Here is a 275,298-nt window from a genome sequence, read left to right as displayed (position 1 = left end):
ACCTACCCAACGCACACCTTTTAACGCGGCAAATTTAACTCCAGCCCCAGAGCTGGCGTTAAGTCAATCCGCGAGTCAAGGGCTCAGGAGAAATTTTTAAAAATACTGTCCTCTGTGGTTCCTCCTAATAGTATCATTGCGATACGTAAATCTACTGCTTGCGGTGTTTAATAATATAGGTATAATGTAGTTGGTTGATGAAAAAAAAAATTCTGGATGCACAATATACATGCACAGGCCAATTTCGCCCCTTGCTATTATGCTTATATATTGGGTAAAATCAACCTGAAGCGGAATAAAATGGACATTCCTATTGAGCGCCCGTTGCAGTGGGCGCCCGATGAATATGAGCACCAGGGATGCACAATTCCTCCCTAGTGCATCCTTTTTAATGCAGCAGCTCATTTAAATATTGAGGTACATCTTCAAAACATACGCGCGTGCGAACAAAAGTACACCAGATTTTATAAGATACGCGCGTATCTTATAAAATCCGGGGTCGATGCACACAAGGCTGTGCAAAATCGGCAGCCTGCGCGTGCCGAGCAGCGCAGCCTGCCTCCGTTCCCTCGAGGCCGCTCCGAAATCGGAGCGGCCTCGGAGGGAACTTTCCTTCCGCGTCCCCCCACCTTCCCCTCCCTTCTCCTATCTACCCCAGCCCTACCTAAATCCCCCCCTACCTTTGTTGGGCAAGTTACGCCTGCTTGAAGCAGGCGTAACTTGCGCGCGCCGCCCCGGCATCCCCCGGCACAGGCCGCAGTGCCGGGGGACTCGGGACCGCCCTCCCGGCCCGCCCCCGAAACCGTCGCCACACCCCCCGGACCCGCCCCAGACCGCCCCCTGCCCCCGGACACGCCCTTCTCGCCCCGGGACTTACGCGCATCCGGGGCTTTGCGCGCGCCGGCGGCCTATGCGAAATAGGCGCGCCGGCGAGCGAGTGCACTGCGCGCGTAAATCCGGGAAGATTTGCGAGTGCACTGCGCGCGTAAATCCGGGAAGATTTATGCGCGCAGGGGTTTTAAAATCTACCCCATTGTGTCGGGAGCCCAGGAGATGTGGCTGTGTGCACAATACGAGGGGCCGGTTTTAATGTGCATCTTATTGCATTGGCCTCTGAGTCGGGGTTTGCTTTGTGGGGGAAGTGGGTGGAGGTGAGAGCCAGACTCCGTCCACAGGGTGGATCTAATGCCTGCAGCAAGGTGGTGGAGGAAGAATGCTGAGACCTGCCCCCACAATCCTTGTGGACAGGATTCCCGCCGAGACAGCTCCGCTATCCACATCTAGGCTTGTTCAGAGGATTTGCCAGAGCTAGAGGGGCAGCTTTTGTATTTTTGAGTTAAAGGAAATCAACTGAGGTTAATACAGCTGTCTGTTTAGCTAGGAGTTAAATTACCAGGGCTGGTGCTATCTTTTTTGCTTCCCTGTGAGAACAATTACTGTGCCCCCCCCCCCCCCCCCACCCACTCCCATCCATTCAGTTTCTGTCCTCCTCAAACAAAGCCTAATTCCCTCCAGCAATCAATAATGTGTCTGAGCAAACAAAGCTTAAACTGCAAAGAATGGGTTAAAGCCGTCTAGAAGAAGAACACCAAGATTGTGCGCCGGTGTCAGAAATAGGAATTTAATAATTATTGACTGTGATTACAGAAGGAGAAGGGAACTAAGAGAGAATTAGGATTTCTTTTTGTGTGATGAAAGTTTATTGATATGGAGGCCATCTCGAATTGAAGAAATGCACTATGAAGCAAATGTTTGTGCTTCATCCCAAGTCAATTTCAAAAGAAAGAAAAATGGAATATCGCCTGCATATAATCTGTAGTGTACCCCAAGGCCAGCAAGAAGATGACATAAAGAGGTCACGTAGATGTTAAATAGAGCGGCAGACTGTTCTGAGCCTTGGGGTGCACCAGATAACAGAGGGCGTCATGATGAATGATATGCGGTGTACGGTAAGAAACGTAAGATTGGTACAGAAAACCAGAAAAACCCAGAGATGAAAAACGAGATAGCAAGACTGAGTGTTTAACAGAATAAACAGTATGTATTGTGAGCCAGTATCGAAACCTCGACAAACAGTATCAAACTTGACAGTAGAAGCATTTCAGTGTTATGATATTTTCAGACTCTGAATTGATATTGATCAAGCGTGTGATGATTTTCAAGAAATTAAGAAAACTTTCAGTACAACAATTTCTATTACTTTTGCTAGGAATGACAGGGACAAGATGGGATGGTAATTAATGATATCAGTGGGTGCGCTGTGGATTTTTTAAATATAGGATAGATTGTAGCTTTCTTGAGTGAATCGGGTAGTATACCTTTAGATAAGGATGAGTTAAATTTAGCAATAAATTCTGTGGTATCATGTCAAATTATCTTCGTAAGGGCAGCAGAATATGGATGGACACTGAATTCAAATTTGCAATAATTTTAATAATCTCTGTGCGAGATTCCTCAGAAAAAGAATCCCATATCGTCCCGACAGAAGCCAGGGTGTCAAACAAAGGAGCTGTGTCATTTGAGAAATGACTGCGAAGGCTGGCAATGTTTTTGGTGAAATGGCATGCAATTCTCTCTGCCACATTCAGTCCGGGATCAGTTGGAGGCGTTGTTTGAATAGAAGAAGAAAGTGATAGCAGGTTCTTAAGTGAATGAAACAGTTCACCTGGGTTATTAAAATGCAGAAAGCTTAGGATAGACAGGAGCTTTTCATGCAGCTAGAGTGGCTGCTCAATAAAATGATAGGTTAGTTCTGGAAAGTGAGCGTAGTTCACATGTAGGACTCTTTCTCTATCTTCTTTCAGATTTGCCTCAGTAATCATTTTTTTGTTTCTGTAAATCAGGGGGCAAGGTTTTCCATTTTTTTTAGTAATGATTTTTTTTGGGAGCCAATTGGTCTAAAGTAGATTGAATTGAGGCCTTTGTAGGGACAGAAAAAGCATTGGACTCTGTATAAAGGGCTATAAAAGACGTTGGACTTTATATAATAACATCCGTTAAACACCTGCCGGGTTCTGGGACCTTTCCTGTTTGGGCTGTGTTAGGGTTCCTGGATCTCTTTAGCCAGGATTGCTTCTCTGGGGCTTGGGTCTGAGGGTTAGATTGGCCCCGGCTCGCGCCCCTTCCCCTTGCCTCTAGGCTGTCACATTTCCTGCTTTCTCCCACTCTGTTCAGATGGTCATTAAGGTTTTTTTATTAATTTATTTAACATTTATTATGTCATTTTTGTGTAAGAGGCGGAACACAAATGATTGTAAATACATAAATTAATTAAACTATCGGGCTTCCTGGGTCAGTCAGCAGGTTTCTGCTTAAGGTGGACCAATCTAATTTCTGTTAAGGGTAGCTTCCCCAACCCCTAGTTAGACACATCATTTCTCTCTCTGACCTCAGCATGCAGTGTCTGTGGAGACATCTCAGTCAGTAATAAAGGACACTTAGGTGACATCCTTACAGCCATTCTCACAAAAGACAGATGTTTTGTGTAGCCATGGATAATAAGGATGGGCATCCCGTGACACCCTCAGATGACGTCACAGCTTCCTGTCCAATAAAAGGACTCCTCAGAAGTTCCAGCCTTGCCTCAGCAAAGGTCGCCTGTCAGCCTTGATCCAGTTTTCAAGGCAGCCAAGTATTGAGTCCTGCTCCAACCAAGTCTTCAGCTTCAGCCTCAGCTTCTGCCTGGTCCTTTCAGCTTTGTCTGGCTTCGGATCTTCCCATAGTCTTAGACTTTTGGACTTTGTCATAGTTTGGCCCGTGCAAAGACTCGTTCGCTCTCCATCGGCGCAGATCTTAGGGCCCTGCCCTTAAGGTTGCGTCAGTTGTGCCATGGCAAAAGGGGCTCCTGCTTACTTCATTCACAACACTTTACACAATCCAGTACCACAGTCACATTCTATGAGATGTCACATTTTGACTGGTCTAGTGGAATATATAGGAGGGTTCTGTTTTTGGTGGTTTTTGCTTCTTCTCAAAAAAGACATAGTGGGACTAGAAAAGGTGCAGAGAAGGGCAACAAAAATAACAAAGGGGAGTGAATAGCTTCCCTATGAAGAGAGGCTGCAAAGGTTATGTCTCTTTAGCTTGGAAAAGAAACAGCTAAGAAGGGGCATGATACACAGTTTATAAAATCATGAGAGGAGTGGAATGGGCAAATAAAGGATGTTTATTTACCCTTTCAAAAAATACTAAAACAAGGGGACACACACTATAAAACTAACAACCAGCAGATTGACAACAAATCATAAAAAGAAATTTTTCACTCAACGCACAATCCAGAAGACATAGCCAAAGCAAAAAGCATAGCAGAGTTTAAAAGAAATTTGAACAAGCTCCTGGAGGAAAGGAGTAGGCCATAAAACATAATTAGCCGCATAAACTAGAGAAAGCTATTGCTATGCCTGGGAATGAGTAACAAGGAATAGATGAACAATTTGGCATCTGCTGGATACTTGTGACTTGGACTAGCCACTGTTATGGATGGAAGGCTGTGCTCAATGGACCTTGGTCTGACCCAGCATGGCCTGTCTTTCTTTCATTCAATAAATCTGATCATCTGATATATAGGGTCATTTATCAAAATATGTGTGAGAGAGAGAGAGAGAGAGAGGCCATAATGCCCCAACACTAGATAGGTAATTATATCTCTATGGGAGGCCCACCTAGTAACTCGAGGTGAGGTTTAGGTATTAGTGTAGAAAAGTGAGACGTACGAACAGAACAGTGCTCTCTTGTGAAGATTTGATGAGTGAGTTTCCTCACTCCGAGGTTCATCAAATCTTCACAAGAGAGCACTGTTCTGTTCGTACGTCTCACTTTGAATGCCAAAGTGGCCCCTAACCCCTACACTAATACCTAAACCTCACCTCGATTTACTAGGTGGGCCTCCCATAGAGATATAAATACCTATCTAGTGTGAGGGCATTATGGCCAGGCTCTCTCTCTCTCTCTCATAGTAAACATGGTCCCCCCAGTGGTTGCATGTAGGAAATACCACACTTCTGGCCCTTAGCTCAAAGTGCAAAAAAGTTATCACAATTTGCAGTAACTTAGCTCTTCACATAGGTATTAGCACAAATTGCAATAAACTTCCTATTACCATAAAACACACCCCTTTTTCTGTCGCATGCAGTATTTAGTGCATTTTGATAAATCCAGGCCATAGATTGTTAAATTAAATAAACAATTGAAATAGATACAACACAAATGAAAACAATAGGTTGAAGAACAATATCTATATGTTATGAATTTGTTTCAGTATTTTTTAACTTTTTATGATTTTTTTCAAAATTTTATTTTTGTGTATTTTTTCAGGAATTATTTTTTCTTAAAAAAAATAAAATAAATAAAGTCCTTAAACACTCTGCAATCCACACTCCTTCTAACTATTTTGACTGGGTAGAGATCATTAGCTTCATTGATTAAGAACATAAGAAATTGCCATACCGGGTCAGACTGAAGGTCCATCGAGCCCAGCATCCTGTTTCCATCAGTGGCCAATCCAGGCTACAAGTACCTGGCAAGTACCCAAATAACTCGGCAACTAAACCATTCTTTGCTAGTTATGGTATCTACCCCTGCTTCCACTGGGAGGCCTGACAATCTAGGGTTCCCACAGGGGCCCAGTTGCTAAGTGCCTTAATAGAGGTGCATATGCAAGTGCAAAGTAAATTGGATCAGGCTAGAAAGTTGCAGTAGAAATTCACAGATAGGCAATGCCAGGAAGCTCCACATTTCACAGTAGGGGACAAGGTCTGGGTCTCCACAAAACAGAGAAGGAGCAAGAGACCATCAAGGAAACTTGAGCAGAAGTTTATGGGACTATTCCTGATACCAGAACAAATCAATCCAGTAGAATTCAGGCTTCAGCTTCCAGCCAATTTGAGCATCCAAGCAGTGTTCCATATGGCCCTTGTGAAGCCTTATAAACCCAGTCCCTTCCCAGTAGGATAGCCCCCTCCTCCAGCGCCAGTCACAGAGAAAGGGCAGCAACAGTAGATTTTGGATGCTAAGGAAATCAGAGGATGCTTGCACTATTTGGTGGACAGGAAAGGGTGCAACCTTTAGGACTGCAGTTGGGAACTGGCCCAAAATGTCCCTGCAAAAGAACTTATGGCCAACTTTTACCAGGAACATCCAATAAAGGCAAGATTAAGAGCCCCAGGAGGGGATATTGGAGTGGATTGGGTGGGATATTCTGTCAGGGGTGGCAGGAATCGAATCTGCAGCCCCTGGTGTTCAAGGCCAAGGGGATTTGGAGTGGAGCCTTAAGGATTCTGAATCAGCAGGAACTGCACAAAATACAAAACTTAGAGACACCCATCTCCGGAGGCTCCCTATTGGACCAGCATTGGATGTGTCCCAAATAGAGAGAGCTGTATATAAGAAACTCTGGTTTTAGATTAGAGTCTACAGTCCATTATGGAAAAATTGGAAATAAAGTCCAGAAGAATTTTGTAGGATGCAGATCACCTGGGAGCTGAATTACTCGGAAACACAGTCCTTTGAAATTTGTGCTGCAGAGCTGCCAAGAAATATTCAGCCTGTATAACAGCAAACAAAGAACTATCAGTACCAGAAATAAGTTATAAAGCACAGGACAATATAGAACAACAAATAAACAAGGGATTTGTCCTTTGACCCTCTTCATAAAGTTAGATGAAGAAACAACAGCTGCAGAATAGAGACAGTCCAGTAAATGGGTTACTTAGTGTTTAGAGCTGCACTGAGGAGGTCGACCAGCAGGTTGGAGCGTCATGGCATACTTTAACCACGGTTCTCCTTTCCGCTTTTCCTTGAGGATGGGAAAAACATGCACTTTATAATAATCAGCGACTTCTGGGTCCTAAGTATCTGAGATCAGGTGAGCACCACATTCTTTACAGTCTGGCTTAATCTGCTCGGGTGACAAAAGCTGTTGGCAGCCCACACTATTCCAATGCACAATAGGTATTCCATTTCCATTTCCTACTCCCAACTCCCCACATATCCTGGAAAACTCAGTGCCTCATCAATCCATTTAGTTAACATCTTGTCTGTCATAGATAGAACTTCCATACCATATGGATCAACAATCCTCTCAGACCAAGCTGATCCCTCTAATGTTGGTTGCACCAAACCATCCATGGTATTCATAGGAGGCAATGCCTCAGGAACTTTCCTGGTGTAAGAGGGTGGTGGAGGAAGTCCATTTGAGGGTAGGATATTCTTATGAAATTATTGAAGAACTGATGCAACTTGGTGATTTTCCTGTCCCTTGATAACAATGGCAGTGAGAAATACCCAAGTTTGGTTTGATTGTAGGCCTTAGATCCTTCCAGACTTGATCACCCTGGGCAACTCCCAACAATAGACTGGGTAATGTTGTCTCTGGTCATAATCTTAGGCCTTCCCACCTACATGGTCTCAATTGGACTAGATGCAACTGGTATCCTGTAGTGTTCCCCCCCCCCCCCCCCCAGCTCTTTTTTCGTCAGTAGTGGTGACAGGAGCTCAGTGACTCCCAAAGACTTAGATTGTGCTCAGAAATTACCCTCCATTGAATAGCTTCCCTACGACTCAGTATTTCACTGGGGCAGTGAGCCACACTATCCTCAGGTGAGCACAGATTTTCTTCATCAGGAAAGTCTATAAATAAATAAATACAACCAGTACTAGTGCAGATCTAAATTCTAGCATCTTGGAGTAATGCACTTGCAAGGCTTCCACTGTAGCTAGCAGGACTGAGAGATGTAAAGATTAGCGGTAGTTACAAATAATACGGTGAGTTGTTTAGTGGAGTAGATTTATTTAGCCTATGAAGAAATATAATAATGTATTTGTTAGGAATAGTTGATGATTGGACATATGTGTGTTTTGTAATAGTTACGGAATGTGTCCTGAAAGGATTCACAGCAGTGGAGAAGTATCAATATAACATTGATCATTGGTCCCTGAGGAAGCCCTTGGTTGTAAGGGTGAAACTGAGATGTCTTTGTTGGACTACATCAATGAGTGACGGGAGGACAACGCGGATATTGAGTGATTAAAGGATATGATATTGTTTGAGGACAATGAGGGGAAGGAGTACTGTGCAGATTAAAGGATATAACATTATAGGAACGTTGCCACAATCATGTATGAGGGGAGGATTATATTAACTTTTAGTCTTTAATTAAAGGATATATATTTAATGAGGATTGCCATATATGTATTTATGTTGATTAGAGAATTTTGAATTTATGTAATAAATGTGTGCAAAATACTAAAAGAGAATAATAATATTTGTATTTGATAGGATATATATTTTTATTACATATGCATGGATGGTATGGTTTGAGTGTGTTATAGATATAGTTTTTAATTGTATAGATAGGAATTTTGTATTGCATAAATAAATACTATTAATATTTAAATTGGTATTTTCTTTGTGGGTGGGATGACAAGAACTGGCAGAGACACTTATGCTGAGGGAAGTGTTTTGATAATCAAGATCTCAAGCTGATAGAGGGATCCTTTACACAAGAAACACCTGAGTGGCACCAACACATGTTCCTGGAGTACATAGCAAGGCAGACACTTGTCCTATCCCATGGTCTTCAGGTGTCTGGCACAGCCCGTGCTTGGCAGAATTTTGGGCAGTAGGGACATCCTGGTTGGCTTTGCTGTGCAATATCTCCTTTTATTTTCTCTAAAACATCTTCTTGTTCCTGGAGAGAAAAGGAAAAATTGGGCGATTTGTTGGTAGTTGTCCTAGTGGTGTTTAATTGGCAGTTGCTGCTAGGATCAAGGAAGGATCCTGTTGAGGCTGATCCAGGTAGTAGAGAGACTCATTTAGGAAGATACGGTACTGACCAGGTACCTTGTGATAAACCAGTGAGTGGGAAAGGAGAATTCAGTTTTCCATCTGGTTCCCTGGAAAAGGAGCAAAACCCTGAGGAATTGGCAGAAGTCCATCTTCCTACAATTTAATCAAGTAGCATGAGAAGCTACATTTTTTTGTACTTCTAGATTGTTGAAAATGCTGCATATTGTTTTTTTGTTTTATGGACTCATCAATTTTTACCTTCAGCAAAGTCTGTTCTTGTTTTGGAACATGGTCTCAGTGTGCGGAGACTTTACTGAGAGACTGTGTGTGTGTGACCCTCTTGGGTTTATGAGAATATGTTTCCCCACCACTAAAGAACCTTGTCCAAGGACTGTAGCAAGTTTGTCAGTACTCTGCAAAGGGGCTTGATGATTTCTACAGGGGGAAAGGGGAATACACATAAGAACATAAGACTTGCCATACTGGATCAGACCAGTATCCTGTTTCCAACAGTGCCCAAACCAGGTCTCAATTACCTGGCAGAATCCCAAGGGCTTGATCGATTCCATGCTGGTTAACCCAGAGATAAGCAGTGGATTTCCCCTAGTCTACCTTAATAATGGTTTATGGACTTTTCATCCAGAAACTTGTCCAAACCAAGAAGACTTTACTTAAGTTGCTACTGTGGCAGCAGGTGAGGGAGAACTTCCTACAGGTGTCCCCAGAATTGCTGATGAGGGATAGGAAATGGAAGGATTTCCTGCAGTACTGTCCTAGTTCTTTTTTCGGGTGGTACCCAGAAACACAGACCCACTCTTTTGGCCTCCACATACCACATGCCATATTGATTCATTGCTGTTTATCTGCCTATTCCACCAGGATACTCACACCCCTCTGTAGGAGGATTGAATTTATCAGTGCAAATATCTATTCCCATCAATTCCCTCTTCCAGATCATTGCAAAACAGGATCAGTTTCATCATATCTATCAGAAGCAGCAGGAGCTTCTGGAGGGGGATTTATTGGATAGCACCGGTTTAGCACTTTCAGGAGTAGATGCATACTTTTCAGCTTATGGTTCAGTCTCACAGTTGTTTCAGGAGTAGATGCATAATGCAATCCAATTTGAGATAATCATTGGAGGGAAAATAATAAAACTACTGCAGTAATGTATAATTTTAAAAAAAGGTGACTGTGAAAAAATTAAACCAGTTAGACAGAAATTAAAACGAGCAGTCATAAGAGTTAAAAGTCTGCATGAGGCATGGGAACTGTTTAAAAATGCTATCTTGGAAGTCCAGATAAAATGCATTCCAGAAATTAAAGGTCAAAAGAACAAGCATCTCCCACAATGGTTAAATGGTGCTTTGACAGAGGCTATTAAAACCAAAAAGGTATCCTTTAAAAAAAATGGAAAACAGGAGCTGATAAGTAAAATAGGAAGGCACATAACTGGCAAATTAGATGTAAAACACTGATAAAGTAGGCCAAGAGAGAATTTAAGGAGAGACTTGGCATGGAGGCAAAAACTAAAAATACCTGAAGAAGGCACTGGCAGTATAAAAAAATCTTTGACGGTAACTTTGTATTTTAATTTCTTTCTTAAACAATGATAACCTTACAAAAATAACTCTATGTATCATGTTACACAGGTAAAAGTTAAGAATACAGTCATAATAAGTCTTCTTTCATATTCTTCTTCCCCTTTCCCAGTGCCCCCATCCCTGTTTATATGTAAATCTCTTTATTAAGAAATAGAGCATACAAGATCTGTCTCAGCAAAGTGTCATAGGTCGACATACATACCAGTATAGAGTTCTTCTTCCCCGTTTATTCCCCTGCCCCCTTTCCACTCCCATCCTAATCCACCCACAATGGCAAGTTTTAGATAATCAGTCACAGGTGACATTTGTTCCTTATGCCCCTATGACAAGAACACCACTATTCCATCCTCCCCTGCCACCATCTCTACCCCTCCCTCCCCACCATAAGCTACGGTACACCCAATCTCCAATATCCCGTTTCTTGTAAAATTATGGGAGTTAGACTTTAAAACCCAACTTGTAGCACGTGGTGATAGACCTTGAATATATTTGCTCCAAATATTCAGAAAGGATCTCCATCGCACAAGTGTAACATGGCTAAACCTGATTTTCCATCTGCATCAGAAGGTGACGTTGATTCCGCCAGTGTCAGAAGGATTGGTTTATCAGAACCCTTCCAAATGGTTAAGACTGATTTCTTGCCTTGACAGTAACTTTAAAATGAGGGTGCGGCCACATATGCTAAAATTTTATATCCTGCACCCAAGAATGTGTGCATGTGATAAAATAGGCCCAGCGAGCATATGTGTGCTCCTAATTTACACGCACAAGTGAGGAAATTTTATAACATGTGCGCGAGAAGGAAATGACCAGTTTAACCAGTTCATCCCCCAGAATGCCCCTTTTTTCCCAATGCAAAATATTCGCGCATTGGTACTTGTGCGCATCTATGACAGATTTATGAAATCTGGGCGCAAATAAGCGAATCGTGTGCATCTCCCAGTCTTAGCGTGCGTATCAATTTTAAAATTCATCTTTCAGTGTAGTAGAAGAAAAAGGGGCTAAACTAAAAGAATCTTTAATAAGGGCTACAAATCTTTATTTTAATTTTATGTTATGTAACACCCCCCCCCCCCCCCCACACACACACACTCACATACATCTTGACTGGACAAGAGTCTACATCTCGAAGCTGCTGGGCCATCCTGAAAATCAATGGGGCTTTCTTGAGTTCCTCCAGCACAGGGGGATGGGGGTTGAGGACTTGCTTCAGAGCCCTTAGAGCTAGGGACACTGTTTTGTGGTTTTGAAATAAAGACGAATCCACACCAGATTGTGTTTTTCTAAAATTAAAAGACTTTACTGAGAAAGTTGAAGAATAGCAGCAAGATGACAAAAAACATGTAGCAAGCAGTGTTAACACAATTAGAGGATCACCTAGAAGGCAATAATATATTATACCCGAACCAATTCGGATACAGGAAAAACCACTCATTTCCTTAACCGACCCTGTACTCCAGGGGTTTGGCAACAATGAATCCTATATCCTGGTACTAATTGATCTATCAGCAGCATTCGACACAGTTGACCACTCCCTGCTGTGCCACCAACCGAGAGAAATTGGAATAGATGGAAATGTCAACAAATGATTCTCCTCCTTTCTAAAAGAAGGGACATTTCAAGTCAAACTTGACAAACAAATATCTGACACCTTCCCAATTGATACAGGTGTCACCCAAGGTTTAGCTCTCTCGGCTACTCTATTCAGTATTTATTTGCTGCCTGTATGCGCACTACTGGCAAATCTAGGAATCAACATCTTCCTATATGCAGACGACATTCAATTCTACATCCCTTTCAACAAAACATTTGAAAAAACTGCATCGTCCCTGTCAACATAAATGAAGGAAATACAACAAAAACTTTCTAAACTGTAACTAACCTTAAACCCCAAAAAACCCTGAAATTGTATGGTTAAGGAGAAATACAATGATAATCAAACCGCCAACACTAGACCTAGAAATTATTAACATTACTCCCTCAGATCAAATTCGAGACCTAGGAATATAAATTGATGAGAAGTTCACCATGAAAAAGCATATAAGCAAACTAATAAAAACAGGATACATCAAGATGAGAATATTACACCGACTGAAACCTCTACTAACAATACAGGTCTTACAAAGACTAATATTTTCAAACTTAGACTACTACAATTCCCTATTATTAGGCCTACCTTCAAACTTACTAAAACCACTACAGCTACTCCAAATGCCTCTGCTAGATTATTACTCGGAACAAGGAAATTTGACCATAACACCCCCTGGCTGATGGCACTGCACTGGCTTACCCTATTGGCGGATCGGGTATCCCCCGGTGGGCTGCTCTCGGCAGACCACGTGGTATCTCCTGGACCGGCCTGGGTCGCGAATCCCCGGGCCGGTCGACATCGGGAATCCGCCCCTGGGTACAATCCAGAATTCATTATAAAATATTAACCCTAATGTTCAATATCGTCAACAATACTGACCCATGCTTATTAGGAGTGACACTTCAACACTATGCACCACAGAGAACCCTAAGATCACAAAACAAGGGACTTCTAGCGATGCCTTCTACTTGGAACACACATCTAAGACAAATAAGGGACTGAATGTTTTCTATAGCAGGCCTCAAGTTGTGGAGCTCCCTTCCAGAGTCATTACACCAGATAACAGGAAAAAAGAATTTCATACGTGAACTGAAAACATGGCTTTTTAGAAAAGCTTACGATTTAACATAAAAAAAAAAATACTGAAAACTTCATCGTCAGTACAAGACATAATAATAGTGAAGTAAATAATAAGTAATGACTGATAGGGATGTGAACTGGGCTTCGGACAATTGAAAATATCGGACGATATTTTCAAAATAGTCAGAAATCGGGGGCTCCCCCAAAACGATAGGAAAACCCCACGATATTGATTGTGGGGGTTCTCTTATAGTTTTGGGGGAGGGCGGGAAAAACGGCACACAAAAATAACCCCTAAACCCACCCCAACTCTTTAAAACTAATCCCTTAGCTTCCCCCACCCTCCCGACCTCCCCAAAAACTTTTTACAGGTACCTGGTGGTCCAGTGGGGGTCCCTGGAGCGATCTCCCGCTCCTGGGCCGTCGGCTGCCATTAATCAAAATGGCGCCGATGGCCCTTTGCCCTTACCATGTGACAGGGTATCCGTGCCATTGGCCGGACCCTGTCACATGGTAGGAGCACTGGATGGCCGGCGCCATCTTGTGCGCCTACCATGTGACAGGGGCTGACCAATGGCACTGGTAGCCCCTGTGACATAGTAAGGGCAAAGGTTATCGGCGCCATTTTGAATACTGGCAGCTGACGGTCCGAGTGCAGGAGGTCGCTCCCGGACCCCCGCTGGACTTTTGGCAAGTCTTGGGGTCAGGAGGGTCCCCCAAGACTTGCCAAAAGCCCCTGGTGGTCCGGGGAAAAAATGTTCCCTCTGAGGCCGCTCCGATTTCGGAGCGGCCTCTGAGGGAACGGAGGCAGGCTGCTCGGCTCGGCGCGTGCAGGTTGCACAATTGTACACTCCCCTGCGCGCACCGACCCTGGATTTTATAACATGCGTGCAGCAGCGCGTGCATGTTATAAAATCAGGCGTAGATTTGTTCGCACCGGGTTGCACGAACAAATCTACACCCGCACATAACTTTAAAAATCTACTCCAATGTTTTCTCTCTAAATAAAGATAGCCCTGCTTTTGGAACCACAACTGAAGTAGCGGCTTGGATTTATCTCATATACAAATAGCACAGAAATGAGAGTTTAGCCAGTGGATTCCAGCTTTCAGCAGTAGTTTGCACTTTTAGAGAATGAATCTTCAACCACAGAGGAGTCTGGTCAACTTTGCCACAGTAAATATTTATTTACCTCCTGCCTACTACAACACGTGGTCGACTACTGACTTAAAAAACCCCCTAAGAGCCTCTATTTTGGACATTTCCCAGGGTTACACTCAGCACTCACTACTGTCATGCATGGTCGCTTCTATCTTGTGAACCATAAAAGAGAGACCAGCAGACAGACTCTGAGCCTCTCAAACACTAGCAACATTTCCCCTCAACTCCCCTGCCTCCATACCTGGATCCAGTTGCTCTGCCTTTCTCCATGCAGCACTGATGGCCAGAGCATGTGCAAGTTTAATGTTATAAGCTTTTGGAGGTGGAGTGAAGAGGCTGCAGGAAAAGCTTTATTTGCTTGCACAAATAAAGGTGAATTTTCAAAGGGGTTCCATATGTAAAAATAGCATATATATATGTGCAGGTAGCATGTATGTGCGTACATGCTATTTTATAAATAGTGCATATTCATGCTTATTTTTGTTTTCACGCATACATTTTACTGGAGGAAAAAGGGATGATCTAATGACATTCCGAGGTGGGGTTCAGACGTATGCATGGTAGTTGCTATTTTGTAAGAGATACCCACCCACCCCTGGGGCTTGTTTCTAATAAAGACTGCCTAGATTACCATTGGCAGCAAGATAAATTAGTACATTGGTTACAGTCAAGGAAATAAAGCCACAAATTACCAAGATGAGGACTATCCAATGTAACTGCTGTGGAGCCTTTATTCTGAGAGAAAGCATCTGGAAACTTAGAGCTTGCCCAATTTGTGCACAACTCTCATCCTTGAAAATGGAGCTGACTGTGATTAAAGATCAATTAGCTTCAATTAAAAGAATTACACCCACATTGCATTACTCAGAAAATAATTCCCCAATACCACAAACAAACCAGGAGTCAAGAAAAGGAGATCCATTAGGCTCAGGTAGGACCCACAGTCACCCATTCTTGACAGAAGAGCAGCCAACAGGTATACCGCCCCACTCAAACAGGTCATCAGGAAATTCTTTAAAAACCAGGAATACAGTTGGCTCTGGTAGAATTAGACCTGTGATGAGGAGACACACAATGTACCAAAATAATGTACCAAAATAATGTACCAAAATAAAATAAAATAAAAACTGAAGAAGTTCTTGAGAAAAGCATTGCAGTATTACCAGAAAAGAGAGAGAAAACACAATGCATGCAGTATTTAAAGATCCATAAGCAAAAAAAAAATCTAATTGAGATGGAAAACTCTGTCACAGTGGCACTACCGCAAAAAGAAATAGTGAAGTGAATAACAAATCTCAACAAATATCTCACAAGGAGTCCAGGAAATGCAATAACCGTAAAGAGAGTACCTGGAAGGCTATGACCACAAATGCTCATAGTTTGGGAAATAAAATCCCAGATCTGCAGGCCCTAATGGCTGAGGCAGAATTGGACATTGTTGCTATCACAGAAACATGGTTCACAGAATCTCATGAATGGGATACAACAATACCAGGCTACAACTTGTTAAGGAAGGACAGAGAGGATAGAAAAGGGGGAGGTGTGGCTCTTTATGTCAGAAACAACATCCAAGCAACTGAGCTACAAGGAAGTTGGGGTATTGAAGAAGCTCTATGGGTCGACCTAAAAAACGATGACGGAGCATCCATTTATATTGGAGTGGTTTACAGGCCTCCAAACCAAAAGGAAGAGCTGGACAGAGATCTGGTTAAAGACATCCATAAGATAGGTAAGAAGGGAGAAGTGGTGATCGTGGGTGACTTTAATATGCCAGATGTAGACTGGAAAATCCCATCTGCAGAAACTAAAAATAGTAGAGCGATAGTGGATGCCATGCAAGTATCTTTGTTCAAACAAATGGTGTTGGAACCCACGAGAGAAGGAGCTATACTCGACTTAGTGCTCACTAATGCAGATAATGTCTCAGATGTCCAGGTGGGCGCCCACCTCAGCAGCAGTGATCATCAAACGGTATGGTTTAATATCACTAAAATAATAGGGAAAAGAACCACAAAGACCCGAGTTTTACAGTTCAAAAACACAGACTTTGAGGAAATGGGGAACTACCTGGAGGAAGAACTTAAAGGATGGGAGAACGAGAGAGATGTGGATCAGCAGTGGACCAATCTAAAAGGAGCAATCACCAAGGCAACTGCTCTATATGTTAGAAATGTAAAGAAAAGCAAAAGAAAACTGAAACCTATCTGGTTCTCAATGGAGGTGGCTGACAAAATTAAAGCTAAAAGAACAGCATTCAAGAAATATAAAGGATCCCAAAGGGAGGAGCACAAAGAAGAATATTTGTATCAACTGAGGGAGACAAAGAAATTAATCAAGTTGGCAAAGAGTCAAGCGGAAGAGAGGATTGCCAAGGAGATAAAAAATGGTGACAAAACATTTTTCAGATACATCAGCGAAAAGAGAAAAGTCCAAAGTGGTATAGTGAAATTGAAAGGTGGTAATGATCAATGTGTAGAGAGAGACGAAGAAATGGCAGAAATATTAAACGAATACTTCAGCTCTGTGTTCACTAAAGAAGACCCTGGAGAAGGACTATCTCTAAACAACAAGAAACTGGAGGGAAGGGGAATAGATGAAAATCCTTTTACAGTAGAAAATGTGTGGGAAGAACTAAAGAACCTGAAAGTGGACAAAGCCATGGGGCCTGATGGGATTCATCCAAGGATATTGAGGGAGCTCAGAGATGTTCTGGCGGGTCCGCTGTGTGACCTGTTCAATAGATCCCTAGAAACGGGAGTGGTGCCGAGTGATTGGAGAAGAGCGGTGGTGGTCCCGCTTCACAAGAGTGGGAACAGGGAAGAGGCAGGCAACTACAGACCGGTTAGCCTCACTTCGGTGGTGGGAAAAGTAATGGAGTCACTGCTGAAAGAGAGAATAGTCAACTATCTACAGTCTGGAGAATTGATGGACCAGAGGCAGCATGGATTCACCAGGGGAAGATCCTGTCAGACAAATTTGATTGACTTTTTTGACTGGGTAACCAAGGAATTGGATCAAGGAAGAGCACTAGATGTCATCTACTTGGATTTCAGCAAAGCTTTTGATACGGTTCCGCACAGGAGACTGGTGAATAAAACGAGAAGCTTGGGAGTGAGTGCCGATGTGGTGACCTGGATTGCAAATTGGTTGACGGACAGAAAACAATGTGTGATGGTAAATGGAGCCTTCTCTGAAGAGAGAGCGGTTTTAAGTGGTGTGCCGCAAGGATCGGTGTTGGGACCGGTCCTGTTCAATATCTTTGTGAGCGACATTGCAGACGGGATAGAAGGTAAGGTTTGTCTTTTTGCGGATGACACTAAGATCTGCAACAGAGTGGACACGCCGGAAGGAGTGGAGAGAATGAGACGGGATCTAAGGAAACTGGAAGAGTGGTCGAAGATATGGCAGCTGAGATTCAATGCCAAGAAGTGCAAAGTCATGCATATGGGGAGTGGAAATCCGAATGAACTGTACTCGATGGGGGGGGAAAGGCTGATGAGCACGGAGCAGGAGAGGGACCTTGGGGTGATAGTGTCTAATGATGTGAAGACAGCGAAACAATGCGACAAGGCGATAGCAAAAGCCAGAAGAATGCTGGGCTGCATAGAGAGAGGAATATCGAGTAAGAAAAGGGAAGTGATTATTCCCTTGTACAGGTCCTTGGTGAGGCCTCACCTGGAGTACTGTGTTCAGTTCTGGAGACCGTATCTACAAAAAGACAAAGACAAGATGGAAGCGGTACAGAGAAGGGCGACCAGGAAGGTGGAGGATCTTCATAGGATGACGTACGAGGAGAGATTGAAGAATCTAAATATGTACACCCTGGAGGAGAGGAGGAGCAGAGGTGATATGATACAGACTTTCAGATACTTGAAAGGTTTTAATGATCCAAAAACAACGACAAACCTCTTCCGTAGGAAAATAATCAGCAGAACCAGGGGTCACGATTTGAGGCTCCAGGGAGGAAGATTCAGAACCAATGTCAGGAAGTATTTCTTCACGGAGAGGGTGGTGGATGCCTGGAATGCCCTTCCGGAGGAAGTGGTGAAGACCAGAACTGTGAAAGACTTCAAAGGGGCGTGGGATAAACACTGCGGATCCATAAAGTCAAGAGGCCACCAATGAAGAGTGGGTGACTCACCAGAATGATGGCTATTGACACAATACCCTTACTAAATAAACATACACATGCTTACTGTGACTCCTACATCGCTCTAAGCTTCAACAGCAAGAGGTAATGGAAAAAAGGATTTGCACTCATAAAGAGGGGAGTAGCTGGCTTGTTACGGCGGTTACTACCCCAAACCAAATATGCCTGATACTTCACTTTCAATACATATACAGCATAGCTCTCTGCTTCAATGACAGGGGAGAAGAATAACTGATACTTCACACATCCAGCAGAGCTCTCTGCTACAACGGCAAAGGAGAAGAAAAAGGGTTCGCACTCAAAACGCGGGGAGTAGCTGGCTTGTTACGGCAGTTACTACCCCAAACCAAATGTGCCTGATACTTCACTTTCCATGCATATCCAGCATGGTTCTCTCCTGCATCGGCATGGGAGAAAGACTGATACATCACGCATTTCCAGCATAGCTCTCTGCTTCAAGGGCAGGGGAAAAAAAAAACCAAAAAAAAAAAACCTGATGCTTCACGCATATCCTGCATAGCTTCAACGACAGGGGTGAAGAAAAAAAAGGATTCGCAATCACAAAGCGAGGAGTAGCTGGCTTGTTACGGCGGTTACTACCCCAACCAAATGTGCCTGATACTTCACTTTCAATGCATATCCAGCATGGCTCTCTGCTTCTACAGCAGGGGAGAAGAAAAAAAAAAAAAACCAACAAGAGCTGTACAACATAGTCTAGGTAAAACAAATAAGCATGGGTGTAGCTTGCTTATCGCGGCGGTTACTGCCCCTACTACCCCTAACTAATCAAGCTAGATATTTCACTTGCATGCAGCTCCATCACTGCTCTCTACATTAATGGTGGGGGTGGAAGGGGAATAGAACAAGGAGCTAAGAGTAACAGATAAGAATGAGAGAAAAAATGTGTGAGGCTTGCTGGGCAGACTGGATGGGCCATTCGGTCTTCTTCTGCCGTCATTTCTATGTTTCTATGTTTCTATATATACACATATGTATTATTATCAAACATATTCATACACTTTTACACTTGCTAATTGAACAAGTGAAATTGGCCTGGTCTGTTGTTTACAGTTTTTGGGTGGGAGATCTGGATGAACTGGTTAAGGGTGAGTGCTAGAATGGGTGAACTGGTGGAGGTATCAGCGAACTGATGATTCCAAGTACGCATGAAAATAAGCCGTTTCACAGCAATATACATGCCTGCTTTACAAAATACCTGCCTCCGCGTATAAATCATGGTTATTATTACGTGTACATCTTACATTTTTTATGTGCTTAAAATATACACGTGTATGTTTATAAAATGGGTAGAGAAAGAATGCCTTTTCTTGAGCATATGTGCTTTATGGAAATATCCACTCATTCTGAAATATCCATGTGTACTTTTGGAGCAAAAATCTGTGGTAATTTTTTAAAACTGCACAGCTCTTACCACACAGTTTATTAAATACGAGCATTAATCTCCATGCATTCACTTACATGCGCAAATGCTGTACTTCGGAGAGGTTTGAGAGTCGGGTTCCCGGTGAACAGGCACTAAGCAGCAGTGCTGCACAGTCGGTAATTCTGGTCTAACGTTAATTTCCTGCTATTGTGCTTACTAAATTTTAGAGGGAGCAAGCTTCAAACTTCATGCACTGCTGCAAATTCTGCAGGCACTTTTACCTGCAATCTTTGCACCAAATTTTCATAGGAAAAATTACACGGGTGCCTTTACTGTGAAAATTGCCTGAGGGGAAACACCCCCATGCACTTCCACATCCTTTTTCTGTTGATAATTTTGCCGACCAAAGCTGCATGCAGCTTTGGTCGGCAAAATGGAGACGCGATCTTATATATCTGGCACATATATATGTGCCAGATATATAAGATCGCGTCTCCATTCAAATAAAGCTCAAAATTGGACTACCTTTTGGCTTCTAATCCAACCTGTAACCCCAACGGCTTTCTTAGATAGCCTACCCTCCTGTTATAAATATTATTCATCGTTCTGTGACTCCACAGTGCTGTGGATGTTGATAACTCTTTATAAACGAAACACTGCTGTGACTGTACAGTGCTGAGTATGCTGGCAGCACTTTATAAATGAATCATTGCTGTGACTTTCCAGAGCTGTGTACGCTGGCAGCACTTTATAAACTAATTACTGCTCTGTGGTTGTTTTCTCTAAACGCATCATTAGTTGCATTTTTTTTGTACATTCTAAGAACTGTTTCCTTTCATGTTAATCCTTAACGTTGTGAAATTCTTTCACACCTCCCTCGAAAAGAAACAGCTCTACTTTATCATAAAAATAGTCTGAAAACATCATTAGCCTAATAACTGCAGCTTTGCCATACAAGTTGGAAACTAGACCTTGTCTGCACTGTGACCCTGATTTCCATAAAACGGCATCTGTAGGGTCCCCAACAAGCACCATGTCAGAAGAGATGGGCTGGTTTTACCCCACTCCATTGTTATTTTATGTAACCCACCTTGTGCCTACCTTTAGGAAAAAGTGGATGCTTATAAATAAACAACCAATCATGTTAAAAGCAATGGGCCAGATTTTCAAAGGATTTACGTGTGTAACCGGTCTTACGCGCGCCGAGCCTATTTTAAAAAGGCCCGGCGACGCATGTAAAGCTCCAGGACATGTGTAAGTCCCGGGTTTGCAAAAAGGGGTGGGGAGGGGGTGGGGCGTGGGTGGTCTGGGGCGGGGCCAGAGGCTCCAGGCAAAGCAGCCATTTGCCATTGTGCTTGGGATCGCGCGCTGGCAGTTGGCCGGCGCGTGCAACTTTCTTCATTCCCAGGGCTGAAGTAAGTTGTGAAATAAAAAAAAGCAGAAAAACAAGGTAGGGGGGAAAGGCGGGGGAGGTAGGGGAAGGGAAGGTGGGGTGGGGGGGGGGTAGGGAACGGGGAAGACAGCGCGGTTCGGCGCACGCAAGATGCACAATTGTGCCCCACTTTGTGCACGCTAACTCCTGACTTTATAACTTGCGCGCGCAAGTTATAAAATCTGGTGTTCATGTGCGTGCGCCGGGTAGCGAGTGCACATAAACGCCCGTGCGCAACCTTTTAAAATCTTCCCCAATTTGTTTTTAACATGGCGCAATGAGAACCCTTCCCAAGCAGATGGCGCTTTAAGATTATAAAATGATGAGTTTAGCTCCTGGGGTTGTCTCTTCGCAGATATTGGTAAATTTTCAAAGTTTGGCACAGAAGACAGAAGTCCAAAACAGGAATCTAGGATTCCCTCAAGGAACTTGTTAGGATCAGTTAGTTGCTTAATCAGTTAGTTGCTTAATACATTTTCAGGTATTTTCAGATGAGCCAGGTTAGCTGTGCAAAATAGTATTAACTTGGGGGTGGGGGAGTAAGCGTGGCCGAACACCGATGCATCACACCAGTGTCTGGTCCTTAAAATATCTGAACTACATGTGTTGCATCAAACATGAGAAGCACAATTTTTAAAGTCATTTACCCTAGTAAAATGACCCTTGCGGGTCCCATAGCACAGCAGGCATGCTGTTAGCTGCGTCAAAAAGAGTAATTTATAGCTGCATGTATGGGTCAAGTGCAGAAAACAGTGTGTGCATGTCTGATTTTCAAATGCACCTGTGCTCTCCTCTTTTGGCTCCCCCCACCGCCACCTCTGCAAATAGCAGGTGCAAACTGCATGGATGCTTTTCGCACGTACTTTAGCAAAACTGTCATCAGAAGCGCCTGCACAGTTTGCAGCTATGAGGGCTATTTGTGAATTGACCCCTAAAGTCCTTAGTCAGGCACCATGCGTGGACGTCTGATTGCCATCTGAATTTGGACGCAGATCTGCATGCATCTAAAAACAGTAAGGTGAGCTGATTGTCTCATTTTTGAAAGTTAGAACATAAGAAGTTGTTGCTATACTGAGTCAGACCGAGGGTCCATCAAGCCCAGCATCCTGTTTCCAACAGTCGCCGGTCCAGAATACAAGTACCTGCCAAGTACCCAAACATTAAATGGATCACATGATACTAATGCCAGTAATAAGCAGTGGCTATTTCCTAAGTCAACTCGACTAATGGCAGTTTATGGACTTCTCGAGGAACTTGTCCAAACCTTTTTTTTTAACCCAGACAAGCTAAATGCCTTAACCACATATTTTGGCAATGAATTCTGGAGCATAATTGTGCGTTGAGTGAAAAACAATTTTCACCAATTTGTTTTAAATGTGCTACGTGCTAATTTCATGGCGTGCCCCCTTGTCCTTGTGTGACAGACCCTCCCGGTCTGGTCCCCAGATGTCGTTGTCCCTGTCCTTAGAACACACTTAGTAAGAAGTCATCCATCCCTCTCAGTCCCTCCCACCTGGAGGTTCTGGATTGGATATCTTAACGCTATTTAGCCCAACCATGATAATGTTTTAGGGGGTTCATTTTGAGGAAACAGTCAGAGAATAAAGATGTAGTTTTTCCACACTCTGGTGGGGGTCTCCCAGCTTCACCCAAAGGAGTTTCTTTTAGAAGTGACACCTCCCAGTGCACTCCCTGCCTGAGGGTCCTTCTTATCATTTAAAGAGGGATAGATTTGTAAGCCTGATACCCTTTAGTGGCAAAAGAGCTCTCACCAGGGGACCAACTCTAAACCCTAGGGGGGCAAGCACCACTGATGGATCCTGCTGCCAGAGACAGTGAGGGCAGAAGAGGTATCCGGTTTAAGATTTAGAGTATTTTTTGGGACTTTAGAAGAGTGGGGAGGGTTTTTGGATCCTCCTTCCCCACTGGGATTTCAGAGCGGAGAGCTTGCCTGATGCCACCGACTTTTCCCCAGGAAGAAAAGAACAATCAAAGATGAAAGGAACAGCTAAAGGAAGGAAGAACAAGAATCGGGAGATCCCATCCCGATTTCCAGCCAGGGGACCAGGACCGGCTGGGGGTGCAAGGAGGAGATGATGTCTAAAGGTAGGATTTCTCAGTAACGCTGGGGAGGATTCCTGCACGGCCGCTGGGAGAGGATGCACATTTAAAATCACCATGGGCTCTACCCAGGGCTCTGAATTAAGGACACCCCCAGTATACCATCAATCAGATGTAAACTCATACTGCTGGAGAATGGACTATGTAAACTCATACTGCTGGAGAATGGACTTTAATTTATTATTACCAATCAGCAAACTTTTATTTAATCCCCAGACCTGGTCCTGTGTGCTTATTACAGCCTCTCACCGCATGGGAAGCACCACTGCAGTTACACACACTGGCGACCTTTTTTCATTGTCTGAGGCAAAAGCAAGAGCTTCCCCCTGTAAAAAGAATCCCCCCCAGGGATTAGGAGTCAGTGTGGCATGTAACACGCTAGCCAGTGCAGCCCCAGAAGATATAAATTAGTCGTGTGCCCAGAAGGGAGTTGCTACTCCTGAAAAGGAGTTAGGCTTGTATTATCTGAAAGAGTAAACAACCGATTTGCATTAAACCCCCACAGGGGGCAGCACAGGACTTCATGGCAGGGCAGAGAGAAGAGGATCTTCTGCCTGTATCAGCTACCTCCTCCGCAGGTCGAGCCCTTGGGCAGGACTTAGGCTGTGGCTGGAATGAAGGTGCAGGCTGGAACTTGGAGACACAGGCTGGAGGTAAGAACTGGATACAAAGGCAGTGCAGGGCTGAAGACTTGAGGCAAGGCAGCACTGGAGACTGCGGCAACGCAAGGCTGGAAGCAAGGGCTGGGCACAGGTGAAACTAGGCTAATAGGGTGAGACAAGGCAAGGCACTGGCAGTACAAGGAACAGATACTAGGGACAGGACTAAGCCAGACAACCAAGGACAGGAATGGATGAAGACACAGACAAGACGAGGACTAGACAGAAGGCCCAAAGGCCACAAGCAGGAGACCCGAAGGCTGCTAGACAGAAGGCCCGAAGGCCTGAGAAGACTAGAGAGCTAGGTAGAAGGTCTGAGAAGGCCACAGGGCTAGGCAGAACAGAACTGGAAGGCCCGGAGGCCACAGGGAAAGCAAAGCAGAGTAGGACCAGGCAAGGAGCTGAGAAGACTTGATGACAAGGCATCTGCTTTGAAGTACACTTTGACATGCTGAAAAGCGGAATATAAAAAAATTCTAAATAAATAAATAAAAACATCATGTAACTACAACATGGGTTATTTTTTCCCATGTGCATCACCTTAAACTTGTCCACATTAAATTTATAATTTGCCATTTGGACATCCAATCTTTCAGTCTCACAAGATCATCTTGCAATTTAATACTATGCATGTGTGATTTAACTACTTTGAATAATTTTGTGTCATCTATAAATTTGATCACCTCACTTGGTCCCCCTTCCAGATAATTTATAAATATATTGAAAAGCACTGGTCCAAGTACAGATCCCTGAGGCACTCCACTGTTTACCTCTCTCCACTGAGAAAACTGACCATCAGTGACATACCTAAGTATTTGGCACCAGGGGTGGATACTTTCCTTGGTCCCCCCCCCCACCCGATTCACTTCTCCGTCCCCCCCGCCCCCAAGTGATTTCCGGTTCCCCTTTCCTTCACACAGGCTTCCTCATTCACACACACACACACACACACACATGCTCACACACACACATAGACATAAATTAAACACACTCTCTCTCTCTCTCACTTCCTAACCCATTCCCTGTCAGAAATACAGTAGCAACTTCCTCCTTCAGCCCCTGGCAGATGCAGTCACTTCATTTTTCTTGAGGCCACGCGAGGGCTGGTGCAGCTCTGCTTCCTGCACCTGCAGTGGGGAGGGGGGAGTGTTGTTGCCGCTCCACGTGCAAACTCTAATACTGCCTCTTCGTGCGACCCAGGACATGCGCTGATCTGCCTTCTGTTTCGGGCCACGACTGCATGGCCTTTCCTAAATTTCCCGCCCGTGCCGACCCACCACTTCCTCTTCTGAGCTGCACGGGTGGAAAGAAGAAAAAGCTATGCAGTTGCTGGTTCCAGACCCATAGCTTACACCAGCCCTGCTTCCACCGCGCACGGCCCGGAGGCCTCCGTCTATGAGCGGGATGGGTTCTGCTTGTAGCCACAGACTTCCCTAGCTGGAACCCTACTCTTGGCTGTCACCTGGGGCAGACCGCACCCCTGCACCCCTCTTAGTATGCCACTGCTGACATTTTAATCCTACTCTCTGTTTCCTGTCTTTTAACCAATTTGCAATGCACAAAAGGACATCGCCTTCTATCCCATGACTTTTTCTTTTTCTTAGAAGCCTCTCTTGGGGGACTTTGGCAAACGCTGTCTGAAAATCCAAATACACCAATCTACCGGCTTACTTTGATCCACATGTTTATTAACCCCTTCAAAATAATTTAGCAGGTTTGTGAGACAAGACTTCCCTTGGGTAAATCCATGTTGACTGTGTCCCATTAAACCATATCTATCTATATATATTCTGTGATTTTGATCTTGAGAATAGTTTCCACTATTTTTCCGAGCACTGAAGTCAGGCTCGCCAGTCTATAGTTTCCCGGATCACCCCTGGAGCCTTTTTTAAATATTGGGGTTACATTGGCCACCTTCCAGTCTTCAGGTACAATGGACAATTTTAATGATAGTAATGGCTGTCCTAGATCAGGGAAAGGGGGAAAACCCCAGGCACCTGGCAATGAAAGTTTATGATGCCGGAGCCCAGCAGAAGCCAAATCTGACTGAGCTGAAAGCCCAGAAGGAGCAGGAGGAAATAGCCAAGCAAAAAACAAGAAAACAAAAGAACCCACAGAACACAAGATCACTCTGTGCCAAACCACACACTGCTCCTGGCACAATAATTAGAAAACCTATTATTGTATAGTATAACACTAGCATGTTACCATGTTCACTTGCCCTCACATTTTTTCTATTTGTGACACTGCCATCTTTTTGCAAACTCACCGCCAATGCCAAGAAATGCATATAGGGTGTTGATAAAAAACAAATAGTGACACCATGACATGGCAGTGGTACAATCTGGAAGAAAGCCGGCATACCATTGCAAAAGCAACATTAATCTCTGCAATTAACAACAATGATATTCAGATCCCAAACACTCATTTCTTTCACTTAATGCCCCCTTTCCTTTCTCCTCTGTGCATGTTATGTAACATTACCGTTGACAAGGTGTGCTCGTCTGTAACAGTACTGTGAGAAAAACTGTTTGCCATGATTTAATGGTGGAATAATCCTTGTTTACAAAGACGAAAAATCCTCCCAAGAAACTTCTGTGTACTGACTGAGTTCTCTGCAGGCTCTGACACGTTTTTATGGGACCAGCATGAAAACTCTCCAGAAACGGTGTTTATAATGTCCTCATGAGCCCTTGCAGCCTTACATTGCCCTTCTCTATACTTATTCTAGTTCTGCTATGTCTTTTTTGAGACGGAAAGATCAGAACTGCACACACTACTCAAGGTGTGGTTGCATCATGGATTGAAATAGAGGCAGTATGATATTTTCCATTTTATTCTCCATTCCTTGTTACCTTGGGCAAGTCACTTCATCCTCCATTGCCTCAGGTACAAACTTAGGTTGTGAGCCCTGTGAGGACAGGAAATACCTGCAGTACCTGAATGTAATCCACTGTGAAGTGCCAGAAAGTCGTGCGGTGAATCTGGCAGCAGAGGTAACAGCAGCTCCGGGACGGTAACACAAAATTTGACACCTATGTGCAGGGTTTTTTGTTTTTTTTCACAGATTGGATGCTGTGAGTGCGAAAGAAATGTTTTGGTGTCCTGTTTGAACATTGCCCACGCTGAAGCTCAGTGATATCGCTATGTTATTCCTACAAAACTGCCTGGGATATCTACATAAATCAAAATTTCATAAGTTTATACTCTTGGGGGTCAACTGTGCTGCTCAAGCTTCTGAAGCAGATACAAGCAGGATCGGGTCTGGACAGACTGGGCAAGCCGGTTGATCTTTCTCTGAAGTCACCTCCTGTGTTGCTATGAGGTTGATATAAAAAAAAAAATAATAATAAAGCCGAGCTTCGAAATTTAAGCTCCTAAGTTACATGCCTATTTTTAGCTGATCTTAGGAGCCTCGAGGTCCATATTCAGAAGCATTTGGCTGGATAGCTCAGATGTTATCCAGTTAAATTGATATTTGGACACTTATCCAGTTAAATTCTAGCTGGATAATGTTTTATTCAGCTAAAATTTGGCTGGATAAATCAAGATCGTTTCAGGGGCATAACTGGGAGGAGTTGGAGTTAGCCGGATAACTCACAGATTGCTAGTTTACAGGTAACTGGCCAAAGTCATTTACTGTGACCTTTGTTATATTCCCCATGTTGCCTTTCTGGCCTTAGAAAGCAGAGACTTTATATTTCAAATGCGTGGTAGGGTTTAGGGTTACTCTCTTTCTTATCATATATAGTTTGTTTTATGTATCAAACATATAGAATTAAAGAATAAAAAAAAATTACTTAATTCTTTTTCATTGACAAATAATGGTCCTTTAAATGCATCCGTGCCTGCTCAACTCCCACTTATGACATGACCCAAAATATTACTTGAAAGTTATCCATATGGTTACTTGGTCAAGTCCATGGCCAGTGGAAGCACTAGGCGGATTAGGTGGCTGTCTGGGCGCCACTGGGCTGGGGGCGGTGACAGAATGACTTCTATTTCTTCCCACCCACGCGGCTCGGAAGAGGAAGTGGTGGGTCCGCACAGGCGGGAAGGAGAAGAGGCCATGCAGGAAAAAGAACAGTGTATCCCCCGGGCCATTGCAGGCAGAGGCAGCATTGGGCCCAAGGTCACGCAGCGTTCGAGCACAGGAGGAGCAGCAACAGCGTCCCCTTTCCCGCAGGAAGCAGAACAGCATCTGCCCCCAAGGCCTCAAGAAAAATGAAGAGTCCATCTGTCTTGGGTGCTGAAAGAGGAAGCTGCCGCTGGACTTGTACTTTTACTGGGGAGAGGGGAGGAAGTGAATGACTGAGAGCATGTGGTTGTGTGTGTCTGTCTGTCCGTAAGGGCATGCGAGAGTCTGTGTGGATGAGAGAGCATGTCTGTGTCTGTAAAAGCATGTCGTGTGTGTGTATTTGTGAGAGTGTGTATATTCGTGTCTGTGTGTGTCAGAGTATGCCTGTGTATGTGAGAGCATGCCTGAGACAGCATGTGTGTGTGGGTGTGAGAGAGAGAGAGCATGCTCTATGATTGAGCATGTGTGTGTGTACATATGAGAGAGAGAGATTGGAAGGAACAACCCCTCATTTCTTCCCTGCTAATCCACGACAATCTCAGGAGATCTGGAAATCAAAAGATCCCAGGTAAGAACAGCCAGGGATTATTTATCCTTTTTAAGTTTTAAGAATTGAATGGTGCTTGAGATATTTTATTGGTCTTTGGAAGATTTATATGAGTTTTAAATTATTAGATGTTATTCTATTTGTCATCTGTTTTGAAATATTCTTTGTATTGATGATTTATATTTCCTGATTTTATTGTTTGATTTTTCTGAGGAACTGTAATATTTCTATTTTTTCATTGTTGCACTGTATAATAGTCTGGCCTGTGGCGGTTAACAGTTCAGTTTTTATCTGCACATTTTTATTAATACTCTATTCTGCATGTTTGTGAGGGTCTGTTTGTATTTTGCATGGGTGACTGAGTTCATGTATTCTGCTAGTGTGTAGGTTCTGTGTAGGAATCTATAAGAGCTTGGCTTTTTCTGATTCTCTAATAGTAGGTGTATTGGCATTTTAGGGCCTGGTGTAATAATTGCAGTTTTGCCTTTTCATGAGTAGAGTTGTTGGTGTTTGAGTGCTGGCAGTTATTACCGTTTTGATATGGGAGATTTATCGTATTGAAATTGAAATCCAGTTGACTTGTGGCTTTTTGAGGACCAAGCCCATATCCAACGCACATTACAATAGAACAAATACCAACTCCAAGGGTCGTTTTTTACAGAGTTTTACAGCACTGCATGTAATTACAATATACATGTTGTAAGTGATATTTTTACCTCAGAAGACCGTAGTTAAATGTTCTTGTTCAAGTGAAATTTATTATTATAAATGCATAATTTTTAATTGTGTGTGATGGGCTGGGGGGGGGGGGGGATTCAAGGCTGTAAATTTCGCCTAGGCCACCTAATACCCTTGCACCAGCCCTCAAGTCCAGTTATTGTCATATGAGACTCAGTTCCCGTGACGGCCTCTGTAATTTCAGCAAGCGCGATAAGATCTATGACGATCTCCTACAAAAAGATGTAGGGCTCATCTTCACTGGATGATGAATCTTCAGAAGACTCCTCAAATGTATCCCAGAACCCTGGGATACACATTAGGCGTTATCTACTCATGATTAATGGATCCTCCCCTCCTCTGAATACCTGGATAGCATGGATACCGACTCTAACATGTGGACTATCTCTAGTCTGGACTACCTCTAGTCCGGAATTTGTTTCTCTCCCTTTAACTTAACTTTATATTTTTCTTCTAGCTTCCTAAGCTTCCAAGTTCACAGTCCTCGTTTTAATGTAACTTTGGTTTTTTTTCCTTTATCTAGTTATTTTACCCCTGTTTGATGTAAACCGTCCTGATATGGTATTTTAACCATGAAGGTCGGTATAGAAAAATGTTAAATAAATAAATAAATGTTACCTTCTTCTTAATCAGTGCAGCAGATTACCAATCTGTTAATCGCGTTATCGCTTTTTTCATTTGCGAATCTTGGCAGCTCTGATTTTTAATTTTAAATTGTTCAATAGAATGATTAAGCTCCTTCAACGATGAATCATAGGTGCTAGTGGATTGTTATCAAGAATCGAGTTCTCATTCAATGACAACTGGACTCAACTTGCTACGTGGTCGCAGACGAGGATTCCTCAGCAGTAATCATCAATCCTTCATGAGTGCAATTCTCCCTTACAAGGGAAAATGCTTAACAAAGGTCTTCCTTTTGTACCGATGCAGAGTGGACCCTCACTGCTTCTGGCAGTTATTGCAAGTCAAGTTAGTTTTTTTTCAACATGCTTACAGGTCACTTCATTAGTGAAGGACAAATCCAGGTGGATTCCTCCTGGACCTATTGACCCTCAAATTACCACTTTTATGAAGTTATGTCAAGCTGAACCTCTTCACACGCCGATGTACTGCAATTTAAGTAAAGTGGAATGGCAAGCTTTAAAAGGGCTGGCTTTACATTCTAATCTTGTTGTTAAACCAGCAACACGGATGATGGTGTGGTCATTCGGCATAAAGATCAATTTGTTGCTGAAATTTTGTCTCAAATGGCAAGGGTTCTCTCTGCAATCACACTATCCAAGGGGCATCCCGACAACAGCCCACAGCAGGGAAAATATATTTCTTGGAAATTCATACAAATTGTGATTCGTCCTTTTTTGTTTATATGATTTTATGTCTGTGCAATGCAAGATAAAGACCTGTTTGTTGGAACATTGGACCTGTTTGAATACAAAGAGAGTGCAAGATCCTATTGCCTAACATATTTCCAATATGAGTTTGTTTATTTATAATGGTGAGTATTGGCACATCTGTTCCCATTAGCAGGGCAGGGACCACATTGCCAGACTAACAGTTTTGGATTTTCTCTTTACAGGCTGTTCTTCCTTTGGGGCTTAACAGTGAAGTTGAGTGGAATTCCATCATCTAAAATTTCCTTTTGTTAAATACCATTTTGGCTCATTTTTTCTGATTGGTCAGTGTTTTGCTTTAAACTCACAGGTTGTGGGAGTCCACATGATGCTGTGAGAGAGAGCGGTTGTGCGCTGCCTTCTCTCCGGGGGCCCTCTCCCATTTTTCATATAATTTTTGATTCATATACTCCTGCAAGCAAGATTTCATACTTGTGCTGTGCTGTGGATGATGCCTGGACTCCAGTTTGCCAGAGAACATCGTTCTATCAATCCCAGCATACGACACATGCAGCTATAAAAAAAAAAAAGGCAAGCACAGGCTTCTGGCTCGTAAAATGGCCAACACAAGCAAATGTATTTATTTATTTATTAGGGTTTTGTATACTGGCATTCATTAAAAAATATCACGGCGGTTTACAGAGTTACGCAAATAACAGTTAAGATATTTGCAAATCAAAAATAAACAGACTAAAATATATAAATTCATAAAAACATCCTTTCTGCTTGTTATAAAATTATAAAAATACAGCTAAAATGATGGTAAAAAAAATAGTCGTAAACATAAAATCATGACTTAACAAATTGAGTGTTGCAGACAGACCTGCTGAATAAATAGCCCAGGCCTTCTCAGACATCACTGCAAGCATAATAACAGCTTTGAACAACTGCTTTAATAAAGTTTTGAATCAGATTGATAGATTGAGTGCACAAATTGCTGGCTTCCAACAGAATCTGCCCGCAGCTGAAAGCTGCATATCGGAAGTGGGGGACAGATTAATTGTTATGGAAACCACCATTACAGTTCTACAAAAATCTAACACAATATTACTTGCTAAGGTTGACGACTTGGAAAACCATTCCTGCCAGAATAACCTAAGGTTAGTTGGTTTTCCTGAATCAATACCCGAGTCTCAGCTGGCTGCGTCTTTGGAAAAGTGGCTGCGCGCCATGTTTGGAGCTGGATACAACTAATGGCCCTTTGATGCTGGAGATGGCTCACCATTTAGGTCCAATGACCCAGACGCAAAACAAGCCACGTGTGGTAAGTAATACTCTGGATCCTTAATTTTGTGCAAAAGATAGAAACCTTGTGGGCTTATAGACATCAGCAGTCGCTTCTTTTTGAGGGCCAGAGGGTCCTCATGTTTCAAGATTACTTGGCTGCAGTAGCAGAGAAATGAAGAATTATGGCCTTGATGTGCATTCAGATGATTAAGAAACAGCTGCAGGCAACATTGCTGTTTCCTGCCAAACCCATTACTTGGACATGAAGGCAGAAGCAAGTTTGTTCCTGCAAACTTTGGGGAATGACTGATGTTTTTTCCCCCTATGCTTTGTTTTTTGATCAGCATGGGATCTAAGTGATTTTCTATCATGATTGACTTCGTGTATCATTTCCAGTTTTCCCCAGTGGACTGGACCAAGTTTACTGTTTATTTATTTATTACGTTTCTATATACCGTCGTTCAGACTGGCCATCACAACGGTTTCCACGTGTAAAACATAAATAACAATAATAATAAAAAGAGCAATAATTCATAAAATATAACAGAATAAAACAAAAAATAAAATACAATAGGTAAAAAAGATAAAAAATAAATCATACATATTCCTCTTTCTTATTTCTCTTTTCCACTATTTTGCAAGGATGACAGAGAGGAGTCCATTTATTGGGGGTGGGACCCTCTGGCATGACTCGTGTCGGTTTTTGCCTTTGGGTTTTTTATGACCTAAGTCATAGGCCTGTTATGTTTTGTTTCTATACTTAAAGGTTGGCTATGTGAATTAGATGTGGGTAGAGGGTGGTGTAGGGAGGGGAAGGAGGATGGGTTATAAAGAATGATGTATCAGGATTTGTAGCTTTAGTAACCGAGGGCTGGTGTTCTGCTGCTTCTGGCAGTTTCTGTGAGGGGAGAGTGAGCTAGGCTGGGGGCCCATTCTCTTTCAAGGTTACTTGTATAATCTCGTAAAGTCTCATATCTTTTACTTATTTGATAATGGGTAAACACCTTAAATGCTTATCCTGGAATGTCTGTGGAACAGGTTTGGTAATGAAACAATGTAAATTGTTGAAGACAATGCAACATTTCCATACAGAGGTTACCTTACCTCACTTCACAGACCTAGAAGGTGCAAAACTGCAGAAGCAGAAGGCCGAGGATGTTTACTTCGCCTCTGCTGCATCACGCAGTGCAGAGCAGCAACATTATTGTACAAAGCTTTCCATTTCCAAATAATTAAAAGACACGGAAGGTAGACACATTTTTGTAGAATATCATCTTTCTGGGGACCCATGTCTTGTTGGGGAGCATTTATGCTCCTAACATATGCTCTCAAAATATTTTTGCAAACCTGGTGAATCTCCTTTCTCAATATTCTGGTGTATCAATCCTTTTCGGGGAGACTTTGATATACGGTAGTGTCTGCCCCAGAAATGAACAGCATGCCATCTTGTTTTTCCATGGGCATACTGGGCCAGATTTTCGAATCTACGTCCGATTTTATAACCTGCGCGCGCAGCCGCGCACATTATAAAATCTGGGGTCAGTGCGCGCAAGAGGGTGCACACTTGTGCGCGCCGAGCCCTAGGGGAGCCCCGATGGCTTTCCACATTCCCTCCGAGGCCGGTCCGAAATCGGAGCAGCCTCGGAGGGAACTTTCCTTCCGCTCCCCCCCCACCTTCCCCTATCTAACCCCCCCCAGCCCTACCTAATTCCCCCCCTACCTTTATTTAAGCACTTGGCCCTAGTACATTTTCAAAAGAGTCAATTTAGGCTCCTAACTCCAAAAGTTAGCAGCGTATACCCTTTGAAAATTGATCACCAGAGGAGTTATCTGACCTTCTCTTCGGCACCTTCCTCCTCCCCCCCCCTCACCTCCCCTACCATTTTTCACAGCCCTCTGTTTTAAAGTTATAATGTGTATTCTCCCCCCAGCAACATATTCTTGTATGTTGCCAGCAACCTAACAACGTTTGTTTCCTCCTCTTAAAGCTCCCCCTCTCTATATAGCTCCCCTAGCTTACCTCATCTTATACGCCCCCTGTCAATATCTTAAAGTTATCGCTTGTACTCAATTCTACCACTTGTACATAAGTTAAAGAAGAATAATGTAAATATATTTTCTAAACAAAAATATTGTACTTCATAACTTCTATCCTCAATTATAGATCCCCCCCTTAGCTCACCCCTTTAGTAGATCCTTGATAAAATGCTCCCCAGTTTCACAATAAGTTCTACTGTAAAGCCACTTTGGCTGCATATCTGTTTAATGGTAACCGATGTGATGTTATTAACGAATGTCAGTATATAAAAACGTTGAATAAATAAATAAACACATTCTGTGGAATATTGCCTTTGCTGTGTTTCTTAATTGAAACTAAAGGCCAGCCTGTCCAGATAAAATTGATTGCTAACACTACCTTTAGGTCTTTGCTGTGACGCTGACCCCCCACCTCCCAAGCCTGCGTGTCAATGTCTCGGGTATAGAATAAGTCAAAGGCCTTATCCTTTTTCGCAGGTTCGGCCATGCCCTGTCCCTCCTCACAAGTTCTTAGCAACCGCTGCACTCGGCTCTCTGGGTGTATGGAGCAGAAACACGTGTTAATCTCGGAAACAAACGCTTGCTTGTAATTCCCTCAAGTTATCATGGTGCGTATTTTTTAAAATTCTGATTTTTTTTTTCTTGCACATGAACTATTGGTATTAGAAAAATGAATCAGAGCGCCGTACAGCTAGTACAGCTTAAGCTCATAAAGATGGCTAGCCGTGATAAACACTGTTAGCTTGATAACCTTTGGCCTATATAGAATCACAGCAATGCAGCCAAGTCCAGACAAATCAGATGACAACTGCTAAGAGCAGTCTTGTCTCTGGTATGCCGAAGCCAAAGGCAATTCAGCTCTGGCCAGGGCAGGAACAGGCGGGTGCGCCATGGAGGTTGCTGGAGCCGCAATTCTCGTCCTGATTATCGCTATCTCCTGCCTGCTCTTCATTTCTGCCTGGAAAGCGAAGGTCAGCAGGGGCAACCTGCCCCCTGGGCCAACTCCTCTTCCACTACTGGGGAACGTTCTCCAGGTGAGGACTGGGGACATGGTCACCTCGCTCATGAAGGTAAGCCTTGCTTTTCTATTGCTGGGGATGAAAGGAGGTCGCCTGCGGCGAGAAATGTTTCTGCAACTGGAATGCACGGCGGGCGTGAACTCCTCTGAAGAGCAGCAGCAGCAGCAATAGAGAGGGCCGGGGGCGAGGGTGGGAGCGGAGCAGACGTCATCGTCAGCTGCGGAGCAAAAACCCAGGACGTGCAGCGCCGCTGAGAGAACCTGGGGAGGGGCGCGGTGCATAACGGGGCTCAGACTTCCCGCAGCTCGCACCGTCAAAGCTTTAACCTGAAGCAGTCAGGCCAGCACGTAGCAGCAGATCCTGGGCTTCCTGATGCATCTGCCCTGTGCCCTAACCGACTGCAGTGCAAGACAAAGCGTGCGCTTCTCAACGGCAAACCGAGAGGCAGCCGTGGGGGGGGGGGGGGGGGGGTGGAGTCAGACAGCAGCTCCGTAACCTGCAGGCGCGCGCTCGCCGCGGCCGGAACCAGCAGACGCTGCCTTCCGTAAACAACAGCCTGCCGGAAGGGGGAGAAGGGAAAGATTATCATCGAGAGGGGGCAACTCTGGTACTGGAGAGCCACAAACCGGCCGGGTTTTCAGGAAATCCACAATGCATATGCATGAGATAGATTTGCATGCACTGCCTCCATTGTAGGTCAATCTATCTTATGCATATTCATTGCGGGTATCCTGAAACACCTGGCCTGTTTGTGGCTCTTGAGGACCAGAGTTTCCACCCCTGTTCTAGGCCTGAGTCTTGTTCAACCTTAAAGTCTCTGGTATATAGCACTAATAATCACGCTGGAAGTAAGTGATTTCCAATTTAACTTTTACTAATTAAAGTTGGAAATTTGTTGAAATCATTCAGTTATGAGTTGTAGCTCTTCACAAATCCATTTAAACTTATTCTTTTTTTTTTTTATCCTGATCCTTTCCAGCTAATAGCGAAGTTTTGGAGCTTCCTCCCAGAATTTGGAGGAAAGGATACATTTTTCCTAATTTAAGTGTGCTTCATTAAAGTTCCATTTTTGCTACTTCACTTTCATTTGTTCAGTCATTCTCCTTACTTCCCTTGTTTACCCCTGGAGGAACCTCCATGCTCCTTTTCTCAGCATCTTGATGATGTAGGTGTGGTTTGTACTGGATCTTCTCCTCCTCCTCCTCCTCTCCAGGAATAAACCCAGGTCCATTCCTCCTCCAGAAGTGACAAACGCCCCCCCCCCCCCCGGTACTCTCTGGTAGGGAGACTCTGCTCCTCATAGACGGTCCGCACTGAGCCCCTGGGCCCTAGGCTACTGGAGCAGGTAGTAAAGGAAAAACAAAACCAGAGAAAGGAAACGCCGCAAAACTTCCCTCTGTGGAAAACAAAAGGTTCCCAAAAAGACAAGTTAGGCAAAGGCACCTTTTCCATATTTCAGTACCCAAGCATCATCCTTAAAAGCCCAAGGTCCTGCCCTAAGAAAACTACACTAAACGGGAGTAAGCTCCTACAAGGGATAACTAAAAGTCCACACCTAACATGGTGGTGTGAGTTTATATGCACTGGAGGCTCACCATTCCAGTCTCCAACATGGGGGATAGGTTTGCCAGCTTTTCCATGGAGCAGGACCAGACAGGGGGGCGGGGTTCTGGCCAGCCACAGCCCCTTCCCCCGCCACACACACTTTTTCTCTTTCTAATCGAGCATTGATTTTTTTCCCTAGGCAGATTTTGCTTGCCTATCTTTGGGGCTCGGGTTCCACCCTCCTCTTCCTCTGCGACTCCCAAGAGGGCAGCATGAAGCAGCAACAAGTGCAGCACAGCTGTGGGAGAGGCAGAGGAGGAGGAGGAGAATCAAACCGAACCCCCAAAACAGGCAGGTATTTGGGGTGCTGCCAGGCTGCCACCACTGATTGGCCCCTGGCCTTGCCTGACCGGGTCATAACCGGACACTGTACAACAGGCTGCAAAATCGGGCTGTCCGGTCCAAAACCGGTCAGCTGGTCACCCTAATGGGAGACCTAAAACGCACAATAATACTACTCCTATTCCCCTCTATGATAATGGGACATTCCTGTTATTAGAGATCTTGTAGGCTTTCTATGGGGAGGGGGTGATAGTAACATTAAAACATTTATCAGGTTAAAGTACATAAAGGCACAATTTTTCAACAAAAAAGAAATTCAAAGACAAGGAGTTGGAGGGAGAGAGGATCAGATGACATATTTCTTTGCTGGGAAGGTGGTAGAAGTCTGGAATAATCTACCAGCAGAAGTGTTGGAAAGCAAAACCCAGACAGAATGTAAACATGCTTGGGACAGCTCTGGAGGGCAGTGGCAGGAGCAGGGTTCAGAGGCTGGCTAAAAATATGGTGGGGGTGGGGAGGGATTGGGGGAAGGGCCAGAGCTGCGGAAGCTTAGGTGTTGATTTAAGTATAGGAACTTGCTGTCCTCATCTGCCCAGAGTGGTAGAAGCCAAGAGAGGGATGACAATAAAAAAAACAACAACTTTGATAAGGAGCGATACCCTGCAGGAGGACAAGCTGGTATGACTGACAGCTGGGAGATATCCATATCCAGAGCAGTGTGAACTGGAATAACTGGGCTAGCTGGGTGGTCCGGTTGGTCCTTACCTGTTACCATCTGCTATGAAATGGACTGCTGTTGGGGAGAATATGCCTGTAAAGGCATGAAAATGATGAGACTTATTTTGGAGGTGAAATATAGCAAATCTCCTTTCTACACAGGAACTGAAAACATGTAACCTGCTGGGACTGCTACATGGTGGCAGTACATCAAAACTAATAAATCCAAAACCTAACTCTTAAAATATATAGTTTGTGCATGTGCATGGTTTGTTGAGGCTGATATTTACTGCTACTTAGCTGGATCAATAGGGACATCCAGCTAAGAGGCAGCTGCTGAATACCTGGCTATGTTCAGCAGCCACCCCTTAGCCAGATAAATATTTATCCTGCTAAGTAGATAGCCGGATATTTTGGGGGAGGGCAATGGGAAGGGCTAGTTATCTGGTTATCTTAACCAGATAAGTGCCGATACTCAGATTTATCTGGTTTTTAACCAAATAAGTTGGATGTAACTTATCCAGCTAACTAGAACTAATCCTGGTATATTCAGCAGCTAGTTTTGGAGGTTTGGGAGTTCAGGAGGGCGGCTAAGGGGGAAATCCCCTGAATTTCCATGCTGCTGAATATCCCTTCTGTGTCAGCTTGATAAGTTTTATCTGACTAACTTACTGAGAGATGTATCAAGCCGTGATAGGGCTCTAATGCGCATTAAACATTCAATGTATATCACACAACAGAGTGCTATCACGCAATATACATGATGTACATGGCCCTGCCCAGATTCCCTCCCCTATTATAACGAGCTGCTTTGCATGCAATTTGCATGCATGAATTTTGCAGATCCATGCAAAGCAGCTCATTAATAGGCAATTCTATGTTAAAAATGTATCACGGCCGACTGAGAAAGTGGTAGCTATGATATATTAACACCACCCCTGTGGGAATCATTAAATCTAATATAGGAGCCCTAGGACCCTAACAGGTCCAAAGGCTCTCATATTAGATTTAAAGGGCCAACTGCTATAAAAACAAAGTAGCCCGAAAAAAGAGAGCGCGTAGTGGCGGCCAAAGCTGACTCCTGGCTCAACTTGAGGCTGCCCCAACAGTCAAAACGGCACTGACTTGACCTTGCCCTATCATGGAAAATGGTGCCGGCCAAGCCTAGAGAGCGTCCTGGGCCCAATAACAGGATCCTCTTCTACTTTTGGAGGTTTGGGGGTTCAGGAGGGCGGCTAAAGGAGAATCCCCTGAATTACCAATGCTTTTTTCTTACATATGGGGGATAGAGGGGGAGGTAGTGGGAGGGGGTCCAAAACCCAAAATGATTGATTTTGAACATTGGGGTGGGGGCAGTGACAGTCTTTATGTATTTAGAAAGGGGAGGGGGTGAGCTGTCACCATGCAACTACTTTATCTCTTTTTTTTTTTTTTTTTTTTAAACACTTTTGGGTGTTGGGGCTACTTTGAATGGTGGCCCTGGTTGAAGGGGGGGGGGGGGGGGGGTCAGCCTTGATCCTTGCTTCCTGTTCTTGTTTTCATGCTGGCTTTTTTTTTTATTTTATTTTATTTTACAGTGGTCATCCCTTTAAGTCAATGGTGGCCCACTGAGATTGGCGTAAAATTTGCCACGTTGCCAGGGCACATTGGTCGCGTGCAAAATTTATTGGATCGCGGGGATTACCGAATGAACTCATTTACGTGAATTTCCATGTGATGAGCGCTATTAGGTAGGCAGTGATTTGGATGCATGTTTTGGATGCGCTAATCCCCGTATTGGATCGGGGGCTATGGACACATGTCCAAAATGCGCCTCCAATTGCATGTTACGCCGTGCGCAACGGCTAGCACATGCTATTGGATCGGCCTGATAGTAAATGACAGCAGATAAAAACCAAACGGTTCCCACAACTGCCCAGCAAGTTTACTTTTGGTAGTAACTGCCACTCCGTGTAGGTTACCCCCTGCAGAAGAGTTATACCTAAAGTTAACATAGATTATCCCATTTTTCATTTCCATCCTCTAGCCTGCTTGCTAAAATGCATTCTCATTTTTATATTGTGACTATTTGGCTGCAGGCCATCAGGGACAGGTGTTTTCCCCCTTATGTCCTTGGAGAGGTGTTCTGATTTTCCCTAAATCCTCCTGCCCACCCAACCCAGAAACTAGAGGAAAAAAACCAGCGCTGGTTCAGCCAATCCTTTAAGACATGGAGCTTTTTGATCACTCTATTTTTACTAATTTCCAACACAGCTGAGTAAGAAGTATGGCCCCGTATTCACTGTTTATTTGGGCACTCGACGGGTGGTCGTACTCTGCGGGTATGAGGCTGTGAAGGAAGCCCTGGTCAATCAAGGGGATGTCTTCAGTGGCAGAGGAGAATTACCAACATTTAACAAGGTCACCCAGGATTTTGGTAAGTGTTTGTTTTTTGGGGTTTTTTTTTAAGCTTATCAAGAAATCTTTGTACTTTTGTAAACTGTCCTGCATTTTTACCACTTCTTGGGCATTTGGAGGCCCATATTCAAAAGATCTAGGCTTGTAACTTAAGGAGTTAGACATCTAGATCTGGATAACTGAACAGGTCCTGCAGCTGAGCCCCTAAATGTAGGATCCTACAGCATGGTCAAGGGCCAGGGGAGGGGTCAAGTCAGAAAGACGAAGCTATGTACTCAGTGCTGATTTCTAGCACTAGGCGTCTAAAGTTAGGTGACTAGCAGGCTTAAATTTTGCAGCCTCAGATTTAGGCCCGAAAGGTTGGCTGAAAATAGGTGCCTAAACTTAAGGCTCAAATTTTATGAATATTGGCCTCTTAGAGTCTGATTCACTATTCTGTGTCCTTGGGAAAAGGCCCGGGCTGTAAATGTTTTGAGTGAATAGATCAGCGCCGCAGCTCCTGATAAGGTCTCTGGTTGATGATGAGGTAGCTTCTTGCTCCGGTGCAAACTCCAGGTTTTCCCTTCGCCTTGCCCCATTTGCATTCCAGGGGTTGTCTTCAGCAACGGGGAGCGCTGGAAGCAGCTCCGGCACTTCTCCCTCAAGGCCCTGAGGGATGTCGGGATGGGGAAGAGGAGCACCGAGGAGCGGGTCCAGGAGGAGGCCCAGTGTCTGGTGGAAGAGTTCAGGAAGACTAAAGGTTTGTGGATTTTTTTTTAACTTTAATTATTGTAAAGATCCAAGGCCAGGCAGGTGTTTAGTGAATGGCTTCCTGGTATTTTAGTACTTGAACAGAATTAAATATGTTGTAAGTAATAACCCGGTGGTTTTCCTTCACAGACCTAATGAAGGGAGCATAGCACTGGAAAGCTCGTGACGGATGTGCTGAGTTAGTCCAGTAACTTATCTGTTGACTCTTATTCCTATATAGTCATAATCAGAGCCCCTGGTTTCCTGCAGTAGAGTTTTCAAGATTCTGCGGCAACCATCCTTTGAATATTTTCTTGAGAAAGCCCTCGTCTTTCCACGTGCGTGAACTCACGCAGGCTGAAAATGCCCCCAGCATCAGCAGCTTGTCAAGCTGCTAATTAGCAGGAAGATATGTGCACAGACATTGGACGCATGATAACATACAAAAAGGGAGTTGCAATAGCACAACTTGAAACTTATCAGCAATAATGTCAGTCATGAAGGCTTCTAGGAATTAAAATAAATGCCAGCTGTGGGGAACTTAACAGCTGCAGGCTTCCAACGCGCATCCAGGTCTTTGTAAATGATATTTGATTGGCCAAATATGCAGGTGCAAAAACCTTTGCATAAAGATAAAATTCTCTATAGCTACATCACTGCACCAAGGAATTATATCAAAATCATCTTTGGTTTAAAAAGGATTTACGAGATCTTTCAGGGGATCAAAGATTTTGACTGCTTTCTTTGTCCACTCCAACTCCACCTTCCCCACTTCACTTCAGGGGGGACTGATGCAATATAGTGAGCTCAGCATAGTGCACAACTTGATGCGCAGCTGGACGTGCTTTTTGGACATGCTAGAATAACTCTCAGTACAGTAATGGGATTAATGCGTCCAAACAAGCATGTAGCTAATAGCGCTCATCACTTGTAAATTCCATGTAGATGAGGCTATAAGCTATTTACCCTTGATTTAAAAAAAAAAAAAATTGCCTTGCGCCCAAATCACACTACTCAACACACAAAATGTTAACGCCTGCCCCGAAGCAGATGTAAAGTCTTGCCGCATGTCAAGGGCTCAACTAAGTAGGAGGAACCACAGAAAAGCAGCACCATTCAAAATTAAAAAGGCTTGCCTGAAAAAAAAAATTCTGGGCACAGTATACGTGCTCCAGGCCATGTATGTTGTGCATGTCTATATTGTGCCGGTCAGTTAGCTGCCATGGGATAAAACAGATGCTTGTATTGAGCATCCGTTTTCCTAACCCGCACACAGCCACGTCTCCTGGGTGCCCGATGCCAAGGACGCGCTAGGGATGCACAATTTCCCTTAGCGCGTCCTTCTGAATGTGGCAGTTCATTAGCATATTTCATGGCGCGCCCAGGAGAGGTGGATGGGTATGTGTTAGGAAAACGGGTGCTCAATTTGAGCCGCCGTTTTTAGCATGTTTATATTGCATCAGTCCCAGGACAGGAGGGATGGGGAACAACAGAAGAAGGTTCCCTGCAGGATGTTTGCAAGGGGAGGGGCTGGAGCAGAAGCAGAGACTGAAAGCGTGCAGGCACCCTACAGTTTCCATCAAAAGATTGAATTAAGAGGTGTGAAAGCTTTCAGGAATATTGATTCTGTGGCATATTGCAAACAAGCTAATTATGTAGTTTCTTCCATGACTGCACAATTGCAGGAGGCTAGGGGCACTGATCATAACTAACAAGTGCTACTGTCTGCAGTATCTTTAGTGCAGAGATATTCCAGGGGGCGGAGCTAGGGGAGGGATGTCAGATACGCCCATACTTTTTTATTTTTAAAGTGTGTACATAAGTGCACGCATGTGAGTTATGCCCTCTAAAGAGATGGTGTTAACGTTGCATGAATGAATGTGTGTGCATACTTGATCAATCACCTTAGTATTTTCAAAGATGACTTATGTGTACCAATTCAATTTTAAAATACTCAGTAAAATCTGTAGGTTCAATATACACATAGACTTTATCACTGTGTGGGGTATTTGAAAATTACCCTTTATATATTTTGGAGAATCAGCTGCCTGGTAAGACCCTGTACATTTAGTACCATCTTTGAATAATTAAAAAAAAAAAGAACAAAACCCCATGAATGAAAAGGTCAGTTAGCATGGAAATCCCACAGTTTTGATTTGGTTAGTTGTTCTGGGCAGATGCAGGATCGGATGAACCTAATGGACGTAAAGCTTTGGTCAAGTGACAGATTGCTCAGAGATGCAATGTGCATCTTTTTCTCTCTCCGTGTTCTAGGGTTGCCCTTTGACCCGACCTTTTTCCTATGCCAAGCTGTCTGCAGAGTCATGTCCACCATCTTGTTTGGGAACCAGGTGAACTACGACGATAAGGAATTTCTTGCCCTAGTCAGCATGATTGATGCGAACTTCCAGCTCATGAGTTCATTCTGGGGACAGGTACATGCCACATAATACTGTAACATGGCATCGCCATGTCTGTGTCGAAGAAACAGATATTGCAAAATCTAAGAATTATTCCCAAAATAACAACAAAAACAGAGTAGTGAGTAGCATTGCGCCCCCAGACGTTGGTGGAATCTCTTTTTGATGACAATATAGCAAAGACCAATTATTAGAAAATGGCAACTGGTAAGTGGGAACCAGCGGAGCAGCGGCTTTAGAGACTATAACGTGAGGATAGGTGAAAGGTAAGGCAGGTAGCTTTTGCCATTGTGTATGCTGACCCTTAGGGTTAAGGGCTGAAAGAAAAATAACTGACTCAGCCAAGATCATTTCCACAACTTCAGAAGTAAATGGAAAAGTCAATTTTATATACTGACATCGTCTGGTCCTTCAGAGGCCAGCAAGAAATTATTCTTGGAGAGTCTGGCGTCATGAAAACTGCAAGAGAAACTGACTTGGAGGGGAACTCTAGCCTTCTTGTGCCAGAGTCAGGGCACTGCTAATCAACCTCTCTTCTCTGCAGCTCTATGATATATTTCCAAATATCGCAAAGCATCTGCCTGGGCCCCACAACAGAATATTTAAGTGTTTTGAGAGGCTTGCGGAGTTCGCTGGCAAGCGAGTGGAGCAGAGCCAAAAGACTCTGGATCCCAATGACCCCCGGGATTTTGTGGACCACTTCCTGATAAGAATGGAACAGGTACCGTTGCCCTTGAGGTACACTTGGTGCTAAATGCTCTGTGGTGTTGCTCGTTTGCCCGGTTCATTCTGGGAAGACTTTTCTGAAAGCACAGTACAAGGCAGCTTCCAGAACAAAACCTGGGTCCCACTGAAAACAAACAAGACCTGACAGCGGCTACAATCAGCGGCAGGGCAGAGGTGAAGGAAACGGCAGAGCAAAGCAGCAAGCTTTAAATAAACAAGCACACAAGACACACAAGCTCACTATACCAATGTAGCCCCCCCTCCTCTTGTCCTACTGAACACGGGGGTGGGGAGGGGGGGCCTGCTGTGTGCAAAAGCAGGCACGCACTGGAGCTACGCGCACACTTTTACACGCAGAGAGGGAAGGCAAGTTTCAAAGACCCCATTTCTGCACGTGAAATGCCGTTTTACCCAGGGAAATGCCTTTGAAAATTGCACACCAAACACATGAACAAAACAACCTGGGAGACGAATCCGTGATATCAAATGGGCACAGTCCCTGGCACCCACTCTTGGGGGGGTTCCCTCAAGTACGTCTCACTTTAGGACTCCCTTGAACATTGCTGTGTGGGTTCCTTCACTTTGGGACGCCGTTTCCACATGACATCCAATTCCTGTTTCTCTTCACTGCTTCTCCGTCTCCGTGTTGTGCTGAGTAGGTGCATCCTTCCTTGTACTTCTCAGCTGATGAACTGTTCTCCTCATCTCCTCCAAATGTTTGCCTGGGTGGTGGGGGAATGGCTGATTGAGCGAACCCCAGAGCTGTAGCTCTACTACACCACAGGAACAAGTCACTGTGGCACAGCTCATAGGTGTATACTTAAGCAATTGATTTAGTCCATCTATCTACCTTGCCAACCACAATATGTTCTGTATGCATTATGCAAAGGACACATTGAATTGGTAAGGTTCCCAATGGGAACTTACACCTATGAAGAATAAGAAAGGGAACTCAGTGGAGCCGGCTCGGTGGTAGTGCTGCACGCTGCTATACAGAACGTCCCTGGTTTGATCCTGGATTGGGTCTTCCATATCTCAGGTCAGGTGGGGCTGGGCATGCAGTGGAGGCGGCATTCACAGCCCCTGGAGGGAAGGAGATCACAGTCATCAAGGGTGACACCTAGTGGCTAGGGACAATGTAGAATTTCAAAAGGAGCCCTGGTGTACGGCTCCCGGTCTTAGGGCTGCAAGGACCAGTCCTGGAACAATGGGAGAGTGGGTTTATTAAAACAGGGGGAAAAATCCCTAGGTTGTTGCAAATGAAAGAACAAGATGAAAAGAGGCCAAAAAAAAAAAGAGAGAGAAAACACAATGAAAAAGTGCAAAGCACAAAACAGTTTGCAAATTCTGCATGAGCTGCAGCATGCTTTGCTGGGGTTTCTTGTTTATAATGGAAGATGGAACCTGACCATGCAGGCTGTACAACACACAGTCCGATACATGACATACATTCATAGAAAAAGAGATGCCAGCAGATAGTACCTGCCTGCTGGTTTGCCACACATCCTCCTCCGTGATCTGCCCCCACCTTTGCCCTGCCCTGAGGCCCTTCTGCATCTTTTGCAGGACCTCTGGAGTTTTGTTTTGCTTCCTGCCGCCTCTGCTGGAGTCCCCCTCCAGGCACCCATCGTGCTTTCGGTGTAAAAGTATATATTCTTGCCTTTCTTTTGACCCTCCTTCAGATGTTACAGAAAGTAAAGCAAAATTTGGGGAAATGAGAATACCCTTTTCCACCCTTTGTTTCTTCAAAGGAAAAACAAAATCCCCTCTCTGAAGTCAGCATAAAGGATTTGGTCGTAACTGCCCTCACTGTGTTCTTCGGAGCGACGGAGACTGTCGGCACCACCCTGAGATACGGGCTCCTGATTCTTATGAAGCACCCAGACGTTGAAGGTAAAGCCGTCCATCTTTCTAGCAAAACAACCGAGGTAAAAATGATGGTCATGGTATAGATTGTCCCCCAGGTGGTAGAATAACTCGACATTTTGTAAAATTAAATTCTCAGAACTTGTATCCATATCCACTTTATTTATAACACGCCTTCTCACGTTAACAAACATTAAAAGAGTGGTACAATATCATTTCATAATACAAACCTTTACAGTCCACCTGCTTTACCCTCCCCAAACTGTCTACAACTCCATAAGATACAATAAATCACTGTGCTATTTTACTTACATTTGTACACCACATGTATATATGTTTTTGAAGTTTCTCTAGTACATTCCTATATACTCTTATCCTATAGCCACTACCTTATGCATTAAGTTCTAATGTTCCTTGTAAAAGCAATTTTTGCTGCCATTTATGTTATAATGTAAACCGATGTGATGTATCTAACGAACGTTGGTATAGAAAAACCTCAAATAAATAAATAAATAATGTCAACCCCAGACATTACCTTATCATAAAATCATATTAAATATTCTAATAAAATCTCAAATGCGCATTAATTTGCAAGAAATCCAATTAAGGATGGGCAGATTCCTCAAGGAGCCATAGTCAAGAAGGATTTTAAAACAGAACCGGGCAACTATAGACCAATTTGCCTAATGTCAGTTCTAGGGAAGGCACCAGAAATATTTATGAAATGGGATAAAGTTACCTACTTAAAGTGGAGGGGAGGAAAATTAGCAAGAATCAAGCTGAGTTCAGGCGCTACTGGACCATTCGCATTGGACTTTTCAAGGTATAGTAAACACGACTAAAGGAGTTTACTGGATTTTGTTAACGTACTAAGGTTCTTTAATGCAAGTGGGTTAGAAAGTGGCTGAAGGGATGGCTGTAAAGGGTCACATTAATTAATTTATGTATTTAAAAAATGTATAATCTGCACATTCTAACTGGAATTAGGTGACAATAGGTTTTTAAATGCCTTTTAAAATTGTGCTTCTAGCGGTCAGCTATCTTTTGCGTGCCCCTTAGTCATCCCCGAAACATGGGATGAATCGTTCCGTCTGTCCTGCCTGCCATGGTCTCTCTGAAGAGCTAGGCTAGGATTTCAGTTGAACAACGCCTTGCAGTGTGAGGGAATCTGACAGGGAACCTTCATTTACCAAGCTTTCCTACTGTATTTGCATTGGGGATTAGTAATTTTGCACGCAGCTCATTCATTTTGAGAGTATTCCATATAACAAACTCAAATTAAATTTATGGCAGTCGTTTTTATTTTATATTTAAAGCAGTCAAATGTTCGCTGGGAGCCTCAAACCCGGGGCCAGGCTGAAATCTCTTGAGGCCGGTGGAAGTTGAGAAATTTGAACTGGTCTCTGTCTTTCCCGATTAACCCACCTCCCATCCCCCTCGCTGATATATTTTGGCAGGTAAAGTGCAGGAGGAGCTCGACCGTGTGATCGGCCGAAGTCGCAGCCCAGCCATGGAGGACAGAAGCAAGATGCCCTACACGGATGCCGTGGTCCACGAGATCCAGCGATACAGTAACCTTCTTCCGCTGAATCTATGCCATGCGGTGACGCAAGATGCCTACTTCAGAGGTTACACTATTCCCAGGGTACCTATTTCTCGGCATGTGTGGCTGTCTGTCAAGCATAGAAATAAATGTGTAAATATAGCTACAGAGCTCTCCTAGGAAACAGAGAAACATAAGGGGGAGGTCAAAGTGTTTTTCCAAACGCCTGGCTGGAAATTACCCCTCCCCCCCGCTTCAATGCAGATAAAAGTTGCTCACAACGGGGTTACTTTTAACCCAAAGCGGACAAGGGGCGGGGGAGGGGCATCACAAAGTTAGGGGGGGGGAGGGAGAGTACACGTGGTGCTTTTGTTTTGTAAAGCCCACACCTACCTTCGGCAGATGTCGGCGCCGAAGTTCGAGCTCTGTTCCCCCGGCTGGTGCATTTTCGAAGGGAAGCCCCCATGCGGAGCACAATGTACCCTTCGAACTGCATGCCCCACGCAGGGCTTAAAAATTTGCTCCCTAAGGGGTCGATTCCAAAAAGCATTGCTCATGCTAAAATGTCCATATGTGCGTATAACTCCGTATTTCAAAACTGGAGACTGTGGCGGCGGCGGCAGCTCGTTATCCGCATAACTGCTGCTGCTGATGAGGAGAAAGTCTGCGGATTTCGGGTTTTAAGGCTTACACAACAGGGTGAGGGGTGTGGGACAGGTGAGGGGCGTGCAGGCTGAAGAACCAGAGAGGTCTGGAAGACCTCAGTATTGATTGGGAAAACTGGTTGGACTGATTGGAAAAACGGAGAATGTCCCTCGCATGAGCATGTTTTAAAATCTTACATATGCGCGTTAAAGTCAGCAAAGTCCTATGGAAGATATGTGAAGTAGGTTTGCTTGAGAAACCTCTTAAGATTAGGAGCATACTCACGGATGGTAGGCATATTTTGAATCATACCTGCGCAAATGCACGCATGTTTTAAAATTCAAGCATATCTCCGCTCGCGCGCCGATGCAAGCGCGTATGGGCACACGCGCGCTCCTGTTAAAGTTAGCCTGTAAATGCTTTGTCGACATTCAAGACCAAGTGGTCTGGCAAATTATTGGCAATGAAACTGAAGAGGACTTCTGAGTTTTCCTTTAGTATTTCTGCCCAAAACAGGCATTCATTCACATAGAATGGAAGTGCTCATCGTAATCTTTTTTCTAAATGCTGGAAAATATTTTATAATGAATATTGAGGTTTTGGGGCGGGCCCGGTGGCTCACTAGCACCGCCATGTTTGATTCTCAAGCCAGGTCTTCGGCTCCCCTGCTCTGCTGAGGCTAGAGATGCTGTGGCGGCAGCTTTCACAGCCCCTGGGGTGGGTGGAGGGGCGGAGAGAGGGAGTCATGGTCATCGCTAAAAGGTAAGACCCGGTGGCCAGATTCAGGGCCCATGATTAAAGATATCTAGAAGGAGCCTCTGATGCATGGCCTCCAGGTCAGGACTGTCACTGCAATGATCAGGCTGGGTATTGTTAGGAGTTTTGGGGGGGGGGGGGGAAACCACCCCCTGGGCTAACTGTGAATGAAGGATCATGGTCCCAAGATCTAGTTCCTGGTTCTGATTGAGCTGGAAATCCAAAGGAGCAGGAAGAAACTACTGAGTCCAAAAAAAAATATTTGAGCTTTGGAATGAAGCCTGAGGGCTGAGATTGCTTTGGGCTCCCGAGAGGAAGGCCTACATTTCCTTCCAAGCTCTGGCTCCTGGGAATGCATCTAAAGCAGGCCCGAGGTAAGAGCTGGACCGAGGGTCCCTCCAAACACAGGACTTGGGGGGGCACCCTGGTGAGGCAGTCCACGCTGGAAGCTGGGCACTGCCGCTGCCCATGTGCTCCCAACTCTGAGGGGAAATGGCAGTTTGTTAGTTTCCAGTGTTACCAATACAAAAATCAAAGAGTGGGCCACCCACAGCGGCTGCTTGTATGTTTCAGGGTACAAACGTGTTCCCTCTGTTGACCTCTGTGCTACGAGACCCAGCACGGTTTAGTGACCCGTACAGCTTCAACCCTGGGCATTTCCTGGATGAGAAGGGCGGCTTTAAGAAGAACGACGCCTTCATGCCATTTTCCACAGGTAGAAATCTCCACCGCACTCACAGACACCAAACTGCCTGTACCACAGCAAACTCAAAGTTTGTCAGTATTCACAGCAATTGAAGCTGTTCTCAGCTTAGCTAAAAGAACACAAGAACATGGTCAATAATGTGTCAATCTGTTCTTGCCTTTACAAGTATATTGGCATATATATCAATAGCTATATCTACACACACATACATACTAGCAGAAAAGCCTCTTGACGTCAACAAGGAGAATGAAATATACTATTAAAAGGTACATTTTCAAATGAGTAGCATGCGGAAAATCAGCCTATGTGCACCTAAGTAGGTGGTATTCACGTACATGGTATTTTATAAACATTGAAAATACGTGCGTACTTTCAGTTTCACAAGCACGTTTAGCTGAGCAAAAGAGGACCAGTCTACAGGCGTTCTGGGGCAGGGCAAAGAGGTATGCGCAGGAGTTGCTATTTTATATTAGGAAACGTATTCACACAATTTTACCCCTAATTAGCATCATAAATGATATCAGACTCATCTGAGGTCTGGGTGAACTGGGGGGGGGAAGCTCAGGGTGAAATACTAGGAAGTAAACTGGAGAGAAACTGAGTGAACTGGTGGAGGTATTGGCAAACTGGTATTTCAAGTATATGCACATATTTAAAATACACCTACTTCCACGTGTCAATCAGGTTTTACGTGATATAATTTTTTCATGTGTAAAATTCACATATGTATATTTACAAAATAGGTAGAGAAATTTCAATGCTTTGAAAATATTTGCACATACTGAAACATATACATGTACCTTCAGAGCTGAACTACGCGGTATTTTATAAAACTGTACAGCAATCTGCTGAACAGCTGATAAATTACTAGGGTAAATCTCCATGCGTTCACTGACACGTGCAAATCCAGTAAAGCGAATAGACTTGAAAGTTAGCACTTCCAGATTGACAGAGAGTTGTAATACAAGGACACTAATATAAAATGAAATAAGATGGGAAAGGTATACGGCATAGAGTGCACAAAATTTCAAAAGATGTTCTTTACATTAACCATGGCCCTCCAATGTTGACCATAATGGAGAAATACCATAACAGCACACTTGGATTGCCTGGTTCATATGGCCTCATTATTAGCTTAATTACCCTGAGGTGTAATTAAGTTTTACAAAAAAAAAAATTGGCTTTTGTAAAATTTTTCACAGAAAATGTAGCTTTGTGAATACAGGTAATGAGTTGCAGTGCACAATTATGCAATTCATTACCTATTTTGCTTTGCAAAAGTTAAATTTCACAAGAAAAACTGGCAAAGAGCAGGTGAAAAATTTAGCAAATGAAATTGCAAGCATTATTTGGCATTGACGGTTGGGCAAAGCACATCATGGAAACACAGATCATGAGAGCAGATAGTCATATAATGCGGCTTAGTCCATTGACCTCTTAGTGAATTTGATCAGATGCCCTCTCTTCTGTGGTATTGTCTGGGCTATGACATATTATTGGTAACTTTGGTAGACTTTTTAAAGGGCCAACAACCTTTAATATTACTAGCCACCTCCCAATTGACTTTTACCCGATCATTTTCAACAACATGCTTAACTCAGATTATGCACACAGAATGAGGTGCATCTAAAGTTAGTAAATTAGAAGGAGAAAGCTACTAAGAGGAATTCACACTTCATGCAAAACAATAGAACTAACTGTGAGGGCTATCCAATAAATAAACATGTAGAATAATCCCATGAGTGCATTAATATGAGACCATCAATTAGGTATGCAGTGTATGCCTAATCTGGTATGATAAGAGAATGCTACTGTCAACAAACTGAACCCCTAGTCAGGTAGCAAACTAAGGGGCTCTAAAAGATTTAATAAGCACTAATTCTATCATTTACCAATCAAAAGTATTATTTATCAGATTATTAAAAACTGCAATTAAAATGTCTATTAGCATGGAGGAGTTAACCCAGGTAGCAAGATGGAGATGTGAAAACAGTGTCACAACAGAAGGTGGACTGTAAAGCTACTTAGCTTTTGGAATTGTAGAGGGTTGCAAACTAGCTCCAGATTTTCAGGAAAGGTTGATCCAGTACTGCTTTTACTCCCCTGCAGGCAGGTACTTATAGTCTTCCTTTTCTAAAGTTATACAATGGGGAAGTCAGAACAAGTCTCCATATCCAATAGGGGTAAAACCAGGACTGGACTAACCTGTCCTGAAAATTTGGAGGCAGCAGGCAACCCCATCAACAAAGAGAAACAATTTACCGGCTTCATGTAGCTGACAAAGGTGGTGTTTCGTCACCTTCTGTGCCTGCTTCAGGGTCATCATTTAACTATAAGAAGTTAAAATAGATTATCATTATAACTGTATTAAAAGATATTGGCATAAATTTACTGACACCTGGATTATATAAGCCCTGTGCGCATAAAATTCGGGAGTTACGCGCGTGGCCGGGTGCTGTGTGCATTTTCTAAAGGTCCTGGCCACGCGCGTAACCCCCAATTCTCGCAGAAGTGCCGGGCCAGCTAAAAGGGGCGGGGTCTGGGCGGGACCGGGCTGGGACAGTGCCGGCTGGCCGGCCAGCACGCAAAACTTACTTCATCTATTTAGATGAAGTAAGTTATGAAATAAAAGAGAAAAAGGTAGGGAAAAGAGTTTATGGGGTCAGGGAGGAGAGGGGAAAAGGGAGGCAGAGTAGGAAGGGGGATAGGGAAGTTCCCTCCCAGTCCGCTCCTTAATTGGAGCGGACTGGGAGAGAACTGGGAATCAGACGATCGTGTTGCCTCGCCTATTTTTCTAAAATTCTCCCCCCCCCCCCGTGCGCGGAGGAGGCCATCCGCTCGCACATGCGCGCGTGGACATTAAAATCCGGCACGCATGTGCATGCGGGAACCCTATTTTATAACATGCGCATGCCGACGCGCGCATAGACTCGCGTGCGGACGTCTTAAAATCGACCCCCAACTGTTTAACGATTATACCTAATGAAGGTGGACAGCGGGGACCTGCCATTTTAAGAAAGAATGAACAGACTGCAGAATCAATATAAAAAAGCCCAGCCCCACAGAACGCATTGTGGTTGGGGAAATAAATTCATCAAATCAAAGTCTTAGACATGCGAGGTCAATATTCAGATGTAGCTGGATAAGACGGCTATGCTACTGAATATCCCTGTAGAAAGCGCTAGCTTGCTGGATAAGTCTTATCTGGCTAAGTTCTGACCTGCTATTAAATCCAAATATCAGCACCTATCCTGCTAAGATAACTGGATCAATTGCTCCTCCTCAAGCCAACCACATCCCATGTACAGCTTTTATGGCTAAATATCTAGACAGATAAGTACTTAGCTGGCTCAGAGGTGACCGCTGATCGCAGTCAGATATTCAGCGGCCACCATTTATCCAGCTAAGTAGTGCTGAATATTGACCTCTCAATGAGTACTCTGTTCAACACCAACTTAACTCTGCATCAAAGAGATGAGTTTGCTGAAAAGGACATGCCTTCCTACACAAAACTTGTGAATGGAATGATAATATAAGCAAGCTATAGCATTGCCAGTGAAGCACAGACCAATCCTTCTTCAAGTGGTTCCTAAACTTATACCTCTATTTCATAACCTGTGCCGCCGGAGCCTGCACAGGACTGCCCCAAAAGCGTGCCCATATGTTTCGGTGCCCGCACATTTTTTAATGCAGAGACCCGCATAATTTCCAAATTAATTTTACCAAAGAGTGCATAGACAGTATATTGAACGCATTAAATAATTGTAACGTGTGCGCATAACAGCCCTCAGTTCATGGGCGGAGGCCGGACCAAGAGGTGGCATGTAAATACATTTTTAAATAAGCAAATGCATGCGCATAATCTTGCTTATGAAAACACTCGGGCGCTAACTTCCAAGCACCAATTCTCCGACACCTACGCCGGCCTTCGCCGATTCACCTGCACGCGCTACCATTTGCTCTGGAACCCCCACCCCACCCTAAAAACTACAGACCAAAAGTCAGATTTAATTGCCACAATTTAATTAGCAGGTGGAAAAGCATGTGCACATGCTTGATGACGTATGCGTGTACTCCAAATGCAAAATACATAAATGTGCGCATTCTTCGAAACACCACCCTGAAATGCCCTTGAAACGCTCTCTTTATACTTACATACATGCTTTTCCATATAGCAGTGTCAGAACATGCTTGTCCCAACCCATAATGTACACAGAGGCTACTTATATGTGTATGTGCTTATTTTACTCTCACAATCCCTGCATAAGTCTTTGGAAATTACTCCCTTATTTCTACACATTTACGGAAACCAGCACAGTGACCACACTGCCTTATATAAATGCTCATTTTGTGTTGATCTGCTGAAGAGAGTATTAGCTTCCAAAAGCCAGTCAAGAAATGTCTTAAGTTAGTCTGATTTAAAAAAAAAAAAAAAGGCATCATCTGTTATTATTTGCTGAGCTTTGTTTGCACACATTGGGGAACTAACACAGCAAAACACACTACTCTTTTTTCTTTCCACAAAGTTGAAATGAAGGAGTTGAACTTCTGCCGCAAACTTCGTCCAGTGCTTAGCCTGCAATAGAAAGCATTGGGTTTCTGTTTTCTTTTTTTTTCTTTCCCCTTTTCCAGGGAAACGGATTTGTCTGGGAGAGGGTCTGGCTCGGATGCAGCTGTTTATCTACTTCACCACCATCCTCCAGCACTTCACACTGAAACGTTGTCTGGATCTGGAGAACATCGACCTGACCCCGAAAGAATGTGGATTTGGAAATATCCCACGCTCGTATCAGCTCGCCGTTGTTCCCCGTGGAAGAAGCCACGAAGATGACAGCTAGGATAGCTCTGCTTTACCAAGCCATGCAGAAGAGGCTTCCCTCTTCAGCAGGTCAGTTTCACGGGATTAGTAAAGCCGAGTCATTTCTCTGAGAGATTTTTGTATTCAACTAGCAAAGCAGTTTTCATTTTTCTCCTGTGCAGTCCTAGCCACTCTCTGCCATGCAACCTGGTCAAGTGCAACTCTCGTGCTTGAGCCACGGGCCTCAGTATTCTAGTAAGTGGTAGGGAACCACACCATTTAGTGAGATTAAAATCCTCCCCCCCCCCCGCCCATGATCAAAAGCCCTTCCAATTGAGAGAGTAAAACTTCATCCAGTACTTTAAAGAAGGAAATCTGATCTGAATTCACCAAAGTCAAAATGTCACCACTCACTCCGAGTTTTAATAAAAGATATCTGCCACCCGGATCTGAGAGCTGGAAAATGACCTCATGAGCGAGGGAGTCTGAAATCAGGATAGCCACCCCTGAATATTCAGCCCCTATAGAGCTAGCTGCAAAGAACTGGTGTAGATAATCTTTATGAAACAGGAGACATTCATACCATTTCCGTAAATGGCTCTCTTTTAAAAAAGCAATATCTGTTTTTATAGTGAGTGAGCTCTGCAAATAAAAGTTGGCGTTTCCGAAACACATTAAGACCCTTTACATTCAAGGATAAAATCCTGGTCATCATTTTAGTTTACTGAAACCAAATCACAAGACTCTATGTACTCAGTATTACTTGCCTATATCACCAGGGTACAAACAACCCTTCTGGCTATAGCTATCTCCTTGTCACATTGCTTCGCCATCTTCAGCTCCCCAGACATTATCACCCCAAGATCCCTCTCTTGGTCACCCCCCATCACATGCAGCTCTTTTGGTTTACCACACCCCAGATGCATGACCCTGCACTTCTTGGCATTGAATCCCAGCTGCCAAATCTTTGACCACTCTTCAAGCTTTCTTAAATCACTTTTCATTCTCTCTACACCTTCAGGTGTGTCCACTCTGTTGCAGATTTTAATTTCATCCGCAAATAGACAAACTTTACCTTCTATCCCTTCCACAAAAAAACTGTTTCCATGCACACTCCTAGTCCTCACTCTGATCTTTCCAGTAAAGGATCTGTTTGACCTGAGCATACCTAAATTTCTCACACTTTCTCTCTTTTCGCTTTCATCACTGAATTTTGCCACCAGGTTGACTGTCTTCATCCTGCTGACTTTTCTTCCCAGACATGAGACATGTTTTTTTCCCAGACGTGAGTGTAAAGCAGTTTCTTTTCTTCCCAGACATGAGTGCAAAGCAGTTTTTACAATGAATCAAACATCTTGGAGGTTATAAAAGTTTATTTTATTGTTTTAAGTGTTTTATATGCTGTCATTCCATGTGGGAATCACTAGTTCATAAGGGTTTACAGGACACTCATAAATAAACAATGACATTCATAAATAAACGATAAATAGGTTTGACACTCATAGGGGTAGATTTTAAAAAATTGCGCGTTCGCGTACTTTTGTTGGCACACCAGTCGCAAACAAAAGTACGCTGGATTTTAGTAGATACGCGCGTAGCCGCGCGTATCTACTAAAATCCAGCGTACTGCCGATTTGGGCAGCCGGCGCGAGCCGAGCCACGCAGCCTGCCTCCGTTCCCTCCGAGGCCGCTCCAAAATCGGAGTGGCCTCGGAGGGAACTCGCTTTCGCCCTCCCCTCACCTTCCCCTCCCTTTCTCTACCTAACCCACCCCCCCGGCCCTATCTAAACCCCCCCCTACCTTTCTCCATGGATTTACGCCTCCCTCTGGGAGGCGTAAATCCACGCGCACCAGCAGGCCGCTGGCGCGCAGAGACGCAACCCGGGAGCGGTTCCGGAGGGCGCGGCCACGCCCCAGGGCCCACCCCCGAAATGCCGCGTCCCGCCCCCAAAACGCCGCGTCGATCGGCCACGCCCCCGAAACGCCCCCGACAAAAAACCCCGGGACTTACGCGAGTCCCGGGGCTCTGTGCGCGCCGGCAGGCCTATGGAAAATAGGTGCGCCGGCGTGCAAGGCCCTGGCTCTTAAAATCCGCCCCATAATGTATTTTGAAAATAGGGATACAGAGTTGGCAACGTTTTTGGAAAATGGCACACTGCCTAGGTGCAAGCTTCCCCACAGTGCTTGTACAGAACCCCTGGGCATTGAAGTCGATTCTTCCTGTGCCGCCCCTTTTACCTGCAGAGATGGGGGGAGGGTGGCAGTTTTCCAAAATAATTTTTTTTCCATGGGTGAACACCCACTGTTTACCTGCAGAAATCCCTTAGAAAATTGCCCCCATCTAGATCAGTTTTCACCAGTCATTTTTGTACCATTGGGCAGTCTCCATCCACAGCAGTGCCTTAAGGCAGTCGTCAGTTAAACACCTTCCCTCGAGTCTCAGAAGCACTGGCTTTTTGGAAGGGCCCTGGTCCTCGCCATCATGAAGCACACTGAGCAACTTCATTCTGCTGTCTGGCTAACCGTATCCCACGTGTGACCACCTGGACTGAAAGCACAGAAGATCAGTGGCACCATTAGGTAAAAAAAAAAAATGCTCCTGCTGCTAACACGAGCCATCGCATATTAAAGGGCCTCGGACTCATATGTAATAAATAGTGGAAATAATGCTAATAAAAATGAAATCATACGGGTTTTTACTGACTCAGTAGTTTTGGAAACAAAATTTAAAATTCATGTTAAATTTGTTAGCAAACATTAGAGGGTGTTTTATGTTTATATTTCTGTGCTCCATGTTGAAAACTTTTGCCATTTGAACATGATGTGTTAGTCTTCTGTTTGGTACTAATGCTGCTACTTTAAGCAAAGAATGTGCTTGCTAAATCATTAAATAATGAAAGATGTTTGTTACTGTTTAAATCGGTGTGCAAATAAAAAACAAAAAACCCCTGATTTTGCTATCAAACTGGATAACTGATATTCTGTTTGGGTGTTTGTTAGATTTTTTTTGCTAAGGCTTTCAAGGACATTTTTCAAAGCCATTTCCTTGGGTGAATGGTGATTTCTGCACAGAGTTTGGCCGTCTGGTAATTGCTTCTCCCTCAAAATGGATAAAAGTGCTTGCAGCGTTCCGCATCACATGCGCTTTTAGTTGCATTGATTTTGGGGAGGTGTCCCGGGGAGGGGGATCCTGGTTTGAGGCTAGATCGGAAGATAATGCGCATAGATTGCATTTTCAAGCCTGCGCATGGTGTCGTCCATGAAAAATCTACCCGTGCAAAAAAAAAAAAAAAAAAAATCAGAGCAAGTTTCAAAGTTATCACACCCGCTCAGTGGGTTTCTCAAAATGGACCTGATAGTGCCTAAGGGCCCCAGTAGGGATGTATTGCAGAAGGGCAAGGAAATGGGACAGGACCAAGACGTCTTCTTTTGCTCATGTTAACATCATGTCTGATGTGGAAGCACTTTCCGGCTTTTGGATGGCTGCGCGTTTCAGCCTTACTCATGCACCTGGTATGTAGAATGCTTTTCTTGGGCTGACGCACAACCTTTTCCGAGGAATGACTTTCCCTCCTCTTGCACGCACCGTGGCTTCAGCACGCTTTCTGCGTCCCGTTGTGAGTGACTGCGCAGACCAAGTCACGCTCCTGCTGTAAGCGGCGGGGAAAACAGGTTTGCCAAAACCCACCATATTGGCTAAAGAGGCTCGCCCCTAATCTGTTAAGAATCCTCTTTGTGAGCCCTCGGCCGGTAATATAAACTATCAGAATCTCATTGTGCAGTGGCTTGGATATGGATTTTAGTTTCTCATCTTTCCAAACTTGAGCTGAAGGCAAATTACAGTTAGTGTTCCCTGTCTTAGAGGGCTTATACTCAAAGCTGATACCCGAGGCAACAGAAGGTGAAGTGACTTGCCCAAGGTCACAAAGAGTTGTCAGCGGGATTTGAACCCTGGCTTCCTAACCACTAGGCTGGCCTTCCACTCCTGCTGCCTTGAAGATGCAGGAAATTGGAAAAACCTTGCCAGTACCTTTGGCCTTTCTTGGAACTCACTGCTAAGTTCTCTCTTTGGTACAGGGTGTCCAGCGTCAGTTTGTTCTACGCCACTGTCAACAATTGGCACAATTTAGCTGCCTCTCCCTCTGCAGCCTTTTAACTTAGGTTTCGCACTGTATCATATGGGTGGTACAAAACGATGGTGAAGAAAATGGGGATGGATGCCATAGCAATCAGCATATCTCCACAGAGCAACCAACTCCACCTTTAGTTATTTTATTAGTTAATCTATTAACCGAAGCATAATCTCCTGTCTTCACTTTCCCCACTAATAATAGCAATGCATTATTTATCCAGCAAGGTCGGTGCTGCAGGTGAAGATACTGCACAGTGCTCAGATGCTTTCACCAAAGAGCTTAGAATTTAATTTGTCACATGGAGAGATTATGGGACAGATGTGCCAAAGGGTTTCTCTTATTTTATGCCTATGGGGGGAAAAGGCAATGGGGCATCTGGCCCTTTTGGGGACGGTTTTGAAACTGGTTCAGAGAGTTTACAGGTCCATGGGGTTCTTTTCGCCGCTGAGGGAGTAACAACTTAAGTTTCCTGGGCAAATCCCTATGAGACCTATTCTCCCTCAGCGTCCCTGCACAGTCACAGAGTTCTGGTCGGGGAGTGGGACTGGGACTTCTGCGGGGTTTTTTTTTTCCAGCTTTGTGGTTTAACAGGCTTTGATGGAGGCTCAGAAACCAATGATAAAGCTATGCACTCCAGCATGCAGCCACACCTGGCCTCTTTGTTTGCCCAGTGCTCTGCTATGGTTCCCCCCCAGTGCCCAGCAAAAGGTGAAAACAGAGATTGCAAAATCTGAATGTGTTGTAAGGTGAGTCACCTCAGCTTTCTTTTATTTTTATCGATTTACAAATTGCAAGCCAAGCAATCACCTTGACAAAAGGAAACAAAAAGAGAGGGATTGAATAATTCCCCCTTTCCTCATATAACATTTTTTTTGGAAAACTACATCCTGAGAGCCTCTTAAACTCAATCTGCTATTGGAGGATATTAAGGAATACATTAAGGAATACAAAACCAGTTCAATGATATATACAGTAAGGTGCCAGGAAGAGGAAATACCCTAATTTAACATCCTTATACAAACTAACTAAATAATTCTATCCCCACCATTATGAAGAGGGAAAACTATAGATGATAACACGGTTGATCCTCTTTCTCACTCAGACAGAAATTTCTCCAACTGCTCTGAGAAAAAAAAGATATAGCGTGTCCCTTGATAACTAAATGTACATTTTACAGGAAAATAAACAAAGAATTCTACTCCCAAGGGCAAAGTGTGCTGTGCCAAATCTAGGCAACTTTGCATTTTAAGCCAGAAAGCTTTCTTATCAGTGGAGGAAACTATTTCAGGATTTTGCTCACCCCATCACCAGCAGAGCTTCAGACGTCATCAGTGCAAGGGCTGAAGCTCCTAAGATCCAAAAGGTTACCTAGCTAAATCCTTTGACTGCATCCAGATAATAATAGCCCATGCCCATGTCCTGGGAGGAGCTCCCTGTGGGAGAAAGGCTGAGATTCTACGTGAATTGTTGGCCCTTTGGGTAATCATGAAGGACTACAAACTGTCCACCGGGGAGAGTTTTACCCACGACAAACTCCTCTCTCTCTCTCTCTCTTGGAAGCCAGAGAAGTCAAATCTATGCTCCCACAGGAAAGGGTGTGGGAATTTTATTTAAGGTAATTTCTGGTGAACCTAAGGGCCTTGAACAAATTTTCTTGTGAAAGAAGAATTGGAGATATTACATTTGGAAGGAGTGGTGGAAATATATAGAGAGAGACCAACAATGGAGGTCGATGTTCAAAAGCCATTTAGATGGATAACTCGGGGAAGCTCTCAGGGCGGGCAGGATGCATTTCTGGGAGGAACATAGTGAGCGGCATAAATCAGCAGTTAGCTGCTTAACCTATGCGGCTAGTTTTGGTCGGGCCTTAGGGCCTTTCTAAAATTAGCTGGTTAGATATAACCGGCTAACTTTAAGCTAGCCAGGTATATTCAGTGGCGTCACCTCGCCACTGAATATACCCTGCTGGTTAGCCAGGTATGTTTGAAAATGGACCCAATCGTTTTTATTGTTGTAACTCTGGTATATAAAGCACAAAAAATAAAAAAAATCTATGGTAAGCCATTTCCCACAGAAATATCTTTCTATGCCTAACTATCCTAAATGAAAAAGGATGTCTCCCACCCAGTCAGCTGATCTCTCTGCTTTGGCCAGAAGCGAAGAGAATATTGCTGCTTAGATCTAGTCTGTTGTGGTCAGCTGCTTCTGCTGTTCTGTTCTGTGCTTTTACACGCTCATTGTTGCTATCGCCCTTTGCAGCACAGGTTGAATACTCTGAGGCGAATATATAGCTTTACTTAGCTGGATAAATGGTGATCACTGAATATCCGCTTATGTCCAGCGGCTGTCATTTAGCCAGGTAAATATTTATCCAGCTAAGAAGATAGCTGGATAATGTAAGGATCCAAGCTACTTATCTGGATATCTTAACCGGATAAGTGCTGATATTCAGACACTGGATAAATTAAATCTACCATAGAGCAGGTCTGACTTAGCTGGATTTAATTTATCTGGCTAAGTACCAATTTGTACACGGATATTCAGCAGCATAGCCCTGCTGCTGAATATCTTATCCGGCTAACTTAAAAAAAACCATTTTGTTTTAAATATTGGGCCCTCTGTGCCTGGCCAGATTTTTTTCCTTATCTTGCAATTAGCACTACAGTAGAAGCCTTTGATCAATTTCCTAATTACTTCCAGGCTACAGAGGATACCCCTTCTCGGCCTGGGACATGCTCTGGGACTAGTTTGTCATTTTCATGCTGGTAAGGAGTTTCTGCAGCTGGCTGTTAGATCTCCACATGCCATGGTTTTTCTTGCTGGATATCCTTGAAATAACAGCGCTGCTGCTGGGAATAATTCCTCCCAAATGAAATTGGCTGCCTTTAAGATATTTGCCAGGCAAGTTGCAAGCATAGAGTATAGGAAACCAGTTGGTTTTTCTAGCCTGGCTAGGTCTAACTATTCTTGTTCTATGGCGTCCATCCCCCAGCACTGTATTAACACTAACAAGATGTTCCACAATTTGGCCAGTTAAACAATTTGTTGAAAATTTGATTTCAGAAAATGTGCTTAATTAGACACATGCCCCAGTGACCCTTAACCGGCTGGAGTTTATGAGGTCAATATTTAAAGGGTTTATCTGCAGACACAACTTGACATTTTAATATTTTCCCCACTCTTCGGCTAATTTTTTCTGGACAAATCTATTTGGGTAACTGCTTGGCCAAATAGCTGTTCTAAAACTACCTGGATAACACAGAAAAAAAAGGGTAGCAGGAAGAAGCCCATCCCTGTCCAGTACTGAGTTGGTTTGTTCACCCTGGAGTGTAGTGAATAAGTTAATAGTAAGGGTCGGGAGCTGACACCTGTCCCAGCATTTAGCAATCAGCCCAGCAGGGGTACCTAAGAGCCTCTGCTCCCCCTCCTCCACTTTTGGGGGTTCCAGAACGGGGGTGGGGAGGGGAGATTTGGCCCACCCCTTTTATTTTTAGGTTGAACATGGGAGGGGGAGGGGGATCACAGAGCTGCAGTCTTCTACTTTGCTTTAGCTTGAGGGAGAAGAAGGAAGGGGAAATAGGGGACCACGTGGCCCCCTGATTATTTCATCACACGGACTGGAAGGAGGTTGGCTTGGGGTGCCCTTGGTCTGTCACTTTTTTTTTCTTTCAGTATTCAAAAGCCTGGTGAGTGGCAAAGATATCTGAATAACTTTATATAGGTAACTTTATCTAAGTGTATTCAGAGGCACTTTTACCTGGATAAGTGCCTCTGGATATCTGGGAAAAGCTACCCTCACAAAGTCGTGTGGGTAACTTTGCCGTTCACGAGGTAATATGGACTCGTATATTTTTTTGACACTTAGCCGCGTAGGGTTAACAGTTAAGTTACATTGGCAACAAATGTGATAGGTTTTGCAAACAGCGTCTTAATTAATTAATTATTATTATTTTTTTAGTATGATCGAGCTCCTTTTGGTGTGGATGCTTGAATGCGAAAGAGCTTTAACATAATAGGCAGGAAAGGCTTCTGTCTTGCAAATGTTTTTCTGCGGTCAAGGACTGCTTGTCATCAGCTTGAGTCACTTTAGAAGAAAGGAAAGTATTCAAGGAATTTAAATGGCATTGCAGTACAGCAAAATCCAAAGTGGTACTGCAATCCCACTGCTCTCTCTAAATTATGCAACTGGGTTGCTAAGAATAGGGAGGGTAATTTTCAAAGGCATTTACATGGGTTTTACCCACAGAAACAATCTTTTTACAAAATTGCCTGCTTGATATGCTAACTATGCAAATGTCCTTTTTCTGCATATATTTACCCAGACAGGTGTTCGAGGTTGGAGTTGGGAAGGGATTTATATTATTATTTTTATTATCATCATTTATTTATTTGATTTATCACAATTTTTTTAACCAAATGTATATCAATGTGATGTACATATAAACCCAATATCGATAAAATAACCAAAGCAATACACTTTTAGATAATGAACAATAATGTAATGACCGTAAACAATGTGAAAAAAAAATGTGGCATTAATTAAAACACAATGAGCCAGAATAAAAATGTAAAAGACAGTGATAATATAAATAATAAAAGTATAGTTTGATAAAATAAAATAAAAACAAAATAAGAGGCAACCTGAACCTAACAAAAAGTAGGAGTCTGATGGGAAAGTCTGTAAAAAGAGAAAAGTCTTTATAGTCCTTTTCCAGACACATAGGCAAAGGAAAAGAGTTCCATAGGGAAGGTGCTAAATAAGAAAAGCTTACTCCTCTAGTGGTCTCTAGTCTAATTATTCTTGGTGATGGCAGAGCTAACAGTTCCTGGACCAATGGTAAATCTTCTTATTTGATAGAATGGGAGGCAGTTCAGCAGAGAACTGCAGTAGTTGAATCGGCTCAAAATGAGTGCGTGTGTTAAGGTTTTAAAATCAGTAATGTTTAAAAAAAAAAAAAAAAAAGGCTTACGTCGGCAGAGGAATCTTAAGAAAAAAATATGAGGTTTGCACTATGTGAGAAACCTGCACAGAGAAATTATCTCTAATAGTGCAACGGTTTCTTTTAGTTGAATAGGACTTCCTGCTATAATAGGAGATAGAAGTGGATCTTCCTTAAGTTTCCTAGTGAATCAGACTGCTTCAGATTTTGAAGAATTTACCCTTAGCATAGATGATGTTAGCCATCTGGTCACTTTGCTTAGGCAATTGTTGAGACCAGCAAGGGAAAGTGAAGTCAAGGAATCACAAGTGGCAATACTTTGAATGGCATCTGCATAAAGATAGCTTGAGAAGCCAAGATTTTTTATGAGGATGACTAAGTACAAACTAAAAAAAAAACCCAAACCTGTAGATAATATTGAATCTTGAGGGATCCCATAATTGATGCAACTGATTTGGGGGATAGAAGAAAACCAAAACACTTGATGAGCGCTATTCTTGAGAAATTAAGCCAATTAAAAACCTGATTATGTAAGCCTATATTGAACAATTTATTTAATAAAAGCTGATGGGCAACTGTGTTAAATGCCAAGCTCATATCTAAGCAAATCAACAGAACCACCTTGTCATTTTCAAGGTTGTTTGCTATTTCTGCAATGAGAGCAGCTAAGGCTGTCTCAATAGTAAAACCTTTCCTGTAACCTGATTGCCTTGGGTGCCAAACCAACGTTTTGTTGAGAAAACCTGAGGGGTAGATTTTAAAAAGGTGCGCACGCTACCCGGCGGGCGCACATGTACACCCAATTTTATAACTTGCAGGGTCAGCGCGCGCAAGGGGGTGCACAATTGTGTTGCCGTACGGCCGGCGCCATTTTCCGTAAGGAAAAACGATTCGCGTGCAGGAAGTCGTTCCCGGACCCCCGCTGGACTTTTGGCAAGTCTTGTGGGGGTCAGGAGGCCCCCCCCAAGCTGGCCAAAAGTCCCTGGGGGTCCAGCGGGGGTCCGGGAGCGATCTCCTACGCTCCTGACGTCGGGGGACAAAAAAACAAAATGGCGCCGGCGCCATTTCTACAACGCACGGAGGTCCGAGAGTAAAAGATCACACCGGGACCCTTCCTCTGGACCCCAGGTAATTTAAGGCATTTTGGGGGGGTTCGGGAGGGTGGGGGATTTATTTTAAAGGGTCGGGGTGGGTTTTAGGGTTGTTTTAGTGTGCCGGTTTTCCCGCCCTCCCCCTTCCCCTCCCCCTTCCCCCGATTTACAATTTTTTGACGATAAATCGGGGGAATTGTTATTGTATCGCGGCTCTAACGATTTTTGACGATTTAAAATATATCGGACGATATTTTAAATCGTCAAAAAACGATTCACATCCCTACTGCTTATTATGCAGGACTTGATTTCTGTATCATCTTTGGCTGCTTACACAGTTAGACCATTTTTGCACAGCACTGATCTGATTAAAGTAGTGCATCCTCTTGATCACTATCCTTTGATTATTGTTATTCTCCCCACCTCTATCCCCTTCCCATTGTCACTGGAATGTCTTTTATGATTTTCTTATATTTTCTAGTAATACTGTCTTTTGCTCATTCTATTCTGACCTGAGGAAGAGAACGCTAAGTCCAGAAATCTAGCAAGAAAGACATTAAAGTTAGTCCAATAAAAGGGTATCCACTTATATTTTTTTATGCCACTTACTGCCATCCCTTCTCAAAATCAGAATAAATGTATTAGGCTCATAACCAGTGAGCAATTTCTCCTTACAGTGAACTTTGATTCGCTTTCACAATTCAAGTTTATGGCCCCAGTCCAAATTTGCTATCATAAAAGAGCCCTGCGTCACCAGTGAACAGAAGATATTCCGACTGTTGAAAATCTGCCACAAAGGCTGAAGAATTTCTTCTCGTGCGTTAGATGAGTTCGCCATCCACGATGGATGATGGTGGAATTGGAACTCTCTTCTTGCTGGTCTGCATCTCCTGCCTGGTCTTCATTTCTTTATGGACAGCAAGGCACAAAAGAACAAACCTTCCTCCAGGACCAACTCCTCTGCCCATTGTAGGGAACTTGCTCCAGCTGGACAGCCGTCAAATTGTGAAATCCGTTATGGCGGTGAGTACATTTTTTTCTGCCATAATGGGAGGAGGGTATGCGTGAGAGAATTCCAGAGGTGGCGAAGGGAAAAGAAAACGACAGAGTCAGTGGTGGTGAAAGGGAAGGGAGACAAGGAGCCAGAGGGGTGATGGGGAAGGGAGGGTAACAGAACCAGGGTGACGAGGAGGGGAGGATGGTTGAGAGCCAAAGGTGGTGAATGGGAGGGGGGAAGGGTTTCAGAGAGAAAGAGACAGACAAAACAGTATGTACAGAGGGGTAGTGGTTGGGGTGGCTGTGCAAGAGCCAAAAAGGAAGAGAAATCAGAGAAAGGGTGAGGGAGGGGAGCATGAGAGGAGATCACTGGAGGTGAGGAAGTCAGACTGAGGATGATGTGGGGGGGAGAATCAGATTGAGAGGGATGGGAGAACATGAGAGGGTTAAATGAAATGAAATGGTTGGGAGTGGGGGTGAGAGAGTCAGTGTGGGGTTGATGGGGATCTCTGCAGGGGAAGAAGTGAACCAGATAGGAGATTAATGAGGGGAGCAACCCAGTAACGGAGAGATGGAGGGCCGAGGGGGGGGGGGGGGCAATGGAAGGGAGAGCTGGAGGGATGACGTGTTGTGAGAGACTGGTGAAGGAAAAGAATGTGGAGAAAGAGCGGCGAGATCCGGGTGTGAGTGGATAGAGAGAGAGAGAGTGAAGAAATGGCATTGGGAGGGAGATATTTAGAGACAGAAAAGAAAGAAATGGAGGAAAATGAAATGAACGGGAAGATCAATGTCAGAGGCTGAGCTTGTAAAGGAAGGGAAGAAGACCAAAGGAGAGAACCCCCCCCCCCCCCCCCCATAAAATGGTAAAGAGATCCTGGGAAAGGAGACAGGAGAAGACAAAAAAAGAGTAAAGCAGAAAAAAAAAAAGAGAATGGGACCAATGCGATTAGAAAAAAATCCTATCCAAACAACAAAAGTAAAGAAAAACACTGTGAGCCTGATTTTATGTCTGCAAGTGGCATTTTGGAAATCAGTCAGGGCCCAGCAGTTTGCATAAAAGTGTGCACATGGTTTGGGGTCACTTGTGCTTACATTGAGGAGGAAGTGGGGCTGGGTGGAGCTGGGGCAGGACCGCCATTTCCCTACATACATTTTAATTTTAAAACTCATGTGCAGAAGTTGCCTTTGAAAGTGCAGGGTAAAGCCTGCACAGGAAAGATACGTACAGACTTTACCTCTGCGTGAGCCAGCCCCTCTCTTACGTGGCTTGATTCTTTTGTGCAGGGAGCGATCAGACCCGGGCAATTTTCGCCAGGTAAAAGGCACTTTAAAGTGTACATCAAGGTGGATTACATTCAGGTACTGTAGGAATTTCCTTATCCTCACAGGGCTTACAATCTAATTTTGTACCTGAGGCAACGGAGGGTAAAGTGACTTGCCCAAGTTGACAAGGAGCCACAGTGGGATTTGAACCCTGCTCTCCCTGGAAGCCCGCTGCCCTCACAAAGTGCACATAACATGGTAATAAACTACTGACACTTCAATGGCTTGTATTACAGCAATTTTCAAAAGCCCACTTACACGGGTAAATAATGCATTTATATGTGTAAAACCCAGTTTTAAGTGTAGTGTGTAAATGCTTTTGAAAATCAGGCCCTTAGAATTTATTTAGTCTGTTACTTGGACCAATAAACCCTCAAAACCTCAAAATCTCACGTGTGGAACCCCCCAAGACTTGATCTTCTCCCCAGTTCTTTTTAACATTTACAACCATCCAATATGCAACCTCATGCAGGCCTTGAACATTGAACGCCATCTTTTTGCAGATGACATTCAACTCTGCGTCAAAATGGGAGTCGATCTCCATTTCAAATTTCACTAGTTGTCTTACATTAGTGGCAGAATGGCTTAGCAACCAGAAATTCAAATTGAACTCCTCTAAATTGGAACTTCTCTGGATTAGCTGCCGAGGTCGTTCCTTACTTTCACCACCTTACCTGCTAGTAGGGATGTGCATTGGTTTCTTCTCTTTCACAGGTATCATGTACCTCACCGACTTAATAGTATATGTGAAAAAACAGATATAATGCATGTATTTTTAATAGTGAGTTATGCATATAACGATGGTAACTTTCAAACCAGCATGCAGGCAGAAGTTGGGGCGCCATTTTATAATATACGCACTCAAATGTGCACATGTTATAAAATAGCGTTGTCGCACACACGTATGCCAAATTTTAAGTAGGCGCGCTCAAGTGCGTGCAAATGCCACTCCTACTGCATAAATCGGGGGATTTTAAAAGAGATGAGCGCCAACGCTATTCCCAATTTTACTAGTTTGTCTGCAGTTCAATCATTTGAGAGAAAGGTCCTCCACACCCCCTTAGTTTGATAGCCTTCACTCCCCCCAATTACCCCCGACCCTTAAAACCCAGCAGATCTACCTATTTTTCTTTATTTTTTAAAATTACACAGCATCCATAGGAGAAGTAAAGTTACGCAGCAGTGGGCCTCGGTGCGCACCAGATTGCGTAAGTATTTACGCGCACATCTCAGGTTCACGCCCCGAAAACCCCATGCCCTGCCCAGACCACTACACTTTTTGAAAACTTCTGAGATCTGCGTGTTCCGGTAGAAAGGCGAGTATCTCCACCGCTCTTAAAATCCGCTCGGCGTGCGCGAGCCTGACATGTTTGTGCACCCCCTAATTAAGGCATGCATCGGGCTTTTAAAATTCACCTTAATATCCGTTTTTTCAAGTGTACTATGCAATCGGCAAGGAATGCGCTTACCCACTGAACTGGAAGAAACAAACGCACATCTCATGCTGTTGCATCCCAAAGAATCAGTCTGAAGCTTAGGGGTCCTACTTGATCAAAACCTCAATGTGGAAACACCTATCGCCAAAGTAGTAATAACCTTATTCATGCACCTGTGTCATAACTGACCACTACAGAACTACCTGGATAACACACTCTGACTACGGTAATCCATGCACTAATCACCAGCAGAATAGACTCCTGCAGTTCTTTACTTCAATAGCATCTCATTGTACTATTCAAAATGCCTCCAGCTCCTACTTAATACAGCAGCTAGTAAGAGCAAAAGCATCTGATCACATACAACCTATTCTGTCTCTACTACTCTGGCTACCAGTGGAAAGCAGGATCAAATTCCAAACATTCTGCATGAACAAAAAGGCCCCAGCGAACCTTCTCCCTTATGCCTCTAAGAGAGAACTCAGATCTTCTCAACTGGTCTCCTTTCCAACCCGCCTCTGGCCTCTGTCAGACTAACTTGCTCCAGACTTCAGGCCTTTAGTTTTTATGTCCCAAAGATCTGGAGCACGCGTCCATTATCCCTACGCCTGGAGCCCATCTACCTCATCTGCAGGAAAAAAAAAATCGAAACCTCGGCTTTTTAGCCAAGCATTCCCAGCAGAGACTTCCTGTCCATCAACCTAATTACCTCAGAAGTATTCCAGTTTCTACAGCAACAACAAAAAGAACCCATGAATCCATCTTTAAATATATAGACCTTCAACCAATATTATTTGTTGATCTAACGCTATTGTTGTAACCTACTTTAAATTTACTGTAATCCGCTTTGAGGCCATTCATGGTAAAAAGTGGAATATCAAAGGCCAATAAATAAATAAACAATGTTGCTTCACTGTCTGTCCCTTTGGAGCCTCATACTAGGGAGGGTGCATTCATGTGAAATGAGAGTGTCAACCATGACGAATGAGCCTGTTTTTGTTTCATTTAAAAAAAATGTTGTAAATTGTTTTGGGGAGGAGAGTGCACTATTAACAAAAAGGGCTTACTGATAGCAAACAGGCCACCTCATGCAGTCGTTCGTTTGAAATAAAGCCTTCCAATAATCTTCAGATTTAAACTGTGGCAGCACATTTCAAGTCCGCTTTTGCTGTACGACCATGTTTCCCTTCCTTATCCTGCCATGGAGAAGATGTTTGCAATTAGTAGCTTTTTATAAGTTCCTCCTAAGACATTTTTTTACAGTCCCACAAATCATTTTTCGTATCATCTTCTATTGCAGCATCTGCATTTGCACTGGTCCCCTACACCTTGCCCCACTCCCTCCCACCCCAATGCAAACAGAGATGGAGCTGATCCTGAGGAGGAGGAGGGGGGGGGGGAGGGGGAGAACGGAGGAGAGAAAAGTTAAAACAAAAATGGAAGGAAGAATCAAAGTCTGTCCCTTGTCACTGTCATTTCTCACAGCTGTACGAGAAGTATGGCCCTGTGTTCACGGTTTACATGGGCCTTCGTCGGGTGGTGGTGATTTGCGGGTACGAGGCTGTGAAGGAAGCGCTGATCAACCAAGCAGATGATTTCAGTGATAGAGGAGACTTGCCCACCTTCAACAAGGTATTCCAGAAATTTGGTAAGTAACATTTTCAAAGGAGAATTTAAGCCTTCACCAGCAGTGACAGTAACTTGAGTCTCCAGGTGCTTTCCTTATTCAGAATCCCGGTGTCATCAGGTGAGCCGTGCTTCACACTCTGATGGAGTCACGAGAAAGCGACATATCTGGAAACTTTTGACTTCTGCTTATTCTGAGATTGGAGTGGATTAGCTCGGGATGGTGAGGGAAGGAGGATTGTGCAGGTCAACTTTCTCTTTTTTTTTTTTCCCCAAACCTCCTCAACGTCTTCCTCTTTTTCTCCCTGTCTTCCATCCCTCCAGGGAGGAGCCCAGAACTCTCCCTATCCTCTCCCCCATCCTCAGGTCTGACTCTAGCACCCTTCCCATTCTTTCTGCCAACCTCCCCAAGCCCAGAACCCACTGTGGGCTCAGGCCCACCCAATTAGGGCATCTTGGGCATCGAAAAGGAAGAATGGGTGCAGGAATGGACTGAGTGGTGGGCTAACAGGGTACTGAGCTAAAAGGTGACATGCATTCAGTGCCTCGACTTTTTTTCAGCTGCAGCTAGTAGGCGCTGTGTTGTGATGCGTTATCAGGATTCCGCCCCCAGCGATCAGACTTTTGGGGCTCCCACCCCCCAGCTGATTAGAGGCTCCGTGCAGCCCAAGATTATGACACACTGATGGGGGTTTCCACTCCCCAGCCAGTGATTAGAGGCCCCACATGGCACCATATTGAGACACACTGACAGGGTTTCCACCTTCTGCCAGTGATTTGAGGCCCTGCATGGTAGCATTCAATGCCCAGGGGTGTCCTGCCAGTGGCCTTCTCGCACGTCACCATCAGGAAGAAGAAGAGGAGGACCACCTTGGGGGAGAAGTGAGTCACATGGTGTTGTGAGAGTGAGGAATGGGGAGGGGTGTGAGTGACTAAGAGGGAAGAGGAGGGAGTGAGTGGGAGTGAGGGGTGAGTGACTGAGAGGGAAGTGAGGTGAGAGTGAGTGAAGGGGGTTTGAGTGACTGAAAGGGAAGGGGGAGGAAAGAAGGAATGGGAGGAAGGGTATGAGTAACAGAAGGGGATGGGTCAATGATGTGTTGTGGTTCTTCTGGAATGTCCTCAGAGAGGAATGAACGAGATAGAGCGGCAGCTCTGATATTCTTATCCTCAGGGTGGTACTTAAGCACAAAGTTGAATCTGTTGAAAAACAGAGACCATCTTGTTTGAATATGATTCAGGCGCTGTGCGTGGCGGAGGTACTCCAGATTCTTATGGTCTGTGAAGATCATTATTTGATGTTGCGCTCCTTCGAGCCAAGGGCACCATTCTTTGAATGCCATTTTTATAGCCAGAAGTTCCTTATCTCCTATGCCAAAATTTTTCTCTGCAGGAGAGAAGCGACGGGAGAAGAATGAGCATACGGCCCCTACGCCAACGTCTGAGGCATCGACTTCCACAATGAAAGGCTTGGAGGGGTCTGGGTGTCGAAGACACAGCTTGCTTGAAAAAGGCATCTTTTAGTTTCTGGAATGCAGCTATAGCCTCTGGAGACCAATTGGCAACATTGGCACCTTTCTTCGTCATAGCTGTAAGCGGCACTGTAAGTGAAGAGTAATTCTTGATGAAGGTCCTGTAATAGTTGGTGAAACCTAAGAAGTGTCTGAGAGCTTTTAACCCGGTGGGTTGCGCCCATTTCTGGATACTCTCCAGCTTCTGTGGATCCATTTGAAAGCCTTGATTGGAGACGATGTAGCCTAAGAAAGGCACTGACTCTTTGTGAAATTCACATTTGGATAGCTTGGCGTAGAGATGGTTCTCACGGAGCCTCTGTAGTACTCTCTTAACATCCTCCAGATGAGTGGTCATGTCTTGAAAGAATATCAAGATGTCGTCCAAGTAAATAACAACACACTTATAGAGGAGATCCCAGAAAATGTCGTTCATTAAATTTTGAAAGACAGCCGGGGCGTTGCACAGGCCTAAGGGCATCACTAGATATTCAAAGTGGCCGTCCCGAGTGTTGAAGGCCGTCTTCCACTCATCACCAGCTCGAATGCGAAGTAAATTGTAAGCTCCTTTCAAATCCAGTTTGGAAAAGATTTAAGCTCCTTGTAGTCTGTCAAATAGCTCTGAAATCAGAGGCAGAGGGTAGTGATCCTTTATTGTTATTTCGTTGAGGCCCCTGTAATCTATACATGGACGTAAAGTACTGTCCTTTTTGCCCACAAAGAAAAAGCCTGCGCCAGTAGGGGACTTGGATGGTCTTATGAAGCCTTTTTGGAGGTTTTCCTGAATATATTCGGACATGGCTTTATTTTCTGCCATGGACAGAGGGTACACTCTACCCTTGGCTGGCTCCGTATTAGGCTTCAGATTAATAGCGCAGTCATAAGGTCTGTGAGGCGGAAGTACATCTGCAGCTTCTTTTGAAAAGACATCTTGGAAAGATGCATAAAGAGGCGGCAACCCCGGCATTACTGGGGTGGTAGGCATACAGGGTAACGGAGCTACCTCCATCAGGCATTTATCATGGCAGTCTGGACCCCATCTTGAAAGTTCCAGTGTAGCCCAATTGAATTGAGGCATATACTGCTGCAGCCAAGGTAATCCCAGTACTATGGGGTGCATGGCCTTCTCTAAAACAAAGAAGGACATGGTCTCAGAATGGAAAGCACTGGTCCGTAGACACACTGGTTCGGTGCGTAGTGTTATTTCACCCGGTAAGGGCTCTCCATGGATGGACGAAAGAAGTAGTGGAAGCTTCATAGTGGAAGTGGGGATCCGTAGGTGCTCCACTAATCGTCGTAGAATGAAATTGCCTCCTGTCCTGGAGTCCACTAGGGCAAGAGTCTGGTACTCTAAGGGTCCGTAGATCAAGGATACTGGAAGAGAGAGTGGAAGAGAAGGAGTGGTGAGACCTAAGAAGAGTCCTCCCGCAGGACTTAGGTCTGCCAGTTTCCTGGACATATAGGGCAAGTTTGGACAGCATGACCAGCTTGTCCACAGTACATACATAGCCCCAATTTCTTCTGCGTTCTTCTCTCTTTTGATGTCAGGTGGCTGCGGCCTAACTGCATAGGTTCTTCTTCACTGACTGCTGGGACCTGAGAAACAGGGCTGGGTGTGGACTTGACTCAAACTTCACCCAGAAAAGGTCTCCTGGGAGTCTTGGTCTCTTGAACCTTGTTGCAAAGTTGGCGATCGATCCTTGTTGGCAATTTCACTAGTTCAGCCAAGGATTCAGGCATTTCAAGAGCAGCGAGTTCATCTTTCAGACGGGAATTCAGTCCTTCAAAGAAGAGGGTCTTCAGGCATCTCGGGTCCCAGGATAATTCAGATGCCAGTCTCTTGAATTCGATAGCAAAGTCCACTAGTGGTTTGTTCCCTTGCTTCAGGTGAACCAAAGAAGATCCTGCAATGGTATACCGGGCAGGATCAATGAAAACTGACTTAAACAGTTTGAGAAATCCTTCAAGGTCATGAAGAATAGGATCCTCCTGCTCCCACAGCGAAGAGGCCCAAGACAATGCTTGTCCGTCAAGATACGACAGAATACAGGTGGTCTTGGCATAGGCTGTGGGAAAGTGGCCAGGTTGTAATGCAAAGTGCATGCAGCACTGGTTAATGAAGTCTCTGCATCTCCAAACTTCTCCCGAGAAGCGGGTAGGAGCAGCTAAAGGCACAGTAGTTTTGATCGTCACCTCAGACGGTGTAGCTTCTTTACCTGAGATGGAAGGTGAGTTCATCTGTGTGTGCAGTAGATTAAATGCAGCGGTCAGTCCCTCCAGCGCAGTCTGCTGTTCGGACATCTGCTGGGCCAGGCCTGGAATTGCCTGCAATGCAGTGAGCTGAGCCGGATCCATGGAGTTAGCAATCTGTTATGGTTATGTGTGTTTGGTGGATCCTTGGGTGCTGTGGAGGTGACCATACCCATGGGAAGGAGCCCCGTGAGGAGCCACAGCACTGGGCTAAACTCGTACTACACAAACACAAGAGTTCTTTTATTAGACAGCTTGAAGAGAACCACCAGAGGTAGCAGTAGTGAGGCAGTCTCGTAGTTGCAGTCTCAAGGACCTCAGCAGAGAGAGCCCTTCTTTCCTTGATGACTTCAGGAGGTTCCGCAGCAGGTCTCCCAGCGAGGAGATACTATGGATGAGATAGACTGAGAGTTAGAGTACTCATTAGGTGTTGATATGCGATTCCACCAGGTATGTTGTAGAAGGTACAGGCACCAAGGCAGGGAGAGCAGGCCCTCGAGGAGCGAGTACCTGTTCCCTGTAAGAGAGCTTCCTGCGGCAGCACGGAAGCGGCAGAGTAGCGTAGACAAGAATGGATTCAAGTCCTTGCTAACTCAACGAGCTAGCAAATTAGTGAAGGTAATATACCTGGATGGTGTGACGTCAGCATGAGGGAACGTCCTCAAGGTACGCGCCAAGGGTGGTACAAAGACGTGGGTTGCGCGCGCGCACCCTAGTAGGTACCTGGGAGGAGCAATGGTGGGAGGCTGCACCAGAGCCATTCTGGGGACACCAGAGAGGTTGGCTTGTAGACGCAGCGGTAGCCATCTTGCCCAGGTAAGCGGGAGGAGCCATGAATAAGGTGAGGTAAACCGGGCGAAGCCATCTAGCACCGACAGATGCAACAAAAAGATCTCTATGGTCTGGAGATCTGGAGATTTTTTAATCCCATTTCAAATTTTGGGGTGTTTTCATGTGTCTGCTGTTTTGAAATATTTTATTGGTGTTTGGGAAATAGAACAAATTTACTTGACTTTTTAAATTGTTGGATGTTTGTCAGCTGTTATGACATTTATTCTTTCTATTAGTATGGTTTTAATATTATGAATGATGTTTTATATCTCTTGATTTTATTGCTTGATGTTTTGCAAGGAATGATGATGTTCCTGTTTTTCTATTTTTGCACTGCATAATACAGTCAGGTTTCCACAACATGCTGTGAGCAAGAGTGAGTAAGCCAGTGAGGATGCAATTGAGCAAGACAGTGAGCATGTGTGTGAGAGAGAGAGAATGAGTGAGCCAATGAGCATATGTGTGAGCAGAAGGACTATTTAAGCCAGTGGGACTATGTAGGAGCCAGTGAGCAGATTTATGAGAGACAGCCAATGAGCATGTGTATGAGCGAGAGCGTGCGAGAGTTTGTGACATAGTGAGCAAATCTTGGAGAGGGAGTATGTGAATCAGTGAGCATATACGTGAGAGAGAATATAAGGAAATTTGTGTGACAATAAACATGAGTGTTAGAGAACGTGTAAATATGAGAGAGAGGAGAAAGTTTGTGCATATCTCCCACCTCTGACTAATCCACAACAATCTCAGGGTGACTGGAATCTAAAGTTCCCAGGTACGGAGAGCAGGGGATTTATTTTTAGCTTAGTTTTAATTATTGGGTGTTTGATGTATCTGCTGTTTTGAAATGTTCTGTTGATGTTTAGGAAATAAAAAAAATAATAGTATATGTTTGTAATCACTGGATATTCTATTCATCAGCTGTTTTGAAATATTTATTTTTTTATGAGTTTGGTTTTATTATTATGATTGATATTTTATATTTCTTGATTTTATTGTTTGATGTTTAATGAGGAATGGTGAGGTTTCTATTTTTCCATTGTCACACTGCATACAGAGTCTGACTTGTTGCAGTTTCCTGTTCAGTTTTTGTCTGCATGTTACTATTTATATTTATACTTTATTATCTCTTTATTCTATATGTAGTGAGGGTTTGTCTGTGCTCTGTATGTGTGACTGAGGTGAGGTATTCTGCTGGCATGTAGTTTTTGTTAGGGATCTTTAAGAGCTTGGCTTGTTCTGTTTTCCTAATAGTAAGTGATTTGGTGTTTTAGGGTCTGTTGTAATATTTGTAGTGTTGTCTTTTCATAGGTACGGTTGTTACTGTGAGTGTTGACAGTGCTGTTTTTAAGATGGGAGGTTTACTATATTGTAATTGAAGTTCAGTTTAGTCATGGTTTTCTGAGGGCAAGCCCACACCCAAAACTTGTTAAAATAGGTCTAATACCATATGAGTTCCAAGTGTCTTTTTTGCAGGGTTTTGTGTTTGGCACCACAGTAGTAAATATAAATATATATATGTTGTAAGTGATGTTTTTACCACATAAGACTGTGCACTTTAGCATCCCATCCCTCGCCTCAGGCAGCAGATTACCTTGAGCCATGCCTGACTGCTGGCATCAGTTACAACTAAAGTAAACCTCTGCTCCTGCTCTATGCTGCCGACACCCTGAACTATCATGATGACTGAAGAAATGACACTAAAATGTCACTGCCTTAATGCAATCACCTGAAAGTATTGACCAGCGCCATCACAGGTGACTTGCGAAGTGCCCGGCCGCCTCACGCCAACACACTGGCACACTTTACAGCAGTCCAAAATCTACTAAAAGTTTTTTTTCTCGTTTTTATTGCCAGGAGTGGCTTTCAGCAATGGGGAGAGTTGGAAGCAGCTCCGGCGCTTCTCCCTCACGACGCTGAGGGATTTCGGGATGGGGAAGAGGAGCATCGAGGAGCGGGTCCAAGAGGAAGCGCAGTGTCTGGTGGAAGAGCTCAGGAAAACCAAACGTAGGAAACACAAACCCTTTGAAATATTTTATAATGTTCCAGGTTACCATGAGGCGGATATAAAAAAAAGCTGCATGCCTAAATATAGGGGCCTAAGATAGAAGCCTATTTTCAGCCCATAACTTAGGAGCCCAAAATGGAAGTTCCTAATTTAGAGGTGCTATTTGTTCACCTACATTGAGGTGTCTAGTACTGGCCATCAGCAATGAGCACCTAACTTACTTCCCCTGACCTGACCGCCAACCCTGGGTCTGGCCCACTTTTAGGACGCCAAATTTAGGGCTCTACTAATAATAGGAACCTACATTTAGGTGCGCAGTAGTGGAATATTTTCATTTAGGAAGATCTAAGCACCGTGCCTCTGAATATACCCTGCAAGCTAGCCAGATATGTTTAACCATCTCATGGTTAACCACCTCAAAGTTTATCTGGCTAACTAGCTGAGCCTTGAATGTGGGCACTTTTTCAACCTTTTTAAAAAAAATATGCAAAAACAAAGTAGGATTTACTTTCATAAGTCCTGATTTACGCAGGTAAGTCGACCGGTTTTAGAACATGTGCACCTAAATGAAATTAACCAGTCCACCGTTCATCCAGTCCTTTTCCAGGTCATTCAGTCCTTCCTAGATCTTCAGCTTGAAATCCTCCCAGCTCACCCAGACCTCCCATCCAGTCAGCACTGCACAATAAACACTTTTAATATCACCTAGCCAGATAATTAGCAGGCGTTTATATACATAAGTTAGCAAATGTACGTGCATGTCTTTTAAATTAGCAACTTATACCCTTAAAAGTTGACCCCAACGCAGAACTCCCCTAGACCTCTCCTCTTTCACTTGCGTATATGTGTGCGTGAAAGTGAAAATACCTGCGTATTTCCAACTTTTATAAAATACAGAAACCGCAAATAGAGGCTACTTATGTGCATATGTCTAGTTTTTACATGCATAATATTTTGAAAATTCACCCCTATGTTTTGATGACATTGTTATAGTAGCACGTAGGCGATCTACTATTTTCCTCTGTGCAGGCTTAAAGCATTTTCCCCACCAACAGTTCTAGTGTCCAGACTTAAGCCTGGATTTTAAAAGGGCAGCGTGCATGACTGGGCCTTGCACGCACCGCACACATTTTTCAATGGGCCTGGCCATGCTTGTAAACCCCAGTACATGCAGAAGTGCTGGCCGAGGGAAAAGGGGTGGTCTGGAGGGCGTAGACTGTGCAGGGAGGGATGGGGGGGGGGGGGGGGGGATGGTCTGGGACAGCACCATTAGCTGTTGTCCCGGGGAAGCACTTGCTGGCTGCCGGCCGGCGTCATAGATTACTTCTGCTCCAGAGGAGCAGTAAGTATTAAAATAAAAAATTAGGGATAATTAAGGTAGGCTTAGGGGGCGGGGAGGAGCGGGGAAGAGGGAGGGAGGATAGAGTTAGGTGTAGAAAAAGTTCCCTCCCAGTCCGCTCTTTAATTGGAGCGGACTGGGAGGGAACTGGGGGAGGTCCAATTGTGTCACCGTACGTTGCTTTGTAAAATTCCACCCCTCCCCGTGTGAGTTAAAAGCCGCCCGCCCATGCATGTGCTCCTTTTAAAATCGACCCCTTAGTGTCTTTCTCTTTCCTTGTCCCAGAGATGCCCGTTGACCCCACCTTCTTCTTCAGCCAAGCCACCTCTAATGTCATCTGCTCCACTGTCTTCGGGAACCGGTTTGACTATAAAGATAAAGAATTTCTCAAATTACTCCAAATGATGAACGAGAGTTTTCAACTTATCAGCTCATACTGGGGACAGGTAAGGGAAGGCATTTTCTTGCACTGTATATGCAGAGCGTGATTTTACAACAGCCCGCGTCAGGCTAAAGTCTGCATGTAGAAAGTCCCCGCAGACTTTGGTCTCAATTTTCAAAGCCGAGCTGCATACATAAGAGTCCACTTAGAAAGTTCTGGAGTGTGCGCGGAACCCTCAGTGCACACACACACACATTTATCTCTGCAACTTAACAGATGTAACTGAGCGTGTGTAGATTTCTAAGCATAGTTTTGAAAGTTGAAAGCATGTGCATAAATGCTTTTCCCTGCCTCAACTCTACCCTCCCACCCGATGCGCCTTTTGCTAGTACACGTCAAAGTATTCATGAAATGGCTTCTGTACATATTGTCTTGCACAAAACGTCACAAACCGGTTATCAAAAGCCCATTTACATGCAGAAATCCGGGGTTTGTACTCATAAATCCTTTTGATAATTCAACCCTAAGAGTCAGTAAAGACTAGCAAGTCTCATGAAGGCATCAAGCAAAGATGGAAACAAACAGCTTAACCATCTCAAAGTCATTGTTTAGACTTTCAGAAGTCAGCCCATTCGCCAAAGCATTATCTGGCTCAAAAACGGCTGGGCAGACACCGGAATAAAATATTGTTATGTCCTAGAAAGTCTGAAGTGCTGCCTTGCTCTTGTGCTCTCCGCAGCTGTACACGACGTATACAAGTATCATGGATCACTTGCCCGGGCCTCACAACAGGATATTTCGGTGCCTGGAGGGACTGGTGGACTTTGTTACAGAGAAAGCGAAACAGAACCAGGAGACGCTGGATCCCAACAGTCCTCGTGATTTCATTGACTCCTTCCTCATCAAAATGCAGCAGGTATTTATAACCCTAGATTAGTGGTGCTGCTTACAAACGTTTCCCCCTCACCCATGGTCAGAGAAGTGGTGCCTGTGTTGGGCTTAAAGAGAGTCACTTTCAAGCTTCACAGAGGGACCTGCACAGTAATTTTCAAAGGGAAACACCATCGCCCCCATGGAGTTTCCCTTTAAAAATTTGGGGCTGGCAGGGACTGCAGGTCATTTTGCATCCCCCAGACTTGCACCTGCTTTACAGAGGATGTAAAATCCATGCAGTAAAGTACACACGGGCTTTTCAAAAGCAGTCCCCCAGGTACTCTAGTGCCCCTCCCCTTTTTGCTGCAGGCAAGAGTACAAGCATAGGAGAGAGGCGCATACATTTTAGGTCACTGAAGGAGGCGCTGTTTTCAGCTTGGGAAGTGTTCCCGGGTAACTGCTTAGTTACCTGGGAAAATTCCTTTGAAAACCATCCTCAGGTTGTTTAGGAAAAACAGAGGCATCCATGATGTGTTTATTTTGCTGGAACATGAAATGCAAAGCCTGCATTTCTATTTCCTTTGCACTTCCTCTGAGCATCACCACTCTGCCTATAGTACTGAGCCCCAGACAACTGACAAGAATCTGAAGGAGCGGGTGTAGAGAATGGAGAAGAACCTGTGATTGAGCGAGCAGGATATAGAAAGGAACTTAAAGGGGGAAATGGAGGCAAATTTAAGGGGGATGTGAGATAAAGAAGTACTTAAGGGAAAGAAGAAGGTGAGAGAAGAACTTGCGAGAGGGGAAGAGAGAGAGAGAAAATGGGAAAAGGTAGGGAGGGAGGAGCTCGGAAGGAGCACAACTCAGAAGCAAAAGAGAGGGAACATAAGAGGGAGCGAAAAACTGTCCTATACAAAGCAGGACACCTGGCCTTCCTATGTTGGAGGCAAAATCAGTACTGGAGTTCAGGAAGCATGAGAACGGAAAGGCAGGAGAGAAATCATAGTAACATACTAAATGACGACAAAAACGAAAATGGCCCAGCCAGTCTGGCCAGTAGTGATTGTATGGGCATCACCCAGATTTCCACATGGAACCCAACCCGACTCCTGCTGTGTGTCTTCTAGGGTCGCAGCTGCCACTCCATCTTAAGATCTTTATCTGCCACCTTTTTCTCTTCTTGATAACCTGTTTTGGTTTTTTGGGGTTTTTTTAATATTCCTTGTTATTTGTTCATTTTTCTCCTAAGGAAAGGCAAAATCCAAATACCAATTTTCACCTGTTAAACATGATCTTCACCACACTCAGCCTGTTCTTCGCGGGAACAGAGACCACCAGCACAACGCTGAGATACGGCTTCCTGATTTTTTTGAAATATCCGGAAATTGCAGGTACTAATAAGCAAAGATCAGTCTCTGTTTATCTTCTTTTCAGAATATCGTAAGTAGAATATTTACATTTTGAAATCTACAGCAGAGAAACACAAGGACATTGTGCCACTGGGAGGCAGTTTCTCTTGTCTGCTCCCCACCTGCATGTTTCACCGCTGACATCTCATGGCTACAATTCTGTTGATTTTTTAACAGAAAAAATGCACGAGGAGATCGATCGTGTGATTGGCCGAAATCGTGGTCCGTGCATGGAGGACCGGAGCAAGATGCCCTACACCGACGCGGTGATCCATGAGATCCAGCGGTTCAGCGATCTTCTTCCGATGGGAGTGCCACATGCAGTGGCGCGAGACACCCAGTTCAGAGGGTACACCATCCCTAAGGTATTGTTCCCGCTGTTTATAAGCACAAAAGAAAGGGGTTGATATAGCCTGGCTTCCACCAGCCACTGGAAATCACAGGTGCATCTGGGAGCTGAGGGGCTCCTGGGGTCTTCTAGCCATAGGAGCCTATTTTTGAAAATGATTGGGGGGGGGGGGGGGGGCTGAACTCAACACAAATTACATCGCCCCCACCAAAAAAGAAAAGACAGAACACAGTGGGTTAGGACTATGACTGATCAACCTGTATTTAAATGTCCAGCGAGGACAGGTAATGAGAACATGGGAAAGATGCATGTGGCCAAAACAAAAGCCAGGGAAGCACTCAAAGTCCCACAATTCATTCTTCTCCCCAATCCCAGCTCTTCCTCACCAGTCTCCTCCCTCTCACCCCACCAACAACCCATCCACATCACAGTCTCTTCCCTCTCCTGCCAGCACCACACTTTCTCAACCTTCCTCTTCTCTCATTCTCCTAATCTACCTCCCCTCTCCCCTCCTTACCTCACTACTGTTTTAATTCTCCCCCTCCTGCATGGGATTACTCTGAATTTTATGTTTGGGGAGGGGGTTTAATTCTTCTTTTCCAGCTCTATGCTCTGCATCCCCTTACAGTGCTCTGCTCCCCATTTCCCACTGACCTCTCCTCTGTTCCCCTCCCAGTTCTTCTTCTCCTCACCCCTCCTTAGCCAGCTGCCCTCCTCTGCAGGCTTGGTTCACCCACCCCCTTCACTGATTCCCACCCCTCATCAGCAGGTTAGGCTTCCCTTCATTGGCAGGCTCCACTCACCTTTCAGTTTGTGCTTCCCCTCCTCTACAAGCTTGGATCACTTCCCTGCTCTGCACTCCCTGAGCCCAGGCACTATTTCTTTTCTGGATCACTTCCCTGCTCTGCACTCCCTGAGCCCAGGCACTATTTCTTTTCTGGATCACTTCCCTTCAACCCTCCCAGTCCAGAGCCAGTCCCATACCTGCTGAGTCCACATTAGACACGTCACTACTTGCATGTCCTGAGCTCTATCAGCTCAGCGGTTAATATTTCCCCAGCTCCAGGGCCACAGCTATGTGTGGTGCTTCCTATCCTTGACTTGGAAAACCCCCCAGAGAAAACTGCTATCTCCTGTGGGATATAACAGGAGAATGTTTTATTTATTTTTGTAGCAAAGAGAGTCATGCTCATCTCAATTCAAACCCTGATCAGTTCCTCTCAATACTGGAGCTGCCAATTTTTTGAACCTATGATATCACAGGCCACCCCAACCTCCTCCCCCTTCCTCATACTTCCAGTAAATTATCTTATTTACCCTGAGCTCTGCAGAGATATACATCTGCTCCCAAACTTTGACTCTGCCCAGCTAGCAAAGAAATCTTCACCAAACTTCAAATAAACAATTTTCCAACCTTTCTGTCTGTAGTTTGAATCTATCCTCTGTCTCTGCTGGCTCTTGGCTTTTTCTGTTTCCTCTCTGCCTTAGACTTTCCATTTTCTTTTAAAGCTTATTTTCTAGACTTCCTGTTATTTCTTTTCTTCCATATGTATAACTCTTTCTATCCAGTAGCCGTCTCTCCACAGCTCATTATCTTCCCTCACCTCCTGGTCTTCCTTTTAAAGTTCCCTTCCCCTAACCACTCACCCCTGCTCCTCTTCTTATCTCAGCCCATGTCCTCTCTCCTAGCTTGTATCCGCTTCTCTTAGCTACTGTCCCCTTCTCACAGCCCATGTCCTCCATCTATCAGCCTTCTCTGCCCCTCTCACCCTCAGAGCCTGGGTATATTCCTCCCCTCTTTCACAACTCTTCTCCCAGGCCATCCAGTGTTCCTACCATGTGACAGGGGCCGGCCAATGGCACGGATACCCTGTCACATGGTAAGGGCAAAGGGCCATCGGCGCCATCTTTATGAGTGGCAGCCGAAGGCCCGAGAGCGGGAGATCACTCCCCGCGCCCCGCCCTGGACCACCAGGTAATTTTAAAAGGTTTTGGGGGGGGGGGGGTCGGGAGGGTGGGGGGAGGCTAAGGGGGTCAGTTTAAAGGGTCAGGTGGGTTTTTTTTTATCGGGCCATCGGCGCCATTTATATTAGTGGCAGCCAAAATGGCGCCGATGTCCCGCGAGCGGGAGATCGCGCCGGGACCCCCCCCCCCACTGGACCACCAGGTAATTTAACATTTTGGGGGGGTTCGGGAGGGTGGGGGAGGGTAAGGGATTGGTTTTAAAGGGTCGGGGTGGGTTTAGGGGTTGTTTTGGTGTGCCGGTTTTCCCGCCCTTCCCCCAAATAATTCCCGTGCCCGATTTAACGATGTTGACGATAAATCGGGGGAATTTGTATTGTATCGCGCACTCTAACGATTTAAAAAATATCGACGATTTTTTAAAATCGTCAAAAAACGATTCACATCCTAGAACTAAAAGAAAGTAAAAGAAAGGCAGGGAACCCGAAGAATCAGTCTCAGGAAGCCTGTCTGTCCTAGACTGCTGCTCTCTCTGGAGCTCCATTGATCAGACATTCTACAGTCAGCCAATAGGCTACAGGGGAAGGCGGGAACAGTAGCTGGGAGACAGAAGTGCAGTGCCTGACCTCCCTGAAGCCCATTGGTCAGACATTCCACAGCTAATAGACCGCAGGGGGAGGCGGGAGCAGTAACTAGGAGACAGAAACACTTCCTTCCTGCCATCCTTGCAGCCTGGAGCTCTCCGCTCCCAATATTCAGGAATGCAGGAGACAATATCGGGGGTGCTCAAGCGCTCACAATATCTTCAGAGCTGATGCCTATGCTTGTGGCAGGAGATAAAGTTACAGGGCTAAGACTTGAAGGATACCTTCCAATAGACAAACCACACAGGTTTGGAAGTTTTCCCAAAAAATATAGGCTTACTGGGTACTTGTGAAATGGTAATGATCTGACAAAATGTACACCTTCTTCTTGTAAGATCCATAAGCAGGGAAAATTGGAATTCAAAACAATCACAGAATTTACAGTTCATCAAACACAGCAGTAGGGGTGCCACTGACTTTAAGCCCCTATCAGGATACCATTTAGAGATAGTCCCAGACTATGGCTCCCTTTATTGCTAGCTGAGCACCTCTGGCGAGACCTCTTTTTCTGATATCCTCTGCAGTCACAGGCTAGAGTCTCTGCACAAGCTGGGATCCTTATTACTTTGGGGGTTCTCCATTGAGAATCTCACAATTTACACTGGTAAGATTCCTGCTGCCTCTTTTTGGTGTAGATCCTGTTGACTCTAGAACACATACCAATGGAGTCTGGAGCCCTTCATCAGGTATTTCCACTTTCTGTCACAAAATTAGCAAATAGGGGGAATGAGTCTCAACTTTGGGGCAAAGAGTTGTGGCTGGTTTCCCTCCAGAAAGGAAAATGAGCAAGATTCCTGCCTAGAATCCTTCATAGTTGCTCCAAGTACTTGTATCCCTCTCCAGCAGATCCAGGAACTGGACGGCTTAAAAAGAAAAAACTTCTGGGTTCCTGCACTACCTTGAATATACCACTCCTCCAGGCACCTCCCATCCTACCATCCTTCTCTCCAACATTTATTTATTTATTTATTTATTTATTTATTTATTTATTTAGAGAAGTTCTTGTATGTCGCATGCACCACAGCTATAAGTGGAAATGCACACAATCATTAAATCAATTGAAAACATTTAAACAAAAGCAAAACATCAAATGACAAATAAACAGCATCAGTAATTGCAACAACCACTTAAAGAAACCCATGACAAACATGCCAAATTAAATTGATACGTAGTGACTTTTTAAATGACTTAGTGCAAGTTATAAAACGGGCTTCAGACAAGTTCCATACTGGGCTCCATTTTGTGAATGAGCAAGGCAACCATAAGTTGCACACGCCAACTGACTGGGAGCCAGTAAATCTCCATCAGCACAGGGGAAATGTGGGTTCTTTCTCTCAGACCCAGATATTTGCCATGCAACCGAGTTCTGCAGCGGTTGTAGAACATGCAGTATGGATGCTGGTAGACATGACTGCTATATATCTGTGGAAACGGATAGAATACTAGTAAGGGACAAGGAGTTTTAGAACCACTTGCATTGAATTCACTGGAAGCACTGCCAGGCATCATCTAGCAGTAACAGCCAGCATTACTGGCTACAGTGCTTCACAGTTCAATGGGCTGCTACAATACCTGAATTCTGGGATTCACATGCAAAATATCCGCCTCTGGTACAGTGTCTGTATATCCCTATATCATCTTCCATTTCAGATATGGAGGAAAACACAGTGGGAAGGCAGTTGGAGCCTGGTTGTCTCTCCAGATACCCAACCCCATCTCTACATACAGAGTATGAAAAACAGCTGAAATCTTAAAATTCTGTCCCAGGAATCTGTTCAGTTCTTACTTTGAAATGCCTTTCTACTCCAATATTTGAATGTATTCATGCCTTCATCTGCCCAAGGCAATTTACAATCAATCTTCTCTCTCTCAGGGTACAGATGTGTTCATCATGTTGACTACAGTGCTGTGGGATCCAAAACAGTTTGAAGACCCAGAGAGTTTCAATCCTGGACGCTTCTTGGATGAGAACGGTGAAGTTAAGAAAAGTGATGCCTTCCTGCCATTTTCCACAGGTACCCTGACAGCTAACAAAGAGCTTCTTTCCATGCTAGTGGCACTGAGAGCCTTTGGCCCTTCACCCTCATTGTCCCGTAACATGCTAGTGTCCGATGCCACCTGCAAGCATCAGGACCTCAGGGTCTCCCGTTTTGTGTCACCAAGGACAGATTGAGACAGTCCTGGGTTGCTCCTTTGAATTTGGTTCTGATTTCACTAAAAGCAGCTGATCTTCGAAGAGCTCCCTGCCAGAGACTTTTCCATTTCACATCATACTTATGTACTGATTCCCAGAGTTGTGTGGGTTCAATGCAAGCTACTTTAAGAGTTTGGGTGGACCACAACTGGCAAAACAGATGATGTTAAACAATCCTCAGGGAAGCAATGACTTTCCCTTTCGGTCATGACATTCAAAAAGCTGCAAGCCACATTAATACTGTGTTCCAAACTTGCCCATATAACATAATGGTGCCGGCAGCATGGAAAAATACCGCAAACATATTCTTCACTAAGTTTTTAAAAATAACTACCTAACACATATACAATATTACAATATTTAAAAAGGTAGGAGGAAAAGACTTCAGATCCCAAGGAGCAAGGCTCTCATTTATTTATTTATTTATTTATTTATTTATTTATTAATTAATTAGATTTTATATACCGCGGTTCCTGTATGGGATACAGATCGCCTCGGTTTACAGTAAACATTAACTTCGCTCGTAGGCCGTACATAGAACAATAGAAAACAAGAACAGTAGGGAACTTAGCTCGCAGGCCATATAAATAACAGAGGAAAAACAAGAGCTGGCACAAATTGGTACAATGGGTACAATTGGTGCAACTGCTTGGGAGAAATATTAGAACTGGTACAGTTAATATCTCGAGTGAGTGGTAATATAGAGGGAGCAGGCATTAGGGTTGGATGTGAAGAACAGTGAACAACTGTGAGACCAGTCTGGGGGATTACATCGAGGAAATGGAGGGGGAGTTTAAACAAGTGGAAGGCACAGGGGACATATGTAGGTGAGGTAGCAATGCTTCATGGAAACTGAAGGGATAGTACTCGTGGACACTCAGAAGAGGGGGAAGAATGGGGAGGGGCACGACTGTTAAAAACAGACAGAGGCAAAGATTAGGTGTCAGGGACAGCTTGGGTGAAGAGCCAAGTCTTAAGTTTTTTTTTGAAAGTCAAGTGGCATGGTTCCATTCGAAGGTCTGGAGGGAGAGCGTTCCATTGGTGAGGGCCTGCTGTTGATAGAGCTCGCTTCCTTCTTGAAGTTTTCGCTGGCGGGGCATACAGTGTGCCTTTGTATGCGGATCTGATGGGTCTGGATGATGTGTGAGGTCTCAGTTGGATGCTTAAAGAGAGTGGAGCGAGGTTGTGCGTCGCTTTGTGAATAATTGCGAGAACTTTGAAAAGTATCCTGAATTTGACGGGCAGCCAGTGAAGGGAACGTAGGATGGGGGTGATGTGGTCTCTTTTTTTGGAGTTGGTGAGGATTCTAGCGGCGGCATTCTGTACCATCTGTAGTGGTTTGATGGAATTAGTTGGGATACCAAGCAGGAGGGAGTTACAATAGTCAATCTTAGATAGAATGATAGATTGTAGCACAAGGCGGAAATCGTTGAAATGAAGGAGTGGTTTAAGGTTTCTGAGGACTTGCAATTTGTGGAAGCATTCCTTTGTGGTGTTATTTATAAAAAATTTTAGGTTTAGTTGGTTGTCTAGCCAAGTTCCTTGGTCCTTGACAGCAGATGAAAGGTTGATGTTAGGGGTTGCAGGTTGAGGGGAGCTAGGAGGGTTGAGCTGGGTAGAGGTGTCGTCCTGCGCTATGATGAGCATCTCTGTTTTATTGGAGTTGAGAACTAGGTTGAGACTGGAGAGTAGGTCCTTGATTGATTGTAGACACACATTCCAATGAGCCAGGGTTTTATGAAGGGACTCTGTGATAGGGATGAGAATTTGAACATCATCCGCGTATAGGTAGTGAGTTAGCTTGAGATTGGTGAGTAACTGACAGAGCGGGAGAAGGTATATATTGAAAAGAGTTGGAGAGAGGGAAGATCCTTGGGGGACTCCTTGGTCAGAGAGGACAGGTGGAGAGTCTTTGTTGTTTATCCTCACTTTGAAGAACCTGTTGTCTAAGAAGGACTTAAACCAGCTAAGAGCAGGACCCTTGATGCCTATGTTTGTTAGTTGTTCTAAAATAATTTAGGGATGAATATCATCATTAGTCAGAAAAACCTTCCAACCTATTCTTTTCATAAATATTCTTTTGAAAAAAGTGAAAAATCACTTAACATTTTTCTGTCCAAAATAATTTATCCCAAAAATGTGAAGGCACACTTAACTTTAGTGTATTTAAATAATATTGCTGCAGTCCATTAAATATCTAGGAACTCAGCATAATGTGTCTGATAGATCTCAAAAGGATATCCACATTCAAAAAGGTGTCAACACACTTAAGCTTAAATGTGCTAAGGCAAAAATGTTGCAATCCATTGGATGTGTGTGCATAAATTTAGGGACGTATTTCTGAAAATCAGCATTATGAGAGTAAGCCTGCCCTAATTTTCACAGCTCTAAGGGGTAGATTTTAAAAAGCATTTACTCGAGCAAAACTGGTTTTTGCTCGAGTAAATACACTTTACTCAAGTAAGTGGGCTTTTCAAAATTGCTACAATATATGCCATTGAATTGTCCATAGGATTTACTCAAGTAAGTGCACTTTACTCGAGTAAATAGCTTTTGAAAATTGCTACGATAGTATGTCACATTTACATGCGTAACTCCTTTGAAAATGACCCCCTAAGTTTTTATAGCAGATTTATGTGTGTAAGTCTGCTTTAAAAATTTGGGTAAAACTAAGCAAGGTACTTTTTACTTGCTTTCTTTTGCTATATGCATAGTTATCAAAGTTACCCTCCCTCTACACATACTTTATAAAAGACTTGCTTCTTGAGTATAAATCAAGGTTATTATATTTACACTGTTCTATAGTTTTATGTACCTATAATATACATGAGTGTGTTGTTTATAAAATAGATAGAGATAATAAGCATTGTCCATCATTCAAACATTCACATGTACTACATTTTTGGGTACTTTTGTGGTAGAAATATGCGGCACCTACTGCACAGTTTATAAAGCACTGCCGGCTTCTTACTCCATTTAATATGATATCGTTTAATTTCTTTAATATTAAGTGGATTTACAGCTAAAACTAACACTAAAGGAGTTTTCATATCGTCCACTAGATGGCACCCCTACAGCACAATACAAACATAACTCGCATTCACATAGGCATGCAAATTGTATACCGAGGACAGTTTTGATAATTTAGCTGATAAAATTTACCAGAATGTTTTCCCCAATCTACAGGGAAACGAATATGCTTGGGGGAGGGCCTGGCCCGCATGGAGCTCTTCCTGTTCTTCACCACCATCCTGCAGAATTTCACCCTGAAGTCTACCAAAGACTCGAAGGACATTGACCTGAGACCCAAAACCAGTGCCTTTGGAAATATCCCCAACTCTTATGAACTCTGCGTTGTCCCTCGCTGAAGAGTCTACAAATCTCCAGGACCTGAATTCTGAATTTGACACCTGTAACAGAAAAATGTTCTCTGGCGGTCTTTGCTTATCTGCTGCAGGTCACTTGAGTGCTTCTGCGTGAGGTTCTGTGGGTATTTTTCTCCGTTTTCATCTTATAACATTCATTACAAAGCCCAGGCCGACCCACCCTTAGAATGAGAAATTGACACATGCTTTTTCGAGACACGTGTTGGGACATTGGCGATGGTAACAAAGAGCATGCCTTCAGCCAACACTGGAGTGAGTTGAACTGGGTTCATTTTGCAGAGCAGCATTAAAGAATGGTTACTTTTTTTTTTGTAAACCAAACTGTATTACAGTTGACTGCGCTGCTCATAATCAGAGGTGTCCTTGGGCTTAGTTAGCAAACACTGCAAGCCTCTACATTTTCAGTCAATTCTCTTTAAGGGCCGGATTTTAATAGCTACGCGCGGGCGTAGATTTGTGCGCGCTACCCGGCGTGCACAAATCTACGCCCGATTTTATAACATGCGCGTGCTGCAGCGCGCATGTTATAAAATCCGGGGTCGGTGTGCGCAAAGGGGGTGCACACTTGTGCACCTTGCGTGCGCTGAGCCCTAGGGGAACCCCGATGATTTTCCCCGTTCCCTCCCAGGGCTTGCGTGCGTTGCCGGGCCGATGCAAAATAGGCTGTTAAAATCTGCCCCTAAGTCTGGTAGTCCTTTGCGGCTAATGTCCTAGATCATAATAGAAATTATTATGTAGAGGAATGGCCTAGAGGTGGCTTCTTCTAACATAATAGTTGGAAAGGCTGAGCTTATATAAAGAGCTTATATAAACATGTGTGCAGGTTGAGTGTTTATTGTATTAATGGTATTCCTTATTTACAAATAACTTTAAAAAGCATAAGATACTATAATGAAATAAAATATACATTTAAATTCAATTTGACATATAGAAACAGTGAATACATTATTCTGTTAGGAATATGCAGAGGAAAAACTTCATTTTGTTTCATTCATTTGTTTTATGGGCACCTTACTTCATTTCTTTAGTTTCAACCCCCCACAAATTATTTGTTTAGCCATTTTATTTGTCCATTTGTTTGCCATTAAAGTTAATTGGGGAAGCACTGCAGCCTATTTTGGGTTCCAGAACTGGGGTTTTCTCATCAATTCTGATAAAATTTGTGGGGACATCATCCGAATGGGGAAAGAATTCCGTGGCAAAGTGGTATCAAAAGTGACACTGTAAAAAGGCAACGGGGTACCAGCAGTTCTCCAAGGCCCAGTCAGAGGAGCAAAGAAAGCAGCAGGAATGGCCAGATCACCCCAAGGCTTCAAAAGAGGGAACTAACAACAGTGACATGAACCCTAGAAGGCAATATGAGGGACAAAGTGGCACCAATAATAGCATTAATGTCCTAAGGGACCATGAAAGGGGTACAAAGCAGAAAAGGTGGCAGGAAAAACCAGCACAAAGAGTGACATCAACACATCAAAATACCATGAAAGGGGCAAAGCAACCCCTCAGAATGGCAACAATACCCTGAGGTGTAGAGTCCGTGGTATGTCAGCAAGTCAGGGTGGCAGAAAACACCCCGAGGTATAAAGTCTGTGAAGTTGTAGCATGAGGGGTATAGCAGCAAGGGAGCGTGGCATGGGAAGTGTTTCTTGCCGGTAGACGTTCTTACCAGTCTTAATACAAGGTTGTGAAAGAACTAAAACATGAAATTTCAGACCTATTACTAGTAATTTGTAACTATCATTAAAATCATCCATTGTCCTTTAAGACTGAAGGCTAGCCAATGAAACCCCAGTATTTAAAAAGGTGATCTGGGAAACTATAGATCAGTGATCCTGACTTCAGTGCTGGAAAAAATTGTGAAAACATTTCTAAAGAACAAAATCACAGAACATATAGAAAGACAGGGTTTAATGGGACTCAGCCAGCATGGATTTACACAAGGGAAGTCTTCCCTCACAAACCTGCTACACTTTTTTGAAGGGGTGAATAAACATGTGGATAAGATGAGCCAGTAGATGTGGTGTAATTGGATTTTCAGAAGGCGTTTGACAAAGTCCCCCATGAGAGGCTTCTACGAAAACTAAAAAAGTCATGGGATAGGAGATGATGTCCTCTTGTGGCTTGTAAATTGGTTAAAAGACAGGAAACAGAGTAGGATTAAATGGTCATAAGAACATAAGAAATGCCGTACTGGGTCAGACCAAGGGTCCATCAAGATTACAAGCTACCGTTTCTTATTAATTACCGTAATAGCACTTTATGGATTTATCCTTGAGGAACTTATCCAAACCTTTTTTAAACCCAGTTACACTAACTGCTGTAACCACATCCTCTGGCAATGAATTCCAGAGCTTAACTGTGCTGAGTAGAAAAAGGTGAACAGTGGAGTGTCTCAGGGATCTGTACTTGGACCAGTGATTTTTAATATGTTTATAAATGATCTGGAAAGGAGTATGATGAGCAAGGTTATCATATATGGAGATGACTCAAAATTATTCAGAGTAGTTAAATCACAAGTGGATTGTGATAAATTGCAGGAGGCTTGTAAGACAGGAAGATTGGGTGTCCAAATGGCAGATGAAATTTAATGTGGACAAGTGCAAGGTGATGCATATAGGGGGAAAAAAAACTATGTTAGGTTCTATATTAGGAGTTACCACTCAGGAAAAAGATCTAGACATCATGGTGATAATACATTAAAATCGTTGGATCAGTGTGCCACAGTGGTAAAAAAAAGCAATGTTAGGAATTATTAGAAAGGGAATGGTGAATAAAATTGAGAATGTCATAATGCCTCTGTATCACTCCATGGTGAGACCTTGAATACTGTGTTCAATTCTGGTCGCTGGATCTCAAAAAAGATATAGTTGCACTGGAGATGGTACAGAGAAGGGCGACCAAAATGATAAAGAAGATGGAATGGCTCCCCTATGAGGAAAGACTAAAGAGATTAGAGCTGTTCCACTTGGAGAAGAGACAGCTGAGGGGGGATATGATAGAAGTCTATAACATACTGAAAGGACTTGAATGGGTAAATGTGAATTAGTTATTTACTCTTTCAGATAATACAAGGACTGGGGGGGCACTCCATGAAGTTTGCAAGTAGCACAATTAAAACAAAATCTGAGAAAATTATTTTTTACTCAACGCATAATTAAGAATTCATTGCCAGAGTATGTGGTTAAGGCAACTAGTATAACTGGGTTTAAAAAAGGTTTGGATATGTTCCTGGAGGAGAACTGCTATTAATCGAGTTGGTTTAGGGTTTGGTTTGAGTACTTGCCAGGTACTTGAAACCTGGATTGGCCACAGTTGGAAACAGGATGCTGGGCTTGCTGGACCCTTGGTCTGTCCCAGTATGATAACTTCTTATGTTCGTCCCAGTTGGAGCTATAGCAACTAATAGAATATGCTTCTATTAAACAGTAAAGGTCGAGTGGTATAAGGGGCCCGAGGACTGCTGCAGCAAGGGAGCAGAGCAGCAGATGTCTAGAGAAGAGCAAACGTTGACAAGTACCATAGGGGAAGGGGTTTGTAAATGGGAAGGAACCTCATAGTCAGAGTAGAGGATGCCTCTCCCATGCAGAGGAAAGGCTACACCTGGCCAGGGTTGACGCTAGCTTTTTTACTGCCTTGTGTAAACAATTACTGTGCTTCCACCCCCCCCCCCCCCCCCCAATGTCCCCCACACTCACTTGTCATCCGGTTCATTCATCTCCCTCCAATAATCTAAACTTTAAAATCTGACATTTCTCCCTACCCAGGTCCACTCCTCTCCTTTGGAACCCATGACGAGTGCAAGGGTATTAGATGGCCTAGGTGAATTATGCATTTATGATAACATATTTTGTATTAAAAAGAACATTCATAGTACAGTCTTCTGAGGTAAAAATATCACTTACAACAATCTATATATTATATTTGCATGCAGTACTGTGGTGCCAACCGGAAAGTCCTGCAAAAAATAGGGATGTGCAGGGGTAGAAAATTAGTTTCATTTTCAGTTCGTTTTCAGGAGATTTTTCCCCCACAAATGTTGATTTGATTAATGTTTGATTTGGTTTTTTTTTTGTTAAAAAAATATGAATCAAATATTAAAAAAAAAACAAACAAACAAAAAAAAGGAAACAGGGCCTCCCAAAGACTGACCCCCATCACACATCCCTTCCACCTGTAAAAATGCCTGGGCCAGGAGCCTCCACTGGCCCCCACTTACCTAGTCTGATGGGGTTCCACTGGAGAGGCCTAGGCCGAAGCCTTGGTCTTGTATAGGCCAAGGCCGCGGTAGGTCGCAGTGACCTTGGCCTAGGTTCTATGTAAGACCAAGGCTTGGAGGCCTAGGCCTGACACCAGAGCGTAAGCCAGACTCAAAGGCCTGGGCCTTGGTTTCTGCCTTGGCCAGAGCCTGGGCTCATAAGCCGGGGCCTGGTCTAGAGGCAGTATTCCAATGCCCGGGCCTGGGCCGGATCCCGAGCACAGGCCTGACACTGCTGGTGGAATGAGATCCACTAAAGGCTCTGTGCTGGCAACGCAAGCATTTTTAAAACTTGCAGGCTGGGACATCTGATGTCCTGACTGCTGATCTTGCGAAGCAGAAGATTAGTAGTCAGAAAGTGCCAGCTGGTGAGTTTAAAAATGCTTGTGGTGCTGTGCCTTAAAAGTGGATGGGCAGTACCCTCATTTTTCCTCCCCTAAATTTTGTCCTAAGCAATCTCTTAGTTTTCCTAATATAAGAGCTGGATTGCCTCTGTTCCCAAGTCAGCAAGTTAAGACCCAACATGGCAAAATGGGGAAACCTGTGACTGTGACAAAGGGCAGACCACGCAACACCTTTTGGTCTGTCCCTTGCTTGAGGACAGCACCTGCTCAGTAGGATCTTGAAAAGGTCAACAACTCAAGAGCGCTGAAATGTACTCACCACTGGAAAGAAATATGACTTTTGAGGATAGCATGATGAGCATATCTGGGAACTCTCCGGATTTAGCCCGGAGACTCCGGAAATTTAGAGAAATTTCCAGGTCTCTGGGCCGCCGCTATTTCCACATCTCTCACACTGGAGCCTGGCGGGGGGGTGGGGGGGGGGGGGTGTGTGTGTGTGTGTTATAAATAGAGTTATAATGTTGCTATTTCATTGACAAAAATGAATATAAAATGCTTGGTGTGTTTGCCATTACAGAGGCCTACTCTATTCTGCTATAGGCCTATAGTCAGGCTAAAGCTATAGATAGGGTGGGAAGAACTGACTGCTAACATTACACTTTAAGCTTGAATCAAATATAGTGGATAGAGGTAAAGCAAGTGTTAAAAATTGTAACTTTTAGGTAGAAGCTATAAGAGAAAACATAACCTTGCTGTTAAAAATCATGTAGTTTGGCTATGGCGCAGTTACTATAAAAAGAGGAAGTTAGAAGCTGTGAAAAACTGCTGGAAACAGGCTAACTAGAAAGCTTTATTATAACAGAAATATTCTCCAGAAATCCCCTCTTATAGAAACACAATACCTGAATAAAAATCCCCTTGTCATTAAGACCATGAGCAGGCCTAAGTAATGAACTAAAGTGCACAATTGCCTGCGCAGCTTCTGTGAAGTCAAATCTTTCTGCAGAAACCGTTATGTTGAAAGCAGCCCCCATACCCCCCTTTTTCTCTTGTTCCAGACTAGAATTAGGGAAGTAGAAGAAAAGCAACAACCACAAGCCTCCTCCAACCCCCCTTCTCCTAACCTCCCCCTTATAGCCCCCGCCCCCCCCCCCCAATATGTACCAAGGCAGAAAAACAAGTTAACCGCAAGGCTTAAAAAGAGGAAGTAAATTGGATATAAACCCCTGTATTTTAATAGCAAGCTTATGCCTCATTACTGACACCTGCTGGTGCTGGCTTTGTGTGCATCCATTTGCAAATGTTACAATAAAGACTTCGTTTTGCTGAATATCTTATTCGTTCACTGTTTTATCTTTCCCGCAAGGGAAAAGTGTGTTTTACTTCCCACAGGGGGGAAGAGAGAGAGAGAGAGAGCACTAATAAAGGCAAACACAATGACTATATATACACAGCATAGTAAGAGCACACTTTCAAACTCAGGGTGTGTGGGTTGGGCAGGGTTTCATTGGTCTGCCTGATGAATTGATGATTAATATTAAATATTGATACTGATTATATTGATTGAATAATAGTGAAGTGAATAATAGTGAGGAATTGGTGAATAAAACAATGATTATGAATATATAAATGATAATTAATGATGGTAATAAATTGCCATTCCCCCCCCCCTTCCCCCTTATCTTGAAGAAATCTTAGGGTGTGCAGGATTCAAAAGTTCCCAGGTATGATGAGGAAAAGATGGAGAAGACCATCACAGTGGCTCCTAGGAACATGCACCTCCTTAATAATGAGCTTGATATGCCATTCACTGCTCTCCTTCATTGACTTCTGCCCTGGCTGACTCTAGTTAGCTTCATCTTGTTTCATTCCCTTTCACTCCATTTTCTCCTTTCCACTGCTATTAACAAACGATGCAGATAAGTGCAGTTCTCTTATAAGTATATTCTGCTTCCACTGTTTGCAGCATCTCATGTTGTTGCTGGCCGGAATGTGTTTTGTCAACTTTCACTCAAATTGCCATCATCAAGTCCCCTTGACCCTTACACCCATACTTCAGTAAAACATGGAGCATAAGCTTCAAAATGACCCAGCTGGCTAACTAAAGGGTTCATTGGCTAGTTGAGAGGATGACCCCATGCTCAGCAGCGAAATATAACCATTCAAAAACTAGGTGTTTTAGGAAGGGTGGGGTGTGGGGTTTACATGTCCTTGTACTCTGAATGTGGATGTCTGTATTTATTTTCCTGTGTGTTATGTAGTCCATCTACAGAGATAGTTTGGGCAAGATATACAGGTTATTCTTTTGTGCCCCCCCAAGGCACGTTTTCAAAGGGAAACTATGCACAGATCATTACCCAAAGTGCTGCCTAATTCAATGGAATAAACCAATCATTAGTTATTAACATAAAATAAAATGCAACATCACGAAGTCTTATTTTATGGAATGTGTGTAAGGCTGACTAGGCCTTTGCATAGGATAAAAAGAGGAGACTTCCAATAGTGGGAGCTTCCATGGGAAGCATCACTATGCTGAGGGATAGTAGGATCCCATCCTCCAAAAGGTGGGTCAGTAGGCAGAGGTTATACAGCTGACTCAATGAATCACTGGGAAGAGGTGGAGTGGGAGGGGCAGCCAAGGGGGCTGTGCTCTTCAGGGTTCAATGGCTGAAAAGGACAGCTGCCTTTTTATTCGGGGTGCTCCGGATGCAGCACCTCTTATCCAACGGAATAACCAGTATAATGAAATAGATAAGTTTATCTGGTTAACTTAGACTGATGCCCAGGCTCTCAATATTGACCTCATAATAAATAAATAAATAAACAAACAGATACTTGATTTCAGCAATACCATGCAACTGTTTCCTTATCATCTTGAGCATCTGCATAACCTATTAGCTTTGGATTTAAGATTGCCAATAGGTGCAGCCTTGCTCATTTTAGATATCTAATTACTCTTTTTACTGAGAACTGCAAATTTATGGCCACGTAACCTGGGAGTAAAGTGAATAAATTAATACTAAGAGCTGGTATTTATCAGCTGAACCAGCCCTTCGTCGCCCAGCATGCGGCGTGTGCACGTGCCTAAGATGAGAGTGATCGGCGGGCTGTGCAGCCTGGAGGTGGCAGCACTCCAGCCGCGAAGGTGGTGCAGCGGCGTCAGGGTGACTGCGGCCTGTTGCGGGGGCATCCCGCGACCAGCCAAGCATTACAATAACGTAACACCTTCGAAGCAATGAGTTACAAAATATATGCCTTTTCTCTATGATATCCAACAGAGGAATGAGAACAAAATGGTCACTAGTTGAGTGCTCTTGGTTTTACTTTAATTAAAAAAAAACCAAACAAACCCTGAAGTCAATTCATGCAATTTCCAGCTGGGATAGGCTAGATGAAAAAGTGCTGAAACATAATAATTGGTCCTGCTCCTTCCTTGTTCCATCCCCAAATTGCTCCACTTTGTCTGGCTTTCCTTCCCCCCAGTGCCTTAATGGGACCAAACCAAATGAGATGAAAAGGGTTCAGATATTTCAGGTGACTGCACAATTCAGTCTGAATGACATGAATCAAATTAAACCAAAAATTGACTCATTTGAATCGAATTTCATGTTTGGATCATCCAAATACACATCTCTAGTAGAGGTTTATAAAATAATGGGTGGTGTGGAACAGTTTAATAGGGCAATAGTTATTGACTAGAATAGGGTTCATGCCATAAAACTAATTGGTAGCAGATTTAAAACAAATTTAAGAAAGTATTCTTTCTGTCAGTGCACAATTAAACTGCAGAATTTGTTGCCAGATGATATAGACAATGTCATACACAATCCAACAGGTGTGTTGCAAAATCAATTGCAAAGATTCATGTAAAACAAACAGAAATAAACAATTTAAACAGGAAGAGTTCAATAATTCCAAAATGCCAAATCTTTATTGAAATGTCAGTCGTCCCCTGACATGGACCGTGTTTCGCAAAGGCTGCATCAGGAGGGACCAATTACATGTGGTAAAATAAAGCGGCGTTACGTTCTTGAGCAATGTGTCCTATTAGATACATCAAGGGGAATTTCCAGAGGATAATTTGGGGGGTTGAACCAATTACAATTGGAAGAGCACCATTCTAATGTGTGTGAAGAAGGATGTTAAATTGTAGAAAACAATGGTAGTAAGAAGCAGGTAGATCATTCACTCATGGATGTGAATGAAGTGCCTTTCAAGTGTGCACTGGTGAGGTGTCAGCCTATGAAAAGTCACTCGGGGTTATTTGGTCTGTGACATTCCGCCAAGATTCAGAAACGATCCCTCAGTGTAAGGAGAACTTGTATTTTAAACGATCAAGGTGCAGCCAAAGCTGGTACAAAGTTGAGCAAGAACTGGCCAGGCATCATACCTGTTCCACTGTGTTCATATTAGTGTGCAATTGATTTTGCAAGACAGCTTTTGAATTGTGTTCATATTATTGTGTTTGGCCATCGTTCCACACTTCGTTGTGGGCTTATAGACAATGTCATATCACATCTGGGTTTTGAAAAATTTCTAGAGAACAGGTCCATTAACCTTTATTAGGTAGGCAGGCACAGTGATCACCATCTCCTATATATAGGAATAAGCAACAGAGAGGTGATCTTCCAGGATATTTCCACTTGGAAACAGCATAGCACGTCCAATGTTCTTATGATCATCCTGGAATCTCTGTGAATTTAAGATTAATCTCCCATCACAGCCTTCAGAGGAAAAATCATGGGGGGTCTTCTCAAAATAAATAGGGGCGGATTTTCAAAGGATTTATGCGCGTAGGGGGGGTTACGCGTGCTGGGCCTATTTTAAAAAGGTCTGGCGCGATTTCGGAGCGGCCTGGAAGGGAACAGGGGAAGGCAGCGGGGCTTGGATAGGGCTCGGCGCGCGCAAGGTGCACATTTGTGCGCCCCCTTGAGCACGCCGACCCTGGATTTTATAACATGCGCTGGGCTGCGCGCACATGTTATAAAATTGGGCGCACATTTGTGCTCCCACGTGTATGTTTTAAAATCTGCCCCATACCGAACAGAAATTCAGATTTGTCATGTTAGCAGCTCCTCATTAAATGAACACTTGAAGACCACCAATTAGGCAAGTGTTTAGCTTAGAAATAAACAGTAAGGTACAGGAGAAGGAGATCCAATGTTAACAAGGTGAATACAGAAATATTTATTTATTTATTTATTTATTTATTTTTAGTTTTTATAAACCGACGTTCCTGTATAAAATACATATCACACCGGTGTACAGTGAAGTAAAAACTGTCGCCACGTGGGCGGCTTACATTATAACAAATAACAATTAACATTTTAAATAACATTATAAATACATTTAATATTTTTAACAGATAACATAAAGAATAGAGGAGAGGTTACAGTAAACCATCGGGGTTGATTAAGATTCAATGATGAGCTCTTCAAGGACTATGGGCAACAAGTGGGTCTGGTCAAAGGCTAAACTGAAATAGTATTAGCTCATCCTGCTCTTAGTTCTCCGGGAAAGCTTGTGTGAAGAACCAAGTCTTTAGTTTCTTTTTGAATGTATTATGGCAGGATTCAAGGCGAAGGTCTGTAGGGAGTGAATTCCAGAGTGTGGGGCCCGCTGTGGATATTGCGCGTTTCCTTAGAGCGGTTTTTGCCGGCTGGGTGGTTAGCAGGTTCTTGTATGCGCTTCTGGTCGGTTTCTTGGAAGTATGTAGTTGGAGTTGGTAAGTTAAGTTGAGAGGCGCGATGTTGTGAAGGGCTTTGTGTATCATCATAATGGTTTATTCAGTGTTTTTATAGGTCAAATTGAATTAGAATTTATCAATAATTTAATTACAGTATATTAAGCTTTTTAAAGTTATTTGTACATAAGGAATACCATTAAATAATAAACACTCAACATGTACACAAGTTTAAATAAGCTCAGCCTTTCCAGCTATTATATCAGAAGATGCAACCTCCAGGCTTTTCCTCTACCTAACGATTTCTATTATGATCTAGGACATTAGCCGCAAAGGACTACCAGATTTAAAGAGAATTGACTGAAATTATAGAGGCTTGCAGTGTCTGCTAACTAAGCCCAAGGACATCTCTGTGATTATGAGCAGCGCAGTCAACTGTAATACAGTTTGGTTTAAAAAAAGAAAAAAGTAACCATTCTTTAATGCTGCTCTGCAAAATGAACCCAGTTCAACTCATTCGAGTGTTGGCTGAAGGCATGCTCTTTGTTACCATCGCCAATGTCACAACATGTGTCAATTTCTCATTCTAAGGGTGGGTCGGCCTGGGCTTTGTAATGAATGTTGTAAGATGGAAACGGAGAAAAATACCCACAGAACCTCACCCTGAAGCACTCAAGTGACCTGCAGTAGATAAGCAAAGACCGCCAGAGAACAATTTTGTGTTACATTTATTTATTTAGATTTTTTTATATTCCGCTTTTCAAGCACTTCAAAGCAGATTACATTCAGGTACTGTAGGTATTTCCCTATCCCCAGAGGGCTTACAATCTAAGTTTTTGTACCTGAGGCAATGGAGGGTAAAGTGACTTGCCCAAGGTCACAAGGAGCGACAGTGGGACTTGAATGCTGGTCTCCTGGTTCATAGCCCTCTGCTTTAACCACTAGGCTACTCCTCCATTCCTATTTATGCTTTTTATATACCATCATTCCAGCGAACGACCACAACGGTTTACATAAATTGCATATAAGTACAGTGTAATATCACAAGATTTACATAGGTGAATCATGTGATAAGGTCAGAATTCAGAGATCTGTAGTCCTTCTCAGCGAGGGATAAGGCAGAGTTCGTAAGAGCTGGGGATACTTCCAAAAGCACTGCACTGGGGACAGAGGTCAATATCCTTCGAGTCTTCGGTAGACTTCAGGGTGAAATTCTGCAGGATGGTGGTGAAGAAGAGGAAGAGCTCCATGCAGGCCAGGCCCTCCCCCAAGCATATCCGTTTCCCTATAGATTGGGGAAAATATTCAGTATATTTTATCTGCCAAATTTTCGAAACTGTCCGTGGTACAGAGTTTGCATGCATTCGTGGATGCATTGAGATTTCTGCCTGTGTTTTATAAACTGTGCAATGTGTGCCGCATATTTCTACCCCAAATGGACACACGAAAGTTGTAGTACATGTGAATGTTTCCAATGAAGAACAACGCTTACTTTTTCTACCTATTTTAGGAATAACATACTCACGTATATTTTGAGCACATAAAAATAGAGAACAGTGTGCGTATAATAACCCTAATTTATACACAGAGGCAGGTATTTTATCAAATAAGGGGTAGATTTTCAGAGGGTGATGCGCGTAATCCCCGGAAACCTACCGCTATTTTGCACAGGCTCGGTGGCGCACGCAAGCTCCGGGATGCACGTATGTCCCGGGGCTTTAAAAAATGGGCAGTCGGGGGTGTGGCCGGGGCAGGGCGGAGCCGGGGGCGTGGCGGTGGTCCAGGGCGGGGACGGGAAGATCCCGAGTCCTCCGGCACAGCTGCCGGCAGCCAACCCCCTGTGCCGGGGGTTGGCGCGCTGGCAGCCAGCTGGTGTGGGCAGGCGTAACTTCTGCAACAAAGGTGTTTTTTTTTTAGGTAGGGCTGGGGGGCGGGTTAGGTAGGGGAAGGGAGGGAAGGTGGGGGGGGGGCGGAAGGAAAGTTCCCTCCAAGGCTTCTCCGATTTCGCCCCCGTAACCACGCCCCCGGGCCCGCCCCCAGAACGCTCCCGACACGCCCCGAAAACGCCGCACGGTTCGGGCCCGCCCCCGACACGCCCCCCTCAGAAAACCCCGGGACTTACGCGAGTCCCGGGGCTCTGCGCGCGCCGGTAGGCCTATGTAAAATAGGCTCACCGGCGCGCAGGGCCCTGCTCGCCTAAATCGGCCCGGATTTGGGCGGATTTAGGCGAGCAGGGCTCTTAAAATCCGCCCCTTAGAGAATAGCCACTGCCATTAGCAATGGTTACATGGAATAGACTTAGTTTTTGGGTACTTGCCAGGTTCTTATGGCCTGGATTGGCCACTGTTGGAAACAGGATGCTGGGCTTGATGGACCCTTGGTCTGACCCAGTATGGCATTTTCTTATGTTCATTTATAATCATTAACCTCCAACCACCTTCCTTTTAAACTGATGTGAATTCTTGAGAGGAAGAAAAAACTTCTATTTGTAACTTGAAATACATTTTATTCTGCACTAAAAAATGATGTCTGTGCTCCACCTATTAAAAAATGTCCAAATCTTTTCTTCTAATTTCCAAACTGTTTACCCTAGTCGACGAGAAGGTTCATCATTACTCAGGAATGCTATCCATATTTTTCAAAAAAATGGCATCTTTTGCTACCTGAGGCCATGAGTGTCTTCTAACTAATTCGACCTTTCCGAAAACAATCAGGAACTTTTTTTTTCTTAAATTGTTATCACTGTTATGCATTCGTTTTTGTTTTGTTTTTTTGACAGTTTGGCGATGCATGCACTATTTGTCATGGCAATGAAGTTCCCAGAATGCTAGTTAATGCTGCACTATTTCCATTTAAGATTTGAGCTTTTCAGGTTTACTAAACTCCTCAGCATTATACACAGGATGATGAGAGTTCCTGCATGTCCACAGTATTCTAGTGCATGCACTGATGCACAGTGACATTCCCAGCACTCTGTGCTATTCTAGTGTTCAATGTGCAGTGTGAACTAGCCACACACTGACCCACAAGATTAAGGATACTTTCGGAATAAGGAGCTCTTTTTACAGCTACACTAATGGTACAGCCTAGGTGCAGACTGGCCTAACGTGTCTTTAGGCATGACCCGGTGAGCCGGTCAAATTGGGCAGTGTGACCTCTATATTTGTTGTTTACTTTGCTATGTTCTCGCGCTCTGGTGAGCATAGAATGAAGAGCCCACCCTGCTGCTGGCAGCCAAGGAGGAGAAAGAGGCTACGGGCTCCCAAGCTGGCAGAGCCAAAAAAAAGAGGCTGTGGGCCACGGCCGGAGCTCAGGCCGATGGAGGCCAAAGAAGAAAAAGCGAGAGGCTGCAGCAGGGCCGAATTTCGGATTTTGCTGTTTCTAGGCACTTTTGGTGTTTTCACTCCCTCATCTCCTGTAAGGATCTGTTGTGGGGTAGCACTTAAATTGCTCTTTGAAAATAGTTTCGCACATCCTTTTAAGTGAACTAGGATCAGGTGTTCCGGAGGCAGAGTTAGGGCGGGGATATGATTTATGTGCATACTTTTGCATTTTTTAAAGTGTGTGCATGTTACACTCACAAGTTATTCCCTGCATGTCACACATCAACTAGCAGGTGTAATTTTGTACTAGCCAGATAAGTACTGGGGATATTCAAAACTTGCCATTTAGCTGTGTAACCTTTGAGTTGTCCAGCTACATGGCTTTAACTTATTGACCTCACTAATTTTAGCTTGAACACAGTAACATCTTCTGAGCAGTTTAATGCATATAGTGAGGCTTTATTGCATAGCATGGTATGTTTAGCACATACAACATGGTCTTAGCTTGCACAATAAATGTCATCGCTTAGGCCCCTGCATATTCTATAATAAAAAGTGAATGCGGTAGTAAATAAAGTTAGTTGAGACAAGCCACCATCATTTTTTTTTGTTTTTTTGCCTCAAGCTAGTAAGTTGTGGTACGCATCAAAGCATTTATTACGGGGCATTCGTATGCAGTTTATAAAGTAAAACTGGAAAAGTCCTGATTCAATTTCACTTTCTTGCCATGCCCACGATCCGTTTTAACGAGGGACAACTGAGAGCTCATAAAAGCACGGGAAATTAGAAAAGTTACTAGTTGCAGGGCTGATGTCAATGTCCTTGGGAGGTTTGTTGCATTTCAAGGTGAAGTTCTGTAGGAGAGAGACTAATTGCAGAAAGATCTCCATGCGGGCTAGGCTCTCTCCCAGACAGACACGTTTGCCTATAGATCCAAAAACAGAGAAAAAAAAGTTAGTTGATTACATCCCGATGTGTTGTTCCCTATAGAAGTAATTTATTTATTAAACAATTCCGAGGCCAATATTCAAAAAAAAGGAAAAGTAAATAAAGTTAGCCGGGTAAATTATCTGGGATAAACGTCCCACTGAATATCCGCGATTAAAGTTATCCAGCAAACAGTAGCTGGTCTGGGACTTAATCTCCCCACCACCACCGAATATAAATCAAATAAATAAATGAATCTGTAAGCATGGAGGTGGCTTGTGGGAATGACAGCTACTACCTGGAGATTAATACCCTAATTAAATAAACATACACACGGTTAATGCGACTCCAACATTGCTCTATGCTTCAACGGCAAGAGGAAATGGAAAAAAAGGATTTGCATCCACAAAAAATCAGGGGAGTAGCTTGCTTGATACGGTGGTTACTACCCCAAACCAAATAAGCCTAATAGTTCACTTTCAATGATATCCAGCATAGTTCTCTGCTTCAACGGCAGGGGGAATGATGAAAAGACGATTTATATTCGTACAACAACCAACAAGGACTGAGTTGCACAGGCTGGATAAACATGCGTGGGAATAGCTTGCTATGATGGCGGTTACTACCCCTAAACAATTAGCTAGATACTTCACTTAGATGCAGCTCCAGCACTGCTAACTACATTGCTGGCAGATGTGGAAGGGATGGTGGGGTGAAAGGGAAATAGAACAAAAAGTCACTTACAAGGGACAAGAGAAAAAGATAAGTATGGGGAAAAAAAAAGAAAAAGTGAAAGCTTGTTGGGCAGACTGGATGGACCGTTTGGTCTTCTTCTGCCGTCATTTCTATGTTTCTATATGGTACCTTCTAGGGCCCTCCTCCGTTCCTCCACCCCAATGGGGTTATTTTGATTTTGTATACTGTGCAATTTATAAGACCATGGGATAGATTTTAAAAGGGTGCGCGCGGGCGTACATGTGCGTCTGCTACCCGGTGCCAGCACATTTACACCCGATTTTACAATTTGTGCACGCAAGTTATAAAATCAGGGGTCGGCGTGCGCAAAGGGGGTGCACAATTCCTCTTCCGGTCCCAACGCCACCCCGACTCTGCCCCTATCAAGCTATCGCACGCGAAAAGGGACTTTTTGCATGTGAAAAGTCCCTTTTCGCGTGCGATAGGCTTACAAAATAACCCCCAAAGTCTCTTGGTTAAAAAGTCAGTTTGTAAGGATTTAGGTGCTTAACTTTAGGAGTTAATCCTCTAAATGAGTCCTTTAAAAAATTTCCTAGAGCTGAGTTCCTAAATTTAGGCTCATAGTGAAGCTACGCATCAAAATTTAGAATCTTAAAAGGCAGGTGACTTTAAAGATGGAGTTAGGGCAGGGAGAAAATCTTAGGTGGTTAGCAGTGGTTTTCAGTACTGGGCACCTAACTTAGGTAAATGAATTGTAGTTCTAAATTTAGGTTACTAAGTTTTAGAATCCCAAATTTAAGGGGCATGTTCAAATAAAAATATAGGACCCAAAGTTCAGCGAAAAATAAGTGTTAAAGCGAGGTTTATAAATTTTGCGCGCTGCTTTTTTTTTTTTTCTTTTCTGAATATCAGCCTCATCGCAGAGATTTCTACCTGCAGAAAATGGTAGGAATGCATTGCTCTTCTTAAAACCACCATCCTCATCCAGGAAATGTCCAGGGTTGAAGCTGTATGGGTCACTGAATTGTGTTGGGTCCCGCAGCACAGAATGGAGCATAGGAAACACCTGAGTACCCTGGCAAAGAGAATGAAGTGGTTTTGTGCATGAAGAATAATCATTTTCCATTCAAGGTCAGTTTTTGAAGAATTCTATAATATAAGCATTTTTTTTTATTGTTTCTTTTGAACTTGTGCATAATGTATTTTTGGTAAGTTTACATGACATGTCTTATACCTTGGGGTACATATTCAGAAGCTGCCCATATAAGTAATTTAGCTGGATATAACTTAGCAGCTAAGTTACTATGGATATTCAGTGGCCCAGCTATGCTGCTGAATATCCCAGTAAAACTTGCTTCTTAGCCAGATAAGTTGTATCAGTCTGTTTAGACCTGCTATTGAACAGGTTTTACTTAGATGGACTACTTATCCAGCTAAGTCTCATTATCTGTCAACTGCCCACCCACAAGTTAGCCGGCTAACTAGATAACTGGATAAGTGACTTATCTGGATATCTAGCAACTGCTGAACCTAACCATATATTCAGTAGCTGCTAGATAGCCGGATAAGTACTACTTATCCAGCTGTCTCCACATGCACAAGTCCAAGAGAAACTAAAAAAAAAAAAGCTTTCTCCAGCATGAAAATCCATGTCAGCAAAATTGTTTCTTTGTTCTTAGCCCCAAACAATTAGGCAATAATTGTGCATATAACGCTTAACAGCCACTTAAACCCTACCTCCTCCTGCCCTTGGGTCCGCACAGATCATAGGGATGCGCATTCGTTACATTCGTTTCGGCAGGTACTCACACACGTCACTGACTTTCTAGTACACGTGGGGAAATGGAGACTATGCATGTATATTATTAATAAAAACTAGAAAGTTGACAAGGTACACGGTTACCCGCCGAAACAGATGTAACTCGTGCACATCCCTATGGGCCACAGGCGCAGCTTCAGCGAGCTCAAGAGAGATGCACTTGATTTCAGCGTTCCGTCTCTCACCCAGTCACAAGTCTCGCACTCAATATATGCACCCTCTGCTTTTTGCATGGGATAAAAGGCAGGATTTTGCTTTGAGCTGAAGTGAGGTCGCACCTTCTGCCTCGTGCTGTGCTACTGAAAATAAAAAAAAAAGTCAAGGGCAGGGGATTCAGTGAATCCCTTGAAGGCCTTGACCACATGCCACTGTATATTTGTTTCCTGATCATAATTTAAATTTATATCATAAAGCACCTTTTCTTGAATTAGGATGCCTTGCTAATAAACTTTGCAGTTTTTCTATTTGCAATGTATGCATCCTGGCACCAATGAGTTGGAACGTGGCTATGCTACCAGCTTCCAAAGGAGGCACTCCTCTAGGCAAGGGGGCCCAATTTGGTGTGTCAGAGGTCTTGCACAACTCACTGCATCACACAGATTACTTTGATCAGGGGGGAAACTTGTACTTCCGGGCCCTAGGGTTTACAAGGTAAGGGTTAGTTTGGAAAGAGGAAATGGAACATCTGTTCATATTGATGTAATATACAGATTCCATCGCAGGCAGAATAAATAGATATAGCTTTAATGGAGAATATTAACAAAATTGCTATGAAAGGGGAGGTGGTGTTTTCAATCTGGGACATACTGGCTTCAGTGTCCCCTAGAAGCTGGGAGATCCTGGATTCTCTACAGGGAGAACTCTTCCATCAACTGGTAACAGAACTCATGCAGGAGGAGATGATACTAAACATGGTGCTTACCAACGTTGAAGTGGATGATCATTTGTGATCCAGTGATTATTGTTGGATGGTATTGTTCTGTATTATAATGCAGGCAGTGTGGTTCATTGAAAGTCATAGTTCTAAGACTTCAGATAATCCAACTTTGTTAAACTAGGGGAGTATCTTAAGGAGTTGTTAGCTGGATGGAAAAATCTAGGGGAAGTAGAAGAGCAGTGGGCAAACCTAAAAGGCAATATTGTAAGCACAATTTACCTTCTTGTTAGGAAATAAATAAAGAAAAGAGGAAAAAGAGGCTGCTATGGTTTTCTAAAGAAGCAGCTGAAAAGGTAAGGGAGAAAAGGTTAGCGTTGATAAACTACAAGAGGTCACAGAATGAAGACGACAGGAAACAGTATCTGGAAAAGTTAAGAGAAGCTGGGAAAGTAGTCAGGAGAACAAAGATGCAAATGGAATCAAAATAGTAAATACAGTAAAACAGTGGGAGGACTTAGAATATAAGAACATAACTGCTATAATGGAGTGGAGAAATAGCCTAGTGGTTCGAGCAGCAGCTTGTGAGCTAGGGAAGCCAGGGTTCTAATTGCACTTACCCTCCTTTTAACCTTGGACAAGTCACTTTACCCTTCATTGTCTCAGGTACAAACTTAGAGGCCTGTTTACTAAAGATTTTCTCTCATTCTCTCTCGTTCCCCTTTTTAAATTATGCCATTGCTCATGCTCACCAGGTTTTAACGAAGAATTGTTAGAAACACAAGGAGAAATCACCTTGGGGATAGTATATCCATGGAAATGGACATCTCGTGTGACTTCCCGGGGGACATTCATTGGAAGAAGGTTACTGAATCTCTGAATCTCATGGATCACAGCATTGGTATAAGGCATCTTGTTACGGTGTTCTAGGCATGGAATTTGTTCTCGGCCTATCACTTGGTCGATCTCTTCATGTAGCTTTTCTGAAAGGGAAACCAAACTGACTTTCAATAAAACAAGACAGGAAATCCATGAATGCATTCAGTCTCAGCAAGATTTCTTAATACCCTTTTAGTTATGTCCTTCCAGATACCCTGTGTCCAGTTTCTAGTAGACTTTCAAATAAACTAATCACATTCTTTACTAACCCTGCTTTTCCTCGGTCCTGTTCCCATGTTCCCTACCAAATTCTAACTATGAATTTCAGTAATTCACAGCATCTGAATTTCAAGCACTCACATATGTACATGCTCGCCTAGTTAGGTAAAGCAATGATTGTACCTTCAATTTCTGGGTGTTTTAAGAGAATCAGAAATCCATATCTCATGGTGGTGCTCAGAGTTTCAGTTCCCCCAATGAAAAGAGTTAGAACTGTTTTGGACAAATTCTCCTTGTGATAATGCGAAGAGGAATTGTCCTTCTCCTTGAAAAGAATAAGACCATTGATGGAAAAACAAAGTGATTAATATCAGTCTAGAATAAAAATAAGCAATATCTTGGACTTAAACAGCATTTATTTATTTCATGTCCATTTAAAAATAATGTTTGAGAATTTAAAGGTACATGACAACTGGTGTTAGGAGGCAGCTGTAACAATCAGTAATTTAAAATCTCTGCCTTAAGATACATATTTAGATCCATGCAACTGTGCTCATGTACACGTCTCAGAAGTATTTAACAACACAAACATGAAAGGAGAGAAGCCCCTTTGGACTGCGGCCTGGCTCACTCTTACCACGTACCTGTTCCATTTTGATGAGGAAGCTGTCAATGAAATTCCGGGGATTGTTAGGATCCAGGGTCTCTTGGTTCTGTTTCACTTTCTTCAAAACATACTCTTCAAGGCCCTCAAAGCATCGAGTTATCTTATGATGAGGTCCAGGCAGGAGCTTCATGATGCTTGAAAACATATCAAGGAGCTGAGGAGATTAACCAAGGCAATGAAATATTGTGCAGTTCCTGCCTAAGAAAGCCAACCTCTTACTTTCTATCAGAGACACTTCACTGCCCCTTGCTGATTCTGGATAACTGATTGACTTCCTGAACTTACTTACAAACACATTATTCCAGCTCATTATAAGGAACACTTGCAGGGACTTAATTTAGAACTGCAAGGTGAATTTTGCAAGCCCTGCGCACGTCCAGACCAGGAGATACGTGCACAAGTCGGGCCGGTGCGCACCGAGTGGATTTTAAAAGCCGTCCGAGGACGCACGTATTTGCTGCTGTGCGCACAAGTCAAAAGTTTCCAAAAAGAGGCAAAATGAGGGCAAGGTCTGGGTGGGATGTGGCGAAGAAATTTGCACAAGGGTGGTCCTTGTGTGCGCTGGAGGCCCCTGTTGTATAAATTTACTTCTGCTAGGAATGGCGAGTAAGTAGTAAAACAAAATATCTAGGCTAGTCAGTGGGGTTTTAGGGGTCAGGGCTAACAGGGGGGAAGGGAGGCTATTTATTTATTTATTTATTTGAGTGTTTGTTTGTTTTTTTATACCGGTATTCGCAAGTACATCATATTGGTTTACAGCGAACTTAACAAGGTACAATGAAACAGTTTGGAAACCATTTTAAACAATTTAAAACAGTTTACAGCGAGCTTGGGGGAGGTGGGGAGTGGGGGGGGGAAGTATCGTAATAAGGGGAGGCAGGATGGGGGGCAGGGTGAGCGCTGTACAGTGTTACAAGACAAATTATGGGAAAATTTAAAACAATCAAATACAATTTACAGAGGGCTTGGAGAGTTATAGGGACGGGGGAGGGGGAGGGGGAGGGGGAAGGGGTGGATAGCTGCTAAGTTAACGGGTGACAGAAAGGGGGCTATTAAACTAGGGGGCTTTGGAAGTTCTCTCTCTTAACTGGGCGCACTGGGAATGGACAGGGAAAGCTGGTTTGGGCAATGTGTGACCCTTGTAAAACTCCCCCACTCACGCAGTAGAAGCGGCATAGGTGCGTACATGCGCGTGTCCGTTTAAAATCGCACGCAGATGTGCGCCTGTCCAGGCTGCTTTTTAACATTATGCGCATATACTAGGCAGATAACGTAATAGTTATCTGTTTAAATGACTTGCTTGGTTATATTTAGCCCTTGTCCTGCTGGATTCTAGCCCTGTAACTAGTTACCCAGCTGGATGAGCTGGCGTGCTCCTGGGCAGGAAGCAGGCCTTCCGGGGAGGAGTGGAACTAGTAGCCAGTTAACCTAACTGGCTAACTCTGGTTGAGTCATAGGGCTGTCCTAAAGTTATACTTATCCGGCTAACTTTAAGGTAGCCGGGTATATTCAGCGGTGCTGTTGTGTCCTCTGAATATACCCTGCTAGTTAGCTGCCTAGGTTTATCTGGCTAACTAGCCAAGCTGCTCAGTGGCTGAATATGAACCTTCTTATGCCTATGTAAGTTTACAGGACCCTCTATGGGTCTCCTTTTGATGACTTGTCAGTTGGAACTCAGATACTGGAAGTGCTGGAGTGAATCTCTCAAGATGATTTAGTTTGAAGAAAAGGGAACCAAATTCCTAAAATGAGAAATAAATTTTTGTATCATTTTATAAGATGTTAAATTAACAAAAAATGTTCACTAATAATATAAATAGTTTTACCATGTCAGGATCTTTCTGAATGAGTGGTGGTGTTGTGGTGCTTACAGCCCCCATTACAAACATGGAGCTAGATTTATCAAAATGCGATAATTTTCGCATGAATAATACCCGCGATAAGGAAAAAGGGCGTGGCTTCCACGTGAGAGGGAGAGAGAGACAGAGTATAAGACTTTCATAGTATTCAACTATTTCTACCACTATAGGAGGGCCAGCTAGTAATTTGAGGTGAGGTTTTGGGAGTGATCTAGGGTTTTGGGGCTAGTTTTACATGCACTCTGAGACATATGAACAGCACAGTACACATCAGTGAAGATTTGATGTGGAGTGAGGAAAGTCACACAAAGGTGAGATTTCTACAATGTTCTCTCACCCTAGCTTGATAGACTCTCTTCCAGGTTAGTATAAAATACCTGTATTTCTGCCATCAAAGTAGACATGTATGTTTCATTATGTGTGTATATGTCATGAATGTGAGCCCTTCAACTAGGCCCACGCTGGCAGCTGGTGGATCTGCTCTTGCTAGGACTGGGGCTTCACTTAGATCAGCCACATTCCCCACAGGTTGAACCTTTTGGGTTCTAGGGACTGGCAGGGCTTAGGCGAAAGTCTTGCAAGGAGTGATCAGTTAGAGTCGTGAGATGGGCTGCAGGAGGATCTGTTGCTGAGGCATCGCTGAACTGGACAGCTGGGGTTTAAATGCCTGGACTCCTGTGATGTCATCTTCAATCGCCGAGCCCTGTTTCCCACCACAGGACCTTACAAGAGTGCTGAACGCTCATGCAGAAGTGGCGCCGGCCATGCCACGAAGGGAAGTGCATGGGGTCTGGGGAAGCCGGCAGCGTCCCGCGGTGAGTGTGGCCGGCCACAAGGGCCATCCCAAGGCTGGCCAAACGTTATGGAGTATTTGTAATGCAGGAACTTATAGGCCTTCTCTACCCATTTTATAAAATGCAGATGTTATTTATTTATTTGTTTGTTTGTTTATTTATTTATTTAAATAGCTTTTATATACCGGCATTAGTGAGCAACATCATGCCGGTTCACATTTTAACAAAATGAGTGGAAAATACATTAAAACAAGGAGATAAGGGAGGGGAATCAAAGCCAACTGGGCAACGATAGTGCAGGTTTGAAAAGAAAGAATAAATAACACAATCAAATAGCAAATTCAAAACTGAAAATTACAACAATTCAAAACTGAAAATTACAACAATTCAACATGATAATTACAACAGAATAGAGAGTGATGTAAAGAGATTACAATGTATTAAAGGGGGGAAAAGAGAGGAGAGAACATGTAGTTCTCAACGTAGAAGCTTGGATCAAGAGTACAATAAGGGGGGTAAAAGCCTAGGGTCAAGAAGTACAGCACGTGGGGGGTAAAGGCTTCAGGGAAGTAAGAGCCTAGAAGAGGGCTCAGAGGCAGGATAGCAGGGAGTCTAATCTGGGTAGGCCTGTTGAAACAGCCAAGTTTTTAATTTCTTTTTGAATTTATTCGGGCAGGATTCTAAGCGTAGCATCATGGGCATGGAATTCCAACGTGTGGGGCCGGCGATGGAAAGAGCTCGTTCCCTAGTAGAGGAGAGGTGTGCTATTTTCAGAGAAGGGACGTGCAGGGTTCCTTTGTGAACCGTTCTCGTGGGTCGGTTCTGTTGCACGGCACTGAATGGTATATCCAGCCACAGGCAGTTGTGAGAGTGAATGGACTTGTGTAGAGTGGTTAGTGTTTTATAAGTTATTCTGAATGGGATGGGGAGCCAGTGCAGGTCTTTCAGAATGGGGGGTGATGTGGTCTGTTTTACGGGCGTTAGTTGTGATTCTGGCGGTTGCATTTTGCAACATTTGGAGCGGTTTTATCGTCGCATAGGGGAGTCCTAGAAAGAGGGAATTACAATAGTCAAGTTTGGATAGGAGAGCGGTTTGAATCACGGTGCGAAGGTCTTGAGAGTGAAGCAGGGGCTTAAGTTTTTTTTTAAGACATTAAGTTTATAGAAACCATCTTTGAGAATGGAGCTCACATATTTTTTCATGTTCATTTGTGGATCCAGGAGGACTCCAAGATCTCTTACACAGGATTGATTTATGCTGGATTTCCAAGGAGGGTCGGGCAGTGGGAGGGGTTTAGTTGGGTCGGAAAATAGGGGTGGTTTAGGATGAGGATGGGGGGAAATAAGGAGGAGTTCAGTCTTGTTTGTGTTCAGAGCAAGATGGAGGTTCGTGTTATAACACAGAAATAAATGCAGAGGCAGGTTACTTTATAAAGTGCGCATGTGCTCTGCTTCAGAAAATACTTACTGGTGCATGTTTTTGAAATAACCAATTTGCTGATAGCCCACCAGTTCACTCAGACCTTTATCAGTTCATCTAAATCTCCAGTGTTTCATCCTGAATCCCCACCAGTTTCCCCAGACCTCTTACCCAGAAACTACAGAAAAGAGACAAGTTTTATTTCAATTGCATGAGTCAATTAGCAGGTGTAGAAATGAACAGATAAGTTTGGTAATGTATGCGCATATATAGCTTACAAAATAGTAACCTGTGCACCTATTTCTAAAATCCCATCCTGGAACGTACCTGAACTGCCTCTTTTTTTTTTTAATGTTAATGCTTGTACAAGCATTTGCTCAAGGTTTCATGAAATAGCATATATGCATGTACATGCTATTTATGCATACATATGCTAACTGAATGCACGTATTCCTTTAAAAATGGCCTCCATAAAATGGTATTTTATGCACAGCAATGGGATCTTTGAAAATGTCTTTCCCTATGTATTTGTAAAAGTACACACGAAGTGTCAATACATGCAGACGTTAGCAAGCAGAGAATGGCGAGGTTTCTGCTTATGGGATCCGGGTGGGGTTATTACTCCTGCAGGTGTGTAATTACGTACAAGCATAATTTTCCTGGCAAAAGTGCCTGCATAAATAGGTGCAGGTCTGTGCATGCTTTTCCCAACTCAATTTTCAAAGGAATTTTTTTTTCCCTTCGAAAATTGACATAAAGACTGCAAGAGAAAAATGTGCCTACAGACTTTATACTTCTGTGCACAGTTTGAAAGTTGCCCACAAACTGTTTGTTATGGCTTAAAGCAGTAGTTTCACAAGAAGCACTGCAAATCCCAGCACTGCAGTAGCTCAGCTGATTTCCTATTCTGCTGGTGTATATTTGTAGTTGATTCTACTGTACATTTTGCTGATATAACCTGGTTTGTTTGGATTGATGTATTCTGAGGGTCCAGTCTCTTCCCCACCTGTGCTTATCCTAAGGGATGGGTCCTTTCTGTTGGGGGAGGGCGGGGGGTGAAATAATTTTCTATACCCAGGGCATAGGTGAACTCCCTTATGTGTATGTGTTACCATAGCTCTTCGGGATAGGTAACTTGATTAAAAAAAAAAGGCTGGACTAGCTGGATGGGTGTTTGAAATAAATGTTACTATGATTGATTATAAAATAAAATAATCAATAGGAGCAAACAATAAAGTGTCCAGTTACATCCAGGTTCGTCAGCTTTACAGGAGGACTGCTTTTTAGTGTCTCTACCTCTGTGGATGTTTCCCTCAGTTTGGGATCTTGAGACTGCCTCATCCTCCAAGGTGTGGATTGAACAAGTGTCCTAAAATTGGCCGGGTCATCCTAGGTGGGGATGACCCTGCTTTCCCCAAGAATACCCATGCTATCCAATCTGTCAGGGTCTTGTGGCCCAAGGGTGGAAGCTCTGATGGGGGTCTCCAGATATCTCGCTCCTCTTTTTCCTTGAGATCATCCAAAAGATAAAGCTTCAGGTCTTCTTCATGAAGGAAAGGTCAGTTTCTGAAAGCAGTCCTTCCAGCTTCCAGCTCTGGGCAAGGAAAGGTGATAGAAAAAATACTTCCTTCTAGGGATGTGAATCGTTTTCCATATCGTCTTAACGATAGAAATCGTGTGGCAGGGCAAGAAAATCGTCTTAGGCACGATTTTTTAGTTAAAAAATCGTTAAAAATCGTTTTTTCCGATTAGTGCGCACTAACTCGAGTTAGTGCGCACTAACGGGAGTTAGTGCGCACTAACTGGGAGTTAGTGCGCACTAACTGAAAATGATACAATTTGACACTTTTCAGGTCAGTTAAGGTCAGTTTAGGAATGAATATGTATTCCTATTGGCTGCCCTCTTATTTATTCATGTTACCAAGTTTCCTACTGACAGTATATGGGGGATGGGAAATGGAAACAGTTGGTAGCTTGACAAAACAAGTAATGTGATCAGTCAATGTGACTAGAACTTGTGCCCTAACCCTGATACCAGGGGTATTGTGATCTTCCTGCACACAGTGCCCTATCCCTATTAATACCAGGAGTGTTGTGATCTTCCTGCACACAGTGCCCTATCCCTAATACCAGGGGTGTTGTGATCTTCCTGCACACAGTGCCCTATTCCTGATACCGGGGGTGTTGTGATCTTCTTGCACACATCCCGATATCAGGGATAGGGCACTGCATGCAGGAAGATCACAACACTCCTGGTATTAATAGGGATAGGGCACTGCATGCAGGAAGATCACAACACTCCTGGTATTAATAGGGATAGGGCACTGCATGCAGGAAGATCACAATACCCCTGGTATCAGGGATAGGGCACTGTGTGCAGGAAGATCACAATACCCCGGAGGAGTGAGGGTCAGGCAGCTCCCCCCTGTCTGTGAAGCCAGCCTCTCACTAGTAATGCAGGGAGGGAGCTGTCTCAGACTTCACCATCCTCCCCCCCCCCCCCCCTTACCCACACACCATTCACTAGCTGGGACATGGGGGAAGTCAGGAGTGAGGGTCAGGCAGCTCCCCCCTGTCTGTGAAGCCAGCCTCTCACTAGTAATGCAGGGAGGGAGCTGTCTCAGACTTCACCACCCACCCCCCCCCCCCCTCACCCACACACCATTCACTAGCTGGGACATGGGGGAAGTCAGGAGTGAGGGACAGGCAGCTCCCCCCTGTCTGTGAAGCCAGCCTCTCACTAGTAATGCAGGGAGGGAGCTGTCTCAGACTTCACCATCCTCCCCCCCCCCCTCACCCACACACCATTCACTAGCTGGGACATGGGGGAAGTCAGGAGTAAGGGTCAGGCAGCTCCCCCCTGTCTGTGAAGCCAGCCTCTCACTAGTAATGCAGGGAGGGAGCTGTCTCAGACTTCACCATCCTCCCCACCCCCCCCCCCCTCACCCACACACCATTCACTAGCTGGGACATGGGGGAAGTCAGGAGTGAGGGTCAGGCAGCTCCCCCCTGTCTGTGAAGCCAGCCTCTCACTAGTAATGCAGGGAGGGAGCTGTCTCAGACTTCACCATCCTCCCCCCCCCCCCCACCCACACACCATTCACTAGCTGGGACATGGGGGAAGTCAGGAGTGAGGGTCAGGCAGCTCCCCCCTGTCTGTGAAGCCAGCCTCTCACTAGTAATGCAGGGAGGGAGCTGTCTCAGACTTCACCATCCACCCCCCCCCCTCACCCACACACCATTCACTAGCTGGGACATGGGGGAAGTCAGGAGTGAGGGTCAGGCAGCCCCCCCCTGTCTGTGAAGCCAGCCTCTCACTAGTAATGCAGGGAGGGAGCTGTCTCAGACTTCACCATCCTCCCCCCCCCCCTCACCCACACACCATTCACTAGCTGGGACATGGGGGAAGTCAGGAGTGAGGGTCAGGCAGCTCCCCCCTGTCTGTGAAGCCAGCCTCTCACTAGTAATGCAGGGAGGGAGCTGTCTCAGACTTCACCACCCTCCCCCCCCCCCCCTCACCCACACACCATTCACTAGCTGGGACATGGGGGAAGTCAGGAGTGAGGGTCAGGCAGCTCCCCCCTGTCTGTGAAGCCAGCCTCTCACTAGTAATGCAGGGAGGGAGCTGTCTCAGACTTCACCATCCTCCCCCCCCCCCCCTCACCCACACACCATTCACTAGCTGGGACATGGGGGAAGTCAGGAGTGAGGGTCAGGCAGCTCCCCCCTGTCTGTGAAGCCAGCCTCTCACTAGTAATGCAGGGAGGGAGCTGTCTCAGACTGGTATCAGGGTTAGGGCACTGTGTGCAGGAAGATCACAACACTCCTGGTATTAATAGGGATAGGGCACTGTAAGAGATGACTGTAGTAGATTGAATAAAGATCTGATGTTTCTGCTCTCCTCACACCAAACAAAAACAACACACAAGCAGAGAAGCCCTTCTTACAAAGCTGAGCTAGTGAGTTAAGTAGGAGGAAAAGTAAACATACTGGTGCCAGTGTGGCTACTTAAAAAATACACTTACCAACAATCAATTACATATATTTGAACTGTGTACAGTTCCAGCCAGGACCACCTTTCTAAAATGCACAGTGATTGGCAAATTCAACATGCACTAGCATTTCAGGTGCCTGCTAACAAAAATAATAAACAAACAAGTTCTAGTCACGTGAGTGCTGATCATTACATTACTTTTTTTGTCAAGCTTCCAACTGTTTCCATTTCACATCCTCCCAACCATATTGGTAACATCAATAGATAAGAGCACAGCCAGCCAATAGGAATACATACATACATATTCATTCCTAAGTGACCTTTACTGACCTGGGAAGTGTGAACACTTTGTTTCATTTTCTGTTGGTGTTCGTTAGTTTCCAGTTCCATTTCCCATCCCCCCAACCATCACCTCAGTGGTAACCTTGGTAATATCAATAGATAAGAGGGCAGCCAGCCAATAGGAACACATATTCATTCCTAACTGACCTTCAGTGACCTGGAAAGTGTTTATTTGTATCATTTTCAGTTAGTGCGCACTAAATCGAGTTAGTGCGCACTAACGGGGAGTTAGTGCGCACTAACTCGAGTTAGTGCGCACTAACACGATTTAACGATTTTTAACGATAAATCGTTAGAATTTCTATTGTATCGTGTTCTATAACGATTTAAGACGATATAAACATTATCGGACGATAATTTTAATCGTTGAAAAACGATTCACATCCCTACTTCCTTCCCTCCGAAATAGAAAACCTCAAACTGGGGAAAATCTTCTCTCTCCTAACGGGACACTGCAACCTCTTCTTGGTCTGAGCGAAAAGGTACACAGTCCCTTCTGAGCACTTTGAGCAAGGGATACAGCCTGCCAGGAACGGTACAGGTCAAAAACTGTAAAACTTCAAAAACAATCCTTCTATCTCTCACTCTCTCCCATCCAGTCCTATCAGAGGAACTGGCAAAGCAGTGTCTCCCCCTTCTGTGCTAGTAAGCTGGGGTCCTAACTTACAGAGCACACTAAACAGCTCCTTCGCCTTCTAAAGCAAATCTAACTTGGACTAGCATGGGGTAACCTGCATGGAGCGGCAGTTACTACCCTAAACAACTTGTTGGGCAGACTGGATGAACCATTTGGGTCTTTATCTGCTGTCCATTACTTTCTTACTATATGTGCAGAATTGAGAAAAATCCCTTCAGGCATGGAAGTGACTCAGATTTTAGAGGGCAATTTACAAAGGAACTTCTGCAGGTACAGTAACGCTTTACCCACAGTAATAACTCTTTAAAATATTATGCAGCCAATATTCATTATTCAGCCACTAGCCAGCTAGGAAAATTAGCCAGATATATCTGTCCGGCTTACTTAGCTAAGATATTCAGCAGCAATGTACTTGGCTATCTCAAAGTTAGCCAGCTTAAGTTTATCTGGCTAACTTTAGGCCTGCTTTTCAGATGTCCTAAAATTATCTGGCTACGTTAGCTGGATAATACTGAAAATCAGCACTTATTCAGCTAACTTAATTAATTCCAGCTCAGAACATCCCCACTTCGGCCCCGAGCTAGCTGGATAACTTTTTAGCCAACACATTATCCAGCTATCTCGTGGTCAGTCAGAGCAGCAGGATTTTTAAATCCCTTTATGTGTCCTGCTAAGTCCAAACGTAGCCAGATAAATGGCGCTGAATATCGTCCTTAAAAAGCCCAAGCCGTCCGCAGTACACAGGGACTGTAACTATGAAGCAGCCACATAGGCGCTCATGTACGCACGTATGCCGGCTCGCACCAAAGGATGCGTCCATGTTACAATGCGTGCATATATGGCGCATGGTATAAAATAGGCCATACGCACGTACACGCGCACACAATTTTATATGGATGCGCGCATGTATGCGAAATGCCACCTCCGCCGCACAAGTGTGGGGATTTTAATAGACGCGCCCGCCAACGCAATCACCAGTTTCTCCAGTTCATTCCCAGTTCGCCCAGGTAGGGATAGGACTTCCTAAACTCCCTAGTTAATTAGCGTACCTTTTACCACGTAAGCCCCAACCCTTAAAACCCTGCTCACCTCTTTAGTTGGTTTTGTTTCAGGACTTAAACGCCATCCATAGCAGAAGTAAGGTTACGCAGTAGGGGATCCCGGCGCACGCTTGCGCGTGTCAGTACTTACGCGCAGATTTCATTGAGAAATCTAGGAACGCCCACGCCCCACCCCTTTTTTTTTGCAAAAATCTTTTATGCGCATACTGGGAGATAAGCGAGTGCTCGCACGCTTTTAGAAATCCGCGCGGCGCACTCTGACCTGACTTCTGTGCCTATGTACTGGGCTTGCCGTGCGTAGGGAACTCTAAAAGGAGTCCTAGGAGAAACACTGCCATAAGGCAGAAAGAAAAAGGGAACAAGAGTTGGCTAAGTCAGTGTTTCCCAACCTTTTCGTGCCCGGGCTATTGAGGGAGCTGCAGGTGAAAATGAAATGCAGAAGTGCCCATTCCTGCAGGGAGTTCACACCGGTTCCGTTTTGTTGTTTTTTGGGGTTTTTTTTACCTTGCATCTCAGTGCATTCTGGTATTTGTAGTCTGTGTTTCTACCATTTGAAATCGGAATTGCAGGTACCAGAATGCATCAGAATGGGGGTTTGTCAAAACCCGTACCGGCCTAATATCCCCCTCCAGGAACCGGGTGATTTGCAGCTATGAACATTCCTTTTTTTGTGCCACGTGTTTTCCCGGTGCAACTAGACCTGAGAATAATAATCCTAAGTGATCCATTTTGAAGGACAGGCATTTAGTAAATGATACAAAGTACTGTGGTTGCCATGTCAGTCCATCTGAATACATGGAAATAAAGGTTAACAAGTAAAATAAATAAAATTGCTATAAGATGACGACCTTAATACATTTCTTGACCAGCTTTTAAGTTCCTCGGATCAGAACAAAATCTATAAAAAGGTATCACCTTACATATGATTTTGTTTTTACTTGTTAATGTTTATTCACTTATAGTAAATTATGGAAGGTAAAGCTCAGTTGCCCCAGTAAATCTTCCCAGGGGGTGGAGTCAGGGGTGGGGTTGGGGCAGTTCAGGGTTGGGGTCAGTACAGTTTAAGAATTGAAATCTACTAACACCCCTGATTTGTTCGTGCTTTAGGGAGAGGCGTTCGAGGGGTGAAATTAAGGGTGAAGCTGGGACTTAAGAACCTTCTTTTTGGCAAAAAACGGTTCGGCAGATATTAAAAAAAAAAAAAAACTGAGCCCCTAAATTTAGACTTCTAAACTAGGTCCCTAAGTTTTCAGCTGCAAATTCACATAAATTTAGGGCCCTAAGACTTAGGTCCTAAATTTAGGACTTCTATTCATTTTCCTAAGTTTAGGCGCCTAACGGGTTGATTCAGTAAAAGTCGCGGGAGAGCGGGCGAGCGCGCAGGCCACTCTCCTTTGCGCACGATTCAGAGGGGAAGAAGATGCAAATTAGGGCCCGCGGTAAAAAGAGGCGCTAGGGACACTAGCGCGTCCCTAGCGCCTCTTTTAGGACAGGAGCGGCGGCTGTCAGCGGGTTTGACAGCCGTCGCTCAATTTTTCCGGTGTCGGTTCTCAAACCCGCTGACAGCCACGGGTTCGGAAAATGGACGCCGGCTAAACTGAGCATCCGTCTTCCGACCCACGGGCCGCCGGCCAATTACGCCGGCTAAAAATTAAAATTTTTTTTTGTTTTAAATTTTTGATTTTTTTAAATTTTGGGGCCTCCGACTTAATATCGCTATGATATTAAGTCAGAGGGTGTAGAGAAAAGCCAGCTTTTGGGTAGGTGTTAATTTTTGAAAGTAAAATGTGCGGCTTGGCTGCACATTTTACTTTCTATGTCGCGCGGGAATAACTAATAGGGCCATCATCATGCATTTGCATAAGGGGTAAAGCTAGCGCGTCGAAAACGCATGTCCAAACCCGGGTTAACAGTGCACTCCATCGGAGCGCACTTTACTGTATCGGGCCGTAAGTTAGGTGCCTAGTTCTGAAAATCAGTGCTAAGTGAATTACATAGTCTGGGTAAACAAATAAGCATGGGTGTAGCTTGCTTATTGCGGCGGTTACTACCCCTAACTAATTAAGCTAAATATTCACTTACATGCAGTTCCAGCACTGCTCTCTGCATTAATGGTGGGGGTGGAAGGGAAATAGAATCAAAAGGTTACTAAGGGCCAAGAGTAACAGATAAGTATGAGAAAAAAAAAGTGCGAAAGCTTGCTGGGCAGACTGGATGGGCCGTTTGGTCTTCTTCTGCCGTCATTTCTATGTTTCTATGTAACATTGTTTCCCCATCCTAACTACGCCCCTGTAGCCACCCACTTTTTAGGATCCTAAATGTAGGAGCCTAATGAAACTAGGAGCCTAAATTTAGACACTGAGCCCTAGTACATTTTTAAAAGGGCTAATTTAGGAGCCTAGCTGTAAAAGTTAGGATCCTAAACCCTTTCAAAATTGGCCCCTATATGCCCAAAACCGAAGGTGGAAGAATGGCCATTCTCACATATATTCAGTGTCAATAGGAGGAGGTGAAGAGGCAATCAAATAAAGTCCGTTTTGAATTTAGTTCAAAGAGAAGTGTGAAAAAGGTTTCTTCATTCAGATATTTTAATAAAGCAAACGAAGCAGATTTATAAAGACAGCTGTGTCCCCTGATATGTACAAGTTTTGCGAACCTGGAACGTTGTCAAATGTTTATTGTACATCCATGAAACATTTTGACCTTATATCAACAGTGTTATGTCCCTTCTGACGCAGCACTGTTCGCGAAACATGTACGTGTCGGGTCACACAGCTGTTGTTATAAATCTGCTTTCCCTTTAAATTATATTCAGAATTGAGTTTATTTGAAAAAGCTGTGTGCACCAAATAGCAGGTGCAATTGTGTGTGTGTGTAGTTTTACCGGGATAATCTTCAAGGTGATCTTATGCCTGATATGAAGATTGGTTAATTTATTTGTTTATGACAAACTTATACATGAGGCTACAAAATTATCCCTTTAAGGCCTGATTTTCAAAAGCATTTGCCAACCTAAAACCTGGTTTTAAGCACATAAATGACTCCTTGAAAATAGCCCGGGGGCCAGTGTGAGTAAAAATATTTGCACAACCCGGTTTTGCACAGACTTTTACGTGAGCTGGAAGTAGGTGCTCTAGTGGGCAGAGTTGGGGACATGCATATAACTTATCTGTACATTTCTGTATTTTTTTTAAAGTGTGTGTGTAAGATACTATGCACAAGATACGCCTTGCCTGAAGTAGATGAAAGTTTATGTGTGGACAATTCATAGCATAGCCGACCAATTAAGGAAGAATTTTCACAGCAAAATTACTTACATAAATGTGCTATGAAAATCCTTGGTAAAAAGTCTTTACCACTGTGTAGAGAGTTATAAAATGACCCTCACCGTACTCTAACCAGAGAACATCAGGGGTCCGTGTGCTACTTGACAATCCCCTCCCCCAGCCTCTTCAGGAAAGTTATTGTATTCTAGAATGTTCTTATTGTAAGAGTTGGTTCCTTTACCTGTCCCCAGACAGAGCTAACGAGGAAAAAGCTCTCATTTATCTTTTTGAGTAAGCCACGAAATTCCTCATCTTCATAGTCAAACCGATCCCCGAAGACAATGGAGCAGATGACATTTGCGGATGCTTGGCTGAAGATGTAGGTGGGGTCAAAGGGCAATCCTACGGCAAGGAAAGAAAGAAAGGTCAGTGAGACACTAGGACTGGTGGTGTGGAAGATGCTTTAAAAACTGCAGAGGTACTGCACAAAGAAAAAAAAAATCATTTACAAAGACCTTTGGTTTTCCTGAACACCTCTACCAGGCACTGGGCTTCCTCCTGGATCCGCTCTTCGATGCCTCTCTTCCCCATCCCGAAATCCCTCAGGGTCATGATTGAAAACTGGCGTGTCTGCTTCCAGTTCTCTCCGTTAGCGAAAGTAAGCCCTACAGGAAAAAATACAATGAAGGATTTTTTTAAATTTTCTTCTGAACGTCTCCTCTTTACCTTATGCTTCCAGTCCTTATTGGGACCTTCTTTGACTGCTTTAATTATTGATTCTGCACTACACACTTAACGGACCTGCAGCCAATTATCCAGTGTTGCAAGGGGATCTGAGCCTGGCCAACCATACAGTGCTATTAGCCATTTTACTTACATTCCTGCCTCTGCTTAGAGATGAAAGATGACAGGAATGACTTTGAGTCCTTAAGGGCTTGAAGTTGACTATTCTGCCATTGCAGGTGGCTACCCAGGATTGCCACAACTTTGGAAGCCATTTGCCTATCCCTGTAGATTCAAAATATTGCCTTTGCCCCTCTTTCCTTGGCTTTAGAGGAGAAACCCAAATCAAGAATCAAACCTAGGTCATCTGCACGATGCAAGCGCCACCAGCAGAGTCACAGTGAATAACTCCGAAGGAATATGACCTCCAGGATGTACGATTAATAGATACCCTTACCACACTGGGTGGTGCAAAGGCCAAGGAAGGTTGATAACCAGAGCTAGAACAGTGTAGGCACTGCTAGGCAGTCAAGTTTTCATAGCTGCCAGCTGGGAGATGTGTAGGCAAAGCAGCTGGATAGTCTGGGTGGGCTAAATGATCCTTGACTGCTGACCTCTACTCTGGGGTTCATGTTTAGTAAGCCAGTGAATGGCACATTTATCCAAATAAAATTTTGTGTGCAACTTTTCATGGATATTCAGCTGGACTTCTCCAGGTAAGTCAGCCGCGGAATGTATGATGATGAAGTTTCAGGTATAACTTTATCCAGGTAGTTAGGACCCTGTTTTTCTGATTAGAGCTGTATGTGTTAACTTTAGCCAAATGTGTGCTCACTGGCCAAAGTTTAGCCCTGGTCCCAGAGCACCTTCATCGATACCCCTTCTTGTCTGGAAAATTGTTTTGCATGCAAAATTTATGGGGTTAGTTGGGGGGAATTCTGACATTTTGGCTTTTGTGCAACTAAGTCTAAAAGTTACCCACACAAAGCTTTTGAATATTGTAAACCGTAGGAAAAAAAGAAGCTATGCTTCCCAGTTGCAGGAAGAAGTGATAGGGCAAGGCTCTACCACCATCCCATAGGAAGAGGAGGAGGAGGACCTGACAAGAAGAGCAAAAGAAATCAGAAAGCACCTGGAGCCCCGGTGCTTCTTGAGGGAAACACAGAAGGCAGTTGCTCTGAAGAAAAAAAGCAGCCCATGTGTAGACACAGAAAAGAGAAGAGGCAGGAAGGAGCTGTGAGGAGCCTGGGAGAAGTGGGCCTAGTCCAGGAGACACTGCCTGAAGCTTCTGAGGCAGCAACAAAAGCTGAGAGCCAAGCTGCGCCGAGAGGATCAGATTCAGGAAGAGGAACCCTGCCAGAGAGCGATAGAGTGCCAGTCCTGGTCCCGAAAAAGAGACCCCGCCCCCCGAGCCTGGAAGAGGGAGAGCCTAGCTGCTTGGGAGCGTGAGTCCAGCCAGAGCCAGTCCAAAGAGGCCTATGATCTGAATTTCTCTGGATATAAGTGGCGCGCAACTGCTGTAACCGCGTATTTTACATCTAACTTTAGAAACATATGCGTGGAAATTTTACCTGTGTAATTAATATACCCGCATTTACCTCCGCTCCCCCCCCCCCCCTAAGTTGGGTTTTATGCATGCAAGTCGGGAGATGTTCTAACATGCCATGGCAATGAAATGAACAGTTTTACCAATTAGTCTACCAGTTCGCACAGTCCATCTGCAGGTCATCGAGGCCTTCCTGGCTCTTCAGCCTCAATTCCCAGCATTTCACCCAGACCCCCCACCCAGTCAGGATTTCACGTTTAAGACGTTTGCTATCGATTACTCCGGATATAGAGCGGGTGTAAATATACGCGAGTAAGATGCCAAAACTACATACGTGAATTGCTTATCAAATAGCATATATGTGTCCCTGCTCCCGAAAGCACTTGGCTCGTCCCATTTTTACACACTCAGTTACTCACGAACACTTACTTAGGCATGTACATTTTAGGTTTATAAAATAGCATGCACGCGAGTGTATGCTATTTACATGGGTACAGTACGCGCGGATTTTCACACACTCAGGTCTTGAAAATTCACCTTTAAGGTTCCACTGGGAGCGGAGAAATACTTGCACAAAGTTAAGTTGAGGAAAGTCTTTGAAATTGAGAGTAGATAGAATTTCTCTCCTTTTCAGTTATGTTAAGTCAGGGAGGCGGGTGTCATCATGAGTCAAAAGGCTCGAGAAGGGCTATAGGGAGGGAGCAAGTCTGTGTTCAGAGGCATTGTCTGTGCTGCAGCATCTCATCAGGAGGTCCCCAAGTGAATCGTGAGCTTACCACACATACAACGAGGTACCCAATTTATTCTGTTTTGTTGGGCTATTGACTTCCAGAGCTGCGGTAATAAGGGTAGTTTAACACTTACACTACCAAGAATAATCCAGATTATTTGTGTAAGGGTTCAGAAAGAGAAATCTCCAAATTGAGTCAGATCTTTGAAAAGTGTTTTGGGATTGAAAGTTTCAAATTGCACCATAACGTTGACTTGGTACAGATTGGACAAAGCTTGTTGCTTTGAAAGGTATTTTTATATTTTTCTTTACTTGTCTGAGAAATGTTTCTCGTGCTATTTCAGTAAGAAGAGTACATGAAAACTGACACTGAAATCTTTTATTCGTGATTGCTGGTTTACCGTGCTCTAAACACAATTGAATTATGTTTGAAGAAATTGTAAATAATGATTGTATTCTTTTTTTTTTTTTTCCATCCCAGCCTCTTATTCCTAATACACTGTGGCCAGGCAGGATTAGCCCTTGTCCCAGTTACCTGCCTGAGTGACGGGGTTGTGGGAATGGGAGTAGGGGCCTTTTCCCCTGTGCCTTCTGACTTCTCAGGCAAGAAGATCCACAATTCCATCTTCTTCTGAAAGCTGCCCCAGACACTGTGACGGGAACGGGAATGCTTTTCCTTGCCTGGGGGGGGGGGGGGGGGGGGGGCGCTAGGTTACAATATTGACCTCTTTGAGGTTCATATTCAGTGACCTTTGTCGAGCTAAGTTCAGATGTAGCTGGACACACACCCAATTTTGAATTTCCTTCCTCATCAAATGGGCAAGCTATGTCCTGACTAAATAGGTGGTGCTGGGGTGTTATGGAAGCTGGGTTTAAACTTAGCTGGGTCTCATTATGGTGGCAAGCAGGTCAACAGTTATATAGGTAAAATGACTTGGTATATTCAGTGAGAAACACATCCTGCTGAATATCTACCTAGGTAAGTTTGTCTGTGTAACTTGCCGTTTGCTGCCCTGATCAACATTGACCCTGGGTTGCTGTTTTAATGATGAATGTTTTTCTATGGGTCCTACTAAGCTGCTGTTGTAATGTCATGAATTTGGAAAGTCTTGTAAAAGAGGAATAGAAATGCCTATTTAAATTAAATTAAAATATTTGTAGAAGTATGAATTGACTTATGTCATGATAAAGAATATTATTTACCGTCTTCTCCAAAATAATGTTGAAACGAGGGCATTTTCCCTCTTCTACCAAACTCCTCTCCACGATCGATGAGGGCTTCCTTCACAACCTCATAGCCGCACAGAATCACTGTCAACCTAGGGCCAAAATATAGCCTGAACACAGGGCCATATGTCTCACTCATCTGCAAGGGAAACCAATAGAAATCTCTTTATAAACGGAGACTTCTACTTTTGCTTGCATGCAGGTGCTGTCAGCTCACATCTGCTCAGTTCATCGATGAAATATCTTTTTTCTTATTTCAAACCTCACTTGGTTACTGCACAGGAAAAAGAGAATAGAAACTCCAGACTGGAGCCTTGAATGCAATGGATAAGACCTGGAAGTATTAAGGAAAACCAAAATAAAATAATACAGTCAAGATAAAGAATTCCACCACAGTAGTAGTCATGATGAATGAACAAAATAATTATATTCTAATTATTTGTTTAATTGTTTGGAGGGCAATTTTGAAAGCCAATTTCTTTTCATAAAAAGCATTCTACTCATGTAAATTGGCTCTTTGATAATGACCCTCCTCACTGCAAAGAAAGTTACATGTGTTAGTTGAAGGAGGAATATTGGACCAGATTTTAATACCTACGCGCGGGCGTAGATTTGTGCACGCAACCCGGCACATTGTGCACCTTGCGCCCACCAAGCCCTAGGGGAGCTCTGATGGCTTTCCCTGTTCCCTCCGAGGCCGCTCCGAAATCGGAGCGGCCTCGGAGGGAACTTTCTTTCTGCCCCCCCCCACCTTCCCCTCCCTTGCCCTACCTAACCCCCCCCCCCCCCCTTTGTTTGGCAAGTTGCGCCTGCCTCTGGGCAGGCATAGGTTGCGCACGCTGGCCAAGTGCCAGCGCGCGATGACCCAGCCTAGAGGCCCTACTCAAGCCTCTGGCCACACCCCCACCCTGCCTCAGACTGCCCCTTTTTTCAAGCCCTGGGACATACACACGTCCCAAGGTTTGCGTGCATAGCCGGGCCTATGCAAAATAGGCTTGGCGTGCATAGGGCTTTTAAAATCTGCCCCATGTTTACAGTTTGCAAACTATTTTCCTTTAATGTTTTTCCCCTGTATAAAAAGCAGACAAACATTACTACTTTTTACCCCTAATAACACTTAAAACTAAGTTGTGTGTGTAATTTTGCTATGATTATTGGGGAAAATCCTGTAGGTAAAAAGATTTTAGTTCCCTTGATACTCTGCTCTCCTTCCTGTATAGCTCCCTGAGAGTAGTGTTTTCACGGATTTGTATAAGGGTGCATTGAGAAGGTTTTCTATGAAGCCAGACTCGTTTACTGGCAGTGAAGAAAAAGATAATTACAGCACAATGAAATTGCACTAATCAGACTTGTAGTCAGATTTGTAGAAATAGCCAAGGTTGCTGAAATGCTAAAAATTATGTTAAAGGTCAGCTTTAAGTTTCATTTCTGCTTACTGGGCTCAATTTACAAGAAATCATGACTTACAATAATCCAAAATTATTAGCATATTTTAGACAAAATTATAATGCCAGCCAGTTGGAAAATGTTATGCAAACAAACTAAACCATCGGTGTGTAAGTTTAGAGGTGGGATTATATTTAACTGACTGTAATGGCTCAGAAGATCTGAGCTGGTGTTTACTCTGCATTGACTTGTAAGCTGCATTGTGCCTTTTATGAAATATCTACCTTATAAATGGGCTCTGACCGACGGCCCGCAAATGCGCAGTAGAGACCAGCTCTACCGCGCATGTGCGGGCGAGCACGTCGATCTGAGCCAGCGTCAGAAAAAAAATGGCGGCGCCCAGTGGCAGCAGCGGGCGGCGACGGCGGTAGCGGGCGGCGGCGGTACCGGCAGCGGGCGGCGGTAGCGGCGGCGGTAGCGGGCGGCGGCGACGGCGGTAGCGGCCAGTAGCGAGGGAGGGAGAAGAGAGAGAGAGGGAGAGAGGGAGGGACGGACTGAGTGGGAGGGAGGGACGGAGAGAGAGAGTGGGAGGGAGGGACTGAGTGGGAGGGAGGGATTGAGTGAGGGAGTGGGACTGAGTGAGAGGGAGGGAGTGAGTGGACTGAGTGAGAGGGAGAGGGGGGACTGAGTGAGAGGGAGTGGGACTGAGGGAGGGAGTGGGACTGGGAGAGAGAGGGAGGCAGTGGGACTGAGGGAGAGTGAGTGGGACTGAGTGAGTGAGAGAGGGGGGAGGGAGGGACTGAGTGGGAGGGAGGGATTGAGTGAGAGGGAGGGGGGACTGAGTGAGAGGGAGTGAGTGGGACTGAGGGAGGGAGTGGGACTGAGGGAGAGAGAGGGAGGGAGTGGGACTGAGGGAGAGGACGGAGGGAGTGGGGACTGAGTGAGAGTGAGTGGGACTGAGTGAGTGAGAGGGAGGGAGAGAAGGGGGAGGGAGTGAGTGGGAGGGAGGGACTGAGTGAGGGGGAGGGACTGGGGGGGAGGGAGGGGGGACTGAGTGAGAGGGAGTGAGTGGGACTGAGGGAGGGAGTGGGACGGAGGGAGGGAGTGGGACTGAGGGAGAGGACGGAGGGAGTGGGGACTGAGTGAGAGTGAGTGGGACCTGAGTGAGTGAGAGGGAGGGAGAGAGGGGGGAGGGAGTGAGACTGAGTGGGAGGGAGGGACTGAGTGAGAGGAGAGGGAGGGTGGAGAGGAGTGGGTGGGTGAGGGAGGGAGGGAGGTAGGGGGTGGTGAAGAGTGAGGGGAGAGAGAATGAGGGGGAGGTGAGAGACAGAGGGATGTAGCCCGTTTTAACGGGCTTAACGGCTTGTCTTATAATAAAAGACTAAAGATTGTTCTCTTACTGGCTGATGGTCTTCGGTGTTTACTAACGCCCCTAACACTTGAACCATTACATTTCTTTTCTTCTCTTCCACTCTTTTTTTCTTGCTATTTGTTATAAAGCAGCCCTTGGACCCACATCCACAGACATCGCTTACAGGTTCAGTTTCAACAGTTTTACTAGAGAGAAACTTTAATGCCGGGATTAAATATCAATGATGCGACGTGGTACATAACATTTTATGAATGCCATCTCTGTTTTGAAATAATATAATACTGTAGCATGATAAAGAACGGATATGGGTGACCAGAGCTCTACCACTAATTATCTAAGTGTAGCGGGTCCTCTGGTTCGCTGAATCCAGGGTGCAATACAATCCCCAGGGCTTTTCTTTCCCGCTTCAGAGAAGATTAACAGTCGCTGAGTTGCCAGGGTTCCTCCAGCAGTGAGGGGGTCTACACCTCTGGGACCCCTGGTGCAGAAATGGGAGAAACACATTCAGTCTAATGCTCAAATGCATGGGACAGTGTGTACTCTCCATGGTGGATCTGCATGGCAGGGCAATGTACTCTTGCAATAAAGGATGGAGATCAATATTGGTGTTCAAATGGAAAAAAACCCTTTACTATAACTTCAAAGGAATGATCCAGGATAGTATGGCAAAAATAATGAAGAAGAAAATAAAAATCACCACAAGAAAAGCAGTGGCTTCTTTATCCATGTTGCATCTTATTTATTTTATTTTATTTTTATTTATTTAACATTTCTTATATACCGATATCCGTTCGCACATCATATCGGTTCACAGTGAACATAAAACTTTGGGCATTGCCCTTACATATAACAAATAAAGATGGTGAACTCAGTAACATATAGATAATCTTCGGGAGGAGCCCTTAGATATAACAAGCATCAATGGGGAGATGCTGATTATAATAATTATAACTAGAACTATATACATGAAAGTGCACAGTACAGAATCAGCAGACATAAAGGCGTTCATACCAGGATATCAATCTAACAATTCACATGGGGGTTTATGTAATAGGGGGTGAAATGGAGTAGGCTTGCCAAAAGAGCCAGGTTTTAAGTTTCTTTTTGAAAATGGGGGTATAAGTCTCTATTCGAATATCATGGGGCAGTGAGTTCCATAAGGTGGGTGCGGCAAGAGAGAAGGCTCTGTTAATAGTAGAGGAGAGTTTAAAAGATTTGATAGAATGGGCATGGAGTGTTCCTTGGAGTGCTGGGCGGGTGGGTCTATTGGAGGAACGGGGTGAGATGGGGGGGTTAATCCAGTTCAGGTTAGAATTTACTAGACTCTTATGAATGATCGAGAGTGTTTTGTAAAGAATTCGTGACTGTATAGGGAGCCAGTGTAGTTGAATAAGTGTGGGGGTGATGTGGTCTCTTTTTTTTGTGTTTGACAATATCCGAGCGGAGGCATTTTGTAGGAGTTGAAGGGGCTTGGTGTGTGATGCAGGAATGCCGAGTAAGAGTGCATTACAGTAGTCAAGCTTCGATAGAATAATAGCCTGGAGGACTACAGATAGAGGGCAGTTATATTGCATCTCACAGGAACATTTGACTTTTAAGAAGCCAAATAAACTAAATTTGAAAACCTCTTGTTGATTTGAAATGTTCTTGTTGCCCTAAAGCTTTGAGTCCAGCAAAAATTATACATTGGAAATCGTTGAAGTGTAGTAGGGATCTGAGTTTCTTTATTGTTTGAAGTTTAAAATAGCAATCCTTTATTATGGATTTGATGAATGGTTTGAATGAGAGGTGATTATCAATAATAGCTCCTAAGTTGCGAGTGTGCGAAGGGAAGTTGGTAGCTGAGTAAGCAAGAGGGATGTCAGGGAGTGGTTGTCTATTCGATATGATTAAAAGCTCAGTCTTGTTAGAGTTGAGAGCAAGGTGCATGTCCTTTAGGAGTTGGTTGATTGAGGAAAGACAGGATTCCCAGCTATGTAAAGCAGTTTGGATGGAGTCAGAGAATGGGAAAATGAGCTGAACGTCGTCAGCATAAATAAAATGTTTGATATGCAGGTTAGTGAGAAGCGTGGTCAGGGGAAGCATGTATATATTAAAAAGCGTAGATGAGAGTGAGGAACCTAGGCACTCTTCTTCCTTCAACTGACCCAGACTCCACTATCCCTTCCCCACAGAGGGTTGGGTGATTGACCTCATTAACAATAAAAATAACTAGGGGCAACTCTCAAAATCCCTGGCTGATCAAAAAAAAAAAAAAAAAAGATGTTTCCAAAAAAGTAAATCACAGATCCCTAGGTCTTCTCTTTTGCTATTAACTGGGCGCAAAGAGGGAAGAATCCCAAGAATCTAGAGATGGGGTTTGCCTTTCCATCAGGAACTGGTCCTCATAGAACAGCAACGGGAAAACTCACTCTATTCTCAAAAACCCTTTAAAATTCCTCCCTTCTCACTACTCCTAAAACTCTTCACTTCTCCAACCTCCTAGGTCAATCTACCAAAGGAGCAGAAGGACCTTGATCAGTCCTTTAGAGTAGAATCCACAGAGAAAAGACAAAGGCGTTCTCTCTCAGAACGTTTATATCCCTGAGGCTCATCCCACAGAAAGGTGGAGTAAAGGTTAGGGGAGCCTTAAAAAATACTAAAATCCTGAGATGCTGGAAAGGGCAACCTAATAGCAGGGGGTACATAAGTAAATGGTAAAACCCCCAGATTGAGCCTAAAGTATGCATTTATTTGTGTATTGATGCATTTATTTATTTATTTAAAAATTCTTTCATTCCGCTTGTTCCATACAAACTTTCACAGCGGCTTGCATACAATAGTATTGCATACATAATCATAGAAACAAGATTTACAATCAATTAGGAAAAGTAGTGAGACCCATCTAATTCAGAAGCGCCTGTTCAAATAGCTATGTTTTTAGTACTTTCTTATAGACTTGCTGAGACGAGGTCATGCTTACGGACTCTGGCAGATTGTTCCACAGTCACGGTCCAGCTCCTGAAAATGCCCTGCTCTGTGTGATCTCAAGTTTGGCACTTTTTACGGATAGCACATCTAAAAGGTTTTTTATTCACTGATTGCAGATGACTTGTTGGTTTGTATAGCTGAAGGGGCGAGGCTAGCCAAATAGACGATTCATTGTTTAAGAGCTTATATATCAGACTAAGGACTTTATATTGAGGCCTCCAAGAAACTGGCAACCAATGTAATTTCATCAATGCAGGAGTAATATTATTTCGTAGTTTACTTTCTGTCAAGATTCTTGCTGCAGAATTCTGAATGATTTGTAACAGGCATATCATGGAATTTGGTAAAGACAGTCCAATCAGTTTAATATCATTGCCTGAAATACAGTTTGAAAATCCTGTGAATCTAGCATGGGTTTTTAAACATTTTAACGTTTGAAGTTTGTAAAAAGACGTTTTTACAACATTGGAAATGTGTGCATACATTGACAGATTACTGTCCAAAGTTATGCATGTTTAAACCGCGTAGGCTGTGAAAGTCAGAGAGCTGAGGTGAGTGCAATAAACTCACAGATGGGAAGGATATTAGCAATAGGAAAACACTCAGCTCATGAATCTAGAAGATAAGAGTTGTCTGCACTCAAATAAACTGGAAGTTACCGTGCTGGCACACTTCATCCTGCTACATTTTTTTTGAGAGTTTAGGAGTCTGTGCATAACAGTGGTCATTTTCAAGCACATTTCTGCAGATGAAACAGTGTTTGACCTGCAGAAATTTTTTTTTTTAAATAACCCAGCTGTTATGCAGGTAAACCTGAGTCCTGTTCACATATAATTTTGCATGGACTGAGCAAAGGTGTTCCTAGGTCAGATCCAGGGCCGCCCGCCCTTTGAGGTGGCTCTGACACCCCAAAGTCACAAAAAATTAAACCATGCAAGGCAATGCCCCCCCCCCTCGCATCAACCCTGTCCTCTCAAAATAAATAGTGCCCCCCTCCCCCCCAAATGTATCCAAAAAAGCAATTGGGGTTCAGGGGTACCTCCAGTCTCCCTCACTACCTGACCCCCTCCCCCTTCCGCACCCCCAAACCTTCAAAAGTTGAAGTTCATCTTTTGATAGGGCCCGGGGCACCATTATTCCAAATGGCACCAACCTAACTTTGCCCCTGTCATGTGACTGGGGCAATGTCAGGGGATCAGATTGAGGCCACATGGCTTACGTCCAGTCCCTGGATCTAGCCCCGGGCTAGGGGGGTGCCCCAGGACTTATCGAAAGATCTACTTCAACTTTTGAAGGTTACATTATTTAGGTTATATCAGATTTTAGAACAGTAGTGCAGGTGCTTCTTTTACCATGTTTAGATTATTACAACTCTCTGTCTTGGGCCTATCTGCTGATACAGATGATACAGAATTTGGCAGCTCAGATTTAGACAGTCACATTACGTAGTGAGCATATAACTTCGATTTTACATGTACTACACTGGTTACCAGTAATTTTTAGAATTCAATAAAAAATACTGGTAATGATTCATTAAACCAGCTGCTTTATATTAGATTTGCATGCTGAAGACTAATAGTGACAAAGTGGGAAATTTAAATAGTTCATAAGCATTTCAACATTTCTGCCCCGAACGGCCCGAGATGCCGCCAGCTGGCAGTCCTGCTGCCTTCCCCTAGGCATGCACATATGTGCACATCATGCAGGCCCTAATTTAATTAGCAAGAGTAAAACCCTACTCACGTGTTTGATGACATATGTGCATTGGCTTACTCTTTATAAAATACATAAATGTGCACATACTTCTCAAAGAACCCTCTTTATATGCACTTTCTTTTCCGCGTGGTAACGATACTGTGCACATACTTCCACCACTCTTTAATGCATACAGAGCCTACTTAGCATGTAATGTGCCAATTTTGCACACACAACCCCCCACATGTTTTAAAAGTTCCCCCATGCTGATATTTTAGCATGCATCAAACAGCCTTAATGTGAATGCTAAGCTTTAGTACATAGCCTCCTTCTTTAGGATATATATAGAGGTAATGAATGTTTTAATTTACTTCTTTTTCTTTATCTTTTCTTTATTTGTCTATTTATCTAAACCTGATTACTCACTTTTTAGAGAAACCACCAAGGTGAGGAGCAAACAAAAGCATTCACATAAATATACAGCAATGCAAAATAAAACTACATTATAAAAACACATTATGTACCTCATAAAATATAATGATGATACAAATTTGACCCTTGTGACTAGTAACCACTTTGAAGCAACTACATTTGGGTATGGTAGGTATTTCTCTGGGGGTTACATGGGGCAGTGACTGACTCTATCTAACTGGATTTTCAGCTGTTTAAACATAGACCTGTAGTTTCACAACATGTGCACTTTTATCCACAGTAAAAAGAGTTGATCCTAGGGCTGTAACTTGTTGAGAGGGAGAAAACTATGCATGAATATTGAAGTTTCAAAAATCTACACTCGTAGTCAACTGGCATAGTTTACACTGCCATTGGAGATGACTTAAAGTATGTAGCGCTATAACCACCCCAGTCTTCAAACATAAATTATGCAGTCAGTTTGTGTTTGAAGAGTAAGTGAATGTGCAGACTAAAAACTATTCATGTACTTTGACAGTTAGGCAGCTTAGCAAATTTATGTGAAATGTTTATACTTTATGATGGCCTCTTCAAGCATTTCCACTTTTATCAATCCAAAATACTTCATTAATGAAAACTGGGCTATGATTATATGGCTCTGATACCAGGATTTAATCTAGTGTCCAGTGTATGTGTAAGACTTCACTCTGCCTCCCAATTACTTTTTTTATGCAACGGTGTTTCTCTCGAAAAGATTTTCATTGTTTTGCTTACCACGGTAGTTGTTTTAGCAATACGATAGTCTTAGGTAATATCTTTCTGCATTGAGTCATGAAGTTATGTTCTAGTGTTTTTGATCTCTCTACCCCTAAAGATTCAAATCAGAGCACACGCGTACAGAAATGCTTTCATGCTATATTCTTTTGAAATTACAATAGAAACAGATGCTTGTAAGGGCAGAATATAAAAATGTGTAAATAAAATTTAGCACTAATGCATCTCTGACGCAATCAAGAATCTGCATAACTTGCTCCATGTCACAGAGAGTCAGCAATGGCTAAGAGCATCCTGCTGGGGTAACTTTCATGAGTTATCAACCTATTGGCCTTTCCCAGCAATGTTAAAGCCCAGGATAGGGAGCCCGACTCACCTTCATAAGGGCTTTGCTTGTTCCATTGGTGTCTATCTGCAGTAAGTTGCCTAAAATAGGAAGAGGAGTGGGACCTGGGGGAAGATTGCCTCTTTGGTGCACTGTCCTCCATATGAAAAAGAACAGCAGGCAGGAAAGACAACCAGCCAGGAAGAGGGTCTGTGCCGCAGCAGCATCCATCGTGGTGGGCAACAAGGCCTTTTCTTCTTATCCTGTCTTAGATACTCCAAGACTTTGGTTCCCAAAGCTCTTAGAATTTGTGCTCTGTGTGTCCGCTTTTCATTTCACAAGGCTTGGCTTTGGTAGCAATAAAAAGCTGATCTTTCCCAGTATTTCATTAATCCTTAGACTTGGTAGAAACAGTGGAAAGGGAGCGTCACCAGTCAGGTTTTCTGCTTATATGTGCCAATCCACACCCACACTCCAGATATTAAGCATATGCCATAAAGAGGCGTGGAAGCTACCACTGATTTTTTTGTAGAAAATTGCACTTTACAGCATAAATTTGAGAGTTGATTCCCAGTGTCTAAAACTGTAGCATCTTCATGGCTTCTCTGTACCTCTTTATTTGTTTCAGATGGAACGACTGGAATTATTCCTAACATTTGATTTGCTTTAGTGACTGCCCCCCAGCCACGGATCTTGTTAGCATTAATATAGTGTTCAAGCTGGACATTATAATTTAGCCTTAGAAAGCACATTCATGTAAGAATAAACAGCTCTTCTTATACACTGTGCCAAAAGCCCCCGCCTCTAGACTGTTCTTCTATGCAGTACTGACATGGTATCTATTCCCCTTTACCTTAAAAAAAATGTAATAATGAAACCAATAAATTCTGAGCCATTCAGGATTTCAAATTGTTTTGAATCATTTTCGATCTAAAAATGATCAGTGTACAAGTTGTCTCTAAATGTGAAGCAGGCTCTAGTTTAAAATACAACATTTGTTTTCCTTCAGTTGTCAGGTCTGGGAAGCCAGCCAGTGCTTTAGGAGCGATTAATGTCCCAGGCACGGCAGTTTCCAAACATTGCTTTACAATTAACACCAGGCCTAGATAAATAAATAATTCCTTATAACCTTTTTGTTAGGATTTGTAGGCTTGTGAACCCTTAGGCTGAGGTGAGCGATGGTACCGCCCACAGGGAGGAGCCCTGCAAGCCTCACCGTCAGGAGGCAAGGCCTTGGGATGATGGACATGGCTGTGGAACAGAGCCTTTATTAGACAGAAGAGAAGCACTACTCAATATGAGGAGTGTGAGAGAAAGTACAGTCTCTTGTATGATGGGGTATGCCCAAGCAGATACCTCGGTGAAGGATATGCAGCAGATCTGTAGAGCGTGATTTCCTGAAGAACTCCTCACGTAGAGATGAGGTGGTAGTGGCCCGCAGCGCAGGGTACGCCTGCAAGGGTTCCTCGTAGAGATGACACAGTATAGCCCGCAGCGCGGGGTATGCCAGTGAGGGTTCCTTGTAGAGATGTCACGGTAGTGGCCCACAGCGTGGGGTAGGCTGTACAGGACTTCCACACTAGAGATGTGACGGTAGTGGTCCGGAGTGGGGGGTATGCCGTTAGAGTCTTCACACTAGAAGTAATACGGTAGTGCACCGCAGAGAGGGTACTCACTTAAGAGAAGGTTCCAATGGAGTCCAGGGAATCAGGGCAAGAGATGGTCCAAGGCAGAAGGCCCTCAGAGGAGTGGATAGCCAGAGACACAGTAAGGTCCCTGAGGAGCGGGTACTGAGTGTCTCGCCGAAGGAGCAGGAACCAATGGAAGTCGCAATGAGCGTAGCGGAATTAGCAAGAAGGAACTATGTTGCCAAGCTGGCCTTAGGCAGGGCCAGCCGGCTTAAGTATCCTGGCGGGTTGACGTCATCCGAGGGGGTCGCCCCCGAGCTTCCTGCCATGACGTGGTTATAGCTGACCTGTGCGTACGTCTAGGGATGTCCAGAGGCAAGATGGCGGTCGGCAGCGTCTGGGAAGGCCCGGGCTTGATAGGCAGGCCGGTGGTGGTTGGCGGAGGCCGCGAGTCTTCTCCAAGGAGTGAGAGCAGTGAAAAAGGAGGTGAACAACAGAGGTCGCAGCCATCTGCAACTGACGGGTGTAACACTTTTGCACCTAAGAAAGATGCCGTATCTTATATTGCATTTATTACAATATATTTAAACATTAAGGGCTGGAGTTTCAAAGCTCTACACATGCTGGGCCTATTTTAAAAAGGCTGGGCGACGCGCGTAAATCCTCAGGATGCATCTAAATCTCGAGGCTTTACTAAAGGGGTGGTCCAAGGGCAGGGGCGGGGCCAGAGGCCTCCGGCACAGCAGCCATGTGCCGCTGTGGTGGAGGATTGCGTGCTGGCAGGCTGCCGGTGTGTGCAACCTGCGCCTGCCTCCAGGCAGGCACAAAAGGTATGATAAGAATTTGGGAGGGGGGTTAGAGTAGGGCTAGGAGGGGGGAAGGTTAGGGGATGTGGTGGGAAGCTTAGGTTAGGGGGAATGGGGAAAGCCTGCGGGTGTCGGCACACGCAAGGTGCACTAGTGTGCACTCCCTTGCGCGCCGACCCCTTCTTTTATATCATGCGCATGTTATAATATCTGGCGTACATGTGTGCGCACCGGCCATCTTTAAAGATGGCGCCGGCCAGCCAGTGCTCCTACCATGTGACAGGGGCCGGCCAATGGCACGGATACCCTGTCATATGGTAAGGGCAAAGGGCCATCGGCGCCATCTTTATGAGTGGCAGCCGACGGCCTGAGAACGGGAGATCACTCCCGGGACCACCACTAGACCACCAGGTATGTTTTGGGGGGATCGGGAGGGTGGGGGAAGCTAAGGGGTCGTTTTTAAAGGGTCGGGTGGGTTGTTTTTTTTATCGGGCCATCGGCGCCATTTTTGAGTGGCAGCCAAAATGGCGCCGATGGACCGAGAGCGGGAGATTGGTACCCGCGCCCCCACTGGACCACCAGGTACTCGTAAAAAGTTTTGGGGGGGTTCGTAAGGGATTCGTTTTATAGGGTCGGGGTGGGTTTAGGGGTTTTTTTGGTGTGCCGGTTTTCCCTGCCCTCCCCCCCCCCCCGATTTTTCACGATAAATCGGGGGAATTTCTATTGTATTGCGACTCTTAACGATTTTTGACGATTTAAAATATATCTGACAATTGTTTTAAATCGTCAAAAAACGATTCACATCCCTAAAAACAAATGCTCAGCATGCTTTGTGTCCTTATACAAAATAATGTCCTTGTAGGGCTACCAAACCACCTGGGCGAGTCCCTGCACAGGAAAGTGAAGAAAATCAGTAAAAAATAAAACAAGAAATAAGGGAGAAAGAATTATATACCCCTCTTGATCCCTCTTGAACCCTCTATGTGGTCAGACTAAAGATAGAGGAGAGCTGACTCAGTAAGTAAATGCATATACGTATTAAAAGTGATAGGACTGGAAAATGCTGCAAGACATTTGGAATGTAGGGTTTAATAAAACTGCATAAGCTCAAACTGTATCATCAACTTGAAATCCAAACAATGGCAACTGCAAAAAGGCATATTGACTAGGTAAATATTACAATCAATTATCACATGTCAGGTAAAAGTACATTGATTCATACAATCAAGAAAAACTGCATCTGGGCAAAGCATAACAAAATAATTACAAAGTGAAAATCAGTCAAATAGAGTAAATATGTCAGTTCAGATAATGAAGGGGCCAAATGGACTTTTGTGACGAATGCATGATATCTGTGGCAAAGATACGAAAAAGGTGTGATGGGATGATTTCTGGAATCAATAACATATGATGTATACAGTTCTTTCAGTATGGTGTTGTCATCGAGGCATAAGTGAGATGTGTGTTTTTATGGATTCAAATACCTAATGTAAGAGAGCAACACCAATTCAAATTAATCAATTAGAAGACTTCGTTTGCAAACAACTCAGGTACTTCAGACATTACATAGAACATTCACTGAACTGTCACACATCCAGTCATTGCACAAATATTCATTCATTGTCTTCTTAACTTCAAGACAGACAACAGTTAACACATATTTTGAGCTCAAAAGTTAAACCAAAAAGTAAAATTAGACTAAAAAAAAATGTTTGAAAAATATTTGGATTGGCCAGGGTAAAACAAAAACACTGGGCAACAAATTTTCACAAAAGTCATGTTATGGAAATGAAATTAGTCAATTCTTATACATTTCCATGTGCTAAACACGAATGTGACTGTGAAAATGCAAAATTGGCTCTAGTTTTTTGTAATATGCAATAATATAATTACATCTTGAATTGTATGCCAATAGCTCACTGGGTAACAAATTTTCACAAAAGTCATGTTACTGAAATGAGTCAATTCTTATAAATTTCCATGTGCTAAACACGAATGTGACTGTGAAAATGCAAAATTGGCTCTAGTTTTTTTGTAATATGCAATAATATAATTACATCTTGAACTGTATGCCAATAGTAGGAGACCTATGGTTAATACCATTTGAAAAATGAAGTCATAGACTATGTCTTAGATTTCTTTGCTTGTCTCTTGTACACCTGTTCGGGAGCATCTCTGCAGAGTGTCCAGCAGTAGTCAGCCAGCATGAATATTTCAAATGCTCACCCTTTCTGACTGGGCTTCATATAGTACACTGCTGACGTCAGCTTACTCAGCAGCAGCATGGCAGTAGAACTGCATTGCATCAGAAAATGATGTAATAAACTCTGGATGATGTGTGCATGATGGTATTATGCAATATTACATCATTCTAGGCTTACTTAGGATGTTGTTACAGTCCTACTGGATAAATTTACACGACTAAACATAGAAAGTGAACTATATTAAATATCTTCAAAACGAGAGCCAATAAAAACTTTTCATGGTCATATTCGTGTTCAGCACATCAAGATACTACAGAGTAGGACCTTTTTATGTCAGTAACACTTTCATTGTTGTCCAGTGAAATCAGAATTGGAAAGAAAATAAACTGGAAAAATAAAAATATCAGACTCACTTCTTTCATGGCAGGAAGGCCGTCGACCTAATTCCAGAAAACAATCAACCATTAACTCTCCTGGGAATTCTTTTTGAGTATGGAACAAGGAAAAGCAATGTCTTACAATTCCATAGTGCAGGGCAGAAAACAGGAACAATAAACAAACAAAGACAAATGGGAAAGAATTTTCTTATCGTTGAAGTAACTCTAGAATTTCTCATCTATTTACTGGCATACCACTTTCCTAATATAAACTCAGAAAGCTCAGAAAGTAGAAAAAGTAAAAAGAAATCACTATCTCATCTCAGAACTCTGTCAAACATCTGCTCTGTTCAAAGAGAAAGGCACGCAATTATTAACAAAAAAATTAACAAAGAAATTATTAACTACATCTTTCACCTCATCTTCTCGGAATAAACAGTATTTATGTAATAGGGATCAAATTTAACTTTATACAGGCAAGTATCACTTCCGAACAAGCTTTCATTAAGAATGCTGGACAATTTGGAAAAGAAAATCTTTTAAGAGACAGGCTTCCCTGTGCTATAGCCTATCCAAGGGTTAAATTCTGATTCTTGACTCTCGGGAATGGGAGCGTAAAACTGATACTGCCGCTTGGGAATCTAATCCTGTGCTCATCTAATGCTTTCATGTAATCATGAACATTTTAAATTAATGCGAATGTTATGTTAAAGACTTCCCTGTCTTTTTATGCTTAATGAATTGTAGCAATTGTTGCAGAACCGGGGCAGAGAAACTGCTGTCCTCAGGCCAGCTCATAAAAGCATCCTGCTTCGCCCACACAGCCCACTTCTTACAATGCTTAGTAATGATTTTAACTTCGTGTGGAAATAATTCACAAGGGGGCTGGGGGATCCCGTACCCTGTGACATAATGAATTGTAAACTTAAAATGCTTTAGAAAAAACAAATTGCCAACTTTAAGCTATTATGTAACAGTCAGTAATGAAACCAAAACTTAGCAAAAATGTAAATGTAAATGCTCACATATAGGAATGAAAAATATACTCATGTGGTCCCTAATCGTGCCTGTGGCTCCATTAGGTCCTGATTTGTCGTACACCACGGTCCTGACCAGTTCTAGCCATACATCCACGGTCCCGACCAGTTCTTCCAGCCGTACATCCACGGTCCCAACTGGACCTGCCACGCTCAAACCATCCTCTGCTACCAAAATGTTAAAAACCTTGAAACTTACCCCGCCTGGTTTCTTCCCCAGAGATAGCCAGCGATGAAACAGCCTTTGTTTCAAAACATAACATTTATTAAGTAACTTAGAGATCTATAAGAGCTGGCAGGATTTGTTTATTTCATACATGCATACAAAGTTAAGATAGCGTAAACTATAAGGAAAGTCAAGAGGTTGTGTTTCCTTATGGGAGTAGAGGAGCTAAGTATCACAGAATTTAACTGTTCACCCAACCATGCCAAATCTACTCGTCGTTGTAAATTTGTCTTTGTCTTTTAAGCACTGGAACAAGGCTTATACGTCCCTCCCCTTTCTCATCTCTACATTTGCTGGTAATTTCCCTTCATATGCCCCTCAAATGTTACATATCATGCTTATTCAGTAATTCATTGTTCTTGGTTCTCAGGCACTTTGGGCACTTCTTTATCTCACATTCATTTTGCAGACTCATTCTTTTCCACACTATAGCACAGCTTCTGCTTTTCTGTCTCTGGGCTGGCCATGACCTTGTAGTTCAATTACTAGTCAACATGGGGCAGTTTTTCTTAAAACAGCAATTAACAACTAACTCAAATCCTCACATTCTCTGTTTTATTCTCTGTTCCTTTTCCAATAATTCCCAACATTCTGTGTCCTATTTTGACTGCCGCCACACACTGAGAGCTGAAGATTTCAAGGATTGTCCCATCCTTTCAGAATATGCTCCCCCTTTTGCAAAATATTACCCATTTCATAACAAAACTTAATCCCTCTTCCCTGCATCATCGTCTCATCCACAAATTGAGATTCCGGAGCTCTGCCTGCCTCTGGTGTTCTGTGTATGGAACAGGGAGCATTTCAGAGGATGCTACCTCGGAAGTTCTGGATTTCAATCTTCTACCTAAAAACCTAAATTTGACTTCCATAAAATTGTTCCCTTCCTATGCTTTTGGTACCCACATGTTCCATGATAGCTGGCTCCTCCCCAGCACAGTCTAAAATCCTATCAAGGTGAAACATGAGGTCCACCACCTTTTCACCAGGCAGGCATGTTACAGGCGATCCTCACATCCACCAGCCTCTCAGCTATCCACATTCGTAATGGTCGAATCACCAGTTATGACAGTTAACTTAACCCTTCCCTCCAGGGCACAAGCTCTTGATGACCCATCCTCAGTGCAAGAGGATAATGCATCACCTGGAGAGCAGGTCCTAGCTACAGGATCACTTCCTGCTACTCCAAGATGATCCTCTCCGTCCAGGTGACCTTACTCTTCCAAGGCAATAAATGGGCTGCCAGACTAGAGTTGGAACTTGGCCTCTATATGCCCCTCTATCTGCCTCAGCTCCTCCAGGTCTGCCACTCTAGCCTCCAGAGATCGGACTCGTTCTCTGAGAGCCAGGAGCTCTTTGCACCGGGCACAGGCATACAACCTCTCACTAACTGGTAGACGGTTGTATCTGTGGCACTCGGTGCAAAAGACTGGAACCCCCCCATCTCACTGCTGCACTGCTATTTACATCTCAACAATGTTGATTTCATATTCAATTTAGGTTGCTAAGGCAGCAGAGATGTGGAAAGTAAGGTCCTTAATATTTATGTGGCGTATTTAATGTTAATATGGCAAATGCCTGCCAGAGGACAAAAGTTAACCTATTTAAATAAATCCCTGATTTTTTGTGTGAAAATGACTCTTGTCCCCTTAAATTGGATGAGCCTATAAATCCTGTTTAGGGGTAGGTGGGAGTTGGTGTAGGTGAAAGGGAAGGAAAGACACACTTGAAACCACAAACTAAAGATGACTTTACATAAGGACCCCACAATCGCACTCTCTTCAAAACTTTTAAGTGCTAGCAAAATTATCTTCTGCTCCCAATGATTGAAATTTAGATTGAAATTGTCCTTATTAAATTACCACCACTCTACATTTTCCCCCATGTTCCTGGCCTACTCTGAATCACAAATTCCAAGAGGGGATGGTTTTAACAACCTTCACCCCAAATGTCCGCCCATTTCAGACCTTCTTCCCCTCCATTTGTTACCATTGTCTCCTGCACCATCTTTTCTGTGTTGGGCTACTAAGAGCCATCGCATTGTGGGGGTCTGGCCACTTAGTCCGTATGTCACAGGGGCAGCCATTGAACGACTCGCAGATGAGTGACAGTGTCACGTGAGCAAGGATTCAGTTGTGCATAGAACTGCAGAAGCCTCAGTCTCATGCCCCTTGAGAAGTTAAATGGAAATGCATGTTTCCAAGACTCAGCAAGGTTCCTTTCCTTAGACACTGTTTTCAAAAGAGGTAGTGGTAGCCGCAATATTTTTCATGTTTAAATGTTTATTAGCCTACTGAGGGTTAGCATTATAGCTCTTGTGAAACTGGCTGCTCCCAAACTTGTTTCATCCTGTAAGAATATGCATAATTAAACACGCCAGCAAAATTTCTAATTTTATTTGAATACTGTGAAATTTCACATTATTACAAATGTAAGTACCACGTATGTATTACAAAGGTAAAGCACAGAAACATGATAGCAGAAAAAGACCATAGCACCTGCCCATCTATACCAACTATTCTGTTATATAATCCTTGCTACTCCTTTAGAGATCTTCTGTGCTTATCTCATGCTTTCTATAATTCAAATACTGTGCTTCTCTCCACCACCTCCCCTGGGAGGCTGTTCCATGCAACCACTATCCTCTCTGTACAGGAATATTTCTTTAGATTACTCCTAAATCTACCCTTCTACCCTCATCCCTTGAGCCCTCCCATTCCAGAGTCTCCTTTCCATTGAAAGAGGCCTGCCTTCGGGTCATTGAAATATTGGAGGTATTTAAATGTCTCTCTCATATCTCCTATATCTTGCCTTTCCTCTAGGGTATGCATGTTTATATCTTTAAGGCCGTGTCCATATGCTTCATAATGAAGACCATTGACCATTTAGTAGAGATGTGAATCGTGTCCTCGATCGTCTTAACGATCGATTTCGGCTGGGAGGGGGAGGGAATCGTATTGTTGCCGTTTGGGGGGGTAAAATATCGTGAAAAATCGTAAAAAATCGAAAAAACGTAAAATCGCAAAACCGGCACATTAAAACCCCCTAAAACCCACCCCCGACCCTTTAAATTAAATCCCCCACCCTCCCGAACCCCCCCCCAAATGACTTAAATAACCTGCGGGTCCAGCGGCAGTCCGGAACGGCAGCGGTCCGGAACGGGCTCCTGCTACTGAATCTTGTTGTCTTCAGCTGGCGCCATTTTCCAAAATGGCGCCGAAAAATGGCGGCGGCCATAGACGAACACGATTGGACGGCAGGAGGTCCTTCCGGACCCCCGCTGGACTTTTGGCAAGTCTTGTGGGGGTCAGGAGGCCCCCCCCAAGTTGGCCAAAAGTTCCTGGAGGTCCAGCGGGGGTCAGGGAGCGATTTCCCGCCGCGAATCGTTTTCGTACGGAAAATGGCGCCGGCCGTACGGAAAATGGCGCCGGCAGGAGATCGACTGCAGGAGGTCGTTCAGCGAGGGTTCCGGCGCCTCGCTGAACGACCTCCTGCAGTCGATCTCCTGCCGGCGCCATTTTCCGTACAAAAACGATTCGCGGCGGGAAATCGCTCCCTGACCCCCGCTGGACCTCCAGGAACTTTTGGCCAGCTTGGGGGGGGGCCTCCTGACCCCCACAAGACTTGCCAAAAGTCCAGCGGGGGTCCGGAAGGACCTCCTGCCGTCCAATCGTGTTCGTCTATGGCCGCCGCCATTTTTCGGCGCCATTTTGGAAAATGGCGCCGGCTGAAGACAACAAGATTCAGTAGCAGGAGCCCGTTCCGGACCGCTGCTGGACCCGCAGGTTATTTAAGTCATTTGGGGGGGGGTTCGGGAGGGTGGGGGATTTAATTTAAAGGGTCGGGGGTGGGTTTTAGGGGGTTTTAGTGTGCCGGCTCCCGATTCTAACGATTTATAACGATAAATCGTTAGAATCTCTATTGTATTGTGTTCCATAACGGTTTAAGACGATATTAAAATTATCGGACGATAATTTTAATCGTCCTAAAACGATTCACATCCCTACCATTTAGTAGGCACTCTCTGGTCTGACTCCATCCAGATTATATTATTTGAAGGTGTAGTCTCCAGAATTATGCACAGCATTCCAAGTGAGGTCTCATCAGAGAATTATGCAGGAGCAATATCATCTCCTTGCTGCACTACCCCCACTATACTAGCCAGTGTGAACTATTACATTTTACTGTACAAACAGGGATGAGGTCAATATTCAAAAGCTACTTAGCTGGATAAATAGGACTTATCTGGTTAAGTAGCAGCCACTGAATATCCAACTAAGCTGGATAAGTCACTTATCTGGCCAAGTGTTTAGTCGGATAACTTGTGGATGGGCAATGGGTGTACAGGGGTGGCACTGCTTAGCTGGATGAATTATCCAGTTAAGTAGCAATATTCAGACTTAGCTGGATAAGTTATCTGTCTATCTGGGTGATTCATCAAGCCGTGTTAGTGCTCTATCATGCATTATATTGTGCATAATGCGCAATATATGCGATATTTTGCATCTCCCTGCCCAGATAAAGTCCCCTATACAATTACCTACTTTGCCTGCGATTTAAATGCATGAACAATGCAAATTCATGCAAAGAAGGTTATTAAGTCAATTTTATGTAAATATTTTACCATGGCCGACCAAGAAGGTGGTCAGCTGCGATAAAATATCTACACCTATTTGAAATGTGTTAGATATGCGGTGGGATGCCTGTGACCCTAATACGGGTCCTGAGGCTCCCTCCGCACATTTAAAGTGGCAGCAGAAAAAAAAAAAAACGAAAATCGCTGCAAACGGGGACATTGAGCAGGGGTCATTGCTGACTCCCGTCTCAACTCCGGGCTGCCAGTCGAGGTGGCCCCAACACCCCCAAAATGTGAAAAGTAAATAAAAACAGAACTGCATGGCGACGGCCCTGGCCTCCCCTCCCCCCTTCCCAAAGCACAAGTAAAATGTAGCCCCGGCCCCCAATACCCCCCCAATCCAAGTCACAACCTCAAACCCCCCACCAGCCACCCCCAGTCAAACCTCAAACATCCCTGAAGTCTAACCTCAACCCCCTCCCATCCCAAACCACCAAATCAATAGATCAAGCCCCCCCCCCCCCAAAAAAAGATTCTGGACACCCTCCCCTCCAGAACCCCACCCCTGAAACTTTAAAGGGATCCTGTGTGGGGGAGGGGGCCGAGTGCCTCCTTGCACCCGGCCCAGTTGGCGCCATTTCAAAATGGCACAGACCTGACCTTGCCCCATTGAACTGTACACCAGCTGTGAGATCGATATTCAAAAGCTACTTAACTGGATAAATAGGGCTTTTCTGGCTAAATAGCAGCAGCTGAATATCTGGTTATGTTCAGTAGCTGCCACTTAGTAGGATAAGTCACTTACCCAAGTAAGTTTCTAGCCAGATAACTTGTGGTAGGGCAATGGGTGTAACGGGGTGGAGCTACTTAGTCGGATAAATTATCCGGCTAAGTAGCAATATTCAGACTTAGCCGGATATGTTATGGTCTAAGTTAGATGTGCTCAATAGCAGGTCTAAACTTAGACGGATAAAACCTATCTGGCTAAGCAGTGATTTATCTATCCAACTAACAGATAGCTGACTATCTTTTGAATATTCACCCCTTTATCTCTAATATGCTTTGAACTCTCCAGAGAGAGAATGAGGGCTAGAGAAAGTGATGATGACGCCCAAAGTCCCATGGGTTGGGGTCAATCTAGGATGCCTTTCACTTTGGCAGGGTCCTTATGGAAACCAATGTTGCCTGGAGATGATATATCCCAAGAAGGGAAGCTCTTCCTACTCAAAGGTACATTTTTCCAGTTTAGCTCCTGCAACCTCTGAAGTTCTTGCTTGACATGCTATCGGTGTTACTTCAGTGAGCAGGAGAATATGAAAATGTCATCAAGGTACACCACTACATGGGAGTACTGGAGGTCTTGGAAAATTTCATTTACATGTTCTGGAATACTGTGAGGGCATTACAAAACCTGAATGCCATGATCAAATGTTCATAGTGGCCGTCTCTTGTATTAAAGGCTGTTTTCCATTCATCTCCTTCATGTATGCATACGAGATTGTACCCACCCTGTAGGTCCAGCTTGGTGTAAATTGTCACACCCTGCAGGTGATTGAATAACTCTGCGATAAGTGGCAAAGGGTTTCGGTTATTTTTAGTGATGGCATTAAAGCCACTCAGTCAACACAGAGATCTGTTTTTCTTGCCCACAAAGAAGAAGCAGCCTGCCCCAGCCCATGAAGAAAGAGAGAGAGGGGTGAGAGTTTAATGCCAGAGACTGTGTTGCCCACCACCGCCCCAGGGTCCCAGCACGTTCTGTCTCCCCACTGCCGGATGAACTCTGGCGTGCCCAGGAGCTGCTATGAAGCATGTTTCAGTGAAAGAAAGGTCTGGCACAGTAACAGACAGACCTGGGAACTGTGTGACCCCCTTTTTTCAGTGCACCCCACCAAGGGGGTGGGGTTACATGAAGAATATAGAACACACAGGACTATATATAGTATCAATAGGTTTGTCAAGTATTGTGGATGGTTGATACGAATAACTCAGAACACGAAAGTCAGAATCTTAAACATTACTCTAAAGACCACGGGCAACCAATGTAACGTCATTAATAGTGGAAAAACATGGCCCCATTTCTTAGTCCCAAGTAACAGTTTTGCAGTTGTGTTTTGTACCAACTATAGCTGTCTAATTAACATCTTAGAGCAGCCCTGATAGAGGGCATTGCAGTAATCAATAAAGGCGATATTCAGTGCTACTTAGCTGGATACGTTAGGACTTATCCAGCTATATAGCAGTGGATGAAATCTCCGGCCCTGCTGAACAACCACCACGTAGTCAGATAACTAATTATCTGGCTAAATAGCAGGTGGGGGGAGGGTATTGGAATAGTCAAGCTATCTGGATAACTTGGATATTCAGATTTAGCTGGATAACTTATCTGGCTAACTTTAAGATAGCCAGATATATTCAAGCAGCACAGCACAGTTTTAACAGGGAATCTCCAGGATAAAATATGAGCAACCCACTTCACGGAGAATGCCCGGAATGCTGTAGGGAATGCATGCAAAACAGAGAGTAAATTATACTTAAGGCTGGATAAGGGTAGTTTAATGACACTAATCTTTTACATCAAAATGCAAGGCAATAAAGCAAAACCAGGACATGAACCAAAATGCAAGAAAAGATAGCTATGAACGAGAAGTCATGGCAGGATAGGAACAACATAATCAGGAAAAAGATTCAAAATCAGGAACAGAATCAGAATTAATTACCCAGCAGGGAAGCCAACCTGAGGTGGAGCTGAAATACTCAGTTTAGCAAGGGCTGGACCTTGCTAAACCAGTCAGGACACAGCTGACACTGCTAGTAGAGAACCAGCAGTGCCAGTTCAAGAACATGAACTGAAGAGAACACTAAGGTGCACCCAGTCACACCTATAGACAAGAGCTGAGGTCACCCTGGGATCCTGACATTTTAAAAATCAAAAGATATGCAGTTACTCTCCCCTATCCTAACTCCTCCACGCAGAATGCCTACTGCCAGTGTGGGAAAAATAGGTATAAAATCATTTCACTTTTCTTTGCAAAATCCACAAATCTTATTTTTTGTTCACAAACAGGGATATATATGCCTGTAAAATCATTTTGAAAATCATCTCCCAATATATTTGGTGCACAGCTGGAGTGCAGAGTCCCACTTGAATTCTACCAGTCTCGAAGCAGAGGCAAGGCAGACTGGCCTGGCGGCAAGATAGGCTGGACTGAACTAGACAAGGCAAGGAATAGGCTAGAGAGGAGAAACAAGCAGTGAACTAGACAAGGATAAGACAAGCAACAGTACATAAGAAAGCTCAAAAAGGGGCCAAGGCTGGCTAGGCAAACCTAGAAGGCTCAAACGCCACAAGGCAGGACAGGGAGGCCACAGAGCAAGGTAAGGAGGCCTAGGTAGGCCACAAGGCAAAAAAGCTTGGCTGATCAGGTCAAGGAGATGAGGTGACTTGATGAAGAGACAAGGAAGGACTGGACAGGCTGGGTTAAGTAGGACTAGAATTGCTGGCTCATGTGATCAGCGAGAGGGCATCTAAAGCAGCTGTGAGCGAGGCTCGCTGCTGACAGGGAGGCTGCATAGGAGTCAGAATCTTCACAGTACTCCCCTCTTTTAAGACCCTCCCTCCTCCTGGATCTCATTTGCCATGGGGGGCTGTGGCCAGTAGGTTGATTGTTCAAGGCAAAGGCAGAAACATTAGGTGTCTGGCCAGGAAGTATGTATTTATTTAGATTTTTATATTCTGCTTTTCGGCACTAGAAAGTGTACGTCAAAGCAGATTACATTCAGATACTATAGGTATTTCCCTATCTCCATAGGGCTTACAATCTAATTTTGTACCTGAGGCAACGGAGGGCAGAGCCTCTCCAAATCTGAGGTACTGAGCCAGTGTCTCTCTGGCACTGGGCTGCTGGAGCAGGCTCCCCCTGGGATGGAGCTGTGGGAGCAAGCTCCCTCTGGAGTGGATCAGATGGACTGGGCTCCTGCTGGAGCGGATTCGATGGAAGACGTTTGGTCTGAATGTTTGGATGAGGTGGAACAGCAGCCTGAAGTGGACTCAGTGGAATAGGCTTAGTAAATTTCAGCTTGACTGTGGCAATCACCATAGGGCTAGGGGTAAAAGCAGCTGGTTTAATCAAAGCTGCTTTACCTAGAAAGGCACAGGCTACCCATTTTGTGGCTAGAACAGTTTTTCCCCAAGGCAGGATTAGCAGCTGATTTGGAAGGACTAGGTTCAGCTGATGCCTTAATGATCTCAGAAGCTGTGCTGTGCTCTGCAATCTGGAAGATGGATTCTGAGGCCCCTACAGAACTGGTTTCTTCAGCACTGTTCAATTGTATAGGGAGGGAATTTCAATTGCTGAAGTAAACTTTGAATGTTGTAGAAGTTTTCTCTGCCTCAACTTGATACTTCTTTAAAGTAGATCTAGGCAAACTGGAGTAGAATCTGAACAAAACTGCACAACTTGGACCCTGGGGCGGTGGTGGGCAACACAGTCTCTGGCATTAAACTCTCACCCCTCTCTCTCTTTCTTCATGGGCTGGGGCAGGCTGCTTCTTCTTTGTGGGCAAAGTATATTACCTTTAGTTGGGACAGATGTTATAAGATTATTTTGAATGGGTGTTGCAAGTCTCTATTCTTTCAGCAAGTTTAGGATCCAGACACTGGTGACAGGTTTGTTTTGGGAGGATGTTCCCAGAACTGCATTTTTCACATCTCCACCAATCAGGGTAAAAAGAGTCACAATTAAAACAATTTACAACTATTAATGGGTTAACTCTCAGACATTTGCTACAGTTCCAGTAGCAAAGTGAACTAGAAGGTGCTTCAAAATTAGAAAACTTTCCATTACACTTACCTGACTCACAGGGAACTAACACAGACCTTGTTAAGTTTGTGCTGGAAGTACCTGGCTGAGGTAAGGTCACAGAAGCTGAAAAACCAGCAGTCTTTGCCTTTCAAATTCCTGCAGACTGACATAGGGGCACCAGGACAGAGAATGTACTAGATTCTGAAACAGGATTTACGTTGGTAAGTATTGGTTTTAATTTGCTTTGGTTGGTTTTAACTGTGACCGAATGTGCTGTGATTTTCAGGGGAGCTGGGCTGGGAACTTCCTGAGCCTCAGATTTCATGTTGACAGACTCTGGAGTTTGTAGCTTGGGAGTAGAAGTAGCAACATTTTAAAATACAGAAGCTACTTCAGAGGTTTGCTGGGCTGGTGTCTGTAGCTAGGAAGCCCCTCTTCCATGAATCACAGCCAAACCAGGTATCTGTGAACTGAAGTTTGGCAAACCTGCACTCTTTTCATATCTACTTGGCAGGGTTAGGGAGATGACATTTAAAACAATATGGGAAGTTTGGTGGGTTCCAAATTTGATAACCAGGGCATACATAATAAAGGGCAGCAGCGGTGATGACTTCCAGTGTTGAGGCTGGAACATAGTCATTGGTGACTACAGCAGAATGATATAAATCTTTTCTGGACTCACCAGGCTGGCAGGCAGATTGGAATCTGGAATCTGGGATCTCCCCCCCCCCAGAATTAACACAGGACAACAAGGAAGGACTAGAGATGGCCTTCTACCTTACCATCCCCTTCCCCCACAGGTTGAGCCCTTGGGTTCTGGGGGCCAGTAGGACTTTCCTTCTGGAGAACATCATGGTGATACAGGCACAGGCTGGGACCTGGATATACGCAGGGATAGGATACCAGTCTGAACTAGACAGGACAAACAAGGACTGGACTAGGACAGGACAAGCAACACTAAATAAGAAAGCCCAAATAGGGCAGAAGGCTGGCTGGGTGATCCTAGAAGGCCCAGAAGGACATAGAACAAGTCAGGAAGGTCCAGGACAGGCCAGGTAAGGTAGGGCTGGAGCTGCCATGTCATGTGATCAGCAAGAGGGCGGCTGTTGTGGATGTGCGCGAGGATCACTGGTGCCCTCTGCTGGCAGGGAGACTGCATAGCAGGTGGAATCATGATTTCTCAATTTGGATAGGAATGTTTAAGAATGATTTCTCAATGTCCCACATGAGTAAACTACCAGCTGCATGGGGAACTGATCTGGGTGTGGGTTTGTGAGAGACAGATCTTCTTATGGCCTTTTAAGTGTATTTCCCAGCATCTGTTGTCTGATAGCATGCAGGAAACTCATGTTAAACTACTTCAAAGAGTTTACATTTCAGACACAAAGTAGAATCCCACAGTTTCATTTTAGCACTCAGCACTCTGGTTATGTAATGTTCATAATGGCTTTGTCACATGTTCATGGGATATCAAAAGTTGCAATTTGTTTAGAAGCAAAGTATGTGCTTTCTGGGAGAAAGTTTTATGATGTACAGAAAAAAATGAAGCATCCAAAGCTGTAAAATAAAACAAAAACAGTGTCTTAAAGTGAGCACATCAGATTTGAATTCTGGTAGTCTAGCATAGGCATTGAAGATTTCATTTTTTCTAAGGGTACCAAATAAATTCACAGACTGCAACAAAATTTTAATCAAGAATACAATTAAGTTTTGATGTCATTGAGGATGTAGGCAATGTTTGAAGCATCGCTATTGGTTATGCAATTTTATGATTAAGTTTCCATAATTCAATGTGATTGGTTTATGTATCTCAATTAGACTGGTTGCAGAAAGTCATTAACCTTTTTTGAAAAACAAACAAACATATAATTAGCCCATTTGCCTTCGCTCTTTAGATGCAGCGCCATAAATTTGATTAAAGTAGTGGAAGATGTCCAGAGACAGAGGATGCCAGCAATTCTCCTGAGGCAATCCGTCCTTTGAGGCATGAATTCACGTCAGCAGTCTCACAGTGTGAAGATGTCATTTTTAGGATTATTTCAAGTGAAGACATTTTGAGAATTTTTGGAAAATTTTTATTTGAGAGGTGAATTTCGAAAGCCCGGCGCGCGCATTAATTAGGGCTTGAGCGAATATGTTGGGCTCGCATGCGCCGAGCGGATTTTAAAAGCGCGCATCTCCTGCAGTGTGCACGTCCCGAAAGTTTTCAAAAGGTCTGGGCATTTCGGGGCATGAACCTGAGATGTGTGTGTGTGTGAATACTTCTGAGACCCCCAGCGTGCCGCCGAGATCCCCCTGCTACATAACTTCTGCCTTGGATGCCATGTAAGTTAAATTTTAAAGAAAACTGAGCAGATCTGCAGGGTTTTCTGGGTGGGGGCTAACTGGCGGGATTGAAGGCTATCAAAACCAGGGGTGTGGAGGACCTGCCTCTTAACTGGGCAAACCGGGGATGAACTGGGAATGGGGTCGGCGCGCGCCCCTTTTAAAATGCCCGATTTATGTGGGCGAAGTGAGATTTGCGTGCACATGCGTGCGCCCGCTTAAAATTTGGTGCACATGTGCGTGCGCCCGCCAGGTTGTTTTATAACCGTAGCGCACATGCACGTGTACATTATAAAATGACCGCGTATCTGGGCGCAGGCCAACATTTGTGCACAAATGTGCACATGTGTTGGTTTGAAAATTACCATCCCTATGTTTGTGGGACACTGAAACACCTCAAAAGGAAATTTTTGTGTAAAAAAAATGGGACCTATGATTACAACTGCTCTCATCCTTATTTTCTCTTTCTAAATGCCTGGGTGCAGCTTATGACATTCCTTTATATAGGGCCAAATTTTAAAACGTATGCGCGGGCAGGTGTAGATTTGTGCTCGTAACCCGGCTCGCACAAATCTACGCCCAATTTTATAACATGCACGCGCAGCCGCGCGCATGTTATAAAATCTAGGGTCGGCGCGCGCAAGGGGGTGCACACCTGTGCACGCCGAGCCCAAGGGGAGTCTCGATGGCTTTCCCCGTTCCCTGCAAGGCTGCTCTGAAATCGGAACGGCCTTGGAGGGAACTTTGTTTTGGATCCCACCCTCGGCCCTACCTAAATCCCCCCTCCACCTTATTTGATGGAGTTACGCCTCTGCCAGGTGTAACTTGCGTGTGCCGGCAAGTTACCGCCCCCGTACTGCTGCCCCACCCCTGATCTGCCCACTTTTGAAAGCCCCGGGACATACACGCATCCCGGGGCTAGTGCGCGCCGCCGAGCCTATGCAAGATAGGCTTGGCGCGCGCAGGGGCAGCTTGGGGTAGCTTTTCGGGGGTTACCCTTTGAAAATCTGCCCCATAATATATAACGTGTACGAGTTTAAGTTTTTTCCTGTTGTGAATGTATTTCCAGAAGTTTCATAATTTTGGGTGATTATTACAGAAATGGATTCAAGACATTTGAATTCAGAATCACAAATTTTATTGGAAGACGATTATGTAACGGACTGTATTGAACAAGTAACAATTGTTATTTACTTCAATTTAAAATCAACTATCAGTAAAACTGTGTTGGAAATGCATCCTGAGTCCAGCATGCTTTTTACTGTTAATATTAAGGGTTGTAATTAACAATGCTCAGGGTCTGGGAGAGATCCCTCTCCCCCCATCCACCTCCTGATAGGGAATCCTGGAAACTAGTAAGTTTATGGAAGGTATACAAAGCGTGGACATTATTTAATTGACAGATTATAAACCCAGGAAACTACAAAGTGCCCTTGAAGTCTGCTTGAGAACCTCAGCCCAAGGGTTACAGGAGCATACAATAAGACGTGAAAGCTGTAGTGATTAAGTTAGCTGGGACAAACCACCAGAGCCTTTTCAGCTTAGACCAGCAGCAGGCGGGTTCAAACATCAACCACTGGAAAAGGCCCTTCTTTGATCCAATTAATACAGGACATTCCCATGCAGTCTATAAGGTAAATTAGGAACAGTCGTGATCCAAATTCAGAATTTTCCCCATCCCCAGTGTTTCCTTTTAACGAGGGATAAGCATAAGCTCATAGACACGTGGGTAGGTAAAAAAGTTGCATATTACTGGGCTGATGTCAATGTCCTTAGGATGCCTGGTGGATTTCAGGGTAAAATGCTGTAGGATGGAGACCAAAAACAGAAAAGTCTCCATGCGGGCCAAGCCCTCTCCCATACAGATACGCTTCCCTAAAGACCAAAAGAACATGGAAAATAATTAATTGTTTTATTATATTTCAAATAGTCCTACAATTTTGCAGTTTCTGTCTCATCATTTCCTATAGATGTCATTCCTGTTATGAGAACATTCCCAAGTGTGCCCCTTCAAATGACAAGAATTCCTGTGGTAGCATTTCTTTAAAAAAAAAATAAAAAAAAAAATGCATGAATTATCTCTTAAGATAAAGACCATGCGGTCCATTCTGTCTACCTATCCACACTTCCTGTTCAGCTTTACAATTCCTTCCTTTCCCTTGGAGATCCTCTGTACTTGTCCCGTGCTGTCTCAAATTCTCATCGTTATCTTGCCTCCACCACCTCCACTGGGAGGCTGTTGCATGCATCTAGCATCCCTTCTGTAAAGAAGTATTTCCTAAGATTACTCTTTAGTCTACCCTGTTTCACCCTCAATCCTAAGACCTAGAGCCTCCTTTCCTTTAAAAGAGGCCCTGCCTGCTCTGTATAAAATCTCCCCCTCCCACCTTCCCCACACTGTACATATTTAGACCTTTAAATCTCTCCGCATATGCTTTATGATTAAGAGTTTTGACTGTTTTGGTAGCTATTTCTCATATATATTCCAAATATTAAAATAATGGCCGACCCATGAAATATAAGCACTGATTGTAAGTGGATAAACCAGTCGGGCCCTCTTTGCAAATTCAGGGGGTTTATGTAGATTGCGCAAACTAATTTTACACGTGAAAAGGGTATACAAATGTTCGCTATAGATAATGAGACTCCAATCAACTCAGTTGCTGTAAATGGATGCGTAGCTGTCATTTAACTCCAGTTCGAGAGCAGTAAGCCAGTCCTGGGCTTTCAGCTCCCAGGCGTTAGCGTTCCAGGTTTGCCCAGCACTGTTCAAGATAAAATACAGGCCTTGCAACCCCAGCCTTCTGCTCACGCGGAAAGCTTCTAGGAGGCTGAAGAAAATAATCTAGGCCTGCTTGGAAGTGTCCCAGATTTCTTGGCTTTAGTAGAGAGAAATTCATGGAGGCACCCACAGATTACAACTGTAAGAAGCTCCAGGCTCTTACTAATGGTGAAGTAGAGGTCCACATTCAAACGCTCAACGAGCGGCAAAGTTACCCTGATAACTTTATTCAGGTAACTCCTATCAGATGTTCAGCAGCGTGTGTCCGGGTAAAAGTGTTGCTGAATATACTCGGATAAAGTTGCCCAGGTAAAGTGTTTTGGGCAATTTTGCTGCTAAGCAAGTTCTGAATATTGAAGAAAAGAAATAGCAGGCCAGTGGCAGCACGATCGCCCTCCCCTGCAAGATAAAAACAGCCGGGGGAGGGGGGGTCCAGCAGTGCCCAATCTCCCCCCCTCAGCTAAAGAAAATTAGGGGGCCAGCAGTGCTCTGATCCCCTACATAACAAAGGTAGTTGGCCAGATCCCCCCTCCCCCCCTCTAAGTGCTGTACTGGCACTTAATATTCAGCCCCCCAGTGTGAAGAAGTGAGGGTTTTCCTGCAGGGCTTTGTGCAGGCTTGTGGGGGTTCTGTGTGGGGGGTGGGAGGAACTGAAGAGCTGCTGGAGGGAGGGGGGGGGGGGATCTGGTGCGACTGGACCCCTTGCTTTTTTTTTTTAGTCTCGCAGGTGCGAGAGAGAGAGGGAGAGGGATTGGGTGCTGCTGGCCTGCTCTTTTTCGTGTTTCTCTGAATTGTCTGGCTAGTTGTAAGACAGCTTTTTAGCTGGCCAGAGTGACTTGAACAAAGTGTAATTGCGCCCTAAGATCTCCCCCACTCACTGCTGCCTCTGCACCTGGCTACATTTTGTGCGGGTAACGAATGAGTTGCCAGGAAGCAGAGGGGCTTATTCAAATCTCAGGTTTTGTTGGCGTAACTTTAAAGGTTACGCCGGACAAACTCTTTGAATATTGCCCTCATTAGATTTAAAGATTGTGTTAAGCGTGTAAAGGCCTTTATATCATCCTTGGTTAAGGGATCCGTTTCCTTGAGTCTTTAAGAATGGGGTTTTATAGGGAGTTAGATGAACAGTTTCATGGTGCAGCCAACTGGAAGGAGCTTCTGCGAGTGGCAACATGGGCGCTGGCCTGCCTCTCTGGAGAGGTTCTCCTGTTTCTCACGTTTTTCCCAGTGGAAAGGCCGCTTGTTTTTCCCCCCCAGACAGTTGGGCATGTTCTTGTGTTTTTCTATTTTATAAACAGGAGAGCTCCCCCTTTCACTTTGCAAATTGTTTTCAGGGACTCCGGTTCTCTAGCAAAGATGGAGTCTCCTGTAGATGACAACATAGGAGTTTTCAGCAACTCAATTTTGCCTAAAGTTATTTGTGGCCGTTGATTTGATACAAGACCAATTTTTGGCCTGCAAATGAGACCGCATGAGACACAGGTGGAGACTGCAGTTGATGAAGTTGTGGGGTTTAACTTTCAGTCTAGACCTCTGCACTTGGAAAAGGTTCATGTCGAGGGAAGGACAGCAGAGCAGAGGCATCCCAGAAGGGCTGAAACACTCCAGGCAGAAGGGAGAATCTGTAATAGTAACAGAGGATCCCGCATCTGATTCTGGGAAAACTCTTAGAAGCACGGGATGCTGTGTAATTTTAAGAGATTGTAATTCTGGAAGGGGATTTTGTTGTTTTCTTTTTTTGAGACAACTGTGAAATCTGTCCCTATGCACCCTGAAACAAGTTGCTCCCCCCTATCTGTGGACTGAGTTTGTCCGGCTTCTGCAGCACCCAAAGGTTTACCCCTTTAAAGGGGTTACAATATATAAATCTGCAGCCTGAACTGTCTTCCAGGCTAATATTATTCCAGTCTGTAAAATGCTTTAGGACAACTTAAAGACACTTAGGCCTAGATTTTCCTATGTCGCAGGGCTCCCTGAATCGAGCGCTAAGGGGGCGGGGGCGGGCCTGTGAAAGCAGGCAGCGATCGCACCTCTGTGGCGCGATTGCTGCCGGCTTTCGCACCCAATAGCGCCATCGTAAAAGGTGATGCTATTGGGCGCGAAATGGGCACCGAAAAGTGTTCTTACCTTTTCGCCGTCTGCGTTGTCTTCGCGGCGTCCGCCCCGACTCCTCCTCTTCCGGGGCAGACGCCACCCCGACTCCACCCCTTTTTAGCTTTCGCCTGTGAAAAGTCCCTTTTCGCGTGTGCTAGCTTTAGAAAATAACCCCCTTAGTCACTGTCTTGTCTAAGAACACAGCAGAGATTTTTACCTGTGCCAAATGGCATAAATGCATCTTTCTTCTTAAAGCCGCCATTCTCATCCAGGAAGTGTCCAGGGTTGAAGTTTTCTGGGTCACTAAATTGTACTGGGTCCCAAAGCACGGACTGGAGCACGGGGATCACCTGTGTACCCTGGCAGAGAGAGTGAGGCAGTTTAGTGCATTAAGAATATAACAATTTATATTTGAGGACAGTTTATTTGATGGCAGCTGTTTCACTGGGCAAATAGTAAATGGAAGCAGAAAAAGACAATCCAGCTCCTCCTGTCTGACATGTTATTGTCCGCACTGTTAAGGACACGTCCCAGATGCCAGCCACAGAGTGTGAGCACCTGCAAGATTTCTCCTTCTCCAAAACAAGTCGCTTTTCTCTTTCTCCTTTGTACACGATCTCACCTTTTCCATATGCCTGTAACAATCTAAATAGCCAGCACTCCTGCTGTGGCTGTTGCCCAAACATCCAGCATCCTAGGTCCCCTGGCAGACAGACCAGACTATGTCAGCACCTGCATTTCCCCGGGGACTTCTAGTTCTTACAGAATCTGTGAGACAGACCCGGCTGCTAGTTCATCCTTCTACTGCACTGTGTGTCAGACAAACCTGACTACGGGAATGCCTGTGTTACTTCCACTTCATCTAACATTTCATATTAACTGTTTTGCCATACATTTTGGCAGGCCCAACATTTTATTGTTCAATCAGGCAAGTAAGGGGCTGTGAACACTTAAATAAATGCTAATAGGTTGTGTTTTCAGTTTTTTTCCACTTTGAATAATTAAGGGTCCTCTGTGTATATCCCATGATCTCTTAAACTCTTTTACTGTTTTAGCCACTATCACCCATCCTAGGAGGGCATTTCATACTTCCACCACTCTTTGCTTCTTGTGTACTATTAAACCCTTTAAGGTGTTGGATTATCTCTATCATATCTCTCCTATTTCACCCTCCTCTAGGGTATGCATGTCCAATTGGATAAACTGAGGCAAATACAATATTCAAAACTTCTATCCAACAAAATAAAGACAGCAGAGAGTCTGACGTGAAATGCAGCAGCACTTTTTAATAACACACTGGTGGAGATTCCTATGCCCCACTGGAAAAAAGAAGAATGGCGCACTAGTGAAGTCCTATCCCCCCCTACCACCCCACCCAGGCAGTAGAATAACACCACCATCAAAGCCCAGAAGAAAGGAGGAGAGAAGACCTGAGAGGTGTCTTTATGAGAGAAAGGGGCTGTGCATGTGTGAAATCCTGCATACACATGTGAGAGCCTGCATGTTTGTGTGGGAGAGAGCACCTGCATGTACCTACAAGAGAGAGCCTGCATGTGTATATTAAAGAGAATGACTGAGTATGAGAGCCTGCATGTGTGTGAGAGAGAGAGACGGCATCTGTGTGTGTATGAGAGAGACAGCCTGCAAGTGTATGTGCGAGACAGAGAGCACCTGTGTGTACATGTGAGAGCCTACATTTGCATGAGAGTGAGAGAGAGCCTGCATGTGTATATTAAAAAGAATGACTGAGTATGAGAGCCTGCATGTGTGTGAGAGAGACAGCATCTATGTGTGTATGAGTGAGACAGCCTGCAAGAGTGTGTGTGTGAGTCAGAGAGCACCTGTGTGCACATGTGAGAGCCTGCATTTGCATGAGAGTGAGAGAGAGCCTGCATGGTTTGAGAGACAGTGTGTGTGTGTGACAGCTGCATGTGTACTAGAGAGAAAGTGAAAAAGACTGCATGTGTGTGTGAGAGCCTGCATGTGTATAACAGAGAGAGAGAGAGCACCTATGTGTATGAAGGGGAGAAAGAGAGGATAAAGTTTGTACAGCTCCCTTCCCCCAAATCCACAACAGTCTCTCGGTGATTGGAAATCAAAAGATCTCAGGTATTTATTTATTTTATGGTATGGAGAGCTGGAGATTTTTTAATCCCATTATTTAAAATTGTGGGATGTTTTCATGTGTCTGCTGTTTTGAAATATTTGATTGGTGTTTGGGAAATATTAGAACAAATTTATGTGATTTTTTTAAATTGTTGGACGTTAGCTGTTTTGACAAATTTATTCTTTTTATTAGTATGGTTTTCATATTATGAATGATGTTTTATATCTCTTGATTTTATTGCTTGATGTTTTGTGAGGAATGTTTCTGTTTTTCCATTGTCGCACTGCATAATATGGTCGGGCTTGTGGTTTCCAGAGCATGTGTGTGAGCGAGAGCAAGTGAGCCAGTGAGCATGTGTGTGAGCCAATGAGGATATGTATGAGCAGAAGGACTATTTATGCTGGTGGGCCTGTATGTGATTGTAAAAGAGAGTGATTGAACCAGTAAGTATGTGTGTGAGTCAGCGAGCATGTGCATAAGAGATTGCAAGGGAGCATGTGTGTGAGTGAGAGTATGAGAGGGTTTGTGATACAATGAGCATGTCTTGGAGAGAGAGTATGTGATCTAGTGAGCATGTACATGAGAGAATATAAAGAAGTTTGTGTGAGAATGAACAGGGAGTGTGAATATACGAGAGACAAGAGAAAGTTTGTGCATACCTCCCACCCCTAACTAATCCATGACAATCTGAGGATGACTGGAATCTAAAGTTCACAGGTACGGAGAGCAGCGGAATTATTTTAATTTAAGTTTTAATTATTGGGTGTTTGTGTCTACTGTTTTGAAATATTTTATTGATGTTTGGGAAATTTAAAAAAACAATGTTATATGTTTGTAATCATTGGATGTTCTATTCATCAGCTGTTCTGAAATATTTATGAATTTGGTTTTACTATTATGATTGGTGTTTTATATTTCTTGATTTTATTGCTTGGTTATTTACACTTTCGAATAATAGAGGGACTAGGGGGCATTCCATGAAGTTAGCAAGTAGCACATTTAAGACTAATCGGAGAAAATTCTTTTTCACTCAACGCACAATAAATCTCTGGAATTTGTTGCCAGAGGATGTGGTTAGTGCAGTTAGTGTAGCTGGGTTCAAAAAAGGTTTGGATAAGTTCTTGGAAGAGAAGTCCATTAACTGCTATTAATCAAGTTTACTTAGGGAATAGCCACTGCTATTAATTGCATCAGTGCATCAGTAGCATGGGATCTTCTAGGTGTTTGGGTAATTGCCAGGTTCTTGTGGCCTGGTTTGGCCTCTGTTGGAAACAGGATGCTGGGCTTGATGGACCCTTGGTCTGACCCAGCATGGCAATTTCTTATGTTCTTATGCTTAATAAGGAATGGTGAGGTTTCTGTTTTTCCATTGTTGCACTGCAGACGGAAATCTAGCTTGTTGCGGCTTCCAGTTCAGTTTGAGTCTGCATGTTTATACTTTAATATCTTTTTGTTTTGTATGTAGTGAGGATCTGTCTGTGTTCTGCATGTGTGACTGAGATGAGGTATTCTGCTAGCATGTAGTTTCTGTGGAGAGATCTATAACAGCTTGGCTTGTTCCGTTTTCCTAATAGTATCTGTATTGGTGTAATATTTGCAGTGTTGTCTTTTCATAGGTACGGTGTTACTGTGAGTGTTGGCAGTTAGTGCTGTTTTAGTATGGGAGGTTTATTCTTCTTAAATTTTGCTCCTTGGTTCATTTTCCTGTGGTCCAGCAGCTGGGCCCAGTCACATACAAGCTTTGCTTACCTTCACCCCTCCGAATACATGACACATTTCAGGTCTCCTTGCTTAAGCCAGTTTTCACTCTCATAGCCAAGGAAATCTTTGCTCACGTCCCCTCAGACTGAGGCAGAAGAAGATACGCAATACGAAATGGAGGAAATATTAGATGCAAGACAGGTCAGAAACAAACTTCAGTATCTTCTCTTATGGAAAGGATATGGCCCAGAGGAAAATTCTTGGGAGCTGGCTTCGAAACTCCAAGCCCCCCAACTGGCCACAAATTTCATCAAAGGTTCCCCAAGAAACACAGACCCAGAGAGGGGGTATCGCACAACTGGCGGCTCGCAGGACAGCTCCGCAAACCACCACTCTCACCTCCAGTGCTGTTGTGCTGGGCCCCAGGCTTCAAACACCACCTGCCATCCGCCTTCCTAGCTTCCTTGGCATGCATGCAGTGATCAGCCTATTCTTAAAGGATCTGTGGCAGGAACAGAAAGCAGCACACACTGATGACATCACAGCCTGGGCCCTATAAGAGGATTTCCTGGACTTTCTCTCTTTGCCTCAGCAACAGGTTCCCTGGTGCTTGTTTGTCCCAGTGCATGTTGCTAGTGATGTGCTTCTCTCTTCGTCTCCTCCGTGCCTTGTTCCTTGCCTTGTCTCTTGCCATGCTATTCCCTGGTCCTTAGGTCTCTTTGTCTTGTTTGTTCTGCCCGTTGTCCTTGTCTTCCTGGCTTGACCTCCTGGACTTCGACCTTGGCTTTGGGCTTGACCCTGCTTCATCTGTTGCCTTTCTCAACCTACAGCCTGTCTTCAGTTAATGTTGTCTGCTGCCCATCTCAACCCCTAGCTTATCTTCTGGTTCAGCTGTTTGCCACCTGCCCATACCCACATCTCACCTTGGATTCTTCTCCAGACTGCCATAGGGACCCACATAAGACCTGATGACCACCAGAATCCAAGGGCGTTACCTGCAGGGGAGGTGGCTAGTATAGGTGAAGCTCCAGCCAGTCCCTCCAGGCTTCTATGCCAGCTGATGGTAGGGGCCTAGCAGACAAGGGGTGCACATTTGTGCACCTTGTGTGCGCTGAGCCCTGCGCACACTGCCTGTTTCCTCCGAGGCCGCTCCGAAATCGGAGCAGCCTTGGAGGGAACTTTCCTTCCACCCCCCAGCCCTATCTAAACCCCTCCCACCTGTGTTTTAAAAGTTACGCCAGCGGGCTGCTGGCATGTGATTCCCCGGCCTGGGACCCGTTCCGGAGGCCTCGTCCACGCCCCGAAACAGCCCTGGGCCAGCATCATGCCCCCGACACGCCCCGAATGACGCGTCTGCCCCAACACGCCCCCGACACGCCCCCTAGCGAAGCCCTGGGACTTGCGTGCGCCGATGAGCCTATGCAAAATAGGCTCGGCGCGTGCAGGGAGGTTTTAAGGGTTACACGCATAACTTATGCGTGTAACCCTTTTAAAATTCAGCCGTAAGGGTCAATTTCCCTGTCAAGTCTTACAGTTTCTGAATCCTGGATGTTTGACTTCTGTTTGAGAGTAGAGGTGGGTATTTAGGTTGTTGCACAATTGGGGAAATTGGGATTTGTATAGTTACATGTCTTGTTCTACCAGAACCCACTGTAAAACATTTGTTCTTGGATTTCTGAATCCTCTGTGGGAACTGGGGGTGATACTCTGGATATTGCAAGATAAGGGAGGATCTCTGAAAACTGAATAAGTCCTCTTTCAAATGAGTAACCTGCTTTTTAATTGCAGACAGCTGAAAGCAAATTGGACAACCCTTAAGTCTCCAAATGGTAGGCCTTGGTACACAAGCCCCTCAAGTGTTACACTAAATAAAATACACTTTGCTAATAATGACTAATATATAAAGGGGTAGATTTTATAAATCTGCGCCCGTGCATACTTTTGTTCGCGCACCAGGTGCAAACAAGAGTACGTGGGATTTTAATAGATATGTGTGTATCCATTAAAATCCAGGGTTGGCGCGCACAAGGCTGCCCAAAATTGGCAGCCTGCTTGCGCTGAGCCGCGCAGCCTGCCTTGGAGGGAACTTTCCTTCCGCCTCCCCCCACCTTCCCCTACCTAACCCACCCCCCCAGCCCTATCTACCCCCCCCCCCCCTACTTCTTGTTGTACAAGTTACAATTCTTATGCCCATCAGCTTGTTGAAAAGGTGATGGACCTCATGGTTCACCTACATAGGATTTTGTACAGTGCTGGGGACGAGCCAGCTGTCGTGGTACATGTGGGTACCAAGGACATGGGAAGGTATGGGAGAGAGGTTCTGGAAGCAATTTTAGGTAGAAAGATGAAATCCAGACTTCCAGGTTAGTATTCTCAGAAGTGTTGCCCATTCCACAAACAGTAGTATTATGCAAACATCATATATTGAAAGCTGATGTTACTCTGATGCTCTTTTAAGAAAACTTGGAGAACCTCATAACATTCTTGTTGTCCCACTTTAAAACAGTCGTTACACCACTTTTTGCCGCGTTAGTTCTTTAACGTTTATTTTTTCTTTTTTTGTGTGTGTTGGCTTATTTTTAAGTGTTAATTACAGCCTACTTGTTGACGGAAGGCTGTAGAATTTCAATCATTGGTTTCCAAGCTTAATCATTATGACTTGAGCATGTTAAATGTTTTTAGTTATTTCAAATTTTAAATGTTTTAAAGACGCTGGCACTTATCATTGAGGAAGAAATCAGCACGTCTGAATCGCCCAACCCATTCCACAAACAGGACATCAGAAGTAGGAAGCACTTCAGATTCTCAATGCATAGATGAGGCAATGGTGCAGGGAAGAGGGCTTTTACATTGATTAGGGACTGGGCGCAATATTTTAGGGAACCCATTCCAATAGGATGGGCACCACCTTAACCAGGGTGGAACCAGGCTGCTGCGCTTAATATTTAAAAAGGAGATAAAGCAGCTTTTACATTAAATCATGGGGGAAAGCCAACTGTCACTCAGGGACGCATGGTTTGGAGTCAGGTATTTTCAAAGGATACTGGCATAACATGGAAGATAGAATATTCCAGTAGAAAGGCTGCGATAAATGCAGAGGTAGCAAAAGTAAATACAGCAGACAGAGATACATAATTCTAAGCTACTGATATAATTCATAATTTTGGTGCAGCACTGTGGCTTATTCAGCCATTTCCAGAATCCTCAGAGGGCTGTGAACTATAGTGAATTTCTGACCATCTTAAGACTCAAAGAATGTGAAAGATCTGGAAACTAGCAGGCTCTGCAAAGCCTATAATTAAAGGCCAGGAAGGCATCAATGACAATGTTTGCACCACAATACAGGGAAACTTGGTTCGCATACCCAATTCAATTATTAGGAATGCAACGAAAAATCACACTTTAAACTGCTATGTGCGAGTGCCAAATTTCTACAAAAATAAGATTGTAGAATGTATGGCAGGCACTGAACAAAGATGTAGATCTAATAGGCATCTCAGAGACCTGATGGAAAAAGGACAATCAATGAGAAACTGTGATATCAGGGTACAAATACTAGGCCGGGTTAAATTGGTGGAACAGTGACACTATAGGTTAATGATGGCATAGAATCAAACAGGGTAAAGGACCTGCAGGAAACAAGATGCACTGTGGAATCTCTATGGACAGAAATTCCCTGTATGATGGGGAAAAGGTATAGCTGTGGAGTTGTACTGCCACCTGTCTGACCAGAATGAAGACATGCAGTGAAATGTTAATAGACATTAGGAAAGCTATCAAATTAGGCAACTCAATAAAAATGGGAGACTTCGGTTACCCTAATATTGTTTGGGTTTCTGTTTCATTGGGACATGTTAGGGAGATAAAGTTTTAGACGCTATAAATGACTGCCTCGTGAAACAGCTGTTCATGGAACCAATGAGAGGGGGGAATACATTCTGTAGATTTAATCCTCACTACACTGCAGGATCTGTATGAGAGGTAATGGTGACGGGGCGCTTGGCAATAGTGATCATAACCTAATCAAATTTATCACTGAAGGGAGGGCATTAAGGAAAATTACTGCAGTAGCATTTAACTATGAGAAAATGAGGAAATTTAGAAAAAGAGCCTAAAGGGAGCAGTTGTAAAGGTTAAAAGTTTGCATGAGGCATGGACACTATTTAAAAATGCATCTTGGAAACCTAGACAAGATTTATTCTGTTCATTACTAAAGGCAGAAGACCAAATGACAGCAAGCATAGTTAATTGGTGATACGAAAGAGGCTATTAAAATCAAAAGGACATCTTTGAAAAACTGGAAAGTAGATCCAGATGAAGAGAATAAGAAAGAACAGATGTACTGGCATGTCAGATATAAAGCATTAATAAGGCAGGTCAAAAGAGGATTTAAAAGAAGTTTGCCAAAGAGGCAAAAACCTATAATAAAAACCTTTTCAAGTATATTTGAAGCAAGAAGCCTGTGAGGGAGTTAATTGGCCCACTAGATGACCAAGAGGGAAAAGGAGCACTCAGGGAAGTCAAGGTCATAGCAGAAAAACTAAATGAATTCTTTGCTTTGGCCTCAACTGAGCAGAGCATCGGGGAGATAGCTAAGCTGAACACATTCTTTGAGGGCGATGATTCAGAGGAACAGAAGCAAATTACAGTGTACTGGGGAGATATAACAGAGCAAATTGACAAACCGAAGAGTAACAAATCACCGGGACCAGATGTTATATACCCCAGAATTCTAACAGAACTAAAAAATGAAATTGCAGACTTATTACTATTAATCTATAAATTCGCATTCAAATCAACAACATTACCTGATAGGGATGTGCATTCGTTTCTTCAGTTTGGTGGTTACACGCATACCTCGCCGATTCTGTAGTACATGAGAAAACCGGATATTATACATGTATTTTTTAATAGTTAGTTATGCACATAATATCCGGTTTTCCCATGTGTACTATAAAGTCGGTGAGGTGCGTTCGAACTGAAGAAATGAATGCCCGTCCCTACTACCTGAGGATTGGAGGGCAGTCAAAATAACAACTGTTTCTAAAAAAAGGGTTCTGGGGTAATCGGTGAGTTTGCCATCCGTACTGGGCAAATTGGTAGAAGTTATGGTGAAGCACAAAATTAGTGGCCATCTGGATAGACATAGATTAATGGAGCAGAGCCAACATGGGATTTAGCAAAGAGAAGTTTTGTCTTACAAATCTGCTAGATGTTTTTTGAAGGGGTTAATAAACGTGGACAATAGTGAGTCAATTGATATAGTATATCTGGATTTTCCAAAGGTATTTCACAAAGTCCCTCATGAGAGACTCATCAGAAAATTAAAGCGTTATGGGATAGGAGGCAATGTCCTATTTTGGATTGTTAACTGGCCAAAAGAAAAAAAAAAAAAAAGAGTCTAGGACTGTATGGTCAATTTTTGCAGTGGCGAAAGGTAAATAGTGGCCAGCGATCTGTACTGGGATTAGTGCTTTTTAATATATTTATAAATGATCTTGAAAAGGGAGTGATGATGAGTGAGGATACTAAATTTGCTGATGACACAAAACTTTTCAAAGTCTTTAAACTGCAAGCTAATTCTGAGGACCTTGTGAGACCGAGGGAGGGATTGGTGAAAGCAGTTAACATAGCTGGGTTGAAAAACAGGTCTAAACAAGTTCCTGGAGGAAAAGTTTATAATACAAAAGAAAAACTGAGCTGTAGGGACTAAAAAGTCAACCAAATTCTAAATCAACACTTAAGAAAAAATGTATCTCTCACTATTTTCATATCTCACTACTATCGAAGGAAAATGGTATCAGAGTATGAGGTGTAGATGCTTAATCCACTGTCTCTTGCCCGCAGTGGGCTTCAAACAGTATCAGAGCAGTACACCTTATGTTCAATACATTTTTTTCTTTTGATTTAGAATTTGGTTGACTTTTTAGTTCTTACACCTCAGTTTTTCTTGTGTATTGTATTTGTGGGAGGTGTTGCTCTTTTTCTATATAGTTTATTGAAAAGTTTATAAACCACTATTAGCCATATACATAAGAACACAAGAATTGCCATTCTGAGTCAGACCAAGGGTCCATGAACCCCTGTGACCTGTTTTCAACAATGGATAATCCAGGTCACAAGTACCTGGCAAGATCCCAAATAGTAAAATAGATTGCTTGCTAATATTGCACAGTGATAAGTGGTGGCTTTTTTCCTATGTCTACTTGGTTAATAACAGCTTATGGACTTCTCCTCCAGGAACTTGTCCAAACTGTTTATAAACCCAGCTATGCTAACTGCCTTAACCACAGCCTCCAGGAATGAATTCCAGAATTTAATTGTGCTACTTACTAACTTCATGGAGTTTCCCCTAGTCTTTGTATTTTTTGAAAGAGTAAGAAACTGACTTACATGTACCTTTATCCCTGGTTATGAGCAAATAGGAATGGATCTATTCTTTTGGATCCTGCCTGATACTTGTGACCTGGATCGACCACGGTCTGAGACAGGATGCTGGGCTTGATAGACCTTTGAGCTGACCGATTATGGTATTTCTTATGAGTTCAAGAGTGTATGAAACCATTAGGGATAAATGAGTGAAGTCCATGATTCAACCTGGTGGTAAGGTCACTTGGATCAGACTGTACCCAAAATGGATGCTATAATCCATCAAATGCTAAGAAGCAGACGAGACTAATAGTATGAAACACAGCAATGGAGGAACAAGCAGCGAAAGGTATCAAGAGGTAAGACAGGAATAAGAGTTCCATCAATATCCCAAAACATCGAAAGGGTCATTTTCAATAGGGCCGTTTCTGTGAGTAAAGCGATCTTTTCCCCGTAGATGTCCTTTTGAAAATTACATAACATTACGCACGTAAGTTAAGAGGGATTCCGGCGATGGAGTCTGGGTGGGTTTTGGATTTATGTGCATAATTTTCATTTTTGAAAAATCTGTGTGTAAATTTTCTTAGCAGGTGTAACTTATGCAGGGTAGGGTTGTAAACTGGCTCCAGATTTTTAGGACAGGCAGATACAGTCCTGGTTTTGCCCTGCTGCTTGCATGGACTTGTAGTTCTCATAGCGCTATTGATTTCTCTAAGTAAAGCCAGACTACAAGACGCTGCCATTCAATGGGGTAAAACCAGCACTAGATCAGCCAGTCCTGATAATCTGGAATCAGTTGGCAGCCCTAATGCAGGGGGCTTTGCCAGGATTTTTTTCAAAACGAACTTATGTGCATAGAATTTGTCTGGGTAAGTGAGAGGTGTTTTGGGGGCATTTGGGGTAGATATGAGTTAGCCAAATAAATTAACCAACTATCACCAATGTTTGGAGTGGGGAATCACTAGAAAAAACCATGGAGAAATTACCTTAGGGATAGTGAATCCCCGGAACTGGGTGTCCTGTGCCACTGCATGCATAGCAGTCAGGGGCAAAAGGTTACTGAATCGCTGAATCTCATGGATAACAGCATTGGTGTAGGGCATCTTGCTTCGGTCCTCCAGGCAGGGCACATGATCTTGGCTCATCACACAGTCAATCTCTTCATGTATTTTTTCTGAAAGGGAAATCAAAAGAACGTCTAACAATACAAGACAGGAAAATAAAGATTGCACTCAGTTTCAGTAAGACTTTTCCCGGTTGTGTTGATCCTTTTTCCTAGCTTTAGACGATATTTCTGCACTTAATATCCTTCCGGATATGACGACATTTCAGATCCTCTGTGTTCTGACTTTTAAAGGACTTAGACTTTCACACATGACGTCACTATATTCTTTACTATCCCTGCTTGTATTCTACCTGCCCCACTCTGTCCACAGCAATTAATTACTGAATCTCTGTTTCTGTCACAATACACTTACAATTGATGCACGTCCCACAATGGAGTCCACCAGTGGTTTTCAGTGATGACCACAGACCCTGAATTTCAAGGACTCACATGCACACAAATATCTGGTCTCTAGGCTGGTGCCTAGAGTGCCAAAATTTTTGGGGCAGCAAAACTTTGCCAGTGGAAGGCATAGAGAGTTGCTCAGCTGCATCAAAGCCAATACCACCTATTAGAGGATGCACTGAGATAGAGCTGCCACCAATAGGTAAGCTGAGGGAAGGGGGTGCATGACTAAGGTTTGCCTAGGATGCCAAATACTCTTGTTCTAGCCATACCTGGTATTAGGCAAAACAATGATTGTACCTTCAATTTCTGGATATTTTAAAAGAATCAACATTCCATATCTCAAGGTGGTGCTGAGGGTTTCAGTTCCCGCAATGAATATGCCAAGAACTGTTGCAGTCAAGTTCTTCATGTGAAAATATGAAGAGGAGTTTTCCTTCTCCTTGAAAAGAATAAGAGCATTGATGGACAAACAAGTAATGGAGCTGAGCTTACAACATGAATTTAATATAGTTTTGAACTTAAATAGCATGTATGTTCCTTTAGGAACTTAAAAGGCTCATGGTTACTTGAATTAGGGAGTAGATGCAACCTTGTATTGTTAAGATCTGCACACAAGATAACAGAAGTCCATATTCAGTCACTGGATGGATTGCAAAATTAGGCAGATAAACTTATCCAGCTAACTTTGTCCAGATATTCAGTACATTACTGAATACAAACAACTATCTTAAGACTTAATAACAGCCCTATCTACTGACCTCAATGCACTTGATTTAACAGACGCTGATACGGCACTCGCCTCCTGGAACCGTACCACCACTCTGATAGCTAATAAGTTCTGCCCTACACAATCGCGTGAAATTGACCCATTAAAAAGAAATAAACAATCTTGGTATACTCCAGAGCTAAAAACCATGAAACAATCTTAGAAAGCTTGAAAGACTATGGTGCAAAGACCCCACCCCTACACAAATGGCTAAGTTTCGATCTTACCTCCACACATATCGAGTAGCAATCGATAAAACTAAAAGATTTCTACTCTCGTAGAATCCACCACCTCCAATTCAATACTCGAGCCCTATTTGAATTAGTAAGAAACCTAATGAAAACCAGCCCACCTTCCATGCCCAACATAGACAACCAGGCCAAATGTGAAGACCTAGCCTCCTTCTTCCACAAGAAAATAGACAACATCATGTCTCATTTCCCCTCTACACAATCACCTACAGAAAACATTTATGACAACAACACCACAAGACTATCCGCATTCGAAATCACTTCATCTTTAGAAATTGAATCCATTCTAAAAAAAATCAGACCCTCTACTCACCCTTCAGATACCGTCCCTACAAAAGCCCTCCTCACCATCCCCAACATCATCTCTAAACCCACCTCGATCATCATCATCAACAGATCCATTTCACTAGGCAAGGTTCCTAAAAATCTTAAACATGCCATTGTAAAACCTATTTTAAAAAACCCACCCTGGACCCCTCTGATCTCGCCAACTTTTGCCCTATTTCCTATTTCCAACCTGCCTCTCATTGCAAAAATCTTAGAAAAATCAGTCAACCACCAATTATCAGACTATCTGGACGAACATAACATCCTCTTACCCTCCCAATATGGTTTTCGCAAACACCACAGTACAGAGACCCTGCTCATTTCAATCTCCGACCACACCCTAAAAAGCCTAGACAAAGGTCTCTCACACATTTTGATACTTCTTGATATCTCTTCTGCTTTTGACACTGTCAACCACAATATATTAATAGAACGTCTCATTGACATCGGCATCTCAGATTCTGCTCTCCAGTCCATTGGTTCCAATCTTACTTGCATGATAGACAGTATAGTGTCCAAATTAGAAACTGCATATCTAAACCAACTACTCTAACTCAAGGTGTTCTGCAAGGCTCTTCCCTCTCCTCTACCCTCTTCAATATATACCTCCTCCCCCTCTGCCATCTCCTCTCTAAGCTAGGCCTTCCGCATTTTATATATGCGGATGACGTTCAGATCCTGATACCCGTAACTGACACACTACACAAAGCTCTCGAGACCTGGAAATCTGCCCTCGCTGTCATCAGCACCCTGCTATCAAACAACTTCCTTGCGCTCAACACTTCTAAAACAGAGCTCCTCCTTATCTCTCCTCACAACATCAAACCACCACTACCGTCGGTCAACGCACCCCTCTCCAGCATTACCTTCCCTCAAGATGTGCGCAGCCTCGGCATTATCATTGATAATCATTTTAACCTCAAAAAATTTATCAACGCCACACTTAAAGGCTGTTTCTTCAAATTGCACACCTTAAAAATACTTAAACCCCTATTACACCTCAATGATTTTCGCACAATACTCCAAGCCATCATCCTTTCGAAAATTGATTACTGCAATGCTATGCTCTTGGGCTTACCCAAAAGCTCGATTCAACCCCTCCAATTACTCCAAAATGCAGCAGCTCGTATCCTCACAAACGACCACATCACCCCTGTCCTCAAACACCTGCACTGGTTACCCATAACATCAAGAATCACTTATAAATCACTCACTCTCATTCACAAATCTCTTCACAACCAAAGCATGCACTGGTTTAAACAACATCGCACCTTTCGTAACACTGACAGACCCACCAGAAAGCAACACCTAGCTACTCTACATACCCCATTACCTAAACTCACCAAGCTTTGCTCCACCAAAGTCTGGGCATTTTCCTTAGCTGGGCCCGACCTTTGGAATAAGCTACCTTTCCCATTCGCCAGGAATCATGCCCGAAAAAATTCAAGCAGAGCCTTAAGACTTGGCTCTTCAAGCAGGCTTACACCTAACGGCACACCTCCACCACTTCATCTCTATCACCTCCCATCATCTTCCCTCTGACCCTCTGTTCTCTATACCCATTGCAGCATAATCTCTTTTTTAACATTATCTCTATTGTAACATTATCCCTTCTGTAACATAATCTCTTCTGTAACTAAATAGAAGTATGATATGTCAGTATAACCTTTTATATTTCTTGGTAACGTAATTTGTATTTAATTCCTCCTTTCAAAGATTTGATACTTAAATGTATGATACTTAATTGTATGCTCTTGTAAAAATTTGATGCTTAATTGTATGCCCTTATATCATCTACCATTTACTTAATCTTTCCCTCCTAAGGCATGCCCCCTCGCCCCCCCCTTCTTTATTCATCAGTTCTATGTTCATTGTAAAGCCTGTTGCTGCTTTTTGTTTCTTGTTAACCCATGTGATGTTCCCAATGACCATTGGTATATAAAAACTGTTAAATAATAATAATAATCTTAAAGATAGGCAGATAAGTTTATCCAGTTAATTTTAGGTCAGCTCTATGGCATGAACAGTTAGTCAGATAATTTATCCAGCCAACCTAACTCCTCCCAGAAATGACCCTGGAATGCCCCTAAATTACCTGGCTAAATTTTAGCCAAATAATGAGAAGTGTAGCTGGATATGTGGGGGAAATATTCAAAAGTTGGCATTTAGCTGGATAACTTGTGAGTTGTGGACCTCATAATATTGACCTGTGGCTGCATTTCACATCATGTAACCATACTAATAACGGCTACGAATCCACAGTCCCTAAGGACAACATTCGCCGGACAGGTGAGCTCATCCTCCTTCAGAGACCCTTCAGGAAAGGAGACCCCCTCAGTCTGCCTGAACCACTCTAAGCAAGTACCTGCTCCATTTTGATGAGGAAACTGTCAATGAAGTCCCGGGGATTGTTGGGGTCCAGGGTTTCTTGATTATGTTTTATTTTCTTCAAAACATATTCTTCAATGTTCCCAAGGAAACCTCCTATTCTATTGTGAGGTCCGGGCAGGAGCTTCATGATGCTTGGAAACATATCATAGAGCTGTGAAGAGCAATATAATATTGTACAGTTCCTGCTTCAGAAAGCAAAATCTCTTACCTTCTATCACACGGCCCTATCTCTTGCTGTCACTGAATCCCCCCCCCCCCCCCCGAAGCTATTTACAAACACATTTATTCTAGTTTATTATGGGGTACATTTTCAGTAAGGCAGCTTAGCCCTTACTCTAAGGTTGTATTATGTGCTGTGTTTGACATTAAGACCTTTCCAGTTAGTGAGAGGTTCTGGGAGGTTTGCTTAAGTAATAGTGAAAGGGAGTTCCTTTTCCAAAAGGGGAGACCACTCTGGGACGGTTGTGCAAAGTCTGTAGCATTTTTTTTGCCATTCAGTAATTTTGGAAGTGGTCTTCCATCCCAACTAGGGATATCCTGTCCAACTGGGAATCTTACTTAGCCAAACCATGGAGGGTGAGATTTTCCCTGCACAAGGACTGAGAGACACTTGCACAGATAAATGGGAGAGATGTAAATTCCATCTTGTGCCCAGAACTAATGTGAACAGTGCTAGTTTCCTATTTAAGAACTCTGACAGTAAAGATTTAATTTTGGACACTCAGCCTAGCCTCCAGAGTCCTTTATTGGCACTCACATCCATAAAGTTGAAAGAGAACTGTTGTTCTATTTAATTATTATTTGAAATCCTTCTATTCCACCTATATAAAAATGTTACACTATACTCCCCCCCCCCCCCCCACTTGGATACAGAACCCTGTCCTGGGGCTCATGAACTGGCTGGAGTGGGAGATACTGTGTTAATTGGCCCTGGGACTCTTGTGGCACCTGACCTCTTGACCCCTAAACCGGGGAGGGGGGGGTTACATTATAAAAACCAATAAACCTTGGCCAGTTCATCCACTTAATAAAGAACATGTTCAGTTGTTGGAATTATGTTGTTATTCATCATGAGAGTATGGCATTGGGGAAAGTGGGAATTGGGTGGGAGGGATGTCAAGAGATAAGGAAGCAAAGGTTAAGGCAATGCCTCAATTATGTACCTTGTGCTGAAATCAAATGAATAAGTTTACAGAATTTGGGAAAAAATCACATAGAGAGGTGACTCAGAGTTTCATGCGCTACCAGAGGACAAAGGCAAACCAATCGTGCCTTCAAAAATACCCTACCCACTATCTTCAGAAAAACGTAATGAGAAGAGTTACCCCATTACAGAATGTTCCATATTGGAAGGGTCGGTTCTTTTACCTGTCCCCAGATTGTGCTAATCAAGAACAAGCTTTCATTCATCATTTGAAGTAAACCACAAAATTCCTCATCTTTATAGTCAAACCGATCCCCAAAGACAATGGAGCAGATGACATTTGAGGTTGCTTGGCTGAAGAAGTAGGTGGGGTCAAAGGGCAATCCTACGGCAAGGAAAGAAAGAAAGGTCAGTGAGACACTAGGACTGGTGGTGTGGAAGATGCTTTAAAAACTGCGGAGGTACTGCACAAAGAAAAAAAAATCATTTACAAAGACCTTTGGTTTTCCTGAACACCTCTACCAGGCACTGGGCTTCCTCCTGGATCCGCTCTTCGATGCCTCTCTTCCCCATCCCGAAATCCCTCAGGGTCATAATTGAAAACCGACGCATCTGGAGCCAGTTCTCTCCATTAGAAAAATTAACTCCTGGAAGAAAATTAAAATAAAGTGTTTTTTAAAATTGTCTTTATTTTCCCCCAGAGTTTTCCCCCTTCCCTTTATGGTTCCAATCCTTATATGCTGGGCAGAAGGCAGGGCAAAAGGGGGGGTGGGGGGTGACTGCTCTGACCATCAATGCTTAAAGCACGTCATCACAGCCACCCTGCTCCTTGGCTGAGGATGGCCATATGCTTGGACCCTATAGGCTGTTCACCAGGAAGAGGCACAGAAGGGCCATCAGCAGCACAGCGCTGGAACCAGACACGGGCAGGACTTCCGCTGCCGGAGCCGTTACGTCCCTGTAGGAGGAGGAAGAGAGTAGCCTCTGGTGAAGCCCAGAGCTGGTGCTGGTGGGAGGGAACGTGAGAGAGAGAGAGAATGGGGTATGGATGTTGCTGAGCAACTTGGGGGAGAGAGCAGGATGTTGGCAATGGGCAGTGAGTGAGGGAGAGCGAGACCATGGGGGAATGGATGCTTCTGGACAGTGGGGAAAGAGAGAGGAGCAAGCTAGGCAGGTGATGTGGGGAGAGAGGGAGGATGGATGACAATGGGCAAGGGTTAAAGAGGGATGCCTGACAAAGGGTGGCAGTAGAGAGTGAGGGAGATGCTGTGCTAAAGCTGCCATCGTCACAAAAGGAGGGAGCACTATGCCAAAATCAACTCTGGTAGGAGGAAGTAAGTTTTGGGTTAAGAATCTGTAACTTGCTGAGAAGAGGAGGAATACTAGGTAGTGGATGGGATGATAGAGGCGGCTGAATGATTATTTAGAAGAGAACCACATTTTAAGTCCACACCAATGTAGTTTTCATTGCAAACAGAGACCCTTCTGGCCTCCTTTGCAGATTAGATGTTGTGTTGTCTGGATAGGATGGACCAATAATTTTGTCTCGCTTAATATCTCTGTAGCATTCGACACTGTCAATTACCCGATACTCCTGGACTGGTTATATTCCCTGGGGATGGGTAATGGGGTAGTGAAATAGTTCTACTCCTAGCTTTCTCATGGCAACAGAAAATTAAACAGGGCAATCACAGTCTCTTGGAGGTTCTGCAAAGATCTTTGCTGTTCTCAGTTTTGTTCAATATCTATTTATTACCACTGCGTGCTATTCTTGCATCCTATAGTGTTGATTTTAAAATATGCCGACAGCTTCTTTTTCCTGTCAGTAAAACCTTGTTTTTGTTATCGCTCAGCTCCCCCAGAGGAGCAGAGTTAGCAATCTGTTAGCGCTCAGCTCCCCCAGAGGGGAGGAGCCAGCAATGTTAGCGCTCAGCTCCCCCAGAGGGGAGGAGCCAGCAATGTTAGCGCTCAGCTCCCCCAGAGGGGAGGAGCCAGCAATCTGTTAGCACTCAGCTCCCCCAGAGGGGCGGAGTTAGCAATCTGTTAGCGCTCAGCTCCCTCAGAGGGGAGGAGCCAGCAATCTGTATGGATCACTCCTCAAGAAGAGAGGGGTTAGCAATCTGTTAGTGATGTGACCGCCAGGGAGGCGGAGTTAGTCTTCTGTTGAATGCTGTTTCCCCAAGGAGCGGAGCTAGCGATATGTAATACTCCGTAGGCAGAGTTAATGATCTGATGTGGGTTGGCTCCCACAGAGTGGCAGTCTGTATGCTACTGCTCTAGTAGTGTAAGGAATAAACACTTAGTGGAAATTGATGAATCCTTGGGCCGATGGCAGATGACAGCGCCCCCAGGAAGATATCCTGAGAGGGACCACCAGCTAGGCTGGAATATAGAGACAAACACAGATAGTTCTTTATTAGACTGGATGTAGAACCACCAGGAGGTGGCAGTAGTGAGCTGATGTGCCCAGCAGGGCTGAAGTCCCTCAAATACTGAATTGCGATCTCTCTCTGGGTTGCTGAGCTGTAGAGAGAGACTATAGGTAGTGAGTAGACAGGGTATGCTGGATACATAACCAGTAGAAGATGATACACTCACAATTGTAGATATCTGTAATGGCCTCTTATGTAACAGAGAGTCTTCAGTATATTCAGGAATAGGAGCCGTAGGCGAGTACTGGTTCCTATATGCAGTCTGAAATAAGAACTCACAAGATATAGGTATGCGATAACTTCTGAGATAGAAGAGAGTCTGTGAAGGGTTTTAGGAACATGGGCCTTCGTGGAGCGAGTACCGGTTCCTATCCGTAATAGAACTCACAGAATTCACATCTGCGATCGCTTCCAGGCAGTAAGGAGTCTTCTGAGCATTCAGGGACGTAGGCCCTCGAGGAGCGAGTACCGGATCCCGTCTTAGCAATCTGAAATCAAGAAGAGAAAGAGCGGGGCCCCCGAGGAGCGGGTACCCCTAGGTAAGTTTGTAGAGGCAGAGCAGCGGAGAAAGATTTCCCCTTGCTAACTCGATTCGTAGTTGCAAGCAAAGACCTTTTAAGTTGGAAGTGGATGACGTCACTACGGGGGGACGCCCCCGAGGTTCGCGCCCTTGCCGGTACAAACTCTGGAGCGCGCGCCCTTATGTCATCAGGAACATAGCGGATCCGCAGCGTCAGGCCAGCCCGGGGATTCCAGGGAGAAGCGGCGAGGAGAAGCCGTGGCAGCATCTGTCAGTCAGACCCGAAGGGAGTCGCCACAAAGGTAGAGAGGGTGGACCGAGGGCGAGAACAGGCACGAACGCAACAGTTTTCTACTATTGACTCAATCTTTACTTTGATGTTTGACAGCTCTTAATGACTGATTAAAGCTTAATAATTTGCATTTGAATCTTGCCAAGACAATAGCTCTCTGGATTGATCAGTTTTCTATCGCTCAAGAGCTGGTGAACCTGATCACTGCCTCTTCCATTTGTGGATTCCATCTGTGATCTGTCTCAAACATCAGCTGAATGCTGTTATAAACATGGGATTTTATAAGCTCAGAATAATCTAACCTTTGAAATGTAGCCTGCCTATGGCGGACCTATGTATAGTTATTCAGGTCTCCCTAAATTCCAGTTAAACATACTCCAGCTGCTGCAAACTTCAGTAGCATGCTTAATAATAACCTGTCCTGTCAGAGCAGTGCTTCCCAAGCTTTTGAAGCCCAAGGCAAACTTAAATTAACAAAAATGTTGTGGGCACAACAACCTCTGTGCAGCAGGCAGTGCGGGCATGGAGAGCACGGGCCTTGCCAAAAGAAGAGCTGCAGAAGCACTGAAAGCCCCACCTGTCTTTCTTCCAAATTTTAAAACAAAGGGAAAGGTGGACAGGGATACAAATGAACTGATCACAATGGAGCAGCTCACACTACAAGTGCAGGAGATAGGAGAAGCTGGTGTGGCTGAAGCAGCCGCCTTGTTTAGTTACCTTGGTTGTTGCCTGTGGCTGCCGGCGCTCCTCTACTGCTGATGCTGCTCCCAACACTCAATGCCCAGTGCACACTGTCCCCATCTCAATCAGCCTGGGGATAAGCTAGGAGGCTGGAAGGGCTCAAAGGAGGAGGCTCAGGAGGGGGGAAGAGAACGGGATGCTGTGCGCAGTGGGGTAGATTTTATAAAACTACGCCCGCGCAAACAAAAGTACGCTGGATTTTATAAGATACGCGCATAGCCGCGCGTATCTTATAAAATCCGGGGTCGGTGCGCGCAAGGGGGTGCGCATTTGTGCACCCTGCGCGCGCTGCTCGTTCCCTCCGAGGCCGCTCCGAAATCGGAGCGGCCTCGGCGGGAACTTTCCTTCGGCCTCCCCCCACCTTCCCCTCCGTTCCCCTACCTAATCCAACCCTATCTACACCCCCCCCCTACACACCTTTATCGCGAAAGTTACGCCTGCCCGGTCGCTGCCGCCACGCGATTCCCCGGCCCGGGAGCGAGTTCGGAGGCCTCGGCCATGCTCCCAAAACACCCCCGGGCCGGAACCACGCCCACGCCCCGGAACGCCCCCGGATGATGCGCCGCCACGACACGCCCCCGACACGTGTCCCGGGGCTTGCGCGCACCGCTGAACCTACGCAAAATAGGCTTGGCGTGCGCAGGGGTTTTTTGAAAGGGTTACGCGCATATCTTGTGCGCGTAACCCTTTTAAAATCTACCCCAATGTGTATGCTTCACAAAGTAGGACCCAGCTCTCTGTACTCTGCCTGCTGCCCATTAATTCCTACACGCCAGGGCTCATGCTGTGGCAAGGAAGGAGAGGAATGCGTGACTACCCATGTTCTCAGAAAGGAGCACTTGCATGTTTAAGAGCCAAATCTGGTGCCTTGAGTTGCTAAGAGAAGAGCTGGTCTAGATCTAAGCATTAGGCAGTGGTGACTTTTCTGTAGCACACCAGATCAGGTCAGACGGCACGCCAGTGAGCCATGGCTCACTGGTTGGGAAACACTGCATTAGAGAGCATATACCTATCTTGCAGCACTTGCACTGGGATCAGTGGCATAGCATGGTGTGTTAATTCTGGTTCACAGAGTTCTTCAGGGTGAGGGTCCATCTTATCTTGCAGATTGTTTAATTCCATATGCTCCAGCACACTCCCTGCAGTCTGCAGAATATGTGGTGAATACATCTCATATTTACTTAACTCCTGTTTGTATCTGAAATAGTTAAACAGAACTTAGGCAGCAACTCTTAATGAATTGCCTTGGTAAATTTAAATGTCAATGACAATAAGCTGAACATGTTTGTAGATGGATGTGATTGTCCAAGGATGGCTGAGAACATTACCACTTACAAGTTTTAAACTTGTGTTAATTTAACCCCCTTTTCTGTGTCTATTACCATATGTCTAATTTATGAACACATTTTTATATGTAATTACAGTTTGGTGGATTCTCTTTACAGATCCAATGAAGTAGATCCCCTGTGTGACTGAGATCATTATACTAGTACATGAGTGTACTAGGAGTACTTCTAATTGGACAGTCTAAAGCATAAATAGAACTAAAGAAGCTTTGAAGTTAGGCGGCCTCTTACTCAGTCACAGTCAACATCATGCGGTCATTACTTCAAGACTGCTTCATTGTATAACGTGTATGTTCCTGGTTCAGTTTCTTGTTTTTGCTTCCTTCAATTGGTCTGGTCTGTTGATCAATGTACATTTATTCTGTTTATTGTACATTGCTTTGAAAGATTTACGTAAGGTGATCCATAAATGTTCCTAAATGAATGAATTAATAAGAGTGTAACAACTTGTGAGTGGTCAGGTTTGAAAAGCTCCAGAAAATTAAGGAGCTGGACTCCTGTGGGTTCTGCCAGAACTTTTATTATGTAGACACAAAAAAAAAACCAGAAGAGAGAGGCTGCTTACCTCAGCAGTCCTTACCAGGATTAAACACAGACAACGTTATTGATTTAGTTATTTTTTTTTTTCTATACCGGTGTTTGATCTGAAATATCACATCGGTTTACAGAGTAACTAGGGTTTTTAAGAAGACGGATGCTTATTATACATTGAAGCTTTATAATATTTTACATTATATTTCAACTGAACAAGGGGGCAATAATATATCCTGTAAGGTGTCTAGCATTCTAACAGCATAGTATATGGTAACTTCAAGATTTCTTACATTATTTTTAAATGAGGGGGAGCAGTATGTCATGCAAGGTATTTTACAAGGTAATTTACAGTATAATATAAATCATGTAAATATAACATCATTAGGTGGTGATGTAACTTGTAACTGTACATAATAGTCATTAGGACGTGGTAAAACTTGTATCTGCACATAGATTAGAACAAGCTATAACATATGATTATCTAGTAGGACAGAGTCAACATTGTTTTTCTTGGCTGGTATGGAGTAACGTAGGGAAACAGCGATTTTGCCATTGCATCGCACTGCTACTACGGAAGCCATAGTGATATTTGTGAAGATTTAAGAGTTCTAGAGATAGCATAGCAGACATTTGGGTGGGGGAGGGGTAGGAATGTGCTTTGTAAGTGAAATGTTGTAGGAGGGGGTCAGGAAGTCTTGAGGGGGTGAGGTGGATGGTGCTCTGGGAGATATGGGGGGGGGGGGGGGGGAGATGGTCGGTGGGTCTGCAGGGTGGGAGTGTTCTTCTAGGTCTGATGGCAGATAGGCGATTAGATAGCTGATGGGAAGGCTTTTTGGAAAAGCCATGTCTTGAGGTTTTTCTTGAAGGATTGCGTTGTAGGGTCCATTCTTAGTTGCATTGGCAAATTGTTCCAGAGCAAGGGACCGGCCATGGATGGGGCACGTTCTCGTGTTGAGGTCAGGTGGGTGGATGTTGGTTAAGGTATTGGTATGGAGTCGTGTGTTAGTGGAGCGGAGGTTCCTTGGTGGGTTGTAAAAATGGATCGTCGTAGTTAGCCATTTAAACTTATCGTTGTAGAGTGTTTTATAGATGAGGGTTAGGACTTTATATTGTATTCTGAGAAGCCTTCCTGTTCCCTCTCAGTCTGACTTCTTATCCTCAGGTGAAGGACAATTCCCGAGACCAAATTCTTTGCTAGGTTGTTCCTTAAGATGGCCCGGGACTTTATGGTAAGCTTGGAATGCTGGCGTACCCATCACCTCATGGCTGGGTGCAGGCCTTCTACAAATTGTTCAAGAAGGAAGATGCTTGAGGCCTGAAATCTCATCCAGCTGTAGTCATTTCCACTCAATTTCTTTGAGTCTCTGAAAATAATTTCAGCAACTTTCTCCAGGGAGTCCCTTTCTGGACCCACAGCTGTTACACCTTCACAGTGCAGCTGCTCTCTCCAGTATGGCAGCCTTCCCTTTGACATAACTAGCCCCTCCCATCATAGTTTGTTGACTGTTCCACTCATTCTATACTGATTTTTTTCCAGGGTATAGAAAGCTGGGTTTTTTTCTTTCTTCCAAAAAAAAAACCAAAACATATCCTGTATGTTCGGCTCTTACCCATTTTACCAGGCTTGTCCATGGGACATATTTTTCTGTCCCATCCCATCCCATGGCAATTTATGCCTGTCCCATCCCATCCTATGGGATTCCCATTACAATATTAATATGGAATACAGTTCAAATAAAATTATTAAATTTATGAAAGTTTACGTTTAGTGTCTACTAAATAGGACTACATGTACAAAGAGACATGCAAAACGACAAAATGTATTAACTTTAACACTCAAAAGTATAATCTAAGTATGACAATTTATTTTACAATATCAAGTATCGACTACCATGGGAAATACAAATGTGTGCCGTCCCATCCCATCCCATGGGACGTGTCCCATGGGAATAACATTCCTATGGACAACACTGCATTTTACAACCCCTATCTCCCTTTTCCTACTATGCTTAGACCCTGGGCTACCACTGCAGCCAGGTCCCAGGAAGAAGAGAAAAAAAAAATGGAGGACAGGATGGAGGCGGTCCAAGAAGGGTGACCAACATTGGATGGGATCTCTAGCGGAAGAGTTAAGAGGAGAGGTTGAGAGATCTTAATATGTAAACTCTGGAAGACAGGAGGTGCAGAGGAGATAAGATACAGACCTTGAGTACCTGAAAGGTTTTAATGATGCACGAACTTCAAATATTTTTGCTGGAAAGGAAACAGTAGAAATAGAGATTACAAAATGAAACTCCAAAAGGGATAACTCAGAATCAACGTCAGGAAATAGTTCTTCATGGAAAGGATTGTGGATGTCTGGAATGCCCTTCCAGATGAGACGGTAAATGCAAAAACAGTCATTCAAAGGGGCATGGGATAGATACTGTGGATCCCTAAATGTTGGAGGACGGAAATAAAGAAAAGTATGCATGGGATAACCTGCTTGATGGCGATTACTACCCTTATTGGCGATTACTACCCCACGATTACAATCCTTAACTAATAAGCCTTGATGCTTTTGACGTAACTGCAACATCGCTCTCCACTTTGATGGTGGAGGGGTGGAGAAGAGAAATTGGACATAGACGACCTTCAACATGAGCCCTGACTTTTATGGTATGAGGTACTGATATGCAGACATAAGGAAAGAAGCACAGGACTATTTTACAGCCAAGACCAAAACAAAGCATGTCAAGCAGCATTGTCTGAATTTTCAAGAAGGCTCCTCACCCATTTAAAATTATGCTATGTTAATATATAAGGCTTGGGAGTAACCCGCATGGAGCAGCAGGTACTACCATAAGAAACTTGCCAGATGGACCATTTGGTCTTTTTCTGCTATCAGTCTTATGCAACTATATTACTATGTTCTTGTTGCATGTGATTTTCCTGTCTGTGCTACCATTTAGACACGGACATCCCATTCTGCCACCAGACTCGTAAGCAGTCAGGTTTGAAAAATGCTGGAAGGTTAAGGAGCTGGACTCCAGCAGGTTCTGCACAGAACTTTTATTATGCATACAAACAAAACAGAAGAGAAAAGCTGCTTACCTCAGCAGTCTTTATCAGGATTAAACACAGAACAACTCTCATATCTTTGGATTCTTTGTCCACCCCGAGGCCTCCCTGTTACCTCTGAGAATAAACTTTTTATTCTCAGTTGCAGGGCAACACCCTGAGACCACAATCCTTTGCTAGGCTGTTCCTTAAGAAAAACCGGGTTAGCTATCTGAAGCCGGCCCTTTAAGGCATTCTGAGTCTCTTTTCTGTGAGTGTATTTATTTATATTCTGCTTTTTGGCACTTCAAAGCGGATTGCGTTCAGGTATTTTAGGTATTTCCCTATTCCCAGCGGGTTTACAATCTAAGGCCTAGATTCATCAAAACACAATGGGGCAGATTTTCAAAGGCTATGTGCGTACCCTGAGGAAATCTGCCCCTGCGTGCGCCGAGCCTATTTTGCATAGGCTCGGCGGCACACGCAAGCCCCGGGACACGCGTATGTCCCGGGGCTTGCTAAAATGGGCGGTCCGGGAGCATGACCAAGTGCCCCGACACAGTGGCCTGTGTCGGAATCTGGCCAGCCAGCATGCGCAAGTTACGCCTGCCAGCAGGTTATGCATGTCAAGCAGCATTGTCTGAATTTTCAAGAAGGCTCCTCACCCATTTAAAATTATGCTATGTTAATATATAAGGCTTGGGAGTAACCCGCATGGAGCAGCAGGTGCTACCATAAGAAAGTTGCCAGATGGACCATTTGATCTTTTTCTGCTATCAATCTTATGCAACTATATTGCATAAGGCGTAACTCCATCGAACAAGGTAGGGGGATCCTTGGAGGGAAAGGTGGGGAGATCCTTGGAGGGAACGGGAAAGCCATCGGGGCTCCCCTTGGGCTCGGCGCGCGCAAGGTGCACAAGTGTGCACCCCCTTGCGCGCGCATGCACCGACCCCGGATTTTATAACATGCGCGCGGCAGCGCACGCATGTTATAAAATCGGGTGTACATTTGTGCACACCAGGTAGTGCGCACAAATGTACCCCGCGCGCGTAGGAATTAAAATTGGCCCCAATGTGTTCTCCCAAGAGGTGCACCACTATCACCTGGGGGTGTTGCCATGATAGTGGTGCCCCTTCCCTCAAAAACACATCACGGCTCCATGGCACGTTCTTTTGTGTCGCGGCTAAACACCGCAACATAAAAGACCATGGCAAGTGTCCCTTTAACACAATGGCGGCCCCAACCTTATGGGATTGCCATTGTCTTAAAGGGCCACTGAAAAATAAAGCTGTGGCCAAACGGTGAGGTTGAGAGGGAGTCATTGCTTACCCCTATTTCAACCCAGGGCCTCAGTCAAGCCAGCCCCGACTCCCCGAAAAGAAAAATAAAGTTGACAGTAAGCATGTGGCAGCAGCTATGCCTCCCCCGACCTCCATGATTGACATATCCAAAGCCCCCCTCAATTGACATATCCTTCCTTCCCCGACCTCCTGATTGCCTCATCCCCCTCCCCCACCCTCCCTAACCCCCTACCTCATCTTTAATCCTACAGTGGGGACGGGTGCACCCTTTCATCTATCCCGATCGACACTATTTTCCAAAATGGCACCAATCTCACCTTGCCCCAGCCATGTGACTGGCTAAGTTCTGGGGACTGGACTCAGAAATTGTGTTTCTCACCTGGGAGACTCAGTCTGATATCCCTGCAAACTTTCATTTTGATGGATTTTCCATCCCCATTCTTTTAAGTGCTTGTAACCTTGGGGTCATGGTTGACAACCCTCTATATATGCACCCATACATTAACTCAGTAGTTCACTCTGCGTACTTCAAACTTTGGATTCTACATTCTCTGAAGCCTATCTTAGCCACATGATTTTAAACTGTGACCCCCATCCTTCATCTTATTGTTGCTCGACTATTGTAACAGCTTGTTCTTAGGTCTCTGCCCGATTCCCATCTTTGGCCTCTGCAGTTAATTCAGAATTCTGCAACTAGATTTATTTCCGGTTCCTCTCCACGTGATCACATTTCCCCAATCCTCAAAATCTTATACTGGTTCCCAGTTGCCTGGTGAATTAAGTTCAAAGTTCTAACCATGGTCTTTAAAGCCCTATATGGTCTTGCATCGATCAGTATCAAATCTTCTATTCGACAATACACCCCCAGGTCGCCAACTACGTTCATCCTCTCAACTATTAGTTATTCCTACCCCAAAACAAGTACGATGGACTACTCTTTGCAAAAGAATTTTTGGTGTAGCTGGTCCAAGTCTATGGAATGAGTTATCCATGACAATCAGATCAGAAAATAACCTGCTTTGTTTTTGGAAGCAGCTCAAGACTTATCTTTTCTCCTAAAGCTTTCCTGGGTCAGAAAGCGCTAGCAGCGCAGGGTATGGGCCCTTCTATATTGCAGATTCAATGCAGATTTATTGTTGGTTACCCTGTTGCTTTACCTAATGTTTATTGTCTGTTTTTGTAATTTATTGAACTGTTTCATTTGGGTGTGTCTTGGACTCCCAGATACTCTGTTGATTGTATGTATTTTGCAGATTTTATTATGTGTATCGATTGTTATCTGCTAAGATTCTTGGATTATAGGACTACACATTTTTTTAAATAAATAAATGTTCCTTTTATTACAGGAACAGGAAGCAACCACCACATGGGGGAGCTAGAAACCACTATGTATAGTTCTCCTCTACCTACACTGATAGTCTTATTAGAGACGGAGTATAGCTCTCTTCATACTAGATAGAATTTTTTTTTTAAGATGACTGAATTTAGAATGGCCAACTTGGAGGAAAAATGGAGAATAAAAATTTTACAATGTATTTACATATATAATTAGCAGAAATACATTTGAATATGTAAATATATTTACATAGCTGCAATATTACAAATTATTAGTATAATATAAAAAGAAGTAAACTGACCAAGTAACTTGGGCATCTGCATAAGTTACTCCTTGCACCTAAACTCCTCCCTCCCCTAGCACCAGATCCTTCTATCCCACCCTCTCGTCTTACCCCCTCATCATCCAATCCATCAGCAGGTCCCCTCCCCCCAGCCAGCAAGAATAGGCTCCTCTTGCTGAGCCCCTTTCCCTGTGCGGCACCAAGTCCCACTCCCCCACCCCTCTCCCTCTCTTATCTGGCCAACAGCAGATCCCCTCCCTCTCCATTGGCCAATTGCATGCCCAGCTGTGCCTGAGAATCTCACAGTGTAGCAACCCCCACCCGGGGTGGAGGGCGGAAGAGCGATCACATTTGTTTCTCTCTCTGAATACCAAGGACAGATGTGTCTGACAGTTTCTCCCCCCCTTCCGTATCTGAGAAGAAGCAGCAGCTGTCTGCATTCCCTCCTCCTCTTCCCACCGTGTCAGTGTCTCCGTCTCCCTCCCGGTCACTCATGTTTAACACTTTCTACTCCGGCATGTTTCCTCCTCCCCAACCACCACAGCCTCCGCCGCACAAACTCCCCCCTCACTTCCAGGATTAGACCCCGCCTACACTGTTTTCCTATTGGCTTAACCAGGCGCAGGGAACAGGCAGAACAGGTTTTCATGGACCTATGTGGCTGACTCGGCCTGTGACGGTTTCTCATAGGCTTGAGAGGAGGCAGGGCAGGTAGACAGTGGGATTTTCATTGGCCCCGCTGACTGGCTGTCCCCTGACACTCTCCCATGCTCTTCCGGGTCTTGCTGTAAGTATTAAGAAGAGCACTAGCAGTAAATAACTTAGAAATGGGGTGGGCTGCTGTTATGGTATGTGCAAAACAAACTGCCCTGTTTTTGTTTTTTTTTTGCTGGGTGGGATTGCAGAGGGACTGGATTCCCAGGTGGGGGCACAGTAAAAATGATTGGCACAAATCCTGGCCACACTAACTGAATTATGACTGTATAAAAGATGCACAAATGCATGGTAGCCAAGTTTGAAGCCTTGACAACTGGTGCCACTGCTCACAAGTTTCAAACTTGTGCTAATTCAACCCCTGTTTGTGTCCATGTTTTATGGAAAATGATCCACTTTTATAAACATTTATAGAAGTGTGACTGACGTAATAACTAAGAATATTATTTACCTAATCCATGAAAAACCTGGTCAAATGTTGGCATTTTTCCTCTTTCAGAAAATACCTCTGCGTGATCAATGAGGGCTTCCTTTATGACGTCATAGCCGCACAGTACCACTCTCATCTCAGGGCCAAAATATAGCTTGAACACAGGACCGTACTTCTCACTCATCTGCAAGGGAAACCAACAGAAATCTGTTTGAAAAACTGAGCCCTCCACTTCTGCTTGAGTGCAGGCACTCGTCTTGGCTCACATCTACTCAGTTCTTTGATGAAATGCCTTTTTTCTTTTTCAAAAATGAGAACAGAAACTGCAGGCTAGAGCCTGGCATGTGAGATACAACTTGAAACTTATACAGTAGCCACAGGGCCCACATGTATGAGCAGCAGGCTACAAACCAGTGAAGCCAAGGATCAAATCCCACTGCCTGTGACCTTTGGCAAGTCACTTTACCTCCATTGCTTCAGGCACATACCTAGGCCTAGATTTACTAAGGCACGATATGGCTGTAACGCGTGTTAAACAGTATATATTGCACAATATCATGTGTTTTTTAAAATAAAATTCCACCTCCTAATAAGATTAGCTGCTTTGCATGTATTTGCATGCATAAAAGTTCTTAATGCACTGCAAAGCAGCTAATGAATAGGCAATACAATGCAAATAAAATAACACAGCTAACTTTGAAAACATTCGGCCACATTATTTCATCGCATTTCAAGGAGGTGTAGTTGTTTTTTGGTGGGGGGGACATTGGGATGCTAATGTACAACCCAATGTCCTTGGGAGACCTCTTAAAGGGCCTACTCCTCGTGGGGGTGTTTGCAGACCTTGCAAAACCCTGCTCACACCTCTCGAGGTGGTGCAAATCCTAAAAGTTATTTAAAAAAAACCAAACAAACCCCAAATCCCTCCCCTTTGCACAAACCCCCGCCACTGCAAGAAAAGACCCCCCCTGGTAATAGACCAGCCCCCCCCTTCTCCAGGACACCCTACCAAAAAAATTAGTGTCTGATGGCCTAAGGTGTTCCCCCTCCCTTTCCCTCAAAAACATAAGCTGGTGGTCTAGGGTCGCCCCTATCTGCCATCCCAATTCCATTCCCCCCCCCCCTCACCCCTCCTCTAATCCACCCAACCTCACACCCAGACTCTTTCCTCCCCCTCCACCCCCCCCAACCTCCCATCCCTCTCTAACATAGCCCCCCCTCCACTCCCTCACCTTGTATATTGAATGTACATAATAGAATGTTTATAGAATGTACATAACCCCTGCTTTTTGTAAATAAACCCCCTTATTCCCTCCTCTGTTCCCAGCATACTCATATAGTTCCAAGTTACTACCCTGCCCCTTCCCTCCCCTCCCCCCTAGTTATAATATCAGTTACAATGTAAAGCCCTGTTGGCTGAATTTGCTGTTGTCTGGAAACCGATGTGATGTCTCGTGCGAATGTCGGTATAGAAAAATGTTAAATAAATAAATAAAAAAATAAAAAAAGAAGAGTGGTTGATGGTATAATGGCAGCTCAGAGCATCCCTAGCTCTGGGCCGGTCAATGCCGCACTCCAAAATGTCACCGACCAACCATTGCCCCATCACGCGACAAAATATTTTTTATTTATTTATCTATCTATCTTGTTACTTTTAGGGTCTGCAGCATTTCGAGAGGGGGCGAGTGGTGGATGCAGATCTGCTAAGACCCCAGGGGGTATTTTTGATATTTTCAGGAGGGTTCGGGCTGGGTGGCCCTTTAAAAACGATGGTCACCTCTGCTGCATTGTTTATCGCAGTATTTTTCCCACGATAAACAATAACGCAGCCATATCACTTCAATATTTTTTGTCAGGGAGGGGCAAAATATCGCGGGACCACCCTACTGCGATATTTCATTCCTCCCACGATGATTAATCTCCCCTTTACACCGTAAGCCTTCTGGTGATAGGGAAACACCTACGGTACCTGAATATAATCTATTTTGAAGTGTTGAAAAGCAGAAAAGGAATAAATCAATCAAAGAATAAATAAATTAATCTGTTTCAGTTTTTATAATATTCCTGGAGAGAAGAATTAATAACAAAATTAAATATGAATGATGTGAAGCGGCAGCTAACATTTTATTACTTCCTTGGCATGGTGGAATATTGGAAAGGAGGGATATGGGAAACCAGGCCAAACTAGGCAGGGTTCCCTCACTAGCTTAGCTAAGTAAATGGTAGATGCCATGGGGCAAAGATAAAAGGCTGAAACTCCATAGGCTGTGGCATGCAGAGTGCTTCTCTGAGCACAGACACCTCACAGATGTATAGGATGCTTGCAGTATAACAGACATACGTAATATTTTTCAGTTCCAAGATAATCAACATTATGCTTTATGGCAGGCCTTCTGAAACCTATCCTTGTGACACCTCAACCAGTTAGTTTTTCAGGATGTCTACAGTGAATATGCATAAGATAAATTAGCATGCATTAGAGAGACTTGTCTTCAGCTCAAATTTGGAAGACGTTCCAGATGAAAGTTGAACTGGATGTTCTCTTGCAGGCCTGAACTCCCCAATGCCTTTACATCGTGACATCCGCTTCAGGTGCAGCCGCAACTCCTTCCTGGGACATTTGGGCCATCTCCCCCCAGGGCTGGAACCACAAACCATGGCGTTTCCTCTCTGCGTGTTCCCTGCCGGCATCGCTGTTCTGATGATGTCAGCTGGCACCAAAACCAGGGGGAAGGCGATTATTTTGCTTTCTGCGGGATCATTAGGGGGGCTGTCTCGCATCAGGACCTTTGTCTGGATTCGTCAAGGGCACTTCTTTCCCACCTCCCCGACTTCCAACCAACAGCCAGATTTCCCAACCATCATATAGCAATTACAGCACAATGGAGTCCATCATTCCCAAAATGGGAGACACAGGAGCTGCAAAGAAGGTCTGAAGGGTGCCATGATACTTCATCTGTACCCTTAGGGATTTTAGATATTCATCTTTGGAACTGTTTTATATAATTGTATTTTTGTTATGTTGAAAAATATTGCAATTGCTGTCTTCACTTTGGGTGCCAATGGTTGTCAACTCCACCACTAATGGCCATGTCTGCCCTCCTTCCAGTGCTTGCTTTTTACCTCCTCCCCAACTCCCCCAGTGCTGGAGCCTCACTCTTTCACCAACTTCCTCTCCCCCAATGCAGCTGCCTCACTCTCTCACCTCCTCTCCTTAGCACCTCATGTCTTCTCCTCTCCCATCATAGTGCTGGTGCCTCACTTCTCATCCCCTTTCCTGCAGCACAAGGATTTGCTCTCTCTTATTACTCCCTCCTCACCCCAGCTGATAGATGAGAGCCAGAGGACCCAGTACTTATTTAAGTTGCTTCTTACATAGAAACATAACAGCAGAAAAAGACTAGATGGCCCATCTAGTCTGCCCATCCATCTAATTTATCTAGCCTTACAATTCCCATCATTCCTTTAGAGATCCCATGTATTTATCCCATGCTTTCTCAAATTCAAATTCATTTTTGTCTCCACCACTTCCACTGGGAAGCTGTTCCATGCATCCACTACCCTCTCTATAATGAAATATTTCCAAAGATTAATCCTGAGTTTACCCCCTTTCACCCTCATCTCATGATCCCTTGTTCTAGAGCCTCCTTTCCATTGAAAGTTGCTCACTTCTTGTGCATGGAAACCTTTGTGACATTTAAATATCTCTATCATATCTCCCCTATCTTGCCTTTCATCTAGGTTATACGTATTTAGATCTTTATGTCTATCCCCATATGAATGAGAACAAAGACCACTGATCATTTCAGTAACCACCTTCTGGACTGACTCCAACCAGTTATATCCTTTTGAGGGTACAATCTCCAGAATCGTATACAGTATTGTAAATAAAGCCTCACAATATTGCCTCCTTTTTTTCTGCTGACCATTCTTTTCCCTATGCAGCTAAGCCCTCGCTTTATCCACCTGTTTAATCAGCTTAAGATCATCAGATACACTCCCTCCCAAATCCCAACCCATTGGTCTGTCCTGATGGTGTTCAAGCACAGGATAGAGATAGAGGAGAAGTCAATAAACTGCTATTAATCAATAGGAAATAGCCATTGCTTGTAGCCGGCATTAGTATTATGGGATCTATTTAATGATTGGGTACTTGCCAGATAATTATGACCTGGATTCGCCACTGTCGGACACAGGATACTGGGTTTGATGGACCCTTGGTCTGACCTAGTATGGCATATCTTATGTTCTTATAGGAAGCCAGACTCACCTTCATAAGCGCTTTGCCTGTTCCATCGGTGTCTATCTGCAGTAAGTTTCCTAAAATAGGAAGAGGAGTGGGACCTGGGGGAAGATTGCCTCTTTGGTGCACTGTCCTCCGTATGAAAAAGAACAGCAGGCAGGAAAGACAACCAGCCAGGAAGAGGGTCTGTGCCGCAGCAGCATCCATGGCGAGGGAGAAGAAGGCTTTTTCTTCCGATCCTGGATTAGATTCTCCAAGACCTTGTTTGCCGATGCACTGGTGAGAATCTGTTGATTGTGCGTCTGATTCAGGGTGGAGCCAATCTGTTGTCAGACACTGGGTAACGCTGATGTTTCTGACATTGCCTTCTGTGGTATGTGGTATGGAATGGTTTTAATCTGAAACAGGAAAGCAATAAGGAAAGGACAGCAGTCTGGTTTATTAAATCACTGCTGTAGAACCTGCTGTTCCCTTCTGGATGCCAGCAAGCTACACCCAGTTTCTGCAAAACAAAATAAGTATTACAGACAGAAATGAGTTTTACAAAGCGATCATTGGGAAATCAGCTGTCAAAGGTGTGTGTGGGGGGGGGTGTTTTAAACATGCTTGCAGGGTTCACATGCACATACTTTTAGCTGCACTAAGAAAGGGGTGCTCCTTTGTGCGTGTTTAGGTCAGAGGAATAAAATAGCACAATGGACATCGCATTTTCAAAAGTGCACCTGCTATTTAACATTTTCCCCTTCCGCCCTCCTGGGTGCAGAGTGGTTAGGATCCTACACCTTTCAAAAACCACCTACCACGTGGGTGGTTTTTGAAAGCATTTGGCCCGCCTAAATGGATTTTTACAAAAATTGCTTCCGCCCCGTTCTGTGGGTAAAATGACGTGCTTGTGTCCTCCCATAGGTGCGGACTGAGTGGACGCACTACTGGAGGCGAGGTTGGATTTACCCACAAAACATCTGGATTTTCAAAAGTCTGCTGGGAAATGACCCAGAAAAATTCTCTGCACACGAATTAGCAGGGGTAATTGTGTGTGAGAGGTTTTCCCAAGAGAACATAGGGCTGCTGTTTTTACACCTCCTAACGACAACGCGTATAGTTTAAAGTTATTGTATTGCTAGTATCATGACCCCTCCATCATAATTGTTCTCCTTAAGATATCTTTATTAATATTGTTGTCTAAGTAACCTTTTATACTCCCTGTTCTCATATATATATATATATCCCTTGTATTTTTATTGCATAGATTATTTATTACACTTATATCTACTGTATATTTGTTTTCCACATTGTTCTACTGTTCTTTGTAAGGGGCTTCGCCCATAAGTTATTAGTTGTATGTAAACCGATACGATGTGCAAACAGCTATCGGTATAGAAGAAATCTCAAATAAATAAATAGAAAGTTCCCACCACATGCCCTCATTGACACTGGCTCTGAGGCAACAACATTGCTGGCCAGACATTTTTACAAACATTTTGATCATGAACTGATGCCAGCTGGACCAAGCTGACTGCAGCGAGCTAGTTAGATATCCCCCCTAGTGGGATGTTCTTGAAACAGACACATCTAGTGTTTCTCGGGCAAAAGGTCTACAACCTATGGGGTAGATTTTCAAACCAGCGCGCGGGCGTACATGTGCGCGAGCTACCCGGCGCGCGCACATCTACGCCCGATTTTACAACTTGTGCGCATTTTAAGCATTTCCCAGATCCAGATGTGCGCGCTTTATAAGCTCTAAAAAGAGAACACATCATTTTATTGAGCACCCTCAGCTGCTCTTCACACAAGGATACCTTTTCAGTAGTTTTATTAGTAACTACCAGCTGAGCCATGAAAGAATTTATAGCTCATGGGGCTGACTTCAATTCCAAGGGCTCTCACACAGTCTCTTTTACCCCATGGCAGAGTTCTTTTACTGGTGTGGGGAGCAATTTCTCCTCCAAGGCCTTAGGTGGCAGGGGTGACACTATAGTCTTTACCTGGCAGAAGTATACCTTTCTTTACTGCTCTGAGTGATGTAGGTGCCAATAACAAAGCAAAGACTCTGATGGAGTGTCCACAATTAAACTTTGCTTCTGGTATCCTTGGATAAGTAAATGGAACAGTTCAAACAGTTCTTTGCACCACAGATGCTATGTACAGTTCTCGGTTTTCCTCAATCCGTGCAAGGGTTTTTTGCCACCAGGACAAGGGACACTCACCTTCCAGGGCTTGCATAAATGATCCCAAGTGGGTTGGGTATTCTTGCTTGGGCAGACCCCCCCCAAAAAATAAATAAAATAACTGGCCAGAAAATAATGGTAACACAAGTCTTTGCACAGAGTCCCAACTCTTTCTTCTCATAGTGAAGACTCCAAGTGAGGGTCCTCAAATTGTCTTACAGTTCTCCAGAGTCTCTCTTGCTCAGGATTCCTACCTGGAAAGGATCCACACAGGACCACACAACTCTCCAATGTTCCTCCTTCAGGGCAGGAAGGGGGCAGCAAAACTCTCCCTCCCCGATCTAGCACCAAAATCTTTCTGCAGTAATTGAATCCAGGAACACCAGAAGTTCCTTGCATCGGGTCATCACCCCTCCTCTGTTCTCATGGAGGGTACAAAGAGGCAGGTGTTCCTTACCCTGTCCCCCTACAGAAGGAGACTTCCTTGTAATCTTCCTCCAGGCGACAACCAGGGGTCTTACAAGGCATCTTACAAAGAAAAATGGGGAAAACCCAGTGCAACTCGGAAGGCAAATCCAACCAGCCAAAGAGTGGATTGGAAAAGCAGCTTCCCAACCTTTCCCAGTGACACCAGGTTGCAGTGCCTGAGTCCCAAAAATCCAAATGAGGTGCAAAGCTCATGCACCTCCTCTAACTCCAAAACGTAGACTCACTGTAGTATCCCAATCTCTCAGGAAAAGAGTTGCATTTATAACCCACAAGGGGATGACCATCCCAGCACGCTCAAAGGGAGGAGCTGTAAACGAATGGTGCCTTCCCTTACTACCCATCTGTTCGGTTCCTAGCTAAAGGAGTTTCTGGGATATACTATTAATGAACCCCAGAGGGTCATTACATATATAACAAGACATGTCCTCTTCACTCATTTCTGGGTTAAGATCAGTTTTCCACATTTCGCCTATAACCGTGAGAATGGTATATGACAGCATGAAATGGAGGAACTTATAGAGACTTGATTGACAGTGAATTTTTACTGGATTTGTAAATAAATGATCATCTTTGAAAAACTCCAGATGTATATTTAGTTGTTTTATTTGAATCTTGTATTAATAAACTTATGTGTTAGAAAGTATTCTAAATAATCATTTTTTGTGAAATCTAATTTCAATAAACATTCAAATGATTTGCTCCCTTTTTATGTCTATAAAGTCTTGGGCTGTGTGAATACCTGATAGCTCTAACCTAAAAACAATATAAAGATCTCTTGGAGGAAACTGGATTGCCTACTAAAAGCAAATGAAAAACATTTTCCTATGGCAGTGGCATCAAATTCCTGAGAAATTTTCAAATAAATTTGCATGGCTCTAATGATTATAGAACGTTAAAACTCTATTGGTAATTCTTTTCCATCAATATGTAGAATATACTTTAAATCCAGGGGAGCAATTATACTACTTTGCATAGACAAGTCTGAATAATCTTTGTATAATAGCTAATCCTACAAAGAGCTCAGCAAACATGCCATATTAGAAAACCCATTCTCCCCTCTTCCTTTGGTATCAACAATTTTTCAGCTGGTATTCTTGCCTTTTCCAATTCCAAATAAAGTCTGAACAGATTTTATTTATCTTCCTGATTTTATTTTATCTTCCTGAAGCAAGGTCTGAAGAATCATTTGTAAAATGTATAATAATTTGGAAAGCAAAATCATCTTAATGCAATTCTCCCAGTGATAGATATGGGAAACTGCATCCAACTTTGTAGTTTATTTTAAATTCTTGAATAATTGAACATAAGAACATAATAGGTTAAGCATTAGAGCCATTTTGATGGGAGGAAATGACATCATTGCTGAGGGCAGCAGCTTGAAATTGAGCACCTCCGTCAAGCGGGCCAATCTAGAAGATATCAAAGGCATCTATTCTTCAAATTTTGCTCTGCCTATTGGAATTGTGTTCTGCCATTCGATAATGTCTACTAGGTTGAATGGTTTCATTGTCCATATTATCCACCCAGATCAGGCCTCACACCCTGGGATTTGTTTAATGCTTAGATTTTCTGATAAACGCGTGGTCCTGTTTTATTCCATATCGATGTCTTTGGTTGGATGGGGAAGGGAATATGCCAGCTATTAGAGTAAGTTATGCTGCATATAGAACCGGTGTCTGGCAAGCAGGTTCCAAACACCTCCCTGGTTATGGTCTAGCAGTTGTTTTAGTGGACTGAGCCCAAGGTGAATGGATTCTGAACAGAGTAAGCAGGGCAGCTAATCCCCTCTGTGGCAAGGAATATCTCTCTTGGCTGGCACACCAGAAACTCACTGTTTAAAGGGATTTACTGTGTCACCTCTATCGAACCCACAATCCTGTTCGTACCTGGATGGTACCACCTTTATTACTCTCTTGCCTGGTTATCTCAAGGAAGACCGAATGGGTGCTACAGGTCTTCTTTACAGTCTTCTCCTCAGGATGAGAGCTACTTAGAAACTACCTGGGAAAAACCTTTCCAGCATCGACCTTGCATGTATAACCAAATTCAGCCTAGTCAACCTCTCAAGGCTCCTAACAGATATCAGCAATGTAATTATTATACATGAACCTTCTGTATACCATAATTAAAAATAATTAAAAGGCCATTACTCTCTACCGAAATTTGTGACAATAGCCAAACACACACCTCCTCCACACCTGCATGTACACATTCCTCGTGTTGACAAAAGAGAGGAGAAAAACTGACACCCATACCCCTCACTGCCCAAACCCAGGGCAGATGCCCAAGGGTATTAAGTGTACATCTGTGTCTCCCTCCCCCCATGGCCCTTTCCACACACAATTAAAACTTATGCATTTATAACACATTTTACATGAAAAAGGACATTGAAAGTACAGTCTTCTGATGTAAAAATATCACAACATGTATATTATATTTACATGCACTGCTATAAAAGCAAAAAAGATCATTGGAACCCATATGGTATTAAGCTTATTGGAATGTGTGTTGGGTGTTGACTTGGTCCTTCTGGCCCAGGCATTTAGCCTGGTTCACCTTAGAGAATCCTGGTTGCAGGGCATTTCCCCTGGGGAGGGGGATAAGACGCCAGGGCCCAGAGGAAAGGGGGGCCTCAGATGAGGCTAGGAGAAAGCACAAACTTTGCCGAGCTACTTATGTGAGTAAACTGCTACATTTCCGTTTCTAGCACGGCTGAGGTAAGCAGGCTTGTGTTTTGTTAATTTTTTATTGTAATTAATAAAAACTGCATAAGGATAGCCAGAGTCCAAACTGAATCTGTTTTCTGGTAAGCCAATGACTGCTCATGGTATCACATTCCCAAACCGAAACAGCACTAACTGCCAGCATTTAATCAGTAACAATACTACCTATGAAAAGGCAACATTGCAAATGTTAACACCAGGCAGTAAAACATCAATATTTCTCCTATTGGGAAAACAGAACAAAGCAGGCTGGCAGAAAATCTCACCTCAGTCACACAATCAGAACATAAATAGACTCTCAAACACAGACTAAAGAGACCATAAAGTATAAACAGAAACTTGCAGACAAAACCTGAACTGGAAAGTGCAAAAAGCCAGACACAAAATGCAGTGCAACAATGGAAAAACAGAACCATCACAATTCTTAAAACATCAAATAATAAAATCAAGAAATATAAAACATAATAGTAAAACCATAGATATTTCAAAACAACTGACAGAACATCCAATTATTAAAAACTCGTATAACAGTTTTTTAAACAGTAGAGAGATCAAACAATACCTAATAATTAAAACTAATAAGGATAAAATTATCCTGCACTCTCCATACTTGAGAACGTTTGATTTCCAGTTGCCCTGAAATTGACGTTGATTAGTGTGTGTGTGTGTGTGGGGGGGGGGGGGTTTGCACAAACTTTGTTTGCTTTCTCTCTTATATACACACACTCTCTCCCTATCCTCTCACCCATGCTTCATCTCCCTCTCTCCCTTATACACATTCTCTCCAGTTCTCTTTCACTCATATATGCTCTCTTACTCAGACAACTCACTCCCTCTCTCATGCTGTCTCCTTCCCTCTCTCAAACTCATTATATGCTTTCATATACACATTCCCTATTACCTGTTTGCTCTCTCACATACACACTCCCTCTTTCTTACATGCTTGCTCTCTCACACACTCTCTCTCTCACTTATACATGCTCGCTCTCATACACACACTCTCTCTTCCCCCTCTCTTTTTCATACATGCTCTCTTTCATACTGGGCCTTGTCCTCTCTTCTTCAGCAGCTGGAGAAGGCCCCAGGGGTCTCTTCCACTCTTAGGCCATCAGTAGGATAGGCTCCAATAGGGCTGACCTTGGAGGGGTGCAGGGCCCTGGGCAAATCAGCTGGAGAACGGTTCCTCATCCATGATTGAAGGGCAGAAGGGATTTTCCTCCTCAAAATTGAGATTACACTTTCCAATTCCCCCCCAGGCTCCCTCAAGTCATGTTCCCAATCCACAAGAAGATACTGCCCCTACCCCATGATTTTTTTAATTTCCAAAGAAGTCTTTACCCCAGGACTAATCTGGTTGCTGCTGAAGCACTCTTACATACATTTTTTGCAAAACTACAAACTATTGCATTAATCGATCTGACCGAATAGCAAAGACTGTAGGACAGATTTAAAGTTCTCTTTGGGCAAAATATATCTCAGTGGCCTTATTATGGTCTTTTTAATTTATAAAAATGCAGATTTTACAGCTTCCTTCAAATGCGATTTAAATGTCAAATGGGAGTCATTGATGACTCCCAAATTTTGAACCTCAGTAGTTACAGAGAATAGGAGTAAAACTACCAATGATGGCTGCTGTTTACCTACCCACAGGAGAGTGCTCTTAGCAATAGTCAACCTTAACCCATTATGTCCTAGTGTCCTATTTAGGGGATTGCTTCTTAAAAAATTTAATTTGTGCACTTATTCTTTCCATGCACGTATTAAAGTCAGAAATTGGAAAGCAGCCATCTTGTTGACAGGAAATATAAAATTGTATATGTTGTTTAGCATATATGAAATATAACAAGTTCAATGACTTAAAAAGCTTCCCCAAGGGATGTAAATAAAATATTAACACAGACAAAAGCCCAGAACCTTGCAGTACTCCAACATGTAATTTCTCTCCAGTGGGAATTATCATCACCAATTAACGTCTGCTGCTTCCTATCTGTTAAAAATGAGTAAAACCATAATAAAACCTTTCCACCTATACCCATATCGTTTAAAGGGCAGAGCAATAGTTTATGATTAATTGTATCAAAAGCTGACGATGCATCTAGCTGTTTGTAAACCGATGTGATAACACTTGCTGAATGTCGGTATATAAAAGCAAATAAATAAATATACCATGGTCAATTTTAGCATACAGTGCATCTGTTAAAAAGAGCAATGGCATCTCAGTGTCCACACTGTTGATTGTCCAGAATACTGTTTGTTTCTAAAATATCACCCAGCTGTGACTGCACACTTTTCTAGGATCTCTCCTAAGGTTGTCAAGTTAGAAACTGGACTGTAATTAGCCACTCGGTCAGGTGATTTTGTCGGATCTTTTTGGCTCAGCCTAATGGTTGCTAATATCAATTTCTGAGGAATTATGCCCTCCATTAAAGACTTATTTACCATTAGGCCAATTGCTTCATCTTTCAAGGCTTTAACATATACAAAAGGGCACAGATCTAAAGGAGAGGTAGCACATCTCAGCTTACTAATTACTGATTCAATTTCAAAGGTACACGGCTAAAACTTGTCCTCCTTGTATGGCAGCTTCCTCAGCCAATGCCAATTTTTGCATGGCATCTCCGAGTTCTGAGATAATATTTCCGATTTTATTTTTAAAATGAAGTTCAAAATCCTCACAATTAGGAAGAAGTATTGCGTGCGTTTTTGGATTAGCCATTCATTTCCAAACTTCACTTAACAGGATAAGAAGCCATGTTAAGAGTTTTTGATCTTATGTGTGTGTGGAGGTGACAATGAGTTTTAAGTTATGCTTCCTATTAAACGTAATTACAATGTGCAGTATTTGTAAACCGCTGCGAATAGAACGGTACTATGTATGAACATAAAATAAAGCAGAGTAACCTGCTGTACTGTAGTTTGGCTGGCCCTGTTGTATGGTTGTACAAACATACGTCATAATGGGAATCATGAAATTCTATAACCTTATATATCAACCCCACAAGTTTCAACCCACAGTGTACAATTCTCACCAGTGTAATATGGTTGTATAAACATACGTCATAATGGGAATCATGAAAAACTCCTTCACCCAGATGTATTGGTGGTAGAGATATTGGCAGCTGGTGAGCGGGAATTAACTGGATGTGGAGGCAGTTTTTTGTCCCGAGGGTTATCAACTAGTGAATATTTTCAACGTAAAGGAATTGTTTAACAGCTCCCTGGTAGCTGAGATGTTTGGCAGTATATGAAACATTTAGTGCCCTAGAATTGAGAAAGCTAGCAAATGAACGGTGTGGACATGTTGCTGGGACTGTTTAATTAAGTGTTCGTCTATGAGTGAGGTTAATATCGTGATATACAGGAGGTGGTTAGAGCTCTCCTGACGAAGCCCTGAGCGGGTGAAACAAGGCACCTTATTGGGGTGAATATTATCAAAGAGGTAAAGAAGGGGTGAAAATCAATAAAGAAGGGGTGAACAGTACTGAGGAAAGAGGCAGAACCCTTTTGTATTTGAAGCAGATATATGGGCATCTTTTAGAAGTTATAGGATGAGGCTTTTATGAATGTGTATGAGGTATGAATGGGGGCAGTATGTATGGTGTAATGGGTTAGGACATGTCCAGAAGTTTTTTAAAAAAAATGTGTTTAAACTTTATGTAATGATTACATTGACATATCCACTCTAGATTTGATTGGTATGCATTAAGTTAATGTGTTTGCAATAAATTCTGATGATCATTTGGGTATGAAATGTATCTAATGATATTTTTTGAATTAAGTATATATGATGTTTACAATGGTAGAAGTGCAATAAACTGAATACTACATTTTGTAAAATGTGATGCATGTGGTTAAAAAGCTTTTTTTGAAAAAAAATGTTTTGGTGAGAATTGTACACCGTAGGTTGAAACTTGTGGGGTTGATATATAAGGTTATAGTTTTTCATGATTCCCGTTATGATGTATGATTGGTAATATAATAATTAGGGGATCTAATATTTTCTCTCATGGTTTGGTAACTGTACAAACATACGGCCATACAACAAAATGGTGCCGGCCGGCCCTGAGACCAACCCCATTTTGTTTCACAGCCTTGTGCCGTGCTACCATATAACATTAGTCTCAGCCGGCCGTGCCATTGTGGATCGGAGGCCAGCGAGGCAGGAGTGAAGACCTCCGCAGAAGGGTTAAGGGGGAGGCCAGGGAGGTGCAGGGGGCGGGGGCACAGGGAAACCCTGGCTCAGTTCAGCTCAGCCCAGCCAGGAGAAGCACTGGTTCATTGGCTGGGGGGGGGGAGGGGAGGCCATGGCTCCCATGAGGCAGTGATGGAGAGGGGGCCCAGTCCTTTAAAAATAAAAAAAAAATTAATGTTTATTTTGTTTTTTGCCAAATGAATCAAACTGAAATAGATACCAAACAAACCAAAACGCAAATAAAAAAAAAAAATGAAAAAAAGTGAACAAACATTTTCTCTGTGCACATTGTAGTTCTAATGATATCGTTTGGCACTCCATGTCCTTTCTTGGAAAAAGGTGAGATACAAATGTAAATGTAACTCAGTCTATTTCTGTGGCATGGGCGAGTCCCCCGAGCAGGTACATAAAATGCCGGAATGGCCATCCGTTCCAGATTTATTGTGCGGGTTCTTACCGTGGCCCTGCAGATGTTGCAGTGGACCTTGTTGCTGGCGACAGCTTGGTTTAAACACAGCTCTCTTTCCCATCTGCTGTTGGGACAGGGAGGAAAGCCCCTCCCTCCCCTCCATGCTCGTTGACTCCGTCCATAGGACAAGGCTGGCTTAATAAGGGAGACTGACACAGCCTATCAACTTCCAGCATAAACGACAACTTTATTTTCTAGAATATCCAACCAAAGCAAAACTATGTACGCGGATAAGGAGATATTACACCACATCGTTGCTGAACAACTCAGACCATCATGGGCTTCCATACCACTGCTGACCTGAAGGGTCAACCTGTTATCCTCTGCACTGTCTTTTCTGTTTCTCAGCCCTAAGAGTGGGCTGGATTGTTCACACATACCCATATGAAAAACCTCATCTAATGGGCACCAAATACATAATCCCATTTCCCATAGCATTGCTCACACTTCCTGTGATCTTGGACCTTTTCACCACAACATCATCCTTTTAGTGCCAGTTGCCCTGGAAACTGCAGAGCAAGGACATCTTGGGCACACCCCACTGGTGCTTCTACTCTGCACCTTTCTTGGGTAATTCTCTGGGAGAAAAAAAAAAACAACCTCACAACTCCACACACAGGTCCCTGGGCCTCTCAGAGAAGCTCTGTGGGGCGGGGTGGGAGGAAGAAAGCTCTCCTTTCTCTCTGTGTTTGTTCCAAAGCTCACCCTGAGGCATTCCTAATTTTATGGCCTCACTCCAATCCTACACTTCTCCTCCTTGTTGCATGTTAAGAAAATCCACTCCGCAGCCACCCTTCTCGTGCTTCTCCTCGCCGGTCTAAAGCCATATAGAAACGGACTCCTCTCCACTATTTCTTGGCTCGGGCCTCTCCCCTTGAGGGGGAAGAGCTCCTATAGGGTCCCACTCCCCTTGGAGGGTCCCTGGGCCTTAGAACCCACAGGCTGGGTACTCATTGATTACATAGCTGAAGGTCCCTAATCCTCATCCTATTCCGGCAAGGGCAGGGGAGGAAAAGGCCAACCCTACCATAACTTTCCCCCTTTTATACCGCCCACTTCTTTTTCAGTAATCAGAGAAATCCAAATCTTTAAGGAAACAGGCAAACATGTTCCCAAATCCCATTATCATATCAACTGTCTTAGTGCTCACACATACAAGATTCCATCTTGTGGTCTTTAGTGGTATTGCAATGAATGAAACTTTTTTTTTTTTCTTTCTAAATTTGACAACCATGATAGTGTTCCTGGGTCTCTTGTACTCCATAAATGCAAACCAGTGTAAATGGGGCTTGTAAGTTGGATAGGGCAGCAATGCAGGGGTTGCGGAATGTATGGCCTGTGCAAGGGAAAGGCACATGACTAGTGTCCTGTGAATGCTCTTCTTTCATGAATGGATAGCTGTGAAGGAAAGAGGCAGAACAAGGGTAGTTTAGATGAGGAAAGGCTGTGATCTGGGTCAGAGCATTTGCAGTGGCAGGCCTGTAACCCCTACAGGACCCTGTATATATTCTCTCTCTTGAACCGTTTGTATGTAAGTTGCGAAGTTGCACCATTGCAAATAACCTTACTGTTTACCATTTACTGTTACTGTTTTTGCACATTCTATACTTCTGTACATCTGTTATTCCTCCCCCCCCTGTTCATTGTATTTTCATCCTTTCAGTTGTAATCTAAACGGGTATGACGTTTGCATACTAATACCGGCATATAAAAATTTTAAATAAATAGAATTATGGAACTCTTCCCGATCACCTGCGGGCCTTAATTTAAAATCTTGCCTGTTATTGCAGGTATGTAGCCCAAACTAGCTAGCCTTTGAGCCCCAATAGGAGTAATCTCTCTATGGTTATGTTCATGAATCCACATAGATGGGAATTTTTTTTACACTTTATATTTATTAAATTTAAACAAAAAACAAGAAAAAAACTCCCTTGTCATGAAAAGGATAACCAATAATAGATGGAAGAAAGAAATATTAATTCCTTCCCCCCCACCCCCAAATTGGTGGGGGAAGGAAACCACAATTCCAAGAATTTGTTAACATTAAGAAACATTAACGGAGCATCTCACTAGTGCAACGATCTATCAGTACAGAAGGAAAATGCCTCAAAAATCATGCAAGGGGGGATACCAATGAGCCAACTTCAAGAAAAGTCTTCTAACTTCAAAAAAGATGTCAGTTGGTTGGGGTTCAAAAACACATAATTAACATTATTATATCTAACGAAACATTTTGAAGGATATTAAAAAAAAAAAAAAAAAAGCACCAGTCTAAAGATCTGAAGGCTCCTAGGCTTAAAAAGCAAAAATGATCTATGCCTCGTCTGATGTATACTTTCCAAATCTGGAAAAATCCTAATTTTATACTGGAAAAATAACTCATCCCTGTGTTTACATAAAACTTAATAATCCATGCTTTGTCAGGTTCCGGTACTAGATTAACTATCAAAGTTTGCCTTGCAAAAAATGCCTGGCTTCAAAATCCTCCCAAAAGGCTGTTAAATAAATTATTACTATCCAAAGGAATCAATGACAATATCTCTTCCTCTGTGTTACGTCTGGTTTGTTTTGAATTTTAGTTTAAATTGGCCTTTTTTTCTTGATTCTCCTTAAAGGGTTCCAAGGTTGTAAGTACTGATCTGGTACCACCACCAGATGGCACCAGACTGTAGCCGACCTATAATAGGCCTGGATTTACCCTTTTGTGTGCTGGGACTTATTCTGATGTCCCTATTGCATTCCCTAAGAAAAGGGAGACTATAAATACCTGCATGCAGGGGAGTAAAACCAGGATTGGATCAACCTGTCCTGAAAATCTGGAGACAGTTGGCAACCCTATTCTGGTTGTTTAGCACTGAGAGGGTAATTGCTAAACCATTTTACACAGAAAAACAAGTATTTACCCACATAAAACGTGTGTTTGAAGACTCCCCAGCCCCTTAGTACGGGTAAACATATGAATTTTTACTCCTGGGGAAGAGGAGCAGGTTAGGCCAGAGGAGGGAACATACACACAGGGGATTGCATTTTGAAATACCTAGGCATAATTTAATGGGATGTATTTTGTGCTTGCTTTAAAGCAGGTGCAGAGTACCCAGGTACAAATTATCCACATTCTGCCACCAGCTCAAATTTTCAAAGGGGAAATTCCACAGGAAACTTCCCTTTGAAAATTAGCTTGCAGACAAAATGGGCAGTTTAAAAATTGACCCTTTTATGACAGTTGCACCTAAAGTCACATAGTTAATCTCTGAACTAATCTTTCTTAACTGAAGGCTTGGATAGAAATTTCCTTTGCTACTCCAGTGGAAACCATCTATAAAGCTCCCGCCTCATACAGTGTTAGGTCCGAAGACCTAACCCTGGTTCCGCATCCTTTCTGGTGTTGGCCCTGTGCATGACCTCAAAATACCAGAACAAGGATATAATGTTTTGTTTCTGAGCTTTGCATGCCATCTCTCTCTTTTATTCACTTATTTGCTGAAGTCTTGATTATTCAGTTGCATTATTGCAAAGCACTCAGTTCCAGGGTGAAGGTTATGGGTAAACAGTACCGGTGCCAGAGTATTAGGTGTTCTAGGCAAACCTTCAGACTTTCACTCCTTTCCAACTTCCATCTCCCTCCTGTCAAAATCACATATACAATTAAAGGTGAATTTAAAAAACCCGGCGCATGCCAAACTTGGAGATACGCACACAAGTCGGGTCGGCGTGCACCGAGCAGTTTTTAAAAGGCACTCGGGTACGCACCTAATTTCCTGCTACGCGCACAAAAAGTTTTGTCTAAAGAAGGGGTGGGAAGTGGGCGGAGCATGGGCGTTCCTGGATGCACACAAGCGTGTGCTGGGGTCAACCTGCTGCACAATTTTTACTTCTGCTATGGATGGTGTGGAGGAGGAATAGTCTAGTGGTTAGAGCAGTGGGCTACGAACCCTGGAACCAGGAGACCAAGGTTAGAGTTCCGCTGTCGCTCCTTGTGACCTTGGGCAAGTCACTTTACCCTCCATTGCCTCAGGTACAAATTTAGATTGTAAACCCTCTGGGGATAGGGAAATACCTACGGTACCTGAATATAAACTGATGTGATATCTCAGATCGAATGTCGGTATATAAAAAAAAAAAAAAATTATAAATAAAATAAAAAATCTAGGCATGTCAGCAAGGATCGGGGCAAATGAGGGGGAAGAGAGGCTATTAAACCTTGGAGTTTGGAGGTCCTATCCTTCGCCTGGGCAAACTGGTAATTGTATCAGCACATGTCTGTACTAAAATCCCAAAAAGAGCACAACACCTCGATCCCATATCTCAAGTCAGTATCAAAACAGGGAAACCTGCAACAAACCAAATTTCACAATTGCTCTCCCATCAAAACAGAGGGCATTCATAAACAAGTGAAAATTGCATTCAAAAATAAGCTTTTTTGTAAGGTGCCACATCAGCAAGCCCGACGACGTGTTCTATAGAAACTATTGGAACCATCCGGACTGTTAATCATTTGCGGCTGGATGACAACTCCTTTTTAAATGACATTCCTTGATTGTATGTATTTGTGAGCTGTGTCACGGGACACAGCCACACGCGTGTTATAAAATCCAGGGTCGGCGCGCCGAGTCCTAGGGGAGCCCCGATGGCCTTCCCCGTTCCTTCCGCCCCCCCCCCCCCCCCCACCTTCCCCTATCTAACCCGCCCTCCAGCCCTACCTAAATCCCCCCCTACCTTTATTATTTAAGTTGCACCAGCCTCCGGGCAAGCATAGGTTACGCGCGCTGGCCGAGTGCCGGCGTTCGGTTCCTCGGCTTAGCAGGTCTTTGGAAGCCTCTGGCCACGCCCCCGCTCCTTTTTTCAAGCGTCCCGGGGTTTGAGCATGTTGCCAAGCCTATGCAAAATAGGCTCGGCGCGCACAGGAGGGGTTTAAAAGGGTTAATTACGTGCATAACCCTTTTAAAATCCGCTCCATTCTGCATTTATACCAACCGATTTCTTTTATGTGTCAAGGAGAATATGATCATTGGATATTTAAAAAAAAAAAAAAAAAAAAAGCACACAAATAAAGAGGTATTCAAAGCACAATCTTCTAAGGTTAAACTATCACTTATTGTGACTGCTGTGGTACCAACCAAAACCACTTATAATCACTACTGAACCACTACTGAAAATCCAGCAAAAAACCCAGATATAGTTGCTTTATTTTGTATTTTTATTTAGGGGTTTTTTTTTTCATTTTTTTAAAATTGTTTTCTTTCTTTTTATTTAAAATGAAAGGCAAAGATTAAAAAAAAAAAAAAAAAAAAAAGAAATGGAAAAGCTGTACACTCTCGGGCCCTGCACCTGATTTCTACTTCCTCCACCCACCAGACACCCTCACCAGGTGGATGTTCTTCACTGGGCAGGTGTGATCCCCTTGATCATTCTTGCTCCCCTAGTACTGCGATTAAAGATGGTGCCGGTGGCCCAAGGCTGTCACCATTTTTTAATTTCTTCTGTACAAAATGATGCTGGCCTGGGCCTGGCTGGCAACATTTTCCATGGCAAAACTAACAGTGGTGCTGGCAACAAAATGGCACCAGGCCTCAGAGATGGCCCATGCCATTGAATAAGGACGTAGTGTAGGGCAAGAGGAACAGGGATTTGGATTTCCAAAGAATAAATAAGGTGTGGGCGAGCCCAGGCGGGTGCCTTACTTAACATTTTTATTTGGGGGGGGGGAATTCCATACCCTTTTTAAAATTTTGCTTTGTAGGTGTTTTTTGTGGGGTGTTCCTGCCACTCTTGGTTTCTTGGGGTGCTCTTCATAGGTGCCAGCACTAAGCAAACTCCTTCACTGTGTCCTGGGAGGGGTAATTTGTGTTGAGTTTACAGCGGGTTTGAAATGATGGCTCCTGTGAGGCTGACACCACTGCTGCTGATGCCTGCCTGCAAGTCTCATAAAGCTTGGATGAAAAACCCCAAAGTTAGTGTCATTGCTTCCCACATTAACGGGAACAAATGAAATGAATGAGCCTCTAATCAGAACAAAATGAACTGTAAAAAATAAACACGAAACCGAAACGGAAATGTAAACTGAAACAAAAATATTATTTATGCACACTTCTAGCCCATTCCAGTGCTGTCATATTCCAATCACTAAACTGAAAATAAAATGATTTTTTTTCTACTTGTATATTGATATTATATTTTCTAAATGTTTTGATCTCAGACTCTCTTTTTATGCTTTCCTCTTACCTCCTTTTCCATAGTCTCCTGTAGGGATGTGCCTTTTTCTTTTTTTACCCGAATGGGTAAAATGCGACGAATGAGTTGTTTTGTAGTCCAACCATTTTATTGTTCGGTATAGTGCACATTAGAAAATAGTGTGCATGATTTTTCAATACATTGACTGCCCCCCACCCCCACTCCCCATGCCTTCCCTTGGCTCCTGCTTACTCATTCCATGGGGATTTCCAAGACAGAAAGGGGCAAAAGTGAGCCCCATTGAGTCCTGCCCCTGCAGGTTGCGTTCGTACAAATGGCGCTGGCCTGCTTTGCAGCAGATGCCGTGCTGTTTTATGGCTGTATGATTTGTAGCATATGATTTATAGCATGAGCGCTTTATGGCTGGCTGGAGGACAGAATCATAGTCTTGACTCCAGATTTCCTCTTGCACAACTTTATTCTTCACACACAAACATAACTTTCAAGACTGCTTGCCTTGCACTACTTCAGCAAAACAATTTCAGTACATCAGTTATGTTATAAGGAGCTGCCTTCTCCTTCGGGCCTTCAGAGGCGGATTGACCTATCGGGGGATCGGGCTTCCCCCGGTGGGCCGGTCACTCCTGTCATGTGATTTTTTTTTTTTTTTTGTATTATAAAGTTTCCAACCAAAGTATTAGGGGGCACCGCGAGCAGTGGTATCCCGAGGGGAGCCAATGCCCCTGGGCGCAAGGAGGCTCATGCGGCCGCTGAGCAGCAACAGACAGATGGGCAAGGCCGTGGTGAGGCTCACGTCACCACGGCCTGAAGCAAAAGATCGCGTTTAAACGCGCCGATGCTCCTCCTCCTTCCTGCCTGTGCGGCCCCGGAAGTAAACGTTGCCGGAGCCGCGTGGGCAGGAAGGAGGAGGAGCATCAGCGCATGCAGAAGAGGAGCAGCGGCCCGAGAAGAGGAAGAGGCCCGGTAGCAGGGCCGTCACGGCCCGAGAAGATCAAGGCCGCTGCAGAGCCCATCCTGCGGCGACCCGCGAAGAGGAGGCACAGTGGTGAGAGAGAGGCTGAGGGTCTGTAGAGTGTGTGTGTGTGTGCGCGCGTGTATGAGATGAGTTGAGAAATTGTGTGTGGGAGTGAGGATCTGAATGTTTGCAGAGACAGCATGTGAGAGCCTCTGTGTGTGTGAGAGTGAGAGCCTGTGTGTATGAATGATTGTATGAGACAGCATGTGACAGTGAGAGGCTGTGTGTGTGTGTGTGAGTGAGAGTGAGAGAGAGAAAGCATGTGAGAATGAGAATCTGAGTGTGTGTTTGAGGGAAGAAGATGGAGAGAAAAGAAATAGAAAAAAAGACAATATAAAAGGAATTGGCAAAAAAATAAGAAAGGGAAGGTGGAAAAAAAAAAGCCTGTGACCAACTGATTAGAAAACTAAGATCAGCCAGCAAAGGTAAAAAAAAATAAAATAAAAAATAAATTACTTTTTAGTGATTGGCACATGTAATCTTTGGGAATGTGCAAGAATAGCACTTTCTCTATGTGGATCTCACAATGTACGAGATCAGCATGGAGAAAGTGGAAGCCCATGGAGCCTGCACAGAGGAGGCAGCAGAATGGGCTTCAGTGTCAGTAGCAGCAATCGGCTCCGCCCCAATAGCCATGCGGCAGCAGTGACAGTGGCGGCAGAAGAATGAGAGGCGCTCCGAGGTTGCTGGCAAAAGAAAGAGAGGGGGGTCTGCCTTTAGTGTGTGCATGTGTATGAATGGGACTCTGCCTGGGGGTGTATGTGTGTGAATGCATAGGTGCCTGCGTGGGGGTCTGTTTGTGAGAATGAATGTGTGCATGCCTAGGGGATGGGGAGGGAGTGGTGTGAAAATGAATGGGAGCCTGCCTGGGGGTCAGTGTGTGCGTGTGTGTGTGAGCATGAGAAAATCCAAGGGAGTAAGAGTTTGTGTGTGGAGGGGGAGAGAGTGTCTTAGAGCCTGAGAGTGTGTCAGTGTCAGTGAGTGCGAGATGTTATGGTGGATATAAGAGCATGAATGTGCATGTATGTGACAGTGTATGTGTGAGAGAGAATGGACATGTGAGTATGTGTGTGAGAGAGAGGATAACCTCCTAATCCTCGACAATATCAGGGTGACTGGAAATAAAGAGCTCCCACAGAAGGGGACAGCAGGGGCTTTTTAAAATCCTTATTAGTTTTAATTATTGAATGTTATTTGATATATAATCTGTTTTGAAATATTTTATTAGTGTTTGGGACATTGTAAAAAATGTATATGATTTTAATTAATAGAAATTCTATTTATCAGTAGTTTTAAAATATTCTTTTATTATGGTTTTACTATTATAACTGATGCTTTATGTTTCTTGATTTTATTTGCTTTATGAGGCATGGTGGTTCTATTTTTCTATTGTTAATACATGGAGTCAGTACCAAATAGTGACTTGTGGGTGAAATGCTGACGGTAAACCAAGTCCCCAATGTGGCTTCTTGGAGTTTCCATTTCAGTTTTTGTCATTTGTGCTCCTTCATTTTGTATTCTGTATTTGGTGAGGGTTTGTGTTCTGCATGCAAAGACTGAGATGAAGCATTCTTTTAGCATGTGGTTTCTCTGTAGGGATCTGTAGTAGCTTGGCCTGTTCTGTTTTCCTGACAGGAGGTGTATTGATATTTTAGATTCTGGTGTAATATTTGTGGTATTCTTTTTCATAGGTGGGGTTGTTATTCTTTGAGTGTTGGCAAATAGTACTGTGTTGATTTGGGAGGACCATACTGAAATATATATGTAAATTATATTGTATATGTAATTGGGTACCCATGGGCCAGTATGGAGAAAAATCCCCCGGGCCACTATTTTCCCCACAATCCGCCCCTGCCTGTCACGGTCTCCCCTGAGCATGCATTTTATTCCTGCTCAGAGGAGGTGCCCTGCACCCAGAATACTCTTTGTTAAGGTGGACCGGGCCCAGACTGCTGATCCATTAAGAAGGGTTTCTGAGGGTTTCTATAGGGTGCTCTGCCGCATCGATTCCAGAGCCAGCCAGCACCATTGTATGACTGGTGAGGGCAGGGGATGACTGGTGCTGGCTTTTGCTCCTTTCCATCCAGGAGACCCACACCAAGGGGTAAATAGGAGCCGGTGAAGGAAGCTGTGGGCACAGTATCATGGGGGCATTTCCTTTTGGGGTATTTTCGTCAATTTCATGTTTATTTTGTTTGGCAAGCAAACTGAACTAAAATAAATGTTGAAAGGTGAATTTTAAAAGCCCAGTGCATGCCAGAACCGGGAGACATGCGCACAAGTCAGGCTGGTGCATGCTAAGTGGATTTTAAAAGGTATCCGAGTATCTCCCACTACGCGCAGACACATTTATTTTCAAAATAAGGGGCGGAACGTGGGTGTGATCTGGGCGGGACGTGGGCATTCCTGCATTTCTCAAAGAAACCAGCGCATAAATACACGTACAAGCATGCCCTGCTGCGTAACTTTACTTCTGCTATGGATAGCGTTTAAGTCATAAAATAAAAAAATCTAGACACGTCAGTGGGACTTTAATGGTTGGGGCTAACAGGAGGGAAGAGAGGCTATTAAACTTGGGGGGGTTTGGAAGTCTTCTCCCTTGCCTGGGCGAACTGGGAAAACTGGTAATTGCTTTGGCGCTCGTATCTACTAAAATCCCCCCACTTACGTGGTAGAAGCGGCATTTGTGTGCATAGGCGCTTGCACACTTAAAACGGTGTGAACATTTGTGCACATTCAGCCTATTTTATACCAAGCGAGCATATACGCACATATATTATAAAATGGCCACGTCCCTGGGCGCGAGCCAGCAAACACACGCACGTGCGCACCCACACGGCTGTTTCAAAGTTACCCTCTAAACGAGCCGAAACCTGAAGGAAAAAAAAACCCCACTGAAATGAAAAACAAAACAGAATGAAAATATATTTTATGTGCACACCCCTCGTCTCCTGTTTATTTGCCATTTCTTCTCTCTCCTCCTGTCTTTTTCAGTTCCTTCAAGGGATGTGCATTCGTTTTAAACAAATGTACTGAACGGAATGGATGAGGCCAGTGGTTCTGTATCTTTTAGTCCTGCGCAGGCCCTATCAGAAGGAAGAGAGGGCAGGAGATGGCAGCAGTGGGGCCACCGGGAGATTTTTTTTTTGTTTCGGCCCCTGTGCAGGCCCTATGGGGAGGGAATGGGAAGGGAGGAGAGCGGGGCGGGAGAGAGTTAAAGCAATTAGTCACTACTGTCCCAGCAAGTGTGTCAATGCTGCCCTCCCCCCCACAAATGCTGCTACTCCAAGTACATAAGAAAATGCCATACTGGGTCAGACCTAAGGTCCATCAAGCCCGGAATCCTGTTTCCAACAGTTGGCCAATCCAGGTCACAGGTACCTGGCAGGATCCCATGGAGTAAATAGACTGACCTCCTACTTTGCTAATGGTTAAGCTGGCCCTGCTGGTAAATGAAATGATAGCTGGTGTTCCCACCTAGAGGTTTATAGGCTTTTGCTTGACTAAACAGTCCCAATGACTTGCAATCTGATAATGCTTCTCTCACATTTTTCTCCCTTCCCTCTTTCACGTGCAGTTCTGTTTACATTTACAATTCCCTGAAACGCGTTATCAATAGCTATGGGAGAAGTCAAGAGATACTTCAGATTTTTCAAAACTGTCAAATAGCTTTTATTCCTTTTATCATGCATTTAGGGTTGTGTTTTCCTTGTACTGTTGTCTAATGAGATTAAGCTTATTGCCATGACAGCAGAGTCTATAACTTTTATCCTCTGCTACTCAGGTTGCACCTTTGCAAACAGGGAGTTCTCCAGAATAAAAAAAAACTAATCTGAATGCTTGGTTTAATTTAAAGAATGCATCGATATACACTTATAAACACATCTCACTTTGGTAATTTTATCTTTTCAACTCTCTGGTTATGTAAGCGAGCATTAGGAGCTCTATTCAAGATGTCAGAGGAAGGTTCAGGTGTAAACAAAAAAGGTTTCCAGCAGCCAATTGAGGCCTGCAGAATGGTTTGGAAAACTCACTAACCAGAGCATGATGTTGCCTTCCCTGGATGAGCAGGGAGAATCACTGCATGGATGAAAAGACAATGTATGAACTACCTTCTGCCTTTGAAGACAGCATGGTCCAACTGTTGTTGATACAGCAGTAGTCAGGAGCAAAAAAGTGTCTACCCAGACTGATATAGATGAAGGAGATGAAGGCAGGGTATCACAATAAAGGTCAATTCACCGTTGAGAGTCTAGAATGTACCAAAGGTGCCACATCGTATTAAGCAAAATACAAAAGGCCGCTAGCAGAAATCCCCAACCGTGACACAAGCTGTGTTTTGCCACAGGTCTGTCTCAAGAGGGGGAAAGAACTGTCCACAACGGCAAAAGGAAAAACAGTGAAACATGGCAAAGGAAAAGAGATCCCATAAATAAACTTAAATATTAAAGAGCTTTTAAATTAATAAGTGAGCACGTACGTGTTGTTGGCCATGGCCAACTGAGCTGTTGACATCGTTTATCTTTGATTTCCAGCAGCTCCCCATTTGGTGTGCTGCGACACTTGCTCCTGAAAACAAACTTGAAATCTATCGCTAGGGAAATATTCTTTTCCCCAGAATGTAAGCTGCCTTTTTGTAGTAGGGTCGCCAATTGTCTGAGACAGTTCTAGTTTTCCCCCAGTGTCTCTGGGCATTTGCAGTTCTAGCTGTTCTGAGACAGTCCATAAGTGTACTGGGATATAAGCAGAGTCGTAGGCTAGCAACCTCCCAATCCCCCTCAGCTAGACATTATATTTTAAACCCACGTACAGCATTATGAGCTTGTTTATAAGGCTGTGCAGCCTCCAGGCTTTTGGTGTTTTTTTGGGAATCCCATCTGGTATTGTTTCATTTAATGTTTATTTCATTTCTGTCCTATGCAGAAATGAAATTAAGATTTAAAAAACAAAAAACACAAGATAAAAATGAAATGGGGCCTCCTCAGGTCTTCCCTGCACCCACTCTCACCCACCCCCCAAAACGTGCTGGGGCTGGGAACCACCTCTGTCCCCACTTACCCCATCCGAAGGGGTCCTGAGGGGCAAGAGGGATGCCCACTCACCTCCTGTCCCTGGGTCATCTGCTTTCAAACGATTCCAGGCAGCACCACAGTGACGCAAGGCCGGCCGGCGTCATTCTCCTGTATGGCCATGTGAGAAAATGGGGCCATTTTAAAGTTCTTATGGCACTCGTCTAAGGCGCGACCAGTACCATTGGAAAGTGGATGACTCGGGGGCAGGAGGTGAGCGGGCATTCCCCTTGCCCCTCAGGATCCTCAGGTGACGGAGGTTCCCGGCTCCCAGTACCTTCTGAGTGTGGAGGGTGTGGAGATCTTGGCCCACTTAGCCAGTTATGGGGCCAGCCCTGAGGAGGTCCCAGGGAAGCCTCAGGGATTATTTTTTCACAATGAAACAAAAGTAAAACCAACAAAGTTTCATTGGGTTTTTCTTTTCTTCCATTTTGAAAACATCATGAAATGAAATAGGAAATGTTGACTTTATGCCACCCCTAGGCACTGTTGCTGCTGTCACTCCCACGCCTTCCTAGCAAGCTTGGTCTTGGATTAGGAGGCCTGGGGGCACTTGGAAGTAGCTTGCCTGCCTCCATCGGGCAGCGAAAGCTGTGGAAGTGGCTGGGCAGGCTGATACCACCAGGACTGTGAAGGCTCTGCTTCCCTAAATGGGAACATAACTTTACTATTCTAAGGGGGCAAATGAAACGGTGCTTGCAGCCCAGACCTGCCACTACATTTTATGACCTGCAGATCATTGCCATCACAGAATTAAGGGGTCAAAATGGCTACGGTCTAGTTCTTGTTTCTTGAAGAGGTACTACAAAGAGAGGGAATCAGGTGAGGAGGAAAATGTGATGGACTGATCCAACCAACAAGCATTTTAATTTACCAAAAATCTTACCCTTCTGCACAGAATACAAAAATACCGGGGTCTCTGAAACCTGGAATTGATTTCCTTCAGGCCAGATGTATCCAATCCACATAGGAAATACTGAGCTGCTGATACAAAACAATGTCTTTTAGACAGCTCCCAGCTTTACTTTTGTATTTCAGGAGAAGGAAGGCCAAAAAGAAACTTTTCAAAATCTGTAGCCAGATCACATCACCTTCTCTAATGGCTACCAAGCAAGGGAGAGGGAAGGAGATGCACTGATTGGCAAGACTGAAATCTTTTATTGCCAGCGATGTAATTTTATTTTAATTATACTGAGAGTTTGCAGAGCTAAACATTCCTCAGGAACGCAGTTCTCACCAGTAAATCAAAAGCCAAATTGTTGAATGAAATCCAATAAATTAAAACATGTTTGTTCTGAAATGCAGAATACAGGCCCATAACTAGGAGTGAGTTGACTGGGGTGGACATCCAAGATAGAAAGCCCCTCAACATTACAGAAAGTGATTGAAATCCAAATAGAGACTGGAAGAAAAGGAAGAGCCAGAGTGCAGCCCTGTGGCTGGACCTACGCAGAGCCCCACAGATCTTGCACAATTCTTGCATGAACGTTTGACACCGTGTGATTGAAACCGTAAGACTGGAAGCAAATAGCAGACGCGTAATGAAGTGCCTCTCTTCTCCTCCTGGATGATGGGGGTGGGGGAGAGGAATGACCCTGGGGGAAGATAAGGAGAGAGGAATGAAAAAAGAAAAAAAAAAAAAAAAAAAAAAATCGATGGGGTGATGGTGGTGGGGGAGGAACCCAGGATCATGGGCTAAGTGGGGAGGAAAAAGTATCTGGGATCATATTGGAGAGGGTGAGAGGGACTGGAGATTAGAATGGGGGAGGGAAAGGATGAGGCATCAATAAGCTTATTGGAAGGCCCCGTTTTAAGCATAGGTAATTGTCCAATGTGTCAAATTTTGAAGCCGCCAAATTCCCAGGCCAAAGAGGAATGCAACTGGTTAGAGGGACTTCATCCACTAATTTATCTCCAGGGTCTCCCCCACACACACTCTCCAATCCTGCCTTTGGGTACCCAAATCTTAAATCTAACCCTGCTTATTGGCTGAAGTCGCTAAAATGCATTGTTGGGTCTCTGACCTAGAAATGATGTGAACATAAAAGTCCTGGTTCCAAATGGAAGAAGAAAGAATGCAAATGAAACTAGGTCAGGAGGAAAGTCCCCCTCTAGAAACTTCTCACAGCCCCTTCATCTCTCCTCTCGTTCCTTTCTAACACTGATCCTTTTTTGTTCTCTTCTCTTATTTATCCCTCTTTCCCTCCCTTATGGGTGAGAGGTTGGCTGAGTGCACCATGAACCGCTTTGCTCTCACCGTATCATCATTTATAATGTCTGCCAGTGGATAGGAAATGTTGGACCTAAGCCCATCAGATCTTTGTGCCCGGCTGCTTTCCTTGCTCTGCTCTTTTTTTTTCTTTCTTTTATTCGTTGGGGGGGGGGGGGGGGGGGGGGAGGGGGCGGGATTGGGAGGAAGGAAAAAGTCATAAGTATATAGGATTTTCCATACTGGGTCACCCCAACGTCCATCAATCTCAGTATCCTGTTTCCAACAGTGGCCAATCCAGGTCACAAGTCCCTGGCAGGATCCCAAGGGACAGAAAAACTCCAAGTTGCTTATTCAAGGGATTTCTGCACCTCCACCTTTAATATTGGTTTATAGACTTTTTCTCAAGGAACTTGTCCAACCATTTTTAAACACAGCTACATAAATAACTTTTACTTCATCCTTGCAATAAATTCCAGAGCTTAGTATGCATTGAGTAAAAAATATTTTCTAATTTTAAACGTATCACCTGCTAACTTCATTGCGTCCCCCTTGGTCTTTGTCCTCTTCAAAAGAGTAAACAACCAATTATTGTTTAACTTGTTCCACCCCACTCATTATTTAATAGACCTCTATCATATCTCCCCTCAGCCGTCTCTTCTCCAGGCTGAATAATCCTAACCTCTTTAACCTTTTCTTAAAGGGAATTGTTCCAGCCCCTTTATCATTTTGGTTGTCCTTTTTTGAGATGTGGTGACCAGAACTGCACCAAATACTCAAGATGAGGTTGCGCCTTGGAGCAACACAGAGGCATTATGTCGCAAGCGTGGGCCCTTGGGCCGAAGTGGAGTTGGCGCCACCTGCAGGGAGAAGCTATGCAGGGCCCCATCATTGGCAGGCAGAGCTGGTTGAAGCAGAGGCCCAACTGGAGCTTCACCAATACCAGCCCATGTTCCCCTTAGGTTGAGCTCTTGGGTGCTGGGGCCAGATGGACTTAGGTGCAGGCCTCTGTGGAAGTGAAGATCCATTGAGTCAAGATGTGCAGGCCAGCACACAGAAGAGGAGCAAAGTCAGAGTCCAGCAGTGGTCAGGGCAGGCAAACAAGGTCAGGTTCAGGCGGAGGTCAGAGATAGGCAGGGTTCACTCAATGTCAAAGTACAGGCAGTGGTCAAGTTAAAAACGGTAAGGCAGGCAGTGGTCAGTGGCAGCTGGAGATCAAACCGTGTCAAGATCTAATCTGAAGTGAAAGCCAGAAGTCCATCTGAAGAGGTGAGGAGCAAAGAGGGAGCAGGAGGACAAAGAGTCACACACGCAAGAAGAAGCAGCTGAAGGAAGATGAGGGGGAAGGCTGACCACAAGGAAGAGAAGAACAGAACTCAGACTGTACTGCCACACCCTAACTAGGAACTGGACACAGAATTCAGGAGCACAATCAGGAAAGATGTACAGCGGAAAAACAGGAACCAGAACCCAGGATCAGGAACATGCAGAGGCAAAACTGCTACTCCAAAGTAGTCGACCTATTGCCGAGGCAAGGAGCAACTCAGGAGTGGCCTTAAATATCCCTCCGGCAGTGATGTCATCAGGCAGTGCCGGCCCTGGTTTCTCACCACTTACTCTTTAAGAATGGCAAGTTGGCACGCATGTCTCAGAGGGCCCGAGACTGGATGCGGCATCAGAGCCTGGCTGAACGAGATGGTCTGCTACGTCAGCAGGGGACAGCAGCGTTGGAGCTCCCAGGAGCGGAAGAGACAGATGACTTTTGGTAGGCTGCCACTTGTGTATCAGAGGGTCTCTGGGGCCAGCTTGGGTTTGGGGCTGGAGGAAAGTGCAGCGGTCCGCGGCCTCATGCCATGGAGCAATGCAAAGGGATTATGATATTTGCTTTCTTGACTAATGCTGCAGACCGAGCAGAAGATTTCAACATATTATCAATGATAGTGCATAGATCATTTTCCTGAGTGGTGACTCCTAATGTACCACTGGGCAACAATGAAAGTGTTACTGACCTAAAAAAGGTCCTACTCTGTAGTATCTTGATGTGCTGAACACGAATATGACCATGAAAAGTTTTTATTGGCTCTCGTTTTGAAGATATTTAATATAGTTCACTTTCTATGTTTAGTCATGTAAATTTATCCAGTAGGACTGTAAATAAGCTGTGGGAAGTAAATCAATTTGGCATGTGTGTGGGGGGTGTGAGGAGGGTGGTGGGTGTATTTTATTTGTAGAGGAAATAGTTATCTTCCGGCGAAAAAAGTGCGCGAATGTGTTAAAATGGAAGTGAAACGTGGACCTGGACTTGCGAAATGATTAGAGTAGTGTGTGTTAGTGTAAGGTGTAACAGATGGCGTTTACATCCAGCAGATGTCACTGTTTTCTCGAAACAATTTTTAAACCTATTTTACCTGTCACAGGTGTGACATATCTGTAATGTAAGTACAGAAGAACCTTCCTGTATGCGAAATGAAGGTTGTGTCCTAATTTGAAAGCAATCGGTTCAGTGGTACCTGAGATTAGCGATTTTGTCCAAACTATTTAACATTTTTATTTATATAGATTAGCATGGTCAAAACATGTATTTTCTTTTCCTCGAATTTTCTTGAGGAGGAGAGGCTGGAACAGACAGAGCAAAGCAGAAAACAATTACTCTGCTGCCTTCTCCAATCCTTTCTCTCCTCTTTCATGCATACTGCCTGGAGGAAAAGGGCTAGAGCAATAAGCAGAGCAGCTGCTTTCTGCTGCCTGGTATTTGGGGCACTGGTGAATAGAGTTGAGGCACAAGCCCTGTGTGCCCATCCCTGATGTCATCTGTGAGGCCTCATTGTTCATGTTCTAAGCCCATAGCTGAAACATGGAGACTTTATATTTTACACCCCAGTGCATTGTGGTATTTGTAGTTCCTTCTACCTGAATGCATTTGGACGAGACTGTCACAAATTCATATTGCTTTGAGTAGCAGCACTCTCCCAGCCATCAGGGGGGGAGGTAAGGAGGATGATTGTGATTGTTGAGTTTAATGATCAAACCCTGGGGCTGAGAGCGCCTGTGAGTCCAAGCCCTGAGCCTTTTAAGTACCTAGCAATGCCTCTGATCATCAGGTGAGTGAGACTGGGTGGGAAAGTACTTGGGTTTCTGCACTGTTCATCCAGACTGACAGAGGAAGGGACAATTCTCCTCCCCCTACCCAGTTAGTTAATGATAGCCCTTTAGAAGTTTCAGTGACTTGGGGTGTGAAACAGAATTCACAGATCTGTAGGGGTTTGACAGGGGATGCAAATAAACACTTCTGCTGTGTCTCTCATCCTCTGACCAAGACATCACACAGGAGTAACCAAATAACTTAAAATTACAAAGGAGTTTTATGACCAGTGTTGCTGCTGCATATGATTGAGGTTGTGGGATAAAAGAATAGGCAGACAGAATTGAGGGGAACCTTGAGATTTGTGCTGTGTGGTGTTTTTTCAGCAGTTTTTGTATATTTTTATCATTCTGATTCTGAAATACTGAATCTGAGTGATTCACTTTGTCACCTTGGGGAATCCCATACTGTCAAGATGGCACCCATGACAGCCACCGCTATAACAAGAAAATAGACATAATTTACCTTCCACAAGAGCTAAGGCAATTACTGGGAGAAGAAAATGTTCAAAGTCATTGACCCCGATATAGATTATTTACTGCAGTTTGGCTGGTAAATCATGCATGCTCTTTGCTCAGCTAAAAGTATAAGCCAGATTTTAAAAAGGGAAACGCTATGGGGGCAGGGCGAGAGGGCAGTCAAAGCACATGTACACTTGATTTTCAAATATATGCATGCTATTTTGCTCCTCCTTCTCCCCCCTGCTCAATTGCCCGCACAAACAGGCAATGCAAAGTAAGCTGGTGTCTTTAGCTCCATACTTTGCAGCTGCTAATTTTCCAAGGCAAACAATGTGGGTGGTTTCCCTTTCAACACCAATCAGAAGAAATGTTGTCTTACACTGCAAACAAGGCTCCTGATATGAGTAAGTGTTGATGTTTGAGCACAAGCAATTACTCATTTAAGAAAAATGAAATATAGTTGGTAAGGAATCTGAGTAGACATCACTCACTCAGGCAGAAAATATATTTAACAATTGTATGCAACTTATTCGATTTGTTTAATTTGTTTTTGGGTTAGTTTGTTTGCCAAACTGAAAAAAAAATGTTACATTAGGAAAAAAACCTGAAATAAAAAATGAACGCTAAAAGAATAAAATGGACCTCCAGTGACCCTGCCTGGGCCATACTGAGCCAAAATATGACCCGACCCCGAGGATTAGTCCTGGAGCTGAGACCTAAGGCTAGCAACGAGGCCCAGCCAGATGCCTGATCCCAGCACTGCAGCCCAGTCCTGAAGCCTGCTCCCTATGGCCCAGTCCTGAGGCCTGGCCATGTCACCGAGGACTAGGCCTGGTGCTGGGCCCCAGCCCTGAGGTCTGGTCCAAGTGCCAAGGCCTGGTCATATTGCTGAGGCCTGGTCCCAGTGCCAAGGCCTAGGTCCAGCCATGAGTCCCGGTCCAGTGCTGAGGCATTGCCCCAGCACCAAGTCCTGGTCCTGGTTCCATGGCCCACCCCTGAGGCATGGGCCTGGTGTCAAGGACTAGACCTGGGACTATTGACATCTTTTGTCCCGGCACTTCAAATATGGTGCCATCCTCTTAGAGGATGCTGCTGGAGTTATGTCATTGTGGCACCTTCTTCTGGTAGGATGGAACTATTTTGATATATGGCCATACATTTCTATGCCTGTACATTGTAAATGGGATAAATAAAATTTGAATGAATACCTTCTCAATTGTTGCTGAGGCCACGGGAGCCTGGGGAACTTCTAGTAGCCAGAGAGAGCCAGAAGTGCTGCAATGAGTTTTTTAAAAATAGGTAAATGCTGCTCGGTGGGTTTAGCACCACACTGCAGCAACAGCACTAGGAATGCTGCCTCTGCCAGCTTAAGCCAATAGACAGTGTCAGGGCTGTAAAGCCCCGGTGCAATTATAGTGCAGGCCAAGGGGTCCTCACAGACTTGGGACAGTGATGTCAGCGAGAGGCTGCTTTTACAGTGCCTGAAGGAAAATTAAAGTTTAAAAAGTGGTTAAAACCTGTCAGAAACAGGGGTTTGGTGGTGGTGGTAGCCAGGTGAGATCATATAAATATGGATTTACCCTTGGTTTTGGGAAAAAAATGTTTATTATATAGGTTAAAAATATAGCTGTAAAAATGTTAAATTAGCTAATATGCTCATGAAAAGGAACAGAACTACTGTTACATTTATTTAGAAGCTAACCTGAAAGTTTGGTGTGATTTTGAACTGTGCAAGCGGAGTTTTCTTATTGGTTTAATTTTCCAGCTCGCAGAGAGAGAAAAAAAGAAAACTATTTGCCATCCCATAGAAAATGCCATGGTAACACCATAGTAACACTAGCTCATTCCAGGGTCTATGTAAGGCAGCTGGGTGATTAGGTCTGCATAATAACACCAAGTTGAGGCAAAGCACAGAAAGATTTGAGAAGTAATTTGCCTTTAAAGAATATTTTGAACATTCTTAAAATTCTTTTGAAAGCTTTGTTCCTTAGTCAAGGTATTTTTAAAAGGTTTCTTGGTGGATAAGAATGTTTGTTAAAGTAGATGAGAACTATTTCTTGAAGAGGCTTCAGAGGACTAAGGATCTCTTCTGAGGATTTTTTTTTCCAGAATGCACGTGGAGACTGCCAAGAGAGTTGGCTGGAACCTGAGGCAGGGAGAGCTAGTTAGAGGCTGAGAGAGATCTGTGTACCTGGAGGCTGCATGGAGAGCTACTGTGCTGGAAATCTTTAGCAGGGCTGTTTGTTGCAGTCTGAGGCAGAGAAAGCATGTGGAGCCTGAGGCAGGGCTGTGTGTTGCAGTCCGAGGCAGAGAAATCCCATGCAGTCTGAAAGAGGGCTGTGTGCTATAGGCTGCTGGCAGAGCTGTTTTGTCAGTGTGTGAAAATGGTGCTTATTGTAATTCTAATCCTTTACTGAGGTAAGGAATTAATTAAAATTAGGGCTAACTTCCTATAGCTGGTCTGCAGTATTTTTGCAAGCTTTGACAGATAAGTGGATGTGAGAAAAGTAGATGATTGATGGTCTGCTTCTGAGTCGATTTAATTGATATATATGCTATCTCAGAAAGAACATTTTCTTCAAGTCTCACAGACTTAAGATTGTGTATACTCCACCTGTAGATAAAGGTGCTGCAGTGTTTAATCACAGGACCTGTAAATAAAGGCACCTCTATGTTGTTTCCTTAAAGGAAAAAAAATCTTTGAAATAACTTGGAATATAGAAGTCCTACAACTTGTTCCTGTCTTTACTGGCAAATAAGTGTGGAATGTGAGTGAGAGAGAGTGTGATTAAATATATTCTTTACTTTGTGAGATTTCTCCAAGCAAGCATCCTTAGACATTGTTGAAATAATTATTTTTTTTTATTTCTATTAGCAAGAACTCCAGTGTCATTTATATACACACATGCTAGCAACATTATAGATTGTGGAAGATTGGCAGCGTGAAGCAGTCAGTCTTTATTATTGATTTGGTTTGAGATAATGTAGTAGGTGAACCTCTATATCCTGAAACTTCATGGTCAAGAGTGGTAGATCTGGTCCAGTCTGCGCCATCAAGCAGTGTGAGCTATTCCCCTATCACAAGCCACCAAAGCTTCACTTCATTCCTGGGTCAGCACTCTCTACCCAGCGTACACAAGCAGTGCTCTCAATAATTATTACACAGCAATCAAAGATAAGTGCGTAGCAACGAACTGTGACACAATTTTAGTAAAATGCATCAGTGCAACACACATGGACATACAAGAGTTCAAAGTCATTGAGTTAAAACAGGTTAAAGATAAAAGTTGTTAATACTTACCTGGAGAATTCTAGAACTGCCTAAAGAGCTTATAATAACAAGTTAACACCTTGAGTACTGTGTGCAATTCTGGTCTCTGCATCTCAAAAAAGATATAGTTGCGATGGAGAAGGTACAGAGAAGGGTGACCAAAATGATAAAGGGGATGGAACATCTCCCCTATGAGGAAAGACTAAAGAGGTTAGGACTTTTCAGCTTGGAGAAGAGACGGCTGAGGGGGATATGATAGAGGTGTTTAAAATCCTGAGAGGTCTAGAACGGGTAAATGTGAATCACTTATTTACTTTTTCGGATAATAGAAAGAATAGGGGGCACTCCATGAAGTTAGCATGTGGCACATTTAAAACTAATCGGAGAAAGTTCTATTTCACTCAACACTGAATTAAACTCTGGAATTTGTTGCCAGAGGATGTGGTCAGTGCAGTTAGGGGTAGATTTTTCAAAGGGGTACGCGTGTACCCCCCGAAAACCTACCCCAAACCCCCCCTGAGCACACCAAGCCTATTTTGCATAGGCTCAGCGGCGCGCGCAAGCCCCGGGACGCCCGTAAGTCCCGGGGCTTGCATGGAGAGGCGTGCTGGGGGGTCGTGGCGGTCGTGACGCAGCGTTTTGGGGGCGTGGTGCGGGTGACCTGACGTTTTGGGGCGGCGCCGCGGGCGTGGTTTCGGCCCGGGGGCATTCCGGGGGCGTGGCCGTGCCCTCCGGAACAGCCCCCATGTCGGGTGATGGCGCGCCAGCAGCCTGCTGGCACGCACAGATTTACATCTGCCTCCGGCAGGCGTAAATCCGGCGATAAAGGTAGGGGGGGGGTTTTAGATAGGGCCGGGGAGTGGGTTAGGTAGGGGAAGGGAGGGGAAGGTGAGGGGAGGGTGAAAGAAAGTTCCCTCCGAGGCCGCTCCGATTTCGGAGCGGCCTCGGAGGGAATGGAAGCAGGCTGCGCGGTTCGGCGCACGCAGGCTGCTCAAAATTGGCAGCCTTGCGCGCGCCGATCCTGGATTTTAATGGATACACGTGGCTACGCGCGTATCTATTGAAATCCCGCGTACTCTTGTTCGCGTTCGCGCTAAATTATAAAATCTACCCCAGCGTGTAGCTGTGTTTAAAAAAGGATTGGATAAGTTCTTGGAGAGAAGTCCATTACCTGCTATTAATTAAGTTGACTTAGAAAATAGCCACTGCTATTACTAGCAACAGTAACAGGCCAGGCCCAGGCCTAGTCTTCAGCACCTGGACCAGGCGTCAGCGCCAGGTTGTGGCACTGAGCTTAGGCCTCAGGGCTGGGAGCAAGCCTTGGCACCAGGCCCAGTCAAACCAGAGGCTGATTTTTTTTTTTTAATGCAACAAACATGAAAATACCCAAAAATGTTTGTTCCATTTGGAACAAACTTAAAATGGCATTCTTTGCATTTGGTAAAAACAAATGCACATCCCTACAGGAAACCTTAACACTGTATTCAGTGAAACAATAGAAAAAAAGGAAATATCCCATTCCTCATAAAACATCAAACAAAATGAAGAAATATAAAACTTCAATCTTAACAGTAAAACCATACTTACCTCCACTAGGGACCGTGCCATCTTCCGCTGGAACTCACTACCCACAAATCTCCGCCTTGAGCCTTGTTCCATCAAATTCAAACAGGCATTCCCAGATTAGGTCCCCAGCCCTCTCTATCCATTGCTTTTATTGTGTCTTCAATTCAATACCCGTTTTCTAATATCTTAACTTGCTCTCAGTTGGATTTCCTGCTTTCTGTATATTATATTTACTCTTGTTATGTTCCTTCAGTCCACTGCCCAGTCCCTGTTTGATGTAATTTTCTACCTGCAGTTTGATGTAAACCCATATGATGTATCTACTAATATCGGTATAGAAAAGCCATTAAATAAATAAATACTTATAAAAAGAATAAATATTTCAAAACAGCTGATGAATAGAACATTCAGTAATTGAAAACATATACAAATTTCCCCTTTTACCAATAAAAGGTTTTAAACCAGCAGGCACATCTACCAGCACGCAATAATTTAAATTAATATTGCTAAATAATCCCCTGCTCTCCATACCTGGGAACTTTTGATTCCAGTCACCCTGTGATTGTCATGGATTAGATGGATGCTGGGGTGCACATAAACTTTCTCCTCTCTCGTATATGTACACACACTCTCTAACATAGATATTCAGTCTCATATACACTCTCTTTTATGCTCACTCACAAGTGCACAAAAGCACGCTTTCTCACACATGTTCACTCGCACATTCTCTCTCTCATGCTCTCACACAGATGCAGGAGTTCATTACTAGGTGACACCGAGGGAAGAGGCCTAGGGGTGAGAGGTTGGCCGAGTGCACCATGAACTGCTTTGCCCTCAGTGTCTGCCAGTGGACATGAACTGTTGGGCACTGCTGATCTGAGCGCTTGGCTGCTTTCCTTACTCTGTTCTATTTCTTTCTTTCATTTGTTGATTCAGGGAGGAAGGAGAGTCAATGTGGAATTATAAATGATCGAATTACACTTGTCTTCAGTGGCCCTGTTGTCCCTTTTACACGTCACTCAGCCTGGCACATCAGTTATTGGGCCCAAATGGATAAGGGGGAAGCCACACAGTAGGGGCAGAAGCTGGCCACTTAAAATGTATCCGGATAAGCAGCGCAAATCTCCTATACACAAGTATTTGTGCTCCTAATTTTAATCATTTATTCGTGATCATTTAACTCACATATTTTCCTTGGCACATATTTTCCTTGTATAAGTCATCAAATTTTGTAACGTGTGCATGAAGGAAATTACCAGTTTGCCTAGTCTATCTCTAGGTCATCAAGATGTTCCTGGTTCTTCAGCCTGAACTCCTCCCAGTTTACCCTGACACCTCACCCAATCAGTATTTGGCTATAAGGAATTTCATTCTCACTTACCCCAGATAAATAGCAGGTGCAAATATATGCAGGTCGCTTTGGCAGGTTATAAAATATCAACTTATGGGGCAGATTTTAAAAGCCCTACGTGCATAAATCCAGCCCCGCCCCCGGCACGCCCCCGACACGCCCCCTTAAAAAAACCCCGGGACTTACGCGCGTCCCGGGGCTCTGCGCGCGCCGGCGGCCTATGCAAAATAGGCGCGCCGGCGTGCGAGGGCCCTGCTCGCGTAAATCCGGGCAGATTTACGCGAGCAGGGCATTTAAAATCCGCCCGTTGGTGCACAAGTGTGCACTCCCTTGCGCGTGCTGACCCCGGATTTTATAACATGTGCGCAGCTGCGCTCGCATGTTATAAAATCGGGCGTACATTTGTGCGCGCTGGGTTTCGCGCACAAATGTACATCCGCGCATACCTCTTAAAATCCGGCCCTATATGCGTAAATGTTGGCCTCATCCCAAAGAGCCCTGACCCGCTCCATTTTTATTCATGCAATTTTATTTGCATATTTATTTGCACTTCTATGCTTGAGGGTTATAAAACAGCATTTACGCGAATACTTACTCGCGCAACCTTTTGAATATTCACCTTAATATGTTGAGAAAAAAGTCATATACCCGGTTTAAGAAATTTGCATTACAAGTCTGTGTGGATCATTTGAACTGAAACATCAGATTTTTTTGTTGTCCTGGAATCCTTGTACCCACAAGATAAAAGAAAAAAAAATAGTTAATAATTGAACTTCTTTGAAAAGAAAGCAGTTAACAGTGAAAGGCAAACAATTAAAGGAAATGCACTTTACCTGTTGGATATTTCACTGGAAGTTGTTAAAGCGTGTTCCTCGAAATTTTACTTCTTACCAAAATAAGTTTTTTTACAACGTGGATTCTTTTCAAAGTAAACTCTGTTGAATCTGAAAATTTGAGTCAAGGCATTTATTGCTGTGAATGAACACTTAAAGGGGAATTTTAAAAGCTGCCCAAATAAGTGTATATCTCCCGCTGCGTACACATCTGAAAAGTTTTCCAACAGGAGTTGGGCATGGATATGGTCTGGGCAGGGCACGGGTGTTTTAGTTCGTGGCCAAGAGATGTGAATGCCCAGGTCCAGTGGTGCATAAGTTTACGTCTGCTAGGGATGAGGTGTAAATTAAAAAGAAGGTTATTTCTCAGAGGTTTAAAGGGTCTGGGGTAACTGGGGGGAGTGCAGTCTATCAATCCAGGAGGGGTTTGGAGGGTCTAAGCTATTAACCGGGAGGAATGCTGGATGAAATGATGAAAGTGGCTCTGGTGTGGACTTCTACCCCGTCCCCTTTTAAAATTCCCTGACTTACACAGTGCCAGTGGCATTTACAGGCATAGGCACGCGCCCACTTAAAATTGGGCATGTGGTCAGGCTATTTTATAGCATGCGCGCACCTCCATGCGCAAGTTTAAAAAATGGCCGCGTATCTGGGCGCACGGCCATGCACATATACCAAGGAGCACCTGTGCGCTGGTTTGAAAGTCACCATCTTATTGTATTTCACGTTTTTATTATTGATTACTTTTCTTCTGCAATCAAATCTTATGGCACTTACTTTTCTCCCTTGCCTCCAGGGAAACTATTTGTACTCTTTATAATCACAATACAATGCCTGTTTCAGATGCCCGGTGAATGGTGTTTCCTTGTCATCTCATCCTGATGTGGCTCAATTTTTGAAGGGCGTGAAGAACCTTAGGCCTCTCTTGAGGTTATTGGTTCCATTGTGGAGTCTTAATTTGGTGCTGGATTTTTGGCAGGCCCTAGGTTCTGACCACTGTGTGTAGCCTTTGTTTATGGTTGTTGACCTTGAAGACTGTGTTCCTGGTGGCTATATGTTCTGCGAGTTGGATTTCTGAGCTGCAGGCCTTGTCTTGCCAGGAGCTGTTCCTTCAGGTGACTCTGGGGGCATTACAGCTGCATACTGTTCCATCCTTCTTGCCCAAGGTAGTCTTGGACTTTCATTTGAATCGGTCCATCTCCTTGCCATCCCTGGATAAGGTCAGAGATGTGGAGGAGTTTCACCTTTTGTGCCCCTTGGGTGTTAAGCGTCTTGTCATGCGGTATCTGGAGGTCTCTGAGTTTTTTCGAAAGACGGATTGCCTGTTTGTTCTCCATGGCGGGAGTAAGCAGGATGCTCTAGTTTCGCGGGCTACAATAGCTCGTTGGATTAAGGAGGTGGTCATGGCTGCGTATGTGGATGCTGTTAAGCTGTTGCCTACTCAGGTTAGTGTTCTTTCCACTAGGGCTCATGTCTTGAGTGGAAGTTACTCTGTTGTCGCCCATCGATATCTGCCGAGCTGCGACGTGGTCCTCCTTACACACTTTTTCCAGGTTTTATCGTCTGGATGTGCAGGCCCGAGCGGACACAGCATTTGCACGTGCGGTGTTGATTGGACCACGGGCAGCCTCACACCCTGTTGGGGGGAGTAGCTTTGGTACATCCCACTGGTCCTGAGTCCATCTGTGTACACACTAGGAAATGGAGAAATTGCTTACCTTGTAATTTTGTTTTCCTTAGTGTAGACAGATGGACTCAGCTTCCCACCCTCGTCTGCCACATGAGTGTGTCAATAGTCCTCCTGTGGGGCCCTGGGTCCCAAGGGATTGGTAAGTGTTCATCCAGTCCCTAGCATGGGGTACCAGAATATTATGTGAGTTCAGTGTTTATGGTTGGTTGAGTACAGTTCTGGTTACCTGTTTTTAATCAAGTTTTTTGCTAATCTGTCCACAGTTTCTTTTGAAGAGACTATTGGCAGGCTGGGGTCACTGCAGGGTTATATATACTGTGACGTCAGCTTGCTCTGTCTCCATCTGCTAGCAGGGGAGCATAAACCCACTGGTCCTGAGTCCATCTGTCTACACTAAGGAAAACGAAATTATCAGGCATGTAATTTCTCCATTTACTTTTATGGATACGTGCATATATTTTTTTAAATTAGGTAGGAAAAGTACGCACGTTCAATACATTATTATATGTGGTTTCAATGCATTGAATGTATTTGTTCATAAGCTTATATAGATGTGTATGTTGCAGGATGCAGATTCATATATTTTATATGATATGCGCGGGTTTATAAAGTACTATTGTAAATCTATGTGTGGCCATATACAGGTGTATAGGCCACTGCATGCAGTTGTGTGAAAGCTATCCTCCCTGAATGTAAGCCTTCTGGAGACAGGGAAATACATTCAGGCACAATAAGTAACTGGACTTGAGCTACCATTGCAAAGACAAGAGCTAAATCTAAAATAATGGGAAACAGGAATGCAGGGGGATGTGATTGTCTAGGGGGAAGGGGCTAGGAGAGAAGCACATTTATTTAAAAAATAACTGGTCTCATAGTCAGCATCCATGCTAGGATGCTGACTATGAGACCAGTTAAAATTAAAAAAAAAAAAAATTGCAAGAATCATACATTTGCCTCTGATCCTTCCAGGACCCTCATCCTTTTCCTACAGACATTTCAAAGTTTGTTTAGGTTTTTGAATTGATCAAACCTTATACCTTCCCCATCAGGCCACTTCGCCTTCCTTAATTGCATAGATGTAGTGCCAGGACTTAACAGGAATTGTCTTTCAAGGAACTAAACGTTCTAAGAACGGCATTCAGCACAGAAATTTTGCAATCCAGAAATGAAAGGCATGGCCCCCTATTCTGATCAATAAGACACGCAAGCCACGTTACTAGCCGATAGGACTCTGACTTTTCTCATGGAGTTAATTACAAGTCGAAGATAAGTTGTATTTGTCCTGAGTTCACTAGTAATTGATACCTTTCACTTGCATACATCAGGTTCTTATTTTTCTCTAATCATAATCCTTCCGCATACGTTGGCCAGGTTTGGTATCATGGCGTGTCAAAGTGACAGAGCAAACAACAGACAGAGTAAAGAGAAAATAATATTCAAGACTTGGAAGGCAAATTCAAACAATGTCTGAAAAATACAGATCCACAGTAATCCTGTTAAACGTAAGATGAGTAATCGGATTCCACCTGTGCTGGCATCCAGGCTCATCTATATAATATATAAATATGGGAGATTCTCAGCCTCTAACGCAAAAAGCCTTGTCAACGCGCCCAGCCATGGAGCTGGTGGGAGCCAGCATATTCCTGCTGGTGCTGTGCCTGGCTTCGCTGATGGTGAGCGTGGTTCAGAAGAAGATGAAGCAGGGGGTCGGAAAGCTGCCCCCCGGACCAACTGGTCTCCCCTTCTTGGGGAACGCCCTGCAGCTGAACAGTAAAGATGTGTTCCACTCACTCTTTAAGGTACCTCATCTCCTTCTTGCCACTCGGTTCACAGAAGCGTGGCACAGCAATATTTTATTTAAAAGAAAAAAAAAAACCAAAACAATTTGAAACGTAGTAGTTAATAATCGTGTTCCACATAAAAAGACAGATACAGTCAGAATAACAATTAGTGCAAAATGGAGACAAATGTCCAGTGCTACACTGATTAATATTAATTGGGGGGTGTTGGAAAAAGCTGTGCTTTTTGGGGCAGAGCGTGTGGTTACTTTTTACCTGTGGATTTTGCCCTTGTTTTTCCAACCTTTTTTCCATATTTTTTAAAAACTATTTTACATACTTTTACTTTGAATTTTTCTGTCAGCTGCAGACGTTTGCAGCTGCTTTTTTCAGCAGATGGGGGTTTATTTTTTTTAATGGAAGTAAAATGCAGACGTTTGCGAATGAGATCTGCTTTGTTTCTGCCCTGTTTGGACACCAGGGATTGGGTAAGTTGAAGGAAATCGAGACAGATGGACGGTTAGCCCGAGGGTTTTCCTTTTTTAAAAATTTGCGGCCTGGATTTAATTGGCAGGGCACGACGGTAGGGCCGGCTTGCCAGCTTTTAGTGTGCGCTATTGAAATATAAAGCCCACAACTCCCTCTTTCCCCCCCCCCTCCAAAAAAAAAAGAATGAAAAGAAAATGAAAAAAAAACCAAAACATTAAGAAACAAACTGAAAAATGAAACAAAACTTTTTTTGTCTGCACACCCCTAAAAATTACCCCTTCAGTAATCAGAATCTGATATTATCTACCCTTAAACCTTAAAGGATAATGTTCAAATGATGTTTCCTGGGTAACCAAGCTGTTAGAGCGGTAAAATCAAGTGCTGAACATTGTCCTGCGCTCTGAAGGTAAAAATTACCCGTGCTGAACAGGGAGAGGTCGGGGCTGACAAGCGACCTGCTGAGATTTCATTTGGGAAAGCGCCGTGCATGCTTACGGTGCCCGCTTTGCACCTGCTGCGAAGCCCATGGGTTGGGCAGTGCCAATCCTGCCCCTGAAATTTCAATGGGAAACTCCACGGGGAGAACCCAGAGACCTGCAAGCAATGAGGATTTCTAAAAATGCCCCCATATTATACTGTTTTTACATTGCTCTAGTCACGCCACGGCCAAGTGCACTCAGTATGCAACCATGACCAGAGGTGCACTGCTGGGATGGGCGAGCAAGCGGTGGAAGGTGTGCACAAGAATCTGGCAAAAGCTCTTGATTTAGTCAGAGGCTGGAGAAGGAAACAGAGATGTCTGGGAGAGCTCTTTTATTGATAAGAGGTTGCAGGCAGCTAAGAGTTATTCAGAGGGCAATAATCAAAGCCATTTCCACAGGTACAGCCACGTTTTACCTACACATATGTACTTTTTGATTATTGCCAATCTGTGTGGCTAAAGGTCCCTGCGTATGTCAGCAGTGCAGGCCCTTTCACCCTTGGATCTTTGGGGGGGGGGGGGGGGGTCTTCCTAGGGTGGTGTTTGATTGGAGGAGGCACTTACACGGGTAGGTTTGCCTTCCAAAAGCATCCACAGCAAAATCTGTGCGGATATCTTCTTACGGGGCAATAGTCAAAGCAAAACTTATCTGTGATATTTTGTTTTGATTATCCTGTGAAATCCCTAGAGTAAAAATGTAAAACTGCTTATTATCCAGTCAGAACCAAAGATGATGCAGAGCATAAACGTTTTAAATAAGTACTTGAAAGTTACTCATGGGGTTTGCAGAAATTGCCCAGTTGGATTAGTTACCTCCATAGTGTTTGAGAAGATCAAAAAACAATATCAGGGCTGTCTTCAATAACAGTGCACCCGATTTCTTTTCCTAGCTAAGTGAGAAGTATGGGTCGATGTTCACCATCTACTTAGGCTCAGAGCCGGTGGTGGTGCTGTGCGGCTATGAGCTTGTGAAGGAGGCGCTGAATGACCGCGGCGAGGAGTTTGCTGCCAGGGGAAGCTTGCCCATGCTGGAGAGGTTCAACCACGATCACGGTAAGCGAAGCTTCCAGGGCACAGGTGAGATCAGAGGAAAATAACCAGGGAAGTCGCTGCCGCTTGTGACCTTGGGCAGGTCACTTCGCCCTCCATTGCCACGGGGACAAATTTAGATGTGAATTTTAAAAGCTCGATGAGCGCATCAGTCGGGGGGGGGGGATGTGCGAAGAGGTTGGGCTGGCGCGCGCCGAACGTATTTTAAAAAGCGCCGCGCTACGCACATATCTCCCGCAGTGCACGCATCTCGAAAGGTTTCAAAAAAAGGGGGCGGGCCACGGGTGTTTTGGAGTGTGAGTCCAAGATGTGCACGAAAATACCGATGCGACCCGGCGCTCGCCGAGGCCCCCCTGCTGCGTAACTTTACTTCCGCTATTGATGCCTTGTAAGTTAAAATTTAAAGAAAACTAGGCAGCTCTGCGGGGTTTTAAGGATCAGGGCTAACTGGGGGGGGGGGGGGGGGGGAGTGAAGACTATCAAACCAGGGGGTGTTGGGGGGACCTAGCTCTTAACTGGGTGAACTGGGGGTGAACTGGTAAAACTGGGAATTGTGTATGCACGTGCTTCTTAAAATGCCCCAGTTTATGCAGTAGAAGTGGGATTTGCGCGTGCCCACTTAAAATTTGGCGCACATGTGCACGCCAGACTATTTTTTTACGTGCGCATATGCATGCGTACGTTATAAAATGGCCACGTACTTTGGGCATGGGCCGACATCTGCGCACAAACGTGTGCAAGCATGCCGGTTTGAAAGTTACCATCTTAGGTTGTGAGCCCTCGGTGGAGAGGGAAATATCTGCAGTACCTGAAGGTAATCCGCTTTGAATTGTCTGCAAGACAGAATATTAGAATCAGAACGGATACATAAATAAATAACGGAAGGGGTGGTAGAGTAGTTAGCTTTATAAATATACTTCTGATAGTTATAGTTTTTCTTTTACTCTTTGTTTACCCTGCTCGCTGGGGTTTTCTTTGAATCTCCTACTTTATATTAGGGATTTCCTTTCATTGGAAACAAAACGGGAAATTTCAACAAAATTTCATATTTTGTTGCATTGAATTTTTGAAACTAGAGAAGAATTTAAAAAGTGCACAGCCCTTAACTTTAGATCCTTAGAGGTCAATATTTAAAGGGTTTGTCTGGCCAACTTTAACTTCAGCGGAATGATTTTCAGAGTTCTTCGGCTGAAGTGGAACTGTTGCCCCAGAAATATCCCCAAATCTACCTCTTCTTGCAAGCAGTTGTTTGCCAGAACAGTAGAGGGGTATTTTTAGCCTCCTAGATTTGTCCAGATTACTTCCAAAGTTAGCAGAACAAATCTCTTAAATATGGACCTTAATACGGACTTGTAATGACTTAAGCCATTAACTGGATAAAATGTATCCGGATAAACTGGAGGCATTCCTGAGAGGATATAATTTAGCCAATTAACTTACCTAGCTAACTCCAATATTCAGTTACCCGAAGAAGATATTTGGCCAAGTCTGGAGTATCTCAGAGCAGGTTTAACGTTATCTAGGTAGATATAGCCAGATGATTTTAATCTTAACTGGATATACTGAAACATATCCAATAGAGTGGCAGAAAAAAGAAAAGAATAACCCTTGCTGGTCTGAAGGCCCAATCCCTCATCCCTATCTTACTATACAACAACCTAATATGGGTGTGCACAAACCCCGTCCGCATTCCCCCAAAAAATTACCACAAAGTTGGGCTAAGGAGCCTTCCCCCAATTCGATTCTGAAAATACATTTGGCCTCTGGTCCCCTCCTAATCACCATCCTCTTCCTCCCAGTTGTAACTCCAAGTGGAACTCTCTCTCCCCTTGCCTTTTTTTCCCTGGGTGCCTATTGCTTTTGGGTCCCTGAGTCTGCTTCCCTTGTGGGGTATGTAGACTTTGTCACAGTGATATTATCATTGCTTCTGCCAACCAGTGCCTGTTTTCCTGCATTCTTTTTTATTCTTAATCTCCTTGGCCCATTTCAAAAGGATCTAATGGTGCTCATTCATTGTCCCCAGGGGTCATAAGCAGTAATGGGGAGCGCTGGAAGCAGCTCCGGCGATTCTCCCTCATGACCTTGAGGAATTTCGGGATGGGGAAGAGGAGCATTGAAGAACGGATCCAGGAGGAAGCTCAATTCCTAGTGGAGGAGTTACGGAAAACCCAAGGTTTGTGCTACAAAGTTCGCTGTAGAATACAAATGAGGGGATCACTAGAATGTTCTTTATTCCTTTAGTTTTGGAGTTTCACTGTTTCCAATGAATAATCCTAACCTGGAAGAAATCTACTTATAGCATAGCTGGAAGGATGGAAGAAGTAACTTTTGGTTTCTGATATGATACATTTCCTGAGTCTTCCCAAGGGATTATTTGAAGGTACATGATAGCCTCAGATGTAAGAATTATCCAAAGATGTTTTAAATAAGATTTTCCTAATTAGTATGAGGAGATTTGACAGGTGGGACAAAAGCCAGCAACCTTTAGGTCTAAAGGTCTTAGCTCTACCTACTAGTATACTATGACTTGCCTAGCATTTTAGATAAAATGAGTAATAAATATTTTAAATAACTAAAACATAGACCGTTCTGTTAGTTATTTTTCATCATTACAGGGGGTTCAATGCAATAGGGTCTTTTTCATATATGAGTCAACTGACCCATTAAAATTGGAACCATATCTTTTTTCCCTATTATACTAGAGCAGCCCTTTGACCCTACCTTCTTCTTCAGCCGCTCTGTCTCCAATGTCATCTGTTCTGTGGTCTTTGGGAACCGATTTGACTATGACGATGGGAACTTCCTCATCTTGCTCAATTTGATAAATGATACCTTTCGGATTTTTAGCACATTCTGGGTACAGGTAAAGTGCTAAGTTTTATTCTCTTTTCCGGTTGAGATGTGCTTTGGAGCCACTCTTAAGCAGTAACCATGTGGAAGGGAGTACAGATGCCTGAGAAAGCTTTTCTATTGGTCAGTGGCTGTGGAAGGGATCCCAGGCATCCAGGAGAGCACGGACCAAGCTTCCTTCCCCTTTTCCCAACATCTGCTACAGGAGAAATGGGACCAGATAGCCAAACTGGAATTTACAGTGTCCTTAAGGAGGGCAAGTTTCAAAGGCATTTCCATGGGTAAAATGGTGCTTTAACTGCAGAAATGGTTTATTAGAAAATTGTCGATATGCAGGGAATCGTACATGCAGATGTCCTACATGCATGTACGTTTACTCAAACTTTGTGGAAACATTACCAGGGAGGGATGCAGCTGGGGAGGGGTTTGTGCTTCTGCATTTTCCAAAACCCTGGCATAGGACAGAATGCTTAGTCCCTGAAAGTGTGACCCGTTCTTCCCAGTCCATACTGGAACACTAGCAGTGGTCTTGTAAAATGCAGAGAGAAGTTAAAGTCCAGATAGGGGTTAGGCGTAGCTCAGAATTTATACCCCTCTCACCTATATATAAATAAAACAGTGCCACAAAGAACTTAATGTGCAAACACAGCTTGACCAGCTGTAGATCTTTTGCTGAATCGCGTAAAACCTTTCTTGTTTTGACTGGGAATAAAATTGTGATGAGCCTGCACCTGTAACCTCTTCTCCTAGCTCTACAATTTCTTCCCTAATGTGATGGAGTACCTGCCCGGACTCCACAAGCAGTTGCTTAAAGAGGTGGATCAGTTGCAAGAATTTGTAAGGAACAGAGTGAAGATGCATCAGGAGACTCTGGATCCCAGCTCCCCCCGGGACTTCATTGACTGTTTCCTCATGAAAATGGAGCAGGTAAATGGTTTTATTTGGGAGAGCTTGAGGGTGGGAAAAGAGGCAGAGCACAATCCCCCCAAGTATCTTGTGACATTTTATATTTGGGGATAGTGCAGCAAGTCATGGGGATCAATAATGCTGAAAGCGGTTTGTTCAACTAAATTCAGATTCAGCCAGACAAACCATGAGATTTACAAATCCCACTAGTCTGACAGACCCTGGCATAGCTAGATAACTTGTTATCTGGTTAGAAACTTACCCGGCTTTAGCAAAGGCACTCTGGGGACGTTCCGGGGTGGAGCACTGTTATTTGGCTAACATAAACGGACAACTTTTGGAGAGCAGTCCTAGCTGGATAAATGTATCTGGCTATCATTTACATAGACGGATATGTTCAGCAGCAAAGTTAGTGGATACATTTCCCAAGTGCCTAGCAGCTAAAAATAGACCTCTTCATATCTAAATTCTAGTAGCATGGAAAACCTGCTGGGACATATCATCTTGCACTTGTACTTACTGTGTAATGTCTAGATGATTTAGGGTGGGCATTCTTAGTTTGACTTGTTTTCATATTCCATTGTACTGTGTGGAAAATCATTGTCGAGATACATTAATGACAGCTTGTCAATGAATTGACTATAGTCAAATTTAGGGACCTAGGCTCTAAACCCAGTAGGTATGTGCATGAAAAACATTTTTTGTTGCATTTCATTATTTTGATTCGTTTGAAGTGGTGATTCATTTCATTCATTCATTCATTTGCTTTCCATTAAAATCAATGGAGGAAGCATTGCATCCTATTTTGGGCATAACTCTGGGTTTTTCTATCCAGATTTAATGAAACTTACAGGCAGGTAAAAGCACTCTAAGACATGAAGACTGGGGCATCAAGAGTGGCATGAAGAGCCCAAGTTGTCATGACAGGGGCAAACCAGAAAACTTTCTAGTCTGTGTGTGCAAAATATATGTGCTTGAGTTCAGGCAGAAATGAGGTATTCTGGGAGATGGAGTTGGAGACACAGTTTGGGGCAGATTTTCAAAGGCTACGTGTGTAACCCGACAAAATCTGCCCCTGCGCGCGCTGAGCCTATTTTGCATAGGCTCGGCGGAGCGCGCAAGCCCCGGGACGCGCGTATGTCCCGGGGCTTTTGAAAATGGGCGGATCGGGGGCGGGGCCAGGGGTGGGCTGGGGCATGGAGGTGAGGCTGGGGGCGTTCCCAAGTCCTCCGGCAAGCGGCCCTGCTGGAGGTTTGTGCGCCAGCAGCCCACCAGCGCGCGCAAGTTACACCTGCCAGAGGCAGGCATAACTCCACCAAATAAGGTGGGGGGGATTTAGGTAGGGCTGGGGGGTGGGTTAGATAGGGGAAGGGAGGGAAAGGTGGGGGGGATCCAAAAAAAAGTTCCCTCCAAGGCCGCTCTGATTTTGGAGCGGCCTTGGAGGGAATGGGGAAAGCCATCGGGGCACCCATTGGGCTCGGTGCGTACAAGGTGCACATGTGTGCGCCCCCTTGCGTGCGCCGAGCCCGGATTTTATAACATGCGCGTGGCAGCGCGCGCATGTTATAAAATCGGGCATAGATTTTAAGATCTGGCCCTTTGGATTTACGTGCATACTTTCAATTATAAAAAGCATGCATATAAGTCTACATGCACAATTTACATTATGCCAGGAGCAGTTGTAACTGTGCAGGATTTTCTGAGAATTTCAAAGGCAAAGTATGCGCATTCTTTCACATTGAAAAACTGAGGAAAGTCTGAGAGGGAAAAGCAGCCACACACACTCCTGACTTTGGAAATTACCCTCCCTAGGCTGATCTTCATATGTATGTAAACCTCGCCGGGGTGTTTAGTCCCAGGGGCACACAATCACATTTATAACCTCTGGGGCTGCTCCGGCTAGCTGACTCCTTCCCAGCTCGACTCTTGAACCCTGAGGGAGGGGGGGAGGATTTTACCGATTGATTTAAGGCAAATAAAAGTCCATCTTTAAATACTTGTGCAGTTACAGATGATTAGAGATGTGAATCGGAACCGGAATAGGTTCGGATTCCGGTTCGGATTCACATCGGTTTTTTTTTCGTCCGGCCTGATCTCGGTTTTGTTTATTGGCTGTGCCCGAGCCGATAAACAAAAAACCCACCCCGACCCTTTAAAACTAATCCTTTAGCTTCCCCCACCCTCCCGACCACCCCCCCAAAACATTTTACAGGTACCTGGTGGTCCAGTGGGGGTCATGGGAGCGATCTCCCGCTCCCGGGCCGTCGGCTGCCACTAATCAAAATGGCGCCGATGGCCCTTTGCCCTTACCATGTGACAGAGTATCCGTGCCATTGGCCGGCCCCTGTCACATGATAGGAGCACTGGATGGCCCGCGCCATTTTTAAAGATGGTGCCAGCCATCCAGTGCTCCCTCCATGTGACAGGGGCCGGCCAATGGCACGGATACCCTGTCACATGGTAAGGGCAAAGGGCCATCGGCGCCATTTTGATTAGTGGCAGCTGACGGCCGGGGAGCGGGAGATCGCTCCCAGGACCCCCACTGGACCACCAGGTACCTGTAAAAAGTTTTTGGAGGGGTCAGGAGGGTGGGGGAAGCTAAGGGATTCGTTTTAAAGGGTCGGGGTGGGTTTAGGGGTTATTTTTGTGTGCCGTTTTTCCCGCCCTCCCCCAAAAAGATAAGAGAACCCCCACGAACAATATCGTGGTGTTTTTCTATCGCTTGGGGGAGTCCCCGATTTCCGACGATTTTGAAAATATCGTACGATATTTTCAATCGTCCGAAGCCCGATTCACATCCCTACAGATGACCTCTTTACAGACAGAGTGTTTCACTGTGGCTAGGTGTCCTTTTCTTTCAGCACACTGGCTGAGCTTCCCAGGTGATGTAAACTGTGCATTAAAGCTCCCCCAGCAGCTTAACTAGGATTCCTAGGTCAGGGGTCCCCTACTGGCATAGTGAAATCCCACCTTACAGTCCAGCGTCTTCCCGAACACCCAGCCCTGAGTCCTGGTGCCAAATTGGTGGAGACACGGATGGGATCTCCCTCTTTCTTGACTCTATTAAGCTGCTCTGAAAGGTTGGTTCCTCGGGCTGAAAAGTCTTTGGGATGGGAGGAGGACCTGCTGATCCAGCCAGGCTCCCAGTGAAGAGGGGGTGGCTTAAAACCTTTTCACAACAAAAAGTGTATTTTCCTTCTTGAATAAACAGGACACATTTTGCCCATCAAAAATCTCACTCAGAAAGATCTGTCACCGGTCTTGCCCACCTACTGGCCGATACAGTAAAATCGCGGGAGAGCGGGCGCGCGCACAGGCCACTCTCCTGTGCGCGCGATACAGAATTTTAATTTATTTTAATTAGGGCCCGCGGTAAAAGGAGGCGCTAGGGACACTAGCGTGGTAGCGTGTCCTCCTAGCGCCTCTTTTTTGTCGGAAGCAGCGGCTGTCAGCGGGCTTGACAGCCAACGCTCAATTTTGCCGGCGTCGGTTCTCGAGCCCACTGACAGCCATGGGTTCGGAAACCGGACGCCGGCAAAATTGAGTGTCCAGTTTTCGACCTGCCAGCCGCGGGCCCATTTAAAAAAATTTTTTTTTAATTTTTTACTTTTTTTAAACTTTCGGGACCTCCGACTTAATATCACCATGATATTAAGTCAGAGGGTGCACAGAAAAGCAGTTTTTACTGCTTTTCAGTGCACTTTCCTGGTGCCCGGCGAAATTAGCGCCTACCTTTGGGTAGGCGCTAATTTCTGAAAATAAAATGTACGGCTTGGCTGCACATTTTGCTTTTTGAATCGTGCGGGAATACCTAATAGGGCCATCAACATACATTTGCATGTTGCGGGCGCTATTAGGTTCGGGGGGGTTGGACGCACGTTTTGGACGCGCTATTACCCCTTACTGAATAAGGGGTAAAGCTAGCGCATCCAAAACGCGCGTCCAAATGCCGGCTAACAGTGCACTTCGATGGAGCGCACTGTAATGTATCGGCCTGCTAGGGTGGTGCTCATGGGTTTTCAGTTCTCTGGCCAAAGAGCACTTTTGCCCCCAAAAGAAATCCCCAATAACAACCATTGAGGGAACTCCCCACACGTTCATCAGATGTTGGGGAGTTCCCTCCATGGTTGGTTGTTATTGAGTCTTGAAGAAAAAGGGAATGAGGTTTGGTTATTGATAAGTAAAACCAAAAAGAAATCTGGCAAAAATCTAAGTTGCTGAACTAAATACTTGGGGATCCTCTGGAAGGGTGGCGCACGGAGGCCAATCCCCTACCAAAAAAGGGGAAAGCCTGATGAGAGGCAGGAGGCTTTGAAAATTATCCTCCCTCGCTGAGAATAAGAATCTTAAATAGAGCATCTATTGGAAGCCAATAGAATTCATTCAGTAAAGGAGTAATTCTATCCCCATATTTGCAGTCCTAGTTTAGTCAGGCCACTGCATCTTGTCAACTACAGAGTATGGAAAGCTTTTAAAGGAAGACCATTAAACAGAGCATTGCATTTGTATAAACAAGTTAAGGCAAGTGCATGCATCAGCGTTTTAAAATCTGCCATAGTTAAAACAGGATGCAATATTTGGACTTCACATAACTTATTGCAGGCACTTCTGTCACTAAGAAAATATGAGCCCCCATATTTAATTCTGAGTCAAGAAACCTATTCAGGTTCTGGACTTGTGCCTTTATGGCCTGGGTAGGTTAACACCATCCAAAACTACACTTACATTTAGATCTAGAGGAAGCCAGTGGCTTGCCCACAGGGCTTCCAATTGCTTAGGATTCAGGCTCAATCTATTCGCCCTTCTTCATATGTAACCCCCTTTTCCAGATTCTCCCAGAAACAGGTAAGGGCTCACTTTCAGACACTGCAGGCGTTGAGAAAAACCTTGCCACAGCTCCAGGATCAGGATTCTTCCGTGGGTGCAACAAAGTTGTAAGAAGCTTAAGGGGATCACTCTCAGTCTTACAAGTCCACGTATCGAGCGTTGTGTTCCAAAACAAAATAACACTTTACTGAAATAAAAATCAAGTAAAGCAGTACAAAAATGGAAAAGTATATAGGAAAACAGCTTTTTAATCTTGTAGTCAAATGGGAGACAATCAGTAGAAAAAAAAAATCAAATCACAAGAAGTCAGACTGCTTCAGTAACAAGTGCAGGCATTAGAACCTCCTCTGTTCCTGTAGGATCCCAATTAAAACTTGAAATCCTCTTCTCTTGCTCAAGGCCTGATTTTCAATGACATTTGCACGCTTAAAAATGGGTTTTACACATGTAAATGCACTTTACCTGTGTAAGTGGGCAATTGTCCATTGGATTCACCCGAGTTAATGCACTTTACTCAGGTAAATGGCTTTTGAAAATTGTCTTTCATTTGCGGTCACCTGAAACAAATGGCGGGTACTTAAGAAAATAAACAAAAATGTTCATTTCTATTTGTTTGTGTTTCCTGTTAATACAAGCAAAATAGTGGCAGCTAGATTGCCTTCCTTCTCTTTAAGGTAACTTAGCAACCAAACAATGCCCATGATGCCATAGTCTGACTGTGGGCAGCTAAGGCAGGAATCAACAGTGAAAAAGACAGGACAGAGGACCTATCAAGATCAAGCATTTTTTTTAACCAGCCTATAGCTGGTACTTGTATCAAGTGATGCTGATGTCCTCCCACTGTAAGGTTTAAGCATGTGCAAACTCCATTTTGAGAGTTACTTCTCTGGTGGATTTTCTGGAGCTCTGAATGAAAGAAAAAATTTAAAAAAGAGAAAGGAATGAGAGAGAAGAAGTTGGGCAAAGGAAAGGTTTTGTTCTTATCTTCACTGCTGCAGTGCTTTCTGTGTGAAAGAGACAGAGGCACTGGAAATCTGTCTGTTCACTGGGGTAGGGTAGTGGGGAGAAGAAGTAAACAAGGGGGATTTTTAGTATCTGTCTCACTGAAGTGCAGGAGGAGGAGAGCAGCCTGTCTTTGTCCTTCTGTGTCACCAGTCTACTTCAAGATGGTGGCCTTGCCATCTTACATTTTGAAACGCACAGTATTTTGAAGCAGATTGGTAATGTGGCAGGACAAAATTAGTTTGCTTTCCTCTACAGGCTGACTTACTAGTATGGGGGGGGTGGGGAACAGTGGGAGGAAGGAATACGGGTAGCCTTGGGAGGGCATTTTTCCCACTGCTAACCAGTTCTTTTGTCCTTGTTGGCATGGAGAAAAATGTGTAAAAGATGATGATGGGGTATACGTATTAAAAAACCACACTCACTTTAACTTGGACCTTTTGTATTAAACATGGGGATAGTGAAAATGTAGATGATTTCAGCATGTTTAAAAAAAAACCAAAACATAAGCTCTTTAGTCTTCAACCAGAGCCATAAAAAAAACCCAAACTGACCATGGACAACCATAGCTCAGTAATATTTTCTGTTATACACAAATCTTAATCCTAATTTGAAGTGTATGCCAGTGTAAATATTGGTATACGAGTTTGACTGGCCTGTCTTCTACTGATTTATGATGTTGAGCAGATCTCTTTATTTCCTTATGTTTTACTTCTAAACTGAGCTCTGCTGCTATGTGTGACTTGCGCGAGTCACTTTATCTCTCTGCGCACCAGCATTAATTTCATCTTTGCCAATGACTTTGTATCCTCAACCAAGTCACTTTATCCTCCTTTGTTTGGGTTCTAACCTTCAGCTCTGCCACCGACTCTCTATGTTCCTTCTTTAAGTAGCTTCATCTTTGATCTTTTTTATCTGTCAGGAAAAAGAGAACTCCCTGAGTGAATTTTCCATAGAGAACTTAGTAATTACCACGTTTGACTTATTCACGGCTGGGACGGAGACAGTCAGCACGACCCTGAGATATGGACTCATGATTCTTCTTAAATACCCAGAAATCGAAGGTGAGCAAGAAAAAGCAGGTGATGAAATGAAGAGCCAAAGGTTCAATCCTAACGTTTCTGCCCAGACTCGGTGTCTCTCACATGCAGAGCTCTCACGATCATGAAGCCCCAGCAGCACAGACAGGGTGGTGGAAGCAGGGAGTGGCCTCCTCGATGGAGGTGGAATTCAAGAAGGCAGAGGAGGATAATCAGCAGTGGGGGAGATCAAGTTGCAAGTTAGATCCTCATTATCACAACAGAAAGGGAAAACGGGGGCCAGGTTGTTAGATCTATTACAGTCCTATGGCAGCTGCTGATCTGGGGAGCAAAAGACCAGACTCTGGTTACTGGTTTGATCCCTGAGTCTGGTCTTCTGCTCACCAGATCATCTGGGGCTGGGGATGCGGCAGAGGCAATGTTCACAGCCCCCAGATGGGAAGGAGCCATGGTCAGTGGTCCCGAGTGTTTGCCAGCCTAGTTTCCACCACCACAAAATAAAATGGCCTTAACAGCCAAATGAGGCATTCCTCTCAACTATTGAACTACACATGCGAGTCTGTATGTTTCAAATGATTTACACACTTCTGTCTCATCTCATTGTTCCCGTTTTGTGCTTTTGATTTTCCTGACCTCATGATCTACAATAAGGAGCTTGTCCAGGCTCATTTCCAGCTTTTCTAGAACTCATTAGGATGGGCAGTGCCATGGTTCAGGACCTTCTATACTTGATTCTATTGCACCGTTTTGTAATAATTCAAACTAGATTCTCTCTCTTCCCAATAGGGCCCTAACCAATGTTTTTTCTGATCCCTTGAAAGCAAAAATCCATGAGGAGATCGACCGTGTGATTGGTCGAAACCGTTGTCCTGCCATTGAAGACAGAAGTGCGATGCCCTACACCGAAGCTGTAGCTCATGAGATCCAGCGGTTCATAGACATCGTCCCCCTGGGCCTCCCCCATGCCGTGACACGAGATACCCCGTTCAGGCAATATGTTATTCCCAAGGTGTGAGTCTCATCATTTTTACCCCAAAAGGGCATAGAACTGAAAGGAAAAACTTTGCATTAACAAGTTCCTCTATTATACAAGAGCCCTGTTTCATCATTTTGATCCTTGGAAGAAAATACTAGATAGAAAATAATTTGTAAAGGAATTTTCCTGTCCTAACTGAGAATTTACCCAGGGGAGTTCCTCAGGCTGAATCTAGCCACTGAGTTCCATCAGATTGTTGGATTTAGGATAAATGAAAGGGGAGGTGCAAAGGGAAGAAGGAACTATGTAGCTGTGGACTTGAGAAATGACTGTAGGTTTCCCTTTGAAACCGTGAGTACAAACGACTCAAAGGGCCCACAGCATTGAAACTTACTCTACGTGCTGCATCTTAATTTCACAGGATGAAATACAGGTTGACTTGTAAGAGCTGAGCCATAACGTCATGCCTAGTCCTGATTATGAAAGGCTAATATACTGCACTGACTGATTGTCCATGACCAAGAACTATAATTAATGAGACATCGGTCAGCAGTGCTGCTTATTGATAAGTATTGACCCTTGTTAAGCTACAGCATGCAAGCAAAATACAGCAATTCCTTGCGATTACAAACTTTACTTATTGACTAAACAGTATCTGTTGGACAGTCCCGTTTGGCTGTTAAGAGTGAGCTTTATTGCTCCCTATCTGCTCATAGCAAGAAGTTGGTGCATGGTTGTTAGGAGCCATTGCCAAGACTGCTGATGGTGTCAGTTCTCAAGTATGCACTGACCCACTTGAGAGAGCAAGACTCATCATTGCCAAATGAGCAATGGTGGAGAAAGTTACGTGAAAGGACAAGAACTATCCTAGCCTTTGTGATATCTGTCTGACCATCCTGCATTCATGTTCTTCAATTGTAGTCTGAATATGATCTTCAACCAAGTTCCACAAATATTCATTGTTAATTTTTTTCTTTGCACATCTTTGAATCTCACTGGTCAGCTGAAGATGTATTAGTTTATGGTAGATTATTTCTTATCACCTAAACTCAAAAACAGCATTTCCCTTAATTTTAAAGTAACTTTCATCCATCGCCAGTTCTATCAGCTATAATCTGTTTTCAACCTTCCTCCCAATAAAGCTATTATGGGCTCCCTGCATACTCCTACCATGAAATTAAGTACCAGGTTAAACTTCTTTAGTTTCTGAATGTCATTTGCTAGTGTCTGCTTTCTGCTGATAAAGGCGCTGCCTACCCTTTGTCTTCCAGGGCACCACAATCTATCCCATGCTGAGCTCAGTCCTGTATGACCCAAAACATTTCCGGAACCCAGAATCTTTCGACCCCAGGCACTTCTTGGATGCCAACGGCTGCTTTAAAAGAAATGATGCTTTCATGCCTTTCTCTTCAGGTATCGACACCTATGATTTTTTAATGTTTTTAAATAGATATATACCCTGCTTTTCCTAGGGAAATCAAAACCGTAAGCCCATAAACGCAGGGGAGCAAAGCCAGGATAGGAGCAGCCTGAGCTGAAAAATGGAGCCGGCTGGTGACCTTACACATGTGGGGGGTATTTTTCACTAAGGCGTGAAGGTATGTGAGTTACCCATGCAGTCAGAGCCAGTGCAAGGGTATTAGGCACCCTAGGCAAACCTTCTGCCTCGTGCCCCCCACTCCTCCCCAGGTCCAGGCCCGGGCCCAAGCCCTGACCTCCCCGGCCCAAACACACAAGTAAAAATTATGTAACAATAAAATGAAGAAATATAAAACATCAATAACAGTAAAACCATACTAGAACAAGAATATTTCAAAATATCAGACAAACAGCAACATCCAATAATTGAAAACTAAAAAAAAAATAAAGTTCTAGCTCCAAAACAAAAATTGAAAAACAGTGCACAAAGCAAATATTAACACTCAATGATTAAAACTAACAAAGCTACCTGGGAACTTTTGATTTCCAAATGCCCTGAGATTGTTGTGGATTAGCTGATGGGGTGGGGAGAAACTGTCTCCTTTGTTTCATATACACACACATATTTATACACGTTTGTTCTTTCTCACACACAAACATACACAGGCTCTCCCACACATACACGCTCTACTAGACACACACACACATATATGCTCTCTCACTCTCACACCCTCTCTCTCTCTCACATACACGTGCCCTTATTCTTTCAGACAGATCCCTTCTCTCTCACACACACAGAGAGGTTCCTTGACATTCTTACACATACCCTTACACATGCTCCCTCTCTCTCACTAACCCCCATCGATCTCTCGTACGCACACAATTTCTCTCACTCACTCACTCACACACACACACACACCCACCCACCCTTATACAAGCTCCCTCTCTCTCATATACACACACCTTCCCTCTGTCTCTCTCATATACCCCCTCATACAAACTCTCTGTCTCTTGCACACACACACCCTCTTTACAAAGGTTCCCTGACTCTCTGGCACACAAACACACCCTTACACAGGCTCCCTTTCTCACACACACACATGCACTCTCACTCCCTCATACAGGCTCCCTCTCTCTAGCTTACACACACACACACAAACAGAGGCACTGCTCATGGCCTGCAGAGTCTGCATCTCTCGACTGTGAGTGGCCTGCTGAGTCTCTTCTCTCAGCCACGAGCAGGAAGGCACCGCTTATGGTTGCTGAGTCTTCTGTCAGCTGCAAACCGGATGGGCTCCACTCATAACCTGCCAAGTCTCTTCTCTCGGCCACAGGGAGCCCATCCATACACTTTATTCCTGCTATTTGTGCAACTAGAATTTCAGGAGAGAAACTATGTGTGCATAATTGAAAATTAAATTGACTGTTGTACTCCTGCAGCCTGAACATGCCCATAGGCATGCCTCTTATGAATATAAAACTTTACTTAAAAGTGCACACATGCATGCTTTTTATCACATAGCCAGGTAGCTTAACTCCCCAAATTACAAGGGAAGAATCTGAAAAGTTTCCTCTCTGAGCTGCAAAGCAGAATATGAATTAAGGCCACTTAGCAATATTATTATTATTTTTTTATCTCAAACTTATCCACAATTTTTGCTATTCTCTGCTCTCATTTTCAGGCAGAAGAATCTGTCTGGGTGAGGGCCTGGCTCGCATGGAGATCTTCCTGTTCCTCACCACCATCCTGCAGAACTTCGACTTAAAGCCCATTGTTGACCTGAAGGACATTGACTTGACCCCAGAAACGAGTGGCGTCTCGAAAGTACCACATCCCTACCAGCTCTGCCTTCTCCCTCGCTAATGCGGCCTATGGTATCGTTACTAAACTCTCAAAGAACTCAGCTCAGCTGTGCTGAAAGGCTGAGCCTCTGGTGTACATAGCACTGTTATGTAACATCACTTTGTTTTATGGAAGCTACGTATTCTAGATACGTAGTTGGTTAAGTTGAAAAACACCTGTTGTAAAGTTGGCATGTCCATATGCGCGCGCCAGGAACTGAATGCACATGGACGCTCGCGCGGCCCTTTAAGAATTTACCCCATAGTAAATGACCAAAAGGGCCCATCCAGTCTGCCCGGCAGCGGCCCATCCACCCCAGGCAGATGTGCACATAAATTTCTACATGGACTCCAACATCCACTCACCTATTCTCTATGGGCCGGATTTTAAAGGGTTACGCGCTTAAGTTAAGCACGTAACCCTTAAAAAAAACCCCTGCGTGAGCAAGCCCCGGGATGCGCGTAAGTCCCGGGGCTTTGCGGGGGGGGGGGGAGGGGCGTGTCGGGGGGCAGCGGGGCGTTCTGGGAGTGTTCTGGGGGGGCGTGTTGCCGGCCCAGGGGCGTTCCGGGGGGCATGACCGAGGCCTCCGGACCAGCCCCCAGGTTGGGTGATGGCGAGGCAGCGGGCCACGACGCGCGCGAGTTACGCCTGCTTCGAGCAGGCATAACTTGTGCGATAAAGGTGGGGGGGGGGGGTTAGATAGGGCTGGGGGGGTGGGTTAGGTAGGGGAAGGGAGGGGAAGGTGCGGGCGGTGGAAGGAAAGTTCCCTCCGAGGCCGTTCTGATTTTGGAGCGGCCTCGGAGGGAACGGACAGCGTGCGCAGGGCTCGGTGCGCGCAAGTTGCACAAATGTGCACCCCCTTGCGCGCGCCGACCCTGGATTTTATAACATACGCGCGGCTACCCGCATATGTTATAAAATCCGGTGTACTTTTGTTTGCGCCTGGTGCGTGAACAAAACTGCGCTCTCTGTTTTTTAAAATGTACTCCTATGTCCCTCACCCAACCTCTCAAGTTGTACCACTGCCTTTCCGGGTTGTAACTACCGCTTCATGCAGGTTCACCTTCTTGCGCTTTTGTTTTTGTTTAGGACTGCAACTATTGCTCCTTGCTGGTTACCCCACGTGTTTCTCTGCCATCCCCTTGCCACTTGGGGTCCTCTGTGTTCATCCCATGACTTTTTGACTTCTGTTAGCCTTTTTGCTTCTCCCACCTCTACCACAAGGTGTCAGAGTATAACAATGAGACATTTGGTTTGGCTGTGTGCATATGTGACCTCTCTGTGGCTTCCATACTCATGTCTACTCACATCAGTGGTTTAAACGTACTTTATTTTTTTCTGTGCTCAGTTAAAGATGAATGTTCAAAAGTTGTGTCTGCGAAAAAATAGCACTTCCCAGTGTAAAACAGCACGTACCCGAGTATGTGCTGTTTTAGAAACCTCAACATACACATGTAAATCACGGACAAAGAGTACATTTGCATGTGTAAAAAAAAAAGGGAGGGGCCAGGGGCATTCCAGGGAGGGGCCAACCGTTCCACGAGTAAATTCTATTTTATAAGCAATTTACACATGTAAATGTGGTTCCTTATTTGCATATTTCTGCTCAGTATCTTAAAAGTGAAAAAATGACTGGGTGGGGGACCTAGGTGAAATGGGGGAACTTCAGACTGAAAAGCCAGGAAGACCTTCACGAGCTGCAGATGGACTGGGTGAATTGGTAGACTAATTGGTAAAACTGGTTAGTTTGCGTGAATGTTAGGAAAATCCCCCTGATTGACTCATGTAAATGTCAACTTATGGGGGGGGGGGGGGGGGGAAACTGCATCTAAATATAATGCGTTTAAAATCTACTTACATATTCCTTTAAAGTTTGAAGTAAAAATATGCAGGTATTTCATTTGCATGCACTCATCCAGCTAAATTTCAACTTATCCGGTTAAGCAGCGCCGGCATTGCGCACTCACAAACCCTGCAGTATCTTCGCCCCCTAATTCCTACCCAAGCTTCCTGTTACCACAGAAAGCAACTGCGAGGCCTGCGAGCACATGCTGGCTCACAGGCTCCGCAATGGCTCCTCTGCAAGTGCAGTTCCTCCTGCTGTGGGCACCGGCGGGCCTGGATAGAGGTGCGCAGCAGAAGTGTCTATGAAAATTTGGTGAAGACATGAATACAAGATCTGTGTTTTTCCCGATGATCTGCTTTTACTTTTTTCAAAATGGAAGAGAAGCAATGGAGTCAGAATTGTCATTAATTTCCATTTTTGGTATATTCTCAGGCCTAGATATTAATCTTGCTAAACTGAAGGCTTGATCATTAGATATGTCACTGATATAGAAATGGGATGGGGAAATTCTATTAAAATCGACTACAAAGCATTTTCAGTATTTAGGGGTGTGTAAGTAGCACAAGACAGTATACCGCCTCAATGTAACTGATAAGCTAAAAGAGATGCAAGAGATAATGGACAGATGGAAAGACTTACCAGTGTCATTGTGGAGAAGATCAGCATTAATAAAGATGGTTATACTTCCAAAATTATTATATCCAATTCAGATGTTACTTATATGGATCAAAAATAAAGACATAAAGGATGTGAATTTTCCTGTTAAAACTGAAGTAATGCTAAATATTCTTATATTGGAATCATCCACAATTTTTCACTAAGTTCTGTTCTTGTTTCCAGGCAGACTGGGTGGGTGAGGGCCTGGCCCACATGGAGACCTTCCTGTTTCTCACCCACCCCCCTTGCAGAACTTTGACTTAAAATACCCTGTTGATCCAAAGGAAATTGATATGACATAGAAATGAACAGCTTCAGGAGCACGCCATCCTCCTACCAGCTCTGTCTCCTCCCTCGCTAATGTGGCCGGTGAGATCTTCAAGGAATTCTCCAAAGACTCTGCCTGGTGCACACAGCCCTGTTATCTCACACTACTTTGCTTCTTGAGGCTCTATAGATACGTAGTTGGTTAATTTGAAAGACGACCAGACAGACATCTGTCAAGTCCTGCCTTCTTACGATTGCTCAACATCATTTTCTATGTGGTAGGCTTAGGGAAGGTGAACAAAAAAAAAACAAAACCCTCCACTGTGCAAATAGTGAAAATAATTTCTTCCTGACCCTAACCATGATGATCATTTAAATTCCCTAGACCGGTACCTTATCCCAATAATCTAATGATGTCATCACTTTTCCTCAAAAAAAAATGTGTCCAATTTTTTTGGTATTTGACATGTTTATTTTATTTTATTTATTTTCATTTATGGACTACTTTCATAGACTCAATAGCCCAAAAATGTGTCATACATAAACATTTTACAGATCATAAAAACATGAAAAACATTCTCAACCCTACTAAAATAACTAACAAAGCCAGCAACCTATTTCCTAATGTCTTCTTCTGCAGGTGGGGAAACTGATTATCACTCCTTAATCTTACAAGATACCCCCTTGTTTTGTTATGGCTTGCCGGCAAGATCCCTGTAGCGTCCTTTGATATATTATTTATAGTAGGGATATGCATTTGTTTTGCATGAATGTGCAAAATGGGATGAAAGAGGGGGTCACTTCATATTAAACATAAAAAAGGCCTCCCCAAGGCCCTCCAATTCCCCTCCCACCCCAGGACATCCTAGGGGCCCAGGCCTATTTGGCTGGGCTAAGCCAGCATCAGCCAGGGCCGAGCAGGGCCCCTCCTGACCCTGGAAGCAAATCTCAGGATCCAAGCCTCCTCAGGCCTCTCTGGACCCCAGAACCATGTGCTGGGGCCCCCATTTACCCCCTTCCAGTAGATCCAGGTAAAAATGAAAAGGGGCATGGAATATTTATATACGGTATATTTGGATTTTCAAAAGGTGTTGACAAAGTCTCCCTTGAGAGACTCTTGAGGAAAATTTAAAAGTCATGGGATAGGAGGCAATGTCCTGCTCTAGACTGCAAGCTGGTTAATAGACAGGAAACAGAGAGTAGGACTAAATGGTCAATTTTCTCAGTGGGGAAAGGTAAACAGTGGAGTGCCTCAGGGATCTTTACTGGGACTGGTGTTTTTTAATATATTTATAAATGATCTGAACAAAGGAACGATAAGTGAGGCGATCAAACCTGCAGACAACTCTTATTACCCAGGTTAGACTTGGGGAAAGCTCCTACTTATCCTTGGGCATTAGCAGCATGGGATCTCTTTACTGTTTTTGGGATTTTGCCAGGTAGTTGTGATCTGTATTGGCTCCTGTTGGAAAAAAAGATATTGAGCTTGATGGACCCTTAGTCTGACCCAGTATGTCAATATAAAAAAAAAAAAAAAGGAAAAAAAACCCCCCAGATAAACTGAATAGGACAAACTAACAAAGATAAAGCAAGCAAACAGAGCAGAAGGCCACAGTTTGGGGCCAAATTCTGGGCAGACAGAAACTAAGTAGAACAGGATACAAAGCAAGGACAAATACAGACAGAATATAAGAAAGCCATAGACTCGGGCTAGTACTAGATACAAGGCAAGGCAAGAACACAAATACCAAGGACCACAACAAGGATTATGACTGGGAACTCCAAGCTGAATCCCAGTACTTACCGAGAGGCAGGCTTTTATGCTGAGCCAGTGCTGGGAGACAGGGCCTTTAGCAGGACATCCAAGCCAGCCAGAGAGCTTGGAGGACTATGCAGCAGGTAATGTGGCCCACTGAGTACTGCTCACTCATCCTCACACAATTATGTTATGATAATGATGCAGCAATATGGAGTTAAAAAAAAAATGACTGCCCAATGTGGCTGCATTTTAGTATGTAACCCCTGCTTCTGGGGATTGTTTTTTGAATGCTGATTTCCTGCTCACTCTGGAAAGATACAAGAGTTTTAAATAACAGTTATAGTAGATTACATGACCAAATTCAACCAATAAACTTATGATGAGGCTAAACCCATTGTGGAAAATAAATGAATGAATAAACCCATTTTTGTAAAATCACAGGTTCCTGCTGAACAAAACTGCTAACAAAACTGTCCTTCACCCAGTCAGAAGGGGAAAACCCCAGCTTATGAAGGATCTACTATGGAACATGGCATTAATGACTTTTTAAAGCAAAGTCTCCCACTACATCTCAAGATTCAACCAAAAGGGCTTCGCCATTCACAACTTATAGATCCAGTGAAGTTCTTTCTTGAGGAGTAGTTGAGCAATATCGCCGTATCTGGTCAACTACCTTCCACATGAAGTCCTCAAAACAATGTTCTTTTTCTATGCAGAAAGCAGCTAAAGGTGCTTATAATGTTTTTTGTAAAGCTACAACTTCGATGTTCAATAAGACGAGTCTTCACCATGTGCTTCGGCATAAAATAAAGAGCATAGGCAGCAGAGAATATAGAACACCTGCAGGGAAGTAGAATTTGTATTAGATTTAAAAAAAAAACTAAGTCTAATTAGTAACAGGGTCTGTAAGCTTCCATATTTCCTGAGTAAACTGACACATAATACACTTCTCATATGTTTTATGTCCAAACATCTCTAGGTCTATGGTAGATGATACATCCTCACAGTGTGGTCCAAAACCACTGACACCAATTTCTCTTGGATATTTAGACTTTGTGTATATGCCAAATGAGGAAACTTGCAAAGAGATAAATGCAACTGTAATATTCGCTAATGGCAGTATATAATGCATTTAATTCCTATTGCAAGATTGGAAAAAGGAACCACACAAGCCACTCTCTTGGATTGTCCTGGATCCCTATTGGGGGGGTTATACTAATGACAATGTATCATAGAACAGCGCCTGCATATATGCTTTATAAACTTCATTAAGGGGATAACAACTTTTGACTCCTCTATCATACATCACAGTAGCTTTATGTTTGAAATCAGATTGAGATGAACAAAGCCTTCATAGCATAAAAAATTGGCTAATTGGAAAAGCCCTCTTCAAGGATACAGGATACATATGTTGTTATTTTATAAATAGTTTATAATTTGTTTTATTGTTATGTGCCTAGCATGGCTGGTCTGCCATAGACAGAGAGGGCCCAAAATTCAAAGCATGCTCAGCGTGGATAAGCAGGACTTATGAAGCTAATTAGTAGTCACTGAATATGCGCTTTGCAGGTCCCTTATTCAGCTAAAAAGTAGGTGGATCAGGGCAGAGTGAGTTAGCATTACAACTTATATGGCTATCTACCGATATTCGTAGTTAGCCGTATAAGTGTATGTCTAAGTTTAGATGCCCCATAGAGCGGGCTTGATATTCAGCACTGGCCATTTAAGTGTCTTAGCCGGATAGGAATAATTCAGCTGAATTACGATGTATATTCAGCGGCACAGCTATGCTGCTGAATGTACATGTAAATGTGTGCACTTCGCCGGATAAGTCTACCCGCTAAGTTTAGCCCTCTTTAGAATTCTTGAGGTGTTCTTGCCACTTTTGGACTTGGCCATAGACGCAGTCCTATGCTTTTTCCCTGATGTCTGTGTATCAGTATCCTGGATCGTAAAAGTCAGGGCCCAAACTGATTGTTGTATAAATCAAATTCCCCTCCTCTCCTCCCCACCTCCAACCATCAAAGCAGAGAGCAATGCTGCAGTTGCCTCAAAATCTTGTAAGCGAATTGGTTAAGGGTAATAATCTTCATGCCTTCTGTTGGGGTAGTAGTTACAACTTCATGCTGGTAACCCTCCATGCACCCTTTTCTTAATTTCCATCTTTAGCTTTTAGGGATCCCCAGTAAATTCATTTTCTGTTTTCATCTTCACCACCTCTTCCGGAAGGGCATTTCAGGCATTCTCCACCCTCTCTGTGTAGAAATATCTCTGATGTCGATTTTGAGCCATCCCCCAGGAGTTTCACATCATGACCCCTACTTCTACTGTTTGCTTTCCTCTGGAAAAGGTTTGAGGAACATGCATCATTAAAACCATTCTGGGAGCTGAAGGTCTGCATCATTTCTCCCCTGCACCTCCTCCCTTCCAGGGTATACATATTCAGATCCTTCAGCCTCTCCTGATACATTTTCTGATACAGGCCTCACACCATTTTGGTTGTCCTCCTATGGACTGACTTCATCCTGTCTCTAACTTTTTTGAAATACAGAATGGAACAAGGATATACAAGGGTATTATAACCTCTTTTTTCTTACTGGTTATTCCTCTCTCTATGCAGCCCAGCATTCTTCTGGCTATAGTTATCATCAGATACTATCCTCCAAAGTCCCTCTCTTGGTCCGTGCACATTAGTCTTTCAGCACCCCCCCCCCCCCCCAAATCACATACAGCTCTTTTGGATTACTGAACCCCAGATGTATGACTCAGCACTTCTTGGCATTGAATCCCAGTTGCCAAGTCTTCAACCACTCTTCAAAGTTTATTAAATCACTTTTCATTCTCTCTACTCCTTCAGGCATATCCACTCTGTTGCAGATCTTAGTATCATCTGCAAATAGACAAACTTTACCTTCTATCCCTTCTGCAATGTTGCTTTCAAAGATATTGAAAAAAACTGTCCCAAAACCTAATCCTTTGGTACTCCATTTAACACGATTCTCTTTTCAGAATATGTTCCATTTACCATTATATGCTGTCTCCTGTCAGTCAACCAGTATATACCACCTTGGCAAGAGTTCCAAGCTCCACACTACCACCTTGGCACAGAGTTCCAAGCTTCTCATTTTATTCACGAACCTCCTGTGCGGGACCGTATGAAAAGCTTTGCTGAAATCCAAGTAAATCACATCAAGCACTCCTCCTTGATGCAATTCTCTAGTCACTCAATCAAAAAAATCTATCAGATTTGACAGGACCTTTCTCTGGGAATCCATGCTGCCTCTGGTCCAGCAACCCACCAGAGAATGTAGATAGTTCATTATCCTTTCCTTCAGCAGTGTCTCTATTCATTTTCCCACCACCAAGGTGAGGCTAAATGACCTATAGTTTCCAGCCTCCTCTCTGCTACCACTCTTGTGAAGTGGGACCACCACAGCTCTTCTCCAGGCACTCAGCACCACTCTGTTTTCCAGGAATCTTTTGAACAGGTCTTTCAGCGGACACTCCAGAACATCTCTGAGCTCCCTCAGTAATCTGGGATGTATCTCATCAGGCCCCATGGCATCGTCCACTTTCAGTTTTTCTAGCTCTTCCCATACATTCTCTTCTGTAAACAGAGTTTTGTCTACTCCACCCGCATCATCATTCTTTTCAACCAGTTATGGTCCTTCTCTTGGATTTTCATTTGTGAATACCAAACTGAAGTATTTGTTTAATATTTCTGCCATTTCTTCATCTTGCTCCACATATTGTTCCTTGTCACCTTTCAATTTCGTTATACTACTTCAGGACTCCCTTCTTTCTCTGATGTATCTGAAAAATGTTTTATAACCACCCTTTACCTTTTGACAATCCTTTCCTCCACTTAACCTTTTGCTTTCCTGATTTCTTTCTACATCTCCCTCAGTTTCACCAGGTATTCTTCCCTGTGTTCCTCTTTTTGGGATCTGTTATACTTCTTGAATGCTGTTCTTTTTGCTTTTATTATTTCAGCCACCTCTTTATAGAACCAGATCGATTTCTTTTTCATCTTACTTTTGTTTACTTTTCTAACATATATATTTGTTGCCTTTGTAATTGCTCCTTTTAGTTTGCCCACTGTTGTTCCACTTCACCCATTTTCTCCCAGTCTTCTAGTTCTTCCTCCAAAAACATCCACATTTTGACAAATTCCGTATTTTTGAAATTCAAAACTTGAGTCTTCGTGTGACTTCTCTGTATCTTATTTGCGATATCAAACCATACCGTCTGATGATCACCGGTGGTCAGGTGGGCACCTACATGGACTTTAGAGACATTAGCCCCATTTGTGAGCAATAAGTTGAAGTATCACACTCTGTCTCAAGGGTTCCATTACCAATTGTTTGAGCAAAGCCCCATAAAGTGCATCCACTATCTCTCTACTTCTTGTAGATTCTGCGGAAGGAATACTCCAATCTACATCTTGCAAATTAAAATCTCCACGAGCAACACTTGTCCCTTCTTTCACATCCTTTGGATGTCTTTGACTAGATCTCTGTCCAGCTCTTCTGAGTCGAAGGCATATATAGCTCACCTATGTACATGGAAGCACCATCTTATTTTTTTTAGGATAGCCTATAATGCTTCTTCCCTACCCCACTTCCTTCGCATTTCAGTTGCTTGGATATTATTTTAAAGAGCTACCCCTTCCCTTTTCCTGTCCTCTCTGTCCTTTCTTAATAAGTTATAGACAGGGATGGTCATATTCCAATCATGAGATTCAGTGAACCATGTCTCGGTAACAGCAATGATGCCCATGTCTGCTTCCACCATTAAGGCCTGCAGGTCAGGGATTTTATTGCCTGGACTACGAGCATTTGTGGTCATAGCTTTCCAGCTTTTCTCCGTTGGTTTGCTGCTCTTCTCTAGTTATTATTTCTGATTTTTTGAGCTGATTGATTTTATTTTCTCCTCCCACTTCCTGTATCTGATCTGAATTTCTTGCTTAGCATCCTCTTTCCTCTTTTCTTGCTTAGCATCCTCTTTCCTGTCAAGGACAAACATAGACCAGACTTACCATATAATCTTCTATTGCTCCATACACACCCCCAGCCTCCAATGTATCCAAAACCACTTTCTTTACTCCAGTTTTTGAGCCAGGCATTGACGTTATCTATATGGCAGAGTATTTCCTTCCCCTTTCCATGAACAGGTAATACTTATGAAAATACAACGGTCTTTGCAATATGGGTAATCTTCCGTAGATGTTGGAAATCTTTCCATGTTTCAAATGTAAACTCCCTTGGGTACCAAACTATCTCAGGCACTATGTAGCCAGGTGGTAAGGCTATTGGGGTTTCCACTTTTAAAGTTGGTATGGAGATAGTTTGCACACCCAGAGTATCTTCACCAGAAAATAAATCAAAATAGAAAAATAATTTCAAAGCACTTTTTAAATTAAATTAAATAATTTTATTTTACTGGAAAATGGATCATTTTCTAGATTCTTCACTTCTAGAAACAAGTGTAATTATTGAACAAACAAGCCTTTCAATAATGTCAATAATTTCAATTAGAAATATTTTACTTCTGGTGTACAAAAGCAATTTTCCATATGTGGCTCTAACTCTAATTTTACACAATTTGGAATAGAAACTGGTTCCTGTATAAGGATTACTTCTTACCAAGATAAGTATTTTCTCACAGGTCAATACAGTAAAGTGTGGCCACGGTTACCCTGCTCCTAACCCGCTTTCTACTCACTTTTCGCTAGTGTATCGCGTTAGTCCAACCCGCGATACACTAGCCCCTTTAACCCATTCTTACCGCCTCTTTAAATCACCGGGTAACCCCTTCCGCCCGCGGCATGTATATTAGATGTAAACGATCGAATTAGCTATTCCCTCCCATACAGTAACGCGCGCCCTGACTATCGCTTTTTTAACCTGCCGTTTTGCCGCACGTTTAACCTGCTAACTTACCACCTACCCTTACCCCTGCGTTAGAGGCAGGGGTAAGGGTAGGCGGCAAACTTTCCCCCAGCCCCCACTCACCTGCCCTGGCCGCGTCCATGGGTGCTGGTCTCCGGGGCAGCCCCAGTCCTCTTCCCTCCTCCCGAAGCAACGAAAGCGGAAAAAATCGAAAAAGCAAAAAAAAAGCGGAAAAAAAAGTAGCAACGAAGTGGATGGTTCTCCTACGCTTGGGATTGTCAGTCCTCTCTCCCCTCCTCCCGAAGCAAGGCGCGTAAAGCAGCAGAAATCTGATTCTTTGTTTAACTTGTTATTTCAAGCTCTTCAGGCAATTCTAGAATTCTCCAGGTTAACAACTTTTATCTTTAACCTGATTTAACTCAATGACCTTGACCTCTTGTATGTCCATGTGTATTGCACTAGTGCAATTTACCAAAATTGTGTCATAGTTCGTTGTTGTGCACTTATCTTTGATTGTTGGGAAATAATTTTTGAGAGTGCTGTTTATGAACTCTGAGTAGAGAGCACTGACCCAGGAATGATGTGAAGCTATAGTGGCTTGTGATTGAGAAATAGCTCACGCTGCTTGATGGTGCAGACTGGACCAGATCTACCACTCTTGACTACGAAGTCTCAGGATACTGTAGTTCACCTATTATGCTATCTCAAACCAAATCAATAATAAAGACTGACTGCCTCACACCGCCAATCTTACACAGTCTACAATGTTGCTAGTGTGTGCGTATAAATGAGACTGGAGTTCTTGCTAATAAAATAAATAAATATTTCTACCCTTTCTAAGGATGCTGGCTTTGAGAGATCTCACAAAGTCTGAAGTCTGTGGGACTGATGAAAAATGTTTCTTTCTGAGGTAGTATGTACTTCAATTCAATTGCTCAGAATCAGATCATCAGTCATCCACTTTTCTCATATCCACTTAACTATCAAAGCTGATAAAACACTGTAGACCAGCTATAGAAAATTAGCCTTAATTTTAACTAATTCTTTACCTCGGAACTAATTCCTTACCTCAGAAAGGATTAGAATTACAATAAGTACCACTTTCACACACTGTCTCACACATACACACACACACACACACCTAGTGTTTCCTAGGGTGCTTGGGTGATCTTCTACTTAGTCTAGGCTTCCGTAAGAGGAGCTTACAACTGGGTCTCTTCCATGCAGTCTCTAGCACAGCTCTCTCTGCAGCCTCCCTCCAGAACAGCTCTCTCTGAAGTCTCAATGTGCTTTCTGAAAACATCTTCAGAAGAGATCCTTACTCCTCTGAAATCTTTTTAAGAAATAGTTATCTATTAAAAAAAATAAAACAAAACTTCTTATCCACCAAGAAACCATTTAAAAACTCCTTGACTGAGGAACATAACTTTCAAAAGATATTTTAAGGCAAATTACTTCTTAAATCTTTCTGTGCTTTGCCTCAACTTGGTGTTGCTATGCAGACCTGATCATCCAGCTGCTTTGCATAGACACTGAGGTGGGCAAGTGTTGCTGTGGCATTACCATGGCATTGTCTATGGGATGGCAATTAGTTTTCTTTTTTCCCCCTCTCTCTGAGAGCTCTATGGAACTTGTTTTTACTATCTTTTACATTGTCCATTAAAATGAATGGGAACATGAAACCAATAAAAAAAACTATACCGTTCAAAATCACCCAAAACTTTCAGGTTAGCTTCTAAATAAATGTAACAGTAGTCCTATGTCTTTTCATGACCATATTAGCTATTTTAACATTTTTACAGCTAATTATATTTTTATCTTACATAATAAACATTTTTCCCCAAACTAAGGGTTAAATCCATATTTACATGATCTCACCTGGCAACCACCAGCATCAAACACAGTTTCTGACAAGGTTAAATCAATTTTCAAACACAGGGACCCGCTGCGAAAACAAGTGTGATAACTGAATTAAAATTCACTTCTGACCCTAAACTCCAGATACGGTCAGGTCACAAGCACCCCTAATTCATACCAACATTTGCCAAATGTTAATTTTTATAAATAGGCAAAAGTTTATTAAATTTATTGGTACCAGGTTTGCCATGGTGCATCCCAGGGACTGACACTCAGGTGGGAGCTTTTCTACATGCTCCCCTTTCGAATGGTCATCTTTTTACACTTTTAAGATCATTTGTTTAAGCTTTATTTACTTTTAAACTTTAATTTTCCTACAGGCACTGTGTAGGCAGCCTCTTGCTGATGTCACTGCCCCAAGGGGTTGATTTTAAGACCTGCACCAATTTTATAAAATCTGATGGCTGTGCACACAAGCGCAACGGTTTTTAAAATCTGCACATGCATGTGCAGGCGGCATGCGACTCTTGTGCACAGGAAGGGGGAATTTAGGAAAAAACGCGCAGTGATGCAATTGGGCCTCCCCCAGTTTCCTACCAGTCCTCTCCAATTAAAGAGCGGACCAGGAGGGAATTTTCCTATCCCTAACAGTACCCTTTCTACATCTTCCCCTCTCCTCTCCTCTCCTCTTCTCTCCTCCCCGACCCTTAACCTAACCCTACCTATCCATAATTTTTTTATTTTAATGCTTACAGCTCCCTGGGAGCAGACATAATCTCCGCATGCTGGCCGACTGCCAGTGTACACTTCATTGGGACAGCAGCTTATGGTGCTGTCCCAGCACCCCCCCCCCCCCCCCCCCCCCCCCCCCCCCCCCCCCCACTCTGCCACTTTTGCAAGGCCCGGCACTTCGGCGTGTAACAGGGTTATGTATGTAGCTGGGCCCATTCTAAAATGTGTGCGTAACCCTTTTAAAATCGGGCTGCAAGTCTGTAAGAACCCCTTGGTCTGCACTGTAATTGTGCTGGGGCGTTGATTATAACCCTGATGTTGTCTGCTGTCTTAAGCTAACAGCGGCAGCATTCCCAGTGCTGCTGCTGCTTTAGTGTGGCACCAGCCATACTAATTCGCATTTATCCATTTAAAAAACCTCATTGTGGCAATTCTGGGCTCTCTCTGGCTGCCGGGAGCACCCCAGGCTCTCGTGGCCCCAGCAACAATTGGTCAGGTATTTATTTTAATTTTATTTACTCCATTGAAATAAGGATACCATTTCTAGCAAGGTCATTGGTTCCCAGATGGATGATATATATATTATTGGAGTCTCTACTTTCTTCTATAATTGCTTTGATTATTTTGTTAATATTTCTACTGGCTGAGGATCCTGGAAGGCATTTAACTCATGTGTCCCCATCAAAATGATTTCTGAACTTGGTTCCTTTGATAACAGAATCTCACAGGAGAAGCTTCCTTTTAGGACATTTAAGGGTATCTGGCTACATGGGGTGATTACTTCCCTTTCAGACATTATTTAATTTTCTATTGCTGGAGCTTCTTCGTTATCCAATACAGAAAAGGTACTATGTAAGGGTAACACCTGATAATTGTACTGAGAGAATAAATACCTCTTCTACTCTACTACGGTCTCTGTGCCTGTAGATGATTCATCTGATTTTTTGGATTTCTCAGTTGGGGTGTCTCGCTCTCCACTTGCCTGGTGGTTTACAAGGTTAATACTGTCAGGAGCTGGAATTCTGCTCTCTTGAGATTTCTATATAATTGCAGAGTGAACATGATAGCTGTTGAGTTGTATTTGTTTTGAACTAACAGGTAATTAATTCTTTTCACTTGTAAGTTTAGTGCTCTCACAATTCTTCTGTATTTATACTCAGGAATACCTTGGCAGAGTTTTGTGTTAAAACATGTCAGAATGACGTAGGAAGCAATGCACTATCAATAGTTCAACCACATTTGGAAAAGTACAGTGCAGTGATAATCCTCCTAAGGGCAAGGTAAGGCAAACAAGTCCAACTTTTGACTGCATCCAGACTCAGCTATATAAATAATATGATTAGGTGAAGAGTAATTCTCAGCCTCAGAAGCAAGAGCATTGGTAACACCTTCAGCCATGGAGCTGGTTGGAGCAGGCGCATTCCTGCTGGTGCTGTGCCTGGCTTCGCTGATGGTGAGTGTGCTTCAGAAGAAGATGAAGCAAGGGGTCGGAAAACTGCCCCCCGGACCAACTCCGCTCCCCTTCTTTGGGAATGCCCTGCAGCTGAATAGTAAAGACATCTTCCACTCACTCTTTAAGGTACGCCATCTCTTTGCTGCTCAGTTCAGAAAGCCTGAAAACTTAATTTTAAATAATCGTGTTGCACATGAAGGGGGCACGTGGCAGCAGCATGATGACTAGTGTAGGATGGAGGCAGATGTCCAGCACTTCTATTCTAAAACTTTTCATTTCCTATCCTGGTTGTGCTGTAGAAGAGAAGTAGGAGCTGCTGAACAAGAAAACACTTTAAAAATCTGATATGTTACTCAAACGCTTGTTTCATCTTTTGTACATCCATTTTCCATTATGCATATACTACATCTATTCTTAAGTATTATACAGTATTACGCTATTTTGATATTGATCCATGCACGCCATAGGTAAGTCCACTCAATGTGCCACCATGTACAGTGGTGCACTATGCAGATGTGTGAACAAGTTGTGGAAGAGAGCACAGGAAGCTGGGACAAGGTTTTCTATTGCTCATGGGGCTGATTTTAATACAAGCGCGGGCTTCCTGGCATGCCTACATGGATGCCCCAATTTCATAATATGCGCACATGTTATAAAATTGGGTGGCCGCGTGCGCGCAAGGGGGGGTGTACTTTTGCATCTCCGCACAGTGACGCAATCGGCAGTTCCCCAGTTCCTTCCCAGTCCGCTCCAATTAAGGAGTGAACTGGGAGGGAACTTCCCTAAACTCCTGCCTAACCTTCCTTCCCCTCCCCCTCTCCTCCCCACCAGCTAAACCTACCATACCTTACTTTTTTTTTTGTTAGTTGCTGCTCCTCCAGAGCAGAAATAATTTACGTGCGCCAGCCGGCTGCCGGCGTGCTTCCTCGGGACAGTGGCTAATGGCCGCTGTCCCAGCCACCTCCAGCTCTGCCCCTCCCTGCCCCTAGGACCGCCCCTTTCTCTGGCCCCGGCACTTCGGCACGTAACAGGCCCCTTTGAAAATGCGCACAGCGCACGCAAGGCCCAGCTACGCGCGTAACTCCTGTTTTTCTACACTCGCAGGGGATTTAAAATTCAGCCAATAGGTTTTGGCAAGTGGCACAGGAAGGACTGGGGGGAGCTCTTCTTTTTGTCAGACGTTATAAAGAGGCTCATAGGCAGCTAGGAAGCACACGATACATCAATCAGAACTACATTGTAGCTATTAGATTGTGCCTTAGAAAATCAAGTGTGCACTATTTCTGTTCATAGCTGAGCGAGACCTATGGGTCAATGTTCACGATCCACTTGGGCTCAGAGCCAGTGGTTGTGCTGTGCGGTTACAAAGTTGTAAAGGAGGCGCTGAACGACTGCGGTGAGGAGTTTGCCCTCAGAGGAAGCCTACCGATAGTAGACAGGATCAACCGCGGACACGGTAAGAAGATCCCAGAACGTAATAGGGAAATGTAAAGAATGCAGTGTCCACAAGCAGCCTTCAAATGATTCCCCTTTCCCACTTAGTGCTATCGCTGTTTACATTCCCATCCCACTTTCCATCTCTGTTTTCTCCATTTCCCTTCTAAGCAGTAACTACAAAATAATTTAAGACTCCCATTACTGGAGCCATTTTGCATGACAGAAATTAGGAGTGGAAAAGGGGGGACATTTCATTTCATTTTTGGGGGATTGTTCCCCCATGAATTTCATTTTGTGTAATGTTTATTTTGTTTCTTTAGTTAAAAAAAAAAAGAAATAAATATTCGAAAAAAACACCCCCAAAACTGGAAAAAGAAAAGAAATGGTGCATCCCAGTGCATTCCATGCCCCCACCCATCCCTCCCACCTGGGAAAATGGCAGGGCCAGGATCTGCCTGAGCCCCAAGGTGAGGTCTAGGTCCCGGATTTTGCCAGGACTTTGCATGGAGCCTCGACCGAGGTCATGGCGACCTACATTGGCCTAAACCTATGGAAGGCTAAGGCTTCAGCCAGAACCTAGGTATCATTGCTAACTGGTCTAGACTGAGGCCTCAGCATCAGGACCCAGCCTCTGGGCTGGGCTATGAAGCCCAATGTCAGGGCCTAGACCTGGAACCAGTCCCAAGTCCGGAGTCCAGCTCAGAGGCAGGGTTGTAATCCCTGTGCCTGGGCCTAGGCCAGGGCTTAGGCCCAGGCCTAACACAATGGACCAGCCTGTAGGCTGGGTCTTGACACTGGGGCCTCAGCCCAGACCCAGACCCAGGCCCAATGCCGGGGTCCAGTCCACAGCCTAGGCCAGGGCCCGAGACCAGGCCCAATGCCACATCCCTGCCCAGAGGCCGGGTCACAATGCCTAGGCCTCGGTCTTGGTCAGGTCCTGGACACGGTCACGATGCCTAGGCCTGGGTCCAGGTCCAACACTATGGCCTGGTCCAGATGCCCAGTCCCAATGAATGCGGCCTGGGCCCAGACCCAGGCCCGATGCTGTGGTCTGAAAGCTGGTCCCAATATTGGGGTCTTGGCCCAGACCCAGGCCCGACTCCAGGACCCGACTCTGAGGTCAGGTCCTGACACCGGGGCCTCGGCCTGCATCCATGCCTAATGCTGGGGCCAGACTAGAGGCCAGGTTCCAATGCCTGGGCTTCAGCCTAGGCCAGGGCCTGTGTCCAGATTTCTGGGGTGATTGCTGCCAGTTGCGGGATGACCTTGTAATTGGCAAACAATAGCATAGCTTACACAACAATGATCTTTATGGGAGAATTTTCTGAGGAAACCTTTTCTGTAACCTCATTGCATAAGACATCATCTAGAGTATGCAAAACAAAACCTTGATTAGCCTGAATTCTTTTGGAATACAATGTTTTGAACTGATCAAAGAAAAATTGAACTGTTCTTTTACAACCACACGATACTGTAATAACTTCCATTTCTTAACAATATTTCTATAGTTGAAATTGCTAGCTGGAAGAGTTGGGCTTTTTTTTAATATTCTTTCCCTGCATTTTCAATTGCTCAGACAACAGTTTAGAGGAGCCCATGATTGTTGAAAGTAGACAGAACAATGACAAACTGAGAGGGTAGAAGGGTCAGAGTATTTGATCAACTGTGGAATTGTCTTCACCTGATTAATTGAAGGCTTAATGAGTCAATTAACATTTTGGGCCTTATTAACAACTTTTCAAAAAAAAAGATAATGAATCCATTTGAACAATGTCCAGACTTGTACACATGTCATATTCACTGTTTTATTATTTTTAATCTGTTAAAATCAGCAAATAAAGAGTAATTTTACATTAAAAACTGTAGAAAAATATAATGTTTAACATTGTACAATGCAGAGGTTGTGTCAGTTTCTGTTCACTTAGAAATTCATTGTAACATAAAATTTGTCAGAAGCTGCGTAAATGTTTGCATACAACTATATTTATAATAACCAATGTCTGTATTCAGAACATTTTTTTTCTCCTTGGCCTGTTCAAAAAGAATCTAATAACACTTATCCACTTTCTCAAGGGGTCGTATATAGTAATGGAGAGCGTTGGAAACATCTCCGCAGGTTCTCCCTCATGATTCTGAGAAATTTTGGGATGGGGAAGAGAAGCATCGAGGAGCGGGTCCAGGAGGAAGCCCAGTTCCTGGTGGAGGAGCTCAGGAAAACCAAAGGTTTATACTATAAGGTTCACTATAGAATGTGATGGAGGTCACTAGCATGAACTTTATGTAGTGGGTCCTCCATGTCAGTGCTTTATCCTCTACTAGGGGCACTATAGATCTGGGTTCTGGTCGGACAGGGAGGAAGATGTCTCTTCTGGGGCCCCTAGTGTTGTCTACCATGATCTCCATGACTACTTCACACTGTAGGTCAAATACTTGCAGGAGGTGCCTAATAGTGAAGGATAAGAACAGGGAAGCCAATATGATCACCACAGGGAGAAACTAGGAAGCACAAAATTGTCCATCCATTCCATAAGAGGTCCACACCAGGGCAAAGCTCAATAAAAGTACACTGGAGTCTGTAGTTGGTGTTCAAATAAAAGATAGTCTTTACTGTAACTTAAAGAAAAGGATCAAGTCAAAAGGATAAAATAAGAATCAGCATACATCCAATGAGCAACAAAATGCAAATGATTTCTCTGTCATCTTTCTTGTTCTTGCACCTTCATTCTGATTGAAAATACCCTCACCTATGAGAGTGGGATAACTAGAGTATAGTTCCAGTTCTGGCATGAACTGACCTGGAAAAAAGTATCTCCAAGCAAAAATATCCAAAGAGAATGCAAAAAAGCCAAAACTTCAACAGTAATCCAAACGTCTCAAGGATACAAGCCTCTTGAGTTGTTGGCTCAAAAGGCTACATTTTGCTCTTCTTTATAACTAGTCAAATGGGTCAAAAGATCTTTGTCCCAGTCCTTGGGATACCAGGGATATGCCCTTCCCTCTGGCACTGGTCAATCCAAAAAGTCTTCTCAAAATTCTCTTCTTCAAACTGTCTCTGCCAAATGCTTGAATCACCTTCTGTGAGATCCAGGAGGAATCTCCAGCTCTCTAACCATCTTGCTTTGAGATAATGTAGAAATCTCTAGCTATTCAATCCTTTCTCTAATGAAACCAAGGGAAGATTTCAACTCTCACAAATCCTGCTCCTCATCCACTATCCCACTCAAACTTGCTTGAGATTTTGGAGGAATATCTTGCTCTGTTGTGGCCCTCTCACCCACTGAAAACTGAGTTTGATAATTAGAGGGAGACAGTAGAAGGAAAATGAGTGAGGCAAACTGATTTCTTTAAGGAACAGTGGGGATAATGAGGAATTAATGGATAGAGAGTGATAACTGGGAGTAACTTGGGGATATGTCAATGGTCATGTGATGACAGATTAATGAAGTAAGATGTGCAGTAGTTGACAAGAGAGTTCCCAGCCTGCATAATGGGAAATAATGACAGTGTCTCATTTGACCAATTAGGTTGGCCTGGGGTTATTTAATGTTTGCTGGGTTATGTTGTTATGGTGGTATATGGTGTCATATGGTTATTATTAGGGATGTGAATAGTTTTTTAACGATTTAAATTATCGTCCGATATTTTTAATATCGTCATTAATCGTTGAAGAGTGTGATACAATAGAAATTACCCCAATTTATCGTAAAAAAAATCGTTAATCGGGTTAGTGCACACTAACGGGATTTAGTGCGCACTAACAGGAAGTTAGTGCACACTACCAGAAAATGGTACAATTTGACACTTTTCAGGTCAGTTAGGAATGAATATGGCTGCCCTTTTATTTATTGATGTTACCAAGGTTCCCACTGAGGTGATGGTTTAATATATGGGGGATGGGAAATGGAAACGGTTGGTAGCTTGACAAAGAGAAGGGAAAGGGGGAGGTGACGGGCCAAGCAGTCCCACTCCCTGGTCTCTGAAGGACAGATCTCTTCAGAAAATCAGAGCTGCTGAATGCAGGGGCTGTCTCCCCCTTCACATCCCTCTCCACCCCCCCCCCCATTCACAGTGCTCAAGTTTGCAGTTCCTGTGTTAAACTAAACTTCTTTTTTTTCCCTAGAGTAGAATAAAATAAAATGAAATACTTTGTGTATTAAACTAAAGAAACTTTACATAAAATGAAATTAAGTACTTCTCTATATTCTACTTTAGTGAAACGAAAACTTTAGTAAACGGTTACTACCCCAAACCAAATAAGCCTGATACTTCACTTTCAATGCATATCCTGCTTCAACCACAGGGGAGAAGAAAAACTGATACTTCACGCATATCCAGCATAGCTCTCTACTTCAACGGCAGGGGAGAAGAAAAACTGATACTACACGCATATCCAGCATAGCTCCCTGCTTCAACGGCAGGGGAGAAGAAAAACAACCAATAAGGGCTGAATAACACAGTCTGGGTAAAACAAATAAACATGGGTGTAGCTTGCTTATTGCGGCGGTTACTACCCCTACTACCCCTAACTAATCAAGCTTGATATTTTACTTGGTTGCAGCTCCATCACTGCTCTCTACATTAATGGTGGGGGTGGAAGGGAAATAGAACCAAAGAGCTAAGAGAAACAGATAAGTATGAGAAAAAAATGTGAAGCTTGCTGGGCAGACTGGATGGGCCGTTTGGTCTTCTTCTGCCGTCATTTCTATGTTTCTATGTTTCTATGAAACATTTAATAAAGAAACTTGCAACCTGAGCTTCAAAACATTAACATACTATAGAAAAACTAAACAAAAAACTTTATTATTAATTTATTATATTTACAGTGGTTAAATTTAAAGAGCAGGCTGAGGCTAGACTGGCTACTGGCTACTGCTGGCACTGTCACTGCTGCAGCCTGCTGGCACTTTTTTTCTCTTTCTGGCTAGTGCGTGCTAGATCTGGTAGCAAAATGGCCATGGGAAACAGCACCAAGCATGCGCGGCTTAGTTTGCACCTCTAGCTAACGAACATTTCCTCGAATGTTACTTTTAAACCATTAAGTAACAAATTTTGATAGTGCGCACTAACTCGCGTAAGTGCGCACTATTCAGAAAAATGATTTTTTTACAAAAAAATCATGCCGATCAGATTTTTTTCACCCCCAGCTGATCCAGATCGTTAAAACGATCGGGCACACGATTCACATCCCTAGTTATTATAGTATGTTGTATTTTATATTTAATGATTTTATGCTATAATGATGATTGTGTGATAATTTTGAAACCCACATTAAATTATATTTATTTTTAAAGGCAGTATATGAATATGTGAATTAAATGAAATAAACAAATTAGGTTTCAGAGCAACATAGTATGAGGAAAAATGTCAAATGGAACTAGAACCTACTATCTTCTGGTCTAGAGGCAGCAGTTCTATCCATCAACCAAATGGAAGGGTTTCCTATTGATTGAACCTCAACTGTAGTTATCTCACACCCCTGAAGGGGGCACATTATATAAGTCCATTTTTCAGTCAATGGACTCATTAAAACTGCAAAAATATCTTTTTTCCCCTTTATACTAGAGCTGCCGTTTGATCCCACCTTCTTCTTCAGCCGCTCTGTCTCCAACATTATCAGCTCTGTTGTCTTTGGGGACCGATTTGACTATGAAGATAGGAACTTCCTCATGTTGCTCAATCTGCTACATGATAACTTTCGGATTTTTAGCTCAATCTGGGCACAGGTAAAGAGCTACGATATTAATCTGCTTTCCTGCAGCCATATTCTTTGCAGTCACTCTTAAACATCAATGACCATAGAAGGGAACACGAACGGCTAAGAAAGCTCTTGTGTTGGTCAGAGGTTGTGGAGGAGTGCACATGCTGCCTCTGATGAACAGTGGTGGTTGGCCAAGTTTCCTCCTGCTTTTCCAACATCATCTACAGGAGAAATGCAATCAGATACCAAAATTGATATTTATAGAGTCCTTAAGGAGGGTATTTTTAAAAGGCATTTCAATGGATAAAAATACTGCTTTAGGGCCGTAATGATGCAGTAAAGTTTACCTGGCAGAAAGGTGGTATTCCCTGGGCAGAGTTGGGGCAGGGTTTGGATTTAGGTGCATGCTTTTGGATTTTCAAAGCTATATATGTAAACATTCCCCAAAATTTTATGTGTACATTTTTGGTGTGATTGTATGTGGGTAGTTTTGGTGGGAACAAAATTGAAAGTGAACATAGGTATGTAAACTCGCTTTGAAAATTCGAATAACTTGTGTGCGTTTTTACCAGCTTTATTATTGGTCTGTTACAAAATTACCCCACAAAGAGGCTTCTGGGAAAAGATTGCCCTTTCTTACCAATAAGAACAAAAAATATCAATTAGAAAAGACTGAAGAAACCTTCATAATGCAGGAAAAAGGTTTGAAAGGTAAGGATGCATGCGTGAACAGAGATTGGAAAGAAGGACGTGAGCAGATAGGTTATCAGTGTAAAACTGAAGAGGTCCATATTCAGACACTGTCTGATAGCAAGGTTAGCTGTATAAACTGATTCAGCTAACTTTGAAAGTATATTCAGTAGTGCAGCTGAAGAGTTTGCAAAGACATCTCGACTTGGTATAGGTCTCTTGCTGAATCTTTTGTTATTTTTCTTGTTTTGAGTAACTGGGAATCAAAATTATGATGAGCCTGTACCTGCCCCCTCAGTAAAAGAATGGCTTTCTCTTCTCCTAGCTCTATAATTTCTTCCCTAATGTGATGGAGTACCTGCCTGGACCTCACAAGAGGCTGTTCAAACAGTACGATCAGTTGGAAGCGTTTGTAAATGAGAGAGTGAAGCTCCATCAGAAGACCCTGGATCCCAACACCCCTCGAGACTACATTGACTGTTTCCTCCTCAAAATGGAGCAGGTAATATTTTACGGAGGGGGTGGGTGGTGGGGGAAAGAAAAGTCTTTTTATGCTAAAGTTTATTGCTAGGGATATTGTAGCAACACATGGTACTTAAAAACTGCCTCCACCATGAATGGTAACATGGAAAGCCTGCTGGGAGACAACGTGTTGCACTTCCTGTACAATGACTAGTCAATATAGGTTGGGTACACTTAGTCCAACTTGTTTTCATGTTTCATATAAAGCCCCTGCACATTAGATCAGCTGTTCTGTACAGTTTTTGGGGATCTTGTATGTCTATACAGTGGTTTGAGATCACTGGGTGTGCTCATGACTTGCATAAATGTATGTGCTGGAGGCCCTTGCAAAATAGGTTCAGAGACCCTGTATATGATATGTGCATGTAGAGAGATCACCTAGAGGCAAGAGTATTAGATACCCTAGACAAAACGTCAGCCTTAAGATCCCCTTCGCCCCCCAAAACTCAATCCCTTAGCCTCCACTCTCTCCTAGCCAGCCATCTTTCTCACATCATCCCATCTCCCAGTCCGCATACTCCCCGTCCTTAAATCTATTTATCTTCCTGTACAGTAGTTTTAATGTGAAAGCACCTGGTATCACATGGCCACTTCCATGCTATATCCACTCCTCTCCCATACTCTCTTACTTTTCCAAAAATACAACCTTCAGAGGAGGTCAAAAGTTGCAGTTTTATTTGACAAACTGTGTTGCGAATCCGGAAGTGGACCCCTGTTCCGAGGTAAGGTTAGCACTGCCAAAGAGGGAGTTAACCCTCTCTGGTCCCTAACGTTGGAGGGCAAGGCTTGAAGGTTCACCAGTCGAGTACAAGACTTTGCCCTGGAAGCTTGCGGTTCCCCCAGGAGGGGCCTGTAGGAACCCAGCCGCTGGGACTTAGGAGACCCCCTCAGGACTGAAGATTGGTCTGGGTGCAGGCGCCTCCTGCAGGTCGTTGATTCCAGACGGCTGGCGCCTCCAGCAGGTCGAGTCAGTCCAGGAGTCGAAGCCGAAGAGTAGTCAAAAGCCGTTCCAAGGGTCGAAGCTAGGAGAAGGGTCCGCAGCCAGTCCAGAAGTAAACCAGGAAAAGGATCCGCAGCCAGTCCAGACGCAAGCCAGGAGAAGGGTCCGCAGCCAGTCCATGGTCAAGCCAAACGAAGAACGACAGCTGGTCCAGGGGTCAGAAGCCAAGAGTCAGTCCAACAAGAAGGAGAACAGAAGCAGGACGGAGACCAGGAACACCAGTGCAGAATCCAGAACCAGAAGCCTCAATACCAAGGCAAGGTTTGAGGAGCAGACCTTGCCTTAAATACCTAGAATGATGGAAGAGTCTCAGAAGGGAGCCACGACCATTTCCTGTCGTGGCCCCTTTAAATCTTATCTTCAGCCGCGCACGCGGCTCTAAGGGAGCCAGGAAGGGGGAGGAGTCAGCTCAGGCCCGCTGGGCTTCACAGCCAGCCTAGGCAGCGGCCAAGGCCGCGGGAAGAGTGCCGGAGGAGGCTCCCTGCTCCTGCAGGAGCCTCCGGGCCTGCTCGACGCCGCGGGTGAGTATCTGGTCCCGGCCGCGGACCGCTGCGGCTGGCAGCCATGACAGTCGGCCCCGGTCGCGGCTTGGCTCCTTTGTCTGCCCTCCTTTGATTCTAGGGATGTGCAGCAGGGATGGATACGTTCGATTCGGTATTCGTATTTGTAGGGACCCAAATCCGTTACATCCGTTTTCGAGGGACCCCGATTTGTTCATTAGTTACGTATGGTATTCGTTTCCCATTAAAGTTAAAAAAAAAAACCCCATCCCAACCCTTTAAATTTAATTAACTACAACCCCCCACCCTCCTGACCCCCCCAAGACTTGCCAAAAGTCCCTGGTGGTCCAGCGGGGGTCTTGGAGCATTCTCCTGCACTCGGGCCATCGGCTGCCGGTATTCAAAATGGCACCGATAGCCTTTGCCCTTACTATGTCACAGGGGCTACCAGTGCCATTGGTCGGCCCCTGTCACATGGTAGGAGCAATGGATAGCCAGCGCCATCTTGTGCTCCTACCATGTGCCAGGGGCCGACCAAAGGCACTGGTAGCCCCTGTGACATAGTAAGGGCAAAGGCTATCGGCGCCATTTTGAATACCGGCAGTCGACGGCCCGAGTGCAGAACCACCAGGGACTTTTGGCAAGTCTTGGGGGGTCAGGAGGGTGAGGGTTTTATTAGTTAATGATACGTTGCATTCATGGGGGTTCACCATACGTTTCGGAACCCCACGAATGCAACGAATAGGGACCTATATGTTGCGGATTGCGCATTCAAAATGAATGCACATCCCTATTTGATTCTGATCTAATGCTCAGCTCTGCAATTGACTCCTTGAAGCTACTAGTTATGTCTTTTCTTTAATTAGCATTATCTTTAATCCTTTTTGTTTGTCAGGAAAAAGAGAACCCCCTGAGTGAATTTTCCATGGAGAATTTAATAGTCACCACATTGGACATATTTGTGGCTGGGACGGAGACAGTCAGCACGACCTTGAGATATGGACTCATGGTTCTTTTAAAATACCCAGATGTAGAAGGTGAGCAAGATAAGGCAGGTGACGAAACGAAGAGCAAAATGTTGAATCTTAACAGTTCTGCCCAGACTCAGTGTCTCTCACATACAGAGCTCTGATAATCACAGAGGACTAACAGCACAGACAGGGCAACGAATGCATGGAATGGTCCCCTCAGCACAGGAGAAATTCACTAAGGTAGAGGAAGATAATGAATCAGCGGTGGGGAAAGGCAAGGCATAGATCCAGAGTTCAAGCAGCAAGTAAGAAAACAGGAAGACCTTGGGGAGGGGACGGGGAGTAGGTGTTTTCACCTGTGCATGTTTTGTATTAAAAAATCAAATTCAATTTCATGCATGAAATCTCAAATTTCCAGAGCAGGGCCAAAATTTACACAAATAAGTTGCTATTTTAAAACCTGCCAAATTGACACACTTACATCTTTTACTTATGTATATTTACTGCTGTTCAGTATGGGGTATAAATGATTTTAAACATCATTAAGCTGAAAAAGTGACTGGGTATCTGGGTGCAATGGGGGGCCTTGAGGCTGAAGAGGCAAGATGGTCTTCATGAGCTGCAAGTGGACTGGGAGAACTGGCAGACTAATTGGTAAAACTGATTATTTCGTTGCCAGACACATGTTATAAATACCATGACTTAAATACATAAATGTTTTTGAAAATTCAGTCCCATGGAGTGAATTTTCAAAGGAGTTACACACATAAAATTTGCAATTTTCAAAAGTCCATTTACATGCATAATACCCAGTTTATGTGCATAAATCCTTTTGAAAATTACATCCATAATGGACATATTATTATATCCAGGCAAGTATTTGCTATCCAGATTTCTACGACAAACTAAAATGACCTAAACAACCGAATGAGAATGGGGTGCTCTTTGCAGCTATTGTGCTACAGATATGATTCTTTATATTTCAACTGATGTATACACTTTTCTAGTTCCCATGCTTAATGCTTTTGTTTTTCCTGCTTCTCTGATCCACAATGAGGAGTTATACCCGGACTCAACTCCAGATCTTACAAAACTCATTAGAGGGTGTAGAGCCACAGTTTGTACTTGATTCTATACTGAACAAAGACAGCCAGATCAAACTGAATGAGAATCCATGAAACACTCACTACAAGTATCCCACAGTACCAGAAGAACAATTCTTGTTGGTGCTTGTTATATAGGGTTTGTCAGACCTTAATAAACCAGCAGTCTGGTAGTATAAAGGTCATAAGATTCAACTGGTTTAACAGTCCCTTTTGATTGTTTTTTAAAGATATTTTTTATACAATAGTGTTCACAAAAACATATGTAGGTGCTAATAAAAATTCATTGATATTAACAGCATGTGTTAGTTCTATAGAAACCCTGACATGGAGCCATGTTTCGAATCTGGTCTGCTTCAGGGGGTATCCCAGTTATTAACCTCTCCTATAGCACCTCTAAATTCAGGTCCTTTTCCTAGATAAATCTTTGTCATCTGATACTGAAGTTCACACACACAGACTTATACTGACACACAGGGGAGAAACTGGAAATGACATCACCAACAACTATACAATTAGAATGCACAGTTCAAGTATTTGGGGGCCATAGTTTATTCTGTTGCACCATTCTGTATTAATTCAAAATGAAACAGATTCGCTCTGCCCAAAATAACTCTAACCAAGTTTGCATATTTTTTCCATTTCCCTCAACAGCAAAAATTCATGATGAGATTGACCGTGTGATTGGTCGAAAACCGTTGCCCTGCCATTGAAGATAGGAGTGCAATGCCCTACACGGAAGCCGTGATTCATGAGATCCAACGGTTCATAGATCTCATCCCACTGGGCCTCCCTCATGCCGTGGCACGAGATATTCAATTCAGGCAATATGTTATTCCCAAGGTATGGGTCCCATACATTTTTACATTAAAATGCATATGATTGAAATGAAAACTCTGAATTACCAAGGTACTCCATCAAACTTTGTTTCATCATTTTGATCACTGGAAGGAAATAAATTATGTAACATTTACTTTCCTAGGTTTAAATACAAGTTGACTAGTAGGAGATGGCCACAAGAATCATGTGCAACAAAAGTTAACAATCTCTGGGTATGGAAGGCAACTACACTCCACTGACAGTCTGGCCATGACCAGTAATAATAGTCAATCAGACATTGGTCAGTCATGCTTATATACAACCATCAACCATAACCATACCAAGGCATTCTAGCAAAAAAGTACAGCAGTTCCTCACAATCATAAACCTTACTTATTAGCTGAGAAGTACACTATCTGTCTGATATTCACATTCAGCAATTACAAACCAGTTTTATTGCTTCTGATGTTTTTATAGTAGGAAGTCAGTCCATTGGTTGTGGGAGCCATTGACCAAGATTGTTGATGGTGTCAGGTCTCACCACTGCTCAGCTGTGCTTTAAACCACTTCAGAGTGTAAGACATTTCAGACAGAATGGCCAGTAATAGAGAAACTAACATGGAAATGAACAGAAAGCATCCTAAGCCTTTGTAATCTCCATCTGACCACCCTACAGTCAAGTTTTTGAATTGTAGACTAAAGGGTGAATTTTTAAATGCCGTCGCACTCCAGTACCGAGATATACGCGTGTATTTTCAAAGTGTCCTGGCCACGCTCGTATCTCCCGGTACTTGTGGAAGGCCAGGTTTTAAAAAAGGGGAGGGCCAGGGGCAGGGTCTGGGCCTGGGCAGGGCGAGGGCGGAGTGGAA

The 275,298-nt window shown here is 43.9% G+C and overlaps 5 protein-coding genes and 1 pseudogene across 15 annotated transcripts; 4 read left to right on the top strand and 2 right to left on the bottom strand.

Annotated features, from left to right (window-relative positions):
- Positions 1 to 34,718: 34,718 nt before the first annotated feature.
- LOC115073268 (cytochrome P450 2A6-like) lies at positions 34,719 to 55,123 on the top strand. The gene is made up of 9 exons (XM_029571564.1): positions 34,719 to 35,055; positions 39,862 to 40,024; positions 40,595 to 40,744; positions 43,009 to 43,169; positions 43,699 to 43,875; positions 45,632 to 45,773; positions 47,204 to 47,391; positions 49,264 to 49,405; positions 54,029 to 55,123. The coding sequence occupies exons 1-9, from the start codon at positions 34,876 to 34,878 to the stop codon at positions 54,232 to 54,234; spliced, it is 1,509 nt and encodes a 502-aa protein (XP_029427424.1). The 5' UTR covers positions 34,719 to 34,875; the 3' UTR covers positions 54,235 to 55,123.
- A 9,996-nt stretch (positions 55,124 to 65,119) lies between these two features.
- Positions 65,120 to 89,413, top strand: LOC115100714 (cytochrome P450 2A13-like). 2 transcript variants are annotated; one of them, XM_029619461.1, is made up of 9 exons: positions 65,137 to 65,381; positions 69,599 to 69,761; positions 76,183 to 76,332; positions 77,958 to 78,118; positions 78,794 to 78,970; positions 80,177 to 80,318; positions 80,514 to 80,701; positions 85,165 to 85,306; positions 88,672 to 89,413. In XM_029619461.1, exons 1-9 carry the CDS (start codon positions 65,184 to 65,186, stop codon positions 88,851 to 88,853), a joined length of 1,503 nt encoding a protein of 500 aa, XP_029475321.1. In that variant the 5' UTR covers positions 65,137 to 65,183; the 3' UTR covers positions 88,854 to 89,413. The 2 variants fall into 2 exon arrangements, with proteins under 2 accessions (XP_029475322.1, XP_029475321.1); XM_029619462.1 differs by lacking the exon at positions 69,599 to 69,761 and having other exon boundaries at positions 65,120 to 65,381.
- Positions 89,414 to 100,052: 10,639 nt separating this feature from the next.
- Positions 100,053 to 135,527, bottom strand: LOC115100815 (cytochrome P450 2G1-like). 2 transcript variants are annotated; one of them, XM_029619736.1, is made up of 9 exons: positions 135,141 to 135,527; positions 126,133 to 126,295; positions 122,446 to 122,595; positions 122,172 to 122,332; positions 108,535 to 108,711; positions 108,074 to 108,215; positions 107,588 to 107,775; positions 105,033 to 105,174; positions 100,053 to 100,438 (listed from the first exon to the last, which is right to left on the bottom strand). In XM_029619736.1, exons 1-9 carry the CDS (start codon positions 135,318 to 135,320, stop codon positions 100,257 to 100,259), a joined length of 1,485 nt encoding a protein of 494 aa, XP_029475596.1. In that variant the 5' UTR covers positions 135,321 to 135,527; the 3' UTR covers positions 100,053 to 100,256. The 2 variants fall into 2 exon arrangements, with proteins under 2 accessions (XP_029475596.1, XP_029475595.1); XM_029619735.1 differs by lacking the exon at positions 100,053 to 100,438 and adding an exon at positions 103,087 to 103,401.
- A 15,224-nt stretch (positions 135,528 to 150,751) lies between these two features.
- On the top strand, positions 150,752 to 250,377 carry LOC115100816 (cytochrome P450 2C23-like). Of its 7 annotated transcripts, none has more exons than XM_029619739.1 (10): positions 150,752 to 150,963; positions 152,638 to 153,067; positions 232,205 to 232,391; positions 234,388 to 234,537; positions 235,067 to 235,227; positions 235,965 to 236,141; positions 242,872 to 243,013; positions 243,811 to 243,998; positions 245,237 to 245,378; positions 247,067 to 247,678. In XM_029619739.1, exons 3-10 carry the CDS (start codon positions 232,226 to 232,228, stop codon positions 247,246 to 247,248), a joined length of 1,308 nt encoding a protein of 435 aa, XP_029475599.1. In that variant the 5' UTR covers positions 150,752 to 150,963; positions 152,638 to 153,067; positions 232,205 to 232,225; the 3' UTR covers positions 247,249 to 247,678. The 7 variants fall into 7 exon arrangements, with proteins under 7 accessions (XP_029475599.1, XP_029475604.1, XP_029475603.1 ...); XM_029619737.1 differs by lacking the exons at positions 150,752 to 150,963; positions 152,638 to 153,067 and adding exons at positions 231,432 to 231,567; positions 249,914 to 250,377 and having other exon boundaries at positions 247,067 to 247,259; XM_029619744.1 differs by lacking the exons at positions 150,752 to 150,963; positions 152,638 to 153,067 and adding an exon at positions 230,178 to 230,365 and having other exon boundaries at positions 232,205 to 232,367.
- LOC115100814 (cytochrome P450 2A6-like) lies at positions 154,189 to 222,182 on the bottom strand. Of its 3 annotated transcripts, none has more exons than XM_029619733.1 (10): positions 222,047 to 222,182; positions 191,754 to 192,124; positions 187,505 to 187,667; positions 175,010 to 175,159; positions 174,737 to 174,897; positions 173,343 to 173,519; positions 169,931 to 170,072; positions 169,107 to 169,294; positions 158,161 to 158,302; positions 154,189 to 154,942 (listed from the first exon to the last, which is right to left on the bottom strand). In XM_029619733.1, exons 2-10 carry the CDS (start codon positions 191,931 to 191,933, stop codon positions 154,761 to 154,763), a joined length of 1,485 nt encoding a protein of 494 aa, XP_029475593.1. In that variant the 5' UTR covers positions 191,934 to 192,124; positions 222,047 to 222,182; the 3' UTR covers positions 154,189 to 154,760. The 3 variants fall into 3 exon arrangements, with proteins under 3 accessions (XP_029475593.1, XP_029475592.1, XP_029475594.1); XM_029619732.1 differs by lacking the exon at positions 222,047 to 222,182 and adding an exon at positions 221,064 to 221,235; XM_029619734.1 differs by lacking the exons at positions 191,754 to 192,124; positions 222,047 to 222,182 and adding an exon at positions 221,064 to 221,235.
- Positions 250,378 to 261,349: 10,972 nt separating the features above from the next.
- The window catches only part of LOC115073028, a 21,762-nt pseudogene continuing 7,813 nt past the window's right edge, over positions 261,350 to 275,298 (top strand).

The sequence above is a fragment of the Rhinatrema bivittatum genome, chromosome 11 (genome assembly GCF_901001135.1).
Source record: "Rhinatrema bivittatum chromosome 11, aRhiBiv1.1, whole genome shotgun sequence".
Taxonomy (NCBI): Eukaryota; Metazoa; Chordata; class Amphibia; order Gymnophiona; family Rhinatrematidae; genus Rhinatrema; species Rhinatrema bivittatum.
This window is presented reverse-complemented; position numbering and strand designations above follow the sequence as displayed.

Coding starts and splice junctions, on each gene's coding strand:
- LOC115073268 (XM_029571564.1), top strand. CDS start 34,876: ATGGAGGTTGCTGGAGCCGCAATTCTCGTCCTGATTATCGCTATCTCC. Junction 40,025..40,594: donor CAAGGTCACCCAGGATTTTG/GTAAGTGTTTGT, acceptor TTTGCATTCCAG/GGGTTGTCTTCAGCAACGGG. Junction 43,876..45,631: donor TCCTGATAAGAATGGAACAG/GTACCGTTGCCC, acceptor GTTTCTTCAAAG/GAAAAACAAAATCCCCTCTC.
- LOC115100714 (XM_029619461.1), top strand. CDS start 65,184: ATGAGTTCGCCATCCACGATGGATGATGGTGGAATTGGAACTCTCTTC. Junction 76,333..77,957: donor AGAGCTCAGGAAAACCAAAC/GTAGGAAACACA, acceptor TCCTTGTCCCAG/AGATGCCCGTTGACCCCACC. Junction 78,119..78,793: donor TCAGCTCATACTGGGGACAG/GTAAGGGAAGGC, acceptor TGCTCTCCGCAG/CTGTACACGACGTATACAAG.
- LOC115100815 (XM_029619736.1), bottom strand. CDS start 135,320: ATGGATGCTGCTGCGGCACAGACCCTCTTCCTGGCTGGTTGTCTTTCC. Junction 126,296..135,140: donor CAAGCAAAGCCCTTATGAAG/GTGAGTCGGGCT, acceptor TTTCCCTTGCAG/ATGAGTGAGACATATGGCCC. Junction 122,333..122,445: donor GGTGTTCAGGAAAACCAAAG/GTCTTTGTAAAT, acceptor TCCTTGCCGTAG/GATTGCCCTTTGACCCCACC.
- LOC115100814 (XM_029619733.1), bottom strand. CDS start 191,933: ATGGATGCTGCTGCGGCACAGACCCTCTTCCTGGCTGGTTGTCTTTCC. Junction 187,668..191,753: donor CAGGCAAAGCGCTTATGAAG/GTGAGTCTGGCT, acceptor TTTCCCTTGCAG/ATGAGTGAGAAGTACGGTCC. Junction 169,295..169,930: donor AAAATATCCAGAAATTGAAG/GTACAATCATTG, acceptor TTTCCCTTTCAG/AAAAAATACATGAAGAGATT.
- LOC115100816 (XM_029619743.1), top strand. CDS start 230,183: ATGGAGCTGGTGGGAGCCAGCATATTCCTGCTGGTGCTGTGCCTGGCT. Junction 232,392..234,387: donor GCGAAGCTTCCAGGGCACAG/GTGAGATCAGAG, acceptor CATTGTCCCCAG/GGGTCATAAGCAGTAATGGG. Junction 236,142..242,871: donor TCCTCATGAAAATGGAGCAG/GTAAATGGTTTT, acceptor TTTATCTGTCAG/GAAAAAGAGAACTCCCTGAG.